General features: G+C 40.2%; 2 protein-coding genes and 1 pseudogene across 3 annotated transcripts; 2 read left to right on the top strand and 1 right to left on the bottom strand.

Annotated features, from left to right (window-relative positions):
* Positions 1–99,979: 99,979 nt before the first annotated feature.
* LOC118590769 lies at positions 99,980–103,580 on the bottom strand (annotated as a pseudogene).
* Positions 103,581–103,785: 205 nt separating this feature from the next.
* Fndc3a (fibronectin type III domain containing 3A) lies at positions 103,786–263,558 on the top strand. 2 transcript variants are annotated; one of them, XM_036198939.1, is made up of 26 exons: positions 103,786–104,077; positions 126,617–126,754; positions 168,322–168,397; positions 216,347–216,423; positions 225,493–225,730; positions 229,774–230,043; positions 231,667–231,725; positions 235,925–236,082; positions 236,184–236,243; positions 237,020–237,158; positions 239,070–239,123; positions 241,239–241,363; positions 242,478–242,652; positions 243,753–243,839; positions 247,801–247,939; positions 249,014–249,082; positions 249,922–250,040; positions 252,388–252,493; positions 252,581–252,756; positions 253,944–254,057; positions 254,715–254,864; positions 254,962–255,245; positions 255,340–255,552; positions 258,401–258,567; positions 259,836–259,963; positions 261,127–263,558. In XM_036198939.1, the coding sequence occupies exons 2-26, from the start codon at positions 126,656–126,658 to the stop codon at positions 261,439–261,441; spliced, it is 3,597 nt and encodes a 1,198-aa protein (XP_036054832.1). In that variant the 5' UTR covers positions 103,786–104,077; positions 126,617–126,655; the 3' UTR covers positions 261,442–263,558. The 2 variants fall into 2 exon arrangements, with proteins under 2 accessions (XP_036054832.1, XP_036054833.1); XM_036198940.1 differs by lacking the exons at positions 103,786–104,077; positions 126,617–126,754; positions 168,322–168,397 and adding an exon at positions 212,396–212,500.
* A 7,118-nt stretch (positions 263,559–270,676) lies between these two features.
* Positions 270,677–276,918, top strand: Mlnr (motilin receptor). Its single transcript, XM_036198527.1, is given in 7 exon segments — positions 270,677–271,016; positions 271,019–271,202; positions 271,204–271,467; positions 271,790–271,895; positions 272,258–272,408; positions 272,411–272,491; positions 276,857–276,918. Coding segments are annotated over 7 exon segments (1,188 nt in total).
* Positions 276,919–288,358: the final 11,440 nt, after the last annotated feature.

Here is a 288,358-nt window from a genome sequence, read left to right as displayed (position 1 = left end):
AGAATGTGAAATGTGAAGTAAACGCTGAATGTGAAGCGCTTCTTCAGTCCTTGACTGATTACCTCCTAAAAGCTTTTAAAGATGTCGGCTTCCTGAGGCTTTTGTGTCCTGGGCTGCATTTAACCAATCAGGTTAAATGTGGATGATGAAGACCATCATGAAGACCACTAGCTTTGATGAGTCACTACACTTAATCTTCAATGGTTAGGGAGCCAATTATCTGCTCCCTCAGCTGTGGAGACCCTTCTTTTCTTTCCTCTTCCTAGTAGTTAACCAGATTTATGCTCATTTAAGATCGCCTTAGGACCGGGGGGGGGGGGGGGGGGGGCGTGGACATGAAGGTATAGAAGCCCAACACTAAATGAAGCACATTATCTGTTCGGCATGGGCAAAAATGATTAAGTGGTACCTACGGCCCTGAAGGCACACAGCTGGGTACCATGGAGACAAATCAGCTTAGGTAACTCCCAACCTGGCCCAGGATGCTTTGAGACAAGGCATGGGATCAACAGCATGTTTAGAGAGTGTAGTCTACAGATTTCAAATAGGCTTCACACCCATGCAGGCATTAGACCTCCTATGAATAATCAACCAGGGTCCACAGACCAGACAGGGACAAAGACTCTCAGAGAGATTAAATGCCTCTCTTAGTATCACTAATACTGTGAACAACAGTGTATTCTCAGAGCAATACTCGTGAATACCTCCCAGTGCCTCCGGTGATAATATTGTACAGAATACTATCATGTGCTAGGCTGCCACAAGATAGTAGAGGGTGTAAAAGAATAGACATTATCATTAAGGAGCTCATGACATATGGTAGGGGCAGATAAAAATTGAACCTAAGGCTGGTGAGATGGCTCAGCAGCTAACCGAAGGTGCTCCTCTTGTACAAGGCTTGAGTGGGGTTCCCAGCAGCCACATTGAGCAGCTCACACTGCCTGTACTCCAACACCAGGGAGTCCAGTGCCTCTGGCCTCTGCTGGCACCTACACTCACATGTACATATCTACCCACAGACAAAAAACATAGTTAAAAATAAAACAATTTTAAAAAATGAAATTGAAGCTATAATACTGGATGATGGAAGCCATGACTGAGATTTATGGTAAAGCACTATTCAAATGTGACCAGAATGTCTGATGAGGAAGAAGCCACATGGATTATGAAAGGCTCCAGATCTTTATGTCTTCCTCCAGTTCCTACATTATTATTATTATTATTATTATTATTATTATTATTATTATTATTATTTAATTGAGACAGGGTTTTTCTGTGTAGCCCTGGCTGTCCTGGAACTCGCTCCGTAGACCAGGCTGTACCCAAACTCACAGAGATCTGTCTGCCTCTGCCTCCTGAGTGCTGGGATTAAGAGTGTGCACCACCACTGCCTGGCTCCCAGTTCCTACTTTACATGCCATAAGTACAGAGAATTCCCTGGAATGTTTGATTTGAGAGTTGAGAATGCAGGCTTTGGATCAGATAGACCTTGGTTTAAAGCCCAGCTCTGCCACCTCACTAACTCTTGAGTGACTGGACCCTGAGTGAGAAATCTTCATCAAGTGACTGGGCTCTTTATGCTTCGGTGTCTCCCACTAGACAGCAATAATAGCAGTGTTAGGCTCAGACTCCCAGAGTTCAAATCTTGTCTCTGGCACCTACTAGATGAACATCAAGTTTCCTTTTTGGTTACTCCGTTTCTATGTATAGAAAGTGTTATGACAGGGTTTCATGAAGTTTGAATGTTTAGAATTTTCTCTGGGCTAGAATGTAAGTGTGCAGAAGCTGGGGTCTGGGATCGGGCTTATCGAATAAAGCAGCAACCGCCATACAAGCATGAGTTCAGATCCCTAGCACCCATGTGAAAGTCTAGTGGGATACTTTGCATCTAGAACTCTGGTGATGAAGGAGGGAAGATGGGGATCCCTGGTACTTATTGGCCAGCCAGCCTCGGCTATCAAGGTTCAGTGAGTTATCCAACTTCCAAAAATACATTAGAGAGCTATCAAAGAAAACCTTGGATCTCCTCATGCATGCACACGCACATGAATATGCACCCCCGCCCATAAGGACATATAATCATGTGCATAAGCCACACACACACTCACCCGCGCCCCCAAAGCTAGATGTGGTGGTATAGTATACACTGTAATCCCAGCACTTGGAACACTGAGACAGGAGGCTCATGAGTTAGAGGCCAGCAAGGCTACATAACAAGGTCTCACAATAAAAAACAAACTAACAGGAATAAGAATTTAATTGTTTAATAAATATTGACTGTTACATTTTTTTCTGAAATATCCCAGGTCTTATAAGCAGTGGATGATGAAACGCTGCAGCTAGGGTTTGCACAGAACAACAGATGAACTGTCCATCTCAAGTACCGCTTTAATTCCGTGTTCTTTCAAGCATAGATGGTTGAGAGTTAGTTTGGGGATTGTCTGTTTGTTGTTTGGATTGGTTCCTGAAGAACATCCATTAATAAAGGTCACCGTAACTATTAATGGAATTTACTCTGGTTGTCAAGTTTTCTAAATATCTCCAAAACTCTAGAAGTTACAAACTGCAAGAAAAGACTTCATGAATGTATGCATGTGACCTTTCTGTCTTTCAGAATTCCACATGATAGCATTTCAATAGCCACTAAGATCTAAAATGTTGGACCAGAATGGGAAGGATGTGTTTGTAGCTTGAAAAGATATGGATTTACCGAGAAGCTGTAAGTTTAAAGGCTTCACCTTTGCAAGGGACTCATCCAAGGAAATCTGCCCATCAGGCAAAATAGCTTTATGAGCTGTACAGATTCTAGGTTTCCTAAAACCCGTTTCCATACCAGGGCATTCTGACTAGAGTCCTTTTCCTACCAGTGCTGTTCTCTCCTACTAAGCTTTGGGTCCCTGGCAGTCACTAATTATTCTCTGCTGAAATCTCTTTGCAATTTCTTTTGCTCAAAGATGGGTTGGTTCAGTGACTGGATGCTGGCAGACTGTCCGCAGGTATGTGTTAAGAATGTTGAAGAAAAGTAACCGAAGGGGAGAGAGAATAGAAAGGGTAACTTAGAAAGGGTGACTTAGAACTCTCCTTGATCAAACTTAGTTATTCTTTCCTGGGCCGTGTGTGTGTGTGTGTGTGTGTGTGTGTGTGTGTGTGTGTGTGTGTGATAGAGAGAGAAAGAGAATGTATGCATATTTTACTATATTCTAATGCTGGAATTCTGCATTCATCTTTAGCAAGAATCCTGTTACGTTAGCACAGCAAGACTGTTTACCAGGGGTGATGCACACACTTGTAATTCTAGCACTCTGAGTTCAAGGCAGGAGGAACAGGAGTTCCAGGCAAACCTAATCTATATGGCAATACTCTGTCTGAAAGAGGGGAGGGAAGAAGGGGGAGGAGGAGAAGGAGGAAGATAGAGAAGAGAGCGAATTCCCCATCTAAGGTATCTGATCGATCCTTTTAACCTGCCATCAGTAAGAATCCTAGCAAGTTACTTAGATCGGAATTCCCCTTCTCTCTGATGTTTGATCTTGGTAATTTCCCATCTACTGACTAACGCTTTGCTCCCATGATGTTCCTTGGCAGTAAATCCCTGCTTGTTCATGATGTATGTGGCAGTTTCAATGAGAATGCCTCCCCCTGCCCCCATAGGCTCATGTATTTGAATGTTTGGTTCCCATTTAGTTGGTGCACTATTTAGGAAGGATTAGGAGGCATGTCCTTGTTGGAAGGGGTGTGTCATTGGAGGTGGGCTTTAAGGATTCAAATGCTCACACCAAGGCCAGTCTCACTCTGCTCTCTCTGTTCCCTGCTCCTGGATCAGTAAGCACTCAGCTATTGCTCCAGCACCATGCCTGTCTGCTTGCTGCCATGCTCCCTGCCTTGATGGTCATAGATTCACCATCAAAAACTGTAAGCAAGCCCCTCTGATGATGGTTGAATAAAGCACTGATCTATGAGTATAGCAGAATATCATTAGGACTCATTTTATTGCTTTTTTAAAAGACAAATAGTATTTGGTTTTGCCCTAGGTCTTTGGACTTGGTCATGCAAGCAGTGTCTACATTGCTACATGGGCCTGTACCAAGTTCTCTCTCTCTCTCTCTCTCTCTCATTGTGTGTGTGTGTGTGTGTGTGTGTGTGTGTGTGTGTGTGTGTGTGTGTGTGTGTGTGTATACACACACACGGTATGGGTTCCACCTTGTGGGATGAGCCTTAAATCAAACCAGACATTGGTTGGTTACTCCCACAAGCTTTGTGCCACCATTGCCCTCGCATATTTTGCAGGCAGAATAGCATTGTAGATGAAAGAGTTTGTTGAATATCTTTTAAACCAAATTGACCAGTGTCCATCTTTGATTCTCTTTGAGAGTCTTAGGCTAGGCTTGATACCTATCAGAAGTTTAGAAATTCATGACAGACTGTGACAAAATGGAATCATATGTGGCAATGAGCCCCCCCTCCCACCTTTTTGAACCTAATTACCATTAGGCACAATAACCACTGTGCTTACAAAGTCCAGTAAATTTTGTTGACAGCTTTCAATTCGGTTGAGGCTGAGCCTACTTTGTGGTCTTACTCACTTTAGTAATCCACTCACAGCTTTAATAACTCAGGATGTTGTTTTCAAGTTTCTCGAATAAGCTGTGTTACTACAATGTCACAGTTCCCACACAGTCCTGGAAGTGATTCATTTTCTCATTATATTGTGCTATATATACTCTAGAAAAATGAGTTGGCATTTCTAAGAATACCTGATAGAGAACATGAGTTTTTCTTTCCCTTCCTGTCATCTGAACCCCTTAAATCACAGGCAGTGCAATGTGTCGGCAGCTAAAATACATACTCGAACCCAGAGGCACCAGACAGGGCAGGCTGTTGTTTGCTTATTTTCCTGCTATTAAGTTGTGTCTCCAATTCTGAGGAAATTTTGTGCATAAATGCATAACACTAGTTAGAAAATTCCATCATGCAATTCACTAAAAACCTTTAAATAACTAAAGAAAGACAGATTCTTCTCTTGCCTGAAGTTTTGACCCCTTGACTGAAAAGTTGTTCAGATCAGAAGGCCACACAGGACTACATCCCATCAACACAGGACTACATCCCATCATCAACACAGGACTACATCTCATCAACACAGGACTACATCCCATCATGAGCCACTTCATCTCCTGGCTCTAGAAACACATGGGAAAGATAAAGAGGAACAGGTAACAGCGTGCCTGTCTTCAAAACTCATCCCTGTAAGTGATCTGAGATGAATAAAAAGTCACACACACACACAAAGATGCAATTTACAAGTAAAAATTCCCTTGTGGAAATTGGAACTATGAAAGAATCAGTGGTAAGGCTTTATCAGGAATTCATAGGTTTATGCCTTGAGATCAGCTCAGGACTCCGATAAAACTGCGTTTATTAGGTAAAACAACAGTATTGTTCAGTAGCTTCTCCAGATGCATCTCTTAGAACAGAAAAAAGAAACAGGAAGTAAGCATCAGAATAACAAAAATAGACTTTACGAAATAGGTTCGCTTGCCTCAATAGAAACACACCTGGACTCCTGCGATGCTTGTGCAGAAATTTATGTTTTGCTATATTCAAGCAAGGTTGATGACTCTTTCCTCAACAGAAAGATTAGAAGAAATAAAAGACAGAAGACACACAGCTGCGGGGAGTGCTAACCATCTTCAAAAGGGAAGGACAGCAATTCAGAGAGGAGAGAAGCTTTTGAAAAAGCAAAAAGACAAGTGGGCAAGACAAATGTCTAAAAATCATTAGAGCCCAGGTCACTTGATACAGGGGCAAAGTCCCTCCCCCAGCCCTGCAGCTGGGCCACCATATTAAGACTGAAAGCAGTCACTGGCATAGGAGTGATGACTGAGTTGCTGGAGACAGCAATACATGTGGCTAACACAGTTACTGAGTAACCCAAGCTACTGAGCTGATCTCAAGGCATAAACCTATGAACTTACCACGGATTCTTCCCTAGTTCCAATTTCCACAAAAGGAACTTTTATATGTAGATTGCCTCTTTGTGTGTGTGACTCTTCGTTCATCTCAGACTACATACAGTGATGAATTTTGAAGACAAAATTCATCTCACTTGCTCCTCTTTCATATGAGAAGTCTAAGATTAATCTTAATCGAAGTAAACTGGTTTCTCTACTTCTCAGCATCCTTAAACTGATCAAGTACTGTGTGGCTTGATAGGACACAGATAGAGGGATAAGACATACCATGCTTCTTCATGTTCTTTTTCCACAAAATTCTGTCTTATTTAGGTTCAAGAGAGAAATGCATTATGGAGTCAGGTTAGCCAAAAACACAGTGAGCGATATTGTACCAGGTTTTCAAGAAAAATAAATTTGATTTAGCAGTAAGGAACAGAAAACATAGATTTTAGGATTTACACTCATGACATAAATGTTCAGCTGAACCTCAAAACTCTGTACCGCTTTCTTTCTCAGGGGGCTGTGTGTTGGGTGTAGTGTATGCACATGTATATGTACATGGGCGTGCCATGTGAGATCATGTGGAGGCCGGAGGACATTGGAACCTTCCTTTTTCTCACTCCACCTTGTTTCTGAGGCAGGGTCATTCACTGAGCCTGAAGCTGAACATTCTAGTGAGGCTAGCTGGCCAGCAAGCTCCCAGGATCTGCCTGTCTCCACCCCTCACGCCTGGGGTTACAGTATGCCCAACCATGCCTGGCTTTTTTTTTTTTTTTTTTTTTTGTAGGTGCTGAGGATTTGAACTTGGGTTCTCTTGCTTTCGCAGCAAGCACTCCTACCCACTAAGTTATCCCCCAGTTTTTTGTGCTCCTTTCCTTTATAGCATAGAGTTGTCACTGAAAAGTGGGTGCCCAGCCAGCGTCTGTATTTCTGTCCATCTAACTTCCCAGCCACCCTTTGCTTATATTATTAAATCTTAGCCACAGGAAGTTTCAGTTCACCAGTATGAGGCTCTAGGGAAATGCACATACTTTTTCCCTCTGCTTCCGAGATGTGAACATTTGGAGGAGCCTTGTAAATCCGACATTGAAAATGGCAGTGCCACCATTAGACTGAATCCCTGAACGATTGTGTCATGTGAACATATCTCCCCTCCACACAAACCATACATTTCTACCACTGCCCCAATTTGGCCTACAACTGCACTAACGCTGTTATACGAGCATTAAATAGACTTCTATTATACTAAAATGACTAAGGCAAGACGAGGCACGTGTTTAAAATGGTGAAGTGTTTATAGATCTGTATTGAGTAGGGCGAAGGACACAGTGGCTTTAGGCCCCATGGCAGGCAATGCAGAACCTTACACTTTCATTTTAGACTGTTAAAATTCCATTTTCAAGTGTCTGCATTGACTAAGGATAACCCAAAGAAGCCTATACAGATCATGGTGGGGTCATCCCTTTCTACCATGACTATCTTAGGAGTCTACATCACTATGCTGACTATGTGCCTCATCCTTTAGAAAGATCCTAACAGAAACTCATTTTATTCTCTCACAGTGGCAGATAAGTGAACCCTTCAGCAGACATGTCTGTTCATTTTGCAGCTGTACAGGCTCCTTGATCTCTGGAACTCCTGCGCAATGCTTAAGTCACCAGATGCTGAGTGGACGGACACCTGCAGGACAGCCAAAGCCACAGTCAACAAATACCAGCTGTGACAGGAGGCTTGGAAGCAGCACTTGGACTCAGCCGGGCAGGAAGCTGGCTGTATTCACCTCCATGCCTTGGTGCTTACCACCTTATATGGCTATGCCTCTACTCACTTCCTGATTTCAGTGGCCTGTGGTACAAATGTGTGGCCTTTCCAAATGGCACCCAGTTCTTCAGATTAGGTATTCTACAAGCATGATCCTAAACCAGCAACATCTCTTTTACTGAGAGGTCAGAGATATGGGTTCTCAGACCTCATTCCTGGTCTGCAGTCTGTGTAGGGCCCAGCAACCCATGTTGTAGCAAGTTCTTCAGGTGGCATCATTCCATCTAAAGTTTAAGAATCACTATTCCAAATCACTCACACTGTGGTGACTTGAATGAGAATGGCCCCCATAGGCTCATGTGTTTGAGTCCTTGGTCACCAGTTGGTGGAACTGTTGGTGAATGATGAAGGGGTGTGGCCTTGTTGGAGGAGGTGTGTCACGGGGGTAGGCTTTGAGGCTTCAAAAGCCTACTATCATTGTCCTCACTGCACTCTGCCTCCCGCAATAGTGGCATCAACATCGTTGGAGTAACCAAACACTTTCTGATTGGATTTAAGTCCTGATGGACAAGAGGAAACCCATACCTGACACCCTTGTTGGCCTAAGAACCTGTAGTTAGATAGGTCATAGGTCCTACAGGAAGCTACTACTATTATTCTGCTAAATGGATATAGAATTAAATTGACTCCCAGTGATTTATCATCAGTGATTAAAACAGTGATCCACGGCTGGCCAAATTACATAAAATAAGAGACTGTGGGATATTAAACCATAAATGGGACATCTATGTTACATTCTCACCTCCCAAGGCTTAGGGGGTGGGAATATTGTAAAAGCTAAAAAGTTTTAGATGAATACAACAAAACTCTTTTCAGAACACAACAGGGCAGCTGTAAATATGATCCCACAGCAGTTGTGACAGTATGCACGAGCTAGGCCAAATCTTGCATGGAGAGGGGAGGTGGGCACAAAGTCCCAGCCCTAGCCAAGGAGCTATTGGCAATTGATAGTTGTTGGGAGATAGTCAGTTCTCCCCTCCCCCAACTCTGGTTTTTCAAGCCAGGCTGACCTCAAACTCACAAAGAATCACCAGCCTCTGTCTCTGAAGTGCTGGGATTAAAGGCGTGCACCACCATTGCCTGGCAGAATCAGTTCTCTGTAAGAGTATTACCCCTGGTAAATTGCTCCAATTGAAGGGTATACACAGCACAGTCTGGAATGGAGTTATTATTATTATTTTTGTTGTTGTTGTTTTTTGTTTTTTGTTTTTTTTAAGAAAGGAAAGAAAAAGAAGGAACGCCAAGTTAGGTGGGTAGAGAAGGGGAGAGTGGATTTGGGAGGAGTGGGGAGGGATGAAGGGGATGAAAATACATCATATGGAATTCTCAAGGAACTAATAAAAAGCAAACTCTGAATCTAGGTCCTCTTCTCTAACATTCTCAGACCTGCCTTCCTTTAAGCTGTTCTAACAATTTCCACAATTCTCAGAGTATCAGTCAAGTATATTTTCTTCACATTTACTAAAGGAACTGCTGTGATATCACTCTCCCCAGCAACAAAGCAGTCCAGGGTGTGACTGGTTCCCCAGTGCAATCAACACACAATTGGTTAAGTCTCTGACCTCAGAGGACTGAGTGGAAACAGCTCTGAGGTCACTGTTTTCCACCCCCGCCCTCCTCCTCCAGCATCTTGCTTTCCTTTCTCTCACTTAGGAAATAGACACATCCTGGTGGGTAATTATAAAGGGAAAAAATTAGGAATGCAGTTAGAAATTAAAACTCATGTTTTAATTTTTTTCTTTCAGTTTTTGTCTTCCTTCACCCCATTCTTTAAATGGGTAGCTGTTACAAAGATTGATGTAGCATTTATGAAATTCAGGAGAGGAAGATAGTGCATTAAAAAACAAGCAAAGAGTTTCATAGTGCGGAACAATCACAGTTTGTACCTGCGTTTACTAGAAAGAAGATGAAGGATTCCTAATCCTAAAGTCACCATTATTCCCAGTTGAAGCCTTGCTCAGAGCTGCCTTTATTCCTCTATTGAGAGAGAGCTCCCAAGGGTTCCAGCTACACCGTTGCTGTGGCGACCACTGCAGCCACTTGCTCATTTCAGCTAAAAAAAACATATTCAGGTTGTCAGACCAATGCCACCAGCTGAGCTTGGCTCAGAACATTAAGGTCACTGACATTGTCTTCTCAAAACAGGCTATCAATCAAACACACTGCAGAAAGAGAAAGTTCAGACAGAGTTGCTGTCTAGTACAAGAGCCACTCTGGGTCTCAGGGCATGACAGTGGCCTCAGTCATCTCGGAGGTTGGCTCTGGTGGTGTTCCTAGAGACAACTGGATGCTGGGGGCAATGGGGGGGGCGGTTATGGATTAAACTCACAAAGAATAATATATGGAACAGAATGCCTATTTATTATTTTTATTAAAATGTGATCAGTCATTCTTGAGTTTCCATATACAATGGCCAGCAAATGCTTTGTGTGACATCCACAGAACAAATATGATCTGGACTGCTTGCATCTGAAAACCAAAGTTAGGGGAGTAAGTAAAGCTGTCCTGCTGGCTCTTTTCATGCAACTCACAACTCCATCTTTCTAAGTTATTTGCAGTACATTTATCTGTATAAATCATCTTTCTCAAAATAAGGCAAACAGAGAAGAAAAAAAAAAACCCAACAACTCAGCTACATCTCTTCAGACTGTCCACTAATTGGTTAATTTAGCTTTAGGTATCCCCAGCATTCCAGGCTCTCACTTAGCGGTTAGTCATTGTTCAGAATGTGTTCCACACAGGCATCAGATTAGACTTTGGTAATGTAGTCTGTGTTCCATTTTGGAGAATCCCATTTCAAATACAGAAAGCACTTTTAATTTTTAAAAAAAAGAATCTAGAGAACATTAAAGAAAAAAAAGACTGATAGTATGATTTTGATAAGTGGTCCTTAGCGAGAGATGTAGTTTTAAATATACTGTCACAGTCTTCTAATATGTGCTCAGAGATAAAAGACAGGCATCATTTGCGATAAGCACTATTGGAAAGATGGGCCCCAAGAGTCCCACCTCCTGCTGTGTAGTCCTGACTTATCCCAATCTTGAGTTTGGGCAGGACCGACCAGTGGATGTTATGTGATATTGCTCCCATGATTAGGTTAATGAAAAGGGAAATTATCCTGGCAGCCCTATTCAAGCTGTGCAGCTCCTTGCAAGGAAGTGAAGAAGCAATGATGTGTTCCATCTGCCAAAGAGCATAAAATCAAAATTCTTGGGCTGGGTTAATGGCTCCGGCAGTAAAGTGTTTGTCATGTAAGCTTGAGGACCCGAGTTCAGTTCCCAGAAGTCACATTAAAAAAAGAAAGGAAAAGGAAAGCCAGGTGGCATCCACTTGTAATCCAAGCTCTGGGAAGGCAGAGACAGGTGGACCCCTGGGACTTGCTGGCCAGCCAGCCTAGTCTCATTGGAATCCCCAGAGCCCACCTTGTCTCTAGAAACAAGATGGATGGTTCCTGAAGGACAGCACTATAATCACACACACACACACACATGCACCTCCACGCACACTGGCAGTCCCTAACACAGTGTGATGCTGAGGATAGGAGATGGGCCAATGTCACGGGGGTAATGGGAAGAGTGCTGAGGAAGTATTAGGTGGGAACATCAATTCAGACTCAAAGATGACTTGCAATGGAAACCTTTAAGGATCCCCAGAGACAGTGTGAGGTGAGGCTACCTGTGTGGCTAAACTACTCATTGTACCCTGCTTAGCAAGAGGGGCATGAGTCACGGTACTGGAAGGACTGGCCCCTTGTGTGAAAATGGTCCATCAGGCAGTCAGGTTTGGCAGTCCCTCCTAGTTCCGCCCCTCTCCCCTCACCCCTGCTCCCGTGCCAGCTCTAGATGCAGGGTTGCACCTCTGTAAAACCATACAGAAAAGGGAACTGGATCTGCTTACCTGCTCTTACTGTACTGCATCCACTGTCCCTCTCCCTTCCCCTCCCCTTTCCTGCCTCCCTCCTGCCATGCAAATACCATAGCAACACACGGTTTTAAAGGTCATCCATCCTTCCACCGCCGTGTGAACAATGTGCTTAACACATGGTGCCACAGTCACTATCCCACTCGATACACTCACAGGTAAATCTGAACACCTTGTTACACAAAAGGCCGTGAGATTTTCTCTCTGCCTAAACTCTCCCTAAAGAGGTCACAGTTCTGGATTAGAATTGGTTCTCCAGACTTCTGAGAAAGGTGACAGGTTAGAAGCAGCTGCCTCCAAGTGACTCTAGGGAGGGAAAGATTCAGGATAAAACAAAAAGTTTCTATTCCTATGACAGAAAGTGCCAAATGGAAACAACAACAACAACAACAACAACAACAACAACAACAACAACAAAAACCCAGCAGAAATACACAAAGAACAGCAGGTAAGGGCAGGAAAATGAAAATGGGCAAAGTCAAAAAATTGAGGTGAAATTTACATACATTTCCATAGAGAAATATCCAGGAATACCTGCCAACTGGTTCCCACTTACGCTGGGGTCACGGGAGCTGCCAGAGAGGTGTTGTCCTCTCCGGGACACGGGTGCTAAAATAAAGTGACTTACTATAAGCATAAGAGACAGGACCAGGGCTCGTGTACTCCACATGGAGCCTGCAGTGGAAGTATGAAGTGGAAACTGAGATTCGAATAGAATGCCCTAGAGTGACTAGCTTGGGAAGTACGTGAAGACACCACCCCACCATTGCTTAAGCAAGTGACAGCAGCAAAATATGAGACATATGCTGAACCTGCTATGGTCACAATAGATGCAAGCATTCCCAGGCAAGTGATACCAGTGAAATACACAGCTAACAGCAGGTCTTCAAGACAGCATCCACCAGCAAAGTAAACATGAGTATCAGCAGGACTTCTACATCCTGTTGTTTGTTTCTGCTCTTTTGGGTGGCCTGACACCCAGCTCCCAAATAAATCACAGAGGTTTATTCTTACTTATAAATGACTGGCCCTAGCTTGGCTTGTTTCTAGCCAGTTTTTCTTAAATTATCCCATTTACCTTTTGTGTCTGGGCTTTCTCCATTCTCTTACTTCTGTAAATCTTACTCTTACTCCACAGCTTGCTGTGTAGCTGGGTGGCTGGCCCCTGAAGTCCTCCTCCTTCCCTGGCTACTTCTCTCCTCCCAGATTTCTTCTTCTATTTATACTCTCTGCCTGTGAGCCATGCCTATCCTTTCTCCTGCCTTGCTATTGGACAGTCAGTTCTTTATTAGATCATCAGGTGCTTTAGACAGGCAAAGTAACACTGCTTCATAGAATTAAAGAAATACAACATAAACAAAAGTGACATACCTTAAAATAATATTCTACAACAACATTCCAACAACCTGAGCCCCAGTCACAGAACACCCCCATGGAAAGCACAAGGTCCAACACAGCAGAGACAATATGTTGATGGCAGACAGGGGCCTCTGACTGGGGAACTGTAAGAAGTGGAGTCTCCCTTAATCTCTAAGAGGAGCTGAGAAGTTGATTCTTGCCCTTACCTAAAACTCAGCTGCTTGAGACTAGCCACACTCTGGCTGGGGGCAAAGCTTGATGCCAAGGACCACAAAGGGTTGGGGGAAATCACATTCAGTTCAAGAAGCACAACTCAGGGTCATTTGAGGGGATCTCAATTAGGGGATTTCTCAGATCAGATTGACCTGAGAACCTGAGACAATTGTCTTGATTAATGATTGATGGAGCTGTCTCTGGGAAGGTGCTGGTTTAGGAATATATACAATGCTGGCTGAACAAAGAACCAGAAAGCAAGCCTGTAAACAGCATTCCTCCACTGTTTCTGTTCCACATTCCTCCCATAAGATTCCTGCCTTGAGATCTGTCCTGCTCCCTCAACGATGGACTGTGCCTTGGAAGAGAAAGCCAAAGTAAGTCTTTTCCTCCCTAGATTGCTTTTGGTCATGGTGTTTATTGAAGCAACAGAAAACAAAGGCGAATACTCCTAAAATCAAGATTGCTGATGTCAGTGGATATCCACATGTAGAAGAATGAAACTAGATCTGTATCTCCCACTTCCCATAAGTATTAGCTTAAAATTGTCCAAATACCTTATTATAAGACCAGAAACATCAAAATCACTAGAGGAAAACATATACAAAAACTTTGAAGACATAAGCATAGACAAGAACTTTCTGAAAAAGACTCCCATTATTACAGGAAATTGCTAATAGGAATAACCAAAAAGTTAAATGTAATAGAAACACTCACTAGAGTGCTGAGGCAGTCTACAAAATGAGAAAAAAAACCTCTGTCAACTCTACATAATATATATTATGTATATAAATAAATGTATTAGTAATAAATATACTATATTATTAAATATAATTGGATTATATTGTATTTATTATATTTATTTATATATAATATACACATAACCATATATTATATAATATAAATTATATGTAGTTATAATAGAGTAAATAAATATACATATTTATTTATATTCTGGGGTTTATATCCAGAGAATATAGAAAATAAAAAGATTCAACATTAAAACTTAAACTTGCAAATCTCTTAAGCAATAACAGGCTAATGAATGAAACAGGCAGTTCTCAAAAGAAAAAAGTAACCAATAAATATTTGAAAAGGGGTTCCAATTTTTAGTCATTAAGGGAATGAAAATAAGAACTACTTTGAGATTTCCCTTCTCCCTAGTCAGAATGGTTATAATAAACAAACAGGCAACACCAAACGCTGGTGAGGGTGTGAGGCAGAGGAACCTTTGTTCACTGTTGGTAGAAATTTATGTTGGAACAGCCACTATGGATAACAGTATGGGGAGCTCAAAAAAATTAAAATAGTACTGCTATATGCCCAGCCATACCATCCTGGGTATATATCCAAAGGACTCTAAAACCCACCACAAAGATAATTGTACACCTGTGTTTATTGCTACCCTAGTCACCATTGCTGGAAAATGGCTCTAGTCTACATGTACATCAACAAATCAGTGGACAAAAGTAAGGCTGGTACATACACACAGTGGAATCTTATTTAACTATGAATGAAAAGCAAATGACATTCGTAAGAAAGTGGAAATCTTTGTTAAAATAAACCAGACTCAGTACATTTTCTCTTATATGTGAAATCTAGATATGTGTGTGTGTGTGTGTGTGTGTGTGTGTGTGTGTGTGTGTGTAATCAGGTCATGAAACTGGAAAGGGGACCCTGAAAGTGGAAGAACAGATTTACAGTGTGGAGAGTATGGAAATGGAATACCACTGTCATGAAAGCAGAAATGGCACTGTCCGATGTCCGGATGGGACTGTCATGGGGAAATCAGGGGAACGGAGAGGGGATGACTCACAGCAAAAACCACCATCCAGAAACACTTCACACTGTATACTAAATTTGAAAGTTAGTAGATTAATGTTAAAACAGTTTGAATGGGATGGATAACGCCGAGTGACTTGAGGACCACCAGATGGCTGGCACCCGCTGGGTCAGAGGGATCTACAGTGCAATGCTGGTGCTCTCTCCCATTCCCCAAGTCTGAGTCCCTGTGGCTCTGTTTCCCTGCGGACAGGAAAGGGCCATTCAAAGTTCTTTTGATGGGAGCTATGACTTGCTAAGAATCCCAAAGAAAACAAAGCCTTGCTATGAACCTCAGGATGCTCTATTCCCATCTCCCCAAGATCAACAGTACCTCTTACATTCACAACCTAGCCAAACATCCTCCAAGGTGTCAGATTGAAACAGTTAGTTTCACTGCAGGCAGTGAAAGGAGGGCCCACTAACTCCAGCCTGAAAACTCATGGAGGACAAATAAAATGTCCATCTGAGAGTGTGGCCCATGCCTGTGTGAACTTATGCTACACTTAGGTCTGGTTGGTCAAGCTATAGAATAGCGCTTCTTTCAATCAATGCCCGTCTCGTAACAATTTTCCAAACAATACCCAACTCTTCTCCCATAAGACTCCCAGGGCTAAATGTATTGTTTTAGTTTCAAGACCAAGACACATGTTTCTCTGGCTAACTTCAAAGTCACCATGTAGCTGCAGATTTATAAACTTTAAACTTCTCATCCTCTAATCTCCTCTTCCCGAGGGCTGGAATTACAGGCACTGGGGTCCTCTTTGTTGAACAGTGATACTAAATGGCCTTATTCTTAAAGATACACAGGTCCAGATTATACATTAATAGAATCTCTCTCTCTGGATAGTCCAAACATAGAAAAATCGGACAAAACAGTAAACCTTTGAGTATATTTGGTTTGCTGTGTTCTCTCAGGACCCAGCACAGAGCCCAGGGAAGCACAGCTCCATAGTGACCCAATCTCCCTCCCATCCTTAAATGTCAGGCTGTATTTACAGAGTGTAGTCAGCTCTCCCCTGACTCTCTGCTGCCTTAAGATGTCCAGGACAGGGCTACACAGCTGCCTTAGACCGCTGAGTCATCTTCCTCTCAGGAAATTGTTTTTGCCTTGGGTAAATAGGTAGGCAATTTTCTGTCCTTTTCAGAGAGAAAGCCTACATTTAAAAAAGAGTAACTGTACAGCTCAAGGTCATATGCAAACTGGGCCTGGTTAGAAATAAAACCCAGGTGGTTCCTAACATGCATTTCCGTGCTTCTTAGTTATTTACATCTATTGTTCCCAGATCACCCACTGAAAATGCTGCCCAAATATTGAAGGTAAAACAGCCTCATGTATCCAATAGAGAGAATATGTATGTATAAAAAGAAATTTTTCCCACATGAGGAGTGAATCAGTGTAGAGAACATTTGTTCAGCTGTTTCCTTATAAAATAAGAGCATTCCTCCTGGCTGCCACAAAAAACCCCAAATGCTCCATTCTGTTACTAAACAATCCCTTTAACACCAAGCCAGAAATAAGTCACCATGTTAAATCCAACAGCTTGCAAGCCAAATCAAAGGACTGTGCCAAATGTATCAGAGCTGGAGGGGAACTGTGTCAGAACTGTCTGTCTGAGAAACTTTCTCTTAGATCCCCAGTCAGTAGGGTACCAGCATCTGCTGATGCCAACTGAAAGGCATGAGTCATTACAGACAGCTTTAGAAAAAAGGCATTTCCTCCCACTGTTAATGCATGACTCACCAGAACTCTTCAGATACTACACTACACAGATGACTCAAGAGCCTATCAAGGACAGAGCACAATCCGTTCTCTCTTCTTGGGCCAGGATTTCTCGTTTCAATTAGCACTTACTTGTTAACTTACTTCAAAGACACACACACACACACACACACACACACACACACACACACACACAAAGTCCTGGTCCATTCTCCATCATCTCTCAAAAAGTAGTGGTGTGTGTCTTAATATAAAATATAAAGATAGTTTTTGAAGTGCTGCAAGAGAACAGAGATGAAACATTACATTACAGTTCATGCTGAAAGCAGCCTTTGACTGGCCCAACTTGGGAGACAAAGCTGGGCAATAACTACAGTTATGTTTGGTGAAATATTGATGGAACATGTAAAGCTTCTTACAGTCTAAGCAATACCTTACTGGGTCAGCACAATGGCTTGCCCGTCTAAATTCTTACTGGCCAATAGTGGTGTCAATGCTATTTAGTTATATGTAAAGGTAGTTTAGATAATTGTTCTTTTCAATAACACATGTGCCTCCCAGAAAAGGAATCCACACCAAATTTTTTTTTCTCTTCTATCTCATCCCTGACCCTTTCCAGAGCAATTTTCTTGAAGGAATGTTCTGGTTATTACTACAGTGATGAACAGCACAAGTTTGGAATTAGGTCACCTGACTTCAAATTCTAGGTCTACCAATAGATTTTTACACTTCTCATCTCAATTTCTCACCCATGGCATAGAGCTGGAAAGGTGTTTGCCTAACTTTAGACTGTTACAATAAGTGTGTAAGGAAATGGTGTATCCATAGTTAGGAGTACACACTCTGGAGAGCGACCCGGGATCAAATCCGTGATTTCACTCCCTGCAAAATTACAATGCTTATCTCATTCTCATTTGAGGTGTCACAAGTCACCCCAAACCCCTGGCTTGCAGCAGCGTTCATCTTTTTGCATCTTTCACAGTTTCTATGGGTCAGAAATTGGGGAGTGACCTGAACAGGTACTTCTAGCACACGATCTCTTGTGAGGCTACCATCAAATGGCAACCAGCAGTGGAGTCTACAGAGGCTGGCTGGATACTCTCATGGTATCTCACTCATGTTACAAGCTACTACAAGTCACTGCTGGGAAACTCAGCTCCTTTTCACATGGACTTCTCCATAGGCTGCTAGAGTATTCTGCTGTCATATGGGGACTGGCTTAGCCCTGAGTAAATAATACAAGGGAACAAAGCAGAAGCCACATCCCTTTAGGACCTGTCTTGGAAGTTTTATGTTACCTCCTTGACCCTATTTTATCAGGATGACAAGCTCCAATTCAGCATGAGAAGGATGATTCAAGGATGACACCATGAAGTGTCAGTCACTGTCACTGTCTTTGAGAAGCACCGCCGTGAAGACTTTAAGATGAGGTTCTGTGAGTTCTTGAACCCTTAAGTCTCTTTATTTTTTGAACAGAGAATGACAACATATTGACAATTCATGAGATACGGATATAAAGTATTTGGTATCTAGTAAGTCTCAAAAAATACTACATATTATCACTAATCCAGTAACAGTGAAAATATCTAAGGATTTTCCCCAAGGAAGAATAGGCAAAAATTATAAATTCCATATGCCCTGCTTCTGCCCATTCTTATCTCTTTTTCTCACATGTATGAGGCTTCCTTATAAGATTTTTCACTCAAAAATTGTTATCTGCTGCAGTGGGATCTCTGTATAGACAATTGAGTGTGTATCTGTATAGACAGCATTAGCTTCTCATGGAGATAATACAGTTAGAATCCATGGAAGTCCAGTTTCAGGAGAAAATGTCAAGTGCAACTTTAAAGCACTCATTTTTCACAGTGATCATACAAAAGTGCCAATATTTGAGACTGTTGATGATATAGATATGTATGGATATAGTAAACTGCACACCCTCAAGTTTCCTTTATTCACTATGATATTGACTCAAGTGTTTATTTTGTTCATACACTGGTCTAAACTTCAAGTGTGTAATTTTGTGATGGATACAGCCCCACCTTGCAGAGCTGCAAAGAGGGGGGTTTACAATCAATGAACACTATTTGCAGGGAGTGAAAGTGCTGTGTAACAATCAGACAGTGACTTGGTAGTGTCTAGGGAGAAGAGGTCATCAGAGTCTTCTATGAAAGGCTAATAATGTTTGAGCTCAGTTTTGAAAGATAAGAAGGAGCTAGTCATGCCGGGAACTAAGAGAGGGAGTCACAGGTAGATACAAACATGGCAGCCTGGGAAGATCGAGACACCAGGCAATCTCATTCTGATGAAAACCTCAGGATACTAAAGTCTTTGAAATTTGATTTGGAAGATATTTAAAATAAGTTTGTTTCCCTTTGATTCACAACTTCATTAAGGATGTTTGCTTAAAGTTTCTGACTAAGGTCAACACTTTTGGGAGAAAAAAAAAAAGGTGGAATTATTAATAGATCATGCAGTTGAGACCTGTACCTCCAAAGGAAAAATCAGCTACATCTAGGGCACTATGAAAATACAGTGGAAGGTTTGGAAATCCAAACAGTCTGGAAAACAGAAGTCTGTCTAATGTGGTGCAAAATATAGGACAGGTAACATATACATTCTTGCCCACTTTGCCCAAAACTTTGGAACCCCTTATTTTGCCTGCTACACTTAGAAGTGGGGAGAAAAACGAAACCTCAAAGTCTTAAGGGGGGAACGAATGAGTTACAAAGTAAGAGCAAACAAGGTTAGAGTTGGAAGAGAATGTAGAGGTGGTTTTTTCCAACCCTATCATATCACACACACGGTTTCAAAGAAAGACTTTGCAACAGTAAACAGTAAAAGGTAAAAGAGCTTTTTTTTTTTTTTCAAACAACAGGGTGTCAGATTCATAAAGGGTAAATAATAAGGGCCTCTCCACCCTGAACTCAAGAAATGCCCTATACACATTCCTCATTCCTGCAGGCAAGACTCTATGGGGCCTTCCTTCTGAAACCTCTTGCTTTTATGAATAATTTATGTTCAGCCAATCCCTCTTCCTTCCCTATCTTCCTATGTTTCTTTCTTCTTTCTTTCCATGATGGTGTATGTGTGTGTGCACGTGTGCACTTACACATGTGTGCATGCACACACATGCTCATGTGCACGTTTCTTTTTTTCAAATAGTACTTTTTTTTTTTCAAAAAAGGGCACCCATTCTAAGTATAAGAGGGAAATATGTAAGGCTTTAAAATTAACTTCACAGCTGTCACACATGGAGGAGCACTGAACATTATGGAACTGCTGGGTAGAGATGCTTCACCTGGCCCCTGGAGAAGACTGGGCATGAGGGAAGGCGCTCCAAGAAAAAGATGTGAAGAAAAAATAGAAACAAGATAGGGCAGAACATATAGGCAAAGAGAACTGTATTTTTTTTATCTTATTTTTTAAGATTACAGCACCATTTATATATATATACATACACACACACACACACACACACACACACATATATATATATATATATATATATATTATTCTTTGAAAATTGTATGCATATACAGTATATCTCAATCGGTGACAGGGCAAGGCAGTGCAGAGCTTCCTCCATCTTGTATTCTTGCTGAGACCATTTTAGGGTTGACTAGAATTTGATCTTCTTGACGGGAAGCCCCATGAAAATTACCCAACTCTCTTCTGGGAACCCACCATAAAGATGCTCCAGCTCACTTATCTTAGCTTCTGTTAAACGTCTTGCTTCTGCAAAACCTTCCCCTGCAGCTGCCCAGTGATACCAATATATAATTTTTGCCTTTAAAACCCCTTACTCTAAATGCTTGGTACTACACTTGGGTCCTGAATTCCTGGGTGTAATCCCAGCCAGCTGGAATGAAGACTTGCAATTGGCTGTAATGGTCGTCTCTGGTGGGCTCCCTATAACTGATCATATCCCTGCCCTTCAGTTCCTCTGCCCCCTACCAATACTGTTCAATTGTGTTTTGCTTCCTGTTTTTGTTTGTTTGTTTGTTTAATAATCCACTGGATTCATTAGTACTATCTACCTGGAGCACAGGGAGACCTACCAATGGCCACTTCCTAAAAAAAGAAAAAAAAAAAAAAAAGACTGTCTTACCCTCAGCAGCCATGAACTGCCATTAGCTTCTCAGCTGGAAGTGGGTCATTGGGAGCCTCCCTCTCCCCACTTCGGGCTAGAAGTTTGAACTGGCTCGAGTTGTGTAGGTCTTGTTCAAGTGACCAAGGATGCTCTGAGTTCATGAGTGCCCTGGCCATGGTGTTTCCCATGCACCCATTCCCATCTTGCACTATTTGTCCTCCCCTCTTTTACAGTGCTCCCGGAGCCTTGAAGGAAGGGTTTGATGCAGATGGTCCATGTGTGGCTAAGCACTCAGTCAGTTACTCTGAGCACTTTGAACAGTTACGAGTCTGCACTAACCACTACCTCCTACACAAAGAAGCTTCTCTGACCAAGGTTGAGAGCAGTGATGATGTATTGTTAAAAGCCTCGTGAAAGGCATGTCTGAGGCACATTTGAAGATCAGCTGGATAAATCTGAAGTCTAATATATGTGAGCACAAAGGACAGGTGATAGTGGTCCAGAAAGAGAGCAGTGGCTTCTGCTAGTGTGATAAAAAGGAGACATGGGAGATAGCATCGGTAGGACATAGCAATGCACTGAAAACAGGAGAAGGTAAGCGGACTGAAGGTGATTTCAGGGATGCTGTCCAAACTTCGGATGCATCACTGGACAAGAGGGTGTCTTCACCCATATAGGTACCTCATGGGAAGGTTGTTTTGCTATGTGTGGACTGGAGACAGAAATGAGTTTGGACTTGGAAAAAATAGGTTTGAGTTGCCTCTGAAACGCTTCCCTGGAGTGTGTCCAGGAAGCAATGGAACATAAAAGTAAGAAGCTGAGGAGAGAAATCCGGAAAGAAATATGGATTCATGAGTCATCCATATATAGCTAAAAATAGTTCCAATTATTCTTGCTTTTGCATGACAAACACAAGATACAAAAACATTAAACTGTTCACCCAGAGTCATCCTAGCATGTTAGTGCAGGGATTTAGACCTAGTTTTCTTGACCCCCATGGTTATACCTTCCCCTCTGTAGCTAGCTGCAGTAGCTGCATGCTCTGTTGAGCGTCAGAAAGCATGACTATGGGCTCATGCTCTCTTAACTCCCACTGCAGACTTCCGTTACCAACAGAGGAACTGAGTCTGCCTTAGGCATGTGACAAGATATGTTTTGTAACTTGTGTAGCCAACAAATTACCTACTGGCAGCTGCTAGTCACCTACTCCTGTTCCTTGGCCAGAAATCTCTGAGGAGAGGGAAATCCAGAAACATCTCCCAGACATTCCCTTCTGATTCCTGTCATCTTCAAGCTGCACTTCAAATATCTCCTTCTTTTACAATTATCTGTAATCTGTACTACCTGGTCAAGGCTCCACTTTCCCAAGACTGGGAAACCAACCAGCAACGAAGTGGAAGTGGCGGCTTCTGTTGCCAAATACATAGACTGACTGCTTTTAAAGTAACTATGTTGAGTAACAATGATCAAAAAGATCAAAATATGAGTTCATGTTTTCAGATGCATTACTTTATTATCTTTGGAACACAATGGGAATCAAAGGGCAGTCCAAAGTTATAAAATGAAAACTTGGGGATACCACCAGTGACTTTTTCTTATGGGATGGCTTGCTCACTGATTATTAGTCTATTTAGTTCAAACAACTATCTTCTGAATACTCAAGGCCATTTCTACTATCTTCTGAATACTCAAGACCATTTCTACTATCTTCTGAATATTCAATGCCATTTCTACTATCTTCTGAAAACTCAATGCCATTTCTTGTCAGCACCTTCATCCTTAACTACTGAGCCAGAAGCCATCTTCAAACCCACCTCGGAACATGGTCTTCCCTTCAGCATACAAGCATCTTGGAAACACCAGTTATCTTTGATGCCCTCTTTCTCATTCTCCACTTTAAATTCACCACCTGTCCTGGATATTCTATTCCTGGCATACTTCTTGAATCTCTCCACTTTCCTTTATCTCCATGATAATGCTTCAACTAAGTCAACACCCCAGCATGGCCCTGATACCTAACCTCCTGGGTCCTCTTTGGCCTCCCTCCAAATTGTGCCTCACAAGACATGCAGAGTTATTTCATAGAACATATCCAGTCAGGCCACTCCTGGAGGAAGATGTCTTCCCTCTGTTCCCACATTCATAAGCTTTGGGTGCTCCGAACCTGCCTGCTTCTCTGGCCATCTCTGACCTCTCCAACTTCCCTCCATTTTCCTCCATGCCTGCCCCATGTGAGGCCTCACACTTTGAGTTCCCTCTGCCTAGTGTGTGCTCCCATGCTATTCCATGCCCTGGGCTCCAGAGCATCTCTCCTTACCCCTCCTCTGAAAGACTTTTCCTGATACCATCCTCAGCTGTCAGTGGTGGTTTGTGCTCAGTGATTTATCATACATTTCTGTAATTTGATTTATGTATTTCTTCTCCACTAGATTAAATGCTTCATGAGGAAATGGTCATGTATAATTTGCTCACTCCCTTAGCTAAGCCTTTATCCCAACTTTACAACACTGTCTAGACACACAAGAAATGCTCAAGATTTCTGTTTGTTGAAAGGATGAACTATTTCTTTCTATTAACTTTTCTAATTAAAAGAGACTATCACAGTGCATGTGGCAGCACACATTCAACTACTTGGGAGGCTGAGGCAAGAGGATATCAAGTTCAAGGTGATCTGGCAACTTAGCAAGACTCTGCCTCAAAATATTTTTTTTTTAAATGGGAAGGCATGTAGCTCAGGGGTAGAATGTTTGCCTAGCATACACATGGCTGGCCCTGGGTTCGGTCTCTAGTTGGGAGGAGGGTGGGCTATGAGAATCTCAGCCAAGCATGATGATATCCACCTATAAACCCAGCAGGCAGGTTGAGGCAGGAGGACTATAAGTTTGAGTCTAGCCTATGATATATGATGAGACTGTTTCATTGGAAAGGAAGGAGGGAGGTGAGAAAGGATGGATATGAATTTCTAATGTATATTACTTCCTTCTGAATGGTGACTCTGGTTTTTATAAAAATAAAGGTGAGAAAAATATAGTCTACATTATTTAATGAGTTCTGCATGTACTAAAAACAGCCATGAGTCTATAATTTAGCATCTTCTTTTTTTCAAAATTATTAATGGATACAACAAGTGGCAAAGAAGAAAATATAGATAGGTGTAAATGAGGTCAAGGGAGGCAGGTAGCTATGTGTTTTGGCTCCACAATGGACAACACTAGTTTGTGTGTCCTTTCTTCATTCCACACACCTCTAGGTTTGAGAAAGTTGAAATGTGATGCTCACAGGTCATTATAAAAAAAAAATTAAAGAACTTTTCCAACCCCCCTGTTTGCCCATTTGTTTTCAGGCTCTTGTCTAAGTGTTTCTTAACTATAAACATTCAAAAATCTTTTTTATCTCTGACCTTTTCATGAAAATTAGAGATGAGAGTGGGTATGCTACTGAGGAAGGAATATCCAGTGCAGATGCAAATTAGCATCCTCCATTATGTGCGGCTTTAATGAGCAAAGATGCACCAGGCAAAGACGCCTGGTACTTAAGCATCCCTGTTCAAATGGATTGAGTTCCATTAACAAGGGCTGAGGGGACAGTAGGTGAAGAAGAATAAGAAATGGAAAAACCATTTGACACGGTGAAAGAAAGCCAGAATTCTAGTGTTCAGCTTGATCATTTCATAGCCTTTGACAAAGCATCCAGTCTCCCTGAGCCCAAGTTTCAGCAACTATAAAGTATGTCAGTGATGAAAATTCAGCTCAGAGATGTGTGTGGCAGTACTCAACTACAATCCCAGACCTTAGAAGCTGGAGAATTGTCACAAATCTGAGGCTACTCTAGGTATAAAGCAAGTACTATCCCAGCCAGGGCCACATAGCAAGAGCCTGTCCCAAACAAACAAACAAACAAACAAACAAACAAATAAATTTGGTTCAGGCAGCAGACTAGCAAACGTGTTTCCCTCACTCCCTTGAATGGATGGACTCTAAAGATGAGAGGAAGAAGCACATCCACTACAGTGCTGAGCACTAAAGACTTTCAAGTGGCTGAACTGAGAAAAGAAAAACATGGAAGGGCTCCCACAGGTGACCGCGGCAGAAACAGGGGCTGGAATTGTTACATACACCGTTTTTCTAAAAACTACCCTACAAGACACAAAGGGAAAAAATACTACCAAACTTTGATACCAGAATTACCTTGGTATCAAAACCAGGTATGGGTAAGGGAACAAAAAATTTCCTGATGCACAGGGCCACAAAAGTTGTTCACAAAGTTCAATATCCATTCATGATAAAAAACCTGAAAGAAATAAAAAAAATATGAGGCCTATATCTCAATAGTAGAGCAGATGATGGTGGTTAATTTTGATTGTCCACTGAATGTTTTATGGGAAAAAGACCAGAATTCCTCTCCAAAAGAATCAGATCAACTTTGTATTTTTAAATGTCAGCCTTATAACTAAACTGCAAAGCAGGGTTCCCATTAAAGAGATGGCAAGGAAGCTGCTTCAGAGTGAGTTACAATTGTATGTTTGGCCAAGTTTTCGGATCATAAAGCTCAAGTAAGCAGATTTTCAGATTTGTCACTATTTAAAACAACAGCTCCAATCCACTTTCTTGTGAAAAACTACTTAAACTACTTAGGCTCTAACAAAGTTGATGCTCACAGGTCATAATAAAAAAAAAAAAATTAGAGAACTTTCCCAACCCACCTGTGTGGTCGATATATTGTGCACCCCAATAAACTTATCCGCGTGTCAGAGAACAGAACAACCACTAGACAGACATATAGGCTAGAAAATGGTGGCACACATACCTTTAACCCTAGCATTCTGGAGGCAGAGATCCATCAGATATCCATGAGTTCAAAGCCATACTGGAAATAGCCAGGCATGGTGACACATGCCTTTAATCCCAGGAAGTGATGGCAGGAAGCAGAAAGGTATATAAGGCAGGCGTGAGGACCATTAAGCCCAAAAGGAACCTTGGTGAGGAGAAGGTGTATGATACAAAAGTTAGGGACCCAACTCAGGAGTCAGGTAATTAAAAAAATCTTGGAATTTTAGAGGCACAGCGTAATCAGACAACAACTGATGCAATATTGATCAGGAAGTTAGAGAATTCTAAGATGAGTAAATTGCAAAATGTGTGTGTGTGTGTGTGTGTGTGTGTGCGTGTGCGTGTATGTGTGTGTGTGTGTGTGTGTGTGTGTGTACACTCACTGGTGATTTCAAGAAGATACATGCCTTACTATCAACCAGAATCTTAAGTCAGGCTCCTAGGAAAGCCTGAGAAGACTGTTCATAAGTTACCTAACAGTAAAGCGCTTTTCTGAGACAAGGGTGTGTGCAAAGGAACCAAGAGGTGCAGGAAGCAAACCAGGTGAGGACAGAGCTCAGCGTCCTGAAGAAAGGGTCCCCCTTGGAGCGAGCTGGTCTACGGAGCTGGACAGTCAACTTGCAGGAAACTCATGTGAGAGGGGCCACGTCTTTGGTGAAGTGACTTTAAATAGACCAAGAACACATTTTTAAGGGGAGAGCTGTGACCCATTAGAAGTCAGCACTCACTATAGTTGAGACATGGCTTTTAAGTGAAATAACTTCTATTATAATGGGGGTGGCAGGCAATGTAAAGTTCTGGGAAAAATAAAAAGCTGCACAAAAAGCTATTTGTCCAAATATGAACATATTTAGATGCTGTAGGACAAGTTTGGAGAATACTACTTAAGACAAGGTGTCTCATTTGATGTTGCTGCTGGAAATATTCTGTTACTAATTATGGGGATTTAATTACAAGGCTGATTTCCTCCCCTATGAGGCTAATCACTAATTAGGCTAATTACTAGTTAGGGATACTACTTACAAAGTAAAATTGTTAATATTTTGGAATTGACTGTAAATATATCATGTAACAGTTAATACTAGCTAAAACACAGAAGACAAAAATTTAAAAAAAAAACTTAACAACTTAAAAGTAATGCTTGAATGGTTATGTTAGGAATAAAATGCAGTATTTGGAAGAAGAAATTCTAAAAGTCAAAAATCTTAATCTTCCATGAGTGGACTTAATGCATATTTTTTCTAAAATTGAAATGCTGTTATTTAATAATATAAATATATGGAAAAATCTACATTATGTATATGCAGCCAACAAAAAGTTGTAAGAGAGAACATGGTTCTATAAATAAGCTAAATTTCTTACCTTTGAGAAAAGAAAATAATAGATTCTACCTAAAGCTGATAAATAAATAAAGAGGCACAATATTTATAACAATAAATACTATGTGTATTAGTCAAGGTTCTTTAGAGAAACATAACTTATGGTGTGTGTGTGTGTGTGTGTGTGTATTTAAATAAATGGATTTATTAAAGTGGCTTCTTACAGGCTGTGTCCAACAGTCCAACTAATACCACAATAGCTGTCTACCAAGGGGAGGTCCAGGAATCCAGTAGTTGTTCCATCCCTGAGGCTAGATGTCTCAGCTAGTCTTCCTGAAGAAAGATGATCTACTACCAGTGAAGGAATGGACTTGTCAGCAAGAGAAAACAGGCAAAGAGTCAAAGCTTCCTTCTTCCATGTCCTTTATACAGGCTGTCAGTGAATGGTGTGGCCCAGATTAAAGGTGGAACTTCCCACCTCAAAAGATGTGAATTAAAAATGGGTCTTCCCATTTCAAATGATTTAATTAAGAAAAAATCCCTCACCGGTGTACCCGGCCACTTGGCTTTTAGTTAATTCTAGATTAGCCAGTACTAAAGGTCCATACAAGCCATGCCATCATAAAATTCATTTTGCCTGTGCTGCCCTATCATGGCTCAGGCCATTATTGACATTGCTTTGTCTATGTTGCCCATTATAATAACTACCAGCACTTTGCCTTTGGCGATGCAGTACTGCCACCTGGCCCCTGCTACTTCAGGGCCCAGTTAAACACATTGCATTTAACTCATCCAATGGAGCAACAGCATCTCCAACCCTAAGGTCTAGCACAAGGAAAAAGGTAACAGCAAAGCTAATCAAATGTGGTGATGGCCCTCTCACCATTTTGTGTCTTATAGGGTTAGTGAGGGACATATCTTCCAGGTCTTCCCATTGTGGATTAGGTTTAATGCAGCATACCCATTCTAGTATTGTAATTTCCTCCTAAGTCTTAAAATTCCCTTCATCACCATTAAACTAAGGGACAGCAAACATTTCCAACTCCTTTTTAGTAGGCCATCTTTTGACAAATGCTTCATCCAACCATTCAAACAAACTTTTGACACATTTTTAAAAAAAACTGTGATCTTCCATATTAAACATAAACTCTCCATTCAGTATGCACCCATATCAATAAACTCAGCCTGACTCAGTTTTATGTTATTTGCATCATGATCTCACACCCTTAAATTCCTTTCCCACATATATTCCCCAGACTTCTGCTTGAATGAATTAGAAAACTCATTCGGCTCTTTAGTTGTGTGGTACACCTCTGCTGACAGCCTATATAAAGAACATGGAAGAAGGAAACTTTGACTCTTTGCCTGTCTTCTCTCTCTGGTTGGTCCATTCTTTCTCCAAAGCACCAACACTGTAAGGAAGCAAAAAACAAACAAACAAACAAAACAAAACAAAACAAAACCAAAAAACAAAAACAAAGAAAACCAAAAAAAAACAAAAACAAAAACAAAACAAAAAGCAAAACAAAACAAAAAACCAACAAAAACCCAAAAAACAAAACAAAAAAAACACACAGCAATGCTGTCATTTTAAGGTTCTCAACCTTCCTAATGCTGTAGCCTTTTAATACAGTTCTTCATGTTGAGGTGACCCCCAGCTATAACATTATTTTTGTTGCTACTTCATAGCTATAATTTTGCTATGGTTATGAATTGTGATGTAAACATCTGTGTTTTCTGGTTGTCTTAGGTGACTCCTGTGAAAGGGTCATTCGATCCCCCAAAGGGGATCACAACCTATGTATAGAGAACCACTGTCTTAAGGTGTGCCCCAGCAAAAATATTGCTTGTTAAAATACAGACCAGTGTCCTGACATCAAAATACACCTTCAGGTCCTTTTGTAAACAGTCTTGTGCTTTAGGAATACTCTGTTCTCATAACTCCTTAATTAGCTCATTCTGACCAATAGTCCTGTTAAGACTTTGAAAATAAGATTGTTGGCTCATGCCTCTGCCTCTTTTGCATAAGAAACTTATCAAGACAAGGAACAGTTCCAAGATGAGGGATGATACATAGTCATGGTCTGGTAAAGCCTCTTAGGTATAAACTGGGGGACTCTGGAAACAAGTGGGTGGTAACAGAAACTCTCTACTCTCTTGGGAATCTCAGGCAAAGTGTCACTGAAATTTGGTCATGAGATTACCTCTAGACATCAGAGAAGGAACTTTGTATCAGAGCCTTGATGTACTGGGGACTCCTGGTCAGAGGTAGTCTTCAGGGGAGCATAGACACAGGTTCTAACTGCACTCAATATTGGCAAGGACAAACCCAGGGCAAGGCCAGCATTGGCCTTTAGGCCCTTGAAGGATCATCCAAAAGTGCAACCAGTATCTATGACTTGACCTCACAGAAGACTCCGGGGTACAACAGGCTGCTAGGAGGCCAGGAACTAATTTTCATGTCTCTGATGATTGAAGATTCTAAGCAAAAATTTTTCACATATGTGTTGGCCATTTATGTGTCTTCCTTTAGGAAAAGACATTAAAGTCTTTCGCCTACTCTTTTAGATAAGGTCACTTTCTTGTTACTGGGTCTCTGAAGAGTTTCCAGATGTTTTTATGCTAGAGAAATGATAAATGTTCAGGGTTGAGGATCTGTTAATTACTCTGATTTTTTAATTTTTTTTTTGCTGTACACTGTCTGCATATACTCGAACATCATGTTTTACCCTATAAGTGTGTACAATTTAAGTTAATTTATTTACTCACTTCATTTCATTTTTGTTTTGCATACAGGGACCTATTCTGTAGCTCTGGTTGACCTGGAATCTCCTGCCTAGGTCTTCAGAGTGCTGGAATTATAGTCATGTACTACCACATCTGGGCCAATTTAATTTTTAACTGAAAACAAACAGTTTTATAAAAGCCATTCATTTTCACCTCATACCTTACAGCTGCTGGACTGCCTTTTTTGATGGGGAGGAGAGTGTACCAGTCTTAATGTTCCTTGGCACATATGACACGACAATGGGAACAATCATATCCCTGATGAAGTCCATGCATTTTCTAACTGCAGGGTCATTTTCTTTTTCTCTATTTTCTCTGACCACTTTTTTTTAACCTAGTCTTTGTTTCTTTCAAGTAAGGAAGATGGCACCAAAATGATAATGTAATGATTTCATATTGTATTTTGATTCAGTTCTTGCCTCATCTTGAGATTGCCCTTACTGGGGGAAGAGAGAGATGGAAGACCAAGAAGCTGAATATATACAAACTTGGTGATTCTGTGACTCACAAAGAAGGCATGAGAGCATTCTTCCCTTGGACTCCATAGTTCCAGGCTTAGCATGGAACACTGCTGCATACTCTACCCCTTCCTAGAAGTGTACATGATCATATTCTCGAGGTTCCTGCTTGGTGGTCTGCATTCAGACCCTTATCACACAGTGTCAACTTTTCTTGCTTCCCCAACACCCCTGCTGATTAAACAACAAGAGTCCTTTTTTTTCCCTCCTGGCCCTATAATGACTCTGTAGTAAAGGGCAAAATCGATTTCTAGGCTATGACTCAAGGCCTGGTAAAATATTGGCTAAGAGGTCAGAGTAAGCAGCCACTGTTTTGAAGATTTCCATACCTTGTTAGCAGCTAAAATACTCATGCAACCAATTACACTAATTTAAAGAAAACATCTAAATACTTAACTTCTTAGGATCTTGAACGGATTAAATAATTTTCTGTACAAATATTTGCCATTTGGGCATTCTAGGGGGGAAGGAAGCAGGCTGGTATAATCAATAGGTTTTTTTTTTCTTTGCATGCCTACTGTGTGTCTGATACTTCACAGGAAAATAAACAAACAAACAAAAAGGTGTAAGAATTGATTTGTGTCCGCAAAGAGTTTATAGCCCAGCTCAGAGGACTGGAAATAATTTGTTTATTAAGTAAGAAGCCCTGGAGTGGGTCATGTGACCAATAGAGATCAAGAATAAGGTCGACATGTCCTACGGTACAAGAGGAAACATTGTTATGTAGACAAAGCATCAAAGCTGTGCAGCACAGCAATGCAGCATCACTCAACCCCAGGAGCATCGCAGGAGAGGCCCTTGTGGGTGCTACTCCCGGAGTGGAGGGACCTGGCTGCAGAACTTCTGGCTCCTAGCACGCTCTGTCTCTTCACACATGAGGAGAGACTTACAGGATGCATTTCTGCTCAGGATGCAAAGCAGGACACAGCTGAGGAGTAACATGCTGGCTCTCCTCACATATACCACCCATGGGTGCTGCCTCAGACACGTCAGTGAGTAAGTTCAGTACCCACTTCTCCTTTCTGGAGGTTCTGCCCAACAACATCCCTTCCAAGCCTTGTTCACTTCAAAACCAGATTCTTGAAGCATGACTCGGGCTTTCTCCACTCTGAGCTCTTAATGTTCATAGCCCTTTCTGCTTGGAAGAGACTTTCTTATCCCCTTTCTCTGTGGAAATCATGCTCAGACCCAAATCCCACCTTTAGCACTCTCTTTTCCACCAAGATTTTCAATCCTCAAGGGATGAAGCACTAACTCCTGGCTAAAAGACATCTTACCCCACCAACTATTCCTATAACGTCTTTCTTTGTAACTTCTTAAAAAGGTATTACGTTTTATTTGATTCATGTGTAGATATGCCTGCATTTCATGGTGCATGGGTAGGGTCAGAGGACATGTCACTTGAGGAGCAAGTTCTCTCCTCACATGTGGGTGAGTCTTAGGGGTTGAACTCAAGTGGTCAGGCCTGGAGCCACTCAGCCATCTCTATCACTTTCACTTCACACTCCATGCTGAGGGTTCTGGAAATGTCTTCTCCTCATCAAATTCTTTGAAATGCAAGGAAATACTTTTTTTTATGTTTCTGCTTCCCAGTGTCCTAATATGTTTCTCCCAAGGAATACTAAATATGTATTGCATGGCTCTAGGTTCATAAAGAAGACCCTGAACAAGAGAGAGGCACCCACCAAGAGATAATCAAGACAGTTCTGGTCTCCATTATCTATAAGGAAACTGGTGTGGGAATCCCATGGGCCTGACAGTGGTAGTCATTAGTGAGAGTTGGCTGTGCTGTTTATCCGTTCTTATTTTGACCACGTTACTTAACTCCTTAGACACACACACACACACACACACACACACACACACACACACACACTCCTGGGTTACACTCCAGAGATTCATTTCTTTAAGATTTTTACTATGTACATGGGGCGTTTTGTCTGCATGCATGTCTGTGCACCACATGTGTGAGGTGCCCACATAGGACAGAAGAGAGCGTCAGATTCTCTGCAACTCTTAATGGCCAGACCGTATCTCTAATCCCTGCTCCAGAGACTGATGCAATTGGAACCAAGACTTTAAGCTCCAAAGGTCTTAAATACCAAAGACTGAAAATCTCTGTCACATGGTATGGTCTTTTCCAACCCACTCTTCCCCTGGCAGCTTCCCTACCCACATACTCACTGGAAGTACTTGGTAAATGCCAAGGCATCTGTGACATGCTCTGATTTAAGAGGCTGCTTTTGAGGGAGATATTTCACACCAGCAACGCTTCCTTTAAGCATTATAAGGTAGCTGGATGCAAAGAAATGGGGCAGGGAGGCTGGAAATATTTTAATTTGAAACTAAACGTGGCACTCTCTGGCTCAATGTGGGCCTCCTCTTTAAACATTTTCCCAGTCCAGATTGTAACCTTAGCCTTACATGTCTGTCCACCTTAGCCCCAAGCTAGAAGTGCTTCCAGTGGACAGAAAGGAAGTCTGGATGGCTTCCAGGTTCTGTCAGTTCACTGTTTAACTCAAGATATAAAGGCAGTTAAAAGCTTTTCTTAAGCTATTTTGAAAGTCAAAATAGAAAAAAGTAATGCATCTAAGTAATATTTGGTAAAACCATAAAACTTTTAAAAGATTAAAAAGACCTGGGTTGCAGACATTGGGTTACAGCAATAGCTTTAAATGGTAATTTCCACTTCTCTGGGCAGCATTCTTTCTGAAATTACAAACTGACTTCTTAGACTGAACCCACTGAATGAAATTTAACCTCCTTTACAGAGAACCTATTACCATGAAGCGCTGACCACGGCCTTGTTGCCTTTGCTCTGTGAGTCTTTTAGATTCGTAAGCAATTTCTAAACCTACTTCTAGTCTTTCAGATTCTTCCAGAACTCTCAATATCCTAGAAATGACTTTGTACTACTACACTTAGCAAGACTGTCTGAAATAACCTCAAATCAATGCCTTCTGCATTGGCTGTCCGCATGGCCATCTCCAAATTGATTTGTAAGAATGATATCCATAACAGAAATCAGCTGCCTGGGAGCATGGGGGATCTTCTATAGACTGAGGAACGTTGCCATGTAACGTCTGGCTACTCAGGCCTTTGTGAACACATTACTTGAAGCCCAGCTGTGTTCTCAGTCGATGAGAATTCCAGACAACTAGATTCTAGATTTATAAAAAAGATTTGGACTCTTTAGTTAGTGTATTCTAGCTCGTGTTAGATAAGGAAAGAGGTGTGTTCTCATTAATTATTGATGCTGTTTATTTCCTATTGGGAAATCTTCATTTTTAAGGAAAAGAGTTGGTACAGTGTTCTTTCTGGATAAAAGGTCTTTTGCATCCTTCTCTACCTGGAAAAATCCTATTTATCTTGAAAACTCAAGCCTAAGTGTCAGGGACATGTCTCCCGCCTCTTCCTGAGAAATTTTTCTTTTCCACTTTTCATATTCCCAAAGAGTGAAAGTTCCAGAATGACTAGATGTGAGCTACTAGAAAGCAGAAAGTGCATCCTGTGTAACCTCGGCGACCCTGGACCTAGCACACTTAGTTGGTGCTTTAGATACCTATCAACAAATGTGTGCATTTTAGAATGGTCAGGTTGGTGGCCATCTTAAGGATAGAAAGTCATATAAATCACTAAGGATAGTACTAGGAAAAAAGAGAAGCATAAAAAAAAGGCAAGGAAGGCAGGAGGAAGGAGAGAAAGAAGATATAGGAACAATAGAGAAGATGGGTTCTAGACTGTTGAATTGCCCATGATTACTGACTTGTCTGTTTAAGGCACAGGTTTGGGAATCGGTCTTCAGAAGTGCTATTAGCTTTGAAAACACTGTTCATTATCTTTCACCTTTTTCTACCTCAAACCCCACAACTTCACACTCATTCACCCATTGGTCCTGCTCTTGTGACTCTTCAAGGCTCTTAGGCACCTCCTTCCTCTTCTTTTACCGGGACCAGAGAGTCAGCAATGCTTCCCAGCTGGGAATATTTCATGCTGGTGGAGAGGGGACATGGTTTAAGGTGTCCTTTATCAGAAGAATTCATTGCAAACAACACCAGAAGAAAGAAGCCTCCTCTAATTCTTCAGACTATATTCAGCACTGCAGAAGCTACTCATTCACCTGACAGAAGGGACTCTGAGGAAGAGGATGAAGAAACAGCGGCAAAGAACTTACATCTATAAAACGATCCACAGACAGCAATCTGTGATTCAAAGGAAGAAAATACCAAACTGTGAATCCCCTGGTTTTAAAACTAATTTGTTCACTAGGAATCAATCTTAGAATTTGTTAGCTTCACCCTAAAGACAGGAATGAATGTCAGCTCTCTTCCTGACCTATAAGTAATAGGGTGCCACCAGTTCAGAAATGAGCATAATAGCAAAGTGAATTGATAGGATTGTTACAAAGCTGAAAAATAACAGGCTATATCCTGAATTTTTAGAGAGAGAAATTTCCCTTTCTTTCTCTTTTGGAAAGAATTTTTTTAATTGAAAGATTATCTGTTAACAGCACTAAGATTAACTAAAAAATATTCTAAGAATTAAAAACAAATTATCCAGTCATTTATTTAGCCTGGATGAAGAGCTGAGAACAGGGATATTACCTCATAGCTAATCATGTGGTATGCTGTTACGTGTGGCAGGCCTGAGTTCCTGACCATGCAATGTGAGTACAACATGTGCTGCTTCCAGACCTGGATCTAAAACACCTGCCTTGTGCATTTCTCTGTGTTATTTATTCATTCTTAGTGAGGGGAATGGAGGTGACCATGGTAACTTGGAAGTTACTTGTCCAACCTGGCAAAGCCTCAGTCAGACTGCGACCCAGGAAGGCTGAGTGGAGGAGAGAGACAACTGAGCCTACATCTGTCTGTTCCTGTTACACGAGTGAGAACTGAGCCCACATCTGTCTGAATACTGCATTTTAGAGAACTATTGGCAAGAGCAGCCTTTTTATTTGAGTATAGGTTCTACTTTTAGTTCATCTTTATAACATTTAATAAAAATTTTCACAGGAAAAATAGTGTAAATGTAGATAAGCAAAAAGAAGCAAAACAAAATGGAGAGAAAAAATGCCCTTCCACTTTGCCAGCTCACTACATAGACCTGCCATGATAAGCCAGATCTCCCTTAGCCATTTTGCAAGGTTTTTATTTTTACACTTAAAAAAATATTATGAGAGCTGAGGGTATAGTGTAGTGAGTGATAGGGTAGAATAGGCTAGAAGGCATGGGCCCTGAGTTCAATTCCCAGTACTAAAAAAAAAAAAAAAAAAAAAAAAAAAAAAAAATCATGACCATGTTTCCCTCTGCCTCATTGAACACTATGCAGTCACATCATTTTAATAATTCTGGGAAATAGCATGTTGGTGAATGGCAATGTGTGTGTGTGTGTCTGTGTGTCTGTGTGTGTGTCTGTGTCTGTGTGTGTGTGTGTGTCTGTGTCTGTGTGCATATGTGTGACTATATCTGTTTATGAACTAGCAAACCTTGAACATTGTCAAGTGACAGTTCTCAGAATGCTTACGTCCTGGACTATAAGCACAGGTGAGTACGTGGAAAATCCAGTCATTTGGTATCACGGTAGAAGTTAAGCTGCGATCGCCAGGAAAACAAACAAACAGCAAAACAAAACCCTTGTTGTCAGGATGTAGTCTTGTCATCAAAACACTTCCGATGTGATGGCCTAGAGAAGGTCTTTAAGAGCTGTGACTCATCTCCAGAACCAAAGAAATATGGTATTGCAGTCTGGTAGGTCTGGCTAATGTGACAGCTCCATTTTTTTACCCAACAGGAAGAAGAGACATCTGCAGTGAGCAATTTTCTTGGTAGAAATTGCAGCATTTCCTCCTATCCACATTCCATTGGTTTGAGTTTTAATTGCTGAACCAAACCTAGCTTTCAGGGCATCCGGGAAGTGACATGCAAACAGGGTGGTCTGCAGTCACCAAAACTCCATGATATGGAAGAAGTGGAGAACAGACCCAAAGGGAAAATAACAGCCTTCAGACTTAGTTTACAGCAGGATTGACAACAGGAGCCCTGTGTTGGTGGCTACTGGACACTGACTCACCCGGCTAGTTACTAGCTCTCTTACACACTGGCTTGCCTTGACTAGTTACTAGCTATCTTACACACTGACTCACCTTGGCTAGCTACTAGCTATTGCCCGAGAGACTGATACTTAACCCCAGTTTCCACAACAGAGCCCTTAAGATTCATGTGCTTGTATGGGCATTAAGTGGTTTGATACACAGAAAGTGCTTCTAAGACATTGATTGCAGCTACAACACAGTCAAAGCCAATAGAAAATCGACGGTCTGTGGCCAGAAGGTAAAAGTGAACATAATACAATGAAGAACCAACCCTAAATGGCATTAAATAAAATATAGAAGCTGCAAGCCAAGCCCTGGAGCCAGGCTGCCCAGGTCTGGATCCTGACTCAGCACTTACTAGCCACTCGAGCAAGTTAGGTTACCTCTGCCCCTCAGTTTCACATTTAGAAAGTAGAGACAAAGACAACAACTACCTGTAGGGTGGCTTGTGAGGGTTTTCTGAGTGTGTGAGAACACATGTGACCTAGGCTAACACAAGCTAGGACTGTGTGAGATGTCAGCCTCTACTCGTCTTAAAGGTCTGTTCCCAAAGAATTTTAACTAGTATTTTCTAGAAAATTCATATATTCACCCAGGTCTTTGCAGTGGACTTGTATAGGCCACCATACTAAACTCTTAACATTTCTATTCTACTCCTCAGAGCCCTGCCCTTCCAAAACCAGAACGTCAATATTCTGTGTCGCAGAAGCCGGGAATAGATCCATCATCCAAATTGGACGGGCATTGTGTCTGCACCTGACTTCATTGCCTTGTGGAGAGTTGTGCATATTCTTGTGTCTTCCTTGGTTCTGTGATACAGGCTTTTAAATGAAAAGATCTTTCAGGTAATGAGTTTGCCCAGAGTAGGTTCCTGCTGCTTCTGAGATGTGAGGATTGAAAGGTATTCTCAGAATCCAGAATTGAACTAGATCAAGTCTTTCTTTTCTATTATTTTTAATGAAGACATTCTTGAATGATAATATATGTCAAACCCCTCAATATACTACTTCATTTTAGCTGCAAATAAATTTATCTATTAATTGATGACTGTTTGTAATTAGGAAGAAAATGAAGAACCTCTCTTAAAATGAGGTTCCATGAATTTGTTCAGTTTCTATGAGAAATGTTATTAGTTTATGACTATTCTTACTTCTGAGGGTTTTTTTTTAGAGAAATTCCCATGAAATCAAAATTGCATGAGTTGAAATTTATTTATCTACATATTTACAGTCATGCTATAGTATTACATCCCCAATCATTCATTCATATTTTTATTAAAATAATTTAGTAGACTATGAATTAATACCTAATACATGTTTTATTTAGTATTAGGAACCTTCCAGTCACATCTGCCTTGTTTCATCACATGAATCTAAAGGTGAAGGAATGCTTCCAAGAATGGACTCTTTATTTTCTTTTTGTTCTGGAACCATATGAGACTTACAAAAAAAAAATTAAATAAAGTTGCAAAAAGACTACATAGAACAGCAGGGTGGGGGGAAATGTTTCTCGATCCCTCAGCAGATATCAAGTGTCAGCAGTTCTTCAGTCAGGGGTGGGGCCTGGAGAACACCCCGTCATTTATTTGGGACCTGGACTAGCTTGATTTTATGCAGGTAGCTTCAGACACTATGAGTTTCTCAGCCCAATTACCATGCCACGTCCAGAGGAAAGCATGCCACTGCATTCCTCCCTACCTGCTGGCTCTTACAGCTCTTTGGAGATATTCCCTCAGCCTGGGTCAGAGGAGGGTTCAGGAGGATGCCCCCACACCCACGTACACACAGGCAGTATTAATTGTACTTAATGAGTTATCAAAAAATAGACATGAAGTGGGGGAGGGGCCATGTTAGAGGAATAGGGGGGAAGGTAGAGGAAGGGAATGAGGAGTGGATATTGTTATATTTTATTGCATGCATGTGTTTTGTAGACTCTCCCTTGGGTTAAGCCTTCTCAGATACTTTCTGGTGATTAGCTATTCTAGGCAAGAACACTATAGAATCATGGCATTTGTACATCACTCCAGAAAGTACAGGATGTCTACCTGTCTTACGGTGATATTTACATTGGTCTCTTAATTAAGGGATGCCTGCTGGGTTTCTCCATTGTAAAATTACTTTACCTTTGTAATTTTGAATCTATTGAAGAAATGTGTATTTAGCCTGTACAAATATTTGTTTTTCACAAGTATTTTATCATCTACTGATGATGATACTTGACTGAAACAATTCATTATTGTAGTTCATGTCCAAGACTGACTTTTCTTTTTCTACTCTGCATTGATACTCTTAAAATTGATATTCTGCTGAAAGTTTGAATGGCCCCTTCCCTCCCATTCATTCACACTGTTTGTTTACATCCAAGTGCATACAATGTGCCCTGCCTCTTTCTGTCCTGTGATAGAAACTGGTCTGCAAGGTTTAACTCTGGGGCAGCCTGGGCAAGCCCTCTAACAGATCTTTTGTCTGTAATGCAAAAAGCTCATGCTCCAGTGATATGTTTTACTATCAGGGATGAAGCAAATTCCCGCATAGCTCACATAGGGAAATACAAACCTTTGGTGACGAACTCTGCTTGGCATGTGTTAGGTTCACCCTACTATTAGTAGGCAATACTTCTGCAAATGCTCCTGGGGAAGACAAGTGAGGAATGAGAAACACAAGCTCCAAATCCCAACATTTTAGAAAAGACGCTCATTCCTGGGCCATTCCTTTTCTCGTCCCTCCACAGTTACATATTCATCACATAGGTTCATCAAGACAATCTAAGAGTTCAGGCACATCAGCCAGTCCTGGCAGAGAAGGACGTTTATTATGTGAACAGTATCTGTGTGTCACTCTAGGTGAATGTATCAAGACGATTGTTTTTTTCTGTTTTTATTAAGAATTTTTTATTCATTTTACATAGCAGTCATAGATCCCTCTCTCCTCTCTTCTCCCGCTCCTCCTTGCTTCCCCCCAACCCACCCCTCATTTCTTCCTCCAACAAGGCAAGGTCTCTCATTGGGATTTTGCAGAGCCCAGTACATTCAGTAGAGGCAGATCCAAGCCTCTTCTCCTGCATCAAGGCTGTGCAAGGTGTCCCATCATAGGTAGTAGCCTCCAAAAAGCCAGCTCATGCACCAGGGATGGATCCTGATCCTACTGACAGGGGGCCCCTTAAGCAGATCAAGCTACACAACTGTCTCAATTATACAGAGGGTCTAGTACAGTCCCATGCAGGCTCCACAGCTGTTGGTCTAAAGTTCATGAGTTCCCACTTGTTTGGTTTGGTTGTCTCTATAGGTTTCTCTATCATGATCTTGACGCCCCTTGCTCATAGAATCCCTCTTCCTCTCTTCCACTAGACTCCTGGAGCTCAACCTGGTGCTTGGCTGTGGATCTCTGCATCTGCTTCCAATAGTTACTGGATGAAGGCTCTATGATGACAGTTAGGGCACTCACTGATCTGATTACTGGGGTAAGCCAGGTCAGGAACCCTCTCCTCTATTGATAGTAATCTAAGCTGGGGTAATCCTTGTGGTTTCCTGGGAACCTCCCCAGCACCCAGGCTCTCCCCAATCCATGATGTCTCCCACCATCATGGTACCTCCCTCACTGCTCCCCCACTCTGTCCCTGCTCCAGCTTGACCATCCCATTCCCTCATGTTCGCATCCCTCATCCCCAACCTCCACCCCCCCATCCCAAGTTTACTCATGGAGATCTCCTCTATTTCCCCTTCCAAGGATGATCCATGTGTCCCTCTTAGGGTCATCCTTGTTAGTAGCTAACTTCTCTGGAACTGTGGATTGTAGTCCAGTTATCTCTGCTTGGAGAGAAACGCTTCTCACAGAGCAGCCTCAAATGCAGGGACCTTTCACAGGGACCTTTTAAAGGCAAAGGACACAGAAAAAATTATATCCTGGTTGTCAGTAACAGGGGTAAGTAAAGCAAGCAAGTGGTTTAACAGAAGCCCCAAACATGCAGTTAGCTGAGGCCTTTTGACTGAGTTTCCAGTACAGGGTTGGGTACTTTCGAACAGATCTTTTCACAGTAGGGTTAGAAAATGGGGAATGAGTTTCAGATTAAACAAAAGATGGCTCTAAAGTGTTAGTTGGGGATTTCTGGGATGCAAATTGGAGGAAATGCCTGTGAAAGATTTAGGAGCAAAGGAGCAAATGGAGACAGGAAGAGCTTTGATGATATGTGCCTATTCTGTAAAGGGAGAGGAGGGAGGGGAGAGCTAGATAGGAAGAGCTACAGCCTTCATTTAATACAGCTTCAGGTTGTCTTAGCCAGGCCAAGAGAGACTCCAAAAAGGATGATTCTTAAGGTGCATGACCAGGCTATACTTCCAAGCCATGATCAATTTTTGGCCAGAAGCCACCCAAGAGACTAAGGCTGTGATGTGGATTCAGTGGCAGGTACCAAAGGTGTTGAAAAGAGGGAAGCTGCCCACTAGCTACCACTTTGCAGTGGATTCTCTTTACAAAGTGAGATCTGAAGAGTACTCCTCTGCCGATGACTGAATTCATCACAGTCTATGTAGATATGAAAATCAGGATTGCCTAATCCTCAGCCTCAGACCTGTCTGCTATCCTATGAATATTCACAGTAGTACTTGGACTTCTTTCCTTTAATACTTGGGTTTTTGTTTTGCTTCTCAATCAAAAGCTTGATCTCTACAGAATTTCTTTTTTCCTTCTAGAAAGTCAGCATTCAATTAAACTCAATGACATTTAGAACTGTGCTCTTAAATTCCACATTCTTCAGACTTTACCCCTTCTATTTTAACTACAGAGGCCACCCTTCATAAAGCATCATGCTAGCACGTTTTTTTGTGAGTGCTTTTGAAAAGAGGCTGACACCCTACTGCGCCGTTCATCTCTAAATTTCCCGTTGTGTTGTGATGGTGAAGAAGAGAGTAGGGTAGAGGGAAGGAACTAGAAGGAAGCGAAAATGTGGCAATAAACTAAGGAGGTTTTCACTGGCTACAAACACTTATCCACGCTGGGCTTGTCACAATACATGTTTTCACAATGCTTCCAGCATAAACCAAGGCGTTCCACTAAAGACAGTTCCTCTGGTTTGGACAAGACATCTTCACTTTATCCTAGAACATCAGAAGCACCACTGATGAGTAAAGATTGATGCCCAGCTTCTTCCAAAAGGATTTTAAAAGGGTGGATATAATCCAAATATGAAGAACACCTACACTCAGAGTGATCTGCAAATGTGGTTTTTATAAACCATCATTTTAAAATAGTGCACTTACAGAATGGATCACTGAGGAGATGGGCTGGAAGTGTATTTTTCAGGAAATCGGGAAGTGTGCTCTCTATATCATCACATCATTTAAAGGTACGAGCCTCCTCCTTTTCTAACCTCACTGTACTCTACAGGTTTCCTGATAATGACAGTTACCTAACACTCTGTTGCCAGGTTGACTCCCGTAGGCAAACCTCCCTTTCACAGCTTGCATGAAAGACTTCAGAGGAATCTGTGAGTGATATATCCCTGAAACAATCAATCAGAGGACAGGCCAGGACATAGGAAGGAACCAAAAGGTGCTCTCTCAATGCTTAGTCCTTATAAGTAAAAAATTAAAAAGAGTCTGGCAAGAGTGCAGGATGGGTAAAATGCTTGCTGCATAGTTAGTAAGACCTGAGTCTGGACCCCCAGCATCCAGGTAAAAGCCAGTTGTGACAATGTTCATCTCTAACCAAGCACAGGGGTTACAGGAGGCAGCAGGCAGATTCTGAGGGATCACTGGCTAGCCAGATTCAACGAGAGACTCTGTTTCAAAACATTAGGAAGACATCTGAGATGGACCTCTGGCCTTCACACATGCACACACAAGTGAACACACCAGCAGGCATACATACATACAACATACAACCATGAAATCAAAGCAATATTGTACCATGACACCTAGAGTTCAAGGGAATTTAATGCATCAAATTGACTGGCAGGAGATAAAGAACACTAGGAATCTCACCTAAAACAGGGAACAAGCAAATATGAGCAACAACAGGAAACTGCCTCTACCCCAAGGCTGGAAGGACTAAAGCAAGCAGTGTTCTCAGAGCCTGAGGCCAGTAGAAACTGCGGTCACTCTAGGCTACAGATGTGGAGGACATGGAAGCTAGACAGCTGTAGTGGCTGCTTGTGGAAACACTATCAAAAGAGAAGGAAGGGAGGGAGGGAGGGAGGGAGAAAAAAGGAAATAAAGAAAGAAGGAAGGAAGGAAGGAAGGAAGGAAGGAAAGAAGGAAGGAAGGAAGGAAGAAAGGAAGGTGTTTGTATCACTTTTTCTGCCTCCTACCACTGTCCCTATATTGGCAAAACTTGCTACTAAGAAAGCCTGGGAAAGACCCTTCAGGGACAGCCTTCTGCAATGTAGCATAGAAGGACAAATAAACTTAGGGTACAATTACACCACTTGTTCTGCCAGGCCCCAAGAGCAATCTGTCCTAGTCTATCTTTGAGTCAAACTGAATCGAGGAAGAAATATCCAGTGTCTGCTAAAGCATTCATTTCTAGGTGTGTCTATGAAAGCATTTATAGAAGGGATTAGTTATTGAATAAATAGACTAAGGAAGAGCCACATGCCAGTGTGGGCAGGTATTGAATCGGCTGAAGACCTAAACAGAAGAAACAGAGAGACGGGGGCAAGAAGAATTCTCTTACATTGAGACATCCATCTGTTCCAGCTACCAGACACTCATTAGTTCTCCTATCTATAGACTCTAGGATTTATATTAGGCTATCAGACCTCAGGTCCAGCAGGAAAACGAGAGCACACGGAGACAGGAAGATCCTAGGGGCTTGCTGGCCAGCCAATCCGGCCAAAATGGTGAACTTCAGGTTCTGTGAGAGAACCTGTCCCAAAAAAGTTAACATGGAAAGCAGTCGACCGGCTTCCCCATGTGCATGCACAAGTGAGTGTCTCCTAACACACACACACACACACACACACACACACACACACACACACACACACATACACACACACACACACACACACACAATCATCAGAAGTATGGTATGTTTATAGACATTTCAGCACTTAGAAGTTGTGTCTTAACGCCAAGTCAAAATTCACTGAATGAGTTTTCTATAAAATTCAAGTCAGCAAGCGGCTGAAACAGCAGTTTTTAAAAGCAAACATTTAACACAACACAATTCAAAGACAAACTAATTTGATACTTACAGGCTGAGGAATAACAGCAGGATGAGGTTCAAGGTCTTTGTTTTCTGTAATTGAACCATTATGTTTCCATAAGAGCAGTAACAACACTGCAGTTCATAACATACAATAATAGTCTTGATTCCAAGCTGAGGTGTTTTGGGCAGGCTCGTCGGCATTGGCTGGCATGTGCAGTGCAAAGCACTCACTCGAGTTGTGTGTTCACACTAAAGTCACCCAAAACAACACAAGCAAGGGCTCCCAGAAACATCATGGACTCATTACATTCAATTTTAAAGTAATTTGTGTCCACTGTGCATTCAGAAGACTGCTGCTAATTTTTCATAGCCTCCCACATTCAGTTCCATGACTCCATTGTGGTCATGGCCCATAGCTTAGGAAGCTGGATTTACACAAAATTGACTTTTACAAGGACTTTTAAGGAGAATGACAGGTGAAAGGTGGGCTGGATGGAACTCAGAAAGAACTGAAAAACAGAAATGGTACAACTGTGCTGGCTTGGGAAGGATGTCAGCGTCACAGGAGGATTGTTTCACAGGCTCAGCTCTTGAGTTCCTTGCACGTGAAATGACTGGGCAGCTATGAGCTCATGTCTGCACTGTGAGAATGATCCAGGGAACAGGAGTAAATTCATGATAACAAAGAAAAGACAGATTGCTGGCAATGTCTGTCTAGGGTTAGGGGATCAGATGTGTGTGTGCCAGTAATAGTTTGGCCTTAACTGGAAGCTCCATCCAGGATCCATCTCCTCCTTCTCAGAATAGACAGGAATCTCATACTAAGACCTATCTATGCACCGAAGTGTTAAATTTTTACCAAAACATTCAACAGTAAGTATTTAATTGCTGTTTAATGTGCATTTTATGATAACTGATGAGATGTAGCCTTTCTTTGTGCATTTATTAGACAATGGCATATCTATTTTTATTAATACCTTTTATTTAACTTTTAAAGTTTCTTCCACATTAAAGAGCAAATACTACATTAATGATTTTACTTTCTCTTGGTCTAAAATCTGTCTGTTGGACTATCCAAGTTCCCTGAATTCAACAGGAAATGTTTTTATTTGTACATATAGTCAAATCTATCAGACCTTTGCCTCATGGTTAGGTATTTTTGAATCAAAAATATAATCTCTTGGATGCTCTTTTATTAAGAAAAACATTTATCATTTGCATTTTTAATTTGTCTGGAGCATACTTATGTCTATCAAGTAAACAAGGAGATAATTGAACTTGAAAAATATTTACACACAGGCGTTTTCTAGCTTTTTAATTACTTCCACACTCACGTCGTTGAAAATAACTGTTATCCTACAATTCTATACCCAACAAAAATTACCTGTCAAGAATGAGGCTAAAATAAAGACAACTTTATGCATACAAAAGCTGAAAGAGTTTGTTACCAGAGGCCTTCTTAAAGGAAATGCTAAAAGAGGTAATTCATACCAAAGGGAAGTAACTGCAATGGGCATGTACATGCGTGAGGGAACAGGAATGATGGTCACAAACACTATTGCAATCATCATGCAATGGCTTGAACAAAACAAGAAATCAGTCGCATATGGACCAGAATCAATGAAACTAGTTTGGGTATTCAGTTTTTGTGGTGTTTAGAAAGAAAGCAAAGAAAGCAAATTAACTTCATATTATTACAATTGCACAACTTCTGAAGTAAAAAACACTGAGCGAATAGAAATGACAGTTCATTCACATCCAAAGAGAAGGAAACGCCAAGACGGGATTAGAAAGAGAGAGATTTGTTGGGGGAAATGTCAGCGAAGAATAAAGAGGAAAGAGTCAGAGCAGATCAGAACCTTCAAACAGTGAGGCAGTCTGATATGTGTAAAGAGAGAGAGAAAGAATGGGTTAGGTAGAAACCAAGCTATTATTTGGAGAGAATGTTCCAGGAAAGGGAGGAACAAAGGCAAAGCAGAGACAGAGCTCATGAAACACCTCATGATCTGCCAAGGGCTCAGTAAAGCCAGAGTACCAGATGGGGATCTCCATGCAGGAAGAGATCCGGTCAGCTGATAAGGTAGCAGTCACAAAAGGACCCACACATCATCCAGGAAGAATGTTAGATAGTAGCTTAAAAGTAACAGGAAATCAATGAGTAGTTTTTCCCAAGAAATGAGACTTTATTCAATAGGGATCAGAGCACCTACTCCATATAAGGTATTCATAGAACTACAGCAGATTCAGACACACAGAGCCACCTTCCTACTTCAAGCAGCATTAGCAAGGAGAGGACATGGGCTCTAGGTAGGGAGGTCAGCTGGTAGATACAACATGGAGAGCCGGAGTTATAAAGAGAAGCAGTATGAGCAAATAAACTAAGATTCAACCACTAGCTGAATTTCCTAGTATATTAGAAAGTCCTGGCTTAGGATGGGACAAGCAAAGTAATCAAGAGCCAACATTTAATGAAGTCCTCCAAATATAGGACTGATGCCTGAGAATGAAAAAAAAATATATATTTTAGGAAATAGCTCAACTGACATATAATCCATGTGCCAGGATGTTCATCTTTTGTGAGTTTGAATTTTAATTTTTGATTCTCACAGGCAGGAATCCACTCATAGGATTTGCATTAGTACCAATAGAAATGCCATAGTTATTACCCATAGCAGTAATTCCCTTTCCACACACCCTCAAATTCTTATACATCCACAAATCAATTTTCATCCTCTGCCAATATACATACCCCTACATTTTAAATGGATTCAAATAATACACACAGTTCTTTTTTCACTTGGAATAATGGCTTAAATTTTATCCACAATACATCTTATATCAGTACTTCACTCCTTATAATTGCCCAATAATGTTCCACTGTGTAGCTATACCTGCTTTTTAACTAACATTTGGGTTGTTTTTGCTGTTTGGTTGTTACTCTTAATGCCGCTATAAACATATCTGTATAAGTTCTTATGGGGTTGTTTTTCAGTTCTTTTAAGTATGTATCTAAGAGTAGAATCCTGGGTTGTACAATCACATTATGTTTAAATACTTGAAGGATCTTAACTGCTTGTCCAGGGCAATATTTAGCCAGCAACAGTGTCTGAGACTTCCAGTTTCTATTGTTACCAACACCTGCTACTTTTATTCTTTTTCATCCTAGCCAACATCCTTGGTGCAAAGCATCACATAAAGCTTTGATTTGTTTCCATAGTTACTAATGATGTGGAATCCTGACTGTCTTACCACCTCCTCCACCATTGCCTTGGAAGCTAAAATGGAGGAAGTGTTTAGCCCCCTCGTAAGGGATTGGCTTGATTATGTTAATGAGGTGGGAAGACCCACCAATCATGGGTGGCACCATTTCCCTGAACTGTAAAAATGAAGAAGGGGAACTGGGCATCAAGCTTGCATTCACTTCTCTCTGTTTCCTAACTGTGGGTGCCATGTGATCAACAGCTTCCTGCTCCTGCTGCCTTGATTTCCCCATTGAACTGGAAGCTGGAACAAATCCTTCCTTCCAAAGTTGATTCTGTCATGGCAAACATAAAAAGAAACTGAAACACCCTCCACTGTAATAATTCAACTGTAATTTGCTGGTATGATGCCCTTCCTCAGATAAAGGAGAATAAACTTGGGATTCTGTTTTTATTTTTTCTGGATTGAGTTTAGATGTCAGATATGCTCCATGCAGATAAAAAGCACTTGCAAGATTATCAGGCTAGTAGAGTTAAAAGCTCACATGTGATTTATTTGGTAGCAAACTAAATGAAATAACGTGTTTGTATCAGTCAAAGCAAAATGAAGCCATCTACCAAATAGCCATATTGATAGTCTGTGGTACTGAACAACCACCATCTGTGTTATGATTTATGACAATGATAAAAAAGAGACTGTTAGACTGTTTTTGAAATACTAAACACATGAAAGGCTAAATGCAGCATTTGGTACATTTTATTATTTGAATGTATTTTGAGTGTATTGACTCCTAAAATGGAATGCAATCTCAGGAAAAAAGGATTTTTCTTAAATATAGTGTGTGACTTACTTAAATGTGATCCTTTAAATAAGGATCAGACATCAGTTTATTTTAATTTAATTTAAAATGTAAACCAACATTAAGAACAATTTAAATAAGGAGAATCTTTGTAACTAGACCCTATAGTAAACTTACCCAAAAGTACATTTTTCTGTATTTTGTTCTTCAATTTTACAGTGAATTCACCAGCCATGAATCTATTATGACTCATCATGTTGATACAAATGTATGATGAGTTAAAAAAAAAAAAAGAAATGTATTCAAAATGCAGTGTAGGAAAGTCTCAAAGAATTGATAAAATATTATTAAAATAAAAAGAAAACTCATAACTAATGAAAATATCCATTGAATTTCATTTTGTCTTCCAAAAGATTTTTTTATAACAGTGTCAAGATTTTCTATAGAATTAGTAGGTTGAGTGTAAACTGACAGAAATAAATTTTATATGTCATCTAGACACCCAGTGGCATTTTTCCTACTATTTTCCCTGCTAATTAAATCATTCAATACCACCTATTCCCAGATTTCACTATTCCCATCACTAGAATACAAATTCTAAGTTTTAAAGGTACTTAACACATGTCTTCGAAGACTTGTGGTTTTGTTTAGCATTGTGTTTCTGAGGGACTAACTGCTCTTATCAAGGCAATTCTTATTTTTTTCATTAATTTTTTTCAGTTAACACAGAAATAATGGGTTCCATGGTAGTGTTTTCATTCATATGTTATGTTACACTTTGTTCTGTTTTGTCTCCTTTCCTCATACTCAGCTGGATCTCTGCTCAGCTGACTGACTGATGCTTTTCCTCCACCCAAGGTGTCCCCAATATTGCCTTCAGGTCTCTTCTACTTCACAGACCTCCAAAATCGTACATACACACAGTGTGTGCAATTTTAAATATAGCTTTCATTCATGAAGCTCTTGTCTGAGATTTGTTTTGCCTGACACATGGCTCTCCAGTTCCATCTACTTTCCTAGCAACATATTTTTTTCTTTATGGTTGTAACAAATCCCACTGTGTATATGTACCCCATTTTCATTACCCATTTATCTGTTGTTGAACTTATAGGCTGGTTGCTTTCCACCATTGTGAGTGGTGAGGTAGTAAACACAGGTGTGCAAGGATCTCTGTTGCATGTAAACTTAAAAATCTGTGGCTATGCACCGAAGATACTGTCTTAGGGTTCTATGGCTGTGAGGAGACACCATGACCACAACAACTCTTAGAAAAACATCTAATGGGTGGCTTACAGTTTCAGAAGTTTAGTCCTTTATCATCATGATGGGACATGGTGGCATCCAGGCAGACATGGTGCTGGAACTGCGAGTCCTACATCTTCATCACAGGCAGCAGGAAGTGGTCTGAGACACTGGGTGGTATCTAGAACATAGGAGACCTCAAAGCCCATCCCCATAGTGACACACTTTCTCCAATGAGGCCGGCCACACCAACTCCAACAAAGCCACATGGCCTAATAATGCCACTCTTTTGGGGGGCCATTTTCTTTCTAGCCACCACAAATGGTATCACTGGGTCACATTGTATGTTCATTTTCAGTTGTTGAGGAACCTCCACACTAATTTCCACAGTGGTTGCACAATTTTACACTCATGACAATAGCTCATATGCTTCTCTATACCCTCACCAGCATTTATTATCATTTTTTGTTTGTTGATGACAGGTATTCTGACTGGGTGAAGATGAACTCCCCAGAAAGTTTCAATTTTTATTCTCTTGATGGCTAAGAACATTAAATGTTTAGTTTTTTTTTCAAATATTTATTGACCATTTATATTATTGAACAGCCCATTTATTGACCAGACAATTTTTGTTGTTTAGCTTTCTTAGTTGTTTTTATATCATGGCTCTCCTGTCTGATGTAGAGCTACCAAAGCCTTCTCCCCCACATCTCACTCTGATGCTGGTTACCTTTGCTGCTGAAACCTTTTAACTCATATATTTCCATTTTGCCAATTCCTGAGATTATTTCTTGTGACCTTTTCAGAAAGGTGATCCTTAAGGGTGCTCACCTTGATTTTTGGCTATTTGGCAATATTTTTAAGAATATCATTTCAAGACTGGCTTGGTCGTACCCTTGGGCTTGAATGTATTGCACATGGAACAGTAATAATTCATATGGTGGCAACGTAATTAATCAAATTACGTGTGGCTGCCTTTTATTTTAGTTTCTTTCCCTGTTGCTGTGATAAAAACACTCTGGCAAAAGCAACTTACAGGAGAAAGGACTATTTAGCTCATAGTTCCAGGTTACAGTCTCCCATGGCATGGAAGTCACAACAACAGGAGCTTAGAGCAACTAGTCACATCCCATCTACATGCAGTCAGAAGGGAGCAATGGATGTACGCATGCTAGTGTTCCAACAGGACAAGACAGTGCCAGGGTCCCTCCACTGTGTTCTTACCAAGGCCATTCGAGGTTAACTAAAGTCTGATCGCCTTGATGGAGAACTCTATTCTAGGACTTATGGTCATGATGTCCTAGCTAACTTGTGTTAGTTTCTCTTAAACTGTTTGCTTCTCAGAAGCCTCTCTATATCTGCCAAGTGAGATGCCAAGAGCTTTACTTTTCTTTAAAAACGCTGTGCTCTGGACACCCATGACCACAGGTAGGTCCCCCAAATATCTGGGTGTGACCCCAGCTGGCTGAAATAGACTTTCAACTGGCTGTAAACTGTGTCTGGTGGGCTACCTGTAACAGCGTTAGCTTGCTTCCTCAACTCTTACAAAGTCCAAGATCCTCTGCCTAGGGAATGTCCCTCCAACAGTCCAGAGGTCTTCCTACTTCAATTAATATTAATATAATCAAGATAATCTGCCAGAGGCAGGCTCAGAGGCTCATGTCTCTGGTGATTCTACATTTTATCAAGTTGTATATATGTGTGTGTTTGTGTCTTATTTGTAGGTTCATTTTTATTCTTTGTATTTCTGAGATCATGTAGTGGTTGGAATGAAAATGGCCCCCAATGGCCTACAGGGAGTAGCACTATTAGGAAGTATTGTGGTGATACATTGTGTACCCTGATAAATTTGCTTGGGATCAGAGAACAGAATAAGCCACTAGATTAAACATAGAAGCCAGACAGTGGTAACACACACCTTTAATCCTAGCACTTGGGAGGCAGAGACTCATCTGGATCTCTGTGAGTTCAAAGCCACCCTAAACTACATGAGATTGACTCAGTCTAGGAGAGAAACAGAGCCAGGCAGTGGTGGCACACACCTTTAATCCCAATACTTGGGAGTCACACGCCTTTAATCCCAGCACTAAGAAAATTGAGACAGGAAATGATATGTGTGGATGGAGAAAGGTATATAATAAGGCTTGAGGAGACAGGAACAATAGTCTTTCAGCTGAGGAAAGCTTTTCAGGCTGAGGAGTCTTAGAGGAAAGAGGTGGCTTGTTCCTTTGTCTCTCTGATCTTTCAGCATTCACCCCAATATCAGGCTCTAGGTTTGTTTGTTTGTTTGTTTATATATATATATATATATATATATATATATATATATATATATATATAACCATTTAGCAATTCAAGTTACAAGGTATGGCCTTGTTAGAGGAAGTGTGTCCATGGGGGTGGGCTTTGGGGTCTCAGATGCTCAAGCCAGGCCCAGCATCTCACTCTCTTCCTGCTGTCTGCCAATCCAGATGTAGAACTCTCAGTTATCTCTTCAGCACCATGTCTGACTGTGCACCACCATGTTTCCTGCCATGATGATAATGAACCAAACCTCAGAACTGTAAACCAGACCCAGTTAAATATTTCCTTGTTTCCTGCCATGGAAACATGGTGTTTCTTCATAGCAATAGAAACCCTAACTAAGATAGAGTCTCACTATGTCACCACAAATGGCTTCAAATTTGCTACACAGCTCAAACTATGTCAGGCTTCAACTGTAGCTAGAAATTTTAGGGCAAAGCCCCTGCTCTGCCAGTTCTAATACACTAGACTCTGCCTCCCATTCTGTTACACCAATTAAAGAGTGCTGCTGAAAAGCAGAGAGAGGTTTACTCATTGTGGCTATGTTAGAAAGAAGAACCAAGTGACCCCAATGAGCTAAGTGACCCCAAGTCCGTCTTCATTGTGCTGATACAATCTTAAAGTTAGAGGAAGAACTGGGGCAGAAGGCAATCATAAGCATAACCCAGCAGTCCTGACCTGTGGTCTCTGATCACTGACTCAGCTCTAGTCTTGCAAGGAGGTCTGAAGAAGTCCTTACTTCTCAATGAACAATGTGGTTATGAGGAGATGAATGGTCCTGATGCAGGATAAAGCCTCACCCTCATGGATAACTGACCTCAGTGATGCAACGTGTAGCTCTTCTCGAAATCTCTTGGGTGATTGTAGACTTAGGACAGTGACATATCTCTGCATCTTCAGCTTTAATATGGAATGAGATGCATGAGTCAGATGACCTGTGAGCAATTTACACGCTGAACTTGAGGTCCTGAACAGGAATCAATACTTTTCAGTAAAAACAGTTTGCAAAGGCCAGTTTCAAAGCTAATGAACTTCCTACCTCAGCATCCTCCAGTGCATAGATGTGTTGCTTCCACACAGAAAACTGGTACTAAAAAAAAAAAAAAAAAAAAAAAGGATGAGGGATGGTACTAGTTACAACCCTGAGAAAATTCTGAACTCATCAAGTAAGTACAGGAAATGAAGGTTTGCTTCACTGGATAGTTAATGAAGTGAGTTGCCCTCAGGACCTTGCCATTGAAGGGAAACTTCTGAGTGCCCAGGGGAATTTGAGAAGGGAAAAAAAAAATCACAAAATTAGTTCTTACTCTTAGTTTAAGTAAGATTACCATAGGACAATTATAGGTTAAAATAATTGGTTACCTTTTTATAGTCATAGGATCAATATTGTTGAAAACCATACTCAAGGTTTAACTATGCCGGTCACATAATAATAGTATACACTGGATTCTAAACCCAAGTCTTTTATGAAAATAGGGCATTGGTGGGGGCAGAAGGAAGCTTGAAACTTAGAATGGGAGGCATCTGCTTGAGTTCAGGAGACACAGGGAATCTTGAAACTCTCCGCCTGCCTGTGGCCCTGAGATTCTCTTGACAGAAGTAGTAACTGTCCCTGCATGTCTCAAGGAGTATTTCCCTTGGTTAATTGGTTACAAAATATCTTCATCTGATATGGTTACCCTTAGATGCTGGCACTCTGTCTCCTCAAAACTTCACCTGACCATTCCTTGTTGCCACCAGATTCAGAATGAAGATTAGAGCTCATGATGTTCAAAGGAGAAGAACTTGGTCTGACTTCAGAAAGTGAGCTGTAAAAGAAACCAAGTCTAAGACTTTCTAATTATATTAACAGGGACCTGAGGACAACATGTTCAGATACAAACCAGAAGGTAGAACAAAAACCCCCATCACCTCATTAACATCTCGGGAGCCAATGACCTAGAACTTGAAATACCTCTTCCAAGGAGAAAATTAAGTTGCTGCCGTTTTTTCCCCCACCTACCACTAAAAGATTGGCACAACGCCTGATGGGCCTATGTGTGGGTTTTTGGAACAACTTGTATTATTTTTCAAGATCTACATATACCAAAGACATATGAGACTATTGATGTTGAGTAAACACCAGAGTAAGAGAAGCTTTAGAGCAGATCCAGACTGATTGTTAATGGATAAAGAAGGCCCCAGTCCACTGTGGGCATTGCCATCCCTAGGCAGGTGGGTCTGGGCTATTAAAGGCCACAACAAACAACACTATAGACCAAATTCCTTGGTGAGAATACATGAAAAATTACTCAACAAAATGTAATTCAAGAACATGTTAAGAAAAAAAACCACATCACAACCAAGTTGGTTTCATCCAGGGATGCAAGTTTGGTCCAATATACAGCAAATCAATAAATGTAATTCATCATAGGAACAGAGAAGGATAAAAGTCACATAATTTCCATGATCGATGTAGAAAAAGCATTTGACAAAGTTCAGCATCTCTTCTTGCTGAATGTTATGAAGGAAGTAAGCATAGAGTGAACATATCTCAATATAATAAAGTTTATATATTATAGACCTATCACAAACATTTACTGAATGGGGAAAAACTAAGAACATTTTCTCTAAAGTTGGGAATGTCCACTTTCTCCACTCTTTCTCAATACACACTTTGAAGTCTTAGCTGAAGCAATAAGACATGATAGAGAAATAAAAGGGGCACACAAAAATGAAGAAGCCAAATTATTCCTCTTTGTCTATGATACATTCCTATATTGGACAAACTGTAAAGACTCTACCAGGAAGATAGGAAATCTGATAAGTACCTTTAGCAAAAGTAGCATAATATAAAACCAATACAAAAACAAATAGTTTTTCTATATACCAACATTGAACTTGCCCAGAAATTTAGAAACTGAGTTTATTAACAATTGATTAAAAAACAAATGCTTAGGGATAAAACTAACCAAGGGAAGGCTGGAGGGATGCTCAGTGGTTAAGAGCACAAACTGCTCTTGCAGAGAACTAAAGTTATGTTCCTGGCACTTATATCAGATAGCTCCAGGGATCTGATACCTGTACACACAAGCATACATCTACACACACACACACACACACACACACACACACACACACACACGCACACACGCACACACGCACGCACGCACGCACGCACGCAAGCACACACGCACTCACATGCACACAAATAAAATAAAACTAACCAAGGATATTAAAGATTTCTACAGTGAAAAATTTAAGACTCCAAAGGTTAAAAAGAAAAAGAAAAAAAAAAGACACCAAAAGGTGGAATGACTGCCCGTGTTCATGGATTAGAAGAAATAATGTTGCAAAAATATCTGTTCAATTGAAAGAAGTCTTCAGAATCAATGAAATATCCATCAAATTTGATAACATTCTTCACAGAACTACCAAAAATATCCTAAAATACATAAGTGATGGACAAAAACACAAGCCACCATGAAATGCTAAGCAGAAGCACGAATGTTGGAGGCATCACAACACCTGATATCAGACTGCTACTGTGTGATAGTAACAAAGTGGAATGATGGTAAGAAGCCTCAAAACGTAAGGCACTTGCCACAAGCCTGATGGCCCAAGTTTGATCCCTGGAACCTACATGATGTAGAGAGAGACCCATTTCCATAGTTCTCCCTTGACCCAAGCCTCACACTAGACAAACAAACACAAACAGTCTGGCATTGGCACAAATCAGACACGTACACCAATGACATTGAATAGAAGACCAGAAATAAACCCACAAAGCCATAGAGTGAAATTTGTTTTTAACAAAAGTGTCAAATTTTATACAGAGCAGTAAAAGATTTTTAAGAAGAAACGGGCAAGACAGCTTCTTTACCAAATGGGACAGGGAAACCTGGATCTCCATGTAAAGAAGAATGGAATAAGATCCATACCTCCCACCACCCACAAAAATAACTTCAAAGCGGGTCAGGCACCCTAATTTAAAACCTCAAATGCTGAAGTTGCTAGGGGAGAATGCAAGTAAAAATACTCCAAGAAACAGGAGCAGGCAAGAATTTTCTGGAAAGAACACTAATAGCTAGGGAAATACCTTGAAAATTTGACAATTGGGTTACATTCAATTTAACAGTTTTAAAAAAAAAAAGTCTGCACAGTAAAATAGACAACATTACAGAATGGGAGAAATATTGACAACTATAAAACTATATCCAGAATGCAGACCAAAAATTCCACAAAATTTAAACAGACATTTCCAGTTGCTGAATAGATTAATGAGCTGAATGGACAATTTTCAAAAGAGAAAACACAAACGGCCAATGAATACTTAGAAAGGCTTTCAAGAACCTTGCCATCAGGGCTATTGAAATTAAAACTGCCTTCAGATTTCATGTCCATTCATCCAGAAGAGTCATTATCAAGACAGCAAATGATAATAGGTTCTGGCTGGAAGGCTGGGAAAGAGCTGGAGTGATGGCTCAGAGGTTAAGAGTGCTTCCTGCTCTTCCAAAGGACCAGAGTTTGGTTCCCAGCACCTACCTTGGGTAGCTTACATACACCTGCAACTCCAGCTGCAGGAGATCCAATGCCCTCTTCTGGCTTCCACAGGCACCTACAGTTATGTGCACATACTGCACACATGGGCATGTGCACACACGGGCATGTGCACACACCTACACATTTAAAAATAAAAGGAGAACAATTAGAGACCACTGATGAGAATTTAAGCTGGCACAGGCACTATGGAAGTTCTTGAGAAGAAATGAAGACTAGAGCTTCTGTATGATGTAGTTGTGCCACAACTATGACTATGAAGTCAAGGGACTGTAAGCCCTACCATATTAATACACTTGTACATTCATCTTATTTCTGAACTATTCATAATACCTAAGACTTAGGACCAGCTTGTATGTCCATCAATAGACTAAAGGGTTAAAAAATGTGCTCTACACACACACACACACACACACACACACACACACACACACATTAAGAACTGGGAAAATGAAATTATGACTTTTGTAGGAAAATGTCTAAAACTGGAAATAATTATGGTAGATAAAATATGCCAGTCTCAGAAAAACAAATACTATATCTTGTAGCATGATTCCTAATTGGACTTAATAAAATCCTGGAGCCAGATATTAGGGTAAATGCTGAAAGATCAGAGAAGCAGAGCAGCCAGCCATTAGAGTTATTACCTCTACTGAATCCTTAGCCTGAAAGAGCACTGAGCTCCTGTCTCCTCCCACCTTATAGTCTGCTCTCTGCCCAACCCAGCCTTTTCACCTCATGTCTCCACCTCCCTAGTGCTAGCATTAAAGGCAGGAGATCTCAAGTGCTGGGATCCAAAGTGTGTGTCAACACTTCCTAGCTCTGTTTCTCTTTTAGACTGGAACAATCTTAGGTAGTCCAGGGTGGCCTTGAACTCATAGAGATCCATCTACCTCTGCCTTCCAAGTGTTAGCATTAAAGGTGTGGGCCACCACTGCCTGGCCTCTATGGCTAACTAGTGGCTTAGCTCTGCACTCTGATCTTCAGGCAAGCTTTATTTGTTACCTCACAAACAAAATATCACCACATCTTTTCTCTCACACGTACAACTTAGGTGTGTGTGTGTGTGTGTGTGTGTGTGTATCATGAAACTAGAAAGTAGACCATGAGGGGGAAAGAAGAGATCTTAAGGGAAGGGCAGGGAGAAATAGGGTAATAAAATGCTTATGACATGAAAACCCAATGGGGGAGCTATTCAGAGAAACAAAGATAAGAGGCAATAGAGGGATGGGGGCAGTGCGAAGAGATATGAATAAAACCAATGTATGGCAATGTCACATGATACCCATGACTTTATATACTAGTTTGAAAAGAAAATGAAACTAAGCTGAAGTGCTAAGTTCTGTAAACAGTCCAACATTCTGTTGCAATAATGCAGTAAAACTTTCTATGTGTTCCTAAAAGCATGTTCCCATTTATGTGAAATAAATCCTCAAATATTCAGTGCTATTTCTTATTGAGGCTGATAATTGACTCCTTGTGGCCTGTTGCTTAATAAAGAGGTGGTTTTATAGCTGTGCTTGAGTTCCAAGTAGATCCAAATGCTTGACTCCTACTCCATTGTGAAGCAGAGAGAATGTTCTTTAGGGACAAATAGTTTTGTGGCAGGAGGAAATTTAACCCTGGAGGGGCTTATTGAGTCAAACTGTCTCTTTGTGACTTTTAAAAGTCACGAATGTGCTCTCACCAAAGATTATTTGCTTTTCTATTTGAAAAATTCACATCCCCAATAGAACCCAAACCTAAGCTACTGGGAATCCATCCACCATACACAGCACTGTTTTATCTGATACTGTGTTTGGAATTATCACATCCTTTTGGTTACAAAGAGGACCAGACAAACAAACAAAGCACAATGTTTAAATCCTCAGTGTTTTCTAAGACAGAGAGGCCTAATTTTATCCCATACACTCAAGGCCTGTGCTTGCAAAAAAGGAATCTACACCTATCTCTATGTATTTATATATCATGCATGCATCTAAATATTCATTATCTTAATCATCTAAAGATATGCATACAATGAGTGAATATTTGATTTTGCAGAATTTTTTTTTTTTTAACAAAAGACTAATTTTTTTTAAGTGTAAATTTTCTACTGGTCACCAGATAAGGGCAGAATTCTCTGAGGTGACTCATTGGCTCATTGGTTTCCTAGAAGCAGGAGAGTTTGCAGTTTCTCTATTTCTGCTCTATCTCAGAAGTATTTGACTCAAGGTTCAACAAATCTTTTTAAATACCTATCACATTCCACATAAAAAATGATTTGATGTGGACCAGAAGGAGATGTATCTTGTTCTAATGGAGACAAAACTTTCATAGCAAAATAACAAAAACAAACAAACAAAAAAATCACAACAGAAAAACAACAAATAAACAAAAAACCCATAACTCAAATTCTAAATGTAATCCAAATTGAGTCCATGTAAAGGAATAACACAAATAAATGTCTTAGTTTGCATCTTAGTCAATATTCTATTGCTGTGAAGAAACTCTATGACCATGGCAACTCTTACACAGGAAACCATTTGACTGGGGCTGGGTTACAGTTTCAGAGGTTTAGTTCATTATCAGCATAGAGGGAAGCATGGCAGCACCCAAGCAGACAAGGTGCTGGAGGAGCTGAGAGCTCTACATCGGGATCTACAGATAACAGGAAGAAGAGAGACAATGGGCCTGGTTTGAGCATTGGAATCCCCAAAGCCCAACCACCTTCCAGTGACACACTTCCTCCAACAAGGCCGCATCCACTCCAACAAGGCCACACCCACACCAAGAAGGCCACACCCACACCAAGAAGGCCACACCCACTCAAACAAGGCCACACCCACACCAACAAGGCCACACCCACTCCAACAAGGCCACACCCACTCCAACAAGGCCACACCTCCTGATCCCTGTCAAGTAGCACCACTAGCTCATGACCAAACATTCAATACATGAGCCTAAGGGGTCATTCCTATCCAAACCTCCAGTTTGACAGAAGGAAATGTCCTGTGTTTGATTTGGGTTTGGGACATGAATGTGAGCTGATTTGGAGACATTTAACTGTAGAGCTGTAGTGTGCTGAGCGTCGAGGCCTGGACTGGCAAGAAAGCTCAAGATGGGGTTGGGAGATGGCTCAGAGGATGAAAGGCGCTTTCTACCAAGCCTGACATCCTGAACTCGATCCACGTGGTGGAAGGAGGAAACTGACACCTGCGGGTTGTTCTCTGGCCTCACATGCCCCCCATCCCCTCACAAATACATACTTACACACATAAATGTAAAAAGTATTTTTGCAAAAGAATTGAATAACAAAATTATAAGTTTTGAATATTAGTTGCACATGGATGGGAATGAAGTGAACATGGATGATACAGGGATGAGCAACCAGAATGGGTCTTACTTTGAGAGAGGAGAAGGGAGCCTGCAAAAAATTAAGGATGAATGGCCATGGAAAGGAAAAAACAGACTGCAGTAAAGCATAGGGAATTGGGAGTAGGATGGTCTTGAGAGGTAGATTTCACTTGTCAAACAAAACAGGTTGGCACAAAGCATACATTTGTAAAATCACAAGTTTGGTTTAAGGGAAACTGTTTGGATAACTTGGCTTTGTGCATGTTCACAGCTGTTTAGGGATGTTTCCCCAACTTTCATAAAAATGTAAGTTTATGTTTGAAATACAACATTCCATGAAAGTATGGGTATGAATAGTAAATGTGCAATATATAAATATATATTTTAAAATGGAATGCAATTGCCTCTCTGATTTTGAAGTTTATTGTCATTAATGACTTAGAAAACTAGCTGAAGTAGGAAATAGAAACTGAAAATCTTAAATTTTCTTTATATTGTTTCTTTAAGAATACATAATCTCAGACACTTATGACTATTTGATTCCATCACATACATAAACGGAAACAGTGTTATTTTAAGTCCTAAAAAGAGAAGAAAGCAGCCCCAGAAGCATGAATTTAAAATGAACTGTGTGGAGCTGGAGAAAAAGCTGAGTAGTTAAGAGCACTGGCTGTTATTGTGTACCCCAGTAAAGCTTACCTGAGGAGTAGAGGACAGAGCCAGCCACTAAACTAGACATAGAGGTCAAACAGTGGTGGCACACATCTTTAATCCTATCACTCGGGAGGCAGAGATCTGTCTGGATCTCTGTGAGTTCAAGGCCACACTGGACTACATGAGGGAAACAGAACCAGGCAGTGGTGACACACGCCTTTAATCCCAGGAAGTAATATGACAGGACACAGAAAGGCATATAAGGTGTGAGGAAACAGGAACTCGCTCTCTTGAGGCTGAGGATTTCATAGAGGTAAGCTAGTGGCTGGCTACTATTCTACTTCTCTGATCTTTCAGCTTTAATCCCAATATCTGGCTCTGCTTTTTTTAAAAAAATTTTTTAATAAGATCTTTTAAGATTTGTGTTACAGGCTGCTCTTTCTGAGGACCTGGATATGATTCCCAGCATCTACATGGAAGCTCACAGTAGTCTGTAACTGCAGTTCCCAGGGGTTCCAATACTCTCTCCTAATCTCCTCAGATGCTAAATATATGTGATTCACAGACTTACATACAAGCAAAGCACCAATACATATGAAATAAAAATAAGGAAATTTCACAAATTAATTAATTAATTTAATTTAATACATTCAATAGGTTTTGTTTTCTCCTGTCTTCATCTTCACTATGGAAGATACGTGTGGTCCTGCTTAACTTGGAGAGACGTAAAAAAAAACTGAGATAAAAGTCTTTTCAGTGCTAATCAATCCTTCCACAGCCTGGCTGGTATGGGTACTTGTTCTTGTCATTAGAGGCAGATGCTCCAGAGCTCATGCAATTTTTCAAAACAAATACATTGAAGGCTACTTATTTGTATGATGTGTTGCTTTCTTTTTCTGCCTCCCCACTTTTCAATGTAAAATGATATCCCATACTATTAAAACAAACAAACAAAAACTAACAGTGAAGAGAACTGTCAACGTAATAACATTGTTCAGTCCAAAATCCATCATGACTCAGTCTGGAGGAACTTGACCCATACTACTACTCATACCTTCATAATAACTGCTAACCTTTGCTGCACTCCTGTTGTGTGCCAGGTTTCATGTTCTGCAGTTTCCATACATTATCTCATTGGATTCTCACAGTAACTCTGAGTGAATGCTATTCCTTTCATTTTATAGAGGCAAAAACTGACACAGAGAAGAATAAGTTAATCAAAAGTTGTACCATTAACCTACGAGTTTCTTAGGGCTTTTTTAACAAGCAACTGCAAACGTTGAAAATCATTCTTTTCTAGTCCTGGAGGTAGGAAATCTCAAGATCAAGTTGCAGATAGATTTGCCCTCCATACAGTTCCTGTGGCTCCTGCAGCTGCCTGCAACTCCTGGCTTTTCTTGGTGTGGGGTGGCTGTGTGACTTTAATTTCTGCCTCTATTTCCAGGTGGCCTCTTTTCTTTTTCTATGTCTTATCCTTCTGTGTCTCATTTACCATTCAGTTTAGGACCCGACTTAATTCAGGATGGTTCCACCTCAGAGTCTTATGCTAACAATATCTAGAAGGACTTATTCCAAATAAAGCCAAGTGCTGAGGCTTGAATGGACATATCTTGGGGGTCATTATTCAACTAACTATAGCTAATGAGAGAGTGAATGTTAGAACCAGGATTCAAACATCCATTCAATCTTTTATCCATTACTCAATGTTTCTCTTTTTATCTCATGTATAGCATGTACAGTGTGTATGTGTAGATCTGTATATAATATGCACATATTTACAGTGAATACATGCAAGTTATACACAATATGGTGGGTACTCAATAAACAGTTGAATGAGTATTAAACAATGAATATGATGTTTGGACAGTCTGTTGAAGCATGCTGTGACAGAATGTATTGTAAAGGACCTCTCAGAAGAAATACTTATGAGCAATCACACTGTGTGCAGTTCCTAGTCCTCTTACAAAGATGTCAGCAACTTGCCACTTATTCCTTGTCATTATCTGCTTTGATCTCTAACAATCTGTGGTTTTAATACAGAAACCAAAGGCAAATTAGAAATTGACTCAGGAAAGAATTAAAGAGAGAGGCGTGGCCAAGAGCCCCACTAATGATGGGAAATAAGTGTGTACCAAGTTCACTCATCTTGATCAAAAGGCAAAATTGGCAGTTACAAGCCTCTTTCAGTGTCTCTGTTCTTCAATCCTGAGTGAAGTTTAGATGCAATGGTAATCTTCATCCTTGACTTTCCAAGAGCTCCCAGCAGCTGGCTCATAGAGTTTTCTTTTTCATTAAATAATTTTGAGCCCTAGGATATTTCTGAAGTGGTTAGTCACTCAGGTTGTGTCCCAGAAGAATGAGGCCATGGAGGTCTGGGTGAAGAGAGGAGGAAACCAGACTTCCATCCCAGATATCTTGAAATTTGAATAGTGCTAACATGAATGGTGAAAAAGTATAAAATAGTTCTATGAATGTTCTTTTTCCTTTTAAAATAATTTCTACAGATAAGAATGTAGTTCAGTGGTATAAATGCTTGCCCAGTTTGAGTGAGGCCCTGGGTTTGATTCCCAACACCACCAAAATTGAGTATACAGTAATATAAACTGCCTGGCCCTAAATGTCAAATATGACCACATTCTGAAATGAAGACTATGGTCAGAAGAATTATTAAATTCTTCTAAAATTGCCTGATTTCCCTTCTTATCCCCATAAAAACAGGACTGGGAGAGGAAATGAGGGGCTGAGGTAAAGGTTGGTCATTGATTGGTTAATTTTATACACAATATCAAACTTTCTGAGGCATCACCTACTAAGAAGGCAGTGCCCATACACTATTCAAGCAAAAAACCTTGGCTTTTTACTAGACTGGAAGACCATTGATTTCTCAGTCCCATTCTCATGAACATAAAGAACTTGCCATCTGAAACTCATTATTTTGTTCATTCTGAACAATCCTTGGGTCTTACTTGGTCTGAGGATTTCAGTCCCCTCCTTTCTATGCTGAATTTTTACTGAATGGCCTAGACCCAGGGATAGGGCTCCAGCTTAGGTGATTCCACCTCCAATGTTCTGTCCTCTTCCGTCATAATGCACTATGGTCTCAAAGTGGTGTAGACCCACACTCTCACACTACAGGTTGCCGACTCCATCTTCCCATGGCTTTTGATCATAATGGAGATAAATACTTTGCTGCTTTGATTTCTAGGACACAACCACACTCCAGTTTTCTCCCTACTCTCAGAAAAATCTTTCTCATTTTTTTTCAATTCAATTTTCTTCCTGAGCCAAATCCTTTAACATTGATGATCCTCTAGATTCTGTCAAGTCCTGTCCCAGGCAATCTCATCTAATGCTGTTCTCAAATGAGGCACTGGTAAAGCAGAGCTCACAGGTCACATCTGTTCTATGGCCCATTTTCATGGAATTTCATTGAAATAGCCACAATTAATTATTTAAGGATCCTACATGACATTTTTTTTTTGTGCCACATCAGAAAAGCTACCTAGTTAGATCATGTGAACTGCAAATACATATATGTTTTTGGTTTAAACTATCATTCTATGTTGACAATCTCAGTTGCAATGAACTGTACCTAGCTCAGTGGGAAACTGGGCAAAATCAAACATTGATTTAAGAACAAAAGTCAAGAGCAAGTGGTAGGTTGAGTCCATGACCTAAAAATAATTATAAGCAACCAATGCTTATAATAGCAGGAAGACACTTGAAATCCCTGTGAACTTTTTTTTTTGGTCTTATTTTGTTTTGTTTTACTTTGAATGATAATTGTTAATACCAAGAAATGATGTACAGGTGGGAGAACAATACAACCAGAAGCAAAGGTGGAAAGATATGGAGTTTGACTTTGGGGTCTTCCCATTACAGTTCCCATGGAACAGCCCATTAATGAGAGGAGAAGAGGAAGTTCTATAAGGGAGACAGAGAGAGAGAGAGGGAGAGAGAGAGAGAGAGAGAGAGAGAGAGAGAGAGAGAGAGAGAGGTGAGAATGCACACTTGGGAGCTTTCAATGTTTATGTAAGAGCCCAGTCTTGAGTGGGGCATGTGATCACATAGCAGGCATGTGCAGTGTGTTTAGCAAGGCCAGGTAGAGGAGGCTGAGGTGAATTAATATCTTCTTGTGTGTAACTCTAGCTTATTAATATACCAAATGCTGATAGTGCTTAAGAAAAGAGATAAGGCAAATCCACAGAGAAAGACAGGAGAAACATACCCTAATCAAATGCTACACATTCTTGATTGCCACAATAGCTACTGTCACGTCAGCCAGCTTTGTAACTGTGGATAGTCCGGTAGGAAGTTAGTCATTCCCTGGTAAGTGGAATCCATGTAAACCATCAATTTGGACCAACCCCAACACACCATCATAAATCCTTTCATCTGAACTATGTAGATAAAAATTCCTTTGTTTCCTAAACTTGTATCACCAAGTGAGTCTATGTTGAGAAATATAGTTACATTTCAACTAAAATATTTAGTTTATAAAATGGCTTTATTTTATAAACCATGTTTCACTTTAGAATTAAATTTATGATAAATTGTACAGACAATGGGGAGTCCCTAAACTTGGGAAGGAAGGGGTTTATTTCATCATACAAGTTATAGTCCGTCACTGAGAGAAGCCAAGGCATTGACGTGGAGGCAAGAACTGAAGCAAAGATTATAGAGGAATGCTGCTTATGCACTTGTTCTCTGTGGCTAACTCAGGCTGCTTTCTTATATAACCCAGGACCCCCTTGACAGGGTAGCTGGGCCCTCCTACACGTACCATTAATCAAGAAAATGCCCTATAGACATGTTCACAGGCCAATCTCATGGAGGTGATTCCTCAATTGAGATTTGATAAGTCCTTCCTTCCAGGTGACTCCAGTTTGGGTCAAATCGACACACATTAGCCACCACAATAAATGAAAAAGTTTAAAGTGTTAAATATATAGTTATTACATGAAGTAGCAGTCTCATTCCTAAAAGGACAGAAGATACATCTTCACAAAAACATATAGAAGAATGCATATAGCAGGTGGTATTCAAATAGCCAAAAGAGAAACCATCTAAATTTGTATCAGTTGTGGAATAAACAATATAAATGCCCTATTCAACAGAATAGTAGTCAGCCATAAAAGAAAGGATGCTGACGCATGATACAATATGTACAAACCTCAAGACCATTAAGTGAAAGAAGTCTATCATAAAAAGCCACAGACTGTGTGATTCTATTTGTATGAAATGTTCAGTATAAACAAACTTGTAGACCCTGGAAATGAACCATTACTTACTGTGGTGGTTTGAATAAGAATGGCCACTATAGGTTCATGTAGTGGAACGCGTAGGGAGTGGCACCATTTGAAAGGATTAGGAGGCATGGCACTGTCGAAGGAAATGTGTGTCGGGGTGGGATTTGAGGTTTCAAAAGCCCATACCAGGCCCAGGCTCTCTCTTCCTGCTGCCTGACGATCAGGATGTAGAACTCTCAGCTACTTTGTCCAGCACACACCTGTCTGCGTGTTGCCATAGTCTTGTCATGATGATGTTAGACTAAACCTCTGAAACTGTAAGCTGGCCCCAGTGAAATGTTTTCCTTTATGAGAACTGACATGGTCATGGTGTCTCTTCACAGCAATAGAGCGTTGACTAAGACACCAAGAGCCAGAGAAGGGGCAGAACAGAGATGAACTACTGCTAGGAACACTGAGTTTATTCTAGGGGAGATGAAGGTATTTTAAAGTTAGAAAGTGGTGATAGTGGCACAAGTCTGTAATTAGACTAAGAACTACAACAGTGTTCAGGAAGAAAGGGATAAATTTTGTGAAATGTGAAGTGCAGCTCCATAAAGATGGGTTTTTAAAACAAGATTCGTTTATTTTTATTGTATGAGTGTTTACCCGCATGTAGGTCTGTACACCAGATCTGTGCCTCATACAGAAAGAGGCTAGAAGAGGGCATTGGATCACTGGGAACTGGAGTTATAGGTGGTTGTGAGCCCCCACAGGGGTGCTGGGAACTGAACCAAGGTTCTCTGCAAGAGCAGCCAGTGCTCTTAACCATAGAGCATCTCTCCAGACCCAGGCTTTTATTTACCTTTTTTTTTTTTTTTTTTTTTTTTATGAAAGTGATAATGTACTTGGCATGGTTGTCATTTGGACATTTACCAAGGTTCATCAATGTACAAATGTTATTGTATCTTCAAGTTAAAAAAAAAAAAAACCTCTTATTTAAAAGTATCTTATTTAATACACTGGAGAGGCAGATACAGGCAGATCTCTTGTGAGTTCCAGGCCAACCTGGTCTACATAGTGAGTTCTAGGTCAGCCAGGGCTACATAAAGACCCTATATCAAACTAAATAAAAGAGCAAATGAACATGATAATCCTGATGGCTATTATGAGGGGGCATCCACTTTATGCCAAGCAATACTGCGTACAACTGTTCATATTTGAATATTGTCTATATGTAAAAATGACAGTTTCATTTATCTTAGTTTAACATGAGGGCAGTCTTTTGAATATTCTCTGTATAAGCACCAAAAATATAGCATCAGCCAGGAAATAGATACAGACTGAATGGACTTATTGAACACCATACATGAAATCAAATATATGCTTGTCTACTGTAAACTCAGTTCATTCTACAGGCCAACTCAGGCTCCACAGTAAATGGCTCTAGCTATTATTTTCATTAATGGTAGCCACATACACACACATGGGAGAATTGGGCCAGCCATTCCCAATTTGGGGTAGACTCTTGGTGGGGCTAACATCAGAGCTTTGTGTTCTCTGGTCAGATTTTCTACTTATTGTGTTTCCGTTTCTCCCATTGCTGGTCTTCCTGTTGTCTCGGGGTAAGAAGGACTTTGCCTGTTTCCTTAGAGTGTGAAAGAGGGGACATTTGGAGGTTCCCCTACTTCCGTGTGTGTGTGTGGGGGGTCCTCTCTCTGTCAGGCTTTGCAGCAAGCTCCTGCAGACTCTTTGCACCTTGACTTGTTTGTACTTTCACCTCACAGTGTGTGCACATAATCTGAACATGCCCCAAATTCTCAAAGTTTGACATTTTAATAAGATGGGATTTTGTTTTCCTCTTTCCCACTCACCAGTTTTCCCTCTTACGCAGTACTTTCTTACTTTTTTTGGTGCTGATTCCCTTTATTTCTCTCCATTTGTGAACCAACTCAGGCTTCTGGTGAGTATTATTTTTGTGAAATGACATATGAATGCTATGAGAGGCGGGGTCCAGTTCTAGATCGCCAGATGTACTTAGAGGCTGCTCTTTGTTTTCTTTGTTAATTTGTTTTGTTCTTTTTTTGCTGTTATATATTTGTCTTTAACTATGTTCTCCTTTTTAATTTATTTCTTTGACTTTTTCCCTAAGGGGAAAAATTCATTTTCTTTATAGAATAAGACCATGTGCATTGCAAGAAGAAAGCACTACTTCTTCCATCCAACCCTGCACTCCCCAGATTTAACTTATCTTCTTAGTCTTTCTTAAAAATCTAACATCACCTGGCAGAATATAATTTTTTAAATTTATTTTCCCCACACTCAAACAAAGACTCATGTGGATCTGGGGATAGTGTCTGTCCACTGGAATATCTCCCACCATAGGAACAGAGCCTAGTCACAAGATTTTCAGAACTATTTTGTGAAATAAATAAATGAAGTTAATATAAAGAAACCAATCATGTTAAGGGAAGTTGCAGGCCTCTCCCCTTTCTTTATGGTTATTATGATATTGTACCAAGTGTAAAATAAAAAAGTGGAGACATCCCCTTTATTCCTGCCAGAAAACGCTAAGTTCTGAGATTGGCAACATCTGAGAACTGTTGATGGTTAGGAAACCTGAGAGGTGGATAGAGATCAGACAATTCCGAGAACAGAAGAAGCAAGTGCGGGGCCCCAGACAGGCTTCGGGAGAAGAAAGGGATGAAGCACAATACATCACACAAGATCATAGTCTTTCCTCTCTCGCTTCCTCCTTCCCTCCCTTCCCTCCCTTCCCTGCCCTTCCCCTCCCTCCCACCCTTCCTGCTTCCCTCCCTCCTTTCTTTCTTTCCTCCTTCCTTCTCTCCCTTCCTCCCTTCCTCCCTTCCTCCCTTCCCTTCCTCTCTCCCTCCCTCCCTCCCTTCCTTCCGTCCTTCCTTCCTTCCTTTCTTCCCCCTCCTATTTCTTTGAAATACAACATCTGGCTTCTTGGTCATCAAATTCATTATAGTAGTCAGCAAGGACATTAAGCATGGATTCTGTTTTAAAACAGTTGGGATTGGCGGTGGCCTTCAGCTGAAGAAAGAAGCCAATAAGAATGGCTGAGGAAGTCTAGCTATGTGTTAGAGCCAATTGTAGTCTCAGAATGTCCGAAGATGAACACTTTCTAGTTAAGCAGTGAGGATTATTTTCACTAAATAACCTCACTTCTACTTATAGATGAATTCCTTACCACTATAAGAATATTTTTTAGTAACCTATCATTCACCAAAATGACACCTTTAAAAGTTAATTCCTGGAATCACTGTGGCTGTCACTCACTCTCATAGATCTTTCCAAATCCCTTTACAGCCAGCTTGAGAGCCCAGCCTCACACAATTGAGGTTATAAGTCAGCTACACCTGTTATCTATAAAACGTGGTTTACTACAAATGCAATTGTAAACCTAGATGCACTGACACTGGTTTTATGGTGAAAGTCAAGCAGCCCTCGGCTTTTCTATCTGACCCCCTACAGTTGTCTTGAGCAAAGCAGAAACTCACATTATGGCTACTCTTGATTCTGGTGAATTGTAAGTCCTGCTCTCACGAATCATTTCCCTAAGATAAACTGTATTACTCACGGATGATTCAAAGTAAACAAAGCTATGACAATGCCATCTCTTGAAAACCTTGGCATTTTTCTTAAGCAGGAATGCAGTTTCGTCTCTGACATAGGTTTCCTCTCTGTATTACAAATCTACCAATTATATCTTAACTCCATAAACTGCTCCCTCTCATTTTCAATGAATGAATTATCCTCCTCTTAAATGCTATGGAAATTGGCTCAGCACAGTTAAATTGCTGCCATCCTTCTCCCGAAATAGTAATAATGATTTATATTTGTATGCCCTGTCACAATTTGCAAATTCCTTACACATAAAATTTTTACCTATGCATGAGGTACTCTTAGCTGCAGTGTTGCAGATATAAAAACTGAAGTTGAGGAGAGCTTGATAACTAAAGAAAAAACTCAAAACAAACAAAAACCTCACTCAGTGTTGGGCCTGATGATGCAGACCTGCGATCTCTGCTATTCCAGAGCCAAAGGAAGAAGGATAACAGGTTCGAGGCCTGCTTCCCTAGTTTCCATAATGAGCAAGACCAGCCTGATCAAAAGAAGAGGTAAAAAGAGGGCTGAGGCTCCGTGGTAGAGTGCTTGCCTAACATGAGTGAAGAATGGAGTTCGATTCCCAGAACAACAAAATCCATCAGCAACCATTCTCTTACCCACTCAGCCTCAGTCTCTACTCCCTCAAACCAAAGTGGTCTCCTATGGACTTCTGAATGAGAGAGCAGTTTTAGGAACCTGAAGTGCTAGCATTCAGGGCTTTGGAGTTGGTCTTGCTGCACTCCAGTGTCAGATAGATAGATAGATAGATAGATAGATAGATAGATAGATAGACAGATAGATACATAGATAGATACATAGATACATAGATAGATATATACATACATACATACATACATACATACATACATACATACATACATAGATGTAGATGTATATATAGACCTGAATCTCCTCCCTTCCCCTAACCTCTGCCTGAGCCCCAAACCAATTACTGGTTTATGGTTTTCCTCTTGGTACTGGAGCTAACGTGAGAGACCATTCTTGCTTTCTTATTGTGACCTGACAACACACTTAGACTCCCTCAGCTTTGTATCCTTAGGAATGAGAACCAGTTTCCACCTGGCTAGAAACACACCCCTAGACCACAAAAGTCTCTTGCAGTTCTTACATGATGAAACTGACACCCACCTACACAGAATGAGGTGCTTTACAGAAAATCCCCCAAAGTGCTCCAGATTCAGGTTAAGACCTCTCTCTGTCTATCTAAGTTCAGATGAAGCCCATGGCAAGGAGCCAACCACATAAACAGTTCCCAGATGGCAAGCTTCTACACTACTGTACAAAGCACATTTATTTTCATTAAGAGTTGATTATCACAATCAAAACTTTCTCTCGACATTTCTTTAGCTGAGGAGGAGGAGGAGGAGGCAAATCAGAACACCAAGTTCTAGGGAGATCAATACTTCTAATTGTGATCCTTCAAACATACCTAAATAGAAGAGAATATCGCTTGTATATAATGTTATAAAACTCAAATTAATACTAGCTAAAATATAAATGGTTTTCTGCTAACAATTCACAGTTGGTATTATAGAAATAGGGTGGAATTCTTAAAAGGTTCCCAAGGAATCTACATTTCTTTCTTCCTGCTTTCTGCTCTCCCACCCATGATGGATGGCCCTCATCCATCTGAATCAAGATGGTTGCTTTAGTTCCAGACATGTCCATCCTCCATGGGACAGCAAGATGGGGCAGATCAGGAAGAGTGCACCTCACCCCTTTAACTACTTTTCCAACCCACGTGCAACTTTTCCACAGATAGCCTAGTGGCTAAAAATTGGTTACACAGCCACATTGAGCCTCAAGTGAGGCCATAATAGTCTTTGTGTTTATGCTTGGTGACTCTTTACTTCACTGAAATTGAGGTTCTATTACCAAGTAATAAAGTAATAAAAGATAAATGAATAATAGGAGGCAACTGGAGGGGGACTACCATCTGTTCCATCTCAAGTCACTGTTAGATGACGTCTCCAATCGGGGGAATCCCTTAGTCCACCTTTAACTTGGCAGAGTTCACAAATGCAACTTGGTGCCTGGCTAGCCGCAAAGGACTCTTCCAGGGAAACTTACTTTAACTCCTGGACTTCCTGCTCTTGAGTTCCTGACTCAGTAAATCAGAGAATGGTCCCTGAAAACTAAACTATGGAAGCAAATGCAAACAGAAGTGTCTCTCTGAAATGGTGCTGGTTCATGAGTATGTTCGGTTGGTGAAAAAATTCATCTGACTTGCAATGCTCGTAAGGCATTGTCCTCTCTCTGTGTGCTATGCTTGCACAGAAGGTGTTTTTCGGGTTAAAGAGTGTTTCCAGGTGATTCTGTGGCACACCAAGTTAGAATGCAGAGGAAGACTGGAGCAGAGCTTGATTCTACCCAGTCCTGAAACCTTTGCGTGTGCTGTTTCCCCTCTTTGGACACACATGCACAGGAGCAAGCATTGGCTGATCCACCTCTCAGTACACCCAGCTTGAGACCAGGGGAGAGAAGGATCGACAGAATGATATTGTCGCATGTTTTGTTTTCTGATCAATCTAAACTCATCCCGCTACTTCTCAGCGTCTCAGTAATTCAAGGTGCATTGGCTTCTGCTTTCCCTGTGGCTTCCATTCACTGTCTCCCTTCTCTAGAATCTCCAGGGCCCATCTGTGACTGGGAAGGAAACTCACAGCTCTTCTATAAGAAGTGGGACCAATAAATGAGCCATCGGAACGGCAGGAAAACGAGCATTATGGGAAAAGAGAACATTCACCTAGGTCAGGCCTGTGGGTAGAACAGTGCAGCCCCGGTTGCCACATTCAACGACAGGAAAATATGCTGGGCAGGGTGTTACCACAGGGATTCTGGGCTCTGGTTCCACTTGGAGTAACAAGGAAGACACTCTGGGCAAGTCCAGTGCAACGTAAGCCTGTCTTGGGTGAGAATATTATAACATCTTCTTGTAACAGCAAGGATACAGAACACAAAACAGAAATCCCACATTCCACTAAAGCTTGGTCTCCCCATTAAAAATTAGGGGTGGGGATGTTTTGACATACTTGCCTGTCTTATCAACCCCAAATAAAACATTCACGGCAGTTATAACAATTTTTTTTTTTTTAACCTCAGATCTATTTCGGAATGTTTGCTGATGGTGCGAGTGTTCCCTTGTGGAAATATGCTTGCTCTTCAAACAATGCCAAATGGAACCATTTTCTGTGCATATAGAGCGTTTTATTTTGAAAATGCTTGCTGATGTACGCAGGGCCTGTGCAGTGTCAAGACACATATTTAATCACGCATCCCTGGGAGAACAGCTTAGCACCATTAGCCTCATCATACAGATAAGAATTCTGAAATTGAAATAGGTTGACTAGAGGTTGCCGAATACTTCCTAACAGCAGAATGCTCTAAAAATGTTGTGTTTTAGAAAAAAGCAAGTTCATAAAGGAAAAAGAGTAGTGAAAGCAGCCTAGAGACAAGGAAAAATTACGTTTTTTGTTGTGAAAGCTTTCACAGTTGGTGTCAAAGAACACACTGTTATCTTGAGCAGTGTACAGTGTTTCTCACTCAGGATTTGGGGAAATTAGACCACTTCATCTGCAGAAGCCAGACAAATTAGAGGTCTATCTGTGGCTTTCCTCTATGGAGTTCAACGTACTAAGAACATTCTGGTTTTGTTATTGCTATCAGCATTGTGCATAATTAGTATGTTGTTGTTGGTACTGTATCCTATTCAAACCTAATAAACAAGCAGTAGGAATAATGTCAACTCTGACTTTTTGCCAAGCATCTATTGAATGGCAACTCTGAGTCAGTCAAGGAAGTGAGCCTGGAGACTCATTTGTAAATAGGATAGGCCCCACCTTTTTGTGGCTTTCTATCTAGGCTTTTCTATCTAACTCCAAATAGTTAAAAGGTACTATGTTGTTGAGGCTGGAGAGATGGCTATGTGTATAAATGGCTTCTCTGGGGTTTGCTGGCTACCAGTCTAGACCTTAGAATTAATAAGGGATCCTGTCCCAAGGAAACATGGTAGAGGGTGATAGAGCAGGATACCCAACACCCTCCTTTGCCCCCTCCACAGGCATGCTCACTCATGTGTGTACACACACACACACATGCACATCACATATACATGAACCTACACACTCCTGTAGTGGGTAGCCATCCCAGCATTGGCCTGGAAGTTCCAATCCCCATTGAGGCTTCGGTAATGGTCACGCCCACAAGGTGGGGCTGAGGGAGGAAGCAGAAGACCCAGGATTGAGAGGAGAGGTCTCTCTTGGTTTCTGGTCCCTGGACCCTGGACACTGGAGGTAGACTGAGCAGAGTTCTCCAGAGAACACTGCCAGATTGCGCCATACCTTTGCCAGACCCTACAACCTATCCCTTCATTTATAAGTTACCCCACAAAATAAACCTCCCTTTTAACTACGTGGAGTGGCCTTAATAATTTCACCGATACACTCCCATAAATACCACGTTGGTTAAATTAAAGAGGTATAATAAGTATCCCAGAAACAAAAAGAAGTGCGAAATGTGCTCTGCCCATTAGAAACAATATAACTAGAGGATGGAATATTTAAACAATGTTTTAAAGTGGAGTAAGGTGAAATGTATTCTGCACAGATCGGTAAATGAAAAGCTGAGAAACATAGCAGTGTCATCTGGCCTGAGTGTGCTAATACAAAGGGGAAATAAGGCTGGAAAGGCAGATGAGGTGGGCTGGTAACAGGTGATGGTCAGTCAGGACTTATTGAAAAGTCTACACCAGGAAATACCCATGATCATCTCTGTTTTCTCAAAATGGCTGAAAGGGGAAAGTACTGGAGGCCAATGGGCCAGTCAGGAGATCCTGAATTCATGCAGTAGTCCAGGACAGAGATGATAATGAACCACTGTGATGGCAGCTACAGTAGATACCAACAGTATCACGTTAAATGAGAAAAGCCAAACTCAAAAAGGCAAGAATCACTTGTACTCTCTCAAATGCGGAATTTAGGAGAAAAGAAAAACAACAATATGAAAACAGAAGGGAAACTACTAAGAAAAAGGAAAGGGCTGAGGTTTAAGAAAACACAAAGGGAATAAATGTAAGCAAAGGACATCATACACATGCATGAAAATGTAACGAAACCCATTATTTTCTACAACCGAAGTCTAAAATAAGACCCAATACAACACAAGGGTGGCAACTTGGTAGTAAGTGATTCTGATGTCATTGTCTGAATAGAGATCATGGGAGGAAAACATTTTGGAGAAGTTAATGGTGAGGTTTTACAATGTCTATAATTTTCTTTCTGAAGAAAATAGAGGATTGGGAAAATAAAGGATCTTTCATTGCCTGACTTTTAGTACCTTAAATTCTCAGCTTGAAATGAAGAACTGATGGATGAGCTGGAGGAGTTCTGCTAGGAATTTGTAAGTTTATGAGTTCAGCGTAACATGTTGGAGGTGCTGTTTTGCCTCTCCTAAGGGACAGAGTTTTCCCTTCTTAGACCCAGCTATTGGCCTTGCAGACAAATCTTTTCTTTTACAACGTCAGTTAGGAAGCAAGGCTAGCAAACTGACACATAAAATGGTGTTGAAGGAGAGCACTGGAGTCATGCTTTTCAATTAAAATCAGCACAGCAAAGAAGTATCTGCATGTCCATGGTTCAGCACTGTTCATAACAGCCAGGACATGGGATCAACTTATTAGGAGATGCACAAAGAAGTGCTAGATATATAGGTGTGTATGGATGTTAGCCACAGAGAAGAATGAAATCTTGTCTTTTCTGAAAAATGGTTAGAACTGAAGGTCATTATGTAAACAGAAATAAGCCAAGCACAGAAAGAAAAATACTAAACAATCACTTCCATATGTAGAAGGTTGTTTATTGGTTTCATGTTTTGAAAGCACTCTAACGCAGTGGTTCTCAACCTTCCTAATGCTGCAACCCTTTAATACAGCTCCTCACATTGTGGTGACCCCCAACCATTAAATTATTCTGTTGCTATGTCATAACTGTAATTTTGCTATTGTTATGAATCGTGATGTAAATATCTGATATGCAGGATATCTGATATGCAATCCCTGCAGGGGCTTTGTGACCCACAGGTTGAGAACTGCCACTCTAATGTGTCTGAGGCTGCTCTCTAACTTATGATGTAATCTCGGGTTGCCTTGAGCTCCTCATCCTTCTGCAGCCACTTCCAGAATATTGGGATTATAGATAGATATATGCCAGTACATCTGCTTTATGATGTGCTGGGGATGAAACCCAGGGCTTCATAGATGCTAGCCAAACACTCTACTAACTAAGCTACATCCCAGTCCCAGTTTTTTGTTCTTTGTTTTTTTATGTAAAGTTGAAAACAGAATAGTGATGACTAAAGGTTGGAAACAGATGGCAATGATAAAAGGAGGCTGGATTTGATTAGTGTGCATTTTGTGTGCTGAAATGTACACTGATTTATATGTATAATTAATATGTTAATTAAAACTTTTAAGGAAAAATAAATAGGACAAGATTACTAATTTTAACATACTATTTCATTAATTCTTTGAGAATTTCTTACAATGTATTTTGATTTACCCTTATTCCTCCCCCTAATTCCTTTCAGGTCTACCTCCAATCTCGCTATCCCTACCAACTTCATGTCTTCTATTTGGCTTTGTTTTCCTTTTTAATAACTCACTGAGTCCAATTTGTGTGGTCCAGATACTCAATGTGTGTGGAGTCCATCCACTGGAGTATGGTCAACTTACCAGTGGCCACACTTTTACAGAAAACTGATTGTCCTCCCCTGCCAAATATCACTGTCAATAACTCCTCAGCTGGAGGTAGGGCCTCATGAGACCTCTCTCTGCCATGCTACAGGGTTAACTGGCTTGATCTTGCACAAGTCCTGTGTAGGCAACCACAGATGTTATGATTCATGTCCGATTCAAAGGCACTGTTTCAGTCTGGTCTTCCCTGATATCTGGCTTTTTATAGTCTTTCTATCTCCCCTTCCCTGGTCCTTCCTGAGCCTTGGTTGGAGGGTGTGATATAGGTGTCTCTTTTGTGGCTAAGCACTGACACTTAACTCTATATATTCTGACTAGTTGTGAGTATCTTCATTAACCACAGCGCACTGAACAAGGAAACTTTTCTGAAGAGGTCTGAGACATGTACCAATCAATAAGTGAAGAGATACAAATTCATAGGGAAGTTTGACATCATGTCCACTTAGCAGAATAGATTATCAATTTTCCTAAAAGGTATGCCTTTACGTCTTTGTACATTCATCTATACATTCCCACAATGCCTCACATCACAGTAGCTGGCCATCACAATAAATTAAATACAGAAAAAAGTAGAGAGCCACACAGAAAATTAAAATATTCTAAGGGAATAACTAACAACTAGTGAAGACATTTTTGAAGATTATAATGAAGAACTTATTGACTTACTAAAGTAGCATAGTTTTGGCAGTCACATAAGCAACAGTTGAGACACTTTGGCAAATGAAGAGTTCAGTTTGAGGATAGAGCCATCTAATTGCTCATTTGCTTTAAGTTTTAAAGTTAATTGATGTGCATGCTAAAGACTGCAGTTACACAGAGCCATTCAGAGCTGTGATAATTAGTGCACTGCACCACATACTTTCTCTCTACCACCCTCACCATCACAGTCTAGCCTTATAGATAAGGATACAGTCATCAAAGAGAAGTTCTCTATTACCTCTAAAGTTCAAATATATCAATTATTTGAATGCATGGCTTGTACTATCTGTCTATCTATCTATCTATCTATCTATCTATCTATCTATCTATCTACATATAGTAGGAAAAGATAATCTTCCATTGCTAAATATGCTATTCCATTTTTGCTTTATTGTTCTTATTTTACTTAAATGTTCCTAGAACCTAATGATCTTCAGTGGACAAATGGCTTCATTAGAGGTGGGGTGTGTGTGTGTGTGTGTGTGTGTGTGTGTGTGTGTGTGTTTACCTTATTCAATTATGTATTTTTACAATTGCACACAGGTACTCCATGCATAATAACCTGTTTTACAATCGCCTATATCTCATTACCACTGTGGTCTGCCCTCCTGAGTACCCAAAAATTTCTCTCCTGTGTTCATGTCTATCCCTCTTGTTTTGCAACTTAGTGAAATTAACCAGGGTCATATGTGGACCTTCAGTTTGAAGTTATCTATTGGAGCCTGGTGGGCTCAGCAGTAGATACACAACTGAAAACGACATCAGTTCTCCCTTTAAAATATGTCCTCCAAAAGAGCTGGCTCATACTTCCTAGTTCAATTTGTTGACTTGAACTATATTGCTAGTCCACCAGAAAGATATATTATTTAAGCATATATTGTATGGGAGCATTATTGAGGTTTTATTTGACCAAAATCATTTCAAACATGCTGAATGAGGAAGAACATTGGACATTAAATAATATTTTTGTTCATGGGCCAAAAGGATATAACCTTTCATATGGAATCTTCTTTTCTCTGGAAGTTGCTTCTAATAGTAAGTCACTATCATCTCCAATTTCTCTGTGACTTACCTGTTTTTCCTAAGCACCTATTGCATTAAATGCACTTCAGGGTAACTAATGTTTCACAGTAATAAACACCTATTTTTTTTATAAATAGCTAATAGATTTTTCAGACTAGAATCCATTTATTGAACGTGACTTTAAATGTGCCTATTTAAAAATAGCTTGTCCCATTTCAAATGAATCGTGTCACTGCAGACCACCATAGGGTTATAGTGAGACCAAAGCTGGGAGAGAGCTACAGATACGCATGCTTTAACCTTTAGAAAGGGGTCATTATTTGGTTCAATATTACACCCAATTACATCCACATCAGTTTTAAGCAATCATGTGCTAAAAGATTAAGCCCATGGATTTTGCTTTATGGCTACATGTAGAATGATTTTAATACTTTTATATTTTTTATTTGGAGGAAGAAGTGACTGTGAAATGTTCTTTAATAAGCATCAATAAAAGATGAAAATGCTTTTCCTGGAAAAGTAGACTATAGTTAAAGGAAATGCTTATTATCTGCATTTCATACCATTCCTAGAAATGTTTTACCTCAGTATTTTGGCTAGTGGGATTAAGGGAAAGAAAGGAATGTACCAAGATTTTGTACAAGAGAAATCTGAGCCTCCTATTTCATCTGCAAACGGAATCATTTTACAGCCATTTAGGCCCCAGACACAGAAGTGATCTGTAGTCTGCAGCTTTGTTCTCTAGGACAAGGCTGAACCTTGTGTTCAACAGGAGGAGGGGCCTTCTGTGACAACTCTCTGAACAAAAAGAAACCTTTCATGGCTCAGTGTTAGCACACTCATGTAATCTTTAGGTAGGTCTCTTTGCTCTCACTAGTTTGTAACTTGTACTATAATTAATTACATGGAGTCAAGGAGATGCCGAGTCTTATAACAAGAGGCGTAGGTCATTAACAAGTTGAGATTATAAATGCCATCTTGGAAACATCATTTGGATTTAGTCAACCTGAAAAATATATCTATCCTTTTCTTCCTGTAAAACAAGGTTATATTCCATGTTTTAAATGGTTTGGTGACATGAATGCAGGGCCTTAGCTTGCCAATGCTGTTTTTCTTTTTTAACACCGTATTCTTGTCATATAATGTTTATCTAATCATCCATTCTCTCCTTTATTCATTTAATCTTCCTAATGCTATAAGGCATTTAAAAGAAGGGTGATAAAAGGCATTCCTATATTAAATATTTAAATAGCATAAGACCATGTGATAAAATAAATTTAGCTTCAAAATGAGTGAGAAAAGGTCTTTAGGAAAATTATCTATGTGGTCAGTAATTGTCCAGGGAAGCATCATTTTCAGTCACCCACATTAAGTAAAAATGTCAAGTAGCTCCAGCCCAAAGCCTCCATTTCACCATCTCTGGCTCCAGGTTCCCACTGTCCTGATGCTGTCTTGCATCATTTCCCCTTCAATATACAAATATCATACCAGTTGGCTCAGGGAATCTCCACTAGAAATTTCTCTAAGTCAAGTCACATATGGTCCTTCCCACCCCCTGCTATTCCTGGAGCTCATTCAGTTTTATAGATTATCAACTTGAGTGTCTTGTTTTCTACGGAGAAACTCATACTAATTGCAGGTGTAAACTTTTTCTACTCTTAAATCCTTCCTAGACTAAAACAAAGCAATGGTTTAATCATGGTCATACTAAACACCAGCTTGGGCAAGGTGGTGGCAGAAATATCTTTGACCAGAAGATCAAGCAATAAAGCCATGTTCTCCCAATGCCTTAGGCTGACCTTTCTTAAACTAGATTCCTTGACAGTAAGGACACATCAGGTCTTATTGTAAGAGAGGAGACAGTAACTGCAGAGGTCCCAGGAAAGTGCTCTTAAGAGACACACCTTCAAAAGCAGTTTGGTCAACAGCACAGGGGAGCAGAGCAACTGCCCGACAAAACTCTTGCAATGGAGGAATCGGTTGTAGTGAATGAGGAGGACCCCTGAGTGTTGCTGCAAACTGAAGAAAGGGCCAGACCTTTTATCCCAGTCATTTTTTATCAGTCATTGGCCACAAGGTGTTTCTTAGTTGAGGTGGTTCTTTGGTCAAGGAATAATCTGTGGCAGAGGACAAGTTCCGCTCCAAAACAGAGTAAGCAGACAGCAGCCAATGTGGCCAGTGGCTGGGGGTGGAGATGTTATTCCTGATGAGAAATTTCTGGAGGAAACCAGTGTCTGAGGGGAAAATGAGGTAAAATGTGTCTATTTGTATTAGATAGCCTTAGCTCCTGGGTTTAAGACTAGACTTCTCCCATAACCACAGAGGTCCTTCTACCACACAGGCCCGTCTACATAACCTGGATTTCCAGCGTGTAATCAACAAACCAAGTTTGATGACTCAAGATGGTTGTTCTAATCATTGTAGTAGAACACTCAGGTGACAGTAACATAGTGTCACAATCTCCCTCGATGGCCCAAATGATCTCATCAAATTCTGAATCATCCTTCCTGGAGGGACACAGAGAACACTTAATTTGAGGCTTCTGTTACAACTGCAGAAGAGTCACCTACAATGAGTATGGGATTTTAACTTTAACTCAGACATTTTACTCCATGATTTGAGAATATAATGCATTTTGAATTGTAATTCTATCCCTGTAATGAAGTGAGAAGTTTGGTCTTTACAAAGATCAACACATTTATGTATATTGATACAAAAACAGCACTCCAAGTGACCATGGGTTTACAAATCTTTAATTCTTTAAGTAATTAAAGATGAGATTTCATATTTTTAATTTACTACAGTGTAACTTTTAATTTATTGCATCATACTTCTAATAACAGGTAATGTCACAAAGAGAATGAGGTTCCTCACTTTAGAATGGGTAACTTAACACAGTGCCATTTCATCTAAAATATTCAGACTTTTCCCTCTACTAAAAATAACTGGTGTTGAATTCAAAACACATTCCACTGGGCCAAAAATCATATCCTCTAATTATCCAGTCTAAATTGATGATGATCTAAGTTGAGTCTGTAATCTGTTTAGACATACTCTTTTTTCAATCATCTTGAGAGATATTCAAAGTTGTTATTTGCAAATTCTTAAAATCATTTGGAAATTCAATTTGTACCCTTCAATCTGCCAATTATATCAGATCATGAGCTCTTTGGCCAGCTTCAGGCTTGGATGACATTGGAATTCTAACTGAGGAAGTTGAAAAGCTATGTGAGTTGGTTGAGTCCCAATAAACACCAAGTCATAAAAATTGTCTTCACTCAGAGTCCGATAATTCCATTCATTTAACTTGTGACTGTGTTAAGACTGCTGCTGATCCTCTGGAAAGGGGCAAATAAGTTCCCAATAAATAATCTCTATAGTTATTTGATGACCCTACCAGTTAAAGGAGTTGGCAGAATGTTTCATAGCTCCCAAACTAAAAAGCCACAGGCCTTTGTGCTACCTACTCATTTCAGGGGGGCAGGTAGAACTGCTTGTGAGGATAATTTAGGTTTTCTTTGCAAAGGCAAACTAATTTGTGCACAAGCAAGCATGCTGGCTAGTTCTCTGTCAACTTGACACAAGCTAGAGTCAAGTGAGAAAATTCCCTACCAGACTGGCCTGTAGGCAAGCTGTGGTGCAATTTCCTGACGGATGATTCATGTGGGAGGGCACAGCCCACTGTAGGTGGTTCCATCCTTGGGCTGGTGGTCCTGGGTTCTATAAGGAAGCAGGCTGAGCAAGCCATGAAGAGCAAGCCAGTAAGCAGCACCCTTCCATGCCCTGTGCATCATCTCCTGCCTCCAGGTTCCTGCCTTGTGTGAGCTCCTGCCCTGACTTTTCTCAGTGATCAAATACAAATTGTAAAATGAAAACAGCCCTTTCCTCCCTACGTTGCTGTTGGTTATGGTGTTTTATCACAGCAATAACAACCCTAACTAATACAAGGAAGCCCTGTTGTTAAGGCATTAATTCTAATTAAAAGAAAAACAAGAAGTTGCACTCATATATCTCTTCTTAGCATATATTTGACCAAAACCATATCTAGGAGTGGAGGACATGGGAAAGATTAGATAGGCCATGAAGAAACATCACTTGCTGGTTTGCTTTCATGATGGACAGTAAATTATAAGACGAAATAAACCCTTTTCTCCTCCAAGTTGCTCTTGGTCATGATGATTGTCACAGCAATAGAATGTAAACTAGGACAGATGGTTTGGGAATAAGTCATCCCTCACAGTCTCCTTTGAAATACCAATGAAGACAAATCCTTTGTCTTTCCCTTTGAGCTTCTAAGAGGTAGGATGTTCATAACAATGCTTAATACTTAGATAATACCTTTCTCCTTCAGTGAGTTTTAAATAAAGTAACTGCCAATTAGAATCTGTGCCTACCTGGGCAGGGAGTGTCCCTTACCTCAACTCCAGCTAAACTGGTGAACATCCAGTGTTAAAGTGTGGTGACAGTGAAACAAGGGTGTGTGTGTGTGTGTGGATAATTGGTCCATAATTGTCCTGAACCACATACAACATCTGGTAAAATTCCTGGGCCCTTTTATGTCCTTTAAGATTGACCATATTTTTCAATAATATTTTGTATTCTTTTCCCCTATTAAAAAGGGACCTGTGTCCATTGTTTTTATTTTTTAAAGCCTCAATAAATATAGGCAAGAAAATCAGTGAATTATTAATCGGTTTCATAGGTTGTAATGGTGAACTCATTAACCTTATCAATTCTTTGTTTGTAAGACGTGCAGTGAGGCATAGGAAGGATACTGGAGTTTTATGACTGAGAGTGGTTCAGGCGTAACGTGAGAAGCACAGCGAGCCTAAGAAGTAGCAAGATGTATTGACATCCTGCAATTTCATTTAGAAAACATTAAAGCTATCCTTTATTTGTTTTCTTTTGTCGAGACCACATCTTGCTGTGCAGCCCTGGCTGGCGGGAACTTGCTCTGGGTGGCAACATGCCTTGTTACAGTTTTCATGCCTTTGCCTCCTGAGTGCCAGGATTATAGACACAGGCCACTGTGCCTGGCTTAAATCCAGCTACTCTTAAGCAAGATGATTTGGTTTTAATTTTAGTAGCACATATATTCACTAAGAAGTGTTAACTGTGTTTTGGCTTTTGTTGTTGTTGTTGCTGTTGTTCTTTAGATTCATTATAAATGTAACGTTTCACAACAAGTTCCAGACCAAGTCAATTTGTGCATTTGTTTTTCAGACTTCTTGAATTTTTGTACTCTTTTGAAGAGTTAATTACCTCACATGTAATACTTCATACAAATTTTGCTGCTAAGAGAAACACTAGAGGGTAGAGGAAATATTGTAAAATGTGTAACAGGTAAAAAAACAAAAAACAAAAAAAACAAAAACCAAAAAAACAAAAAACTTCTAATGAATGCCATTGAAGCAGGGAAAACATCTCCCTTGTTAGGACCAAAGGGAAATCACCCTTGCCAGGAACTTTCTAGACGGCTCATGCTAACCTACAGTATCTAGCTCCCATCTTCCAATCCTCTGGTACATTCATTCTCTGTATGTACTGTACATAATATAAGATGTGCCTAAAAGACAGAAGTCTGGTTGGTCACCCTGCTGTCTGAATAGACTTGTTCTCCTAAGCTAGAACATCACTGCCTCCAAAGAAAGCTTTCTCCCTTTTATTTATTACATTTTCCCTAAGTGTCTCCCAAGCTCCTGTTATGCCACTTCAGGGAGTTTCCCCAACTCTATCCCTGACAAAAGTTGTAATGCACTATCCTTCCAAGGCACAACAATGCAGCCCTGTTTCACCTCCCAACATGTCTTGTTCTGATAGCAAGAAAGACAGAGAAAAACTCAAAGGATGACCTTTAACCCACCTAAATCTGCACTCCTTGTAAAGGGTTTTCTTGGAAGGCCCACCCAGTAATATGTTCATAGTTCAGAATGGGCTAACATCATTGCCTTTATCCTTAAGAAAGATTTGGGAATACAGGTTTTGGTTTCAGATGTTTCATTTCTGTTTTTGTATGTGGGATAAGGAGAATGAACTTTAGTTAGAAACTATCTTGGCCCCAATCATTAACAATGAAGTCTTTATAGATGTAGATGTATGTATTTGTATGTACTCCAAAGAAAGCATGAACTCAAAGTGAGAGAAAGTATTTTAGTCAGTGTTCTATTGCTGTGAAGAGACACCATGGCCACAGCAATTCTTATAAAGGAAAACCTTTAATTGGTGCTGGCTTACAGTTTCAGAGGCTTAGCCTATTATTGTCATGGCAGAAAGCATGGTGGCGTGCAGGCAGACATGGTGCTGAAAAGGTAGCTGAGAGTTCTTCATCTGGATCAGCAGGAAGAGAGAGTGACACTGGGCCTGGCTTGAGCTTCTGCAATCTCAAAGGCCACCCCCAGTGACACCCTTCAACACCTACTCCAACAAGACCACACCTCCAATAGGGCCACTCCCTATGAGTCTCTGGGGGCCATTTTCATTCAGATCATCACAAGAAGTAAAACATTTATTTATATAGACAAGTCTCAACCTATTTGCATTTTTTAAAAGGAAAAAACCAAATCTATGAAAACTCCCAATAAAAGACAAATATCTAAAGATGGGATGAAGGTGAAAAATCATGATGACTAAAATTAGCTCTTATTCTCATGGATCTCAGTCTAGTCACATAGATGTTTGGACAAATAACTTAAATACAGTACCAAGAATCCCTATTGCATTGCAAAATGTATCAAGGACTCTACGAAGAAGGAAAAGGATTAATACGAAATAAGTGTAAAGGATCTACACATGCTATAGGCCTAAAGAATAACCCAAAGTGTACCAAGAAGATGAAATGACTGGCCTTTTCAGATAGAATAACAGTGAAATACAGTGCATCCCAGTTACTGGCAGGTCCCTGAAAAGTGCTGTAAAAGTGCTATCAGAGCAGTCCAGGTCCTTCAGTTTTGTCTCTCTGTACTGTGGACATCTCAAGTTCAATACTTCCCATAATGCTGCCTCAGCCAAATGAGTAGTTATGTCACGACAAAACCTTCAGAGTTCACCATGGTTTGAGGATCTCGGGTCTAGCCTGGCAGAAGAATGAATGAGCCAAAGAGGTCACACCCTCTGTCCTCACAATATTCTTTTTTGACCGTCTTGCTGCAGCGTAACTAGACTTCTACATAAAGATGACCACACTCTATTCCGAGTTATGGAGATGACCCACTCTTTGGCACTCCCTCACTAACGTCCTGGTTTTCATCCTCTGGAGTTAATTCTATCTCTAGGATCGAAATTGGTGGGCAGAACAATACAAGGATCCTGAAGTCCTGGGGGTGAAATTTTATACTGTTTTTGTGTGATGGACTTCTTTGGAATTCTAATAAAACCTTCCCACCGAATTCCAACAATAATTTGTCAAATGCACAGTGTAACATACAAAGGTGTACTTATATTAAAACACAGCTAAGAGAGATATTGAGATTGGAAAAAAGTCAAGATCAAGAAGCCAGCAGTAGATAAATAAAAGAAAAGCTACAGAAAACGGAGATTTTCTTGGTAAAGAAGTGAGCTGTGTCTCCCGGCCACACCAAGCCTCTTGTGGAGCTGGGACTCAACAGGCAAGTGTACTCTGAGAGTGGGGAGAGACAGTTCCATCTCAGTCAGATGTAAGTCTGGATTCAGTATGCTGAAGAGGAAGGGAGAACACAGCCAGCTGCAGGCACGGAGCCAGAAGAGGGGTGTGGGAGCCTGAAGTTGAAAGATTCTCAACACCTACCTTCTCCCACACGGCACCATTTCCCAGAGGAGCAAAGAGTCCTGAACTTGGGAACTGAACTCAGAAAAAGGAACATGGGATCAAAATGTGTGGAAAGCACAAAAAATGTGGAGGCACCTGGAACTTGGCACCATAGACACCCCCAAACAGCATGGGCTGTGGACAATGTAGCCAAATGTGCGCTAGTAGAGTTTAAAGCTGAGAAACACTGAATCCTCCCATGACCCACCCTCTGACCCTCACTCCCCCTACACCAGCCATAGCAACAAGGAGCTATATGGATGGGTTATAGAAGTTTATGGTGGAGCTTGCTGCTCTTTAGGACAGACTGTTCAAAGGTAAACACAGGTTAGCTGGCTCTCGCTGCTCCTTGGAGACCCAGACACAGAAATCTTTGCCATATTTGTCTGAAAATCAAAAGATAGAGTTGTAGTTTGCAACCTGGGAAATCAGATGGGTGAGGATGGGTAGAAAGTGGTCTTTGACCAAGAAACACCTCTCCCTGGAAGGACACACTTATTTGTTTGGAATACTGAGACTAGCAACCCTCCTCCCCATTTATGTTATATAGTTTTTTAAATTATTATTATTATTATTATTATTATTAATGCCAATACAAGGAGAAGACAGGAAAAACCATACCTCCCCAACCAGGATATAAAATTCAAAATTAGTCTGGAATCGAAATTTCTTTTATTTCATTGTATTGTCCATTTTTATTTTCATTATGTTATTTTTAATTTTCATTTTTATCACTTAAATATTAGTATTTGTACTTTACTTATTCATTTGCTGTGTTGTAACTTACATCTCATTGAAAGGCTTTTTTATATCAGCCATCCCTTTCTCCAAACCTAATATACAGCACTTTCCTATTGCTTGGGCTACCTCTACTTTCTTATTCCTTTTCCCCCTTCCTTCTTCTTTTCCTATTCCCTCTTTACCTCACTACCTAAATCTTGATACTAATCCCCTAAAATAGCGATAACAAAACCCTATAAACTGTGGTTTCCCAAACCAGTAGCCCAGGCCACTCTCTCTGAGCCTCGTGGGGGACAGAGATGAGTTCACAAGCACCTTCGCCTACAGTTACCACCAGGACTTCTGCCACACTGCTCCATCTGTCCCCTGCAGCTGGCTCTCCTCTAAGCATAAACCCAAGTGAAGAGGACTCATGGGAAGAACTCTCATAAAGCAAAACGACCAAAAGCAGTGGAGGGAAAGGGGAAGAAACATAAACCAGAGGACATACATCCCAACAGACACCAAGCAACACGATCATCATGAGACAGCATTTCATTATGACACCCCCACAAGCTGGTAACTTCTTAATGCTGGGACACAAAGATAATTAGATTTCAAATGCCAGGAGAAGATTGGAGGGTCCTACTTTAGAAAAAAAATGATAGCCGTATGTAGGACTAAATTAAGCAGATGAAGGAAGTGAGAGAATCAATTTCAGGATCTACATTAGAAAATAAAGCAGATGAAACAGCAATATGGAAGAAAAAATTAAAAAAAAAAACCATGGAACGGGGGCTGGCAGAATAGTTCAGTGGATAAGACACTTGCCATCAAACTGACCACATCAGTTGGATCTGTGGAAGCCACGGGAGTAGAAGTAGAGAACCAGCTCTCAACAGTTATCCTTTGATCTCCACATACTCCACATGGCATGTCCCCAAACACATATGTACATGTGCACATAAAGTAAATACCAAAATGTGAAAAGAAAATTTTAAAATGGAGGGTAAAAGGGGAAATTATAGTGCCCAAATGAACCAAATAGAAATTCTGGAAATGAAAGAAACAACAAATCAAATGAAAAAGCACAACTGGGATCATCCCCACCAGACAAGACCAAGCGGAAGAACTAAGGCCAAGGCCAAGAAATAATATATACAGATACATTAAAAGAAAACTATTAATGAATATGAACAAAAATCCCCAAAACTCTAGGATATGTTCAAGAGATCAAACCTAAAAATCTAATGGATAGAAGGTGCTATGATCCAGCCTTAAAGCTTAGAAAATGTCTTCAATGAAATTATATCTGAGAAATTCCAAAGCTCAATAAATCCAAACGCACAAGGCATTTAGAGGCCCAAAGAGGCATGAAAAGAGAAGAACTCTGCATTATGTCATAGTCAAGATGTCAAAAAAAAGGACCAGCAAGATGGTTCAGCTGGCAAATGCCCTTGCCCCCAATCCTGACAACTTGTGTTCAATCTGAAAAACCTACATGATAGGAGAAAACTGACTACTACAAATTGTCTTCTGATCCTCAAACCTCCTCCATGGCAATTTCATACCCAGACACATGTGGAAAATAGACACAGAAATGTATTAATTTTTAAAAATGCAAAGCAAATACTAAAAGCTGTAAGGGAAAAACATCAGCTCCCATACAATGGTAGGACTATCAGAATAATATCACACCCTTTGTGAGCAACTCCCAAAGCCAGGAAATCATGGAAAGATATATTTCAAGGATATATGAAGGTGAATAACTGTCAACCAAGATTCCTATATCCAGAAAAGTTATCTCTTAGAATAGATATAGAAAAAAAAAAAGAATTATTCTGAGACAACTTAGGGCCACTCCTGATAATGAAAGCCAGCCCTTCAGAAAATACTCTGCACAGAGGATGAAGAAGGCATTTCACCCATGAGAACACAGGAATAAACACATTTCATGAGACGAACAAAGTAATACAGGAAGGGTAGTAAGAAATCAATCATATCCAACAGGGAAATACAACGAAGTACTCATACTAACATTGAAGGAAGAAGAAAAGAACCAGCAATAACCCAACCAACTAAACCAACAAATAACAAAATCATAGTCAATAGTAAATCCCTCTCAACAATACCTTAATTGCAAATCGACTTAACTCACCAATTAAAAGGCACACATTAGCTGACTGGATTAAAAACAACAACAAAATCTAGTCCAGAGTGCTGGTGCACACTTTTATTCCCAGCACTTAGAAGTCAGACACAGGTGAATCTCTGAGCATTCAAGGCAAGCCTGATATATATATATATATATATATATATATATATATATATATATATATATATATGAAGGCCTGACTTCTAGGCCTTCATAGTAAGACCTGCCCTGTAAAAAATCCAAGTATGCTCTGTCTTCAAGATACTCACATAACTAACAAGACACCAAAACCTAAAAGATTGAGAATCAACCTACCAACTAATGGATGCTGCAGCCAGCTGGGCGAGTAATTCTCATATCTGATAAAGTAAACTTCAAAACAAAACTGGTTAGAAAAGAAAAGGAGGGCTACTACATACCAATAAAGGACACAATTCACCAAGAAGATAGAATGGTTGTTAATATTTATGTACCACATATTTGAGCTCCTGATTTCATAAAACAAACACTAAAACATCACAGATGTCCTGATACAACAGTGGGAGACTTCACCCATGTATTTTCCAAATTGAAAGTCATCAAAGAAACTTCAGGGCTAAATTACACCATAGATCAATCGAGTTTAATAGCTGTTTATAGAGCAGTCCCCCCAACAGACAGGGGATACATATAGAGAAAGAGAGGAAGGGAAAACCCCTCTGAACATCAGACCACAGTGAATAAAATTTAAAAATCAATAGCAAAAGAACCCTCACAAACTACACAGGTACTTGGAAACTGAACATTACACCTTTGAATGAACAGTGGTCTTTGAAGAAATCAGTGAGAAAAATGTAAAATTCCTAGTGTCAAATCAAAATTCCTAAACAACATACTAGAACATTTGGGACACAGCCAAGATAGTTGTAAGAACTTCATAGGTATTTGATTTTTAAAGTCAGAGAGTTCACAAACAAATAATGTGATGATGCACCTAAACATCTAGGGGTGGGGACCTGAACGCAAAAGCTGTAGATAGGAAGAAATGAAGACTGGAGAAGAAATGAATGAAACAGGACAAAAAAACAATATCTAGGGTCATCCTGAGAATTTGTTCTACTTGAAAAACTGAGGAAGAGTGACAGACCATACATAATCTACGGGGGGGGGGGGGGGGGGGGGAGACCCAAATCAACAAGATTACATATGAGAACAACAATCCTTAATAAAACCCCAAAAGATCATTAGGGAATCCTCTGAAAGCCTGTATTTCAAGATCTGGAAAACCTAGGAGAAAGATAAGTTTCTAATGAATAAAACCCACACAAATTAAACCCAGAAGGCACAAACAGTTAAAATGACCCCACAGTAGGCAATGAGACTGAGAAGTCATTAGAATCTCCCCCCCCCAACAAAAAGGGGGCCTGGGACTGTAGGGATTCTCTTATGAATTTTACCACACTGTTGAGGGGGAGCCAACTAGCTCTTCTCAAACTGTTCCATGGTGTAGAAAGGGAGGGATGTTACCAAATGCTTCCTATGAAGTCAATGTCACCCTTACTCAAAACCAAATAAAGGTACAAACCAAACAAACCTACAGACTAAAGTCCCTTCTCAGCAAAAAACTTGGAGACTGAATTCTAAAAACACATTTAAAAAAATCATAAGAAATACATAAGACCAAATTGGATCCCAGGGATGCAAATTTGATTCAAATACACACACACACACACACACACACACACACACACACACACACACACGTGAAAAAGTAGGTAACACCAAAAATAAGGGGCCAAGAGAATTTTAGTTTACAAAGAGACACATTGAATAATACTGAGTAGTGACCACCAAGAAAATAGACGATTTTCAACATGTATTTAAAAAATACAGTTCCCAAAGATGTAAAGCCATCTGTAACTAAATTACTAAGACAAACGGATAACCTCAGTAGAAATTAATTTTTAAAACTCAGCACAGAAACATAAAGTGATTAAAAAAGAAATGAAGAGTTAATCAGCAACACTAACAAGTTCAGTAGATATGAAGAGTTTTGCAGGAACAGGGAAATATAATTCTCTCAGTAAATATTTTTAGTTGATCACATATTGTTATAACAGAGCTGAACATCAAAAAACAGCTATTGTATATAACATATTCTTGGCCCAGAATTTTTTGAAAAATTAGAATTCAAGGGGAGAAAAAGTGAAACTTTTAAAGTTAATGGATAGTTTTACAGCATAGACTGTGATAATGGCCTCACAGGTGTATACTTCTCTTCAAGCTTACCACATTACATACACAAAATTTGTCCAACTTCTCTCATGTGAAACATTCGCAATAAAGTACTTTTAAAAGCTTAAAAAGTATAATGGAAACAAGTTATGTACTGTTCTCTACACATGCTTCTAAAAAAGAATAAAACATGTTTTTAAAATGTTAGAAAAGAAAAAAAGAAATGCTTCCAAATAACCCTAAGAGGCGGTAAGAGAAATTATAGAAATTAAAATTCTATTGGAACTAAATGGCAATGGGCATACCTGGACTTGAGGCAGTTCTTTTGAATGAGCCATTGGTCATCCAGGGGTCTTGAATCCTAGTCTAACACCTTTACTGTCAAGAGGATTGCCACATGGGGTATTTCAAAGATGGCATAAAATAAAGGCATAGCTAGACTCCAAGCAAATGCAACACAATCTGTCGGGTATATGATACTAAGCAAATGTTTTTAACATTTTGAACTTTTTTTTTCATTTTTCTTTATTAAGAAATTTTCTACTCCACACACTATCCACAGATTCCCCCCTCCTCCCTCCTCCCACCCCCAGCCCACATACGCACATCCCCCAAATCAAGGTCTCCCATGGGGAGTCAGCAGAGTCCAGCACACTGAGCCTAGGCAGGTCCAAGCCCCTTCCCACTGCACCAAGGCTGTGCAAGGTGTCACACCACAGGCACTGGGTTCCAGAAGCCTGCCCATAGACCAGGGTCAGGTCCTGATCCCCCTGCTTGGGTGCCCCCCAAACAGTTCAAGCCAAACAACTGTCTTCCGTATCCAGAGGGCCTAGTCCAGTCCCATGGGGGCTCCATGGCCACCAGTCCACAGTTCATGGGCTTCCACTAATCTCCCATCATGATCTCCATGTCCCCTGCCTGCAGTATCTCTCCTCTCTCTCATCAGTTGGATTCCCAGAGCTCAGCCTGGTGCCTGGCCATGGATCTCTGTGTCTGCCTCCATCAGTCACTGGAGAAAGGCTCTATGATGACAGCTAGGTTATTTGCTACACTGGTCACCAGAGTAGACTGGTCCAGGCACCCTCTGGACCACTGCCAGCAGACCAAGGTGGGGTCAACCTTGTGGATTCCTGAGAGCCTCCCCAGAACTCTGCTCCTTCCTATTCCCATGATGTCCTCATCTATCATGGTGTCTTCCTCCCTGCCCTCCCACTCTGTCCCTCTTCCAGCTTGACCCTCCCATTTCCCTATGTTCTCATCCCCCACATATATACATGATATTATTTTTGTCACCTATCTGATAAATGGACCAGAAATAAATCTGGTTCATAAAATAAACAAAAACAAAAAAACAAAGACTCCTAGGGTAAAATACCACGTGAGCCTTCATTAAGAATACCACTGTCTTGCTACAGGATGTACAGAAGTTTTTTGATATAACTCGTGTCTTCAGCTTATGAGCTCTGAATTTAATGAGCATGATTAACGTCTTTAGAGAATATGGGCTGGAAGAAGAGAGATATTTCTTGATATTCTATATCCACTACAATGGCTCTATTGTTTAAGAGGAAGTAAGGAATTACTTGAAAGAGTAAAATGACCTAGAAATACAATCACGTGTTTCATAGCTTTTTCTTGATCAACAAGAAAATTTCACTCCCTGGAAAAGAGACCAGTTTTCCTTACACAAGTTATCACTTGTCAGTCTGAGCCTGCAACTTTTTATGTACTGTGTACTGGAAAGTTACTACAATAATCTTTACCATTCTAATCAAGTGATAAAAGATATTCCCTACAATTTCTAACTGTTACTATGAAGAATATTAGGCAGGCATTTCACGCATAATCAACTCAATTCTTGATGTTTCCTTACCTTTGTACTGTGGAGATAAAAACTACTAATCACATGTGTCTTAATGCTTATATACACAGAATGTTTGCTCCCTTATCACCAGGTCTCTGATAGTGAAGTCATTGGATTTGCCTCTTGCTCATACCAAATGAGTTATTATTTTAAAATTCTTCATTCTAAAATGAGGTATTGGATTGAAAAGAAACATACTAATTTGAGATCCCCTGAGATTCAGTGGTGTTGAAGCACTGGTTATAACAGATGTTATACATTCGAAGTACAGAGTCCCCAAGTTACAAATGGGTTATATTCCAAAAGTTGATTCAAAAGTCTGCTGTTTAGAAGTTTCAAAAGCATTTTTTCCATGGAAGCAAAGTTACAAAAGACAGTTGAATGTTTAAGTTAACTCTCCAAAATTTATCTCACCCATAATATGTCTGATGCCAGTTGCTTCAAGTATAGGTTTGTAGCAGAATATAACATTCCATTGGCAGGCTGACTGGTGACCCATTTGATCAGAATCTCATGTTAATGTTTTGGTTTATCAAAGAAATGCTGCTGTTTCTTCACTGTATATCTTAAAGGAATATTAGTTTTTTTCTTTTTTGGCTCATTTTAAAATTCATTTAACTTAAAATTCTTTTCTTATCACTTGGTATGGTATTCCTTTTTTTTTTTTTTAAATCAGCTTGACATAGCTAGGGTCATCAAAGACAGTGGTTTTCATTCTGTGGATCACAACTCCTTTGGGGTCACATATCAGATATCCTGCATATCAGATATTTATATTACAATTCATAACGGTAGCAAAATTATAGTAGCAATAAAAAATCTTATGATTGGGGGTCACCACAGCATGAGGAACTGTATTAAAGGGTTGCAACATTAGGAAGGCTGAGAACCACTGATCTAGAAAGGAAAATTTAATTGAAAAAAAATGCCTTTATCAAATTGTCTTGTGGGCAAGTCTGTGGGGAGCACTTTCTGAATTAATGATTGGTGTGGAAGACCTCGTCCACTGTAGGTAGTGCCATCCTTGGGCAGCTGGGCATGGCATGGGTTATATAAGAAAGCAGGCTGAGCAAGCCATAGAGAGGAAGTATAAGTAGTGTTCCTGTTCCTCCATGGTCTCTGCTTCAGTTCCTGCATCCAGGTTCCTGTCTTGCTTGAGTTCCTGCCTTGGTGTCTTCCAGTAATGGACTGTGATCAGTATGAATAGGACAAATAAACCTTTTCCTTCCTGCAAATTGCTTTCAGACAGTGTTTTATCACAGCAATCACAAAAATAACTAGAACATTTGATGTAATGGAAGTAATCCATAATGTTTTTTGTTATGTTTTATTTTAATGTGTTAGTTATTTTAAAAACTTTTGACAAATTCTGTGACTTGACAAATATCAATGAAGGCTATTAATCTATGTCACCAAATAGCTTTTTCACTTTTGCTCATTCACTTTCTCTTTTTAATTAAGAAATTTTTAAATTCATTTTATATACCAATCACAGATCCCCTTCTTCCCTCCTCCTGCCCTTCCAGCCCCCCCTTTCCCTCCTACAAGAAGGTAAGGTCTCCCATGGGGAGTCAGCAGAGCCTGGTACATTCAGTAGAGACAGGTTCAAGCTCCTCCCCCTGCCTCAAGGCTGTGTAAGGTGTCCCACCATAGGTAGTGGCCTCCAAATAGCCAGCTCATGCACCAGGGATGGATCCTGATCCTACTGCCTCAGGGGGGCCCCCCCGTAAGCAAATCAAGTTATACAACTGTCTCGCTTATCCAGAGGGCCTAGTCCAGTCCTATGGAGGCTCCACAGGTGTTAGTCTAAATTTCATGAATTCCCACTTGTTTGGTTTGGTTGTCTCTGTAGGTTTCACTATCATGATTGTGATACTCCTTACTCATAGAATTCCTCCTCTCTCCTTGACTGGACTCTTGGAGCTCGGCCTGGTGTCTGGCTATGCATCTCTGAATCTGCTTCCATCAGTTTCTGGATGAAGGCTCTATGATGACAGTTAGGGTATTCACCTATCTGATTACTGGAGTAAGCCAGTTCAGGCACCCTCTCCACTATTGCTAGTAGTCTAAGCTAGAGTCATCCTTGTGGATTCCTGGGAACTTCCCTAGCATCTGGTTTCTCTCTATTCCCATAATCTCTCCCTCTATCATGGTATCTCTTTCATTGCTCTCCCATTCTATTCCTGTTCCAGCTTGACCATCTCATTCCCTTATGTTCTCATCCCCCATCCCTTATCCTCCATTGTCCCACCTCATCCCCAGTTTACTCATGGAGATCTCATCTATTTCTTCTTCCCAGTGTGATCCATGCATCCCTCTTAGGGTCCTCCTTGTTAGCTAGGTTCTCTGGAGTTGTGGGTTGTAGTCTGGTTATCCTTTGCTTTACATCTAGTATCAACTTATGAGTGAGTACATACCATGTTTATCCTTCTGAGTCTGCGTTACCTCACTCAGGATGATATTTTCCAGTTCCATCCAATTGCCTGCAAATTTCATGTTGTCATTGCTTTTTACTGCTGAGTAGTACTCCATTATATATATATATATGTACCACATTTTCTTAATCCACTCTTCAGTTGAGAGGCATCTAGGTTATTTCCAGGTTCTGGCTATTACAAATAATGCTGCTATGAACATAGGTGAGCGTGCGTCCTTTGCTCATTCACTTCCTTGACCCTTCAAAAAATTAAATGGTTTAAAAATTCTTTATGTTCCATTAAAGTCATTCTGAACTTGGCTTCCACACATTTCTTCTGCATTTCCACACTTCCCATCATGGATTTTTGTCCTGGATTCTTACCCCTATGAATACTTGATATTTTCTCACTTGACTGCCTTTGTAACTACCAGGACATTCTATAAGCATTATTCCATTTGAATTCTATTCTTCAGGATTCCCTCAAATTTCACACTTTCTGAAGATTTGTGAACTAAGGGAATGAGGATGCTGAGGACTACAGAAGGTTGAATCTCAGTCCTGCCACTGTCTTAGCTATGTGCCTGGGTTCAACTAAGTTGAACCTTTCACAGCTACCTTTCTCATGTATGGAGTGAAATTTATAGTACTTTGATCACAGTGTTGTTTTGAAGATTACATTTTAAAATTTCAAAGTATGATGCTAGTCTTTGAGCATCCCACAGCAACTACTCATATTGTTCTTTTGAACTCTATAGCAACTGTCATCTCAGCTACTCTTTGTTTATAGCTCTATTTTTTTTTTTTTTTGCATGAGTATATTTTGAGTTCCCCAAGTGTTTTGAATCAGTCTGGTAAAAATCTATCAAAGTCCAAATTAAGGCTTCAGAAATCAGAACCCATGATAAGTATTTTGGACAGATGTCTGAGCAACTAGTCATACAGATGTTAAAAACAAAACAAAGCAAAACTAAGCATACAGTCATAGAAAGAGCAAGTGGAGACAGGTAAAGGAAGGAGTGACCATCTGAAGGTCTGTAGGTCCACAGAAGTCAAGGGGCTAAATACAGAATCATAGCTGACGTCTTTTGAAGGAGCTACACTGACAGCCATCACAATAGGAGGCAAGGCCTGTCTTTTGCTCATCCTTCCAAACACTCATTAGTTACTAGAGCTTCCTGTTGGCACAGGCATCCCAAATAGAGCAGAAAACCGTGGGTGGGCTTTGGGCCTGGGTAGATGGCCAAATGGGTAAAGTATTTGCTTTGTGTTGTGAATGTGCCATGGTATGTCAGAAACAGACCCTCATGCTCATGTCCTTTCACAATGTCAGAATTTATTCAATAAATCTATGTTTATTTATTGAATAAACGTATTCGATAAATTCAAAGAGTGTGGGTGTTTCACTTTGCCAGATAATCCCCACCTCCTGGAGGAGGATCTGGAGGAGGCAAATTCAGGTCTTTTATTCAATCTTAATTATTAATATTAACTCATGTTACATATCACACAGTAAATCTGTCTCTATCTCTATCTATCTATCTATCTATCTATCAATCATCTATCTATCTATCTATCTATCTATCTATTTATCTAGTTTACAGAATAAATACAAGTTAAGGAGGCTACAGCGGAATCTGAGAGGTTTCAGGGGTGGGCTGAGAGAGAGACAGGGTGCAGTTGAGTCCAGTTTCAATGTGAAGGACAGAGCCACCAGGTTGGGACAGGAATGGCAGACCCAGGTCCAGAAGGGTTTTCAGGTGGATAAGCAGATAGCAGTCCGGTAGGCATGGTCAATAATGGGTGACCAAGTTGAGCTGAAGCCCCAGAGGTTGTCAAGAATTCTGTTGGTTCTTAAGGCACTTCCTAATTATCAGACGACAGTTTAGTTTGAGGCTGTTATATCACAGTGCTAGGTGTCTGGCACCTTATAGGTCCAGGTGAAAGAGTTACACCCATTTCTCAGTCTGGAACTTCTGATAAGGTCTTGGGCGTGGTTTTTCTTGATATGGTTTTAATACGCCCATGTGCCCCTAAGCCTCAATTCACCCCAATAAATAAAGGGCCATATCATTTTTATGCTCAGGAATCAGTCATTTATCAGTCAGTGCTACATGGGTGGTACTGGCAAGATAGCGTTGTTTGCTGGTTCACCCTAGAGCACAATCATTCTCCACCCTCACAACTGAATCAAAAGCTTCTTATAAAAGTCTCTCAAGGCAAAAAAAAAAACAAAAACCCAACACTATTTTACCTAACAATAAATAATGTAGAGTAGGGCATTTCTTGATCTCAGCACTGAATAACTATGAGGACCTTAAAAAAAAAAAAAAATGTATGCAACTCCAGAGCTAGAGGGCAGAGACAGGCAGATCCTGAGATCTCACTGGCCAGCTAGTCTAACCAAAGCAATTAAGTTCCAGGTTCAGTGAGAGACCCTGTCACAAAAGAAGAGGAAGAAAGATGGAGAGATGATTGAGGAAGACATGAACATGGCAGCACACACGTGCTCATGTACATATACACATCCAATGACAGTCAGGGTGGATTTGGAGTTACGAGCAAATTGGAAGCAAATGCTCAGCGTGAAAAGGAAACCTGTCAAGGTCAAGGCGCTTGCTCTTTGTACAGAATCTTTTCCATAAAAGGAATTCTACAAATATTTCTTGACTGTTGAATGATTTTCTCCTTTGCATTTTGGAAGCATTCTGAAGCAAATTTAGATTGCCAGTTTAAATGGGACTTTTGCGAGAAGGGAGTTTGTCCTTGAGTAAGATAACTAGTGTCACATCTGTATTCAATAGATACTGTTATTAAGAAAATTAATATAACAAGTCATTTCATTAATGGCTATGTCCCTCACTTGAAGTATGTAATTGTTTTTGTAGCTAGAGTTACAATTTAAGCTTATATATTTTAGCCTTAGGACTTAAGCATGTTTGAACATGTCAATGGAGATAATAGAGTAGGCTTATTTACAGAGAGGAAAAAAAACTTACTAGAGATATGGAAAGTTTGTTTTGAGGTTGTTTGCCTCAAAGTAGTGGTAAAGACTTAATGTGTAATATTGTCTATTCTGTGAGCTTACTCCTGAGACCTACAGTTTCAATCAGATTATAATATTGCATTAGTCTGTCTTCTGTTACTAATAGCACAATAATAGCAAGATGGAGTCAGTTCTATAGCAAAAAGGCTTATTTTTGGTCCATGGTCCTGGAGATGCAAAATAAAAGGCTGCATCTAGTGATAACCTTATAACAGACTCCTGATGTGGTACAGGGCATCACTCATTAAAAGATGGGAGTATGCATAAACATGTGTTGCTTCGGATCTCATAAAGCCACAGGAATTCATTCACTGGGGATCCATCTTGATGAGCTCACCTCATCCTAATCCTTTCTCAATGCCTCATCTCTAAATACACGGGCAGATTAAGTTTCCAACTTTTTAATTCCCAGGTTCGAATTAACCTCCAGAATAAGTTTTGAGAAGGCAAACCAAATTCATACCACTACTATGTAATTAAATACTTTGTCAAGATTTCCCTGAGCCAGGTGTGGTGGCACACTCTTCTAATTCCAGCACTCAGGCCTCGGAGGCCAGAGGATCTATGAGTTCCAAACTAACCAGGTGTACATGGTGAGACCTTGTATCTAAACACAAACACACACACACACACACACACACACACACACACACACAAAGAAAAAAACAAAAAAAATTTAGTTTGTCTAAATTTAAGAGATGCCCATTTCATTTTATAGTATAGTTTAAAATATTATAATAAAGACAAATGGTTGTGTGAAGATATGCCCACTACCACGAATAGTTCATTTGTCTGGTTGTTGTAAAATGCATTTTGTTTAAATATTTAGTTTAGAAGTTTGAGAAGGAATTTAAGTTTGGCAAATCACAAGTGAATTTAGAATATATGGATTTTCATTTCTAAACTCATGTATATTTTTTTCCAGATTAGAACCTCATTGTTATTTTGGGAAAGAAAAAATTGCTCTGGTTCGAAGTTGCTTTTTCTCCCCCTTTTTGGGGTTGGGGGTCGGGAGTGAAGAAGCCAAGTCATTTGAGGAAAGTTTTAAAACTCTCAAGTCATCTTCTGTCTCATTTTCCTCACAGATGACTATCTTCCTCTTCTGTCTCTAAAATGAATTCACATGTCATCTGGTTGTGCTGGATAATGAGAATGGTGTGCTCAAACCCAAGGCAGATATCAGACTCTCCTGAATTTGTACATGGCATCAAAGAACTGTTGACAGATCTGAGAACAGATGTAGAAACTATTTTTTCAATCAAGAGTAAAATCCTTATAGTCTGTCCTATGATTATATAGCCCTTTCATATGGGAAAACTTACTTACTCAGTAAGGTAAGTGTGTAAGCCAACATTTTCCCTTGTGGGAAAGGATATCTGTCCCCTGTAGTGTGCTTTGAGACATATCATTTACACCAACAAATTTGGGCTATTAGGATTATCATTTATGATTTTAAAATCTCTTAGTCCTGCTAGCTTCTTTATAAAGAAGAAACCACATAAAAACTTGAACCATAGATAAGAGCAATTTATAAACCATTCCATTAATCCAAGTTAATACTATGTCACAGAGGGAAAACAATCCTTGTGAAAGCTAACTGTTGTTTATACTGCTCTAAGTTGTTTAAAGTGTGGTCTGTGAATGACCCTCACTGGAAGCCCTTAATGTGCTTATAAAATGTAGACTCTTGGGATAGGGAGGAAGAATGGAATGGAAATGTTTTATCACTTATGTACATATCATATATCTTTTTAAAAGATTTACTTTAACTATCGTGTGTGTGTGTGTGTGTGTGTGTGTGTGTGTGTGTGTGTGTGTGTACACTTTAGTGCCTGAAGAGGCCTGAGACCTCAGATCTTCCTGGAGCTGGAGTTACAGGCAATTGTGAGCAGCCTGATGTGGGTACTGGGAATTGAACTCAGGTACTCAGGATGAGTGAGCATAACCATTGAGCCATCTCTACAGTCCAAATTACTAGATCTTAAATAAGCATCCCAGGGGATTTTTATTTTTGGCAACACTTAAGAACTTCCTCTCTAGGACAGTTACTACTCAGCTTAGGAAATGATTTGTGTGAGTGTGTTTATTCTGGTTTTTATTTTATTATTTGTGTGTGTGTGTGTGTGTGTGTGTGTGTGTGTGTGTGTGTGTGTTGAAATTCAAACCCAGCACCTCACATATGCTAGGCTCTATCCCTGAGGTTCCTTTTCAGTCTTAGGAAAACACTTGAGCAGACTTTCTTGTCTTTGAAACAAAGCTAAGATTTCCAAGGTTATTTTGGATAGAAGCAGAAACAGAAAACAAAATTGCTTTGAATAATAATAGCAGGGATTTAGGGATTTCTCAGCGTTACAATCAGACCATTACATTTAGCAATCAACAGAATGGGTGAAGAAAGGTCTACATTAAAACCCTTGGTGGGTTGTTCACACTGTCCCTCAGAATAGAAAGTAAAATAACCTGTTATACAATTAGTCACAAGCACAGTCCTGGGGGTGGGGGTTGCCCATACACAGGAGTATTGTCTAAAACATGTCTTCTTTGTAGCAGCTAGGCCCTGCCACCACTGTGTCTGAGTTCACAAATCTGTTGCAACCTGTAGCTTCCTTGTCACTTTCCTGGTTCTCCTCTCCTTTTTTTTTTTTTTTTGGCCTTGAACTCACAGAGATCTGCCTGCCTCTGCCTCTCAAGTGCTGGGATTAAAGGTGTGCACCACCACCGCCCCGCCTCTCCTCTCTGAATTTTGTTGCCTGGCAGTAATTAGAACCTCCAGCCACTGCCATCCCTGCTGCTGCTGCTGGAATGACCACAGCCACCTCGGTCTCGAGCTTTAGCCAAGCGCTGCCCTCCACCACCACGAGGACCAGAGCTTCTGCCTCCAAAGTTTCCTCCCTTCACTGGTCCGCAAATTGAAGACACTGATTGCGGTAGTTGCCAAAGTCATTGTGGCTTCTACCGCTTCCGACATCGCTTCCATCAGGACATTCATTATATCTCCTCACTGCTGCCATATTCACTACCATCACGGCTGCCACCAAAGCCACCATGAAGTTTCCTCCAGAACCAGAATTGTCATTGCCACCAAAACCATCTCCTACCCCCCCCCCCCCCATACCAAGTTTTCCGGAACCACTTGGACCCCTTCGGCTGGGTGAAGCACTAGTCATCTCTAGCTTCCACAGGGCTGTTCTTACTTCACAGTTGAGGCAATTCACAGTAAAATATTTCTGAATGGCAGTCTTATCCATGGAGTCATGGTAGTCAAAGGCAATGTCTTAGTTAGGGCTACTATTGCTGTGACAAACCACCACAACCGAAAGCAACTTGGAGAAGGAAGTTCATTTCCACATCACTGTTCATCCCTGAAGGAAGTCAGGACAGGAACTCAAGCAGGGCAGGGACCCGGAGGCAGGAGCTGATGCAGAGGCCATGGAGGAATGCTGCTTCCTGGCTTGCTCATCATGGCTTGCTTGCTCAGTAAGCTTTGCTATAGAACCCAGGACCATTAGCACAGGAGTGGCTCCACCTACAAAGGGCTGGGCCCTCCCACATCCATAACTAATTAACAAAGTGCCCTACAGTCAGATCTTATGGAAACATTTTCTCAATGGAGGTTCCTTCCAGATAACTCTAGTTCGTGTCAAGCTGACATAAAATTAGCCAGCACATGTCACAAAGCAAAGCCCCCATTTTTTTCTACCTCTGTCAGTCATGATTTCAATAACTTCAGTTTTCCCACACTGTTCAAAATAATGTCACACGTGATATCTTCAATGTCTTCTTTAACGCCACTAACAAGGATCTTTTGAGAATCTTCTCTTGACACAGCCCTCTCTGGCTCCTTTACTCTTCCGTCCACTTTGCATGGCCTTGCATTCATAGCCACATCCACGTTCTCCACAGAGGCAAACCTGACAAAGCCCCTGCCTGGAGCCCTGGGTGGTTGGATCTCTCATTACCACACGGTCAGACGGTGAGTGTTCTCCATTGCTCAAAACGACTCCTCAGACTCTCGTGGGTTGTTTCTAAGCCTAGTCCACCCATGAAGAGCTTCCTGAGATTCCAAAATGCCTTCAGGCTCCTTAGGAGACTTGGGCTTGGACCTGGCGATGGGGAAATGAGAGCCTGCCCTGGTGCTTCCCTAGTGACATCAACGTACAGAAAGCCCAACCATTCTTAAACCGTGGGGATGGCTCTTGATAGAGTAAAAGACCATGGCAAAAGAGTGGTAAAGGGGGTATGAGAACAATGATGGCCAGTGAAAGCATCTCCATGAAGGAAATGCCAATGATCAGGGAAAGACTCTCTCTCTCTCTCTCTCTCTCTCTCTCTGTGTGTGTGTGTGTGTGTGTGTGTGTGTGTGTTGAGCATGTGCACATGAGTACAAGTGCTATTGGAGGCCAGAAGGGGGTGTTGGAACTCCTGGAGGTGGAGTTATATATGACTGTGAGCCACCCAGTGTAGGTGTTGGGAACTGAATTCGTGTCCCCTGCAAGATCAGTCAGTACTTGTTCTTAAACACTGAGCCCACATATGTGTTATAGGCAGGGAGAAGAATGGGAATATGCAAAAAGACTGGAGAAACTGTGCCCAGAAAAATAGGAGTAAAATGAAGAAAATGGGTGCTAAATAAATACAATAATAATGAATAATAAAATAAATAAATAATAATAAATAATAAGTAAAATAAAAATAAACAAATTAAATAAAAAGCATTGACTCTTGCCTGGAGCTCAAGAAGAATGAGAGGGTTGAAAATGGTTTTTTCCTGATAAGAAAAATTAAGGCCTGTTCAAAGCCAACATAGTTTCTTGTGCCTCTCTGGCTAGGGTGATTTATGTGTATGTTTCTTTCTTGCCACAGGATATAAATCCCCCATTTTTACTGAACTCCATCTCACAGCATTGTGTATCATATCAAAGTGTCTTGTTCTACTACAATCACGTCTTGAATTACTTGGCCCTATCTCCTTCAATGGAGCTATTATTTCTTGCTCTGCCTATGGCATGTAGTTAGGCTTTAAACATACTTTTAAAAATGCAGGTTTATTTTAAAATCTATTTCTTTGTCTACCACCAAACCAAGGGACCAGAATCTTGAGGGGGCAGATAGTAGGATTCTGCATATTTACAGCATTCACAAGCACAAAGCTCTGGAAAATACTAGCGTTGAGTTAAATTTGGAGACCACTAGTTTAGCCTCAAGCCGAACAACAGTTGGGCAGCAGTACGGAGAAGCCACACAACTCCTCCACATTCTGATATAAACTCTCATGTTGTCAAACAATGAGCAGTTATACTTCTGTTATTCCAAGATCAGCTTTCCAGCAATTTTGTCTGGAAGAGGGCCAAAGCTGGAAGTTAAGAAAATGAAACATTTCTCTCAGGGAAAGGACTTTTGGTTCTTTATTGAAGAAAAAAAAATCTCATCTCAAGCTACCATTTGTTAGAGTCACTGTCCTACTCACTGAAGGGAAGAAAAGGAACCTCTCATTACTTGGCTGTGGATATAAACATCGGATCAATTATTGCTTGCAGCCATAGAGAAAAGTAGGAGAAAAAGAAGGAAGGGGGCTTAAAAGGCACCACCACCACCAGTGCAGGAAAATAGAAAGGGTTATAGAGGATATAGAGACAGATGAACCCATGCCAAGTGAGTGGTCTTCCACAAAAGTAAGGAGAACATTGAAAAACAAAAACAAAAAACCAGCACCCAAAGTGGGAACTCTATACACTCTGCAAGCCCTTGGGACTTAGGTGTACGGTCTGAGTAATTACATTTGATAGTCGTTGACCCACTAAGAATTTCGCTATCCATTGTTTTCTTTAAGAATGTAAGAAATACGTACATCTTCAAAGATTGCTATCTTAAAACGCAGCACAATTAATAAACCGAAATACAAGTCAGACGGGGAGCCTGGGTTTCATTAGTCACCTGTTTGGAAGGACATGGTAGGACTTTGGTTTCCCAAGACGACCCTCTCCCCAAGGCTTCCGGTGAAACTGCAAAAGTAAGCAGTCCCGGGCAGCCCTCAGGCATGACTGCAGCGTCCCCCATGGCTTGAGGCTTAAGGAAATTGCTGCTGCCTTCGCTTCGGTCTCCGCGGTTGGAGAAATCAAGGTAACGGGTTTCCACTAGATTTGGCTGATCCGAGACCACTAAATTAACTACTGCGTTTCTGAACGAAGTCAATCTGTTTTGTGGGTGCTCTAAAATACCGGGGGCGCAACATGTTTAGGAGCGGAGACGTTTGAGCCAGCCCAAAGCACCTGCCAGCATTCTGAGTAGTGGGGCTTTCGGAGAGGGGCTGACACGCTTCATCTCCGGGGGTGGAGGGCGGGGAGCGCTTTCTAAAACGCATTTGGAAAGGCGTGTGTGGCCCCAGATGTGTCAATCATCCGCACAGTTGCCCCGGCACTGCCCGGCTTAGAGAGCGGCTCGGGATCGATACCGCCACACGCCTAGCCGCCCGCGAAGCCTGGACGCGGGGCGACCGGGCACGCGCGGGGGCTCCGGGTCCCCGCGGCCGGGGGCGCCGTCGGCGGGACTCGCGCAGCCGCACTGGGGCGCGCCGACTCCGGGCTCCTCCTCCTCCCGGCTCCGTAGTAATCATGGCGGCGGCGGCGTTCGCGGTCCCTCGGGTGAAACAGAAAGCGGGAGCTACGCGGAGAGGGAGCGAAGAGCGGGGCTGAGGCGGCGCCGTCACTGCCGGGAAACCAGCCCAACAGGCAGCGCCGCGGCGGCCACGGGAGCCGGGCCCACCGTCAAGGTAGCGAGAGGACGAGCCGGAGCCCCGCAGAAGAAGACACGCCGGGAGGGGAGCCGCCTTCCTCCGCCTCGGAGCGGCGGGACTCGGAGGTGAGAGCCGCCGGGGGACGCCGGAGCCCGCGTCGGGGAAACCGTTAGGCTGGGGCGGCGGGGCCGCGGCGCCGGAGGGCTGAGCCCGTCGAGGGGGGCGGGCGGCGTCCACCCTTCTCCACACACCCCCGCGTGGGAGGAGGGAGCGCTGTCCGTGGGGCGGCGGGTCCGGGACGCCGGGGCGACGTGCGCGGCACCTGCCGGGGCTCGGCGGCGGCCGCGGAGCTCTGCCCGCTCACCTGGGGGTTAAATCCTCGAAAACACGCCCTTCGGGTCTGCGCCCCGGGCCGGCGGGCGGGCGTGCGGGCGTGCGGGCGGCCGCTGCCAGCGCCTGGCGGCTCCTCTTCCCCAGGTAAGTTAACCACCTGTTCGGTCGGTCGGTCGGTCGGTCGGGAGGAGGACGGAGGAGGCTGCGGTCGTCGCCCTGCTCTGCAGCCTGCGTGGGGGAACTTTTGACGCGACTCTGGAAAAGGGCGTCGTGCGCTAGGGGAAGGAAAAGGAGCCAATAATTTCGACGTCAGATCGCGAGCGCTGCTGTTCTCAAGAGTGGGATAGGTAATCGTATTTATTTATTTATTTATTTTTTAAATGAAACTGCCACCTTTTAAAATAAAAAGCCTTGGGATATTTGGCGTGTGTGTGTGGTGTGTGTGTGTGTGTGTGTGTGTGTGTGTGTGTGTGTGTACTGATTGCTGGGGGTGGTAGGGATGGTGAGCTATAATTTTTTTTTTTTTTTTTTTTTAATGTGAGACTGTAAGTTCCTTTGGGCACCTTCTTGCCTGTCCATCTATTCCTGAGAATAGCTGGCTGACAGGATTTTCCTCCTTTTATAGTTTAATCTTTATGTGTTCACCGTAGACTTAAAACAAAACAAAAACAAAACCACAACTGAGCCACATAGTGATTTTGCTGCTTCGTAGGGTGGTCTGTTTTAGTTCTTGAAACCCAAGTTTGTGCGTGTTTTTCTGTGTCATAAGAAACAAATCGCATCGCTTCTCTCTGCCTTTTGGCTAAGAATGAAATAACAGTTGAAGCTTTTCTATAATATTTTAATCACTATGCTTTTACCAGCATTAGTGCTAAACATATGCCACTCAAGACTGAGCCATATGTCAGACAGAAACAAATTGGTGTTTCTGGCTCAAATCCCATGTTTAGCTAAATATTTAGTTTTTGTGTACTTGTGAAGTATGTAATTCGTGCCATCTCCTAAGTTTTGTTTAAGTCGCCTAAAAATGTTCCAGGGGGATGAGTCCTCTGCTTTCTCAACTCATTTTCTTGTTTGAATTGATTTTTCTCAACTAATGAGGTAAAATACCCGCAGAGACCGGTGGGTGGGCCTAATAGAAAGCAATGATTAGGATTTTTTAAAACATGTTTTTTCTAAAATATAAACAGAGTTTGTTTTTGGCATTTTAACCCACTTGTAATTCTTGCTGCCACTAATAACACCCTTTAAAGGGAAGGAGGGATGATGAGGTGATAGGAGAAGATCTTGCTTATATTTAAAAATTTTAGCATTCTCATATTACATTTCTCTGTATTTTCTTCCTTGTCTTCATAGATCATCTTCCAGTTCTCTCTAGATTAAGTGGAAAATTTTTATCTGAGGCTGGTTACCTTTAGCTACCTGTACACGTCTGCCTTAACTCCTTCCTCTCCGGTTTGATCAGGAAAAAGAAACTCTTGCTTAACACTGGCCCCAGTGTTCAGTCACGGTTGTAAGGGGGATTTTCTTCTCCCAGATTAATGTTGTGCATTCAAGAAAACAGATTTCTGGTGTCACGTGTCATTACTTCCTCTCTGTGTGTCATTGAGAGCTGATTTATTTTTACCATACATTCAGTGATTCCTTTTTATATACTATATTTCTATCAATTTCAGCTTATTTTATTACAAATTAAAAAATTGTCTACCTTCTAGGTCTAGTGAGATGAAAACTGAGAAACTAAAACACAGGAGAACAAAAAGAGGAAATGAATATTGTTTTTTAGCTTGACTTAGGAAATAGACATTTATGATTTGCTCATCTTTAGTTTAGACTCATAGGATATATTTCTGCTTGTCTTGAAAATATTTATATTTTTGGTGTTTATATATTTAAGACTTATTAATCTTGTATTTTGTCTATACAGTTAATGTAACAAAAATATTTTTTTTAAGCAAAACATTCTTGGTGCATTTTTTTCATGAAAATGAGTTTTGATTATGTCTTGGAGCATGATACAAGGATGTACATGTGATTTCCAAATTTATTTGCCTGGTTATGATAAGCAGTTGTTGGTGGTTGTTAAATGTAATCTCTAAGACAAGAACTACTACTTCAGATAAGTTCTGAGTGTTTTAACAAAGTCAGATTTAGATTCTGAACGTGTCTAGTCCATTGAGTCCTGTAGTACTTTTGTGGCTCACTTTGGTACAACAAACGTGTATCAGTGTCAAGAGCTCATTATTACAAAGAAATTGATAACCAATAGTGTTAAGGGTACATTTTGTTCTTTTCCATGTATTGTGAGTGTTTATCCTTTTTAATACTTTAGCCTTTTTTTCACAGTATTGTTCAGTGAATTCTTTTTATGTCATAGTCCTTAACCTTTCTTCCTTCCTACTGGTTAGGTTTTGTTTGTCTTTTATATACAGTAAGTTTGCTGTGCAGCCTCTGGGTGTCCGTATTTATGATATTCCCAATGTTCTATTAACCATATCCAGGCCTTAGGCTACTTTTCTGCACAAGATAGCTACGACAAGATAGTGTACTTGGGAGGACATAGCATGGACTCAGAGGATGATGAGCTATTATCAGAGTAAGGGATACAGAAGCAGTAGGATGTGTTCCTTCAAGTCATTTACAAATTATTTGAGAATTGTACACTAACAAAGGAGACCATTAGCAAAAACTATAGCACAATATTGTTAAAGTGTGTGGCACCCACCCGCTGTTACTGAAAGCTCTGTGAAGGAGGGCTAGAATGTTCTTGGCATTTGGAGGAAGTCCAACTTGAAATTTAGGAAGGGTTTATGTATCAAAGGAAAACTCCAAAATAGAGTGACAGGCAGAGTTGGAGCTAGCAGTGGGAAGGATCCTTTGGGAGCATCCAAGGACAAGCATTAGGAAAAAGAGAATCGTAAAGACGGGAGCTAGGCCCCACTAGGTATGAAGAGTAGAGTAGGTAGCCCTGGAGAAGAAAGTCCTGCTTATCAGTAGGAATCCATCACTGAAAGTAATAAAGAACCTCACGTCATGTTGTTTTGTTTTTATTGTTTTTAGTTGGCATATGAAATAATGGATTTCGATATGACATTTTCATCCTATGTATCATTATACTGGGCTCATTTTCTTACCTGCCTCCATCTTTGGACCCTCTCTCCTGCCTCTTGCGGATTCTTGTTTCCTCCCAAATGCCTCTTCTGCTTTCATTGCACTCGTGCGTGCGTGTGCGTGTGTGTGTGTGTGTGTGTGTGTGTGTGTATCTGTATATGAGAGAAAATATGTCTTCCCATTACCCTCCCTTGTTCCCACCTCCCTCTCCCTTAGTACCTCGATAGTTGCACTTCCTCTTTTATGCCATACACGGACAGACAAAAATACATAAAACTTTCTGTATATGAGAGAAAATACGGTGTTTGTCTTTCTTCCTCTGTTTTGTTTCACTTAGCATTTTGGTCTCTAGCTTCATATTTCTTTGTAGGTAGATAAGGGTAGACAACTATTTTATATAGAGCTTGATAACATCTTGCAGGCCATTTATAGTCTCTGTTGAATATTACTGTTTATTTGCTTGTTTAAAAGAATCTTTTAAAATGTAAAAACCATGTCTTCAGGCTGGAGTTAGCCTTCTGGACTAGTTCACTGAGTCTTGTCTGGCTAACTGTCCATATAGCACATATTGTAAAGTGTTTTCCTAATGGTTGTTTGAAGTGATGTACATATCTTTTTTGTGGTATATGAAAATAAAGAAAATATACTAAAATAAATTTTACTATAATTAATACTTTGTGCCCAGAGTTCTAGTAAGAGCTTTTCTAGGTCTCAGAACTAGGAAGTAAAAGAGGTCTTCCAGCTGGGCCTCATACAGTTAAGCAGCTACCCAGTGACTGGATTTGAATTTGAAAGGTAGAGCGGGTCACCTCTGTGCTGGGTTACAGTTTTAAAAAAGTACAACTGGCATTCAGGAACCTTGGCTAGGGTACTGCTGGTCTGTCAGCGATGGCAGGGGAACAGTAACCTGTTTTTTTAAAGGTGGCCTGAGGTGAGTGCTACACACTTAGAAATCTTGCAGGAACTCCAAGAAGAGTCACTGTTATGGAATAATTGGTAATTAGATGGATAAGCTAGAGTCATCTAGAAAAATGTCACACCATGTAGATTCAAGGAGGGAAGGAGGGAAGGAAGATCCAGAAATTTCTAAAAAAAATATTTGTATTAAAATGATTTTAAAGCCAGGTGTGGTGGCGCATGCCTTTAATCCCAGGACTGGGGAGGCAAAGGCAGGCAGATCTCTGTGAGTTGAGGTCAGTCTGGTCTACAGAGTCGGTTCCAGGACCACCAGGGCTGTTACACAGAGAAACCCTGTTTCAATAACAACAACAACAAAAAAAATATTTTAAGATGATTATAATAATCTTCAAGGGTAAATACTGGTTGTTTTGAAGCTTCATTTATATTAAATATCTCTTTGAAATTTCTAAATTCATGACATGTACATCTAAGACAACGCTATTTCTCCGTTCCCACTGTGTTTATTGTGTTGTGACCAGGTGACCCGTGGTGCCTGAGGTTATATTATAGCTTTATGGATCAATTGGTGAGGGCTGCTACATGGTTGTGATATTAGGAGATTAAAATATAGCATAAGAACATTCTTTTTCACTGCAGGTATTATAATAGGCTTTGTATGTGGTCAGTATTAGGTATTGGAAAAGTGTATGAGACAATGGCTGGACAGAATCACTACTGTTTTCCTCTTTATTTTACTGTTAAAAACATTAAAACCAAACCAAAAATTAATCTTTTATGCTTTTATGACTAACTGTGTCTTCCTTTATAAATGTTTTTACTGTCTTAAAGGCAACATAAAGCCAACACTAGGTTTTGACCTTTCTCAATTGCTACCTTGTACAATTTGACTTATTAATATTTTGCTTTAATAAGAAACTAATAGCTAAGGCATGGTGGCACATGCCTTTAATCTTAGCATTTTGGAGGCAGAGTCAGGAGGATCTCTGAGTTAGAAGCCAGCCTGATCTGCATTGTGAGTTCCAGGGCAGGCCAGCCAGAGCTTCACACTTGAGACCCTGTCTTGAAAAAGAAGGGGGCAGGAGTAAGTAATAATTGACCACTGCTTTCCCACCTTCTCCAGGCTGGCTTCCTTGCTGAAGGAGGGATCAAGTGCCTTGGAAGGTGCAGATGGTGCAGATCTTCATTCCATGCTCACTCCTCAATAGTGATCATGATTTCACAGTTTTATTTTCTAGTCTTGGTTTTCTAATCCTTAACATTGAGACTATCTGCCTTGTTTTCATCACACATATTGTAAGGGCTCAGTGAGATGGGTGAAACATGAAAATGTTAAGGTGCCATGTACGTGCTTACATCAATGCTTGTACATACTGGAAGCTGCTCAATAGCTTGCTTTTTCTAATGTGGCCAGAACATTTGAGTTCAAGTTTTATTCTGCAAATTTCTATAAACAGCACTTGCAGGAAGGTTCAGTATACTAGAAAGTCATAACTGTTTTCTTTGGAAATAAAATACATATAAAAAAATTTCCACTCATTAATCTTTCAGATCAGTTCCTGTTCCACTCTGCCTCTGTCCTTCTTTGCAAGGGAATGTTGACCTTCTGTTACATACAGCCTCAGCTGTTCTATCCATATTGGGGTGGAATGGATAAAATGAGTGAGCTAGTGGAAGACAACTCCTTTATAATACTGTAAATTTAAATACTTTACAATACAATACTGAGAAATACCTGTGGGGTGCATTGGATTCAGGGCCTAGGCTCGGTTATTTTAAAATTCTGCATAAGCCGGACTGATACACTGCTATTCTCCCATTTTACAAGTGAAATTCTACTTGGGAATGACTTCTTTCTTTCTCCCTCACTTCTTGAGATGGCTTAGGTGCTAGTTGGTAGAAATACACAGTATATTGTGTATTTTGTCATCAACTTAGATAAGAAAGTTAAGTGCATTTGACAGATTATTGTATGAATCAGACTATAATAATGTTGAAAAGTATTGTTTTGTTTTCTGTCTTCCTTTGTCAGAACCCACATCTTTTTGTTTGTTTTTCAAGACAGAGTTTCTCTATATAGCCTGGCTGTCCTGGAATTCACTCTGTAGACCAGACTGGCCTCAAACTCACAGAGATCCACCTGCCTCTGCCTCCTGAGTGCTGGGATTAAAGGTGTGCGCCATGACCACCTGACCCAGAACCTACGTCTTAATATATACTTGTGCATTAAGATTTATATTTTTAAAGCAACTTTCTCCTTCCCCAGTGAGTTAGTTTCATTGATTTATGTGTGTGTAGTCTTCTTCAATAAACCCATTGCCACATAATGGGAGGGGAGGGAATCTTCCTACTTCTTTGCAGATTCTAAGCAGATGTTTCTTAAGTACACTTTGCAGCACATATAAGATTTTCTTAAAGTGTAATTGTAAAATGAGTGGCCCAACCCCCAAATTCAAGATGCTCCAAAATGTGAAACTCTTGATTGCCACCACAGTGCCACAAATGCCAGGTCTTCACCTTACCTGGAGTGATGGGCTACCGTTAAGATGTAGGTGAACTAAACACTGTATATAGCAACCTCAGACCTGGTCTATATATGTAAAACACAAGTGGATTTTGTGTTTAGATTTAGTTCCCATTCTCAACTATCTCATGGTGTGTACAGATATTCCAGAGTCTGAACTAGAAACACTCCTGCTTCTAAGCATTTTGATGAAGGAACATTCAGCCTGTATATTGTGTGCTTTGAGAGAAGTAGTTAACACACACACCAACTGCTTTGGTTGAAGGCATAGTTATTTCATGCACCACAAAATCAGCCTGTTTTAATATTTGCTTAAATAAAAAGTTCATGATGTCATTTTGTTTACATTTTCTGGATTTGTTTTTGGTTTTCTTAATATAGCCATTCTCAATTATGGTTTTGTTTTGAAGACTTAATTTTTTTCCCTGTGTAGTATTTTCATATGTAATGTATTGTGTATATACTTATATTTTAGCATGATAGTTTATTAAGTACCTTTCTGTTTCTTTGTATATTGTTATGAACAAGTATATCTACTACTTTAGAATAGTATTTTAAAAAAATTTAAAAATATTTAAAATTAAAAAATATTGTATTATGGCAATGCTTCATTTATATAAATATTGCTTGAACCTTGGTTTGATTGGTTCACATGGTTGAGTAGCCCTAGGAGAATATATAGGAGCTGCTCTATCCATCTTAACCTTCTTTTTCTATCATATCCAGACTAATATTTCAAAATGATGAATTTATTAAAATCACCCATCAGTTTAAAGCTACACCAAACTCTCTCTTGCATCAACTATAATCTCTTTCCTCTGCAAATCCATACTCTGATGATAGCTTTGTACCGTGAGGTAAGGGCATGTTTCCTGAAGGCAGGGGCTGTCTGTTGGTTGTCTACTGGCTATATAGACACGTGCCTGTTGCCCCAGTGACCCCGATTCCTCCACTTACAATGGAGTAGTAATAGACTTAGACTATTAGTTAACTTACTCCTGTGGTGAATAGAATGAGTGCCATAGTATATTTATATCTGCGACTGTGATAGATGTGTCTAGTTATGCCTTGCATGTTTCCTATTCTTATTTTCATTATTTACTTCTCTGTCATTTGTTGAAGAATTAATATGTCTCAGATGCCTGCAATACAATTGTCATAAAATGAATGTCATGCTTTCTTCTTTCTGGGTTTACACACTAGGATGAGAGATAAAGTCATGTAAATAAATACATATTATAAAATAATTAAATAAAATGGGTCTTCTTTTGCTTCTGTTTACCTGTGTGATTCTTTTCTGCTTTTTTGTCCCAAATAGGCCTATTTCCTGCAGAGTATTGATTGTGTACATTGTGTACACACACACACACACACACACACACACACACACACAATATCATTTTATAATTAGGTTGTCTGTTCAACTATTGGACTGTGAACAGCACAACTGTTGCTAACAGTTTTGAACCAAAGGAGCAGAGAATCAGTATTTCAGGCATCATTGATGGCAAAGACTCTGTATACTTTCAGAAGCCAAGCTACATCAGGAGCAGAAACCAGCCAGACACAATATGAAAAATGAGTGTGGGTCTCTTCTAATTCAACTTTATTTACAAAAACAGGCAGCAGGCCAGGGTTGACTCACAGGTTTTAGTTTGCTGACCATAGAGGCTACAGACTACTTTGTTCTTGGTTAGTACAAGCTTACTAGTAAATAATAACTACTAAGTGTCTCTTGTGGGCTGAGTGTGCTTCCAAACTTCACACATAGCTGCTTATTTGTTCTCAAACCAACTGAGTTAGATATCATTGCCACCATTTTCAAAACGAAGGAACTGGAACACGGTTAGCCCAAGATCATAGAGCTTGTCAGTGAACATAGGGGCTCTGAACCCAGATGATTACAGAACCTGGGCTTTTTGTTAATACCATTTCTAATGTGTTGAATCCCAGGAATGTTTCAGTCTTAGGAAACATATTAATGTAATTTACTATATTCACAGATTTAAGGAACAACTATAATTATCTCTTTGGTGCTAAAAATATTACTTTGTTGAATCCCAGGTGTATAATGATTCACTATTAGGAAATACTAATCTAATTTACCATATTTATGGGTTTTAGGGGCAACTATAATTATCTCTATGGTGCTAAAATTTGTTTTCTTAAATTCATTTACCAGTTCTAATAACTTATAGTCAACAAGAAATAGCCTTATAAAAATATTCTAGCAGGAACTTACATTGAATGTCATAGTGAAATAGTAGAAGCACTTCCATTAGAAGGTAAGAACATTAATATTGGTCCATAACACGTGTAGAGGCCAGAGGAGGATTGTGGGTGTTCTGCTCTGTCATTCTCCACCTTATTCCTTTGAGGCACAATCTCTCATTGAGTCTGAGGCTAGACTGGGTAACCAGAGGCTAGGTGACTGGCCAGTAAGTCCTCCAGTCCTCCTGTGTTTGCCCCTGGAAGTGCTGGAATTGCCTGGGTGACAACCCTGTCAAGCTTTTTCGCATGGATGCTGGGAATCTGGGCCTCGTGCCTGTGCAGCAAGTACTTTGGCTCCCACCCCACTTGACATTTTTAGATGTAAAAGTATTAATTGCGGCATTGTAGCTGTAGCTCATTGTCAGAAAGCTTGTGTGGCCAGTGTGAAGGAAGGCCTGTGTCCAGTCTCTAACCACACACAGATTATGATTGTGAATGTTTTCCGTCTTTCATACGCATTCATCTTTCCTGTGAGTCTAACATCCCCTTTAGTTTCCAAACTCCTTCCTCCTCCCTTTCCTGGTGCTAGGGATCAGGTCAAGGGACACAGGCAGCAAAGGTGAGTGCTGCACCACTGAGTCCACCCTAGACCTCTAGAGACAGCTGATGTTGGAACTGTGTCAAGAGTAAAGACAAGACTTTTTTTTGTTTTTTGAGACAGGGTTTCTCTGTGTAGCTTTGCACCTTTCCTGGAACTCGCTTTGGAGACCAGGCTGGCCTTGAACTCACAGAGATCTTGCCTCTGCCTCCCAAGTGCTGGGATTAAAGGCGTGCGCCACCACCACCCTGCAAGACAAGACTTGTTAATGATCAAGATGGAGAGAAGTGATGTGCTTAGAGAAAATAGCTATTAGCCCAGGCATAGTGACAGGTTCATAACAGAACTTGGTTCTTTTGGAAAGCACTGCGTTGTTAGCTGTGTTTGACTGAGAAAGGAGTTGTCTCACAGAAGATCAAAACAAGATTTTCTTGTGACAAAATCCGCTCTCTGGAATAATTTGTCATGTTAACTATGTTAAGCATGTCAAGTTACCCCAGCAGTGCAGCTTTCATATAGAAGTCAAGCCCTTCTACTGTGGATTTAACTGCTAAGGAGTTAAGGTGACCAGAAAGGCAATGCTGCTTTAGTTGCAAGTCCAAATTCACTCAGATAAGACATGGTTGGGAATTTGAAATTCTGCAAGAAGAAAGTGAATGATCTGTAATGTAAAAAGTAATACTTTTACAGAGGCCAGTAAAATGTCTGTAGGTGAGAATAGAATACCTTTTGACTCTAAAAGTGCCTCAGATGTCCCCCTCCCCAGACACTTAGGATTTAAGATAATACTACTTTTAAAACAGTGTCCATTCTCAGTCCTTAATGGGTTGGACTTGCTCTCATTTCCATAGCTCGTTTCTCAGTTTCTCATGCCCCATAGTTTCTTTGCTTGATGGTTTTTTGTTTGTTTGTTTGTTTGTTTGTTTGTTTGTTTGTTTGAGACAGGGTCTTGCTGTGTAGCCGAGTTTAGCTAGGAATTTACTGTGTAGCTTAGGGTAGCCTCCATCTTATGGTGACCTTACTGCCTCTGTCTCCTGAGAGCTAAGATTACAGTGTGCCAGCATGCTCAGTTTACATGGGTGGGAAATGTCTCTGCAATGTTTTTATCAAGCATTCTTTGTGAATTAACTTTATTCAGAATCCAGATTTCATCATAGCAGTTAAGTGTGGTTTGCTTGTGTGGGAATGGGAACTGACTGTATTTCCTGAACGTGTAATTATATTCCATTTGATGAGTCCGACCAAGGAAAGTAATAAGAGTGACTTTCAACACTGCCCCCAAACTTCTGTTCCTTTGGGCATCAGGCCCACCCACTTTACCTGTTGTACCCCATTTTCCCTTTCCAGTAGACAAGGAATTGAAGATGAATGTGGTAAATAAGTTATAAGAAATGTGCTGCAGTCAATGTAGATTGTTATTTCCCTGGTAAGACTATGAATATATGCTTTATGATATAATTGATATTTTATAGTTTTTTTTTTACTTTAAATGGCAATATCATAAGGTTTAACTTACTAAACTGTGGTTGTAATTACTGCCGTACATATGAAAATGTTATCTCACTGTGAAAATAATTGTTACTTATTGATATAGCATAAATTCATAGCACATAGCTCATGGAATGTTACCATGCAAGTTAAATTAGCACATTTATGAGCACAGATAGTTTACTAGCTAGTTTACTGGATGTGGTGGCATACACCTGTAATCCAGCACTCAGGGGGCTGAACCAGGAGAAACATGAGCTCTGTGCTAATGTGGACTCTACAGTGTGACCCTGTCTCAGACAACAACAACAACAATAATAGTAAGCAGGAAATACTGTTACTGCATATGTGCTTTGCTGTATATGCTACAATTAATTGAACAACTTTCTCCTCAAAGTAACAGATGAGTACAATAAAAGTAAATGAAATGTACAGTAATTTAAAATAAAATCTTTTAAAGTTGAACACCTTGACCGATTAAAGATACCCCAAACCCCAAGCTCAATTAAAGAGAGTACTAACAATAGCTCTGCAGATGGCCAAGTTTTCTTCCCTATGGTTTGTACTTACCTGCCTGTTGCATACAGCCAGGTGTCTTAGAATCCTGAATTGCAGGCCCCAGGTAACCCTGGAATTGTATTCACTCTGGCTCAAGGATGGCACATTTGAACAAAACTCATTCTGGAGGTTGCTAATAATCCTAAGTATCACACTGAAATAAAAACCAAGGAATTGTGTCATTTACTTGAAGTTAGTAAATAAATTACTTCAGTTTTTTCTTGTAAGTAGGTAAGGGCATATCAAGGGCATGCTGGCTTTCAAGTAGTGATACCTGAAGCATACTATAAAATAATAGTCTTAATTTATAGTATGTCCTAGTAAATCTGCTTACCATTCTACTGACTATTGGGCACACTAAAAAGGAGTCATAAATGTTGTTCCCTTTTCATGATAAAGAAAAAAGGATTGGATTTGCCTTTTTTCTTGAAACAACTAAAAACTAGATTTAATACCTGGAACAGCAGACCTTGACAAATTAGACATCAGACAAAAGAGGGAAAACAAAACGAGCCTGTGATTGGTTGAGTTTCCTGGAGGAGGTTGCCATGCACATAAGCCAGGTCTGTCTCGCACACTGTGATTTGAGATTAAGCTGTCAGTCTAGGGAACTAAAGAAGATTATAATTTGCAGGTCAGAGACCTAGGATGGAAGAACTTCATAGAAAATGAACTTCAGAAATCTTGAAATGGTTACCCCTTGATTAGTTAGCTAGAGTAGTGACAAATGAGCACATTTGCATTTATCTAGAAAGGAGACACCTAGAATGATCTTATCAAGTAGTATCTAAGCTCATGCTGGGCCAGCAAAAAGAGCTGCCCAGAGAAGAGAGCTTCATCATTTAGAAGGCAGTAGGCTGCTGGGGTTTAGTGGGCTTGCCTCAGAGGCCAGAGAAATTAACTCTGGACTGAAAGCAAACCTGGACCTATATAAGCAAGAGTCCAAAAGGTCAAATTATTTCCTATTCATTTAACTACATTTCAGAACAAAGCTAAATAATTGTGAAACCATATAATATCCAGCAGCAAATCAAGTTAAAATTTATAATACTTGACTATTGTATAGCAATGTCTTCAAAATTAAAACTTCCATTCTGGAAAGGCTCACTAAGACTTAGGAAGCAAACAAAACTTAGAAGATTCAGACCTTGAAGAGCTTCATAAGTCTGGAGGTTCCTGAAATTGACACGATTCACGAGACTATGTAAGCAGTAACAGTTATTGGTGAGAGGAGACTCTCTGGTTGTAAAGTATCACTTAGGCTGGGGTGCTGCTGTGGTGATGCAGCTGTTCTTGAGTCATCCATGCTCCTACAACTAACTCCCCACTCTCACTTCCTACTGTAAATAACCCAGATAAACTCACTAATTCACCCAGCTAGATTTGTGTGGTAGCATTTCCCTGCCCAACATGGATGTCAGGAATAAATAGACATTTATTTACATTCCCCCAGGAAAAATCACCCAACACTGTTAATCAAAAGTATTAAGACTGTAAAGAAGCAGAATATTACAAACCACACTTATAAGAAGAATCAGTTGCTTGACAGTGACCAGAGATAACACAGGTGATGAATTAATAGTTATTGAAGCATTTATGGCTCTCCTAATAAGAATATGGCTCTTACATAATTGAACATGTTCAGTGGAAAATTTTTCTGGGCTAAAATTGGGGCTGGACAGATGGGTCATGGGGTAAAAACACTTGCTGTTTTTCCAGAGGATCAACTCACAGGAGTTGTAGTCTGGCCTCCACATGCATGTGATAGCATGTGGGTACACACAGTAAATGAATAAATAAAGAAACAACAAAATATGGTTTTGGAGTGTTTAGACTTCTGCACTGTTTGAAATAACGTCTGTTTTTGAGCCTCCTAGACATATTTTGCAGTAGAAGCTGCAGAGTAAGACAGTAATTAGTACCAAGAAATGGGGTGTTGTAGCAAATACCTAGAAATACAGAAGTGACTATCGAATGGCACAAAGTAGAGACTGGAAAAGCTAAAATGTTGCTGTGGGTGATTCTAGTGAAGACTCAGAAAAGAGGAGGAGGAGGAGGGGGCGGGGAGAGAGAGGGAGAGGGAGGGGGAGGGGGAGGGGGAGGGAGAGGGAGAGGGAGAGGGAGAGGGAGAGAAAGAATGCCCATCTTCTTAGAGGACACGCCACCCTAGGCAGATTTTCATAGAAATGTGGTTGGTAAAGGTCACGCTGATGAGGTCTTGGGAGAAAATAAAAAACATGTTATTGGGCAATGCAGAAAAGGTGATCCTTGTTGTAAAAGGGCAACAAACATATTTGGCTGAATTGTATTTATGCTTTGATATTTTTATAAAAATATTTTTCACAAATACAATTGGGTATTTACTTAGAAGATTTTTAAGTTTTTAGGCCCATTCTGAGGCTGAGGATGGTCTGGAACTCACTGTGTATATAACCTAGGGTAGCCCAAAACTCATGGTGATCTTTCTGTGTTAGCCTTCTAGGTAATGAGATTGTGTCATTTACTGTGCATAGCCCATGTGGGACTTAAAAGACTGCCACATGGCAGAGCCTTATTGTCAGGGCCCCAACAGCTGCATAAGTCAGGCTTCCCTAGTTAGAAGGGATGGGCCTCCTTGTCAGGCTGTGTGGGTGGGTGATCTGGTAGGTCAGGAAAACAGCATTAAACCAAAGATAATTATGTTCAAGCCTTTAGAGCGAATGGTATTTGTACTGCTTGGTTTTAGGCTGCTTTTTTTCTGTGGGTGCAGGACATCTATCCCGTGTATATCTCACCATTATATTTTGTAAGCACACAATTTAAATGGGTTCACAAGTTCAAAGGAAAAAAATTGCCTTGGGATAAATCATGAGTTTCTCCCAATGTTTGATGTAGTTGATGTTGATGAAAATTTCAATTTTAGAATTGATACTAGGACAGATTAAGACTTTTGGGACCATTGGGACAGAATGAAAAAGACATGAATTTAGAGAAGAGGTAATGTCGGTTAAGTTTTGAGTGTGTATCTCTAAAATTCTTATTTGAGTGTCTTAACCCTCAGTGTGATGATGCCAGGAGGCAAGGCTTTGGGGAGATAATGAGATGAGGTCATAAAGGTGGAGCTCCCCCGATGAAATTAATGTTCTTATAAGAGGAGACATCTTTGAAAAATGCTGTGTCAGTGTATCTGCAGATCACTTGAAGAGTTTGAAGATCTTCAAGATAAATCTTTATATAAATGAACATAGGGTATTTTCTTCTTATTTGTATCTTTCCCTTTTTCAGTGATACATTGTAGTTTCAGAGTACAAGTCTTACCTCCTTGGCAAAATTTCTTTAAGTATTTATTTATTTATTGTGCATGTTTGTGCGTGTGCACATGCCTTAGTGTATGTGTGGAGGTCAGAGGACAACTGAGGAGTCAGGTGGGGTCTGTCTTGTTTCTGCAGGTGGGTTGTGCTCCATATTCCAGGCCAGCTGGCCTAAGAGCTTCCATCTCGACAGAAGAGTGCTGGGTTACAGATATGTGCTGCTGCCTTTCTAGCTTTTTACACACTTGTGGAGACTGAAGTTGGACGTCAGGCCCGCATGTCTTTTGCTTTCCCCTGAGGAGCTATGTCCCTGGCCCATCTGTATTCTTTTTGGGCCTACTACACGTTGAGTCTTCTTGATTTCTTTCTCAGATCATCCATTGTTTGTGTATAGTAGCAACTCATTTTTCTACATTGATTCTATATCCTAGAATTTTGTTAATTTATTTAGCTTTTGTGAAATGCTTACATTTTCTACAGATAGCACAGATTGTTCTTTCTTTCTAATTTAAATGCCTTTTTTTCCTTTGTTGCATAGTTATTCTTCTGTAACTGAATTGAATATGGGTGTCAAAAATTGATGTCATCATGGGGAAAATAAAATCTCAATCCTACTACAATCTAGTCTCATTTGAACATTGGAAATCCTTACTAAAAGAAAAGATGTGATTGAAAAAATTCCAACCAACCTAATCCCAGACAAGTCCCAAAACAGAAACACAAGAAATATGAAAAGTCAAAGCAACATGACTGCTTAAAATTACTAATTCCATCGTAATTGATTCCGGTGAGGGTGAATTAAATGAAAATTCCAACAAAGTATTCAAAAGAATAATTATAAGAATGTTGAATGAAATCCAAGAGGATATGAATAAATTTCTTGACATATTCAAAGTGAACACAAACAGCTGGATGAAATAAGGAGCTCTGTTTAGAACATGAAAGAGGAATTAAGTAGAGGTAGAAATATTGAAAAAAAATTGAAATTTGGAAATTAAAATCTCAATAAATGAAATAAAATGTTCAGTGGGAAGCCTTACCAGTAATAAGTTAAATGGAAGATAATGTCAGAGCTTGATGAGAAGCTAAATGAATTAGAATACTTAGACAGTGACAAAAATGAAATAAGTAGGAAATCATGAACAATGGGAGATCTACGGGACACGATTAAAAGACCATATTTACAAATCATTGGAATAGGACAACAACAAGGAGCAAAAGGCTGAGATGATGTATTCAAGAAAATCATAGCAGAAAAATTTCCAAAGTATTTTTCTTCCAAAAGAGGTTGCTATCTGATATAGGAGGCATTTAGAGAACCAAATGAATAGGGTCAAATTAAAAAATCTGTCACAGCATACTATGCTTAAAACACTAAGCATACAGAACGAAGAATCTTGAGAGCTGTCAGAAGCACCAGACACATATAAAGAAAGGCAAATCCATCAAGATGACCGTGGATGTCCTTGTTAGCTTTAATTGTCAAATGGACACAACCTAGAATTCACCTGAAAAGAGTCTCAGTTGAGGCATTCCTTAGATGAGATTGGTCCTTGGGGTATCTTGGGGAGTTTTCTTGATTTGCTAATTGACATAGGATGGCCCAGCCCACAGTGGATGGCATCATTCCCTAGGCAGTCAATTCTGGACCATATAAGGAAACCAATTATGTATGAGCATGAGAATAAGCAAGCAAATGAGCCAGCAAGCATCATTTCTCCATAATTTCTGTGTATTTCCTTGCCTATGAGTGAGTGTCCTGGTTAGAGGTAATGCTGCATGGAACAGCAAGCAGGCCTGCCCTGAAGTTCCTGCTCAGTTTGTGCCCTGATTCCCCTCAGTGGCCTGGAAGTGTAAGTCAAATCCCTTCTTTCTGAAAGTTGCTTTTTGTTAGTGTCTTATTACAGCAACAGAAAGAAAACTACAACAGTGGACTTCTCAACAGAGGCTCTAGAAGCCATGAGCATAAAGAACAAGCTATATCAGCCAGATGGACTATACCTAGCAGGGCATCCTAATAACTGAAGAAGGACGAACGTTTCCATGATAACGGCGTTTATGGCTACTATATAAGCACCGGGGAAGATACTTGAAGGGATTTTCCACACTGAATAGAGAGAGAAACTTATGAACCCACAGGAGAGACTATATTCACTAGGTTAGCAAATGGTTAGGAAAGTACCAGATATTACAAAAACATATGCATAGTTTTCAATACTAACAGCGTTCATAGTGTCAGTTCTCTACTTAGAAGAAAATGAACAACCAGTAGACCCAAGAAGGACATGGTGGCCCACCCTTTTAATCCCAGTCCTCAGGAGGCAGAGGCAGGTGGATCTCTGTGAGTCCCAGGACAGCCAGTGCTACATCCTGTTTCAAGCAACAACAAAACAGCAAGGAAGCCCAGACTCATCTGTGTATTGCCTACCGGGAGCACATGTAGCTGTCAAATGTAAACAGCCTTAGGGTAAAAGGGCAGAGAAGATACTCCAAGTAAATAGAACTAGAAAGCAAGTGGGTGTAGGAAATACTACTAATAAACAAAGACTTCAAACAAAATATTATAGAGATAGACAATCACATTGTTTAAGGGAACAACCCCTCAAGAAGATATTTCAATTCTAAATGTACAGGTGCTGCATATGGATGTATCCTATTTCATAAGATAAATAGCAGTGGATGTAAAGGCACAGGTTGACCCCAGTACTATCTACGGTGGAAGGCAAAGCAAGTATACTACTCTCCTAGCCCAGTCATGCAAAAACAAAAAAAATCAATAAAGAAATCGAGTTACATGATATTATAGATCAAATGGATTTAACAGACATCAACAGAGTATTGTATCCAACATTGCAGGGTACACATTTTTTTCCTCAGAAGCCCATGGAACTTTCTTAGAAAAGGACTATATTGTAGAACACAAGCAAGTCTAAAGAGTACAAGAAAATTGAAATAATTTCTTATACTCTAAATGATCACATTTTAATAAAACTAGAAATTAGCAGCAAGAGAAATGACTGAAACACATAAAATCATGGAACAACACAGTATTGAACGGATCATTAAAAAAAAAATGAGGGAAATTAAAAAAAAATCCTAGAATTGAATGGAAACAAAACCACAAGATGCAAGAAACTATGGCGTACAATGAAAGCATTTCTTTGAGTATGTATAGTAGTGGGGTGGGTGTGCATGTGTGTGCAGATGCACTTGCTCATGAGTGTGCAACTGGGAGTCAGAGGTTGAATGGAGAGATAATAAAGATTAGGGCAGAAATTGTGTAATAGAAGCAAAAAGAATATTACAAATGATGAAACGGTTGGATATTAAGCAATATAAGCCAGACCGTGAAGGACAAATATTATGTTTTCTTTCACTTGTGGATCTAGACTTTATATAGAGACACAAAAGCATTTTTGTGTATTTATTATGTATGTTATATATATACTGTGTACATGTACACAGACATATGAATGTGAGTGAATGACATAAAAGCAGAAGAAACACTGGGGGAGGAAGAGGACAGTTGTCTGTGGGAAAGTGGGGAGCTTAAGGGGAGATATAGGGGATGAAATAACTTGAAAGAAGTTGTCTTTGTGAAGCCGAAAACATTATGCAATAAATATATAGTAGCAGTATAATAAGTGAAATATTATTTGAAATAAGTATTCAGAATTACCACTTGGCAGGCATAGGCAGGCCGATCTCTATGAGTTCAAGGCCAGCCTGGTCTACAGAGCGAGTTCCAGGACAGCCAGGGCTACATAGAGAAACCCTGTCTTGAAAACAAACAAACAAACAAACAAAAATATAATCTTAGTCTTCCCTGTGGGTTTTCATATGTAGCCTTTTATTTTTGTTTTATTCTTGTGTCCCCAGTTTTTATTTTTTATTAGTGACTATTGAATTTATTAAATGCTTTTACTGGAAGATTTGAGATGATCATGTGGTCATTTTAACTTTCAAACATTAATTTCTTGAAAAACACCACATGTAGAACAGTTTGTGAATGGTCAGCATCAGTGCTTGTAATTCAGTGGTTATGACCCATGTAATAGCACCTGGGTCATGACACAGAACAGAGTCAGTATCCCAGCAACTGCCTCCCGCCTCCCATCTTAACTCTCAAAGGCAACCGGTGTGCTGATTTTTAACACTAGATTGACTCGATTTTTGAACTTCCTATGAAGTTGAAGAGTATGTTCTCTTTATTTTTCACTCACATTATATTTGTGAAATTTTATTCATATTTTCTGAATCACTTTCCTTGGTTTATATAGTTATTGAATAGACTGGATGATTTCTAAGGGCCATTTAGATTGTATATGGTTTTAAAAGACTATTAACAAATCATGTTTCTACAAGCTCTTGTACTTGTGTGTTGGTCCACATGTGCATACATTACTTTTGGGCATTTGCTGTGAGTCTTCATAATCAGATAATAAACTGAGCATTGACTACCTGCATCTGTCCAGCTTTGGTGGATAGGACTGTAGATCTAAATGGTAGTATGCCTGCCAAGCTTGGGCAAGGACCTGCCTTCAAACCCTAGCACCAGAAAGAAACGGACTTTGGTAGATACTAGAGTTTTTTTCAGGATGACCTTAGGACTTTGTTGGTTACTCCAGTCTCACTGCTACTTGCCATTGTCAGTCTTATAGAAGCTTTCTCATCCTAAAGGTACCTACCCAGTCATATCTCATCCATTCTAGTCTCATCCTAAAGGTACCTACCCAGTCGTGTGTCACGCCATTCTAGTTTTACTTACTTTTCCAACCAATAAATGATTTTGAACTTTTGTTTTTTGGCACCGTAGATTCCTTCAGTTGCCTGCGTTGTAACTATCACCTCAGTCTGCAGCTTATATTTCATTCCATTAAAGACATTTTTAATGTAGTTCTTAATGAAATCCTGAATATTATTTTATGATTTGAGAAGTATATTTTATATCTTATTTGAGAAATCTTTTTCTTTCCCTTATCTATGAACATACTCAATTGTGTTACATTTTAGAAGTAATTTTGGCAGTGGTATATTGGAGTCACCTTTACTTTTATACAGCTAGTATTAACATTTCGCAGATTTGCAGGACACTTTTTATCCAGTGTGTGTTCTACATTTCGAGTTAGAGCATAGAGCATGCTCATGTACTTTCAGCGTGGAAACAGAGGTGGGCTGTTTACTCCAGGAACATTAACATGCACCACAGACCAGTCCTACTCTGTTTGCGTATATCAGATACTACATTATAAGATGGGAAAAGAGATGTGTAAACTATAACAGAGAGCTGGTTTGGGTCCTTAGACAAGATAAGGATGTAGAGCATTAGTAGTAAAATTAGAATAGATTAAATGAAGTTGACACTTTCCGCACGAAGAGTACAGGCTATCAAATGCAGAATTTGAGTTGCAAGGCTAAAAGTTATAAACTTAAGGAACCACCATCCTTGCATGTGAGGAGATGGATATGGTCCTAAAGGAAACAAGTTCATGAATAAAGCTTTAGTATGTTGTGAGACTAGAGGTACAGACTATTGTGAGTCACCATGTGGGTGCTGGAACTGAACCCTGGTCCTCTGGAAGAGCCAGTACTCTTAATCACTTAGTCATCTCTCCAAACATTCTTACTGAGAAAAATGAAGTTAGGCTTAGTGATGCAAGACTGTAATCTCTGAGAACCAGAGGGAGAAGGATTGTCATGAATTTGATAACATACTCAGGTATATAGCCAGGACAAAATAGCAAAATTAAAATACCAAGTAATCTCAAAAAAAAAAAAAAAAAAAGGAAAAAGGCTAAAAATCTGGAGATGATGCATGATATCCCCCTCATTCTTATAATCTCGGCACTCTAGCCTGAGGCAGGAGGAAGATCACCTCAAATTTGAGGTCAGTCTGGGTTACAGAGTGAGACTATAACAAAACATAACAGCTGGGGGGTGGCACATGCCTTTAATGCCAGCACTCAGGAGGCAGAGGCAGGTAGTTCCCTGAGTTCCAGGACAGTCAGGACTGTTGCACAAAGAAACCCTGTGGGGAAATGGGAGGTGGAGACACAAGAATACCTAGAAGCTCATGGGCTAGCTGGCCTGGTATATGCAGTGATGAACAAGAGATCCTGTCTCAAATGAGGTGGAAAGGCTAGAACCAGCAACTGAAGGTTGACCTCTTGTTTCCGTACTGTGCCATTGCATGTACATACCCACACTTACATAAACTACATACATACACACACACACACACAAAAAAAAAAAAAAAAAAAAAAAAAAAAAGAAAAGAAAATTGAGTACAGTGAGAAGGAGGAAGGTAAATACTTGTGGCCCCAGCTATCCACGGTACCATAGCAGGATACTTTGCTGTCCTGCTATCCAGGAGGAGGGTTGAAGTAAGAGTCCATCTGTTGATGCTTTGCCAGTGTAACAAGGAGGTGAGAGGGAGGGAGGTCAAGGCAGAAAACAGAAGAGGAAGGGAGGAACAAAAATGAAGTACTTACAGAATCTCTCTTTCTGAGTTCACTTTCTGGAAATGTTTTTTCTCTTATATAACAAAATTGTTAGACTTTTAAGAGTCAAAATATCACAGTGACTCTTTGGTGCCTTATAGTTATTTGTAAACTCCACAGAAATTATTTGATGTGACTCAAAGTGTTGGGTTTTATCAATCTTTAAGTAATTTAGTAGTGCATGTTATGCCAGAAGTTAGTTTGTTCTTCTGCGTATGTATGTAGTATAAACACTGGTTAAGTGGCCTTTTCATAAGATAGCTAATGATGTAAAACGTCCCCTGTTAGGGTTTTCAGTGTGAAATCATCAATAAGTACCTGTATTGAATACAGTTTGTAAAGTCTCAGAGCAGTTTCTAATACAATCGTTTTCAAGTTGAATCGACTTCTTTAAGAGTTTCTGAGGAGATTCAAGAGTTTAAATTAAAAAAAAAAAAAAAAGTAAATTTCATCTATGCAAGTTGAATGTTTTGCCCCTTAGCATTGAATTGGTGAATGCTGAAAACATTCAAAGATAATTATTTTACAGCTCAGCGTAGACTTGATAACATGTATGACTGTGTTCAGTTTGCTCGGTTTGCTGATGTTTTATTGGTTCATGCTGTATAGACTAATCCTCTGCCATCCAACCTTGCCATATGAGTGCTAGTGCATCTGCCATTAAAGGTTTCTAAATGCATGCAAACATCCTTTCATTAACAAAAAGATTCATTTTGCTGTAAAGTTGTTCTCACTTATAAAAGAATAATGAAAGAGATGAATGAATAATGTAAGAGCTTAAAACTTAAAACTTGAAGGTTCTTATCCTAATCCTCAATAAGTTCTTCTTTTAAAAAAACTGTTTTACTTTGTATCAGTATTCAGTGAGACATCATAATCTTTTTGTGTAGTGCCATGAATTTCAATAGAGGTTCTGGTATTGGCATTAGGGTTAGTATATATATTATGTACTAATAGCTACCTTGGTGGATTGAAGTATACATTTTCTCAAAGAGTTGTTTGAAAAAAAAGTAGTCAGGAGGTCCTTTTGGATTTCCTTGGATAGTAAGTCTGTTAGTGAGGCAATTCCTGAGTGCATTTTAATGTGTTCTCTGGATATATATACATCAGTGTCTTGTCTTTTTGTTTTGCAGAGTTGGAGGGCTATCCGGTGTATCAATGCCTTATTGATAATGGCAGAACACCCGCCGTTGCTAGACACAGCTCAGATTCTAAGTAGTGACATCTCTCTTCTGTCTGCCCCCATTGTAAGTGCAGATGGAACACAACAGGTAAGGAAATGGAAGTGTATGTTACCTCAGGTCTTGTTTTCTTATAGCTAAGGGGCTACGTTCTTTGCTATTGAATAACCAGTAGGTCTTGTTTTCTTATAGCTAAGGGGCTACGTTCTTTGCTATTGAATAACCAGTAGTAATAGACTTGCGTTCTAGATGTTTCTGTACTGTGCGAACATGGCAAGGAAAGTGTTTGTCTTGGTTTTTGTCTTCACATGTGCTCACACACTTTCTTAGCATCATCTTTTGCTAACTTGCTTTTCAGTGTCAGATGGGAGTCTCTTAAGGTTTTTCCTCCCACAGTAATCACAGATGTGGCAGATACTCATGTACTTTTATGAATCTCTGACAGATTTCTGTTAACATTTGTTGCCTGAGGCCAGTCACTGACTTCAGTATGACTGTTAATTAGTTAATCATAGTACACTGCCCTGGTTGCTCTAGCTGTGTATTCTGCTGAGGGGAAGACAGTACTAGGCTGACATGTCACCACAGAGGCCTATGCCTTGTTTCTCTTCTCTCAAAAATGGAGAATCCATTGGTAAAAATCCCTTAAAGTCTGAGGCCATCGAGGCTGTGAAGTAGCAGTAGTGCTATAAATGGTGTCAGGAATAGTACACACTAAAGCAGAAATATGGGGGAGTGGTCTGGTAGCTGTCAGGACAGCTATATATAAAAACCACACAGAAATGCAGCTGGAGAAACAGCTCAGTAGTTAAGTACACTTGCTTTTCTTGCAAAGGACCCAAGTTCAGTTCCCACCATCCCACATGTTTTACAACTGTCTTTAAATTCAGTTCTAAGACATTCAGTGTCATCTTCTGGCCTCTGGGGACACTAGACATACACACAGTGCACTTACATATACACAGGCAAAATACTCATACACATAAAATTAAAAGATATCTTTTAAAAACTGTATAGCAGACAATAATTGGTGGTAGGCAGGCAATAAACTTGACAGTGGATATTTCATTTATTTATTATTATTATTATTGTTTTGAGATAGGGTTTCTCTGAATAACAGTTCTGGCTGTCCTGGAACTCACTGTGTAGACTTGGCTGGCCTCAAACTCAAATGTCGAGTTTTCTTTGCCTCCCAAGTGTTGGGCTTTAAAGGCATATGCCAACACTGTCTGGCGAGAGTGGATATTCTTAATATTGGTTCAAGAACTGACTAATAAGCCAAGTCAGAGCTCTCCTGTGAGTCGGGACATCATTTGGAGCCTGGGGAAACCAGCAAACTATAATATACTTCTGCAGGCAGTGGGAAACGTGTGCTGGAATGGTATGGGAACTCCACAGCAACAGATAGAGACTTTCATCTGTTGTCTGGACTTTCTCAGTGGGATACTTTCTCTCATATCTCTTGGGATCAAATTAACTTCCTTCTATTTGGCTATTAAGATTACCTATCCCCTCAAGAATACTTTGTTTTTGTTGACTACTTATCTCTACTAATGTTAGTGGATTTGGCTTGTGGATTATACGGATTATAGCAAGACTCTTCTGACATCTAGTGCTGCTTTTAGAGAAACAGTGGTAGGCATCCTCTCTTCTCACTGGCACAGCTGACTGAGTCTGTTTTGGCTTTGTCTTTTTACTAGTAGATGGGTTTTTTGTTTGTTTGGTTGGTTTTTTTTTTTTTTTTTTTTTTTTGCTTTATTATTATGTGTTTTAAATTTTATACATCAGCCATGGGTTCCCCTGTCCTCCCCCCTCCCGCTCCCAGCCCCACCCTCCCCCCAGCCCCTCCCCTCCATTCCCATGTCCTCCAGGATCAAGGCACCCATAGGGATTCATTTAAACCTGGTGGATTCAGTACAGGCAGGTCCAGTCCCCTCCTTCCAGACTGAGCAAAGTGTCCCTGTGTAAGCCCAAGGTTCCAAACAGCCAGCTCATGCACTAAGGACAGGTCCTGGTCCCACAGACTGGGTGCCTCCCAAGCATATCAAGCTATTCGATTGTCTCACTTATCCAGAGGGCCTGATCCAGCTGGGGGGCTCCACAGCCTTTGGTTCATAATTCATGTGCTTCCATTCGTTTGGTTATTTGTCCTTGTGCTTTTTGCAATCTTGGATTCAACAATTCATGCTCTTGCAGACCTTCCTCTTTCTCGACAGTTGGACACCTGGAGCTCTACCTGGGGCCTGGCTGAGGATCTCTGCATCCACTTCCATCAGTTATTGGACGAGAGTTCCAGCATGACAGTTAGGGTGTTTAGCCATCTGATCACCAGACTAGGTCAGATCAGGCTTTCTCTCGACCATTGCTAGCAGTCTATAGAGGATGTATCATTGTGGATTTTTGAGGACCTCTCTAGCACTCTGCCTATTCCTGTTCTCATGTGGTCTTCATTTATTATGGTCTGTTATTCCTTGTTCTCCCTTTCTGTTTTTGATCCAGCTGGGATCTCCTGCTCCCCTAAGCTTTCTTTCCCTCAAATCTTGCCCTTCATTACTCCCACTGTCGTCCAGGTTGTTCATGTAGATCTCATCATGTAGATTTCTCTGTCATTGGGTGATCCTTGGGTCTTTCCTAGGGTCCCGTTTTCTAGGTAGCCTCCCTGGAGTTGTGTAGCAGTCTAGTCATCTTTGTTTTACATCTAGTATCCTCCTATGAGTGAGTACATACCATGTTTGTCTTTTTGAGTCTGGGTTACCTCACTCAGGATGATTTTTTCTAGATCCATCCATTTGCCTGCAAACCTCATAATGTCATTGTTTTTCTCTGCTGAGTAGTACTCCATTGTGTATATGTACCATATTTTCTTTATCCATTCTTCAGTTGAAGGGCATCTAGGTTGTTTCCAGGTTCTGGCTATTACAAACAAAGCTGATACGAACATAGCTGAGCAAATGCCCTTGTGGTATGATTGAACATTCCTTGGGTATATGCCCAAGAGTGGTATAGCTGGGTCTTGGGGGAGATGGATTCCCAATTTTCTAAGGAAGCGCCATATTGATTTCCAAAGTGGCTGTACAAGCTTGCATTCCCACCAGCAGTGGAGGAGAGTTCCCCTTGCTCCACATCCTCTCCAGCATAAGCTGTCTTTTGTGCTTTTGATCTTAGCCATTCTGACAGGTGTAATGTGGTATCTCAGAGTCGTTTTGATTTGCATTTCCCGGATAATTAGGGATGTTGAGCAATTCCTTAAATGTCTTTCAGCCATTTGAACTTCCTCTGTGGAGAATTCTCTGTTTAGTTCTATAGCCCATTTCTTAATTGGACTGTTGGGCATTTTGATGTCTAATTTCTTGAGTTCTTTATATATTCTGGATATCAGCCCTCTGTCAGATGTGGGGTTGGTGAAGACCTTTTCCCATTCTGTAGGCTGTCGCTTTGTCTTATTGACCGTGTCCTTTGCTCTACAAAACCTTCTCAGTTTCAGCAGGTCCCATTGATTGTTTCTCTCAGTGTCTGTGCTACTGGTGTTATATTTAGAAAATGATCTCCGGTGCCAATGCGTTCAAGAGTACTTCCTACTTTCTCTTCTATCAGGTTCAGAGTAGCTGGATTTATGTTGAGGTCTTTGATCCACTTGGACTTAAGTTTTGTACACGATGACAGATATGGATCTATTTGCAGCCTTCTACACATTGACATCCAGTTATGCCAGCACCATTTGTTGAAGATGCTTTCTTTTTTCCATTGTACATTTTTGGCTTCTTTGTCAAAAATTATATGTTCATAGGTGTGCGGGTTAATGTCAGGGTCTTCAGTTCGATTCCATTGGTCCACATGTTGGTTTTTATGCCAGTACCAAGCTGTTTTTATTACAATAGCTCTATAGTAGAGCTTGAGGTCGGGGATTGTGATTGTTTGTTTGTTAGTTTGTTTTTTTTTTTTTTTTTCTTTGAGACAGGGTCTCACTGTGTAGCTCTGAGTGGCCTGGAACTTGTTATATAGAAGAGAGTGTCTTCAGTTTCATAGAGCTCTCCCAGCCTCTGCTTCCCAAGTGCTGGAATTAAAGGCATGCACCACCAACACTCTGTTAGTTATAGATTTTTGTTTTTTTAATAATAATTTTATTTATTTGAAATTGTAACCTAGTTATATCATTTGCTCCTTCCCTTTCCTCCTCCTAACCCTGCCATGTTGTGCACATACCACAGACACACACACACACACACACACACACACACACACACACACTCTCTGCCCAATCTGTATCATGTTACCTGTATGTGTGTGATCTCAGGGCTGATCACTTGATTCTGGATAAGCATTTGTAGAGATTCTTCCTGCAGAAGACTATTCTCCCACTCAAAGCATTCCCAGTTCTTGCCCATAGTTCTTTGGCTAGGTTGAGGGCCCTCAAGTTTTCCCCTACCTCATTATCATGTCCTTGGTGTCTTCATTGTTCAGGTGTTTTTTAGCAGCTGTGTTGATGAGACTTGTTGAGTGTAGCCTTTCTTGCATTTCTAGGAGACAACCACACAACAACCTTCCTATGCCTCCAGCTCTTAAAACCCAGCCTCTCTTCCCTAATGGTCCCTAGCCTTAGGTTCAGGAGTTGTGCTGTAGATTCATCAGGTGGAACTGGGCACCACATGATCCCTTGTTCTCTGAAGTTTGATCTGTTGTGCTTTTCTGGAAGTCTCCATTTGTTACAAAAAGAACTTTCTTTGATGAGGGCTTTATTTATATTTTATGCAATTTTAGGCTTGTAAGAACAATTGAGTGACTATATGGAGAGTTCTAATATATCACCTCCTCAGTGGTTCCCTCTGTTAACACATCAGTGTTAAATATTAACATATAAAATACAACCCAAATGACATCACTAGACAATATATGCAGTCCCTCAGCCACCAAAACATCATTATTTGGTGAATGTCAGTGTTAAGGTTCATGCTCCATGTTCTGTAGTTCTGTTAGTTTTGACATGTGAATACAGTATACTTAAGTTATCATATACAGAGTAGCTTTCCAACTCCAAGAAGTCCTGTGTTTCCCTGGTTATCTGTCCTTCACTGTCCCTGAGGTTGGGAGCCACTAAGGTTTTCTTGCTGTCTGATGTCCTTCTATCTTTCCTGGAATGCCATGTAATTGTATTCACAGTGTAGCCTTTTCAGTTGGTTACTCTGACTTCACAAAATGGTCTGGACAGTTTCTTCTCAGGGTTTAATTGGCCCTTCCTGTTTTATTATTGTATAATAAACATTGTGTGCTTGTTCTAGATCAGATCATTTGTCTAGTCTTCTTTTGAAACCTAACTTGTGTACCTTGAGTTTTGGACACTTATGTATATATTTAACATTCTGGTGTATATATGTATATATGTATATATTTATATATATATGTATATATATTCTGGTGTATATATGTATATATTTAACATTCTGGTGCAGAGTTCAGAGTGAATCTCAGCTTTAGCTAAGGATGTACATAGTAAGAGAATGACTGTTGGGTCACGTTATAAAGCAGTGTTTAGTTTTGTAGGAAGCTGCCCAACTGTCTTCCAAAGTCTGTGGTTTTAGGTTTGATCTGAGATACCCTCAGTGCTAGAGGAAGTAAGAATGTTGGAATGACTAATGCTGTTGGAAACTCCACATTTGTTCAGTTTCAGGGAACGTGAGTTTCACAAGTGGGATGCTCAGCTCTGTGCATGTTGCCACCATCAAAGACAGTTTTGGTTTCTCATGTAGCTCAACAGTTTTCTAATTTAAATTGAACTTCTTTGGCTTCTATTCATTTTTCTTCTGAATGGATTGAATATACTTAAGATGTTGGTGAAGATAATCTTGGGCTGGACTAGCATGTAGTTTGGTGATAGAGCATATGCTTAGCCCATGGTAGGCCCTGGATTTGACCCCCCAGCACTACCACTAGAAGCAGAACTACTCACCAAGTCCCGTGGAGAGTCTTAATCATAATTGTTTCCATTTAATCTCTTTTATTGTTCTGTAAGTGTCCCATCTGATGTGTCTCCACAGGCTTTTGCTTTATGTTGGAGATCAAGAGAACACAGAGATGCTGATAACATTATCTGAAGCTTTTTATTATTTGCATTTTCCAAAGAAAGCTGACAGGTGTGAGATAGCCTCATGGGTTATAAGGAAGCCTCAACTGAGAGCTTTGCTGGAAGAGGGTCCATGAAAGGCAAGGCAGGACAAATGAGATTGGCTAGTTGTGATAATGCCAGTGGGCTTTGAACAGTGGGTATTTCTTTGTTGTTTGGTACCTCCCCCTGTGATTTAGAAAAGGGGAAATGCTGGCTTGATGTATACACATTAGATAAGGTGGTTGAGGTTGTAAAGCTGAGACTGGTTGGTTTGGTATAATAAGGAGTGTTCCTGACCGTGCTCTTCGTCAACCCTGAGAATGGGCTATCTCTTTGAAAGGCAGACTGTTGCATGTGGATGAAAATGTTTAAGGGGCATAAAGCAAGGGAAAGACTGAACATAAAGAGAACCTGAGTTAAAGTCAAATTAGTGATAAATAGTTTGTGAAATATTAAGTAGGTAGAATTACTAAACAAGTCAGGACAAAGTGAGAGGATGAATCTCCCAGGCATTTCATTTGAATATCTGTATGGAGATGGCAAGAACACTCACTAAGACCAGCAAGCCCCAGCAGTCAGGAAAAGTAATAGAATTTTATGGCTAAATATCTTTTCAAACAGTATGTCAAAAGTTTTCTTGCTCATGCTGTTTGTCCATCAGAGGTTAACTGTGGCTTTGCTCACATTATCTTCTCTTGAGACCCATCCTTGTAGGTTGTTGCTGGTAACATTCAAATCCATGCTGCGCTCCATTCACATCTCACTGGTCATCAGTGGGCTGGGATAATCATCCTTTAGGGCAAGGTAGTGTGCATTTGGAAAAAGAGTCCTCTACACTAGAGAGAACAGAGGTATCAACTGGTTTAGGATTTAAGGGAAAGGAATATGAAGAAACTTCAAATGATTTTTAGGTCTTTGGGATGTATTAGCAGAGGAAATGAAAGCAGTCACCATCCAAGCCCTTGCCATGGGTCATGCTGAGCCAATTCCTGTCTGTGCACTGTTTCCTTTAGTCTTACCAGTCTTTTTAGAAACTACCAATTACAGTGATGTTTAGTTGTATGTTACTAGATTATATCAGTAGCTTCTAAAAGGAGAGACAGGGATCAAGCTGACTTTGTAAGGTTCCTAGTCACATACCATAGGGTTTTAATTGCCATAAAAATTAGCTTAGTAGGCTAGATTCATAAACAATCTCATTGGAGTCAGAGATCTAAAATTGCCAACATATTAGAGGTAGTAAAGCCATAGGAACACATGAGATTATTTGTAATGAAGGAGCTTATTTTGGCGTGCATGTAGGGGAACCATTAGTAATTAGTAATACAGCTCCCAAATTAGCAGGTCTGTGACTGTTTGAATTCAGTGGAGCTGCTTGAAGCTGCCTATGGCATCATGTTCTTTAGCTTTTTTTTTTTCCCCCATGGACTTCAGTGGGCTTCTTGCTTTTCCAGCTGTTTTCACCACGGGGAACTGCAGTGTCAACCATCTGGCCCTGTATTAGGCAAACATGCAGTAACAGAGCACTGGCCCCATGACTGTGGTTTCCAGGGAACCACTAGCTGGGTCCGATAATGACAGTTCTTTGGAGATGAAACATCTATGGAGCTGTATTATTCTGACCTTCAGTTGCCACTGTAGCTTTAAGACTTAGTTTTCAAGGCTGAGGATAGCGAGGAGAGGAGAGTATGGCTTGAGTGGTTCAAAGCCCACTGTTCCTCCAGGATCCAGCTGTTTCTTTGAGCAGAGGAAATAAAAAACAGCAGTGAAGACAAGTAGGGGTGTTTCCGTCTTCTCCCTCTAGACCACTTAAACAAATGTAAAAGTTGCATTTCTGAAATGAGCATGTACTGTTGCTATTTTATCTCTGTGGAGGTTATGTGTAGTTAAATGGGAAATAAGGTTTACTAGTAACTGAAATTCAGATATGGGGACTTTAGAAAGTGATCAGACTTAATTTTAAAAAGATATAATTAAGGTATGCACTTTAAAAACAGATACTTATGTGCTAAGCTACTCCCATTTATTGAACCCTGGGATTTCAGATTTCTGAGACATTGAAGTAGTAGCTCACATGCTTGTGCAGCAGAATCCTAATGCAGACCTTGGGTCACAGTTTCACAGCAGCTGAACTTGTCTTCTCCTTGCTTTGTAGCTTAAAGTAGCTCTTTGTTAAAGCCTTGCTTAGGAGCTCTAGGAAAGTTAGAATTTAAGCAGTAAAGCAGGACCCTACTTTCCGTTGGTTTATTTCTTTCCATATCTACACCATGCTGCCTTCAATAGTGCGTCATGAGAAAATAAAATACCTTTAAAAACAAAAACAAACAAAAACAAACTCCATTATCAGATGTGAGGAGAAATCATGAGGACTTAAGTTCAGTACTCAGAAACCACTTTTCTTTTTTAAAATGAACCTTTTTATACATAAGAAACCGTATTCCACATGGTTCAGACTAGATCTACTAATAAGATTTTTATAAACCCTTATCTTGAAAGCTTTACTTTATAGTAAAGGTTCAGTTGTGCTCCTCTCCTGAAACATTAGCTGCATACATATTTAAGTTCTATCTCTGTATAAAATGTGATGCTGATTCTTGTCCTAATAGATAATAAAAGTTTACTTATAGTTAGGCTGAATTACAATGTAGTCAGAAAAAGTGTTTCTTAAAATATTATTGCTTTGTTAGGAATTGATGCACAAGTCAATTTCAGAAGCATGTACAGAGGTTACTGTTATTAGGTAATGTATAAGGATCCCAAATAAAAATAAATTTCTAAATAATAATGCCCCAACCCCACAAAATTATAAATCAGCATATTAGATTGAATGCCAAAACTGCTTTAATACTTGGAAATACTAGATTATACTAGAAAAAATAATTTTCTTATCCCAAGATTTTAATATGTATCTTTTATGCCTCCCTTTTGGGGATGGTGCATAAATAACACCCTCATTCTTTAGTTAGCAAGCATCAGTCCCAGGGATCCATATGTATCTTTAAACATGTTGTAGACCCTTAATAATTTTTTTCATCAATGTAACTCAGAAACTTATTGTAAATCTAAAGTGGCTAGTAACCTTAATGGGCACATTAATGAATGCCTTTTGTTCACAGAAAGCAGTTGATGTTTAGTGAAAGTAGGGCCACAGATTGTCTGTGTACAAAACCTCTTCTCCAGGAGTGAGTCATAGGATGAATTAAAGGTTTGAGAAAAGAAGGGAGGTTGGAATTATTCTTTAAAGGAAGAAAATGCAAATTAAAACCTCAGTGACGCCCTGGGTGTGGTCCAGAACCATAAAACAAAACAAAAATTAAAAAGAAAGTAAGTATTAACCAGCTTCACATTGATTCACATTGAAAGGCTTGTGGATCAGTGAGATCTCTTTCTTATACACTGCTGGCTGTCCGTTTTGATGGAGTTATTGGAAGCTGCAAGCCAATAATGATGTCAAACTTGCTAAATATTAGCAGTTGGTCTTGAACTGATTCATCTCCTAGCTTCACTTCCCAAGTGCTGGGAAAGTTGTGTACTACTGTGCCAAGAAAATCTTGAACATGTATGTAAGGGCACATGCACAAAACTGTTAATTGCAATTTTTTTTTGCCTGAATAATTGGAAGTGGTATAAATGACCCATAGTAGGGAAATAGGGATAGATTTTAGAAAATTCATGAAGAAGATTCATGCTGGAATAATGCTTACTGGTATTCTAAGGTCATGTGTATGGGTAGGTATAGTGTTGAGCTAAAAAGTCTACATGAGCTACCAAGACAGCAGCAGCAACAACAACAACCAAAGAAATATACAAGGATGTAGGCGAAGACTATTAAAGATGAAAAGATATACTCCAGATTCATACATAATCACACATTCACACAACCACGCACACAACCTCTAAAACATTTATCAAAGGAGTATCATTGATCAATATTAAAATTCTGGTTGATGCTTACAAGTAATAAATATAATACTTTTTACTTTTCCATTTATTTGAAATACAAAATACAAAGATATGAGATTATATATTTTAGGATAGTTGATAAAGGTTTTAAATGTTATATTTTGACTTTTATTGCTAATGACCAATAGGCAGTCAATAATGTTCCAAAAATAGATAAGTGAAATGAGAAAAATCCTTGAAGTATTTTGGCTTAGGAGCAGTCACAAGGAAAGACCCAGGTAGATGCAGTGACAGCGGCCAGTGCCATCAGCTTTAGAGGGGAGGATGCAGTGACAGTGGCCAGTGCCATCAGCTTTAGAGAGGAAGATACAGTGACAGTGGCCAGTGCCATCAGCTTTAGAGAGGAAGATTCAGTGATAGCAGCCAGTGCCATCAGCTTTAGAGGGGAAGATGCAGTGACAGCGGCCAGTGCCATCAGCTTTAGAGAGGAGGATGCAGTGACAGCAGCCAGTGCCATCAGCTTTAGAGAGGAGGATACAGTGACAGAGGCCAGTGCCATCAGCTTTAGAGAGGAGGATACAGTGACAGCGGCCAGTGCCATCAGCTTTAGAAAGCTGCTGGATCATGTGTGAACCATGATCCTGAGGCTCCTGGTGGGGTTGCTGTCCCCTATGTGTGATTAGCTTCCTGTTTGCACCAACCACATGAACAATGTGAACAAAGTTTTATTTGTAAAAGAGTAGCACCTGCTATGACAGGTCATAATGCATATTTGTACTCCTAACACTTAGGAGGCTGAGGCAGGACTATTGTCTTGAGTTTGAGGCCAGCTTGGGCTGCATAGCAATACCCTATCTCAAAAAAAGCTAAACAAAGTAATATTCTACACTAGCATTTGCTATTTAACTTCTGCAAATTCTGAACTTGGAGAATTCTGAACTTGGAGAATTTGACAAAGAATCTGCCTGAGAGATTTCCCTGGGATCCAAACCAGTGATGTGTGAGATGGTCTGGTCCAACTGGTGATAGCAACACAAGATACAAGGAGATGAGCCTTTGTGCTGTTCTCTCAAGTGTATTCTTCAGTAATCACAAATGATTCTGCTTTTATTGGATTTTCTATAGGAGAGCTGTGAAAGTTTATATAGAACAGGGGATAGCATGCCAATTCTATCACAAGAATGATTCTTCCCACATAGTCAGTTGCAGGGACACTGGAAGGTGCAGGGACTAGACCCTTTCTAGAGCATTCTTGGTTCTGCAAGCCCCTAGTGCACAGTGCTTAACTATACTGAAAGATTGTATGCTTTCCTTGAATACTGATTTGTTGTTCTGAGTTCACAGTACTTCTTCAGTTCCAAATAAATACAGAACCATCAAATTTTTATTTTCAGTTTATTGGATTGGTTAAGAATCTCAGCATTCTTTACTGACTGCATGCTAAAATATATATGTAATTTAAATATTGAGATTAAAAATATGGAACATGTGTCATGCAAACTATAATCAGAAGTGGCATTCTATTTGACTAAACTATATATACCCTTTAAGTTAAAGAAAGGTTACTTGAGGTATTATCAGTTTTATAATAGGGAGGGCTAATTTTGGGCTTGTAGAGATGGGTCAGTGGTTAAGAGCTGGTTCTGCTTTTGCAGAGGACTAGAGTTTGGTTCCTAGCACCCACATTGGACAGCTTACAGTGTTGCTTGTAACTTGCACTCCGGGGAATACACCACCCCCTGCTGGGCTTCATGGGGAGCTGCACTCACATGTACATACCCCCCCCCCATACAGACATACATATATCTACATAATTTTAAAATTAAAAAAAAATCTGTAAAAAAAAAAAGGCCAGTCTGTATGTAACAATAATTCCCCAGCTGGGTGGCCGTGGCACACGCCTTTAATCCCAGCACTTGAGAGGCAGAGGCAGGCAGATCTCTGTGAGTTTGAGGCCAGCCTGATCTACAGAGCAAATTCCAGGACAGGCTCCAAAAATTCACAGAGAAACCTTGTCTCAAAAAAGCATTTAAAAATAAAAAGAAGAAGAAGAAGAATTCCCCAAACACTCAAAATGGTGACAGAGTTGAAAGAAAGGATAGCCAATGAAACAAAATTAAAGATTTTGCAAAGATAACCAGATATCTAACAGGTTAGGTTCACAACACAATATGTCTTACATGTCTAAAACCAAGCCTGTAAGTTCTTATAGAAAGAAAAAGGATATCTGGCTTACACAATTGCATGCCAACAAATTGTGTTCTACATGAACTAGACCAATATCTAGAAGGATTTAAAGAAGAATCAAAAGAACAACAACAAAATCTCAGTCTAAATAGAGCAATGCCAAGTAAAAAGAATCTGTGTGAATGTATGCATGCAGACATACATACAAATTTAAACACGTCAACAAAGGGACTCCCAGACTCAGGTGGCTTCTCTGGTGAATTGTACCAAATGTTCAAGGCAGGATTAACATCATACCTAAATTATATACATAGAGTCATAATAGGCCAATGCTCTGTATGAATATAGACACAGAATCTTAGCAAATACAGTCTAGCAACATCTAAGATGTTTACAGGACAACTCAGAGATGTCTTCATCTTGTGCTATAGAAAAGGACAAGAGCTACATGGTTATATCAGTAGGCTCCAAAGTATCTGAGTGAACTTAGTCCTCCTTTCAAACAAACAAAACAGAACGTCCATTCAGTTGGAAAGCGGAATAGAGGAGCTTCTTCCACTCAAAAGGGTACATATTACAAAACTCACATTAACTTTATACTTAATGCTGAAAAACTGAATACACTCCCCCTTAGATTAGGGTCAAGACATAGATGTATATAGTAACAAATGTTGGCAAATGTGTACAAATTGGACTCTTCATGTATTTCTGGTAAGAGTGTGATCTGGTTAAGTCCGCTTTATAAAATAGTCTGATATGTCCATGTTAAAAATTGTATAGCCATCATTTACAACAGATAAGATGAAAGTGTTTTAAATGTCCACCAAGAGACAAATGAATAAACAAAATGTTTGTATTCCATACAATATTATTCAGCCACAAACTATACCAAGTAATTAAGTACCTGCTATACCTGGATGGACCTAGAAAGCATGTCCAATGAAAGAAACCAGTCATGAAAACCTACAAAAATTCTGGGTTAGAAGAAGTCGTTCTAAAATTTACTTTAGTAATGGGAAAACAGCTTGGTGGTAGCGCACTTGCCCTACATATGTGGATCCCCAGCTCTAAAAATAATTTACTGGCTATGATGATGGTTGCTTTTATAACTCTGTATTCTAAAAACTACTGAATTCTACATTTTATAGGACAAATGTTATAGTATATGGACTATATCTTAGTAAAACACTTTAAAGCCCATCTACCTTTTAAGTTTATATAATTTAAATATGATTGTTAGTGATAACTGTTACCCCAAGTTTCCATCTTTCTTTTACAAATGGATTAAAAGTTGTGGAGCCATTTTTAAATTTGTACCATGAATAGATGGTGATTTCCAGGTATATGCCAAGTACCTTGCACACAGACACCATTTACTTCATTACACATGTATCTCCATACTGTGTAAGTGAATAGACTGGCATTCTCCAAAATCAGAAATACAAATGAACTAACTGTAACTTTAAAAACAAAGTAAATTTAAAAATAGCAAACTCTTAAATTCTGTCAGCTGATGATGATCCAGAGCCAGAAGTTACTACAGTTCTTTGTTGATTTAGTTGCTATGGTAACCAGATACATTCATGTACAATGGGAAGCTCCCTGTACATTGCAAATTTGATAATGGTTGGAGGTGGATATGGATGAGTGTAATTCATAAATGATTATATCTTTGCCATTCTACCTCTATATACGTTATACTAGGTAGTTCTAAAATTATGTGAAATGTTGTTAGAGTAGAGTTGTTTAAGCTTACCTTTTTAGACTAAGTACAAGGACAGGCTGAAATCCATTTTGTCAATGAGAACTATGTTTAGTAAATTGGAGCACACAACTTTGGAGCAGAAGCGGTTGCATTTCCCAGCAGCTGCTGACAGCTGTGGTAGCAGCAGGTGAATGAAGCCGTTAAAGAAAATGCATGCAACAGTAAGTAAAGTGCTGTGGTGGCCGCAAGGGCTGTGCTAAGTGTCTGCGACTGACACTTCAGTCAACTTCACGATTTTTATCTGAGCCTTCATACTTAGAGATCAGGGATCACAAACTGTCTAAAAATATAGGCTCAGGAAATAAAAATTACACTTCCCAGTTTCTTTCTTTCTTTCTTTCTTTCTTTCTTTCTTTCTTTCTTTCTTTCTTTCTTTCTTCCTTCCTTCCTTCCTTCCTTCCTTCTTTCTCTCTTCTCTTCTCTCTCTCTCTCTCTCTCTCTCTCTCTCTCTCTTTCTTTTTTTGGTTTTTCGAGACAGGGTTTCTCTCTGTAGCTTTGGAGCCTGTTCTGGACTAGCTCTGTAGACCAGGCTGGCCTTGAACTCAGGGAGATCTGCCTGCCTCTGCCTCCCGAGTGCTGGGATTAAAGGTGTGCGCCACCACCGCCCGGCGACACTTCCCAATTTTAAGCTTAATTTAGCATTGGTGACCTTTTTCAAAACTATAAATAATTTTATTAAATCTCTAGTTATCTTTATTTGAAAGAATACTATGGTTCTAAATGAAAAAAATGGTGAAAGCAAGTTTTCAGAAGTATAATTAGGATACTAATATTAAAATGTAAGTTATTTATCACTGAGGTTATTTTAGTTTATAGCTTGTATTAGAGTTTTTGCTACTGTGACCAATCACCATGACTAGGGAGGAAAGGGCTTATTTTTGCTTAAATTTCCTGATCACAGTCCACTGCGGGAATCCAAGGCAGGAACTCATACCAGGAACCTGGAGGCAGGAGCTGAGGCAGAGGCCATGGAGGGATGTTGCTTGCTGGCTTGCTCCCCGTGGCTTGATCAGCCTGCTTTCTTATAGAACCCAGGACCACCAGCCTAGGGGTGACATCACCTGCAATGGGCTGGGCCTTCCCCCATAATCACTAATTAAGAAAATGCTCTACAGGCTTGCCAATAGCCTGATCTCTTTTTTTTTTTTTAATAGAAAATACTTTTTCCATATAGCATATTCTGATCATGATTTCCTCTTTCCCCAAGTCCTCCTAGCCCTCCCCACCTCTCCACCCAACCAATTCCACACCTACCTTTTCTCTTTCTCTGGAAAAATAAACAGGCAAACAAACCAGAATAAAAAAACTGATCACAAAGAGAAAGCACAAGAAACACAGATATGTGTGTGTGTGTGTGTGTGTGTGTGTGTGTGTATGTGTGTGTGTATCTCCTCACCCAAAACCCACAAAATCGGAAACCATAATATACAAGTAAAAGACCTGTAAGATAAAAAAATGTCCAAACAAAGCAATATGAGATAAATCATCTACAAAAATACCATTGAGTTCATTTTGTATTAGCCATCATCTGCTGGTCATGGGACGTGCCCTTAAGTGATGTTAACATATCCAGTGAGACTCTGTTTCAGAAAACTAATTTTTCCTTGCAAGTGGGTGTTAGTGGAGATAGCTTCTTGATTAGAGATAGGAGCTCTTGTTCATTTCCCTGTCTCAGCACTGAGACCCCATCATGCTTGAACCTGTACAGGTCCTGTGCATGCTGCCACAGTTGTTCTGAGTTCATATGTGCATCAATCTTGTGTCTAGAAGACATGGCTTCCTTGGTGTCGTCCATCACATTTGCCTACTACAGTCTTTCTGTCTCCTCTTCTGCAAAGCTTCCTGAGCCCTGGGTTGGAGGAAGACGTCCCATTTAGGACTGGCTGTTCCAGAGTCTGTCTCTTCCCATTGTCCACTTGTCTGTAGTCAATAGCTGTCTTGTTTATAGAGACTTTTTCTGAATTGAGGCTCCCTCCTCTCAGGTGACTCTAGTTTGTGTCAAGTTGACATAAAAACTACCCACCACATAGCTTGTGTTTCTTGCTAAGATAATCATATATTGTAGCACTTTATTAGATTAAGGTTTTTAGAATCTTTATAGCTGCTGTTTTCCTGGTATATGTCATATATGAATCAGAACTTATTATCGTTAAGAATGATGAGTTTAACTACACTGTATGAAATTGTAAGTGTGAGAGTTTTTAAGAAGCCATATTAGGAAATCAGGAAAAGTATGAGGCTTTTTTTTTTTTTTTAAGGATTAAGTTCTGTGTCTGAAATACAAAACTTAATATGTTCTCAAAATATTAAATATTAAAACTCCAGCCTAACAAAGAGAGAATCCTAGTCAGTCACCTAGAAGGGTGAAATAATTCAGCTTTGGGCAATAGTTGAAAGCACATTGTATATATTACAACAAATAGACAGTGTGTGCAAGCCTATGATTGTACGTGTATGTACTCCCTAATCTGTTTGTATGCATGTGCAACAGTTTATGTCCACGCCTACTCAGATGGTTTATAATCTGGTGGGCTCATAAATTATTTGTTGATAGTTTATACAGTTTACTGCTCTTACTTGTTGAATACTGTTGCCAAACATACCTTCTGAAGTCAAGTTACCATTCTTCATAGGACTAAAATCCACCTTAGACTATATTAGTTTGATGATTTTCCTTAATTTTTTTGACTCTTAGTCTGTGGACTTACATGAAACATTACATTATCTAGCCCATGTACAGAATGATAGGATCTAGATAAATGCAATAAAGCCTGAGTCAGAGTTCCTCTGACCAAGTTAGTGTAATGACTTGTATACGCCACTAATAATATATAATAGTATAAATAATGTATAAATAATTCAGACTTGTTTGTGAGTTGACAGTATAGTTTGTATAATGAATGTACACAAACTTGATTTCTCAGAGAATTCAGATAATAAGTTCACATTTAGATAGTAAAATTGTAGCTTTTTCAGGTGAGAAAATCTAGAAAATGGTCAGAAACAAAATTTTGATGTTAGGAAGTCCAGAATTCAATTCCTCGTTTTTACGAACTCCTTTCAAGTGATGTGTAGCCACAGTAGACAGCCCTTCAGATCTGACAGCACGGACGAAGGATGTTTCTGTCTTGGAAGCTCTAGTGTAACTGGTGTTGCAGCCCAAGGACACAACTAGCTATTTGAAGGTGGACTACTGTTAGGAAGTGCTTCTCTCTGCTTCTGCTCTGTCACTGCAGTCCTCAACTGTAAAAGGAAACAACACAAGTTTATGAAGTGGCCACTGTACTGGGACAGCAGTGTGTAAACAGCTGGGTGTGTCAAGTGTTACAGAGGAACAGCAAACCTTATGAAGTGTCCCTCGGAGGGCTGAATTAATTCTGGCTTAGGATGTCTGAGTCTTGATAGACAAGTGGGCTTTCTTGGAGAAAGCCAAGTCCTCATTTAGCACCCCTCAGGAAAGTGTAAGCAAAAGTAAAATCTTAAATGTTTGTGCTAGAGAATCGTATATAAATAATTCACGGGCCAAGGTGTGAAAGCAAGGCTATTGCTTACCAGAACACTATATTGAAAAGAATAGAGATGGATAGCTAGAAAACTAGAGGACCAACAAACTCTTTAAACAGTTGATTAAGTTACGAATAATGTCACTGGGGTAAGACAGCAATTTGGTTGGTTTCCTTGTAGGAAGGAGGGAATTAAGACCCAGCTACATACAGAGTGGGGAGCAGGCAGAGCCCCAGAACAGAACAACTCCACCTTCACCTTGATCTCAGGCTTCTGGCCTCCAGACTGGGACAAGATCCCTTGTGGTCTTCGATCCAACGGCTCTAACAGACTAGCAGAGCCTCCAAGAAAGTGCATTATAAGGCTAGAAATTGATATGTATGTTTTGATTCTGGACCAACTTTCTTGCCTTATTTACTAAATTTCCTACTGAGTTTCAAATACGAAATGTAAACTGTTTAATTCTCCTCAGACCTAACTTAATGTCTGTGAAGAATGCAAATCATGAACTCCTTGAAGTAGAGAGAAGAAAATTGTTATACCTTCATAATTTATGCCATCTAGAAGCATTAAAATTTTTTTCAATAATTTAAGTTTATAGATTTTTTTAAAACAAAATATTACAGACATTCTTACGGAGTTAATGAATCATTGAATATTTTACAGTTATGTAGATACCACTCAAAATAAATAATTTCAGTTACTAGAGTATATACATATGAAACTTAAAACTACTTCCTAAATTCAGAACTTCATTTTTGTTAACCATACAAAACAAATTACTTCAAAGGACTTTTTAAAAATAGGATGTGGAACATGCCGGTAATCCCAGCATTTGGGCTGAGTGAGGAGGATTGCTGTTTGAAGCCAGGCTGTGCTATATAGTAGGACCTTCTTCAAAAAACACTTTTAAAGGCTTTTGTTTTGTCCCCAGATTTCTCCTTTAGAGAATTTAAAATATTTGTGTTTGTGCTCTGGACCAGTTATTGACACTTAGGACTAGAAGTGAGTTATACCTTGTCTTCTGTGGAACAAATCTAGCATGGTTTTCTAATTGCCACCTACCAACTCGCCAGTGATTACATTTATAACAGGAAGACTGTTTCCTGGGATTCAGACGGGGGATGATGCCATGCTCCTTGCCCTGCACAGTGATGTCAGTCTCTACACATTATTAACGAGACTGGACATGGCTTTAAGGTCGCTTTCCTTCTCTGTGATAGAGTGGGGAAGGTGTGAAGTGTTTATGCTTCTCATTCTACTTTTACACCTATAGGATAAGGTGTAATGAAAGCAGTAGGAAAAATTACTGCTCGGTAACTGGATGTCAACATGTAGAAGATTGCAAATAGATCCATATCTATTGCCATGAACAGGACTCAAGTCCAAGTGAATCAAAGATCTCAACATAAATCCAGTTACACTGAACCTGATAGAAGAGAAAGTGGGAAGTAGCCTTGAACACATTGGCACAGGAGACCACTTCCTAAATATAACATCAGTAGCACAGACACTGAGAGCAACAATTAATAAATGGGACTCCCTGAAACTGAGAAGCTTCTGTAAGGCAAAGGACATGGTAAATAAGATAAAACAACAGCCTACAGAGTGGGAAATATCTTCACCAACCCCACATTTGACAGAGGGCTGATCTCCAAAATATATAAAGAACTCAAGAAACTAGACATCAAAATACCAAACAATCCAATAAAAAAAAAAATGGGATACAGAGGTAAACAGAGAATTCTCAACAGAAGAATCTCAAATGGCTGAAAGACATTTAAGGAATTGCCAACATCCTTAGTCATCAGGGAACTGCACATCAAAATGATCCTGATAAACCATCTTAGACTTGTCAGAATGGCTAAGATCAAAAAACTGATGACAGCTTATGTTGGAGAGGATGTGGAGCAAGGGGAACACTCCTCTACTGTTGGTGGGAATGCAAACTTGTACAACCACTTTGGAAATCAGTATGGTGACTTCTCAGAAGATTGGGAATCAAACTACCTCAAGACCCAGCTATACCACTCTTGGGCATATATCCAAGGGATGCTCAATCTTACCACAAGGACACTTGCTCAGCTATGTTCATAGCAGCATTATTTGTAATAGCCAGAACGTGGAAACAACCTAGATACTCTCAACCAAAGAATGGATAAAGAAAATGTGGTACATATACACAATGGAGTATTACTCAGCTGTAAAAAAACAAAAAAAAAAAAAAAAAAAAAAAAAAACCAATGACATCATGAAATTTGCAGGCAAATGGATAGAACTAGAAAATATCCTGAGTGAGGTAACCCAAACTCAGAAAGACAAACATGGTATGTACTCAGTCATAGGTGGATACTAAATGTAAAACAAAGGATGACTAGACTACAACCCACAGCTTCAGAGAAGCTAGAGCCTTCATCTAGGAACTGATGGAAGCATATGCAGAGATCCACAGCCAAGCACCAGGCTGGGGAGTCCCGTCAAAGAGAGGAAACAGGGATTATATGAGCTGGAAGGGTGGGAGTCAAGATCATGATGGGGAAATCTACACAGATAACTGAACCAAACTCGTAGGAACACAGTTTGTGGAACCTACATGGGACTGGACAAAGCCCTCTGCATATGGGAGACAGTTATGTTCTGTTTGAGAGGCCCTTGGCAGTGGGATCAGGATCTATCTAAACCTGGTGCATGAGCTGGCTTTTTTGGAGCCCATTACCTATGGTTGGACACCTTGCTCAGCTTTGATGCAGCAGGGAGGGGCTTGGTCCTTCCTCAGCTGAATGTACCAGGCTTTGCTGACTCCCCATGGGAGCCCTTACTCTTTTGGAGGAGGGAATGGGGGCCAGGGCAGTGGGGGAAAGGCTAGAGGGGAGTGGGAGGAGGGATGAGAAGGGGATCTGTGGTTGGTATGTAAAGTGAATAAAAATTTTTCTTAAATAAAAGAAAAAGTACTGCTGGGATGCAAATGAATATTTTAATAGTTACACCAGTTGCTGCTTAGTGGCAGTTGATATCAGATGTATGCAAGTGTTGTTAATAAATGAGTACACCTTATAGGTGTTTGGCTAAAGTGTATGTAGACTAAGTGCGGATATCGCAGCTCTGTACTTTTGTTCATTAGTTCAGATTCCAAGGTGGCATCCCATCTAATACTTTTCACAATAAAGATGTATTCTGGTTTATCTCATTTAAGTGTCTGATTAAAAACAGTTTTTACATTGAATGAAAAAAATTGGAATTTGCTATCCAAGAAAACTGTTGGATGGATCCATAAAGTGAAAAATTATCTTTTGAATAGTACAAATAATCTCTTCAGTTTATGCTAAGAAGCAGTTTGTATTGGGTTAGCAGGTCTCCTGGGTGCCCTCTCCAGCTATGTGCTGTTTCCAGTTTACTGATCTATAGTATTGGTGCTTCTTCCCTTTATGGTTTCTTCATCACTCAGCATCTTTTTCTGGTATTCTGCCTTTTTATATTGTTATGCTCATTTCTTTCTCTTAATCTGTTCTCTTCCATGACTCTTGCAAGCTGTAATAGGCATCTTTACTATGTATTAAGGAAGTTAAAGAGCATTAGACCTTAGAAATATTTTTCTGAATTAATGTATATGTAGTATACATATATATGGTATGTGCATTTTTCCCATTAATGTGTACAGTGGCCAGATTTATAGCCCTATCAATCTGACCCTTGTTTTTGTTCCATTTAATGGAATATTTTTATGAACTGTGAAAGATTACATAATATGTATTAAGATGCTATGTTATTTATGAATATTCTGAAAATAGTTTTTAGGACATATTTTGTCTGAATTTTTAAAATGATAGAAAATGACTAGATAAAATAACTGGTCTTTCACTTGTATCTCTTCTCATTCTTTTCCCCCTCTCTGCTTACCACATGCTATTATTTATAATGAGATCATGGAAAATTCTATTCTCTTTGTGAAAAGTCCATGTAAAACGGAATGTGAAAAAGATAATTTGAAGATAGATAAATACTGTTTTGGGGCTTGTCAAAAATCTTTCAGTTATTTACCAGAAACCTATGTATATAGGCTTGGTGTGTAGGTAGCAACCTCTGTGTAGGCTTAGTGTGTAGGTAGGACCTATATGTAGGCTTAGTGTATAGGCAGGGACCTCTGTGGTAGGCTTAGTGTGTAGGTAGGAACCTCTATGTAGGCTTAGTGTGTAGGCAGAAACCTCTGTGTAGGCTTAGTATGTAGGTAGGAACCTCTGTGGTAGGCTTAGTGTGTAGGTAGGAACCTCTATGTAGGTTTAGTGTGTAGGCAGAAACCTCTGTGTAGGCTTAGTGTGTAGGTAGAAACCTCTGTGTAGGCTTAATGTGTAGGTAGGTACCTCTGTGTAGGCTTAGTGTATAGGTAGGACCTATGTGCAGGCTTAGTGTGTAGGTAGGACCTATGTGTAAGCTTAGTGTGTAGGTAGGAACCTCTGTGTAGGCTTAGTGTGTAGGTAGGAACCTGTGTATAGGCTTAGTGTGTAGGTAGGACCTGTGTATAGGCTTAGTGTGTAGACAGGAACCCTGTCCACTGTAGCCCTCATTTGATCTTCAGTGGTAGCAAAAGTGAAGATGATTCTCAGTCACACATACATCTATGTATTAACTTACTTTAACTATATATATTCAAATTATTTTTAAACATAGTATCTGATTGGTATTACCAAGTGGAATAACTTGAATCCTGTAGCTTACTTTACCATGTCATGAAGACAATGTTTTTGTCTCTTGTGCTTACTGCTCTGACCCTATTATCTAGAACAGAACTTGAGTTAGAGTTAGTAAGTGAATGAATGAACGAGTTGTGCATAACTTCCTAGGACTCATGGTTCACTCTTTTGTTCATTGCACAAAGATCTGTTAACATATTGTGAGTCAGGTGCAGAGTTTTATAAACAAATCATTCTAATAACTGTAGAAATGATAAAGTGTAAAATTAACAAAAAAGATTGTGGAAATTATTTCAGATAATGAAGAATACTAGGTAAAAAACAAAGAATCAGTATGATAATAAGAATGTAAAGGGTGGTGTGTCCTACAGTTTGATGATCAGATATGTTCTCTCTGAGGAGAGAATAGAGGAGCCAGTCTTGGGAAGATGTTGGAAGAGTCATTATTTAGTATTCCAGTAAATAAAACTTAGATGAAAAAAGACTTAAAGTTCTTATTTTAAAAACCATCTACATGACTAAAATCTTCTAAGGGTTATGAATATTCTCTTAAAATTTTTATTAGCATATATTAATTATACATAATAAATGGTTTCATTCTGATATTTTCATAAATGTATGTATTGAACATCTTGGAAATAGAAATTGCCAGGTAAAACAATCGACTTTTCTGCTTGCATTTTCCCCTTCTTGGATATCTTAATACTTTGGGTACCTTTCACAGTGTTATAACTGTCCATTTGTTCTCTTTCCTTATTCATTATTTCTGCTCTTCTTTTGGTCTTTATTTTTATTTTCTTTGGCTTAATTATGAGTTGGACACATAATGTATTAGTTTCCCATAAGTCTTGAAGTATCTTTTGAGAATACAGTTTTTTCTGCATCTTACTTTTAATAAAAATTCCAGGGAGGTTCCAGGATAATTCCATGAATTTTTGTAATACTCCTTCCATGCTTAAATCAAGTTCATTAATAGTATTACTTAGATATTATATATATATTAGTCAGGGTTCTCTAGAGGAACAGAACTTATAGAATGAATTTATATATAAAGGGGATTTATTAGAATGCCTTACAGGCTGTGTTCCAGCAAGTCCAACAATGGATATCTATCAAGGAAAGGTCTACGAATCTAGTAGTTGTTCAGTCTATGAGGCTAAAGTCTCAGCTGGTCATCAGTACAACCAGAATCCGAAAGAAGTAGGCTTCAGTGCCACTGAGGGAATGGACTTGCTTGCAAGGCAAGACCAAGCAGGCAGACAGCAAGCTTCCTTCTTTGTCCTTTATATAGGCTAATAGCAGAAAGTGTGGCTCAGATTAAAGGTGGATCTTCCCACCTCAAAATATCTGGATTAAAGATATGTCTTTGCACCTCAGAAAATTTGGATTAAAAGTGGTTCTTCTTGCTTCAAATGACTTAATTAAGAAGAAAATTCCCTCACGTATATATCCAGCCACTTGAGTTTTAGCTAATTCCAGATGCAGTCAAGTTGACAGCGAAGAATAGCAATCACATTGTATTTACTTGACATTTTCTGTCTGCTTGTTTTACTAGTCAGGTATTGAGATAATTTACCATAGGGCCGGTAGTATAGCTCAGTGAGAGAGTCCTGATTCCACACATGAGAACTTGGCATCAGTCTTCAGCTAGCTAAAAAGAACACACATCAGAATGGGAATGTTAAAAAATTCCATCTCAGTCTATTTTTAAGCATACACTCTGATCTGTTTGCTCTTTACTGCTGCATCAGCTTTAGTAGTTTTGCTTTTCTGTTCACCTGGCTTTTCTGTGCTGGATTTTTATCCTTATTTAACTTGTTTGTCCTTAGCAGTGTTTAGTGCTAAACTCCCAACTTTTGCATCAAATCTTTTTCATTTTGTTGTTTTGAATGTTAAAATGGGTCTAAATTTCTCAGTCAGTACTTTGTTAGCCTGCAGATATTAGTGCCTTGCACTTATTGTCCTTTTAAAGTGACAGATGAATTTCCTTCTGGTGCTGGCATGGTTTTCTCCTTGTTTTTTGGTGGTGTACAGTTGTATCCTTGTATGTCTAGGAATGGATTTTTTTTTTTAAATCTCATCTAGAGACTTAGGTTTCTCAATTTTGAGAATTACAATATATGTTAGTTAGTGTTGGCAGTAGCTCAGCAGGTAAACACACAGGCCGCCAGACCTAACGACCTGAGTTCACTTCTCGGCACCAACATGGTAGGAGAGAGCAAACTCGTGCAAGCTGTCCTCTGACTTCCACATGAAGGCCATGGTGTGGGCACGCCCCCACACATGCACACACATGACTGTATAGAATGATTTTTAAACCCAGAGAACTAGTGCCACTAGGCACTGGACAATTCTTAGAATTTAGTTCTTTAAATGTTGCTTTCCTCTTGTTCTGTTTTCTTTCCTCTTGTAATTCCTGTTAAATTTTATTTAGAAATTTCCCATTCTATCTTTTGTATCGCCTAACTTCTTTTTATAGTTTACATCTTTAGTTTTTAACTAGAATTTTAAATATTAAAAATGTAATTTTTTTTAACAGTTCAGCTATTTTCAACCAGAATTTATTATGTTTTCAATTCATCTGTTGTTTTGTTTGATTTCAGTGGCATATTTTTTCATTTCAAGTATTTCTAGTTGGTTGGGGTTTTTTTGTTTTTGTTTTTGTTTTTGTTTTTGGTTTTTGGTTTTTGGTTTTTCAAGACAAGGTTTCTCTGTGTAGCTTTGGAGCCTGTCCTGGAACTTGCTTTGTAGACCAGGCTGGCCTCTAACTCACAGAGATCCACCTGCCTCTGCCTCCCAAGTGCTGAAATTAAAGGTGTGCACCACCACTGCCCAGCTGGTTGGTTCTTTTTAAATATATTTCTTTGTCCTTTTTTATTTGCTCATACTTAGATTCTTGCCTGTAATGCCATCACACATTTTAAGTTCTTACCCCCGCTTTTGCAGTATTGGAGAGTGTACCTAGGGCCTCACACAAATTATTAGGCGAGTGCCCATGTTCCCAGACTTTAGCCCATTGTGATACTTTTTGAAAACAAGGTTTTACCAAGTTGTTCAGTTGAGCCTTGGCATTGTCATCTCTCTGCTCTGGATGTTGTACCCCTGCCACAAAGCCCTGCTGAAGATCAAAGAACTCGAAACATTTTCATTTTCAATGAAAATGAAAATTTTGTTACCTAATTTCTTTGGGATCAAAACCTCCTGTGTATTTTACTTGTTTATTTATAGTGGATCCATTTTTATGGTTTGTAGTTAGAGATTCTTTGTGTTCATAATTACATGAACTTTTATCTGAGAGAATTCTTAGTAGCCTGGTTGAACTGTGCATCTCTCCCTAAACAGTAGTATTTGCTTTTGCCAAGTATTTTGACATTGATGGCCATGAACTAACAAGTACTTTTTTTCTTTTAATGGTGTTCCTAAATTTTATAGCTAACCATATTCATTAATTCTTATATCCATCGAAGGCAGTTCAGTGGTCTTGAATTTTGGGGAATGGCTTTTGCATAGCTCAACGCATTGGAACTTATTTTTTTAAGTTGGAGGTGGAAATACCCTAACCATGTTTGTTTGCTTGTAGTTTGGGACAGTGTCTCACAGTGTATCCCTGGATGGCTTGGAAGTCACTGTGTAGCCAGTGCTGGCTGCTAACTTAATGATTTCCCTACCTTAGGTGTGTGCCATTGTGCTTGACTCATAATTAATTCCTTTTTTTTTTTTTTTTTTTTTGGTTTTTCGAGACAGGGTTTCTCTGTGTAGCTTTGCACCTGTCCTGGAACTCACTCTGTAGCCCAGGCTGGCCTCGAACTCACAGAGATCTGTCTGCCTCTGCCTCCTGAGTGCTGGGATTAAAGGCATGCACCACCACCACCCAGCTAATTCTTTTCTTTTAGTGGATGTGTAGTCTTCAGGGAGTGGCCTTTGTATATGTAAACTCATAGTCTGTCTGGAATCATTAGCTTTTTCTTCCTGTTCCTTACTGGTTTTGAAACTAAAGACTTTTCATTTCCATGTCTCTTTATGCCAGATACACTAGTAGTTTCTACTTGTTGCGCTGAGTTTTCTACCTTTTTTTTTTTTTTTTGGTCCTTTTTATTGTTATAAATTCTATAAAAATTTCTTTAACGTCCTGTGTTTTGTCTTTCTGGTATGATTTGATTTTGATTTTTTTTTTAGGATATTCAGTGTTCATATTCTCTACTAATAATAGCTTATTCATATATCCTTCAATGTTTTTAGTGGATTTCTTTCTTCCTTATTCAGCCTCCTAATGGACTTTTAAATAATAATGAAATTTTGTTCTTCACCATTATTAGACAGACTAAGCATTTATGGTTATTGTGTTTGTGTGTGCATGTATGTATAGATGCATTCACTCACGCATACACTTGCCCATGTGTATGTGAAGGCCAGAGGTCTACACCAGGAGGAGTCTCCCTTTATTCCTTTGCCTCTTTTTGAGACAGGATCTCTCACTGAAGTGGAGCTGGCTGGCAGTGAGCCCCTGGGGTCCTGCTATTGTCACCCTCACTCCATCACTAGGGATACAGGCATGTCGTCATGTGTGGATTTCTACGTGAGTGCTATGAGTTTGACCTCGGGGCCTCATGCTTGCAGAGCAAGCACTGTACCCATTGAGCCATTTTTCCAGCCTGGTACTCTTGTATTACAGTTAAAATGGAAGCCAGACAGGGTGACACTTGCCTGTAATCTCAGTACTTGGGAGGCAAAAGGATGTCCAAGTTCAAGGCCAGCCTGACTTACATATTGAATTCCAGGCTAGCCAGGGCTACACAGTGAGGCCTTTTCTCAAACAACAAAACAATCAAAAAAAAAAAAAACCTAAACAAAGAAACAAGAAAATATATAAAATTGAAGATACTCACTGAAGATCTCTGGTGATTATTCCATTTTGTTTGAGTTAACAGACACACCTTCAGATTAAGCATTGAACTCCAGTCTCTTAAAATTATAAAAGAAAGATGGGGTTTTAGCAAATAATGCTTTCCTTAAATCCCAAACCCCAGTGAATGAAAAAATGAAATAAAAGGAGGAAGACATGATTACCCCTAAAGTATGAAGAAGATATTTATTGCATATATAAGGGAGAGATCAGGCAGAGTGAAGAGTCATGGCTGAACATGGCTGGCAGACTAAACTTGACTGTGAGAGGAGAGAAGAGGAAGGAAAGCAAGAGAGGGAGGCCAACCTAGAGACTGGCCAGACCAAGAGATCACACAGCCAGAATGGCTGAGTTATATAGGAATCCAGCTAGGGGAGGGAAGAGGAAGCCTGGCCCCTGGGAGGGAGAGGTTTAGAGTAGGTTGGTATTGTTTGTTTTTGCTCTTTTGATCTTTTGGGAGGACTTGCCACCCAGCTTCCAAATAAATCACACACAGAGGCTGAGTCTTAGTTATGAATGCCCGACCTTAACTTGACTTGTTTCTAGCTAGCTTTTCTTGACTTAAAATTATACATCTATCTTTTGCCTCTGGGCTTCTCCCATTCTCTTACTTTCATAAATCTTACTCTGTGGTTTGTTGTGTAGCTGGGTGACTGGCCCCTGATCTCCTCCTCCTCTGGCCACTTCTCCTCCTCCCGTTCTTCCTCCTCCTCCTCCTCTTCCTCCTCCTCCTCCTCCTCCTCCTCCCAGATTTCTCCTTCTATTTATCCTCTCTGCCTGCCAGCTCCACCTGTTTCTCTATCTCTCCTGCCTTGCTGTTGGCCATTCAGTTCTTTATTAGACCATCAGTTGTTTTAGACAGGCAAAGTAACACAGCTTCACAGAGTTAAAAAACACAACATAAACAAAAGTAACACACCTTAAAATAATATTCTACAACAGTAGGAGGTCAGTTGAGAAGTGCTGAAAGGGGCCATGGGTACTGAGGTACTTGTTCCAGGTTTGAGACCTAACACCCAGTACTTTAGAAAGTGATTGTATTTAGAGAATGTCTTAAGGGAGACAGTTGAGGTAAAATTAGGCCATATAGGCTGTTTCAAATCCTACCTGATGATGTGCTTATAAAAGGAGGCAATTTGGACATATACATACTTAATGGACTGAATGATCTCCTCAGTCCTGTTTATATTTGTAATATAATGCAAAAGACACCAGAAATCTGAGGTCATATAAGAAAATCCTATTTAAGGATACAGAAGTGATCCTTCAGAAATGAAACTTATACATAACTCTAAGGTCTTGATTTTTAAATACTTTTCCCTTAAAAGGAACCAAGGTAGAGGATTGAAGGGATGACTCAGTGTGTAAAATTATGGCCATGTAAACTGAGGACCTGAGTTTGATCCCTGACATCCATGTAAGAAAACTGGATATAGCAGTGTACACTTGTAATCCTTGTCCTGGGGAAGCAGAGACAAGAAAGATCCCTGAGTTTTACTGACCAGTCACTCAGTCTAGCCAAATCAGTAAGTTCTAGGTTCAGAGGAAGACTGTGTCTCAAAAATATAAGGGAGAGAGCCATTGAGAAAGACACCTGATACTTATCTCTGCTCCCCCACACACATGCATTTGTACACACACACACACACACACACACACACACACACACACACACTTGCACACAGTAAAGTATTAAGTGAACTGGCAATTGCCTGTAATGGCAGAAAGTAAAAAGTACTCACTAACTATAACATGCTGGCATACAGTGACTAAATGATTTGGTAGTTCAGGCATGTTTTTTGACAAGTGCTACTGGGACAACTGGATAGCCACATGCAAAAGAATACAGAAGGGAGTGAAAAAATAGTCTATAAAGTGAAGAAAATAGTCATTAATACTACAAGAACTAATTATCCAGTGTCAGTGACATATAAAGGAATTTTACAACTAAAAAGAAAAGTCAGCTCACTTAAAATGATGAAAGTGACTCAAAAAACATTTCTCCAGATAAGATGTACACATGACTAACACACACAGCAAATATACACAAATAGTATTAGCCAACAAGATGAGGTTCTACTTATGGGCTGCTAGAATGTCTGCAATTTAAAAACAAAACAAAACAAGAATGAAATAACAAGCTTTGGCAAGATTGCAAACTATAACCCTCATACATCATTGATGGGCATTTAAAATGGTGAGGCTTATTCAAGTGGTTACTCAAAAGTTAAAAATAAAGTTGGCACATGACCCAGGGAGTTACTGAGATATATACAGAAAGAATTGAAAACAGGTATGTTGTGGGATATTTGTACACTGTGTGAGAAATGTTTTTGCTGTGATTGGTGTAAGAGAAAACTCAACAGCCAACAGCTAGGCAGAAGGTATTGGTAGGGCTTCTGGGCACAGAGAGACTGGGGGGATGAATCTAGGTGCGTGGTTTCACCAGCAGACTCACATCAGATGTGTGGTGCTGAGAAGAAACCAAGCCACACAGTAGAACGTAGGTTAAAAAATATGGGTTAATTAAGTTATAAAAGATAGTTGGTAAAATGCCTAAGCTAAGGCTAATCTTTCATAATTAATATTAAGAATCTGGGTCATTATTTGCAGGCTGGTGGTCCAAAGATAGCATCATAAGAACATTTGCTTTATTAGACGCTCAATATGGGGCACATATTTTTTACATAAGATCTGAGAAATCTTAAAGAAAAAAAAAAGGTTCCAAACATGCAAACATGGAGCTAGTCATAGCTTCCTAGTCCTTTAGTCTCTTAGGTGGGCTGCTGTCTTCAGGCTGGAGCCAGCACCATGTGCTAAGCTGAGCTGCTAGGGTGGCTGACATGGCAGTTTAAGATTTGTTTCATGTGGTCAGAGAACTGCAGGTGCTTCGTAAAGTCAGGTCCAGACACAGAAAACCTCTAAAAGGTATAGTATGTTTAAAAATTTACTTAGATTCTAAAGAAAGAGAAGAAAAATGGATATAGACAGTCATAAAAAAATAGTTAAAAATAATAAAATCTTTAAAGAGAGAGTAAAGGGATATATAAAAAAAAGGCCACATAAAAAAGGGAAATACACAGGGTATCTGGATCATGTATGCTGCTTTCTTGACTTTGATTTTTTTAAATGCTAATGTACAAAAAATAGTAGATGCTGAGAGACATTGCATTTTGGGAACTGTTAAATTAAACCAACCTATATATTTTAAAAATGCCTTAACTTCAAAATGGAAGTCAGAAAATGTGTTGTGTTGGGGGAGATGTTATGATTTTGTTTCCAGAAGAAACAAAAGCTATGATTCTCTTCAAAATTAATAAAGATCAGATTTGATTGGGGAGACATTCTGAAAATCTTGACTACAGACATGAAGAAAACAACCAAAAAGGACTGTAGGACAGGTGATGTGTATGCTGAACCCTCTACTATGGGAACAGCTCTGAGAGTAGATAAGACATGATAAATCTTGTTGGCTACAGAGTCCTCATGACTTATTACATGCTGTTCTTTCATATGGCATGGATAGAGATTTATATTATTGTTTGATTATACAGTCCAAAAGAATGTATAAAGTTGACATATGCCTTTTGCCTTCTTAAACATAGAATCATCTTTAACTGGCTTGTGCACACTGCACATTCCATACTTGTGTTAATGCATATATATATATATATATATATATGTGTGTGTGTGTGTGTGTGTGTGTGTGTGTGTGTGTGTGTGTGTGTGTGTGTGTGTATAAAACCTTTAAAAGTTTATGTTTTCAGTAAAAATAAAGGACCAGACACAAGTGAAGACAAGTAGCCCAAGTATTCCAGCCTCCCAGAATGCCTCTGTTGTAGTTTCCTCAAAATTCTGCTTCAGAACCACTTCAAAGCTGCTAGCTAAGAGGGTCCAGCCTCACAGACCATCATCCATCTAGACTTCAGATTAACTCTATGCTTTCCCATCACACACAGAATTAACAAAAAGTAATGCAGCTACTTCTCCCAGAATTTGACTATTATCCCAGGATTCTCAGCGTCCCTTAAAGATGCTATTGCCCCCAGACAACAGGACATAATGCCTACATGCCTAAGAGATGGAGTGGATAATTTTGGTTGTTCAGTGGATTATGGATATTTATCATTGTTTAGGGGGATTGGTTGCAAGTTGTTACTGGTCATGGTCAGGGGAAAAAAAAATCAAACACAGCAGGTTAGATTCAGGGATATTTTTTCTAAAAGAAAAGGAGAGATATAGGAATGATAGAATGAAAGGGTAGATTATTGAATCTACTCTTGAATTCAAAAAGAACAAATCTTAAATATTTTACATTGGTATGAATTTTTGTATATTGATACAAATGTAAGGTTATTTTTGTTACACTGTATGTATGTTTCTACTCTTGTTGAGGTATTGTACCTATGCAGCTCATTTAAAAATGCAATGTTAAGTTCTAGTCCTTAAAAGCTACTTAGGATAATAAAGACAGACAGGCTCTTAGTCATCTATAACAGTCAAACTTATAGGCATGTTAGGTATGTTTTTAAGATCAGAGATATATTTTAAATAGATAGATGGTCTTCAAATACTTCAAAGACCCATAGAATATATTTAAGATGTTTTAATTACATAAAGCTTTTCATGACATTGAGACACGTCTGCTCCTAGCACCACCAATTTACTTCAAAAAAGGATGATGGGTTGTAGTGGGTAGCCATTCCAGCTTTGATCTGGAAGTTCCAACCCCCATTGAGGCTTCGATAACTGTCACGCCTACAAGGCAGGGCCCAGAGAGGACCCTGTGGACCTGAGATCTGGATGGTCCAGCTCTTTTGGTTCCTGGACCCTGGATGCTGGAGGTGGACCGAGCAGAGTTCTCCAGAGAACACTGCCAGCCTATGCCACACCTTTCCCAGACTCTGATACCTATCCCTTCACTTGTAAGTTACCCCACAAAATAAACCTCCCTTTTAACTACATGGAGTGGCCTTAATAATTTCACCAATAATGGGTGTAACAGAAATTGCTTAATTGCTGGTCTTTTAGGGCACCAGATATTGCATGAAATCTAAACAGTCTTATCATAAAAATCCCGGTACCAGATATTGGGGGTAAATACTGAAAGAACAGAGAGACAAAGGAACAAGCCACTGCTGTGTCTCACCAAACCAATTCCACAAATCCTTTGACTGAAATCCTCTGAGTCCTCACCTGAAAGGCTCCAGCTGAAAAAGCCTCTAGCTGAAAGGAACACTTCTTCTGTCTCCTCACACCTTATATACCTTTTTCTGCCCAGCCATCACTTCCTGGCATTAAAGGTGTGTGCGCCTCCCAGTACTGAGATTAAAGGTATATGCCACCACTACCTGGCTTTGATTTTTCTCCAAGACTGAGTCAATCTCATGTAGTCCAGGGGGGCTTTGAATTCACAGAGATCCAGATGGATCTCTGCCTTCCAAATGCTAGGATTAAAGGTGTGTGCCACCACTGACTGGCCTCTGTTTAATCTACTGGATTGTTCTGTTGTCTAATCTTCAGGAAAATTTTATTAGGGTAAACAATATATCACCACAGATGGGCATCAAAGAACCTCCATGTGGAGTTTGCTTTCATTGTGGCAAAGCTAGACACTGGGCAAGAAACTGCCCTTGCTTCGGCTGCTGATATTTTGCTATGAAAAGTGGACAAGCAGAACACATAAGAGGGTATCTGCTGAACTTTGCCAAGACAAGCTAGGACAGTCCTTGAAAATTTCCTGCATCACAAAAAAGTCTGTCAGATATTCTAGGCCTGTAGGATGAAGATGGATGCCCCAGCATTGCAGAGGAACCTTTGATGACTGTCTAGGCATCCAGCTGTTTCTGCCATTTCTGTAGTTTTGAAAGTTGTTTGCTCTGTCCTTTGGTTTATTCTAGTAATATTTTATCTTTCTTGGGTCTCTGATGGGGGTTAAAAACTAGATAGTTATACTGTTCTTTGTTATTGTTGTTGTTAACCAAATTCAGAAAAGAAACTCACAAAAGAGATACAAGGTGTTTAAGGTAAAGAGACATAAAAAGCTTAAGTTGTTTATCTAAGAAAGTGATTTGAAATCTAAAAGGATTTTTAGGATAGTAATGCAAGTTTTGATAGAAAGTGATTTAAGTGTAAAACTTTAGATTCATCAAGATAGGATAAATAATAGAGTATTTCTCAAAAATTGCCAAATACTGGACATTTTAAATGTAATAATTATATGATAATTATTCTTATTATATATAGTTTTACTATGTTAGAGATAAACCCTTTCCTTTTTATTTAGACAAAAGGGAAATGTGGGATATCTGTACACCTTGTGGAGGTGTATTGCTATGACTGGTGTAATAAAAAGCCCAATAGCCAATAGCTAGGCCGGAGCTATATGTGGGACTTCCAGCAAAGAGAGAGAAACTTGGAGGAGGAATCTAGTAGTACAATTTCCCCAGCAGACTTGGAGCAAGTTAGATGGCCATATTAAGAAGAGGTAACTGAGCCACATGGTAGAATGTAGATTCAAAAATTAGGGGTTAATTAAGGTATAAGAGCTATTTGGGAAAAAGCCTAAACTAAGGCCACATTTTCATAAGTAATAATAAGTCTCCGGGTCATTATTTGTGGGCTGGCGGTCCAAAGATAGTTTGAGAAGAGAGCTTGCTACACAGGTACATATTCAAGTAAACAGCATCACTATTCTCAATAGCTAAATGGTGGATACAGTTCAAACAAGGATTTAAATAAATTGTGCTATATTTATACAGTGAAATATTAGCATAAAAGTTATCTTAGTTAGAGTTTCTATTGCTATGAAAAGACACCATGACCACAGCAGCTCTTATAAAGGAAAATATTTAGTTGGGGTGGCTTACAGTTCAGAAGTTTAGTGCATTGTCATCATCAAGGGACATGGTGGAATGCAGGCAGACATAGTGCTGAAGATGGGGCTGAGAGTTCTACATTTTGATCCACAGGCAACAGGAAGTGCATATTATACTGGGCATGGCTTGAGCATATATGAGACCTCAAAGTCTGCCTCCACAGAGACACATTTCCTCCAACAAGGCCCAACCTTCTAATAGTGCCACTCCATATTGGCCAAGCATTCAAACGCTTGAATCTATAGATCCATACCTATTCAAACCACCACAGGAGGATACCATCTTAAAGCCAAGCAACCCAACACCATTCAGTAACTCCATAGAAGTCTAGCAAAAAAAAAAAAAAAAAAAAAAAGTTCTGAGTTAATCCTTGGCGAAGCTAGATGAAGAAAGCACAGGTGTTCAACAAGCTATTTTTGTATGTTTTTCTGAAGTGTTGTAAGTTTTGAAATAGGGTAAAGATAAGTTTGGTTATGAGCTTCCTCTATTTGATAGCTTTGCCTAAAGGTTAATTGATTGTGCTTAGCCTGATACTAAGGGAGTCTCCTAGCCCAGTTCCTGCCTCTTTTATTTTATCTCTTCCCATTGCTCTTCTAGCTTAAACAGTAGCTGCCATGTTACTTTTCCTTCTCATGCTTTCTTCACCATTATAACCTCCACAGTCTTATGTGTTTTCTCCCCTTGAAGTATCCTAAATAGCTCAAACTATAAAAACTTTTAGAAGAAAACTGTAACTATTCACAGACTCAGATTGTGTACTGGTTTCTAGGGTAATGCCTATGTGACTTTCCAAATTGTTTTAATCACCTCCTCTAAGGATCTTCCCTGACATCCTCTAATGATTGTTCTGGGTTGTATGGTTACCTACTACACTAGATCCCTATTCTCTCACTCATTATATCTCAAAGTTGGGTGGCCAAGTACTTACTTCTCTCCTTTACAGACAGTGAACTCCTCAGAGCCTTGGTCTGGGATTTGTTTTCTCTTGTTCATAGCACTCCCAAGAGTGTGTGCCACTATAACAGTACTTTCTTTGTCAGGACCGCCAGCCTACAAATAACGACAGGGAGACTTATTAATTATGAAGGCTGGGCCTTAGCTTAGGCCTGTTTTTAACCAGCTTTAACAACTTAAATTAACCCCTTTCTATTAATATATGTTCTGTCATGTACCATCCAGCCTGCTTCCTTGCATCTCTGTGCTTAGATTCCTCCTCCTCCTTTCTCTCTCTGCCCTTTACTATACCAATGACAGCAATGCACCTTCACACAGTGTACAAATATCCCACACCATGCCATAAACAAACGTACTTCCTCTTTTTTATGTTAGAATTTCTAATAGAACTTTTTCTCTTTTTACTATTATTAGGATATCATTAGTTCCAGTGTGTCATGTTTGATTTTCTTAGTTTTATTTCTCTTTGTCAGTTTTATGGTGAATAATTGTAATGTAGAAACTATTCATATTTTATAGAACCCCACAATATAATCAATATATCATGTATAATCAACACAGTTTGGTTTAGTATGTATGAACACTTATTGTTCAATAATATACTTACAATTTTAGGTATTATGGGAGAATAGAATGATTGTTTTGACAGGTTGTTTACATAATTAGCTGATGTTTTCTCACATTAAATCCAAATGTTTAATTCACTTGTTTTGGGCAGAATTTTAAATACTTTTTTAAAAGAAGAAACCATAGACGCACTAAAAAACATGGATTTTTAAAAAATATTCATGCTATAGAAAATCTTTCACAGCACAAAATGAAACCCAGCAGCTATACAGATAAAAATATGATCTGATAATTTCTTTACAAAAACATAAAATTCTAGTGTATCAGTAAAAATTGTTTTTATCTTAAAAACCCAAAGAAAATAAATTTCTTTGCCAAACAGTGAGCTCTTGCCAAGCACTAGAAAATACCCAGTGACCCATCTGAAAGACAGGCAAATGGTAGTAAGAAGTAGTTTATGGAAGAAGAACTAGAAATTTGTGATAAACACACAGAAATACATTCATAAGAATAAGTAGATATGCATGCTGCTGTGGAAGATAAAAGAGTCATCATTCTTCTCAAGTGTACATTCAGTTGCCCTTGACTGTGTAGTAAGCCAACTCCTAACTAGATGTCTCAAATCAACAACCATTTCTTTGTTCCCCTATCTGCTTCCTGCTCAGGGATCAGCAGGACAGTTTCTCTGCTGCTTCCTCCTAGAGGTATCCTAGGCCTGCAGTCACCTAGAGACATATGTCTGCAGTGGAGTAGTCAGGCACTCTTTCTTTACTTTTGGGTCTTGAGACAAAGGGAATTTTTTAGTAGGCTCAAAATCCAATGTCTACATATTTATCATAACACGACCAAGTCCAGATTTGGTCCCGAAGACTACACAGGGTGTAATACCAACAGGTGTGGTTCAAGAGACCACCAATAAGACCACACTTCTTCATATTCCTATACATAGCTGTTTTGTTGGTGGGGGGGGGGGTGGGGAGATGGTGGGGTTGTTGTTGCCAGTATCTCCCTCTAGAGTAGAAATTCTACTATGGATTCATCCTGGGTTCCCCCCCACACACACACACTTTTATATCCGTCTAGAATAAGATAAATTTTACTTTTGGAATAATAAATTTTTGTTGAATGAATAAGTATAGTAAGATCTAGCTAGCTTATGCTAAAAAATGATTTGTAGTAGAAGCAGCTGCAAGTATTTCTGTGTATCTAATAAACATAACAGTACTATTAACTAGTAATTAAACTTGAAAGAAGATAAGGGGTACTTCATTTATAGTATGTGTTCTCACTGTTTCATAACTAATAGATCAGTGGGTTTTTTTCTTTTCTTTTGAGATGTGCTTTCACCAAGTGGCTTACTATGCAGCTCAGACTAGCCTTGAGCACACAGCCTGCCTCAACCTCCTGAATGCTGAGATCATAGGAGAGAGCCACTGTGCTCAGCAGTGTGTTGTGTTAAGTATCTTAGTGATACCATTGTTTGTTCTAAGAGAACTCGTAGTTCAGAGTTGTAGGCCTGTGTGGATAAGTAGGAAAATGCCAGATTATTTGGAAATCATATAAAATATTCATTTTTTAGGTTATTAAAACAACATCATGTAATGCCAAATTCTGGTTCTACATGATATTTTTAAGCTAGACACAATAAAATGCAGTAGCAATAATACTCATTTGTGACTCTGAATTAATATTCAAAACAACGTGGCAAACAAACAGTAGTTTTAAACTACTTTGAGTTCTCTGGTTCCCTTCCTGCCTGTTTGGTTCCTTGGCTAGTGCCGGTGGTGTATTAGTTACGGTTCTTGTTTGTGTGACAGCATACCCAACAAAGGCAATTTAAGGAAGAAATGGTCCATTTTGGCTGATACTTGAGGGTTTATTGTATCATGGTGGGGAAGTTATAGCAGAAGTGTAAAACATCTGGTCACATTGTTTCCCCAGGGAGAGATGCTAGTGCACCTGTGTAAGGTGTGCACTGAGAGAGGATGGTGCCACCCACATTCAGGGTGAGTCCGCCATTCTCAGTTAATTCTTCCTGGAAACTGTTAGGCACAAAACTAGAGGGGAGTGCCCATGTGATTCTAAATCTTACCAAGTTGATGATCAGATCATAGATTACCATCACAAGTTGACAACCAAATATAAACACTTTATATCATAACATTCCACCTCTGGTTCCTAAAGTCTAATGTTCATCTCATAAAGCAACTTGCTTTTAGTCCATCATTAAAAGTCTCCAAATTCTTTAATAATCCCAATACAGTTCAAAAGTTCAGAGTCTTCTAACACTTGAGTAGTTTCTTAGCTGTGAGCTCCTAAGATAAACAGTTACATACTTCCAGTATACAGTGGCATAAAGCAAACATTTCTATTTTAAAAGGAAGAAAGGGAGGTATTAGTGAAATTATTAAGGCCACTCCACGTAGTTAAAAAGGAGGTTTATTTTGTGGGGTAACTTACAAATGAAGGGATAGGTTGCAGGGTCTGGGAAAGGTATGGCGCAGTCCAGCGGTGTTCTCTGGAGAACCCTGCTTGGTCTACCTCCAGCGTCCAGGGTCCAGGAACCAAGAGAGACCTCTCCTCTCGATCCTGCGTCTTCCGCTTCCTCCCTCTGCCCCACCTTGTGGGTGTGACCATTACCGAAGCTTCAATGGGGGTTGGAACTTCCAGGCCAAGGCTGGGATGGCTACCCACTACATCTCCCCCTTTTGTCTAAATAAGAAGGTTCTAACCTAATACAAGACTATATACAAAGAAATGGTTATCAAATATTGTCCAGGAATAATGAGGGATAATGACCTAGATAACTTGGAATTACCATAAATGCAAATAATATCAAGCAAAAAACACATACTAAAATTCAGGGAAGTCTATAGTGTGGGTAGGTGGCATGTTACAAAGATCATTCCAAAAGGTGTCCTATCCTAAAGAACCTGAGTCTAATACTTAATATATTCTATCTAAGATTATATATATGTATATATATACACATACATATATATTAAGTTGTAACTATAACTGCTAGTCTTCAACCTCATCAAAGACCTGAGAGGGAATATAATAATAGAATTTTCCTGCCTTGCCTACAGTCAGGACAAATTTCTCTTACCCGCCAGTCCCACAGTCGCTCAGACCCAACCAAGTAAGTACACAGAGACTTATATTACTTATAAACTGTGTGGCCGGCAAGCTTCTTGTTATTTACTTCTTTTATCTTAAGTTAACCCATTTCTATTAATCTATACTTTGCCATGTGGCTTGTGGCTTACCAGTACCTTACATCTTGTCATGGCAGCGGCTGGCAGTCTCTCCTGCCCCAGCCTTCGCTTCCCAGAATTCTCTTCTCCTTGTCCCGCCTACCCTATCCTCCCTGCCTGGCTACTGGCCAATCAGCACTTTATTTATTTTAACCAATCAGAGCAACATATTTGACATACAGAACATCCCACAGCAGGGAGGCATCACTAGCACAGATTAAATCAGTTATTCTCGACCTTCCCAATGTTGCGACCCTTTAATACAGTCCCTCGGGTTGTAGTGACCCCAACCATCGAGTTATTTTTGTTGCTACTTCATAACTAGTTTTACTACTGTTATGAATTGTAATATAAATATCTGTTTTCTGATGGTCTTAGGCAACTTCTGTGAAAGAGTCGTTTGACCCCCAAAGGGGTATTGACCCATAGATTGAGAACAGCTGCAAAGTTGAAACCCAGTAGAGCAGAAACCGAACCTGTAAGTTCATGGTAGTCACCTGAAGCTCATGATAGAATCATCTTGGGGTTGATTCTAAGGGCTTCATAACCCTAACCCTATCCCTCTCTCTCTGGTACCAGCAGCACATGCAGCCAGCTTGCTCCATGCCTTGCAACTTTCCTTGGCAAGCATCCTATGGTCCTGGCATACCCAAAGTCCTGGGTCTTAATTGAACTTGGGCTTCATTTTCCTTTCTTCATGCAGTGGCCTCTTGTGGTCTCCTTATAGAAAATGTAGCTCTGCCATACATTGTCTAGTCTAGTGGCTTTCTGGAACCTTGTCTAAAACCTCCATGACCCTTTGCATCTTTTGTGCCTGTAAAACCAGCACGTTCTGGACATTGTTGCCATTTCTGTTGTTACCTGGAGCTGTTACCTGCTCCCCTTGGACCACAACTGCAGCAACCACTGTTTGCTGAACCTTGGGAGTACCTAGGGTGCTATTTGTGAGCAGGGGACCCCATTCAGTGCCGTTCTCAGTCTAAGTTCACTCATTTAAAATCAGTTTGTATTTTCACAAGCCCTTCAGTGGATTGGGGTCCCCTTCAGTGGTGCTAGTCTCTGACAGATGTTTGTGTGCAGCTTAAACTTGACCACACCCATTTCTTCTCCAAACTTCAGTTTTCATCTTTTTGCCCTTTCTTGTTGTAGGCCTGGTAAGAGCAGCGAGCAGCCTGAATGCTAGTCTGCCTTGAAACTTGCCTACCAAATAAATCAGCCCATTACTTTTTCATTCAGCCTCACTTAAGTTTCCAGGATATGGGCACAATGAAGGCAGATTCTTTGCCAGACTATCACACAAATGTCCTCTGGACAATTACACATTGAATGGCCACAGCCTATTATGACAGGAACATGAAGCAGCTAGTCTAATTGCATCAGAAACTAGTATTTATACATCCTCTGGAAAGATTGTTCAGTGGAATTATAATGCAATCCATATAAAAAATTTAATAGCCACCTTAAAAATCCAAACAGGCAAAGTTAATTGTAATATTTTTACACAGTATATCCTGAAATAAACATAAAAGGTGCTAATGATGTATTACACTGTTAGGTTTTTTTATATACTAGCTACTTTTGAAATCTAGTATATATTTTACCTCTAGCACACCTATATAAAAGCACATTTTAAGTGCTTGATAACTGCATCTGGCTAGTGACTCTTGTCACTAGACCACACAAACATGAGAGAAATTAAAAATGGAAACGAGGAAATATCACAAAGGAAAAGGACAACAGAGGGGATAGGAAAGTAACTTTAGCAAGGTAGAAGGAGAAAACAAGGTGAGAACATGTTTACAACAGAATATAGTAAGATATAACATTCTTAATATGTAAAGCATTTATACAAATTTCTAGAAACACTTGAAAGCCTAGAAAGTAAATGGTAAGGTGACATAACCAGGCATTTTGCAAAAGAATTAGTATAAAACATAGGCATGATAATTAAAGAAGTGAAGTTTTTACTGAGGACGTATTATTCAGCGGTAGATTGCTTGTCCATCCTGTGCAAAAGCCTTCGTTTGATTCTGATGCAAATTAAAATCTGTCAAGGCATCAGAGGTTGTAAAACTATAATCTTTAGGAGTGTCAGAATGCAGTGCAAGGGTGTTCTTACAGACTGATAGAGAAAGCCCTTTAAAGGTAATAGGGTAGCAGGCAGTACAGTTTGTTTTCTAGGTCTCTTGTCATAAGGAAATCAAGCTAACCAGAGAGGAAGAGACCACATACATGAGGTGCTCACTTCTCTACTGTAGTCTACAGTAATGGGAAAATTGAGGACTGCCAGACTTCCTCATCCAAGGGAAGAAGGCAAAGTAGTTGGTGACATAGTGAGGCAGCAGTCCCTTGATTGGATAGTTGAGTAGTAAAACAATCTTACACTGTTTTAGGTAGAGTTTAGGAGATAAGTCAGTCTTTGCTGTCAGTCAGATAGCAAGACTAAGAATTTATCATAATCCTGATTGTATTTTGGATTGTAGGCTTCATTTTTCCAGTTTTCTGTTTTATCAAGATTCAAATGTCATAAAAATAGTATATATTTTACTTATAAATGGTGGAATTAAATTTACACTTTCACATATAATTTAAGATTTCATCCTGATTCAAGTATGCTCTGCTCATATTCTACACATCAGTTTATCAACTCCTAAGTACTGTTTTATACACCCCAATGTGTAATCCACAAACTGTGAGGTCTGACTCCATCTTTGTGACTCAGTAAATTTGCCATTAACTTATTTTTCTGGTTTCTTTCTTTCTGGCCTGATTGTGACCTCTTGAAAGGTTAAAAAACAACAACAACAACAAAAACAAAAACAAACAAACATGTATCAGCTGTAATTTTCTAAGGTTAAATAGCTCACATCTGCTCGCTTACTAGCTCCATAGTTTTATATACTGATTTGCTCCTTTATAGTTTTAGTTAATTCTTTTTCCATTGTTTCAAGGTTATCCTGGTCCAGGTTAACCCAGGAGAAGCATTTACAATAAGAAGAGAAGATGGGCAGTTTCAGTGCATCACAGGTAAGAAGAGGAATTTGCTACATTTTATAACAAAAAAGCAAGTCCACGGTTTCTTTTTCTGTTAGATACCAGTGCATATGCCTGTGGTATTTCCCTTTGTCACCATCACAAACTCTGAGTCCTCAGTCATGTAACAATTGCAGTAGAGCTTTAATTACACCCTCCCTCTTTCTCATTTCCTGATTGGTCTTACTATAAAATTCTTTTTTTTTTTTTTTTTTAATCAAAATTTGTAAGTGAATCTAGCCAGGTCCTTCAGTCTTCAAAAGTTCAGTTCTGCTTTCTGATCTTATTTTTACTTCCCTTCGGTGTTGATTCCCTCAGCTGTTTTTTTGTTTTTGTTTTTTTTTTCCTCTTTTTATCTTAGAGACAGGGTTTCTTTGGGTAGCCCTAGCTGTCCTTGACTTACACTGTAGACTTACACCAGACTGGCCTTGAATTCACAGAGCTCCACCTGTCTCTGCCTCCTGAGTGCTGAGATGAAAGGTATGTGCCATCACTACCCAGAAACACAATATTACCATCCCCAACCCCCACCTGCACCCAGGCTTTTTAAGTCTGCTTGTTAACTACATCTCAAACCTGTCTTATCCTGGCAGCAGGAGTTCCCATATCTTGAGGTTACCACCTGTCCCCACACTCAAGGCTGCTCAAACTGGCTGCTGTAAACTCAGCTCAGATGTTCTGCCAGACTTGCTGTAATCTTTCTTTACTGGATATCACCTTAGCACTTTTCTCAGCTGTTAGGAGCCATCCCATGAATTGTAGTGGGTTTGGTAAGAGTCCTTGTCTTTTACCTGCTAGCATTTCTTCTTGCCCTTGATGATATATGACAAATAGACATCACCAAATACTCCATGAAGAACAAAACCACCTCCAGTTGATGAGAATTGTGTTTATATATGAAAATGAGGACAATAGAAAAGTTAGTGGTTAAGGTGGCTCTTTCAGTCAGTGTCACTTGTATTATAAAAAGGGGAGATTTGTACAGAAAGGGTTGGGATGAATGCCATATGAAGACTCAGGTCTTTGACTTGTCTAAATTCAGTAGCCAAAGGTGGCCACCAAAGCCAGAGACAAGCAGAGAGTCATGGGATAGATGTCCCCTTTATCCACCATAACCAGCCAACCGTGCCAGCAACTCAGTGCTTCGCTCAGTACTCTGAGATAGTAAGTTTCTGCTGTTACAGGCCAGGCAAACAGACAAAAAGTCACTGTCTTTGGAATTAGAAAAGCTGAGTTAAACATTAAGTGTTTCTTAGTAGCTTGCTACAAGGTGCTACAGGTGACCTAAGCTCAGTGAGTACATTTCTTATCAGTATAGCTCTTGTCACCATCAATAGTAGAACTTTTGAGTGAACTATTCTTAGTTTAGGGTTTCTGTTGCTGGGAAGAGACACCATGATCACGGTAACTCTTTGACTGGGCTGGCTTACTGTTCAGTTTAGTCATTATCAGCGTGGCAGGAGACATGGTGCTGGAGAGGTAGCTAAGAGTTCTACATCCCGATCTGCAGGCAGCAGGAAGAGAATGAGACATTGGGTGTGGCTTAAGCATCCGAGACCTCAAAGCCCACCTCCAGTAACACACTTCCTCCAACAAGGCCTCATCTACTCCAAGGCTTATAAGTGCCACTCCCTAGGGGCCTGTGGGGGCCATTTTCATTCAAACCACCACATTAACTAGTAAGCATATGTTATACTTTAAACTGGACCTGGTACCTCTAAGGTACTCAGGAAGTGGGGACAGTGAGTGCTGTAGTGTAACTGTTAACTGTTGAGAAACTGACTTACCAAGTACCTGTGTGCAACATTCCTTTCAGTTGTGTTTGAAACTATGTATGCTTATGTTTAATTTGAAAATGCTTATTCCATCTTTTCAACTAAGACCTGAACACTTTGGATATGTATTTTTTTTTACATTTATTTGTATCCCTTTTTGGTTCTTGGACTTCTAATAGTCATGGCTTTCATTTAAAGAATCCATGGAGGTGAGTCACCACATACCTGGTCATCATCCAAATGGAATACCTTGGAGGGTGAAGGACTTGTTCGCATGCTGATTAGTATCAATCATGTCTGCCATAGGCAAGCCAGGATTCTCAGTGCCCCTGTCCTTTCACTCTCCTTAGCCTGGCTCGGCTGTTGAATCTTTGAAAACTCTCTCTAGAAAAATAACTAATCCAGTAGTCACAAATGAAACTTGAAAGCCTACATGTGTTAGAAATTTTCTAAGTCAGATGAAGCAGTTGAAGCAGCTGTTGAGGTGATGCACGACAGAGAAGTTATGCTCTTAAAAGGGTCTAGGCAGGAGAGTGCATAAAGGTGGGGAGGGGAGGAGAGGGGGTGCCTTCTTTACCAACTTTTCTTCAATAGAATTTTATGTTTTCACTATGACCCACATCGAATATAAATTTCTGATCACACATCTTAGCTTACTTGTATGCCTTTCAAATTATTGTCTGTAAATATTATTTATCAAGGGAGCATTTTAATTAACATGGCATTGATTTCCCCTAATACATTAGCAGATGAAGATAGATTATTTTATTATATTTTAAAACACAAGGACTGCTAATCCCAGTTACAGCCAGACCATGAATGATAAACAGGTTATATTTTAAGAGTTAGTTTGTGACTGCAACCTGTAAGTTGTCTCTTCTTAACTCATTTCAGTTGATTTTAATATCTCACAGTGACACCGTCCTGCAGGTCCAGAAGAGCTGTGTACAGTCTGCCTCAGTGATCACCTCATGGGAGCTAACTCCCACATGAGCATTCTGTACAAAGACACATTTCTGTGCTTCCCTGGAAAACAACCCTTTTTCTGTATGATAGGTAATAAAATGGAAACTTTGTTTTAAAATTACTGGGTAGATTTTTTTTTTTAAATGAGGGAAAAAGAATAAAGAGAACCAGACAGTAAAAGTTTTCTCCTTTTTGTATGTTTTCATCCATCCAGAATTATCAGGCTTGCTGGCTAGTTTTATGTCAACTTGACACAAGCCAAAGTTGTCTAAAAGGAGGGAACTTCAGTTGAGGAAATGGCTCCATAAGATCCAGCTGTAGGGCATTTTCCTAATTAGTGATTGATTTGGAAGGGCCCAGCCTGTTGTTGGTGGAGCCACCCCTGGGCTGGTGGTCCTGGGTTCTATATAAAAAGCAGGCTGATCAAGCCAGTAAGAAACACCTTCCTAGGCCTCTGAATCAGCTCCTGCCTCCAGGTTCCTGCCCTTTTTAAGTTCTTGTTTTGACTTCCTTCAGTGATGAGCAGTGATTGGGAAGCATAAGCCAAATAAACCCATTCCTCCTCAACTTGCTTCTGGTCATGGCGTTTCACTACAGCAGTAGACATCAGGTAACTAAGACATCAGGTATATAGGGAAAAGAAATAGAGAGTGAAGACTGGTTTGCGGAGATGACCACAGAAAAAAAGGCTTAATGGGTACTCGAACTCATCTCCTTTCATCTAACCATCAGAAGGGTCTGTCATTTGGCAAGACCCTTCCTGGACTGGCTCTGTAGATAGGAGAAAGAACAGCAACAAGAGAGAAGCAGACACCAAGAGAAAGTCTCAAGGGAGGAGAATCAGGGCGGTGACACTTAGAGGAAAAACAGATCCTTGTGGCCTTTATTATTCTAACAATAGAAAAGCTCTAGGAGCACGTAAGGAATGAGGTAGATCTAGCGTAAATGAGTAAGTGTTTGAATTACTTCCTTAGGAAGTTTATTACCTAACAAGAATTCATAGAAAGAACTGTAGATATCTAATTTATCACCAGCTTTGATTTGAAGGTCCATAATCTGAGATAGTTATGGAGAGAGCTTAATGCAGTACCATTTCTACCATATCACACTTCCGTGGAGGGAAAAATAACTAACCATATTTTCCTTGTGAGTTTATTACATCTCCTCGAGTATACTGTGCTAGTTCCTGGGAAGTTGGGGAAAATCAAGACATAGTTATCCTTTAAGACCGTAATGTAATAAAGCTAGGGAAATAGCTCAGTGGTAGAGCATTTTGCCCAACAAGGCCTTGAGCTGGACCCCAGCACTGAAAACAAAACAAACCAGTTAATTGGTTAAGGAGAGAAAAAAGTGAACAGTTGTATTAGTATAGATAGTGAGCCCATTTAGTGCATGTGGTGTTACAAGAACATACGACAGGGGTCCTGTAAGAGTCAGGAACAGAGAACATTCTTCCCAGACACATGAGCTGTCTTTAAGGAAACTAGCAGTTGGCAAGATAGACAAAGAGCCTTTGAGGTATTTTAGACAGAGAGGCAACAGTATTCATAAACAGAAGAGTGACTTGAATTATTTGAGTAACCACAGAGACTAGAATTGCCAGAAGTTGTGTAAAGGGGAGTACAACTGGAGACGGAGCTGAAATGCGATGGTTCTTGAAATGGCTCATACAGCATGCTGAGGACTTGAACTTCATTGCGAGGATGTGGCCGAACCTCGAGGAGTTAATGGTGGAAAGCTGGAGACAGTCTGCTTGTTCTGCCTCAGCTGCCGGTGCTGGGGCTACAAGTGCATGTACAGGTAGCTCATGCTGAGCTTTCTGAGCACTCTCCTGGGTTTCCTGATGCTGCTGTCCCTTTGATCTTGGGCAAAGGCAGTCCCTGATGAATGCTCTCCAGTTTATCCTCCTGCTTAGTGGTTGGCTTTACTTATCCTCCCTGATTGGACCTGTGCTGCATTGGCTTAGATCACTGGTTCCCAACCTTCCTAATGCTGTGACCCTTTAATACAGTTCCCCATATTGTACTAACTCCCAACCATAAAATTATTTTAGTTGCTACTTCATAGGCAAACCTTTATCTCCAAAACATTTATATTACAATTCATAACAATAGCAAAATTATAGTTATGAAGTAGCAACAAAAATAATTTTATGGGTGAGAGTCATCACAACATTAGGATTCATAACAACAGTAGCAAAATTACAGTAGTGATGAATACCAATAGGCAGTTGTGTCTTTGGTGTGATGATTTAGAATCTTTTGAGCATATGCTCAGGAATGGTAGAGTTAGACCATACAGTATTTCTAAGTTTAGGGTTTTAAAAGTATTTATTTTAGTGTGTATACGTGTGTGTGTTGTTTATGTGGGTGACTATGAGTGTGCCTGCCACAACACACATGTGGAAGTCAGAAGACAGTCTGAAGGAGTTGGTTCTGTCCTTCCACCATGTGGGTTCTGTCAACCAAAGCCATGTTATCAAGTGTTGTAAGTACCTTTGCTTGCTCAACTGTCTCAGCAGCCCTCAATTTTAGTTCGCAGGTGTCCTCTGTACTGATGGCTGTCACAGATGTGCCTGCTTGCCCTCCCAGCAGTAATGTGTAAGGGTTCTTCTTCCTCACAACCCTCAGCACTTCTTGTTCCTTGTTTTCTTGGTGATAACTGTTCACCTGTGGTGAGATGGAGTCTTAAAGAAGTTTTGATTAGCATTCTCCTGATGAAAATACTCAGTGAGCCAGGCGGTGGTGGCGCACGCCTGTAATCCCAGCACTCAGGAGGCAGAGGCAGGCGGATCTCTGTGAGTTCGAGGCCACCCTGGGCTACAGAGTGAGTTCCAGGACAGTTCCTTTCTTCCTTTGAGAACCCTCTCTTCAGTTCATTAGTCCATTTATTGATTGCATTTTATGTTGTTCTGTTCTGTTGTTGTTGTTGTTGTTGTTGTTGTTGTTGGTGGTGGTGGTGGTGGTGGTGGTGGTGTGTGTGTGTGTGTGTGTGTGTGTGTGTGTTTACTTTTTAGAAATCTTTACTCACCCCTTGTCAAATACATACTTGGAAAAACTTTTCTCCCATTTTGTTTAGCTTTATGCAGTCCCATTGTCAATTCCCGTGAATTGCTATTGAAGTCTGTCTTATAGTCAGGGTCACTATTGCTGTGATGAAACACCATGACCAAAAGCAACTTGGGGAGAAAAGTATTTATTTGGCTTGCACATCATAATTCATCATTGGAAAAAAAAAAATCAGGACAGGAAACAGGGTAGGAACCTGGAGCAGGAGCTGACGCAGAGGCCAGGGAGGGGAGCTACTTACTGGCTTGCTCGCCATGGCTTGCTGAGCCTGCTTTCTTATTGAACCCAGGACTACCAGCCCAGGGATGGTACCACCCACTATGGGCTGGGCCCTCTCACATCAATCACTATTTAAGAAAATGCTCTACAGACATGGCTACAGCAGGAGTCTGTGAAGACTTTTTTTTTTTTTTTTTTTTCTTTTTTTCATTTGAGGCTCCTGTCTCTCTGGTGACTCTGGCTTGTGTCAAGTTGACATAAAACTAGGCAACCCAGAGTCCTTTTCAGTACTTATTTATCTATAACTGTTTTAAACTGCTTTGCATGCTTTCCTCTAGCAGTTTCATTAAAGGTTTTTCTTTGTTTTTTGTTTTTTTTTTTAATGTGTTTGTATGTGTCTGTGTGCCTGTATGCCATGTGCTTGTGGACACCAAAAGATGATATTGGATCGCCTGAAGCTGGAAGTACAGGTTGCTGTGAGCCATTCAGTGTGAGTGCTGGGAACTGAACCTGGATCCTCTGGAAGATCAAAAGTTCTCTTCACCGCTACATCCCTTTGATCCATCATGAACTAATTTTTATATAAGTTGAAATATGGGTCTAGTTTCATTCTTGTACATGAGGAAATTCAATTTTTATTAAAGAAGCTGTCTTTCTACAATTTATATTTTTGAAAACTGTTGTGCAGAAGTAGGTAGCTGTAACTGAATGGGTTTATATCTGGGTCCTCTATTCTAGTCTCTTGGTCTACATGTTTGTTTTATACTATTCTTGTTCTTATGGCTCTATTACAAGGTTTAGGATTGAGTGCTGTTGTATCTTTAACATTGCTCTCTCTGTTAAGGATTGTTTTGGATACTTGGTTCCTTTTGTGCTTCCATGTGAATTACCTAGTTCTCTGAAAAATGTAGTTGGAATTTTTTAAATTTTTATTTATTATGTGTGCAGTATGCACATGTTCTGCAGTATATAGTATGGGGATCAAAAGACAATTTTGTTGAGTCAGTTCTAGGATATTACAGGAATTTTTAACTCAGGTCACCACCAGGTCCAGGCTTGCCCAGCAACACCTTTGCCCACTGACCTACCTCATTGGCCCAGAATGTCATTGAAATTTTGATGAGGAATCCATTGAGGCGGTACATTGCTTTGGTCATGTAGCCATTTTCACAGTGTTAATTCTTACTACACATGAGCCCCCATTGGCTCATGGCCATCATATGATGCAAAATATATTGGGTCCAACTTCAAAAGCTGTCATATTCTTTTGACAATCTAGACACTGTTCAAAAGTCCAAAGTGCAGAATCTTTTCTAGGAGTCAAAGTAATCTGTTAACTGTGACACAGCCCCCTCCTGTAAAATTTGAAAAACAAAAACAAAAACAAAAAATGAACAAGCAAACAAACAATCAAAATGTCAGTTATATACTTCTGCCATACAGTGGCACAGACTATACATTCCTGTTCCCAAAGGGAGGAATAGGGCCCACTGAGGACATACATAATAGGGACACTAAATCCTGTAGTTTGATGGCCAATATCTGGGTTCAGTTTCAAAGAGGTTAGGTGGCTGTGCCCCTCCAGCTTTGCTGCCTGCAATATATATCTTTATGTGCATCTCTCTCTTGGGCTCTTTCCACTCCCTGTTTTCAGCCCTCCTTGGGAGACTTCTCATGGCTCTGCTACCTTTAACATTCTAGAGTATCCATCACAACCCAGACTTTGTTTACATAACTTAAAACAGTGGCCTCTGATGGCCTCCTTGCGGGGACTCAGACCCAGTCACATGTTGCACCTCTGCAACTCTCTGAAGGAAGAACCATGATCCCTCCAATCTTACATGTTTCTTGTCTTTAAAACTCAGCCCCTTTGGAGCTCAGTTACTGCAGCTTTTGTAAGCTGAAAGTGATTTAAATCTCCATTAGGCATTTGCTTTCTAAGAGCAGAGAAGTTGTTTGGTTCTTTCCTTCCACACACTGATGGTTCAGCTGTGTGGGTGTGCCCTCAGGGCATCATTCCTCATCTAGTACAGAGCCAGAGGCTGCTCTTTCCCGGCACCAGTCACTTTAGGATTACTACTTTTTCTAGTTCATAATTTGGCTGTAATCTTAAACTTCCTAGTGCTCTTCTCCTCTCCAGAATATACATTTTAAATTTAGTTTTGTCCCAATTTTTTGCTTTTTTAAATTTTGCACAAGAATAACCAGCAATAACCATGCTGCAGGCTCAATGTTATGCTGTCTGGGAACTTCTTCTGTCAGTTTAGTCAATTGCTTTTTAATTCACCCTCACACAAATTCTCAGGACATGGATAGAGTACAGCTAGAGTTTTGCTTTAGCTAAAGCATCTCACAGCCTCTTGTGCAGGTCTTGATCCCCTCTGGAACATCATGAGCTGGCCCTTAAGCTGTGCCCATAGCACTCAGTGCTTTTCTATCCCAGAGTTTTAAATACTTCTCCAGAGTAGCCCAAAGACGTAAAAGTCACATTGTCAGAATTATTAGACAGCAACCCCACTTCTTGGTAGCAGTTTCTGCATTAGGTACCTTATTGTCTCTGTGATAGAACATCCTGACAAAAGTATGTTAGGGAGCAACAGGCTAATTTGGCTTCCAGAGGATGAGTCCATCATGGTAGAGAAGACGTGACAACAGTCAGGGAGGACATGGTGGCAGAACAGGGAGCTAGCTGATCACGTTTCACATGCACACAGGAAGCAGAGAACCTTTCAAAACAGCTGAATCAGCTGGTGATAAAATGTGTAAAAACAGGAGCCTGTGGAGGACATTCCTCATTCAAAGCACAACAGAGCATCTTTCTTTTAGTGTCTTCTTCTATTTCTGTCTTCAGTATTTAAAATTCCTTCTTGGAGATATCATTCACCCCTTGATAAGGCTTTTTCTTCAAGTGTTTTATATTATTGAATCTATTATGAATGATACTTTTCTCCTTATTTTCTTCTGTGTCATGTATCTGGCAGATACATGAGATACTCTTTGTTTTCTGCTGTGTCATCGTTAGCATATACTTTAGATGCTGGGTTTTGGATATTGATTGTTACCTCACTACTTTCCTGAAAGTGGTTATCAGATCTGAGAATTTTCTCATTGCATTTTTAGGGTCTTTTGAGTAGAGGATCATGTTTGCAAATAGAGGTACTTTGGTTAATTCCTTTTTTCTCTTTGTATACCTTCTGTTTACCCTAGTGAAGATGTTGAACAGTATAATAAAGGAAGGGCACTCCTCTCTTCTTTAGAGGAAATTCTTTTAGCTTTCTCCCATTTGATATAATGTTGACTGCCCTACTTAGTCGTGTGTCCCAGTCGTCACCCCCCCCCCCAACATCAACTTCACACGAGCATCATTGGGAAACTGCTTCTACCAGATTGTATGTAAGTGAGTCTGCAGGGTATTTTCTTGTTTAATGATTGATGTAGAAGAAGGGCCTAGTCCAGTGTCAACCATGGTCCTTGGTATATGGTCCTAGGTGGTATAAGAAAGCAGACTGAGCAAGCCATAGGGGAACAAGCCAGAAAGCATCACTTTTCCATGGTCTCTGCTTCAGTTCCTGCCTCTAGGTTCTAGGTTCCTGTCTCGAGTTCTGCACTGACTTCATGATGGACTGTAAGCTGAAATACAAAATAAACCATTTCCTTTCCAGGTTGCTTTTGGTCATGGTGTTTATCACAGCAGAAGGCAGACTAGAACAGGGTTCATTGTAGCTAGCCTTTACTATGTTGAGCTGTATTCCTTCCCATGCTTGCTTTTTTAGGATGCTGTCAAAGACCTTTTCCTTCATCAATTGTGATGTTAATATAAGTTTGTCTGTTAGATGCACTATCATTTTTATTTGATTCTTGGAATTTTTAATTTCCTCCTTAACTTTCTCAGTGGGCCGTATCTCTTTGGGTATGCTATGGAACTACTAAACTCAAGATCTAGACCAGGTGTATTCTCCCTAGTTATGTTAATCCTAGATTAACCAGATTTAATTTAATTATTCTAGTATTATATAAATATACAGAAGCATACATAGAATACACACACACACACACACACACACACACACACACACACACACTTGAGTGCCCCAATATCATTTCAGCAAAATTTATTCATTCTATCTTTCACTATTTAATAAAAGACAAAGATAAGTAAGCAAGAGCTCTTTAGTTCCTTAAATGTTTTTAATGGATCTTTATGCATATTTCTGGGAAAGTAAAATAAAAGTTACCAGATTATTGTCATTACATAATTTTTTGTCATGTGTATTACCCAAAGGTATTTTCTGGTGCCCTCTCTCTGAGTATTTTAAATTAATAGCTTTCGCAAAAATAAAGGACATATTTTTGAAATTTTTAAATATCAGTAGTCTGAAAAGATAATTCATGGCATTAAATAAATGTCGTTTTTTAAAAAATCATCATATTGAAGAGAGAAATTAAAAAATAACAGGATAAAATTTAACCAATGGTTATGTTCTACCATTTGATATTTTAAGTTAAGTGAACTATGAAGGAATATGTTACTCAAGACTCTTTTTGAAGCGAACTTGTCTGTCTGTTAATCAAAAAGGGATTTAAGATTTTGTTCTTTCTAACAGTTCAAGGCTGTCTGGCCAAACAGAGTAACAGACAGCACTGTTGGGAGGGATAGGGTGGTGGTAGCTATAGTGTGAAGTTCAGAATGTAGGTTTAGTAAGGAACACATCACACAGGCTGTTACCCAAATGCAGGAAGTCAGAGTCCCAGTAGAGTGAGGAGGGAGCTCACACAGGAAGGCTGTCTCCTATAGTCAGAGTCTACAGACGTGTGGAGGGTATCCTTAGGAAAGAGGTAGCATAGTTTGTGGTGTTTGAACTTGAGAAGTTTGGTTACTTTCCAGAAATTGATGGTAAGACCCTGAAGACACCATATACTTAAGTCATCGGACATGGAGAAATGAAGCTGATACTGACCTGGAAGCTTCATTTGACTGGCTGGCTTTCATAGTGCCAGAAAGTGGGATGCATGGGGTGGGGGGAGTGAGGGACTGATGGTAATCAATACTCTTACCCAGATGTCAACCCTGTAAACAAGATATGACTATTGATGCAGTACTAGCATGACTGTTACCAGAGTAACCAGCTTCTACCTGATTGGACTCAAGAACCACTTGACAAGATGGACTGCATGCCTAATAGTGTTAACTGGGCCAGGATTCAATAGCTAGGTAGTTTATAGGCCCTATGGGAGTATCTACTATTTTTCTGCTAAGTGGACATATTATTAAACTGCTTCATAAATACATATCCTTAAACCCAGTACCCATGTATTAGTGCAGCTCTCAGGACACACTGGGAGAGCAGAAACAGAATAAGAACTACAGAGAGTAGAATACTGCTGTGAAACTGTTTTCTGGGCCTGGCAGGGCCATGGCACACATGCACTCACAGCAGCTATGACTATATGCACAAGATGAGCACAAGATCAAGCCAGCCAGCATCCCATCGTGGGTGGGAAAAGGGCTCCTGGAGTCACACCTCGAGCTGAGGAGCTGTTGTCGGTCAATGGCTGCAGGGAGAGGGAAATTAGGAGTCATTTTCCTCTACAGGCAACTCCTGTCAGGCTGCTCATGTTCTGATGGTCAGCCCTACATCCACATATGTATTGGCAGCACCCAATGAACTCACTGTATTTGAGAAACAGTACATGAAGTTGAGAAGGAAACGTGATGGAAGGGGTACTAGGAGGAGTTGGGGGGAGGGGAGTGGGGCCCAGATTTGACTACAATTTATTGTAGTCTGGTGTGAAATTCTTAAACAGTGTTTGTGTTGGGGTGAAGCCCTGAGCGTGATGAAAGCACCATTTACACTGTGGAGGGTGACAAGGCAGAGCTCCAAGAGTGGGGAGACTGTTTATGTAGAAGAGTAGTCTGACATGGATTGAAGACAGCATAGCAGGCTTAGACTGTCCATGTGCAAGAGCTGTCCCAAGGTCGATAATGAGAACCTAGTGTGGTGACTTTTAAAGGCACACGGTAATGTAGGAAGTCCTCTTCTTAAGGCCACAGTTGTACTCTGGACCTTCTCTACTAAACCCAGCACATGTTTACTCTAGTGCGGACAGCACTTCTGCAGCCCGAATCCCGCTACTGCTCACCATCACCTGCTAGGTTATCCACGTGTGTAGGAGGAAAGCTCTGCATCACACAGAGATGACTCACAGACACAGAGGAGCTTGAGAGAGAGTGGCAGCACAGCACTTGCACTTGACAGTGTCTACTCAAGTGCAGGAGAGGAAGACTTAACTTTATAAATAGAATTGCCTATTTTAGTGGGGCTAGAATGAAATGAGTCATCTTATTGAATCTCATTTTCAAAAGAAAAATGAATGAAGTCTTAGAGTACAAAAATAGAAATCTAAGTTCAAGACAGATGATCTATGCAGGTTAAATAGTGTCATGTTAACATATTTGAAAAAAGGTATTAACAAATTGGGATTTTCCCAAGAAACTTAAGCCAGGAGAACATATGAACATGAAATAATTTTTATTAGACTGTAGAGACTCATGAAACCTAGAAAAGAGAACTGACTTTGAATACACTGTTTTCTGTACCTTGTGAGAGATGAGCCAGTGTAAGGAGGTAGATTTTTGATTCAGGGAAGACTGTCTAGCCATTCCGGCTGCATGTAAATGGAGTTATTCATTACAGTTACACGCGATCCTCCCTGTTTTTTGTGTTTGTGTTCTGCTTGGATGGTACTATAAAAGCAGTTCTTGCAAGAAAAGCAAGTTTGGCTGGGTGGTGGTGGCGCACGCCTTTAATCCCAGCACTCGGGAGGCAGAGGCAGGCAGATCTCTGTGAGTTTGAGGCCAGCCTGGTCTACAGAGCAAGATCCAGGATAGGCCCAAAAGAAGAAGAAGGATAAGGAGAAGGAGGAGGGAGGAAGGAAGAAGAAGAAGAGAGAGAGAGAGAGAAAGAAAAGCAAGTTTGATTAGATGGATTCTTGTGTTTATCATAACTATTCTTTGATTCCAGAATAAACTCTTTAATTAGACTGAGACCCCTTTAGTTAATTATGGGAATGCGTACTCTGAATGAGAACCTTAAATTCAACAATATACCGTGTGAAGGCATATTTTCAGAGTTGCTGAACTGGCAAATAGTTATTGCTCAGAGAACACCCATAAGCAGACTGTGAGTTAAATAACTTACTAACACTGACCACCCATTAATAAGCATGCAAGAGAGGAACGTCCACTAAGATGTCTGAGTCTTACAGGAACACAAACAATGATGCGGGCTTTATCTGGCGTGTAAAATCTTACTTACCTCCAGAGTCCAAGAAATGCTATCTTCCATTTTGCTGAAAAATAGAAATTATCAGCTGGGCGTGGTGGTGCACACCTTTAATCCTAGCACGGAGGAGACATTAGAGGCAGGCAAGTGAGTTCCAGCTTGTCTGCAAATCAAGTTTCAGGACAGCCAGGGCTGTTACACAGAAAAACTTTGTCTTAAAAGAAAAGATAATATCCCTTCGTCTGAGTATCTGATTAAGAAAAAAACAAAACAAAACTCTTTTCCTTAGTGTTCTGTTGATAGATTAAATTAACTTTGAAAACATTTTTAAGATTTATTTTTAATTTATTTGTGTGTGTGTGTGTGTGTGTGTGTGTGTGTGTGTGTGTGTGTATGTACTACATGTGTGCAGGTGCCTGTGGAGGCCAGAAGAGTGTAATATCCCCTGGACCTGGAGTCAACCATGGTTGTGAGTCAGGAGATATGGGCGCTGGGAACTGAACTTGGATCCTTTGGAGGAGCAGCAAGTGCCCTTGACTGCTGAGCCATCTCTGTAGTCCTTGTTAAACTACCTTTAAGTATACTACTGTACTTGTTTGCTTTGCTAATAATTGCTTGTTATACTTGGGAGTATTTTAGAGCCTTGGCATCTTTGTAGGAGTACCAGTTCAGATTGTGTGTGAAAAATATTCATTTAAGTATGTAAATGGTGGGCTGTAGATATTACCTGGATGTAGAGCATTTAAAAATTGCTATTTTCTTACAGATCGTCTTCCATGTATAGAAAAGTGTTGAAGTCAGCTCAGGTTTGTTGAGTGGTGTCACCTTTGAGTCCTCCAGCTCTCCTTACTCAGGGAAGCTGAGAGCCGTGATCACCCAGACCGGGGTGCTTTGCTTTTGCAACAATGTCTTGCTGTGCAACCCAGACTGGCTTTCCTATCATCCTCTGCCTTGGCTTCCTGATGGGGTCCTGAGTCTTACCCAGCACTTCAATGGCATTAAACCATTCCCAATGACTTGACCAGCACTGTGGCTGGTGTGCCTTCCTGTTCTCCAGTGTTAATTTCTTGGTCACCTCAAGAAATTAACATAGCTGTTGTTCCCATATGGCCATTATTGACAACCTTTCTGTGCCTATTTTTCCTCCCTTTGCTGTTTCTGTTATCAGTACTTTTCTGTTCATGCCCTCCTTATTCCAGTAGCAGATCCTGAGTCTTCTTCCATCACAGTGGGTTTTGAAGAGAAGAGATTTGTCTGAACCAAGTGCTGTTTTTCCCCCTGCTGTATGTTCCGGGTAGTAAACACATCCTTTCTCGCAGTTAGCTGACTCTTTTATATTTGGCCATCTCCTTTGCAGAGCATATTTTAAATCTCCCAGACTGAGCAAACTGACCTCTGAGATCTGAAATTCAGTGTTGGGTTACGTGCTTGGAAGGGCTCTATTCCTTTAATCTCTTCCTCAGAGCGAGTCCTTTCATCTGCAGATCTTGGGGCTCCTACTAATGTTCTAGATTGAACCCTCATGCTTATCTCTTTAAGACCTGCTTAAAGCTTTCTCCTCCTAGCATAGCTCAGTGAGGGAGGGAAGGACTGGAGAGCCGTTGTGCAAGTAGGACTCATGGTGGCTTACTCTGACTTCCTTGGCTCCCTGTATCATCTCGTGGTTAGGGCTATTATGGCTTTGCTATTTAAAATGCCCCTGACAGTTATCACCAGTCAACTGTCCATTGTATATTGTAGTCACAACTTTTTGTGCAGTTACTATAGCTAGAAGCATAAACTATAAATTTCCCTAAATTCACAACAGTAAAACTCCAACAACAGATTTTGTGAATGATTTCATGGTGTCTTAAAGGTTCAGGTATGAGAGCAAGTTGGCCTGTGTTTGAAAACAAGCGAGTGAGAAGCCTAAGAAAGAAAACAAATTTGGTCCCCAAATAAAGAAGTGTAGTTGAAGCTTTCAGAAGGTGAGGAGTGGGCAGTTCTGTGTCCGTCTGTCTCTGTAGCATTGCTTGTACACAGGGGCTGCTCACCTGGGAGCTTTGCATCTACTAGAACATTTTGGGTCTCCTATGAGGTTTTTTGCTTGTTTTGTTTTGCTCATACTCTGTAGCCCAGGCTGGCCTAGACCTCACTGTATGGCACAGGTTAGCCTCAGTGCTCCCAGCAGTTCTGCTTCTGCCTCCCAGGTGCCACGATTACATCCATGAGCCACCGTGCCTGGCTTATGTTCAGTTTCTTTTGAGCGAGTGTTTGGGATTGATGTCTTAAAGCTTTTCACCAGTTTAAAATGTTGGAATTCTATTGGCTTAGAAAATTCATCAATTCTGATCATAATTTTACTCTGTGTAAAATGATGAGCCAGTTGATTAGAGTGAATAGTTCCTACCAAGTCTTAACACTTTATGTATTCATAATTGTGCTAATTGATCATATCTTAAATTTATTTTAATAACATAGGTATGAATATTCTAAATTAGGGGTGGGCCCAGGATCGCCTGTAGCCCAAGTTGAATTTGATATATAGCCAGGGATGACCTTAAACTCCTTATCCTTCTGCCTCCACATCCAAATGCTAGAATTACAGGCATGTTCAATATACCCAGTTTTGTGGAGGTTTTATTGTCTGCCTGCCTGCCTGTCTGTCTGAATCTCTCTCTGTCTCTCTCTCTGTCTCTCTGTCTCTCTCTCTCTGATAGGGTCTTACAGCATAACCCAAGCTGGCCTAGAACTTTTAGCAGTCCTGCTTCAGGCTCCAAAGTGCTGGGATTAGATGTTAGTCACTACCTCCAGCTTTAAATTTTTTTTATAAGATCATCAACTGGTCCAGTGACTTCATTACTACAAATCTTACCCTTACTAAAAGGTTTTAAGTTCTATAAAAATAAGTAACATGGGTTAAGGCAATTTGTAGTAGATTTTCATTCCTACATGTATAGGCATTAATAACTATTAGTCAATGTAAAACTCTTATGTGTTGCTTAGAAAATCTTTATCCTGGCAAATGCCTTAAAATATAGGTAGTATTTCTTAGCCATTGGAGGTCACCTAATTATATTAAAATATTTACCTGTTATATTTATCTTATTGAGGAAAACATCAGTACTATTAGAGTGGCTCAGGATACTAGTTTTAAAACATAGTCTTGTATATGAAAGGAATTAAGCAGATTATCCACTCATAAATGTAGCCCCATTTTTTTCTACTGAGTGACTGTAACTCACCTGGAGTACATTCTGAAATAGTCCTCATTCTCCCCAAAAGCTATTTGAATGTTACATTTCAAAAGAAACTATTTTGTATATGACTAAGTTATGGTAACATTGCAACATTTATATTTAAAAGCAAAATATAGGCAAGCTGAATTGGCTATAGTCATCCATTATTCTTAATGAGTAATGTTAACAGCTTATATATTTTTCTGTATTTTCTCCTACCACACTGGCAAACCTCAGTCATTTTGATATATATTAACATTCAGGTTCAAAGGTATATAGCAGTTAAGTTAAATAAGCCAGACACGAAAGGACAAATACCACATGATTCAACTTATTTGAGTTATTAAGAGTAGTCATATTCATAGAGACATAATGTGCAATGCTGGTTGCCAGTGCCTAGAGAATTGAGAATAGTGAGTTATTTAGTGAGTACATAGTTTTAGTTCTAAAAATGGGTAGAGATGGTAGCTACATACCAATGTAAATGCATTTAATGCTAAACAACTGCAGTTGTTAAAATACAAATTTTATATATGTATATGTGCAACAATTATAAAGTTAATTCAATTTCTTAAAAAAAAAAACTTTTAAAGTAGCAGAGAGCTGAAGTAATGTTATAGAATTCAGAGCTGGCCCAAGGTCATTGTTCCCTTTTGTATAAACCCTATAATCTTCAGAACTGAACTTTGATGAATTTCACTTCTCTGATTGGGTTATGCTCTGTATACAGTTGACTTTTAAGAGATCAGGATGACTCTTACCTAATCATTTAAGCTTTTTAAGAGAACAAACCTCTTCTTGGAGAAGGACATCAGAAGCACAACAGGGCTTGCAACCAGACCAAGAGTTTATTTGCTGGCCTTCAAGATGGAATTGTGGACCAGAAAAGGACTTGGAGTAAGTCTGAGGAGCTTACTGTGGCCCTCAGATGATAACCAGAAGGAAGTGGCTCCCTCATGCATACAATTCTAAGACTGGGTGTTTCCATGCCATGTGAATTTGGAAGAGTCCATCGATTTCCAGATGAGAATACAACCTAACACCTTCTTTTTCACCTTGTGGGACCTTGGTCAGAGAACCAGTCACACTAAGTCAGATTCTGAATTTCACAACTGTGAGCTAATTAAGGTCTTAAAAAAAAAAAAAACTGTTCATGGTCATTGTGACATAACAATCGAAAACCAAGACAAGTAGTATGGACTTTTTTTTCTCTCACACAAAGATTGGCCCAGAGATGGGCAGTACTCAGAGTCTTTGTGCTCTGGGTCATTAAGGTGACCTCAGTTACACTACCATCTTAGAAGATTGCCCTAGTCTGCATGGTCCAAGACGGCACACTACCTTGTCCACATCCCACACAGAATGGAAAAGGACAAGAGAAGAGGAAGACATGTAAGATCCTCACCCTCTTTCATTGGCTGTAGTTAACATAACCAAGTCATGTTGGGGTTCAGTGAGGAATCAATGACTAGAGGTTTTAATTCACAGCAGTTGGTTTAAGCTCTTCAGAAAGAAGAGGATACTTTAGTTTAGAAACTAAATACAGTCTTGAATGATTTTAAGAAATATTTCAATAGAAAATATTGAAGTCAACTGTTGCTGAACTGTGTGTAGAGACTGGTCTGAGTGTCTTTCCCTGTTGTGATAAAATGCTCTGACGACAGCAACTTGAAGCAGAGTTTATTTTAGCCCAGCATCCAGGGAAGCCAAGCAGTGGAGTTTGATCGTGTCCACAGTCAGGAAACAGAAGAATGAGCACCTCATCCACATTGGTGCTCGGCTCTCCTCCTCCATTTGTGTGATGGGATATACTTATAAAACACCTTTCTCTTTAACTGCCAGGCATAAAGACATCTTTTCCAGCTGAAAACACTTAGAAAATAACCTTTAAATTCAGCCATGGTAAAGAGAACATACTCTAAATAATTTAGTCTTCTAAGGGCCATAAATACTGATTGCATTGTATTGTTGTTGTAGGTTACATGAAAGACTGAATTGAATTAATTAGTAAGTCTGGAAATATGATCTAGAGGTGACTTTTTAAAACTCTATTTAAATAACTTATTACTAAGTATGTGCGGTCACTTTGCAAAACTGTGGTGAACAGCATAGAATTCATCTCCATTCCTCCATGGAGTTTATGATCTCCTAATAAAAAGAAAATGAAGGAATTACATGAAATAGTGCTGTGGTTGAGAAAGCAGGAATGGAGCTGTGAATGCTATACCAGGAGCATCTCAAGCAGACCAGGGGTTCTAGTACATGATGTACTTTCTAGAGGAAAACCACAGCCCAAGTCCTGTCCTCCACCCTGTTCACCTAAAAATAGAAGGTTACAAACTTTTGATGGAGTCTTAGTTTAATTGAAGGTAGGATGATGATAAATTATTAAGGTTATAAGCAGAATTAACTCTTTATGAGCTCTGAGAAAACAATGCTTTTGATGAACATAGATGCACAGAAAATAATTCGGGCATCTTTGCTTGTAATTTTTCAGGTTTTCTTATTTTCTACATAGCTTGATAATTTTGACAAATTTGATTGTATAAATCACAAGCTATCTAATGTAACTTTTTAAATAGACTGTTCAAGTGTTTAAACTTTTTTCCTTTAAAAATAAGACCCTGTACTTATTTAGAAAAATGATTGACCATATGGTATTTTGAGTGCAGAGAAAACTAATGATTAGTGCATCTAAAGACAAAAGGAATAGGAAGAGAGGCATAGTGGCAAGCTTACAAATTCGTCTGTCCATTTTCTGTAAGTCAAAGTGGAAAAGAAAAGTGTCCATCTTGTATTTTATAGAACCAGCTTAAAGAATTCTGGCAATAAGAAATGTAGATAGGAACCCTAAAGCCACAGACTTTAGTTACTACGGATTTTTCTCAACCTGGACAAGTTTAAGGGTAAGCCTAGCTGTATGGATGAAAGGAGAATTTTAAAAAATCATTATCATCATCGTCGTCGTCGTCATTGTCGTCGTCATTGTCATCATTGGATTTTCTCTACTTATTCAGGCCATTCTTTGAAGGAATGCTAAGGGAATAATATTTTTTTAAAAGATTTATTTATTTATTATGTATAGTGTTCTGCCTGCATGCATCCCTGCAGGCCAGAAGAGGGCACCAGATCTCATTGCAGATGGTAGTGAGCCACCATGCAGATGCTGGGAATTGAACTCAGGACCTTTGTAAGAACAGCCAGTGCTCTTAGCCTCTGAGACATCTCTCCAGCTTGGGAATAATATTTGTTATAGACTTATTTTATGCTTTTTGTGTTTTTTATCCTATGAAATAATATCTAAAGAGATCACCTTTCTTACTAAAACTAAAAACCACACTTTCCAAAGTGGGCCATAGTAGGAGAATCTCCTGCTGAGAAAAATACTGTATCATAAATATGGAGATTTACTTTAGCTTTACATATAATGGTAACTTCTACCAATTTTTTTGACTCTCCAAAGTACTACTTGGTATTCAAGAAGAAAGATAAACCTTTCTGTTTGTTCACAACCACGTAATTGGGTGTACTGTGTCTACTTGATACAAGCTAAAGTCATTTGAGAAGAGAGAACCTCAATTGAGAAAATGCCTCCATAAGATCAGGCTGTAGGCAGACCTATAGGGCATTTTCTTAGAAAGTGGGGAAGGGCCCAGTCCATTGTGGGTGGTACTGTCCCTGGGCTGCTGGTCCTAGGTTCTATAAGAAAGCAGGGTGAGCAAGCCATGGGGAGCAAGCCAGTAAACAGCACCCTTCCATGGCCTCTGCATCAGCCCTTGCCTCCAGGTTCCTGCCCAGACTTCCTCTGATGATGAACAGTGTTCTGGAAGTGTAAGTCAAATAAATCCTTTCCTCTTCAAGTTGCTTTTGGTCACAGTGTTTCATCACAGCAATAGTAACTCTAACTAAGACACTGGGTTAATACTAGGTTGTGCAGAGAATATCCATATAGAAATAGAAAAGAACTGTCATGAATATGGTATGGAGGCCAGAAGTCTACACTGGTATCTTCTTTAGCTGCTCTCCACCTACTTTGTGAGACAGTCTATTTCATGGCACCTAGAACCTACTGCTTCGGGGATTCAGGGAACCTCCTGTCTCTGCCTCGAAGCACTGGAATTATAGATGCTCTGTATCTTTTTTTCTTTCTTTCTTTTTTTTTTTTTTTTCACATGAGTGCTGGACCAGGGCCACAGCAAGCATCCACTGAGCCATCATCAAAGCCCCTGGAATGACCCTGAGATTATATAATCTGATTCTTATCCCCTGTATCACTTAAAGAGACTGTTCCAGGGAACAGAAATGATCACTCCTGATTTCTTTCTTTGTACAGCAACATTTGATGGGATGTTGGGTTTTTGTTGTTTGTTTTTTGACCTTCCTACATGCATGAAGATAGAAAAAAAAAATTCTCTCCACAGCTGACTTAGGATTCATCTTTTTGAAATCTGTGTGCTTTGAGGTAAGGTCTCATTCTGTAGTGCAGTCTGATCTAGGACCCACTAGGGAACCCAGACTGGCCCTAAGTTCACATCAGTCCTCTTGCCCCTGTCTCCCAGTGCTGGTATTATAGGCACGAGTCACCTCATGATATGAATATGAATCTAGTTTAGGATTCATATTACATATTTTCATTTCTCTTTAACCACGTCAGAAAACATTATGTGTGCTTTCATCTCAAGCTTGTACCTGTGTCTAGAGAAATATGATTTGTGCCCCATGACTATAGAGTTAAGACAACATAAATGTCATTCATGCCACTAGTACCCTAAAAGTGACAAAGTAATCCAGTCATGATGGTGTAGATAAGAGTGTAATGTGTTCTGTATGGCTCAAGAAGAGAAACTCTATGCTAGATCATTGGCATTCACAGAATGCTCTCATTCCAACCTTCCAATGACAGTTAAAGATGCTGATTGACTTTTAGAGACTTCAATTGTAATCACACTCAGTTTTTATTTTTTATCTTCAAAGATCAACTTCTTTAAAAGTTTTGACATTCCCTTCTGGTTCATTCTGTCATACCCTGCAACATGTTTAGAAAATCCCAGTGAAATGTCAGCTGTTTGTAGTACTTAGACATCTTTAGTCATAGTTTGTTGCAATTCTTCACCTTTTATACCAATTCTGCAATCATCAGGCACTTGCCAGGACACATAAAATATTTTTGCTAAATGTACATTCTTTCCTGTGGATATAAAATTTGCCATAAGTCTCTTTGCTGTCCTGAAGGATAGAAAACTCATTCTCGAGAGACTTAGGCCCTGCTTCAGAGCCTAGCACTGCTGTGGAATTAGGTATGCCCAGATACATGCCTAAGGCTCAAATGAGCATGGGGAAGTAATTGAGTGCTTTTGGGAAAAAAAAAAATACGATGCTTAAAGAAGTGGTGATGTAGCATGAATCTTAAAGGTACTTACTAATAAAAACAAACCCGGAGCTAGGTATTGGGTGAATGCTGGAAGATCAGAGAAGCAGAACAAGTCACAGCTTCCTCACCTCGCCAATTCCTCAGGTGATTCTGTTTCCTCAGACTGGATGCCTCTCAGCTGAACTGTGCTGCTCAAAAGCCTGAAAGCTTAACCAGGCTATAGTTCCTCATCCTCACGCCTTAATACCTTTCTGCCTCCTGCCATTACTTCCTGGGATTAAAGGCATGAGTCACCATGCTTGACTGTTTCCAGTATGGCCTTGAACTCACAGAGATGCAAGCGGATCTCTGCCTCTGGAATGCTAGGATTAAAGGCGTCTGCTACCACTGTCTAACCTCTATGTTTAATATTGTGGCTGTTCTGTTCTCTGACCCTGGATAAGCTTATTAGAGTGCACAATATTTTGGGGAACACAATACCACCACATGGTACCAGTCACAAGGGGATTAAAAGTAGATAAATATCTCTGAGGCAGAAGGAATAGCATATTCCTTCTAAAGATGGAACATACCCAGACGAGCGAGAGAAGGCAAGAAAGGTGTTATGAGAACCAAGTTCAAGAGAGGATGACTGACAACTAGACTACAACTTATGGACAGCTTATATTACGAGTGCCATTACAGCCATACAAAACCCTTCATAGTTAGAACAGTGGGGCAGGTAGCTCAGTAGTAGAGTGCATAGTTAGTATGCATGACAGGAAACTACAAAACCAGAGGCTACGGCATACTTCCTAAGGACACTCACTCAGTGAGTCCTACACTTGGCCTTCTCTTTCCCCACAGTGGAAAATTTTAAATTTTGTCAGGGGCCAGCAAGATGGCCAAGCAAGTAAAAGCACTTGCTGCATAAGCTTTGAAACCTTGCTCCGTCCTTGGACCCCCTATAAAAGGGGAAGAGAGAACAAACTCCACAAGGTTATCCTTTGACCTTCCTGTATGTGCTACATCATGTGTCCCTCTCAAGGCTTTGCCAGTTAGAGGGCTGATAAAAATCTGGGTTCAATTCCCCACTAAACATCAAGGCTAGGCCTGTAGTTTATTAGTGTAACACTTGCCTAGCATACACATGGCCCTGCGTTACCTCAGTACTGCAGGAAACAAAACAGTTAAAAATACATAATATTTCAGATGTTAGCTGAAGGAAGAGGGTGATCACTGGAGAATTTTAAGTGGAGAAATGGCCAAAGCAGTAGTAAGAGGAGTGAGACTGAAGGCCCTGGGGGCAGGATGAAGGGCAGGATGAAGCTAGGGTTGCTGACAACTTGTGCAGTTACTTTGACAGGGAAATGGCACTGCCTTTCATTTATATGTTGGAGAATGTAAGAGAAAAAAATGAGATAACAAATTTCATTTCTGAACATATTAGGTTCAGAGTATCTTGATTTTACTACCTTTGCTCAGAAGGTCTCAGAAGAGAAATACAAATTTGTCAGTGAGTGATTTGAAGCCACCGGATACAAATGAGCTCGACAAGAAAGAATATAGGATAAGAAAAAAAGTTAAGACCATGAAAGCCTTAACATCTAGGGGATAGGGTAAAGAAGAAAAGAAAAGAGATTACATTTAGGGGAAGATACAGGCCTCCTTCATCTTATCCTGTGCCTTTAGGGAGTGGAGGAAAACAACAGTGTAAGAGCAGTAAAAGACAGAAGGCTAGGGATTTAGCCCATAGTGGGGCACTTGCCTGTCATGCTCAAGGCCATGGTCCAATTTCCCAGGACCACAAGAAAATACAAATGTAGCATACAGAAAGATAAGAGAAGTATTTGCATCTTACCACAAAAAGCTACCTTCTTAGTTTTATAATGCCCCTACAAATAAAATAGAAAAATAGAGAGACATTTATCAATACAGTAAAAAATAAGTAGCTCTTAAATGTGTCGCTGTTTCATTGTGACTGAAAAGAAAAATGAAAACAGCACTACAGTGAGATATATTTTTATCTTTCAGATTGGCAAATATCAAGAAGTTAGGAGCTGAGTAGAGTATGTTGATGAGAATATGTCTGCGTATCAACACTGAGCTCATTTGGAAATGTCAGAACCATGACTTCTGTTTCATGCAGCAGTTCCACATCTGGTTGTTTGTCCTGTAGATAGAGTTCTGTGACTGATATTTGTGCAGTGGTACTGTAACAGCTAGGTGTATCAATGGATGAATTGTCAAATGAACTAGAGAAATTGAGCCATCTCTGTATGGCCAGGTAAAGAGCTCTAAGGCTGTGAAGGTGCAGACACTATATAGTTTTAAAGACTACATCATTGCTATAATCTATGTAGGATGCCTCTGAGAGGATTGAAAGTGTAAGAATGGTTTCTGAGGGCTGGAGAAATGGCGTGGCAGTTAAGAGCACTGGCTGCTTTGCAGAGGACCTGGGTTCAGTTCCCAGCCCTGCATAGTGGCTCATGACAAGCTGTAGCTCCAGCTTCAGGGGATCTGATGACCTCTGTGGGCAGCCACACACATGTGGTACATAGTCACACATGCAAACACATATATACATAAATTTTTTAATCTAAAAAAGGGCTTTTCTTTAGAGATCACATACATACATACACATAGTTGATACACACATGCGTACATATACACAGATATATATGTATATGTATGTGGAAAGAGAAAACATGTATGTTCTAGGGGACAAGATTATACATGTGTTTCCTGACCAGTTGACTTTGCTCAATTTCATCACAAATGGTCCACATAAACAAGGTTTCCAAGACTGGTGACGTTTGAACCTAAAGGCAGTGAAAGGGACATGAAGCTCTGTCCCTCCTCTTTCCTTTGTAAGATCTTGAGCTACCTCTTCTCAGTCTTTAGTATACCATGAACATCTGCAGGGTTTAATCCACTCAGTCTTTAGTGTACCATAAACATCTGCAGAGTTTAATCCACTCAGTCTTTAGTATACTATGAACATCTGCAGGGTTTAATCCACTCAGTCTTTAGTATACCATGAACATCTGCAGGTTTTAATCCACTCAGTCTTTAGTATACCATGAACATCTGCAGGTTTTAATCCACTCAGTCTTTAGTGTACCATAAACATCTGCAGAGTTTAATCCACTCAGTCTTTAGTATACCATGAACATCTGCAGGTTTTAATCCACTCAGTCTTTAGTATACCATGAACATCTGCAGGTTTTAATCCACTTTTTCATGTTATGGTCCTGATACCTTGAAGAAATTGAGATCCAAATTACATAAGATGATGGACAAAAGACTTTCTAACTTAGATCCCCCAGTGAAAGCTGATATGAATGGAAGCAGAGTGCTGTTCTCAGCAGGGCCGACATCCTCAAGAAAGATGTGTAGACAGCCACCACAGCAATTTTGTTTGCAGATGCTATTCAAACAAACAAACAAACAAACAAATAAGAAAAACATACTTAGAACTAAGGAAGCTTTTTTTTTTAACTTTTCAAAAAAAGATTAATATATCTTTATTCTCTGTATATGAATTTTTGTCCATATGCATGAGTGTGCTGGAGAAGACCTGCTATCTCACCAGCCCCCTTTAACTCCTGGCCTTGTGCATCCTGCACCCTCCACTCTAGAATATCCCAATAAGAAACAACACAGGCTAAAGAAGTGCCCCCAACATGATTAGCTGCAGGTGTGGGGAACGGTCATTGGCTTTTCAAGTCAGTCTGTGTCAGATTGATGATGATAAAGCACAAGGTTTCTAGATGCATTCAGCTCGCATCTCCTGACTTTCTCATCCTCCTGGGAGGTGGTGCTGTTTGAGAAGAACATAAGCTGAGGAAAAGATAATATTGGGGTGAACATGACTCATTCCTTTCCCAGAAGCCTATACCAGGATGCAAACACTTTGTGTCAAGCTTCTAGGAGTTTCCATTCCTGTTCAGAAGACATTTCAATTCTCTGAGCGTGCATTTCATTTGAGAAGCTATTTTAAAACTTTACAGTCTGACTACTCATAATGTCATCTTCTCTAATCCTGCAGTAACCATAAAATATTAACATTTTTACATCTAAAAATAATAACAAAACTAAAAACATTACTAGAAGGAAGAAAATAAGAGTGGGAAGAAGACTCTGAAATGGCAGTAAATTGTGAGGTCCTGGTGTCACGTTCAAAATATGAATCTAAATGAGATTTGTCAAGCAGAACCTGTTATATAAAATGCTTACTAACTAGTGGCCTAGTCTGCATAAGACTTGTCTAAATTGCCGGCTTGCAAAGTTCATTTTTCATGTAGCTCATTTGATTGATAGTCCCTTAGGATGTTTTGAAAGATCCAGACTTCAAACCTTAGAATCTCCAAGGAATTTAAATTAGAGGCCACTGCATGGGAAATATGCAACAAAAATGAAAAGCTTAACCAGGCACAGTCATTTTCATCACTGATCTGGTACAGTCAAGTGGCAGATGACTAGTCTGCTCTGCCCCTTGTATCCTTTCCTTTCCAAACTTCTGTGGCCTTAATGTTTGATCCTGACAAGATTTACATCATTGATCCATATCAGTTGCGTGTGATGTCGGTGTGTGGGTGTTGAGTTCTTGAGACACAGTTGATTTAATGTACTTAAGTAAATCTTGAGTGCTGTTAGAATGATTCATCACTGTTCAAATTAGACTGATACTATAAGTAGTGTGTGTGTTCACGGCCTACCACATGCTTATATTGATAGCAGTATCTGCAGATTTTTGACAGGAACACTAGAAATAACTTCTTATTTAGAGACAGTTGCTTGGTAAACACATAGCCTGATTCAGGTTTTCTATGTATATGTAGTTCAATTTAGTGCTAAAGATAGGGTCTCATTATATTTGTTGAATTACTTTTCCAGAGGAGAGTTGAATGCCTATTACCCTAGATTGGGCACTAATAATAGATCAAAAAGACAACTTCATACTACTAGTGCAGCTTTGGAAAACAGTGTGTTTATTTGGCTTACCAAAGGAGCATGGGTCAGGGGTTACCTACCAGGAGCAGAGTGATTTACAGAAAGTGGCATCACTGAGCAGTCCCATCACAGGTGGTGAGCTCAAGGAAACTGCTTAATGGGAGTCCCACTTTCAGTTGGCCTTTCATATCCCATACATGCTAGAGTTCCCTCAACCTCCCTCCCAGGACTACTTCCAGGTGGGAGTGGGGTGGACTCCCATGCTGTGGTCTGCTGACCTTCCCTCTCCTGCTTCAGGGGATATATTAGCAGCTTCCGTGGATCATACCACTGCCATAGACCCGACTCTTCTTATATTGGTTTGCTTATTTTATTGCCATGACTGTAGGCCAAGGTTAACTCTGCTGAGGGAAGGCCACTGATTATGCCAAGCTCTGGAGTTATATATGGTTAATCCTTCATATTTATTCTATTTAAATAGTGCAGTTACGTCTAGGTGCATAGAAAAATCTAATCATAGATGTTTTCAATTACTTGTATATAGATAAATGAAATTATCTATAAATCTCAATCATACATGAGCCACTAATTTATGTATTTTACATTACCTAAACTTTAAAATGGCTAAGTTTCCAGGGAAGAGAAAAGCCTCTAAAAATTGAATAATTTTTTGAATTGTAAGTAATAACCTTGATCTTTTCATTCTCTTTTGTACCTTCCTGCTTCATCCCTTCCTAAGTTATAATCACCAACTTGTGAAATTCCTAGGCCATCAGCAGTGCTAATTGCCCTTTTCATGAATGAGTGTTGCCAGGTGTTCTATAATCATAGTAAGTAAGTATTTCCTATTACTAATAAGGTAGTCCTGGACCCCAGTTTGTCTAGACATTCCAGGTTTCTGCCATTTTGCTATCTAATTGGCTTGACATTTGTCTCAGATTTATTATTTTTAGCAGTATAATGTGACTGACTACCATTTTGCAGTTCCAATTTCTTACTTGATCTCCATTAACAAGTAGTTCTCCATCTCTGGAGTTTTTGTTTTTAAATCTGAAACAGAAAGTCAAAGATAATCTATTATAATTGATGTTGTTAGCCTGTATTGTGTTACTAACATACTGCATTAGACTGAAGAGTTTATCAAGAAGCGTATTTCTTAGTTGTTGAGTGTATTTGATGAAGGCCACTTGCTATAGATGTAATTTTAAACGGTCTTATTAAATAAGAAACACAGAGCTAAATGCAGAGTTAAAAGCCCAGAGATCAAAGGGCAGTAGCCAAGAGCTGAGACCACCTTCTTACCACCTGCTGCCACTGCCCTTCTTCCCCTGAGAAAGAGACCTACTTCCTGTGTGTTTGTCTTTTTATTGACTTTCTGTTCTGCCTTCTCATTGGTTGCAAACCCAACCACATGACCTCCTCATCACTGCCTGTCTATACAGACCTCCAGGTCTCTATGGTTGATATTGAGATTAAAGGTGTGTGTTTCCATGCTGGCTGTGTCCTTGAACACGCAGAGATTCTGCTTGTCATGTGACTGGGATTAAGGGTGTGTGCTACCACTGCCAGACTTCTGCTAAATGGCTTGCTATTAGCTCTGACCCCCAGGCAACTTTATTTATTAATATACACATAAAATCACATTTCTGCACAAATAAAATATCACCATAACTTGCTCTATCAGAATTTGGAAGAGGGCATCACATAGAAAGAGGCAAGAGGCATGCCAGCTTAGCCCATGGCTCTGTGTTTCTATAAAGCAACCCCCTAGCCCTGCTGACCTCGTCCCAGTTACCTCATCCAGGCCCACCTCCAGATGTTATCTGCATGGGCATAGCTGGGGGATTAAGTTGCTCACATGAATTTGGGGAGCACTTTCAAATGAAGCACTTAGATACAACAGGCTAGGAAGTAAGTCTTTCCTGGTGGTGAGACTGTCTAGTGCTGTTGCTTCTGTTAGCTACTTGATGTCACCAGGCCACCACTTGGAGGAAGTTAGGGAACCAAGTGACTGTACATTACATGCAGGCAATAAAAATCTAAATAGTCTTGCTACAATTTATATTTTTAAAAGTAAGAATTTTTTTTTCATAACTATATAACTTTGTCATTTGGCAATGATTTTTTTATAATCATTTTATAGCACCTGTGAACTAAGAAAATGAAGTCTAAATTAGTGAAACTTTCACAAGAATTATAACTGAGGAAAATTCAGTGAAACATATTTGTAAAAATATCTGAAGATGTCATAGTACCTGTGGTTGTGGTGGGGAAACTTTCAGACCAATATTTATTTATTTCAGTAAGATAAAATGGAAATGTTTTCCAGAAAGCAGAATTTACTCCAGCCTTATCAAGCATTACCTCAGAAACAGTTTTTGTAACATGAACATAATCTTAAAACTGTTATTTTAAAAAAAGAGCCTGTTGAAGATATTAGCAACATTATATTTATCAATGTATGATGCAGCATTCAGCAGCAGCTTTATGTGAAAATATAAAAACTATACTTAAAGAATTTTTCTAGTTAAATACTAAGGGATTAAATGGATAGATAGTTAATAAAGTATGAAAAGACATAGGTAGGGTTGTTTGATGATACCTCCCCCAACCCCCACTTCCCCACCCCCTACCCTCGAGATAAGGGAGCATGTATTCGTTTGCTCCAGATGGGATACTGATAACAGACTAAAGAAATGATTCCACACAGTTCTGGCTTTGAGGGGCCTACAGGAGCATGGGTGACTCGAACACAGCTATGTCACTAGAAAGCACACCCTAGTCATCAGTTCATGAAAGCTATATCCCTCTGCTGCCCTCTTCACTGATGTCATAAGCTGGGGGAGGGGCCTCCTTCCTCCTTCCCGGGAAGAAGTGTTTCACTTAGGAGGAAATAACTAAGTAACACTCTACCCCTTTTTCTGGCACTCCTCTTTGATGATGTTCCCTGAGCCTTGCTGGGAATGATGTAAATCTCATCATTTTCTCTGCCTTTGACTGAGCCTGGGCCACAGTGCCACAGTAAGAGCTTGACTGGTGTCTCTGTAATAAACCCACTGTAAAAAAAGAAGTTTGCTTCCATGAGTAACTGAGCTTGACAGCAGCAGTAGTTTGTAGGCTCAAACGTTTAGAAGGCATTTGACAGGCTCATAACATCCATTTAACAAACAGTAGCGGGACCTTCTGTCCCGGGACCTATGACTTGCCTAGTCATAGACTTTGCTCTGACTAAGAGTACCAGATGAGGGTCCACTGCTGTGGGGCAGCCCTTAAATAAAAGTAAAACAGTTACACTCATAACTGTTGCCCTGCAACTATTACACTGATGGGTACATTTTGCCAGGCTCATTTATGTGTGCAGCATGAAGAGTCCCATACCAAGCAGGACTGTCACTTGTAATTCTACTGAACAGACTGTGCCATGCCTTTAGGACTATGAAAGCCAGTCAGCTCTGTCCAAGCCTGATTTCCCATGTAGGCCACAGCATGTGGTACCATCGGCAGCAGGGTCTTAAGATCTAGCTCTGGTGTGCAGCCAACACCAATGGCAGTAGTCATAGTTCATGGGTCTCAGAAGACTCCCTGGCCAACAGCTCATAGGGAGGAGCTCACCTTTGGCACTAAGAAATATTCAACAACCTTATGGCTTCTAGGAATGCCCTTCCTCTGCCTCATGTAGGGTGTTGTATATGTTTAAACACTTTAATTGCTGTTTTCTGTTTTTCCAGATGCCTTTTCAGCTCTGTAAGAGACTCAAAAGTTAGCACAGCATAATGAAACCTTTCTTACAGAAGGAGGGGAGGATCTCTGAAGGCCTATTGCTGTTTGCTCTAAGCTAGTTCTAGTGGATCTGGGATAGCTAAGAGAGTATTGAAAATAAATGTTAATAAAATCCAATAAAGCATGAAAAGATTAACCACTTGTATCCTGTTTCCGGAAAAGAATAATGTTGTGTACAAAGGCATTATCTCAGTTTCTCTTCCTATTGCTATGAGGAAATACTCTGACAAAAGCAATATAAGGAAGAAAAAGGTTATTTTATTCATAGTTCAAGGTTACTGTTTGTCTTGGTTTGGGTTTTTGTTGCTATGAAGAAACACTGTGACCACAGCAACTCTTATAAGGAAAGCATTTAATTGATGTGGCTTGCTTACAGTTCAGAGGTTCAGTCCATTATTGTCATGGTAGGGAACATGGCAGCATGCAGGCAGACATGGTGCTGGAGCTGAGAGCCCTACATCTTGTAGGCAACAGGAAGTCAGCTGACTGTCACACTGAGGGAAGCTTGAGCACAAGAGACCTACCTCAAAGCCCACCACCACAGTGACACACTCCCTCCAACATGTCCACACCTCCTAATAGTGCTACTTCCATTTTCTTTCAAACCACCACACTGTCCATCATGGCAGGCAAGTCACAGCATCAGGGACTTGAGGTAGCTGAATGCTTTGTACCCATAGTCAAGAAACAGGGAGCCATGAATGCTTATGTTCAACTCATTTTGTCCAGTTTGTACAGTCCAGGACCCTCACACAAAGAATGGTCTCAGCCATAGTAGGCAGATCCTCTCAGCTCAGTTAACTTAATCTAGGAATGCCCACTGGGCTGTCTCCCAAGTAATCCTACATCTTATCAAGTTGACAGTTGAGATTAACCATCACAGGCATGGAAGGGAGACATGCCATCTAGCCCTTCATATTCCAGTCTCTTTCTAATTAGCCTTCTGGCCTCCTCATCCTGAGATGCTGGTACTGCTACAGGGTCACTGCAAGTCTCTTCGCCTTCAGCAGACCGTGAGTGAGCTTATACTGCTTGTCTCTACTCAGGCCCAAGGGAGAGCAGGGCCACATTCTAGCCCTGCTGTATCTGCCTCTGACAGGAGCTATCGCCTGGTTCTGACACATTCCTGGCCAGCCCAATGGCTCTTTTTTCTGTGGGTCATACATGGCCACTAGACTGAGTAAACATAGTCTACCCCCAATATACATTTTTGTAAGGGGGAAAAATGTACAACATACTCATCTCCTGGCCATGCAGCTGTTGTTCCCCCAATGACCTTTGTATTTGTCAGCCCTTGTTGGGGCATGCTTTGACTTTTCCTGAAAAGATGTGAACAATTATCTATTCACTCCAGACTTAGGTACCACCATCAGATCAAAGAAGTGATTCTACTCAAGTATAGTTTGGTGGACCAGTGGGTTTATTTGGGTTGCTTTTGAAAGCACAGGTGACTCAAAGCAGTGAGTCCCTGAAGAGCTCCCCCGCCCCCAGCATGGTTGACAGTTCATGGAACCTCCATCCCCAGAGCTCACTGCACAGCTTGTATGTAGTCCCTCAGAGAGCCTTCTCTTCCCTGATAACTAGCCACTTGCTTATGTAACTTTGATGAGGAGGCTAGGGACTCTTGCAACTTTCTGCACTTCTTTGAGCCTTGTTTGTTTTGTTAGCTCCCTCAGACTTCTTCCTTCATCCAGGGGTTTCACATCAGAGGAAGTAGCCACTGCACGGCAGCTATATATACAAGAAGTAACAGTTTCATCTTTTTTTTTTTTTTTTTTTTTTTATTTTTTTGAGACAGGGTTTCTCTGTGTAGCTTTGCGCCTTTCCTGGAACTCACTTGGTAGACCAGGCTGGCCTCCAACTCACAGAAATCCACCTGGCTCTACCTCCCGAGTGCTGGGATTAAAGGCGTGTACCACCACCGCCCGGCTCAGTTTCATCTTATATTACACTTTACTATATGGATACGATACAGGAGTCCTTTAAATGTTGTGTAATGCACTCACATAGATTTCAAAGGGACTATATTCATTATACATAGTGCTGAGTTTTCTCTTTTTATTGACAATAGATTTTTTTCATGCAATATATTCTGATTACTGTTTCCCTTCCTCCAGCTCCTCACAGATCCTTACAACTTCCTCACCCACTCAATCCACACCCTTCATTCCCTCCCGTTAGAGTACAAATGGGCATACAGTAATAATAAATAAAATAATAATAATAACAAATATAAAATGAAAACAAATCAGAATAGGTCAAAACAAACAAATGGAAAAAAGAGCCAAAATAAAAGTACAGGAAAAACATACAGATGCAGACACACACATAGAAAACCTATAAAAACAAAATTGGAAACCACAATATAGAAGTAAAAAAGAAGAAAAGAATGCCCAGCAAAAACATTGTGAGACAGAAAAATACCTTCAAAAATATCATCAAGTTTGTTTTGTGTTGGCCATCTATTGCTGGCCATGGGGCCATTTCTTTAGTGTGGTTTTTATACCCAGTGTGACTTCATTGGAGAAAACTTAATTTTTCCTTTGAGAGTAGGTATCAATTGCAGATAGCTTCTGGGTTAGGGATAGGGGCTTGGGTCCACTTCCCTCTCAGCCCTGGGACCCCATGTGGCTTAGACTTTTTATGCTGCCTTAGTCTCTGAGTTGTGTCTAGAAGGCCTTATTTTCTTTGTATCCTCCATCCCCTCTCTTAATATTCTTTCTGCCTCCTCTTCTACAGAATTCTCTGAGCATTGAGAGAGGGGATTTGATGGAGACATACCATTTAGGACTGATTGTTTCAAGGTCTCTAACTCTAACACATTGTCCAGTTGTGGGTCTCTATATTTATTCCCATCTACTTCAGGAGGAAGTTTCTCTTATGGTGACTAAGCAAGACTCTTAAACGGTGAGGACAGCAGAGTGTCATTAGGAGTCACTTTATTGCTGCATTCTTTTAGCAAAACAGTAGCATTTGGTTTTCCCCTAGGACCATGGCCTATCTAGTTTCAGGCTCTTTGCCATCCTGGCAGTGTTGGGCATGGGTTCCATCATATGGAATGAGCCTGAAACCCACTCAGATATTGGTTGGTTGCTCTAACAACTTTCGTGTCACTGTTATAGGCATGTCACCATTGTAGATCACATGGCTTGTAGTTGGGTTGATGTTTGCCTTTCTCCTCTGGTAGTGTGCAAAGTCCTTCCAGTACCATAAACATTAGTCAGTAGAAGTGAAGGTTCTAGGTAGCCACCAACTCAACTTCATGGTGTTCAGTGAGGTATATAGATGTTGTCTTCAGCAATAGAGCCTTACTGTATGTTTCTGGAAAGCCACCAATAGCCTTGGCAATAAATAATCTGGATTGTTTGGGTGTTTCTATGATGTTTCTTTGACTAACAACTCAATTAGATGTTACCCATTCCTGACACTGGAGATTTCATTTGGTGGCAAGAGATGTCTAGTTGGGTCTTTGTCTCCCCTATAAAGCCCTCCCCCTACTCCCTCCCTTATTCCTTTCTTCCTTTCCCTTCTCTGTTTGATCCCCTCATTCCAGCTCCCCACCCTCATCCATCTGTAGCTACCTATTGAATTTCCTCTTCCTAAGGAGATCCATCCCTCTCCCATCCCTTACTCTGTACCTAATTTCTGTGATTATATGGATTGTAGCCTGATTTTCAAAGACTAACAACTAAAATCCATATATAAGTGAGTGCACACCGTATTTGACTTTTGGAGTTTGGTTACTTCAGTAAGGATGATTTTTTTTTTAGTTCCATCCATTTACCTGTGACTTTCATGATTCCATTTTTTTTAACAGCTGAGTAATATTCTGCTGTGTAAATGTACCACATTTTCTTCATTCATGTGTTGATTGACATGTAGGCTGTTTCTAGCTATTTTGAGTAGAGCAGCTCTTCCAGTAGAATGTGGATATGCAAGTGTCTTTGTAGTAGGATGTAGAGTTTTTTTGGTATATGCTCAAGAGTAGTATAGCTGGATCTTGAGGTAGATCTTTCTTAGCATCCTGAGGAACTGCTTTCCAAAGTGCAATCCCACCAGCAGTGGGTAAGTGTTACAGTGTTGGGTTTTCAAAAGACAGTTTCTGACCATATTCATCCCTATACCTTTGTCCTTCTCCCATCCCCATCAGCTTCCTTTGTTGTTCCCCCAATCTCCTGGTGTGTGTGTGTGTGTGTGTGTGTGTGTGTGTGTGTGTGTGTGTGTGCTGTTGCTGTGATAGTCTAACAAAAGCAAATTCAGGATTCATATAAAAGGATTTATATACATGTACACATGTTTTCTGTATCAATGTAAAATCTAGGATACACAAATGATAGAAAATAAGCAGTATCTATTGTTCTGAGTCTGGTTAATTGTGCTTAAAGGATGAGCTTCACTTGTAACAGTTTCCCAACAAATGGCTGAATTTCAGTCTTGCTAAATAAAACTCCATTGTGTATATATGTTCTGTACTTGCCTTTCCTGTTGATTGACACCTCGGCTGATTCCATAGCTTGGCTGTGGTGTAAATGCTTGTACATGTTTTTGATTTTTTAAATAAGGTTTCCTTCCTTAGGCTAAGTTGGTCTTGAACTTGTGATACTCCTATGTTGGCTATGCTGCCTAGTGCTTGAATGTTTTTGGTTTTTTAAATAAGGTTTCTTTGTGTAGGCTAGGTTGGTCTTGAACTTGTCCTACTTCAGTCCCAAGTCTTAGCATTATAGGCATGTGCTTACTTCCTTGTCCTATCTTGTTTTATTTTAAAATGTGTTTTCAATATAATTTATTTTTGTGTCCCTTAACAAGACAAAAATTAACCAGTAGCTAAAATTACATACATTTTTGTTGTTGATGGTTTTGAGTTTTATTTTACTTTATTTTACCTTATTTTATTTTTTTGAGACAGGATCTCATTATGTAGCCCTGGCTGTCCTAGAACTCACTATGTAGACCAACAGGCTGACCTTGAACTCACAGAGCTTCATCCACCTCTACCTCCTAAATGCTGAGATTAAAGTCCTATGCCACTACACTCAGCTCAAAATAACATGGTTTTGATGATTTGTTTTACTTCCCTGTTTCACTTTCAGAAGTAACCCTGATAATATGATAGTGACAGTTACCCTGCCCTGGGCTTTGTCTTCATTCTAGTCACTGAATGTCAGCCAACCTAGACAGAGTAGGCTTGTCTCTTGTACCTTTAAGAAGGTTTTCCCCCAGTATTGGTTCACAAGTTTGAAGAAAAAAAAATTTTAAGACTAAGAGATGGACAAAATAAGGATGATACAGTGGTTTTTCATTAAGCTTGGTTTACTAAAAGATCTTTTTTAAATAAAGATTTATTATTTTATGTATATGGGTGTACATGTATGTAGGCACATCATGGTACTACAGTTACAGACAGTTATAAAATGCCACATGGTTGCTGAGAATTGAACCCAGGACTTCTGGAAGAGCAGCTACTTCTCTTAACTGCTGAGCCATCTCTTCAGCTCCCAATAAAATGTCTTTTTAATTCTGAAGTTAAATTCCTCCATCTTTGAATGTCCTTGCCAGTTACATGCTGACATAGAGTGCTTCTGTGTGCTCTTCCTTCCCATGTGTTTACTTGGTTAATAAGCTGATGATCAGTCCCCAGAATTCATTTTCTGAATAACCAGCATCCATCCAGCTGCCTAAGAACTAGTGCATTAAAATACGGGTCCCTCCAAGCCCCAGCAGTCCGACAGCCCACTTATAAAATAAACACACAGACGCTTTTATTATTTAAACTGTTTGGCCTAATGGCTCAGGCTTCTTGTTAGTTAGCTAATTTTTTTTTTATCTTAAATTAACCCATTTTTATTAATCTATGCTTTGCCACGTGGCTCATGATTTACCTGTACCTTATATCTCGCTTGTCATGGCGGCGGTTGGCCTTAGCCTTTTACTTTCCAGAATTTTCTTTTCTGTTTGTCCTGCCTACACATTATGCCTGGCCACTGGCCAATCAGTGTTTTATTTATTAACCAATCAGAACAACACATTTAACATACAGAACATCCCACAATGTAGTGTGTGTGTGTGTGTGTGTGTGTGTGTGTGTGTGTAATTACAGAAGGGGTCATAAATTCAGGATGGGAATTATCTTAGTGTTTCTATTGCTGTGAAGAGACACTATGACCACGGCAACTCTTATAAAAGAAAGCATTTAATTGGGTGACTTGCTACAGTTCAAAGGTTTAGTCCATTATCATCATGGTAGGACATGGCCACATGCAGGCAGACATGGTGTTGGAGAGAGAGAGTTTGACATCTTGCAGGCAACAGGAAGTGAACTGTCTCACTGGGCATGAGGAGCATATATGAGACCTCAAAACTCACCTCCACAGTGACACACTTCCTCCATCCAGGCCACACTTCCCATTAGTGTCACTCCCTTTAGGGGCCATTTTCTTTCAAACCACCACAGGGAACAACACAGGAAGAGCTGGAAGTGAGGGGACAAAAATGATGTAAATAAATACAATGTACTAATGTATGAAATTCTCAGGCGATTAAAAAATAATTGTAAAAAAATTCATTGAATTGCATCCCAGCTCTTTTATATCTTTATTGTTTTTAGGGGATATGTTTTATTTATTTGTTGAGAGGTCTTCCAATGTAGCCCTCGTTAGTCTGGAACTGGCTATGGAGACCAAGATGGCCTGTAATTCATAGACATGTGCCTTACTCTGCCTCCTGAATACAACATCATTCCCAGCTCTCCTTTTGCATATATTAATGATCCTGAGCAAATAAGACTTTTTTTTTTTTTTTTTTTTTTGTATGCAGTAGGTGTTACTGACTTCTGCCAACAGGATTTGATTCTATACTGAACCCTTCCTGTCCCCAGAATTATCATTAGTTAAAAAGGCTCAGCGTTAGTGATATGGTCCCTGTTTTGAATAATCTTTCAGCTATAATAGGAGAATATAGATGTATATGTGTTTCCTAAAACCTTTGTTAGGCTGGTAATCTATATCAAATACTTTTCTTGTAAGAATAAAAACAGGAGACTCATTGAGAGCATTATAGTTTATACAATGTACTTTGCATCACTGTGCATAAATTTTTCTCATCTTTGTCTGATTGTGACAAGTACAACAAACTTACATACATACCAGCTTTTTATTTTCAGGTATCCTCAACTATTTTGCACGGTTATCTTTATTTAACAGCATAGCCCGCAGTACCACTTCTTTAGTCTTATCACAACATGTTGACACACTACTAGCATTTTTTTTCAGGCAGGTTTGTCAAGGCTAACACAACTATTTATGCTATCACAGCTTATATACTATATGTGTACCAAGCACTGTTGTGCTTTGCAGGTATGGGTTTAATTTAGCCCTTAATAGATCCACATAAAGTAGAATAACTGTTATCTCTATTTTACATCTGAGGAAACTAAGATATAAGACTAACTTTTCAGGTCTTAAAGCTTCAAGAGTTCAGTGGTACAACTCCAGAGTCTGCCATGGCCTGCATGGCTTAGGGATTGACCTAGCTAGGGTGAAGGGGGATGAAGGAAGGACAGACACACCGCAGAAGTGCAGAAGTGCTGGGATTCCTGTGTGCTCTGCTGGAATATCAGCTTGTTTATCCTGGGGCCCCAGGGCAGAAGGGAGAGCTGGTTTAGCAAACCTCAGTAGAGGGCTCTGTAGGAACTGTTCTCCCTCAGGAGGACTCTGCACATGACACTTCCCTGCACACTCTGGTTTTAGCTGACAGTCCTTGGTTCCTGGAGTCAGTGCTCAACCCTAGAAGGTTCTGCCATCCCTAAGCCTGACCCAGGAAGGCCTTGCCATTCCTAGAAGTCTGAGATGTTGGGATCCTTGGCATGGTCTTGCTCCTGTAAGACACATTCACTCAGGACATCATCTGTCCCCCACAAAAGTCTGCCACATGCTACTGCTAGTGTGTAGGATATAGAGATAGTCAAATTAAAATAAAATATCAAATAATACAGAAATCTGTTGGAAAATTTTTTGTATAAGTGGCCAACAATATGGCTCACTTAGTACTGATGGGAATGGAGTTGTACTTCATCAGCTTAAGTGCAGTCGCTTAGACTTGATTTCATAAGCAGTAAAGGATTTTTAAGCAGAGAAGACACACTGGTTTGTTTTTAAATTCATGTTAGCAGTAGTATGGAGACCCACCAGGAGAATACTGGGATGAGTTTTACAGAAGGAGAGATGGTGGGTTTGAGAGATAATTGGAGGGATAAAACCATCAGAACTTTCCAGTTAATGATGTGAGATGAGTGGGGAAAAATAAAATCCAGCATTACTGTCCAGTTTCTGTTAAAATGGAGCCTTAAATTTCCATGGAAAATACAGACCATAGATTATGCATTGATGGGAAAATGACTGATTTGAATTTCTTATGAATTTCATATTATAGACCTAGAACCCAGAAGAAAGATCTCTTGAGGCACAGAATTGCAAGCGTTTATGAGTGTAAGTAAGGCCGTCCTGAGAGATGATGTAGAATAGCAAAAGGTGGCCAAGAACAAACCTCCAGGAAAACAACGCCCGAAAGAACAGAACACAAGCCAGTAAGCACTTGAAAGGCCTGCTGGAGATGGAAGATCAAGGATTGTATGTGAAGGAGAAGCAGGGATTCCTCAGCAGTGTTACTTAGATTTGTAAGAGACTGTCCCCAGCATAATCTCAGTAGAGTGGTCTGAGGAAAAGGTTTGATTGTGGTTGGGTAAAGTGTGATTTTTGAAGCCTTCTGGTTTTGTTTGAATCCTTGAAAAACCATTCTCTTCTAAAACAAGGTTTTCCATAAAATAATTTTGTTGGCATTATGTGCTCACAAGAGGAGGTTTGCCTTGTAAAATAGAAAACAGGAGACAACTGCTGGATCATTAGCTAGCCATTTGGATTAATCGAGTCACACCACCTTTTCATACTTTATCTAAAAATCCAATTATTGAGTAAGGATAAACATGAAAATAATGAGGGAAATTAATTTTATAACTGGAGTGGAACTGGCTTTAGACACACACACACAGTGCTGTCAAACAATGTTTAACTCCAATTCAGTTAGAAACTTTTGTACATTTTCATAAAATATATGAAAAGTCATAAACTAAGGAGATAATTATAGCCAGTTTAACTCAAAGGAGTAAGTGCCTAGAAAACTCAAATCTTACTAATCTATTTTTAAAAGGCAACCCATATAGAAATAAAAATGTAACATGAATTGATGTGTTCTTATTAATAGAAAACCAGGAGCCAGATATTGAGGTGAAAGCTGAAAGATCAGAAAAACAGAACAAAACACAGCCAACCTCACCTTACCAACTCCTCAGCCTCAAGAGAGAGACTTCCTGTTTACTCACGTCTTATGTACCTTTCTGTGCCCTGCCATCTTCCTTCCTTCCCAGTGCTGGGATTAAACGCATGTACCACCATGCCTGGCTCTGTTTCCATTGTGGCCTTGAACTCAGAGATCCAGACGAATCTCTGCCTCCCAAGTGATAGAATTAAGGGAGTATGCCACCACTGTCTTGCGTCTATGTCTAATCTAGTGCCTGGCTCTGTCCTTTGATCCCCAGATAAGTTTATTAGGGTACACAATATATTGGGGTATACAAGGAAAGATGAAAAACCAACTAAGTAATGTACAATAACAATAAGATAATATTGTCTAAATTTTACAATTCACATTCCCAGTAGTAGTGCTACTGAACTGACCAAGCCTCTTAGGCAGTGCTTGATGAAAGCAATATAAGTTAATTCATCAGGGAAGGATTTCACACTGCCCTTTAAAAAATAACAATTATATAATCTAAATCCAGAATTTCTCTTTCTGTTAAGAAAGATGCGAGTCATGACAACATACAGTCTGTTCTATCTCCACTTCTCCTTTGGTGATGTTAACAAGTCTCACAGAAGGATGCCCATTTATCACAGACAACAGAATTTACCCCTCGGACTAAATATGTCTTTGAATCCCAGAGTAGTTAAGCCTGTGGTCTCTTACATGAGGCATCTGTCCTGATGCCTCTTAAACATCGTACGTGAGCATATCCAAACCTGGGCGTCTGGTTGTGCCCAGGCCCATTTCAACTACTTTGGTGCTGATGCAAATGCCTGCTATAGATAATCTAGATCCAGTCCTTGGGTGGTTTCCACTCTGGGTCATGGGCTCTATAAAAATGCTTAACTTTAGTTTTCTCAAGTGTTGTACCATAGTCCCACAAGCAATGTGTATGAGTTGGATGAATTCTTTAGAGATATAATTTAGATAATGCCTTAAATCCAGCAATGTCTACCTGTTTCACTTATGGTAAAAGCCAAAGAAAGATCTGGCAGTGTTCTACAAGGCCCAGGGGAATCTTATTTCCCTGTCTTCCCCTCCACCTCTCTGGCCACGTTCTGGTTGTTGGGGGCGGGGTGGGGGGTCAGAGAGAAAGAGAGAGGGATGAAGAGAGAAGGAAGCAAGGGTTTCCAGAGGTGCACACCTCATGGGAGGAAAGCGGAAGAGAGAGCAGAGAGAGGAAGGGGCAGAGTTTTCCCTTAAGAATAGGCTTCTATGTCAGGGCATAGGGTGGTGCCAAGGGGCAGGATCACAATGTTAACACTGGTAACTCTAGTATTCTAGCAACTGAGCATGTGTGTCATGCCCCTCCTTTGGGGACTTTTGTGCTGGTTGATCTCATAAAAAATGATCTTTCCTTAGAAATCCATGTGACTCATTCCCACACTTAAATCTTTGCTCAAAAGTTATCTTCTCAGAGAGACTGACACTATTTTGAATTTCAGTTCTTAGCTAGCCCTGCCAAGCAGCACCTCTCTTTACCCAGCCATCCATCTGACCCTGCTTTATTTCTTTCTTCTATCATCATTTTTTACCCTCAGACACTAAAGTGTGTTTTCTGCATACACACTTGCAAACATACTACCTCCAAACATATGATTTACCACAATCTGATTTATTTATCATGCATTTATTATTTAAGATTTTAAAAAACAAGGTGGGGCATACATGCCAAGGCATGCATATGGGGTCAGAGGACGACGATTTGGAGGAGTCCAGTTCTGTTCTTCCACCATATAGATCCTGGGCATTAGATTCAGGTTGTCAAGTACTAACAGCAAACACCTTTACCTGCTGAGAATTCTAGTCCAGTGTTAGGAGATTTATCCATTTTCATTTACTGATCTATCCCAAATGCCTTAGACAGTATCCAGCATATGGCAGACAATGTTACAGAAGATAATACTATCTAATTTTATAAGCCTCAAAATTAAGCAAATTAAATTGGTTAGACATAGGGATTGTTTTATCTTTTAAATTTTTTTTCATGATACTAGAACCTGACCCTGGACCTTGTGCATTGTTACTAAATTACTACACTCCTCGCCTAGAAAAAATAAAGGCAAAGCCAGGCGGTGGTGGCGCGCACGCCTTTAATCCCAGCACTTGGGAGGCAGAGGCAGGCGGATCTCTGAGTTTGAGGCCGGCCTGGTTTACAGAATGAGTTCCAGAAACCCTGTCTCGAAGAACAAAAAAAGGAAGAAGAGATTACCTGTGGATAGTGGTGGCTGGATGGTGGCAAGGAGCACATAAGATGTTGGTTTCATTTTTACTGTGGGGGGGGGTCGCAAAAGGAATGGTTTCTGTGGCTGAGCGCAAGGTGAAGATGCAAAGGGTGAGCGCAATTAGCAGTGAAGAAGAGTCCCAGAGGAGGGTCAAATCAAGGGAGTGTAGAGCGTGGGTTGGTGATGAGGTGTGCTTCTGAGCACAGGTACATGGTAAGGAACCTTAGTCAAGTGTTGATAGAGCTCCAGATCTGATGTGGGATGGCAGCTTCTGCCAGTGAGTACAGAGCAGCTCTGTAGTCATTAGGAAATACAGGGCAAGCTTTGACCATTAGTAGGCTCCTGAGCAATTCTGACAGTGTTGGGAAAGTTGAAAATTCGAAATTTAAAACCACACTAACCTGCTGCCCCAGGCCTTGTCTTGCCAGGTTTGTTTCCCTCCCTCCCTCCCCCCTCCCCCCTCCCCCTCCCCCCTCCCTCCCTCCCTCCCTCCCTCCCTCCCTCCCTCCCTCTCTCTCTCTCTCTCTCCCTCTCTCTCTCTCTCTCTCTCTCTCTCTCTCTCTCTCGTTCACACTGGGCCTTTAAAGCAGGGCCTGCACTTTAAGATGTAATTATCCTATGAGGCAAACCTGCCTTTGTCTGTGTGTGCTGGCAAGTGACTTAGCTGCACTTGCTTCAGCTTCTCTGGGAATGACACCTCTACTCAGTTAACAAGCAGGAGACTCCAGATGGCCCCTCTGTGCTGGGTAATCACTAGTTTTGAAAGTCCAGGATTATAGTTTTACTTAGGATAACTATCAGTTATGGAGCAGCGCCAACCAGTGTACTTCATGCTCTGCTTTATCTGACTCCATTCTCCTGACAGTGCTGTGAGGCTGCTCAGTCGAACCTTTCCACAGGAGGCAGATTCAAAACATAGTGGTAAACTGCCGTGCCAGTAAATATTGGAGCTGATTGTAACATTCAGTATTGTCTAATACCAAATCCCGTTTCTCCACGTGCTGCATGTCACAGATCCCAGCCATTACTTTTATGTGTGTGTAAGCAGCTGATAATCTGAATTTACATGGTATCGTAAGTAATGGAAAGACCCTTCAAAAAAAAAAAATCTTAACTTTTTCCAGCTTGTAACTGAGTGTATGTCATTTTCTTGGTATCTGTTTTTGCATGAGTGGCTTATTTTATAAATATGAACAAGAATATTATCCTCTAAGCATCTTTCTTTAATGCCCAGAGTAAGTCTTATTAAGTATTTATTTTTTTTTAATCATAAAAAAGAAAATAAACCGGTAATAAAAGCAGAAGCCCTCATCAGCTTTTGAGGAAAAAAAAATAGCATGAAATATATTCCACCTTTAAGGAACTTGTCACTATGCCTATTGTGTGGGCAGTTCTTTGTGTATTATAGACATTCCTAAAGATTAAGCATGAACTGCCGATAATTGTACACTCACATTTGGGATCAAGGCTTTGAAATTAATTTTGCCCCAAACTTCGTAGGTGAAAGACAGCATCAGGATGGGTGAATAAACCGGTAAACACAAAAGGACGTGGTTTTCCATCAACACGTCTCCGTAAGGTTTATTCTGAGGGGCGTTTACATTGGCTCTTCAGGAAGGCGGAACGCGCTGCATTAAGGGAAGCAGCTGGAGAAGCCTTTTAATCCTTTGGTTTCAGTAGCTCCCAAGCAGGACCCTTTGCACTGTTTCCTCCTTTCCCGGTTCACTGTAGGTCATGTGATAACTGTCACGTGACTCGGTCAAAGGATCTTTTCCTCTTACCAGCGTTGAAGAAAAAAAAAAAAACCGAAACTGTTCTCCAATTAAAGCTGCAAACGTGTACTGCGCCGTTTCCTTGTTGGGTTTTCTTGTTCGCTGCTGCTCCTGTAGAGACAAAATGAGTGGTAAGATTTGCTGGTTTTGAGCATTCGCTTTTGTTTTAAAACATAGCAAGCTTTGTATTAACCTAAAGCCGTGCTGTGTGGTTTTTAATAGATGCCAAATTGTTCGCTATAAAAACACTCTAAATTGTTATGAGGTTTTGAAAATAGTACACTATATGTGCTAGACTGATTTTATATTTCACAGTATGCCCCATCCTGGCCTCTTGATTTTATTTGGGTTTTCTTTTTTTTAACACTGATCTGAAAATTGGCATCAGATAATTTGGAAGCCATTGTGCACGCCAGCGGTAAGCAGCCGGTTGCATATTTAATTTTAAATGCTTGGACAAATCTGTAGCTTTTTTTTCTCTTAAAAATGGAATTACTTAAATATGAATGTAGATTAACAAGGAAACAGTTAGCTTATGCTAGGTAAAATGAATTAGGCATTAAGATATTGATGGCACTTTTAAGAATTGGGGTGGGGAGTTTCTCACATTTAAGGCAAAAGATAATAGAATTGTACTCTCTTTTGCAGGTTTTTAAAGTAAGAAATAGACCCTTAAACAATAATGAAAGCACTCAGTGCTTTGGGATAGATTTTGTCCACAGCTTGTAAATTCTGAAGGAGTTGTTAGGAATAGCCACAGTTGTTGAAGCTTTCTTATGCCGAGTGTACATTGTATGCACTCCCTTATAAGCAGGTTGGACTGCTCTCGACACAACCTGCTCTGCTGCATACAAATTTAAGACAGTTTGTGGTTATCTTCTAGAACTTCCTGAATTACAAAGTATTGTTGAACTTAAGAGATAATCAGGCCTTTGTGTTAGTAAGTGTGCAGAGGTTTAGAGTTTTGTTACTGTGGACATAGGACAAGCAATATGGTGCTGTTAGCATTTGGATCTGAATATCAGTAGTGTGTTTATGAATTGGGGGTGTGGCAGGTTTGTGCTCAATGTTGAATATATCCCACCAGTATTTTAGATAATGTATATGGTACTGATAAATTGCCTTTTAAAAATCTAGCCATGTGGCATTTCTGCCTCCTGATTAGAAAATTTACTTGAATAGTTAAATGATCACATTATAAAGAAGTTTTTGTGCTACTTGTTTTGCAACTAAATGATGAATTATTTTAGCAGCTGTCCAAGTAAAATGTGAACTGAGTATGGAGATAAATGCCTGTAATAGTAGCATTCTGGAGGCTGAGGCAGGAGGATGGTGAGTCTGAGGGCAGCCTGGACTACATAGGAAGACCCTGTCTCAGAAGAAACAACAAACAGCACACAATGCAGTACCCTTTGAATTGTAACTGCAGTGTTTTATATAGTTAGCCTTACTTCTAGTAGAAGGAGGAGCCCACAGCAGCTGTGTGCTGCAACTGTAAGTGTTATCAGCTGGGAGTTACACTAGTCTAACGGCTAAACAGAAACAAAACGCCTGTTTTAATGGTTCTGAGTAAAGAGCAGGCGTGCTTCTGAAGATGCCTGTCTGCTTTATTTCCACATCACCTTCATCACTTCCTGTCTAATCGTAATGACTCGACACAAGATTAAACTTTGCAGTGGGTACAAAGGGCCTGAGGTCTAAGCTTAGTCCAGAGAGCTCAGCAAGGGATAATTTCTTTTATTAAGAGTACAAATACAATTTTCAATACATTCTTTGTTTTCCAACCAAGTTTCACATTTTATAAATAATGTCTAAGTCAGTTCTTAGAATTTGGAAGGCTAGTTTACTGGTTTATGTAAATTAGTTAATGAATAAAAAGGAACGTTAGTTAACAACTGTTCCCATTTCTCCAGAAAGTAGAAAAGTGTGTTTTGAATGAAGCCTTTCTGTCTAGAGATTTAAAGAGGCTCTCACAAGTGTTACTTAGTAAACTAATTTAAACTGTGTACCTACTTCCACTCATGTTTGTCAAGGAAATCAAAAGAAAACCCTTTAGAGGTGAGATCTAATGTCGCAGACCAGTTACCAGCAGTGAGAAGCATTGCAGGGTTCATGAGAAACGAAACTGTTAGTGTTTTTAATTCCAGCTCTACCACTTGGGCAGGCTGAAGTTCCCTCTGTCTCATTTTCTGTCTGGAAAATGGGTAATGACAAAAGTAGTTGCTTGATTAGATGATTATAAAGAGAAAAAAAAATCTCTAAAGACCTGGCTTATAGTGTTAGTGTTTACAGTTTGTGATTAAAATAATATTAGAGGAGGCAGGAGAGATGGCTCAGGGGTTAAGATCATTTGGTGCTTTTACAGAGGACCTGAGTTCAGTTTCCAGCATCCATAATTCCAGTTCTGGGGGATCCAACACCCTCTTCTGACCTTCTCAGGCACCAGATATGCATGTGGTGGATAAGCACACATAGGCAAACACACACACTTTAAATAAGTGAATAGATTCATTTAGGAGATAACATTCAGAAGAACATCCTATGTTTTGGAGCTGTGATGTTCTTGGTGGTAGAGCGCTTGGCTGGCCAGGCCCTGAGCATTCTAGCTCGTTGCATTTGCTGGGCGTCCTCTGGGGGCCAGTGTGCTGCTAGTTTTCTCTGCACAGACACACGTGGTGCACTACTCAAGTCTGCATCCCCCTGCTTGCTTTCTAGTAACCACACAGTCCTCACTCTCCCTTCCCGCTCTTCCATCCCTTTTCTTTGCTCTCCTACTGACCTCCCGGGATCCGGTTACTGTTTCCTCTCTTCCTGCTTCTCTCTTGTCCTCTGCTCCTCCTCCTTTCCCACCCCTTTCTCTTCATTTCCCCTCATTTGCCATGACTTAGTGTTTTCCTTCTCAACGTCCATTATCTTTACCACTCTCTTTCTCTTTCTTCACTCCCCCCCCCCCACCCCACCATCCTGGGCTGCTCTGCCCGTACCCCTCCCCCTCCCAAGAAAGGCTGGAATCCATCTGGATTTGCTGGAACCTGTTCTTCAGTCCTGGTGACCTGACCGGTGGAAACTTTCACCTCCCCCACTGGTTTAAATTCTGCATATAAAAGGGAAACCACCCCCACCCCCCCCCCCGCAAGGCTTTTTTTTTTCTTTTGGACCAGATCGATCTCTCTCTCTCTCTCTCTCTCTCTCTCTCTTAAAAAAAAAAAAAAAAAAAACACCAGAAAACTGTTCCTTTCAAATGATTAAAAACTGTAAAAGGCAGAGCGCAAGGGAAGTTCAGGTTTCTTGTTTACAGTGTCTCTGTGTTTGGAGAGACCAAACTTGTCTGAGGAAATGAGCATGGCCATTCCTCACATGGTGGACAAGCACACTTGTGAGGACTTGTTCTCAGCCCCACAGACAGGACCCTGCTGCACTGCTCAGAACCTTGCAAAGAGCCTTCCTCTGGCTACTCCCCCTTCTGCTTATTTTGTTGATTTGTAGTGTGTGTGGGGGTTCCTTTTGTGTTTCTAATTGATTTTTTTTTTTAAATACAAAGTTCGATTTGATTTTCCTACTTGCCCAATCATTAGAGTCCCATGGGGTATTTGTACAGTAAATACAATGATTTGAGATTATAAACCAACTGAGCTTTTCTATTGGAGAGCCTGTAAATCTTGGGTTTTAAGTGTTACCCAGGTTAGTGTAAGCACTGGGCAAGTTTGAGAAATGTAGATATACTTGAAAGATAATCTGTACACTTTATAAAGTAAGCATTACGTAAAAACTTAGTTACATATCCTACCTTAGTTATATAAAAAGCTTGATAAAAATATAAAGTAAATGTTATATAAAAATTCAGTAACCTTAATTTTTTTCCATGGTATAGTATTACAGCACTGTTGGCTCACTGTGTAGTGTAGGTGAAGCAATCATGTTGTTCTCCACCTTGATAAGCAGCAATGCATTATTGTGCATTTCTCTAACCCATTCAGGTCCTGCTCAGGTTCCAATGATGTCCCCAAATGGTTCCGTGCCTCCTATTTATGTGCCTCCTGGATATGCCCCACAGGTATGCTTTTTGTGTTACATTTCTTTATATCTGTATCTAATGATACTGTTGTTCTCTTTGACACTGACTCTGGTGAAAATATGCTGTTAAAGTTCTTCAGTATCTTCTGTAAATTCATTTAAGATACTTTATTACATTTGGAAAAGAGGGAAAATACAGTGATAGTACTTACCACTCAGAGTTGCCTTTGGTCATTAAATTACAAAAGAAAATTTCGAGTTTTGTCTCCTTGTGTATACCAATTGTGTAACTAAGTTAAGTTGCCTGCACAGAGCTCTCTAGACCGTTGACTTTAAAGAAAGCCAGGGTAGTGCTTCAAGCCGTGTTCCATGTAAGGGATTTTGGGTATTGCCAGTAATCATATGGACATGCTGTGGTGAATAGAATTTGTTGTCATGTCTCCTTGCATAATCTGGGCTGGCCTCCTGAGAGATGGATTGCAGGTGCATAACACTATACTTGCCTCTCATAGAAGAGCACTTAAGTCTTCAGCCCTGAGGCTGAGGAGCTCACTGCCCATCCACACCATAGCCTCACATGAATTGCCACGCTCTGACTTAAAGAATGAAGTATAGCTATACAGGCAAATGGAATTCAGTTGTAGAACTGAAGTGTTCATTGTTGTCTTGGTTAAGATTTTTATTCTATGAAGAGATACCATGACCACAGCAACTCTTATAAAGGAAAGCATTTCACTAGGCTGGCTTACAGTTCAGAGGTTTAGACCATTGTCATCATGGAGGGAAACGTGATAGCATGCCTGCAGACATGATGCTGGAGAAGTCATTTAGAGTTGTATATCCAGCCTCGGGCAGCAGGAAGAGAGAGGCACTAGGCCTGGTTTGTACATTTGAAACCTCATCTTCCAACCCCCCCAACACACACACACACACACACACACACACACACACACACTCACTTTCTTCCAACAAGGCCACGCCCACTCCCGAAGGCCACGCCTCCTAATGGTGCTACTCCCTGTGGCCCTGGTGGGGTTCATTTTCATTCAGACCACCAGTGTCTTCCACTACTGAGTTTCTTTGTGGTTTGTGTTCATTGCGTCAAATCCCTATTAGGGAATAATCATACTGTCGTCAGAAGACAGTATGTCAGAAGAACCAAATTTGCACTTAGCACCCTTCAAACCTCTCCTTCCTTCCTTCCTGGCTCTAGCAGAATCTTGAGAGGATATTGTGGTGGGTTCTTGCTTACTTTATGAAGCATGCCTCTGTATGATAGCAGAAATGAGTATGGGGAGGAAAGAAGTAGCCTGGAATTGGGAGTCAGAAAAGCTGGGTTCTTTAATCTCAGACCTTTGCTGGCTGTTGGCTTTGGGGCATATCAGCTTTCTTGACTCTCAGTGCCCTCCTTGTAATAAAGTGAAGACACATGAGATGATGCATTTAAAAGTATCCTGTAGTCTTTCTAGAATAGCCTGGTTGCTATGACTACTTTAGTTTCATGCATGGAGCCCTTCATTTATTAGAGTTTGCATCTGCATACAGGTTTAACTAACATTCTCACTCTGCGTTCTAGACCTAAAGGCTTTTTTTCTGCCTGATCTCTGGGACCTTTGAAAATTAGACAGCATTGACGTGATTTACTCCAGATTGTGTTGATATAATGTCTGTTTCTTCTGCTCTATTGCTCTTTCTCAGAACTTTGTTCACTTATACAGAAACTGTTCTCTAGCATAATTCACTTCAAACATTTACTAAGTGATATTATGGTCAAAACAGTGGTTCCAGTTCTGAGGTATTCTTATAGACGTGGTTGTTTGCATTTGTTGGTGGTGGTAGTGGTTGTTCATTTGGGGTTTGGTTTTGACTTATTGAGACAAGGTTTCACTATGTAGCTTAGACTGGCCTTGAAGTCATGATCCCCTTGCCTCTGCCTCCCTAGTACTGAAATGAGGCACTGTGGTAGGTCTATGCTCTCACCTTACAATACTTGCTTGTTTTTATGACAAAGCCACAACCTTCTCATTTCACTCAATTGTGAGTATAGAAACAGATTTTCCAGACCTTTCCTGGCCTCTCCTGGATATCATGTTTATCACCGTTTGCTAATTTTCTTTCTTAGGAAGATGATGAGGTTTAGCAGTTCTTATACATCAGTATTCTCCAGAGTAGTACTGCACGTCAGCCACTCTTGAGAATGAAAGAGGCAAGACTCTACTTCCCTCTGAAGTTTACAAAATTGTTGTAGGGAAAAGCAAACAAAAAGCATAGACAGTGGGCATATTAATATATTAAAAGGAGAGCAAGGGCAAAGTGAAAATAGCGTCAAGCTGGTTGTATTTTAAAATAGCATGGTGGAGCAAGCCACACAGAGGTGTTATTTAAGCTGAATCTAAGAAAAGGTAGGCATTTGCCTTGCTTTTATCTGTTGAAAAAGGATTCTAGAAACAGAAACTGCTGTTGCTGATGACATAAAATGAAGATACATCCCATGCCTAGGAGCAGTGAGGAGGCTAGTGGAGCTGAACAAAAACAGTGAGGTCAAAGTTAACTAGATCTATAGGCACTCTAGTCATTATACCTTCAGTACCAAACGTGTACCATAACTACTTAGAAATCAGTCCATCATCTAGACTGAGAAACTACAATGACTCCTTAGGGCACCTCCTTGGTCTTTCTGCTTCTTTGCTACAAAAGCCTTCTGTATATGGGCTTGTCTACTCAGCAAAGTAAAAATTTCTTGATGTGGTTTGCCTTGGACCCATGTTCCTTTGATACTTCCAACAGAACTCCACTTTTTCATGACCTCTGGTACTTACTGTTTTTCTTCGTAATTTTACTAAAGCTCTTATTTAGAGAATATTAATTCCCCCCTTTTAGAAAGTTTTGTCAGTCTTTCAAGCCCTAGATCACGTTATTTGTACTATTTTCTACTATTATTCCCGTGAGGTCTTTGGTTCCTTGGAGATAGGAGCTGCCTTTTAATTAATTTCACATTCTTGTACTTAGATATAGTAGATGTCCTATAAGTATTTGTCAAATAAATTGATGAATTTTAATCATAATCTTTTTGGAAGGATTGTAGGAAGCTGGTGAATTTATCACTACTATGATCTTAATTTAACAATCAAGGTTATCTCTAGGGAATTTATCAGTTTGAAGTATATGAGGTGTTCCAAAAACAAAAATTCAGTCTTTTGAAATATTATAAGTATATAGTAAGACTGCATTCCCAGGTTCTCCTCTCCCTGTTAACATACCTGCATTTTCTGTGACACATGATTTCTAATACTAGAAAACATTATTGAGATCTACCTTGTACTCACAGCTAAGCACTTGACACATTGTCCAAACCCTGACACATGAGCCTGGTGCTAGCAAATCAGGAAGCCAGGAGTAGATGGAAGAATTGAGGCACATGCGTGGCTATAAGAAAATGCAGCTTGTGTAGTTTGGCAGAAATGAAGTGGCACACACATTAATAACCACCGTCGTGTCTCCTTTTAGCACGTTACGCTCTGAGCAACCTCAGTTGTTAGATTCCTAGTATGTCTGTCCTTAAAAAGCAGGAAGAAAGCCTCGGGCCAGACCAGCGTTTAGGAAAGATGCTTTGTGGTCAGTAAGTCAAGACCACATACCTTTCTCCTTGATGGGTGTAGCTCTCTCTGGAGCCTGCCCCTCTGTTAGGTGTAATAAGCTGCTAATGCTCTTTAACAGGAAAGGGAAAGGTGTAAGAGACTGGCATACATCTTAGAGGCAGAAATATTGCCAACTAAGTTAAGGTAGCAAATGGAGAATAAAGTAAAAGGATTGTAAAGTTTAACAAAGTAGATTATACACAGAAAGCCAATGGCAACAAGAACAGAAGAAACTGCAGTTCACTGGCAAATATCCTTAAGAACCTTGTGTTGCAAAATGGGCATCTGTCTGTTAAGGAAGCCTTCTGATGTCAGTCACTGGCCTCCATGTGCCTACGGTCTTCTTGAGCCAGACATTGTGCCTCAGAACTAATTCAGGGCTTGAGGAGTAGAGGCAAGACGACCATGCTCAAAGCTAGCCTGGGATATAAAGCAGACCTCTCTTAACTGCTATTGCTTTGGTTTGTTTCAGTGGCATGGTGGTGATTGTTCAGATGAGAGGGCTCCTTTGGGAGGGACTTGTAGATTTTGTAAAGTGGGGAAAGACCCACGTTAGCTTAATTAGAAGTTTCAAGTTTCTCCTTTAGCTGTGCTTGCTGTTTCAGTTTGTATTGTGTCAGCAGCCAGCACTGTGTCAGTCCATTCTTCCCAGCTGCTAGAGCCTAGCTGATCCTGGTGCTGTCTTTGGTAAACAGCCAGATCGAAGAGCAGGGTATGGGAAGACTAGAAACTTAGAGGGTTCAGATGAGGATGACAGGACGGGGGCTGTGCTGACTTGCTGACATGTATGTGTGTGCACTTGGTATGTAAAGTAAGGATTTCTTGATAGAATGCTCAGGTACTAGTCCTGCTCTTTAAGAACTTCAAGGAGCTTGGTTACCAAGTATGGGGAAGAAGCAAGGATTTGAGGAAGTTACTTACCCTTAAGAGTCCAGTATGGTGATGAGGAGAGAAGAAGTAAATTTTCTAGTTGAAGTAAATATTATATTTCTAATCATATCATTTCTTTAAAAAAATCCAGTGCTATTCCAGGTACTAAGCGGGGAAAAAAGCAAAACAGATTTACCTTAGACTTTTATTGTGGCCAGGAAGGCACATATCCAGTATAAAATGTCAGATACTGAACACAACCTTTCTGTCTTCAATAGAGGAAACAGGGCTTTTTCCCCAATTAAGATCGTGTCTGTGGTTAAGGTACACTGTGATGATATGCATCTGTGTTTTCATTTTTACTAACAGACTAATGTAACTGCTTTTCCTTTACTCCTCCTTGCCAGAGCACCAGCTGATGTGAATTCAGTGTCTGAATGTTGGCTTCTGCTTAGGCTTCCAGAGACTTGAGGCGATTTAAGATCTCCGGGCCTTGCTCTGAAGTTACAGTTGCCTAAATCATTCATTCAAGTGCTGGAGTGCTCTGTGTCCTTTGGGTTCTGGTCCAGCTTTTTGGTTTTTGTTTTTGTTTTTGTTTTTGTTTTTGTTTTTTTGATTTGGTTTGGTTTGTTTTTCCCAGTGGCATTTTTGGCATTTTGTTTTTTAATTGTGGCAAAATACACATAGCATATATTTATACCAACTTAACCATTTTTAGGTGTATGACTCAGTGGCACTGAATACATTCACATTCCATCATCCATCCACAGAACTCTTCATATTGATTACAATTAAAGCTGTGAACCTATTTAGTAATAACTCCCCACTCTCCTCCCAGCTTATCCTCTGCTTTAGTAAGAACATGGTATTAGGAGCCAAACTGCTTGACTTCTAACATTAGCTCCTGCACACTGCTACCTGTGTAGCCCTGGATAATTTATTTAACATTTCTGTGCCTCGATTTCTCCATCAGAAAATAGAGATACTGGTATCTCATTTATCGTATTGTTATGAGAATTAAATAATTTGTATTGTTCTCTTGAGAAACTTAGAGATTTACCTTCAATAAAACATTCATGGGAAAAATTAGCAAATCTGTGATGTGATGAATATTGAAGAAGAGACCTGGAATCCGTGGAATAGAAACTATAGGAAGGAGAGACAACTAAGACTGGTAACCTGGAAAGGGTCCCTGGAGAGGAAGTCAGGGAATCAAGCAAACTCTCCCAGTCCCACATGTGCTCTCGTCCATGATGTCCGTTTATAACAGAGAAGAATTTAGCATCTGCTGGAGTCCACCAAAGGTGCTGTCCTAGCGTTTCCCTTCTGTGTCATATCGGTATCCTCCTTTACTGGATCACACTTAACTAGTATGTCAGCAAGTTGGTGTTCTCACAGTGAAAACCAAATGTCTGCATCTACAGTATTATCAGCTACAACCCTATTTCTGTATTTCCCTTTGCAAGACTTTCCAAAGCTGTACTGTTAGCTCATATCCTTCTCTTCACTTTCTCTTTTAAGCCCACTCCAGCTAGTTTTGCTTCTGGTTATCCGAAGACTGTTTTCATGGGGTCGCAGTTATAACCCATTAGCTAAATCAGTGGCCAATTCTTATTTTCCATATACCTGCCCTGTTAGCTTTTGACACACTTGAGCCTTCCCCCTTGACACATTATACAAAACTTCCAAACTCTGCACAGGAATATGGTTTCCTCCTGATACACAGGCTGCCCTTAGATCTTTCTGGAACTACAAACTGATTCTTATTGGTCTACTAAGTATTTCCACTTAGATGTCTTAGAAATTTACAAAACTCTCATCTCTGAATCCTAAAACTCTAAATGCTAAATTCCATAAAAACTCACTTTCTCTGTTCCTCATTCTTGCTCATCATAGTCAGTGGAACACAGTCTTGTCCCATGTGGAATCCTCAGCTAATTCGCCTTTAAATCTGCAAATGAGGGTCATTTCTAGCCTGCCTCCTGCTTCCACCCTGGACCAACCCCCTGTAGCTCATCCTGGCCTGCCATCAGCTTTTGCCTGGTGACAGTGGTGGCTTTCAGAAGATTCCCTGCTCTTCTTTACGTCTCTGTCCCAGTTCAGCAGCCAAAGGAATCCTATGATATAGAGGCTTGCATCAAGAGTCCTAGACCTGCTTCTGTAGATATTTTCTCTGGGTGATTTTTACACGGCAATTGTCCCCTGTGTTATAAGACAGTTGCAGCATCCCTGGCCTCTGTACCCTACTTAGACCCTAAAATGTCTCCAGACATAACCAAATGTACTCTAGAAGACAGAATAGACTCTGGATTAGATCTGCTGCATAAGATTCTCCTAAGTTATCCATTTCTTCATTTTTCTCAAAAACTTTTTAATGAATGAAAGAGGTAATGTTATATCTGGATTTGGATGGATAGATAGCATTCCCATGTTTATAGATTAAGAGGAAAATAATCTTAGCAGAAGTATAAGATACAGAGTCATATAAGTCATTGTCAAGAACATCGTGACTGAAGTTAAAGGTTCAGGATTTGGTGAAGAAGAAGTATGATTAGGAGGGTTGAAGGCTGTGGAGATGGCTCACTGGTTAAAAGCGCTTGCCACAGAAGCAAGAGAATTGAACCACACCATGTAAATGCTTGGGAATGCAGAATCAAGGGAAACTGGATAATAAGACGAGGTGGTCACCAACCTTTGCATTTGACTAAGAGAACCTGCCTCAAAATAATAAAGTGGGAAGAACAAAGATCCCTAGCATTAACCTCAGGCCTCCACAGGGACACACACATGCACCCCCACCTATGCACACATGAGAACATGTATACATACAGACCACACAAACACATTAAGAGAGACAGAGGTGATTGGAACAATACTGAGAGCTAGTTGTCTTCTAGGAATTACAAATCTGAGAACGATGTAGGTAAAAGTGTTTAGTGGCAGATACTGGGGTTCAGTTCACTCAGGATCTCTTTTAAGCTCTCTCTAATGTGCCTTCTTCTAGATTTGAGGCTGAAAAAGCTATACACCACTCCAGATTCCTTCAAGTCAGGTTCCAGGTAGAGCTCAGTTTCCATTTGTGCTATACATGATGTACATTTGCTGAGATTTCAATTCAGAACTGAGTTAAATAGAAAAAAAGGCAGATTTGAAGCATTCATTTCACTGGAAGCAGGATAGTGGTACAGACCCAGCAGGGCATAGAAATAACACGTATTAAGTGATGGCCACGTGCCTTTAATCCCAGCACTCAGGAGGCAGAGGTAGGTGGATCTCTATGAGTTCAAGGCCAGCCTGGTCTACAGAACGAGATCCAGGGCTGCCAGAGCTACACAGAGAAACCCTATTTCGAAAAAACAAAAACAAAACAAAAAACAAACAAACAAACAAAAAACAAAACTCTGGGGGCTAGAGAGATAGCTCAGTGATTAAGAGCACATTGGCTGTTCTTCCAGAGGTCCCGAGTTTGATTCCCACAACTACATAGTGGTTCACAACTGTCTTTAGTGGGATCTGATGCCCTCTTCTGTAATAAAGGCATACATGCAGATAGAGCACTCATGTACGATAGATAGATAGATAGATAGATAGATAGATAGATAGATAGATAGAAGTAAATAAATAAATAGCATGTATTGTGCTAAATATATTACATACAATGAATTCATTTGGGATTCGAGTCCAGGATCCTAGACAAATCATATCACACTTCGACTAGATAAATCTTTAACCCCATTAAGGCTCTGAAACATAGGTTGATCGGTACCCAAAGAAATACTATACCTACCAAACAAATACTTAGGTATAAAACTTGATAGAAGTGGATTTGTCTTTAAATTAGCACTTTGGTATAGTAATATTTCTGTTTTCCTGAAATGCTGGATATTTGAGGGAGGATTTCTAATATTGAGATAAAAATCCTATACCTTTTAGGCATTCCTGTGTCTTTTAAGGTCCTGAGAGATCCACGGAATTTATTATTTTCTTGAAAATTGATTCTCTGAGGTGTAATCCTTTTGGAATGTGGCAGTGTGTGGTGAGGCACATTTTGCTGGTTGATTGTTGGTTCTTCAGACCAGATATCAATGTCCAGACCAGGCTGATCTGGAACTCTGTGATCCTTTTGCCTCAGCCTCTGGGTACTTGGATTTCAAGTATGTAGCACCACACCCTGCTGTGTTCCAGAGAAAGGAAAAGATAGTTTTTAAGTCCCAGTGTCACAGATGCTTTTCTTAACGAGGCCTAAGATATCCGGTGCTCTTTGGTCTTCCTGCAACTTGTTTTTGATCCACCCTCAGCCATGATATAGAAAAGGAAATTCCTGACCCCATTATGCCTAACCGTTAATGCATGTAATACATGTCCGTTCATCATGTAGCCACTCCCATCAGTATTTTAAGATCGACGTTGGATAACATTCATATTATACAGAAGGACTACTTTGTTGTTCGATGCTGATTTGGTACCTAATGTGTTGAGTAAATGTTTTCATGATGACTCTGGGGCTTTTGAATCCTAACAGTGTACACATTCTTACTCTATCCTTTGAAGAGTTGTTTACTTCTTCAGAAGACACTTGTAACCTGATGTTCATTTTGTAGGTTATTGAGGACAATGGTGTTCGAAGGGTCGTTGTGGTCCCGCAGTCACCAGAGTTTCATCCTGGTGGCCACACAGTTATCCACCGCTCCCCACATCCTCCTCTGCCTGGTTTCATTCCTGTCCCAGCCATGATGCCCCCTCCACCACGCCACATGTACTCACCAGTGACTGGAGCTGGTGACATGGCAACACAGTATATGCCACAGTATCAGTCTTCACAAGTATATGCAGATGTAGGTAAGATACCTCAAAACACCCCTGCCTTGTTGAATTTTCCCCCTTACGTGGATATAAAAGATGCTGTCTGCATGTCATATAAAGGAAATAACACAAGATAATGATAGCACTGTGATTTTCTGTTACCCTAGTACTAGTAAGCAACTTGGTCTTCATAAAGCAACAGGTTTCTAGGAAGAAAGTAGACAGAAAATCAGAGAAGTAGTATCTTCCATCAGACAGAGTATCTAGTGGGGTCCAGTTAGACAACAGGTCTCCTCTGAGGACATTTTTAGCAAGAAATAACTGCTTTAAAAAATAAATAAATAAAATTTAAAAAACAAAAAAACAACCTTGAAGGCTGTGATGAACCTTAAGTTGCTAGGTTCTGTGAGGGATTGAGATGTCCTAAGTGAGCTACAACCTCTGCCTTGAGTTAATTGCTGAAAAGACAAGACTAATACACACAAACACAAACAGACACAACTCAGTAATAATTATATTCTTTGCCATAGCTTTAAACATCATCTATATACTTGTAGTTCAGATTTTCTATCTTTGATGAGAATCTTCTTTTAGCCCCAGACTTGTATCTCTTTCTGGCTTTCTGATACTCCTTCCTGTTCTGTTGCCAAAATATATCTAACATCAGCCCTAATGTAAATAAAGACTGTGCAGTACAGTCTCTAAATAATGTGCATAGTTATAATTCACAGTGTTGTAAAGCAGAGTAGAGGGCATGAATGCACAAACCAGCTAATGGGGTGCTGGAGGACAAGAACTCAGTCACATTTGAGGTTCTTTGTTAGCGAACGTGACACTAGGTGAGAGTGCTGGTTTCTAGTCTGGAGAGGCTTCCTCTCCAAACTCACATGTTGTATGGCCTCCTCGAGTGGGACCTAGTGAAACACTTCATTGTTAGCCACACCATTACTGAACCTGACCTTCACTGCATGCTGTTCTTATGAATGCATTAGTTCATGTCATCCTCAGAAATATTCCCAAGCTACAGAAGGAGCTGAGCTGCAGAACAGTTGGTCTCTACAAGGTCACATTAGTTAGCACTGGGGTTTTCATTCTCTCGATCTGCTCTGTTACAGCATACTCTTTATTTTCTCCATGGTTACTCCTGTTATTTTATCTTGAATAATAGATAAAATATAAAAGCATCTGAGTAACCAAATAACATTGTAAAAATGGGGACTAATGGTTCTTAGGTTTCAGTAGATTTTTCTGTTTACTGTGTTGTACACTGAGTGGAATTTTTTTCTTATATTTTCTCTATAGATTATCTTTTATCTGAAATGTTTTCAAATTTAGATATTTTACATGCACATGTACTGTCACACACAAGGTATCTTAGGAATGGGAACCTAGTGGGTTGCAATACAAACTTCATTTATCCATTATATACCCTAATGATAATTTTCACATAATATGTAGTGATTTTTACACAACCCATCACCATTCAGGTGTGGAGTTTCCTATTTGTGTCATATCAGCACTCAAAATTCCAGACTTTGGAGCATTTCAGGTTTCATCTTATTAGATTAGGGATAAATAATTCTAAGCCATTTCTGACATCCACAAAAGAAACCTTCACCTAGCAGTCAGTAGTCCGTCGTGATTTCTTCTTTTGCCCCCAACTTTTAATCTACTTTCTGTCTCTGTGTTACTGCCTGTTCTAGACTTTTCATGGACACATGTATAGCAGTGTATTTACAGCATTTAAAATGTTCTTGTGAGATGTGATCTTTTCTGCCTGGGTTTTTAACTTAAGGTTCATTTTTGTTATGATGTGCATTTCATCCACTTTGGGGTTGAATTTGAGACTTGGATGCATACTACACTTTTTAATGTTCATGCATTCATTAGTTGGTGACATTTGACACTTTTTTTTGAAGCAAATATACATATTTATTTGTGAAGTTAAGCAAAAAAAAAAAACCTGTGTGCATTGTGTGTATATACATATATACACATTAATACATGTATATATTGTAAATACATACACACATTAATATATTATACATACATCTTTTGATGACATTTTATTATATTAATTATAAGTAATATCACTCATTTAAGGATTCAGGAAGACATATGCTCTTGAAAAAATGTAAGATGTTTATTATTTTGTAACTTTTATTGATTCTTTGTAGATTTCACATCATGTGTTCCGATCCACTCATTTTCCTGTCCCCTCTTGTCTACCCTCTGCACTTGCAACCTCCCCCCAAAATCAAAACCAAATTTAAAAGAGAAATCCAAAACCAAACCAAACAAAAATAAACAAAGAAGAATCTTGTTGTGGCCCGCTGAGTCACAGTTTACCGGTTAGTCCATTCATCTTTACTTGCAAGTGTCCATTGCCTGGAGTCATTGGCCTGGCTCGAGACCTCTGGTTTCTGCTACACCATCCATAATGGGCTCTCACTGGAGCTCCTGTTGGATATCCTCTTATTGTCCTGTGTAATGGAGATCCTGCTGTTCTGGATCTGTAGATTTGTCCCCTTCACATGCTCCAACAATTCATAGATTCAGTGGATATTGGGGTGGGCCAACTCATAGCCCTGGTTCTAGGTCTGGGTGCAGGTGAGCCTACCCTGGGGCTTGAGAGCAGGAGGACTGGCCCTGCTCATTGCTGCAGGCTGCATGGAGGTAGTGATGATGACAGAAAACTGGCGGGCTGACCAACCCAGCTATCACTCAGACAGTTGACACTTTCTATGAGTGATGCTTTTGAGAACATTGTATGCAAGTGTCTGCACTTTTCACACTTGGCACATTTCACACCTCTGAGTAGAAGGGCCAGGACATGTGTGAATAGGGCTAGGGTATGTATGAATAGTGCCTGCCAGGCTGTTTGTTCACAGATCTCATCATTAACTATCCCTACCAGCCGTGTATGCAGCATCCATTTTTTTCCACATCTACTGTCCTTCATAACCATCTTGTTGCCTATTTTATCCCATTTTTGTTTTGATTTATTTTCCTTATTTTTGGATGTTTACTGGCCATTTGCATAGTAATTCTTTAATAGAGTTGTCATTTTATTCTTACGTTGTATGTTTTGTATAGTCTGGATACAAGTCTTTCATCAAATCCATGGTTTGCAGGTATCCCCCATACTGCCTCTCACTTTCCTGGTGGTATCCCTTGGTAGAGAAAAGGTTCTAATTGTGAGCAGGTCCTACTTGCTTTGCTTTGTTTGTGCTTTGCATGCCTTGTCTAAGAAGTACTACCAAATCCAAGGTCATGCAGATATAGCCCTTTGTTTCTTCTGAGAGTTTTGTAGTTTCAGCTATACCTTGGAGTATTTGATTCATATGTAGTGTAATATAAAGACCTAAATTTACTCTTTTATGTGTAGATATCCAAACTCCCATTTTTAATATCTAATTTTATTCTGTATATCCTTATAATATTCATTTTAAGAATATTATGCTAATTTTCATAAAACACTACTAAATTAAAATTGTTTTCTTTACAGTGGGACTTGTTAGGCTTTTCTCTTAAATATTTTCCTTAGTATTCTATATTTAAATAGAAATTTTATATTTCAAACAAAGTTAAAAAATAAATTTCATGATCCAATTAGTTTCTGTCTGCTAACTCCTACAGCATGTTTTAGTGGTGGTTTTCTTTTTTAGAAGGAAATCTTAAGGAAATTTAGATTGGTGATGTCTTTTTTTGCCTGTTTTATATGACTGAGATTAAAAGACGATTGGGAAGTAATAGCTTACAGACAGTGAAAGAAGAGCTGTGACCAAGTTGGCCTGATCTCATTCCTCACTGACACAGCAGACCACCACTCTGTTTCTCTGCAGAGTGATAGTTGGGAAAATGGTAAAGAAATGTCTGTGTTAACGTTCATAGAGTTGTAACCAAGTCATGAAGCTTGGTTCTATTAGTGGAGACATAGAAATAGCTTTGTTTGGCAAAATCACTACTCATATCTTATAATAAATTGTATATGATACGTTAGGCTTACTGCCTGTTACTGTGCCATGGATTCATTTAGAGAAAGTGACATTTTTAACACTGTGTTTTACTTCTTCTAGATGCCCACTCTACACATGGCAGGTCCAACTTTAGAGATGAAAGATCTAGTAAAACATATGAGCGTTTGCAGAAAAAATTAAAGGATCGCCAAGGAACACAGAAAGATAAAATGAGCAGCCCGCCCCCATCACCCCAGAAATGCCCTTCTCCTATAAGCGAACACAACGGACTCGTAAAAGGACAGAATATCAGTGGTATGAACACAGGATCGGCAAGAAACAAATCTGGGCGAGGGAGAGGTTGTGCACAAGTTGATTCGGAAGTAGAAGGTACTCTTGATATGTCTCTGATATTTCTCATCATTTTAACTGCTAAAATTATACCTCACTTTTCAGCTGTCTCATCCTGGACCACATAAATTCATAGACTAGCACTTCTCTACCTGTGAGAAATGTTTTAGACTCTAAATGACTGCTAGACAGCTGCTTTCACATTTGTGAAATCTCAGTGAAATAATCTCACGTTATCATAAAGTTTACTAGTTGAAAAGTTTCATTTCACAGGAAAACTAATTAACGAAGATTCCATTTCTTCTGTTTCGGGTCCTTTGATAAGGCTGTCTTGCCTTTTACCAAAGCTTTATTTTCTCAGCCTCTTTATTTATGAATACATGATAACTAGTATGTCATTAACCAATCCTCTCTGCATGTTCCAGAGTTAGAGTAATCTCCGTCTCTTTGCTTCAAAAGGTTTAGTCTTTCTTTGGGCCCCTCCCCTAATGTGTGGCTGTCACCATATGAACTCTGAACACTACCTTTTAACGGGTTCTAGACTCAGCTCTCTGTAAGGTTAACACGCTAGGTTAACAGTAGTCTGTCTTCCATGTGTTTAGAGTGTGAGTTTCTTGCCCGAGTACTTGGACTATAATGCTAAGCCTCTTACTGATGCCTATCTTAATTTCCATAGATTTCCTTGATACTCTTTGTAACCTGTTTTAACTTCTAGAGGTAGACCGTACTGTATTTTAAGTTTCCTCAGATATGCCAGTGAGGCGGACTAACATGCCTTTCACCAACACTGACACCACAGTTCTCTCAATCCTTGAAGGTACTGATCTAAAGTGACACTCCTAGCTTACTGTGTTGAGTTTTGACATAGCTGATTAGTGTGATGGCAGCTAGAGTGCTTCCAGCTGGGGGAGCACTATCAAAAGTATTGTGCTCACCTTCATCTTTCTTAACATTTTCATTCCTCACACGTTAAACAATGCTTTAATGGCTTCATGGCTTGTGTGTTAACATTTACTAAACTGTTGTCCAGTTTTTGAGACTATCTGAATATCCTTTCCTGCACTGAATTCTCAAAAGAGGGGCTAAAGTTTTGTTTATGTCAGTGGTTGCTATGAGTTACAGCAGATTACTTCTATCTAGGAAACCATGGTTAAAATACTTAGTTCATCAATTAAAGCCAGATGTAGTGGTGCATGCCTGTAATCCCAGCACTTGGGAGGCTGAGGCAGGAGACTTATAAGTTTCAGGCCATTTTATACTATACACTGAGACCAAAAAAAAAAAAAAAGAGAGAGAGAGAAATAAATAAGTAAAGAAAGAAAGAAGAAAGAAAAAGAAAAGAAAACAATGGTGTGAGAATGGCAAACAAGGAACTTTCCAGAGGAGAGGGGATGTTTTTCCATCTTGAATGAGGGCACACTTTGTTTAAGAAAAGCCACTGTTCGGGTGACTGTGTACATGCACACTTACAGGCATACAGCACATGTGCACGTATGTGGTATTATAAGTGGTGGGAACAATTAAAATAGAAATTGAAGCAGATGAATGGTGAAGGACTACAGATTCCTATATGTGAGTGAATAAGGATGAAAGTAGAAAACAACTAAAGGAGAGAAAGAAATTTGCATTTAAGGTTTTTTTTTTCATTTTTATTTTTTAAAGAAAAAGATGAAGAAACTAAAGCATTTGAAGCATTTCTTTCCAACATTGCCAAACCAGTGGTAAGTATCTGATGTATTCTTCTTGCTATTTAGCATATTCATGTAGAATTTTGTCATTTTCATCCAGACTTTTATTCTAACTTCATAGAAATGTGAGGCCAATAGTGAGTCATCATGGTGTGAGTGGCCCAGAAGAGGGACACTTCCTCAGTGAAGCACTGAGACAAGGGGACATGAGTATGTCCCAGGGCCTCAGAACAGTGAGTACAACCAAGGAGTTAGGAAGATTGGTATGAGAACAGAAAAGGCTTACATCCAGAGTTCTGTAGGCATCCCAGTGGCTCGTATAAAAGCTGTGACCTATTTAGTATTCACACTAAGTGAAAAGGTTTACACCCATTAAGCACAGGAAGTTCTCCACTGATAACGAAAAGAATCAGAGCAGTATAGTGCGGGTCGCATTTCCCTTTCAAGAAGATACACAATCAAAAATGTCCTCTGCAGCGTTAATAGTCACAGAAAGTGGAATGAGAAATGCATGGATTACGATATTTATATGCAACAAAATATGAAGGAAGAAATAGGCAAAGATACTTTTGACAAAAGTTGGTACTAGGAACCAAATTATTTGAACATCATAATTATAAATAAATCAATAAAATAGTCTTAGAAAAACTTTCTGCAAAGTAGTGAAAACATCAAAATATCATAATACTTGTTCTGATTAATGCTTTTCTTCCCCTGCTATGACGCTACTCAATTTTTTTTTCTCATTCTAACTTGTTCTTTTAAGAATGGAGCCTATAGGGCTGGAGAGATGGCTCAGAGGTCAAGAACACTGGCTGTTCTTCCAGAGGTCCTGAGTTCAATTCCCAGCATTCACATGGTGGCTCACAGCCATCTGTAGTGAGATCTGGCACCCTCTTCTGGCATGCAGGCATACATGTAGACAGAACACTGTATACATAATAAATAAATAAATCTTTTTTAAAAAAAGAATGGAGCCTATAGATGAAATAAATGTAAAAGTACAATTTTATTTTGTAATAACAATCACTAACATTTGCTGGTGTCAGCCTCTGTTCAGGGTATTTCAGATGTGCATGTGTTAGTTAATTCTTACAAAAGCTCATGATGTACTGTTTCCCCCATTTTACAGATAGGAACTGAAATAAGTAGTGGTAAGAGCCAAGGTTAGAGTCTGGGCAGTCTCCTTGCCCTGGGGCTTCTCACTGGGTTCACTTGAAAAGGAAGTTAGGACTCATGCCCTGGCCATCATATTGTGACAGTGTTGACCGTCAGCCTGAGATGCCTTCTGCAGGTGATCTCTCCTGTGTTTCTGGAATGGTTTCTTCAAGTTTGGTTGTGCAGCAGCTTATGTGTGTGAAGTGATGTAAAGGCATCACATTTAAGAAGACTTACAATAGGGCCCTGTCCATCTCAAGTCCTCCATGACTCCTCTTGGGTGGTCTTGCCATGACTATAAAAGGTGAATAACAAAAGCACTATTAGAACTAATAGAAACGTAAGTGAGTTTACTGACAGCATCAAATACCTCAGCCTTAAAAATAAAAGCAGCTTACAAGTTGCATGTTTAATTCTAGAAAGTCAGTGTCGTGAGCTCAGAAGGAGAGCTGTGGGTACCGCAGAGTGTTCTGTCTGCCTCCAGCTACTGTCACTGTGCCATGCCTGTTATGGAAGGGAGGGAGCTGGGCACTAAACTGGGGGCTCTCAGCAGCATTGGCATTGTTGAGTTGCCCCCTTCCTGCCAGTTCAGAAGCTCAGTCCATTCCCCTAGAGAACATGTATACTAACCCAGACAGCTGTAACACACAGCTGCTTCAGCCTCCTGAGACACTGGATCGCTGAGCAGCAGTGCTTGTGTGTAAATCCTATGCGCTGGGGATGCGGAAAACGTGGCGTGTACAGGAGAGTGGTGCATGCCAAACAGGTGCCCATGGTTACCATGTCAAACCTTCCCCTCTTGCTGTTGTAAACTCTACGTAAAACAAAACAGAAAAGGAGAAGAAAAGGAAGTTAATGGCCCTGATAAGATTTATGTTAGGGTGATGTAACAGCTGATGCTGGTTTTCTTAGATAGTGTTAAAAGTGGGCACAGAAAATGAAATTTTAAATCATCTTAAAATTGTTTACCTGGCATTATAAAAAGAGGGAATTTAATAAAATTCAGAGCCCTGAATAATAACATTAAAAAAGGTGTTTTATTTTAGTTGATATTTAATGTTTGAGTAATGGTGCCTCTTTAATTAATTTTTGAGTTGGAAAGAACAGGCCAGGATTTTTGGTGATTTTGTGTGTGGTTTTGCATGCTCTGCTTTACTGAGGTCACCAAATTGGATGTATTTATTTATTCACTCCATAAATAATTGACCCTGTACAAAATGCCATTTGCTGTGTGTGCTTGGAACTAGAGATAGACTTGAAAGCAAAGTGTGCCCTCTATCCCTATAGCTTCCTTTAATAGAATCATCATCATATGGTAAATGTAAAATTATTAAGTGTGGGGGTGGGGCTGAAGAGATGACTCAGAGGAAAAGAGCAGTTGTTGCTCTTGGAGAAGACAGGGGTTCGATTCCCATCACCCACATGGCAGCTCACAACTGCCCTCACTGGAACATACATGCAGGCAAAACAATATATATAAAATGCAAACAAATTTTTAAAAAGGAATGTATGTATGTGCTTGAGCTTTTGTGCCATGGTACTCCTGTGGAAGTCAGAGGACACTTTGTGAAGTTGGTCCTCTCCTTCCACCTTTATGTAGGTTCTGGGAACCAAATTCAGGTCACAAGTCTTGTATAGCAAGTATCTTTACCCTTGGAGCCATCTCGCCAGACCAATTTCTATGCTAATCTTTAAATTAAATCTAATCCCTATACTATTTTTTCTCTTTATTAGGCCTTGCTATAAAAGAAACATATACACAGAATTATTCCAATAAGAGCAGATATGTATAAAACAATTAAAACCTTGTTTTTTTCCTCTTGCAACTCCTCTTGTATCTCACCACATGTGTACAAAAAGATCTCGGGGGCTGGAGCGATGGCTCAGAGGTTAAGAGCACCGGCTACTCTGACAGAGGTCCTGAGTTCAATTCCCAGCACCCACATGGTGGCTCACAACCATCTGTAATGAGATCTGGCATCCTCTTCTGTACATAATAAATAAATAAATCTTTAAAAAAAAAAAATCTCAAAAAGCAACAGTTAATTTGCTTGTAACAGTCCATTTCAGGCACCTTTGAGCACATCAAAAGGAAAAATGTTTAACAAACTGATGGAAACTAGGACCCAGCTTTCCTTTTCCCTGCTCTTGGATCTCACTGGTATATTAATGAAAGGTTTATTTTCAGGACAGACATGGCTTTTCTTGTTATTTTTAAACATGAATAGGAATGTTTGAAGAGGCTGCACCATTCTTAGAAGTCAGTACCCATGTTTCCAGCTTTCTGCTATCACTCATGCTGCAGTGAACATCTTGAAGAAGGTGTACTTGTACACTTTTGCAAATTGATAGCATAGTATCCTAAGGGGGAAGAAAATTAAAATGAAGTTCTTAAGTCCAAAAGTAAATACAGCCTGGCATGGTAGTATATAGGTTTGTAATCCCAGGCTGCAGGAAGCTGAGGCAGGAGGAACTCAGTTCTCCTTTAGTCTGGCCTGTATTGTGAGACCTGACCAAACGAAAAGGAAAGTGAATGCATGTTTCCTAACTGGCCCAGAGCAAGGGCTGCGGCAGCGCCCAGCCTCCTTCTAGAGTCCCATTTCTCTGGCCCTGTCTGTCTGGTAGTTAAAGCAGTGTGCTAACGGCTGCCTTGGAAATAGTGTGTGCACCTACACTCTTGAACATGTGCTGCATTTGTGTTTGTTTCTTTGAAACGTTCATACCCTTTGTTCATTTTTCTCTTAATTCATTTTGTTTCTTTTGTATTAAATAACACTTGGTAAGTTGAAAAATGAACTCTAAAATTAGTTTAAAAATTACCTTCTCCCATCTTTTTCTTTGGTTGCTGTACAGTCTTACATAGGCCACATTGGTCTTTGTTTTGTCTGCCCTTTTTCTTCACTGCACATCTGTCTCGTCTGTACATGGAGGGTCGTCCTGCTGTGAGCTGTGCTGTGTAGGTTTGGACTGCTGCTGCTTTGTGCATGGTTCTGAGCCCATCAGATAGTCCACTGCTCATGGTGCACGCACATTGGCTTCGGAGCGCTTTCACCTCTTGCTGTTTCCTTCTACAGGCCTCAGACATTCAAGCCAGGACGGTCCTGCTTACCTGGTCACCTCCTTCCAGTTTCATTAATGGCGAAGTGAATGAGACAAGTGTACCGGAGCTCTGCAGTTACGAAATCCTGGTGTCGAGCACTGGGAAGGAGGGGAAATACAGAAGTGTCTATGTGTAGGTGTTTTGTGCTCCTCCTCTTCCCTCTTCTGTGGATTAATGGAGTGTGATAGAGGGCGTATTGCTAATTGTGCTGTTCTGTTCATCCCCTACTCCAGAGGAGAAGAAACGAGTGTCACTTTGAACGACTTGAAACCAGCCACAGATTACCATGCAAAGTAAGGACTGTCTTATTGGGCACAGCAGAGGCTTGGGCTTTGCTTCCGTTGTTGTTAGGAGCACTTGCCCTAGCTTCTGAGGTGTTTATACACAGAATCATAAACAAGACCTGTTGACTTTTGTGTTCATTAATCTACATCATGTCTTGCAAAGAACATGGGATATTAAGACTCTCAGGATTGCACAGCATTTCATAGAAGCAATTCAGATAATGCCTTATGGTTTTCCAGTATATTCCCTTAAGTTTTTACTCTGTAGTCTCCCCATCAGGGGCCCAATTGGAGTCACCTTACTTTTTAAAGAACAATTTATAGTTGGCAATGTTCTTATTACACATTAACACTGTAAGTTTTCTGTACTTCACTCAAAACATTGTCCAACCTAATATAGTTCAAGCTGGATTGACACCACTATTGAGTCATGAATTATGTGGGTAATAGTCAGTATTTTTTAAATCAATGAAATAAAATCAAATAGAAGTATCAGCATATTAAGAATTTTTTTTGGAAAATAGTTACTTTGGGAAGTAAGTGTGTGTGTGTGTGTGTGTGTGTGTGTATAGAGACATGTCATGTTGCAATTTTAAAGTGTCTTTCTTACTTTGACTTAGAATAAAATAAAACCCCTGGTTTGTACTGTTTTTAAGGGACACTCTTTACTTGTGGATAATACGTTAATTTTCTTGGTAGAATATTTGCCAGGTACCTTACTCCTTGCATATACATAAAGCTGATACTGTTGAAAGTAAACCGGATAAAACTACTTTATCCCATAGAGTGCAGGCAGAGTCCAATTCAATAAAGGGAATTCCCTCAGAAGCCGAAAGCTTTACTACCTTGAGCTGTGAACCTGACACACCCAATTCACCGAGGATAGCCAATCGGACCAAAAACTCGCTCACCTTGCAGTGGAAGGTAAGAATGTTCTGTAGGCTATTTCTAATGAGATATTTCTTCTCTTTTCCTTCCACCTTGTGTTAAATGTCAATTGCTTTTGGAGACCAAAGGAGTGTTCAGTTAAGTAACTCACTCTTCTCGTTATACACTAAAGTAGGCGTTGGCATCTTCGGCGTTCAGACAACTCAGTCTCTGTTGCTGTGATTGTCACTGACCAAAACCAGCTTGTGGGAGAAAAAAGTTTATTTCATCCTAGAAGTTACACTCTTATCATTGAAGGAAGTCAGGGCAGAAACCATGGAGGGACACTGCTCACTGGCTTGTTCCCAGTCCCAGCTGCCTAGGGACGGTATCCCCATAGTGGGCTGGGCCCTCGTACATCAGCTAGCGATCAAGAAAATGCCTCAGTCTCATGCCAGTCACTGGCCAGTCTCATGGAGGGAGGTCTCCCAAATTGATTCTTTCTCAGACAACCTGGACTGTACTAAGTGAACAGCTTAAACTGACTAGGGGATGCTCACTCCCGTACGGGGGATAGGGGTGGTGGTGTGAGGAATGATGGTAGAGCCTTCCATGTATTAGGCAGATATTACAACTGACTTCCACCCCAGGACCCCTCCCTCTTTTTTTAAACTTGCTGTCCTCCTGTCTCAGCTATCTTAGTAGGTGGAAATACTCTGAAGGCGTCGTTTTCCTCTTTGTATACTTTGAGTAAAGGTACAGCAGGAAGGTAATGTGATAATTCAATGAGTTATGGTAAAATTCTTTACACATAATAGTTTCCTCCAACTTAGAGGAAAATGGGAAGGTGAGTCTCAGGTTATTGAATGTGGACAATATATCTTCATCCAAAAAAAGAATTTTTTTTTTAAGGAAAAGTAAACATGAGGCTTTAGCAGCTAAATTAAAGCAATCTAGAATGATGAACTCTTGGTAAATGGATGTTTACCTCCCTACTTGCAGTCTCTGTCTTTGAAGTCTCCTCCTCTGTTATGGAAGAGTTGATTTCTGAGGGTCTTTTCTCCTCTCTTCTCATTATACTCCCCTTGAACTGCAGCTGCTGGGTCAATCACTTGTGACTACTCTGACTCACATACTTAAGATGTTGTCAGTGTAACATGTTGGGAGTCTCAGAGTCAAGTCTCTCCAGATCCAGAGTCGTAGGAAAGCCAGGACCATTTGATCTTCCAGAGTGGGTTGAAGCTGTAGGATGGAAGCTGTTAGGAAGAAGAGTTCTGTTAGGAAGAGATTCCCATTTCGAGAATGGGTAAAGGCTACAGTGAAGTGCTAAGGGATTCTCCCCAAAGCTCAGCAGGTTACTGAGAGGCATTCTGGGATGACAGGCGCATTGTGTCTAGCAGCAGGGATCCCAGCAGGACCCTGTCTTGTCTTTCCTTCTGCAGCCTAGCTTTCTGTTCTTTGGGATATTACAAAGTACTCCATTTACATTGTGGGGTGAGTTGTAAAAATGGTGGAAACTTAAACCTGATGAAATCTTAGGGGCAAACTGAATTTTTCTAAGAATTACAAAAGTTAAACTAGTTCTTGTTAAAGGAGATCATAGAGCATTCAGAAAAATGTAGGTGGCCTCTTACCTTCTTTATATTTCTATTTTTTTGTGTATGAGTATTTGCCTGCTTGTATTTATGTTCAGTGTGTGCCTGTTTGGTGTCCCTTAAGGCCAAAGGAGGGCATCGGGTCCCCTGGAACTGGAATTAGGGATGGTTGTGAGCCACCATGTGGGTCCCAGGAATGAAGCCTGTGTCCTCTTTAAGGGCACCAATTGCTCTTAACCACTGAGCCAGCTCTCAGCCCCTCTATGGCCGTTTTAAAGGTTAAGTCACAGAGAACATGTGTGACATAAAGTAGGTTTCTTGTGATTTATGATGACTAATTTCTTTTCCTCTTTCTTCTTTTCTATTGTTTCAGGCACCCAGTGACAATGGTTCTAAAATCCAAAGCTTTATTTTAGAATGGGATGAGGTAAGTACATTGAATCCTTGTAGTGGTTAAATTTACAGGGGTAGCTCCAGATAAAATGTTTTTATCTGTTTTAGTTATTTATTTATTTTTTTAAGAAACAGTATTTTATGTGGAGGGTAAGTAGATGGTTAAGTGTTCTTAGAAAATGTAATTAACTGAACTTCCCTATGAAGAGAATTGCAATGAATAATCTGAAGTGAACTCACTCTCTCCGCCCCACCTGGGAGGGCCGCAAAAGCACAACCAAGAACAGCCCGTGTTGTGAGGAACAGAGGTTACAAGAGAGACCCTTGGCTTGTTCACTTGGAGTTTCCTCACTAGCACTCAGAAATCGCCGCACGTAGCTTCCTTCATGGACCCTGTTCACACCATTAAAACAGTCACCTGAGGACCTGGGAATGTAGCTCAGTGCTAGAAGTTACCTAGCAAGCATGAGGTACTGGGTAAACACACACTGACATACACACATCACATACGTGCGCATGCACGCATGAGAGTCATTTTTATAATTACCTTGGGAAAAGGCACTATTCCTCATGCCAGACTTAATAGCAAGACTATTCATTCCCTATGGCTTGTATATCAGATTACCATAAATTTGATGACTTAAGCAACATCTTACAGTTCTGAAAGCTGAAAATATGATAGAGTTTTCACTGGGCCAACGGAGTTGTTCCTTGCCCTAGCCAGTTTCCTCTGGTCCATGGCCTTGTCCCCGTACTTATTCTTCTGTCTTCCTCCTGCCTGCCTGTCTCAGGAGGCTATTTGTGCTTGTGTTGGTGGCCCATCCAGATAGTCAAGGGTAACCCTCTTTCTCAAGACCCTTAATCTAGCCACCCTTTTCAGTCCTGCCACCATACAAGGTAACATTCAGAGACAAGGGATTAGGTTCTGGGCATCGTTGGCAGTCACGGCAAGCACAGTGGGCTGTACAGTTCAGTGTGGCATTTTCTTGTCCGCTGTCCCATTTTCTCTTATCTTATTGCTTATAGCAAGCAAAGAGAAGGGACCAGGGGGAAGAAATTCTATTGCTAATGTGGATTCGACAGCGTATTAAATGAATAATAAAGCATAACTCAGAAGGTTTTGTTCCAGAAATGCTAAGAGAATTCAGAACAAGATTGCTTTTGATTGATCACAGAAGATAAACCATGTCCTCTTGATAAATGATGGTAGGGGACCTGATAAAGCATAAGAGGAAAAGAAAGTTAATTCGCTGTTCAGTAATTTCATACCATTATCCAACAAGGCATCTTTGATAAAAACTAGCCAAAGATGTCACTTCATATTACATTATACCACATTATATTATTCAAGAAATTGTAATTCCCTTAATGACTTTAATGACAGTCATAGTGTCCCAACTAGAGAACAAAATTCACCATTCTTCAAACTAGGATCGTGTGCTTAGACCTCACAGTGGACTCCACTAAATACCATTACAAAAGATAAGATGGTTCAGTTTAACAGCCAGATGCAGTCCTTCAGAGGAACAGAGGCAGCCCCAGCTGCCCTTGACTGAGGTACAAGAATGGAAAAGAGGTGGGAAAAGAGGAGCTCAACATTTCTAAAATCCTGTTGTCCTGAGGTAGCCTAACTTTCCTCTCTCTGTTGGGTAATTTGGCTGTTCACTCCGTTAGAATCCTTCAGTGTTAAATGTAAGCAGCCACTGCTCCAGACCTCTTAAAGACACATAGCAGTGTCTAGGGAGGAGGTTTGGGGACAGGCGTCAAAACTGTCCACAAAGAACTTTTCATGAGTTAAGAAAAAGTGGTCACTTGTCTGTCTCAGAGATCAGCCTGTCGCCATAACTACTTGTCCCCTATGGAGATTATAAGGTCCATAACTTATTATGGCCAGAAATTTAGCATTGGCTGAAACACCATATTTAATTCAAGAAGCTGTGCAAGGCTACTTGGAGAGCTACTGCTGCACCTGAAGTCAACCATACATGGATGCCCAGTATCTATTTTAGCCTTCTCTTAAGATCCATGATACTTGTATCAAAGTGTTGTTAATGTATACTGTACCAGCTAATAAATATCATAAAGGAACTGATGTGCATTTGTCTCTTAGTGGTGCATGTGAAATATAATAACTAGCCATTTCTCCTAGGGGAAAGGAAATGGAGAATTCTGCCAGTGTTATATGGGCTCACAGAAGCAATTTAAAATTACCAAACTGTCACCAGCAATGGGTTGTAAATTTAGATTATCAGCCAAAAATGACTATGGTGTAAGGTAAGACATTTTGTAAAAATATGTATATTTTAGATCATCTAGTCAACTTCATATGTATGACTATTGAGTCAGATTACCCATTGACAAATTTGTTTTATTTTGTTGATATCATTATGGTCTAGCAAAGGCCAGAAGAGAGTGTCTTAGTGACATTGGGGTGACAGGAAAGATTAAATTTGACAGCTTTCCTAGCCTTAAGTATAAATTAAATCTTTACACATCTCTCAAAAAGGTTTTTTTTTTTTGTCTTTTTTTTTTTTTTTTTGGTCTTTTTTTTTTGGTCTTTTTTATAAATTGTCAGTGTATGTGCTTTCCTGGTTTTGTTTAGAATCTGGTAGGTTTCATATCCTCAGTGCTTGGTACAAATAGAAAGTGCCCCCTCCCCATTTTACCTTGAAAGGCCCAAATTTCTATGGCTTATTTGTAAATGAAATAATCAAATCATATTTAGGGTCAAAACTGGTAAACGGGCTTGGTTGGATTGATGTGATTCTTATTTAAGTGGATAGTCAGTAATCATTAGAAACAATCATATCTGGAGTTTGGTTTTCTCTGTTTCTTAAAGGCTCTCTCTGTAGCTCAGACAAGCCCAGACTTTTGGAGAGTCCTATTGGAATTATTTCTACTTTGTTTTAGTTTGGAGCATCCCCTGCTCTCCCATAAGGAGTTGGTGGTTTTAATTACACAGTTTACATTTTCTACCATATGAAATGGCATTTATGAGAACTGTCTTTTCTTCTTCCTGTAAATGGCATGTAGAAGTGTGATGGGATGGGGTGGTGTGGGTTTTACTGTGTTCTCTTTCCTACAAACCACTGTGTGGTTTTTTCCTCCTCCACTGGGACTAGCTCACTTATCAAAGCTTAAAGATCTGAACATAACTTATGCACTTGAAAGAACACCAGCCTTTTGGTGTCTGACCTGGTACCTTTAAGACACTTCAATCCATTCAGATGTTTCAGATCTGAGACTAGCATGTTCAAATCAAGGGTCTCAGTTTGAGCCCCATCACAACAACAAGGATTAAAATTTTTACCATTAGTGAAGGGAGGTGGGAGGCTTTTTACCAATCAAATAATCTTGACTCCTTTTTAAAAATCTTTTGTTCCAACAGTGATTTTAGTGAAGAGGTCTTATACTACACTTCTGGCTGTGCCCCCTCTGTACCTGCAAGTCCTGTACTGGCCAAGGCTGGAGTTACTTGGCTGTCCCTACAGTGGAGTAAGCCCTCAGGAACACCATCAGATGAAGGAATTTCTTACATTTTAGAGATGGAGGAGGAAACATCAGTAAGTATGAATATGTGGTTTAAATAAGAGTTGAGGTCATTTTGATGCCGGTTTAATCCTAATAAAGTAAACATCACCATGGGAGTTAGCTCTTTCTCCAAGTCATATCAGAGCCTGACTTGTTATTGTCTAAACAAGATTGGTAGGGAGGTCTCAAATTCTTGTTTTCTTGGTTCTATAAGAGGTTTGGGAGCTTTTGAAGTCTATACCTACACTTTTCATTTGAGAGCTGGATGTGTAACTCAGGGGTAGAGCATTTACGTAGCAGCCAGGGAACCTTGCATCTCCCAGCCAGAGAGGGAGACATAGATTGACTTAGGAAGAAATCAAAGGGAGTGTTGCCACAGCCTTCAGCCTTCTGCATAGAGCAGTTTCAAAGGAAGTGCTGTGTTACCCTTCTCTACTTCGTTCAGTACTGCTTCTCAGCATACCACAGAAGAATGAGAGTCACATGGAGACCGTGTCGTACATCCTGAGTCTAGTTACCTGCTTCGGCTTCCTGTAACAAAAAACAGACAGAGCTTCGTTTTGAAGTAGGATAGGTCAGAGTGGCACAGTCTTAGAAGTATACTATAAATCTTTACATTTCTGTACGTTTAAATGGTGAATCGTACTGTTTTCAATTACATCTCCACTTTTGATATTTTTCAACATGGAAGCTAATAAAGTAGTGAAATATTGACACTGGGACTGTAAATAGTTATATTAAACCCAAGTTGCACCTTATCTCCCAGTACAATCAACCATCTATTTCTTCACTTAAACACAACTGTGCATTCAGGGCAAAGTAAAGATGTTAAATACTTACGTATGGTTAGTTCTTGGGACATCCCTAGAAAATTTGGTTCTTGAAATTGCTTTCTTGATGAGGAAGTTGCCATTGGCTCCAGCTCCTTCCTCAACACAAAGACCTCTGTTGGCCCTTCAGTTTACTTCTACAAAAGGTTCTGTAGCATGATCATCATTCAAGTTCAAAGAAATCAAGGTGAGAATTAGATTCACACAGTCAGAGGTGAAGAGCAACCCGGGGCTTCATGTGTCTGTTACTCCTCAGAGTTCTACAGCTAGGTGTTTGATGAAAACTGTGTTTCCATTTCCAGGGGTATGGTTTTAAGCCTAAATATGATGGAGAAGATCTTTCTTACACAGTGAAAAATCTGAGACGTAGTACAAAGTATAAATTTAAGGTAAGTTCTGAGAGTCCATTAAGAGATGTATTTCTTGTTTTTATTGTTCTTCTTAAGTTAAAAAGCATTCTTTCATTGTATATTCTTTCCAAACCATTCCTTTGGTTTTAAATTTTAAGTAATTCTGTCTTTTCTAATGTGTATTTTTGTTTTTTAACTTTTGTGTTATAATAATACTTCTCATTCTCAAACTTCATGTATTTGCATTGAAAACCAGTTTTAACATTTTGTGGGACTCTTGTATAATGTGATACACATATTAAAATATGTGTGTTAAAACATACTCAACAATTTTTTGGCATATCATACCAGACAGCTTTATTATATTTTTGGCATCATGGCATGCCGAACAGATTCATTACTTACTCAAAGGAAGTGATATCTACCAGTTTCTTAATTGCATAGTTATTCTTTGCCCTTTTGCTGGTAATAAGCATGTTGTGACTACTGTGTCATATGTAAACATGTATTCCCTACCGGGTTTCATACTCATTTTAATGCCCATTAGTGACTCAGTCTGTTCTGGGTGGGATTGACAATGCTAACTGGTGCTGTTTTCGCTGTGTGACCCTCCCTGGGTCACTCGCTTGCTTGAGGCCGTGACAAACTGAAAATTTCTCCATGGAAACTTCGGAAATTTATCTTTCCTTCTCTGGTGTCACTCTAGGATATATTTTGGCTCTTTAACTTGCTCAGCTCTTGAATTATTTAATAATTACTAAGTTAATAGAAACCTAAAATTATAACAGAATGCTTTTAGTTGATAAATTAAACATTGATATATTCCTACTGGAGCTCATATAATCAAATCATTTCAGATAAAGGATAGAGGGCATTATATATAGTTTTCATTATTAAAAGGCAAACATGAATTTTGTTGCTCCTGGAAAATGCTTAAAAAAATAGAGCCTTAATAATAGGGAATTTTATTTATATAGTTTATGATAATGTTATTTGTTTTGCCTTATTTTGTAAAGTTTCATTTAAAAACCTGATGACTCTGGGTCATTACATTTTCCAAATATAGTTTTCATATTTGTAAGATTTACAAAATACCAAGAAAGTGTGCGCTTTGAGCCCAGTTTCTCTAGTGATGTTAGATTGCAGTTAGGGTCTCAGTAATTATACCAAGAGGTTTTCTAAGGAGGAAGTTACCAATACTTTTATAATTTTCTAAGTTTATTAACATTCTGAGACTTCTAACTGTTCTGTAATTGCCACTGAAGACATAAGCAGACACACACAGATGTGCATTGAGTTCTTAACTGGTTCAGTATGTAAATCAAATTTCTATTTAAAACTTTTCCACTGTACCATTTACTTTCAAGTGGCAAGGGAGAGGAGCTACACAATCAAAATTTTGTCTGTTTGGCTATCCATATGACAGGCTTGGAATGGAAAACAGTCACCTCTTTTACACATAAACATCACTGGGTCATAGGAGGGCTTATTAACAAGTGACAAGTTAAGTAGGGATATGCCATCAAAGCTCACCAGACATTCAGTATTATCTGAGACTTTGCCAAAGGTGAGGCCTGACAGTCTTGTAGCTAGCTGTCCGGCAGTTCTCAGTGCTGATATGTGGGTACACTTACTTGGAAGCAAGGGAAAAACATTAGGAAATGCAAAATGACGCCTATGTGAAGTTCTAGTTACTCAGCATGTATTTTTAATCTGCCGAGTGATAGAGAACTGCCACAGGGATCTGAATCATTAAATCCCCTTTGTCTGTCTCCCTTTTATAGCTTGATACTGCAAGAAATCCTGTCAAAATAAAATCTTATTATTTTTAAAATCTTGGAATACTGAGTGTATTACAGAAATAATTTTTTAAATACACTCCTGCAGGCACTGATTACATCACATATTGTCATAGGAAGCAGTAAGAGCATGCTTAACATGAAATGCCAGAACTTGGCCCTGAGGATAATCCTGGGACATTTACAGTAGAAATAGGCAGTTAAGACTGAAAACAAAATTGCTTTGCATGTGCATCTTTTAAAATAGGGGATTGAAACAAAACAAACAAACAAAAAGGCTTCAGAGGCTTTTCAACCATGCTCCTAGGAAACTAAATTTCTGGAAAATAGTTTCTCTAGTAGTGAGTGCTTTGAACCAGAACCTCAGGCACCTCTGCTGTAGCAGCTGCTTGTTTGTGAAATAGTTTTTACAGCATTTCTGTTTTTGTTTTGTTGTTTGTGAAATTGTTTTTCACAACGTTTGTTGTTATTGTTTGTGGCTTTTCATAAAAAATTAAGTGTCCGTAGGTCTGTGAAATTATGTGTGTGTCTTCAGTTCAGTTCCACTAATAAATGTGTCTGTTCTTATGCTAATACCATTCTCTTTGTACAATAACTGTGCAATGGAACTTGAAATCTGATATGGTGATACCTCCAGCAATTCTTTTATTAGTAAGGATCATTTTAGGTATCTTGGATGTTTTGTGTTTCTTTATGAAATTGAAGATTTTTTTTTTTTTCAGTTTCTATGAAGAATTTAGTTAGAATTTTGATGGGGATTGCATTGATAGGTTGCTTTTGGTAAGATGGCCAGTTTTACTATATTAATCCTACAGATCCATGAGCATGGGAGATCTTTCCATCTTCTGATATTTTCTTCAGTATCTTTCTTCAGTGTCTTAAAGTTTTTATTATACAAGTCTTTCACTAGCTTGGTTAGAGTTACCCCAAGATATTTTATATTATTTGAGGCTATTGTGGAGGGTGTTGTTTCCCTGATTTCTTTCTCAGTCCATTTGCCATTTGTGATTAGGAGGGCTACTGATTTTTGTGTGTTAATTTTTTATATTGACACTTTGAAGAAGGTGCTGGTCATCTGTAGAAGTTCCAGGGTGGAGTTTTTAGGGTCCCTTTTGTATACTATTGTGTCATCTGCAAATAAAGATACTTTCATTTCTCTTTTTTTTTTCTTCTATTTGTATCTCTTTGGTCTCCTTCAGTTGTCTTGATGTTCTAGTTAAGACTTTGAGTACTGAATTGAATAGGTTTAGAGAAAGTGGACACCCTTGTCTTGTTCCTGTTTTTTAGCTTTAAGTTTTTCTCTGGTTAGGGTAAGTTACCTGGATGGGTAAGAGCAGTGAGGAGACCCTAGGAAAACAGAACAGTTGGATTAACTTTTACTAATTTGTAATAGGTCACAGTTGTTATTTAGAATGCTCTAGTTCCTAAAATTCTTATTCAAAATTACATAATTCATGGCAGGGTAAAAATGTGGGTATAATTTCTAAAATAAAATGATACCTAGATTGGATTATATTTTTTTCTATTCCTGTGTTAAAAACCCATCCCATTCTTTTATACCTTGAAATAACTGTTTGTTATCTCATGGCTTCTTCTGGTCAGGAATCTAGGAACCACGGTTCTGATTTATAGACTTCTGAAGTGGAATCATTCGAAGGTGTCATTTCCACATTCACTCACAGGGTTATTCCCTGGGCCCTCAGATCTCACTACCCCATAATGTAGGGAATTTCTGCTACATTGTGTAAGTCAGAAGAAACCATTCAATGTAACTCAGGGCTCAACTGCAGAAACAACTTAGTACTCCCCATGCATTCATAGGTCTTCTCATGAAGCCAGGCAGTTCTCCAGCAGAGAGAGCATTTCAGTCTGAAAGTGTTTAGTCATTTCTCTGAGCTTGAGATTTGCCCCTCGCTTGGTAAGTTACACTTGGGTAGCAAACTGTCTTAGTTTGGGTTTTTATTGCTATGAAGAGACACCATGACCATGGCAGGGAGGGTGGCAGACATTGTGCTGGAGGAATAGCTGAGAGTCCTACATCTTGCAGGCAACAGGAAGTTGACTGAGACACCAGGTGGTATCCTGAGCATAGCAAACCTCAAAGCCCACCCCCACAGTGACACAATTCCTAATAGTGCCACTCCCTTTGGGGGCCATTTTTTTCAAACCACCCAAACATTAAGTCTGTGTTCTCATTGCAGGTCATTGCTTATAACTCAGAAGGTAAAAGTAACCCGAGTGAAGTCGTGGAATTCAGTACCTGCCCTGATAAACCAGGAGTACCTGTGAAGCCCTCCGTTAAAGGGAAGATACACTCACATGGCTTTAAAATTACTTGGGGTAAGATGTTGCTGCTTTATTTTGTGTTTGATTAAAATAATTTAAATATGAATTTTTTCTTAGTTAAGATTTAAGAGCAGTGTAGACCACCTTTGTAGAAGTATCGGGGTGCCTTTTGCCAGAAATTTACTACATTCATCCTTAGAAGAGGAGAAGAAAGACATAAGCAGCTAGTTCACAATTCATGTTCCTTTTTTGTGGGTGTAAATGTCCAAGTGGATAAATTATTGTTACATCCAGCCATGCTAAACAGTGGCTCTCCGTGTGGATCGTTAGATGTTATCCAGCCTATGGGCCAGATTCACAGGAGTCGGTCAGAAGACAGAGATACTGTTGATGGACACAATTCCCCGAATTCGTGTTTCTCACGGAAGCCCAAATTCATTCATTTTAATCTAGCAGATTAATGTGAAGATGCTGTTCGGTTTCCTATGAAGTGTACAGCAGGCTGTTGGTGCCAGTTTTTCAATAACTGTATTGTGCTTGGGTGAACTTACGAACTCAGGGTAGTCTGACAAGAAGTGTGTCCTCCATTGAGGATCCATCTGTGGAAAGCTTCTCAGAGAGCCTAACCAGGTTTGGTTCTAAAAGAACTGGGGAGCCACTGTAGGAGGATGAAGAGGGTCAGCTTTGTGTGAAAAGAAAGATGGCTGACCTTGGAGCCAGCAGCACCGGAATCACCTTCACTCTCAAAAAATAAATAAATGAAACAACAGAAACCAGTTATTCACTTAAACATTTGCTGAACATCTGCTTACACACCAGATCAGTGGGACAGCAGAGAGTGTGCAAGCTTGATCATGGCCTGGAGGCACAGTTTGCAAAAGTCACCATATTACAGATACCTACAAACTTCAAACTCCTTTTGAATCTAAAGTGAATGGCCTATTGTGCAGCCACTCAGAGTTACTGAAGAGCCAGCCGACTTTATAAAGGTGGGAGATGGAGTGTGTTAACTGAGAGGTGTTGACACCGGTGCAGACAAAGGTGGTAGTTAGTGTTCCTTGTGATTCCTTCCCCTTAACAATCCTGCTGAGGTGTGCTGTTCATTGGGGTTTTCTGTGTTTTCAATAGATCCACCAAAAGACAATGGAGGAGCACCCATCAATAAGTACGTAGTGGAGATGGCGGAAGGTTCTAATGGTAAGCAGAGCTGGTGAAGGTGGTAGATTTGTTCTAGTGAATGAACCTCGACTCTTCCAGGCCTTACAATGTTTGCTGCCGTACAAATGGTTTTGCTTGGTTTGGTGGTGATGGTGATGATGGTGTGTGTAACAACTGTGATTATGCCCAGTATAATGCACTTCAGATCATGACCTCTGGAAATACAGTGGGGCAGATGTCAGCCTGTTATCAGCCTCTAGTATTATACTTACAGTTTTTTTTTTTTTCATTTGTTTATATTGTGCAATCCTAGCATGTCCAGACTGATACTTAGATAATATATATTTAGTGTTTTTACTGAAGAGTAGTTTATTAATTTAGGTTTATACCCATATATATGTACTAGAGAAAAATTATTCTCTAGAAGTTAGCTCCAATTAAGGTTTTTATGACATAAAAACTTTATGCTTGTCACCTGTACATCAGTTTTTATTTCTATAAAATGGCCTGTTAACTGAAAAGAAAGGTCTTATAATTATGATTAAATGTGCTATAATACTGATTCCTTATGCTCTTTGGTATAATATTATTACTAGACCAGTAAATGCATTTAATAGGCTTAATGAAAAACAAATTATCAATTGAAGCCAAAGGCTGTACAGAGATATTTCAGTTCATCAAAGCCATACAGATTTGTCTGGAAGGCTGCATACATAAAGAAAACTAAATCATTTCCAGGAAACTCAAGTCAGGCTTAAAATGTTTCTGATAAATTGCATAAACACTTACTTAGTGAAGCCTGAGATACCTGCCCTGTCCATGATGCCAAAACATTAAGCATTACTCGTAACTGATTGCACATGATTCTGCACTTTCAGGAAACAAGTGGGATATGATCTACAGTGGCACTACCAGGGAGCATCTCTGTGACCGGCTGAATCCAGGCTGCTGCTACCGCTTACGGGTTTACTGCATCAGTGACGGAGGGCAGAGTGCGGTATGCTTATGTGTAGACTAGTTAATGTTATCATTTGGACCAAATGGGACAGGATAGCATTTCCTGCCCTCGTTAAACTTTGTGTATAGATGTGGAAAGGTAATTCCTGTAACCTGAGTGGCTAGTGTTACTGTTATCAGAATATTCTAATGGGATATTTCACTTCTAATACATACATATGTAGGTAAATTTTAGGGTGATGTTTGATATCTGTATCCAGCAGAAATTGAAATACTGTTTCCTGATCTGTAAATTATGTGTCAGGAGAAACCATAAACTCTTTGAACACAGATATAATATTTGAGTATTTCAGAAAAGGTATCCATATTGTATGATTGTTAAGAGACTCAGTAGCCAGGAGTTTAATCCCAGCACTTGGGAAGCAGAGGCAGGTGGGTCCCTGAGTTCGAGGCCAGCCTGGTCTACAGAGCAAGTTCCAGGACAGCCAGTAATATATGGAGAAACTTTGTCTTAGGAGAGAGAGAGAGAGAGAGAGAGAGAGACAGACAGACAGACAGAGAGAGAGACAGAGAGACAGACAAACAGACACTCACTCAGTAACTAAAGTGACCAGTAACTTCATCAGTTGTATTGATCTGTCCCAATTCTGAGGATAGTTCTAGAGCCTGGTTCAGTTTGAGAACATCAGCATCTTCAAATAAACTCATTCAGTCCCAACCTTTTTTGTGGGTCAGTAATTGAGTGAAAGTGTCTTCATCAGATCTCTGCCTGCCGTTTGAGCTGGCCACAGGACTCCCACTGTGTGAGCACTCAGGGTTCCTTCCCTGAGTCTGCTTATAGAACAGAATGACAGCATGAGAACACTGCAGACTCTCCCTTCCCGTCCTTCAGTCATTTCAAACCACCCCTCACTCCCCTCTCTGTTTCTCACTTGGTGAGTTCTAGAGGAGCATCCTGGGTCCCTAGCCCAGGCATATACCACAAGCCACCCCAGTAGCTAAGCAAAGTGTACCAGGATGAGGCAGATCCTCCTCATGGATTTGGATAGTGCACAAAGTGCCTCTGCTCACTCACGCCTTCCTGTTCTTCACTCCTGGGCAGGCAACATACTCTGTATTTTTGGTGAATTTAATCAAGAATCACTTATTGGAACATTCATAATAATGTTTTTCAAATGGAATTTTACATAATAAAAATATTCTTGTAAAAGTGGCTTTTAGACTTCTTGTTAGACATGCAAATATTGTAGAACTGAGTGTGAGTCCTGCCCTGCAGGCTTGTATGGCATTCCATTTTAGCCAGTGAGAAAGCTCCCTGGTAGGAAACGTATAACTTGGTGCTAGAACACTTTCCTTCTGTAGAAGAGACCTATCTGAGTCCCCAGAACCACCCAGAGAATGAAGAAAATCTCCCTGCATTTAAGAACAATAAACATAAGCATCTACAATTCTTGATTTTGTTTTTGATTTTTTTTTTTTTAGATTTATTTATTATATATACAGCATTCTGTCTGCATGTATGCCTGCACACCAGAAGAGGGCGCCAGATCTTCTTATAGATGGTTGTGAGCCACCATGTGGGTGCTGGGACTTCTGGAAAAGCAGCCAGTGCTCTTAACCTCAGAACCATCTATCCAGCCCTACAGTTCTTTCTAGTGCATCATAGAAGCATTCTTTCATAGAATGCCTGTCTGACAAAAATGCTGAACAAATAGTTTGTGTTTAAAAAGAATGTATACAGTTTAGAAATATGGCAGTTAATCTTGAAAAAAGTAAAATCGAGGCTGGGGCTTACAGCTTTTCACAGTAAGGTACTTGCCTGGCATTTATTTGTAAGGCCCTGGGTTCAGGCTCTGTCCCATAAGGAAATAAATGAAAAGACATTAAAGTAGGAAGCAAAAGCAGTACTGAATAGAAAGAAATTGAATATTAGAGAGACTTACCTAATTGTAGAATTGTTTCTAGAGGAATAAAATAAGTAGACTTTTAGGTTAAAATACAGTTAAAACAAACAAAAAACTGTGAGTCTCAACCTCCAAAAACAGTAAGATGGACAGCATTTATAGTGTCAAAACAACCTAAGAGATTTGTGGATCCCTTGTGGAACCTTTTTAGTTGCCTATTGTCTTTGATATTTCATTTATTTTGTTTCTTTTTCCAACTTGTTTTTTAAATTGTAATTATAGTATGTCTATTTGTCTATAAAATTATATGTTGTAATGTGTTAATAAGGCTTGATTCTATTCCGAACCTTATTTCTTCAGTTGATAGTAAAGTAGAATTTCACGCTGTCTGTACAGTCTTTGTGTTGTATTAATGTCCTTTATCAAAGCAGTCCGATTGCTTAGGGCATTTATTTTGTTTTGATTTTGCTTCTGTTTTGGCAGGTCTCTGAATCTTTGCTTGTGCAGACTCCAGCTGTGCCTCCTGGCCCATGCCTCCCTCCCAGGTTGCAGGGTAGACCCAAAGCAAAAGAAATACAGTTACGATGGGGTAATTTCCATTTTGGCAATGAATTATAATTAAGTTAGAACCAACAGTATTCTTGCTGTTAAAAGACCTAACTCTGTCTGCCCTTAGGACCTCCTCTAGTTGATGGCGGATCACCCATTACCTGTTATGCAGTGGAAATGAGTCCTGCAGAAAAAGATGAGCCTAGAGATGTTTACCAAGGTTCTGAAGTGGAATGTACAGTGAGCAGCCTTCTTCCTGGAAAGACATACAGCTTCAGACTCCGTGCAGCAAACAGAATGGGGGTGAGGGAGCTGCTAGCTGAATCATAACTCGCCATGTGTCAGCACACCAGTGATCAAGCCATTTGTTGTAATGAGTCTAGTGATAAATAGGAGATGGTGTGCCCTATAACTTGCCTTGCCGTCTGTGCTTTCAGGCCTCAGATAGAGTTTGTGGTTTCCTTCAGGGAGTGTTGAAGAACCTGTTTGCATAGTCACTAAACTGGTTTATGGGCATTTACTCCCCATTGCAGATCAGATGGGATTCTTTCTTTGCCTCATGGGAAAATGCAAAATTTAAGCATTTCTGGCTTATAGAAGTTATTTAAAAAGTACTGTATGTATATATTGGTAATTCCATAAAAAGAACAAAAGCGGTGATAACCCCACTTTGCAGCTAGTGGCACTGGGGCCCAGAGAGAGTGCTTCCACAAAACTGCCGATGCCCTCCCCTCTTAGGTAGATTCCCTAAGTTAAAGCAATTGCTTAGGCGTGTGGCACATATTTTTTAAGTATTCCATTTTTTTTTTCTTTCAAATTTAAGCTGACAGGTCTCTTTAACAGAGTATTGCAGACTTCAGTAAGCTGTGTTTTGCTTCATATCCTGTCTCTAGCTGCACTCTATTTTTATCTATGAGCACACTTAAACATTGTAATTGTGTAGCCTGCAGCAGTCTTACTTAACCCGTCCTGTGTGTGCACTCAGCGACCTCACAGGGCTGCAGTTCACGGGTCACAGATTCAGGACTAAGTCTTCTTTTTTCCTTACCTAATTTTACTAGTTTGTCAAAATGACTTTAGATGTTTACTTTGTCTATTTCCACTTGATCCCCATTTTGACTCTTGCTACTTGAGATTTTAAGATAAAATTGATGCCTGCCATCTCCCAGGCCTTTACTTGGTACCCATCTTCATTCCTCACATAATTTCTTCTTATCCCACCTACCTAATTTACTGATGCCCTGCTCTTTTTGCAAAAAGCAGTTCATGAAGAGAATAAGGGAGTTGGGGAAAGTATAGTAAACAAAACTTAAAATTCTGTATCTACTTCCACAGTTATTAAATCTTTTACTCTCAATGAATGCCTGTAGAATTATTACCAAATTAATTTTGAAGATCTTCATTTCTGTTGGCTCTTTAAATACAGAATTCTGTTCAGTGAACATTTTAAGGATGAAAAAGGAAAATGTGTGCTCTGCTTGTTTTTTTAGTTTGGACCATTTTCAGAAAAATACGATATCACTACAGCTCCTGGGCCACCCAACCAGTGCAGACCCCCTCAAGTGACGTGCAGATCTGCAACTTGTGCACACGTGAATTGGGAGGTATTGTGTTTTTCACTAATCTAGATAATTTTCCTAAGTGATTGGAGTAGTGCATGCAAAAGAATAAAGGTAATCTCCCTTTTTGCTCCTTCAGTTATTATGTGGAAAATAAGTCCTAGATTAATTCACATGGTAAAAGTGAGTTGAGTGTATGAATAAGGTATGTTTGCCTCTTATGTAATTATTTTCTTGTTGTATTTTGTGTTTTTATCAAAGACTTTGTTTCCTTACTGAAATATTCTACACACCAGTGAACTTTTGCAAACATTCATACGATTTGGTATACTACTATTGTCTCAAATTCATTATTGCCAGTGTATTTACTTTGTATTGTAATTGATCAGTAATGATTATCATAATTTTTGAAATTTAATGATGAAAATATTTATATAAGTTAACATTCTGTCTTCAAATTATTTTGAAGTTTGTTTACCTAAACTACTCTTGACTCCTTCCTTCCGGTATGAGGCAGTAATTTTTTTGACCATTCAGATAATTTTAATGAATAAAAATGTAAAATTATACACTGTTGATTGTGTTTAGATGTTTTAAATAAATTTAAAAGTAATCCCATTTTTAATATGTTAGAGGAAAGAACATTTTTGCTACAAAGCCATTTAATAACAAGACTAAGAAGACTGTATCTTTTTCTTGAAGATGCCTTTGAGTAACGGAACTGATGTCACTGAGTACCGGCTGGAATGGGGAGGAGTTGAAGGAAGTATGCAGATGTGTTACTGTGGGCCTGGCCTCAGTTGTGAATTAAAGGGACTTTCACCAGCTACTACCTATTACTGCAGAGTCCAGGTAGGTGACCAGTGCCTCAGCACGCACTGTCCAGAGTCTTCTATTTGGAGGCCACTGTCACAGTCCTGTCTTTGTTAACTTTCTCTCTTCCGTGTAGGCTATGAGTGTTGTGGGTGCAGGTCCTTTCAGTGAAGTTGTAGCCTGTGTGACTCCACCATCAGTTCCTGCCATTGTGACTTGTCTTCAAGAAATCAGTGATGATGATATAGAAAATCCCCATTACTCACCTTCTACCTGCCTTGCAATTAGCTGGGAAGAGCCTTATGACCACGGTTCAGAAATCCTTGCCTACAGCATAGACCTCGGAGATAAGCAGCCCTTGACAGTGGGGAAGACCACAAGCTATATCATAGACAGTTTGCAGCCGGACACAACATACAGGTACGCCCCCAAACCTGTGTTTGTTTGCCTAAACCAGAAAGTGATTTAAATAAAATAATTGTAAGCTGAACTTGTTTTTTGTGTTGTCATTTAGAATACGAATTCAAGCCTTGAATAGCCTTGGAGCTGGTCCTTTCAGCCATACGATTAAATTAAAAACTAAGCCCCTCCCTCCCGATCCACCTCGGCTGGAATGTGTTGCCTTTAACCACCAGAACCTTAAGCTTAAATGGGGAGAAGGAACCCCAAAGACGTTATCAACAGATGCTGTTCAGTACCACCTTCAGATGGAGGATAAGAATGGAAGGTGGGGTTTTTACTTCCTTTTCCATGTGTATATTTGGGGGGTTAATGTATGTAAATGTTTATAGTGTAAATAATTTACCAAAGCATTGTAAATACCATTATAGGGGCCAACTAGGTGGTTCAGTAGGTAAAGACACCCGCTGCCAAGTCTCACAGCTTCAGCTCAGTCACTGAGGCCCACATGCTGGAAGGAGAGAACCACCCCCTGCATGCTGTTCGACCTCCACGCATACACCATGGCATGTGTGTCACAGAGACACACACACACACACACACACACACACACACAACACACACACACATAAGCTTAATTAGTGTGTAATAAAAGTTTTTATCAATACTATCTTAAGTAATTTTAAGTGTATGTTTTCAAAATCTCAGAAGGCTCCTGTGGCTGCACTGTTTAACTCCAGTGATGTTCAGGGAACTTTAGTCTGTGGGCTATTCTTGAGCTCTGCCCCATGAACTCTTACCTTGGCTGAGAAGTCATGCTGCAGTATTGATTGCCAGTTGGGTACAGTTTGCAGAAAGTGCTTGTGATTGGCTGAGGTTCTGGACAGCAAGGTTATGTATGACTCACTGCCCACACTGCTGATGCAAGGCCTGCATGCTGAATCAGTAGCAGCAGTCACCTCCTCACCAGCAGGCCCTGAGTGGGTCTGTGATTTATTCTTAATCCTGTATTTCACTTACAGTGTGTGATTCAGATTATTTTAACATTGTTTAAATAACAGCATAGGACTGGTTAGTCACCCTGAATTCCATCTAAACATTACCATGTGTCTACTATGCTGTTATTCTGTAATAATTTAGGATTTTGAATTTTACTTTTATATTTCTAATTGAGCGATATAAAAGTAAAATTCAAAGTCCTAAATTATTCTAATGACAGGGGGCTAGAGAGATGGCTCAGAGGTTAAGAGCACTGGCTGTTGTTCTTCCAGAGGTCCTGAGTTCAATTCCTACCACCCACATGGTGGCTGACAACCATCTGTAATGAGATCTGGTTCCCTCTTCTAGCCTGCTGACATACATGCAGACAGCACACTGTATACATAATAAATAAATAAATCTTTAAAAAATTCTAATGATAGTTTCCCAAGGTTTTCATTGGTTTTAATCGCTTTTAGCAACATTATACGTATTAAAAAAACAGTGCATGTTTTTTAATGTTTGTGTCTTTATTTATGGCAGAATTGTATGTATCCTTTTTTCCAGAAGGTTCTTCGCCATGCCACAGATTAACCATTTATCTTTATTATGAGCTATGCTGGGTGAATTGTTTAAATTCTTCTCATTCTTGTACGATTCTTTGCACTCGGGTGAAGTGCGAGAAGGCCTGCTAGAAGCAGTTATCACTCAGTGCTCAGCGAAGGCCACAGGTTCTGAAGAACCATTTATTCCTCACATGTATTACTAGAGCTAGGTGAATTGACTAAGTTTTGCTCCAGTTTTATGCACTTGTCTTTGGGATAGTGTAAAAAGGTTTGGCAGAGACCATCCTAATTAGTGCTTGATAAAAGCTTCTGCTAAACGTGAAATAGAGTATTGCAAACTTCATTCACATTCATTTTGCATCTGAAGAATTCCTGGGATAGGAATGTGGCTAGGGAAAATGAAAATTAAGACCTTTTACATAAGTTTAATAAATTAAGTCAACTTAATATCTTTGATTTCTCTTTCCTTTTTTAGATTTTTTAATTTTAGTTTATATGTATGAATGTTTTGCTTACATGTATGTGGACATATCACATGCATGCTTAGTACTCTCGGAGGTCAGCAGACGATGTTGGGTGCCCTGGAACTGGAGTTCTATATGGTTGTACATGCTGGGAACCAAACGAGGATCCTCTGCAAGAGTAGCCAGTGCTCTTAACCACTAAGCATCTCTCCAGCCTTTTTTTTTTTTTTTTTTGCTATTTTTGTTTTTATAGATAACATGTGCTGTATGGTAGCATCAGAAGACAGATTTTTGTAATTTTCAGCTGTTTTCAACTGTGGGTTCTTCCCCACCTCTCTTCTAATGTAAGGAAAATGAATTTCAGAGATTCAGAAGGCCAGGCTTATCTAGTTACTGCTTATTGCAAATATTTGCTTCAGGTCATAAAACTATTTCTTATTCCTAACCTGACTATGGTTTCCAGGCTGTTAGCATTATCTGGGCATTCATGACTCATTCCTCAGTTTCCAAAACTTTAAAACTACCCATTAAAAATATTGAGAAACATTCAATATATAAGTAATATATTAGGGAAAATATGTGTAATTATAACATCTACCTAACAGTTTATGGATAATTTACTTAAAAATATATAGTCTCTCATAGTACTATCTAAATCTCTAATTGTTACTAAACTAGCTAAAATTATACCTGTGAATTAAGAATCTCCCCCCCCCCTTCTTTTCAAATAAAAATGAGAAATTTAAGTGAGGGTTATCTCATAGCTCAAGTTCATGCTGTAGATAAAAAAAACTGTACGATTATGACTTGGTTAGAAATAACTCATAGTAAAAGTAGTGCCTCTATGTTGTTCTGATGCCTTAAAAGTGTAAAGAGAAAAGGCGGCAGGCAGAGGCACAGCTGTACAAGAGCCTGAGAAGAAACTTGGAATGGCTGGACATTAGATGAGGGAAACATTTTTCTGTAAATCAAGTCAGACTGGGAGACTTCCCTCTGTGTATCTGTTATCTGATGGAAAACCCAGTTGTCAACTACTTCTGAGGCTGAGGTTTCCGAGCCACGTGTTCCTAAGTAACATGCCCAACTATACACTTGTGTGGTTTCAAACATTCTTGTGTGGTTTCAAACATTCTTGTGTGGTGTCATAAAATTGGTGTTTCTATTTCAGGTTTGTCTCGCTGTACAGAGGGCCTTGTCATACGTACAAAGTACAGAGACTTAGTGAGTCCACAGCCTACAAGTTCTGCATACAAGCTTGTAATGAAGCTGGGGAAGGCCCTCTCTCCCAGGAGTATGTTTTCACCACACCAAAATCTGTCCCCTATGCCTTGAAAGGTAATGTGTATCCCCTGAAGTTGTCTTCTTTTCTTTATTTTGATTAACGTTTAGCATCCAGTGTCTCCCCATCAGTTATATAAAAAGCACATGCTAAGAGTCCCACTCAGTCATCGAAACTGGTTTTTTTTCTTTGTTTTTTTTTTTATGTTACACTAATAGAAAATGATCTGACATGAAATACTAAATTGAATAAATAAGTTGTGTTTCTAATTAGGTTCATTTGCCATTTCTGCTCTTGTTATTTAAAGAATAAATATCACAAACTGGGTTGTTTAAATGTTTCAGATTGGGAGCCAGGTCTCCCTCTAAGAAAGACAAATGTTTATATAGCTTAGCTTCACACACAAAACATATACTCGTGTACATACACACTATACACGTATTTTTAACTTTGCAGTAGCTCTCGTTTTAAAATAATAGTACTTTGTATACTATTCTAAAGAGATGAAAAGTCATTGCAGTCTGAGAACTAGGGATAGAGACTGCTGGGACAGTGTCCTGCATCGGGCACTGGGAGTAGTTTATTAAGCAGACCCCGCTAGCACAACTGTTTGGAGCTGGCCTGTCTGGTGTTGATGAGTTACACCATTCACTTGCTCCCTTGGGATGATATTTTATTTATGCTTTACTGAATAATGCTTGCCTGGAGATCAGAGGAAAAGAGGCCAACCACAGCACAGAAGCCATGCAATGTTAGCACACACTTTTAATCCTATCATTTGGCAGGCAGGATCTCTGTGAGTTCAAGGCCACACTGTAAACAGAGCCAGGTGTGGTGGCACACGCCTTAAATTCCAACACTAGTTAACCACGGAGGTCTGTACACACAGACAGGAAGTGACAAAGCTGTGTAGGAAGAAGAAGTGATGTAGCTGGATAGAGAGAGCAAATCAGATGGCAGAACAGCAAGGCATATAGGCGTGAGTAGACAGGAAGTATCTCTCATTTGGAAGCTGCAGAGTTGGTGAGGTGAGGATAGCTCATAGCTGTTCCTATTTCTCTGATCTCTCTCAACCCTATATCTGGCTGTGTTTTATTTAATAAGACCGTTTAGAAATTTTTCTACACTCCCTTATCCAGATTAGTGTCTCATGGCATCATAAAGATTGTCGTTCATTTAAATTACTTTACATGCCTATTGCAAAAATTCACTAAGTTTATATCTTAGTTTTAGAAATTTGTTGATTTTGATTAAAACAAGTGTCTATGTAATGTGCCAAATTAAATCAAATAAAGCTGATCTTACTTATGTTTGTTCCATCTAGCGCCCAAAATAGAGAAAATAAATGATCACGTTTGTGAAATTACATGGGAATATTTACAGCCAATGAAAGGTGACCCAGTTATTTATAATCTTCAAGTTATGGTGGGAAAAGATTCAGATTTCAAACAGGTATGTGTCAAGATACCATTTTATATGTACATAGTTTTAGTCTTTAGTTTTTATTTTCAGTAGAAGATTTGACTGTATTTACTTTCTAATTAAGAAACGTGTGTAGCCCTGTTTTACAGTGAGAGCCCAACTCCTTTTACAGTCCGTCCTTTACACAGTTTCATGATGAGAATTCCTTAAACGCTTATAATGCCACAGCTCCTAAGGTGGCTCAGTCATGGTGGTGCATGCCTCTAATCCTGACACTGGGAGACGGGCAGGCAGATCTCTGAGTTCCAGGACAGCTAGGGCTGCACAGAGAAGCCCTGTCTAAAAAAACAAAAAAAGAGTTTTCTAACTAGTTCAATTAATGTATTCTTATTCTCATTCTCCCCCTCTCCCCCTCTCCCCCTCTTTCCCTCCCTCCCTCTCCTCTCTCTCCCCTCTCCCCTCTCCCCCTCTCTCCCCCCCTCCCTCCTTCCCTCCCTCCCTCCCTCTCTCCTTCCCTCCCTCTCCTCTCTCTCTCTGCTACACCTTGTCTCTCATCATCCTCAACCATTTGTTGAGGATTTTTCTTCCCTGGCCATATTATCATATTCACTTGAAAATAAAATGGGGGTGGGGGAGCCCAAAGTAAAAAACAGTTAATTAATTGACTCTCCAGCAGGAATTTATTTCTGGATTTGATTACTCTGTAACTTGTAAACTGTGAGGACAGAGCTCACATTCTCACGTTTGCAGCGCACAGGGAAGTACTTTAATGGATGGTGTTTTAAAATGTCATTTAAAAGACCGAATTGAGGCTAAAGGGGGCTTGGTGGGGAGCGCTTGCCGTGCTAGCTGAGGCCGTGAGTGTGAGCCCTGGCTTCCACATTACAGCCAGGTGCAGCAGCGTGTGCCTGAAATCCCAGTGCTTGGGAGGTGGACACAGGAGAACCATCAAGCTAGCTACAAGTTCACTGAGAGACTCTCAAAAATATTAGTGGATATAAAGTAGAGAGTGACTGAAGATAGTAAGACACAGTGTTGCCCTCTGGTCTGCATGTGGAAGTGTCCACACACCACACATCCACAAAGATGACATCAGAAGCTTTCGGCATCTAAAATAATTGCAGAACATGGCTGCGCTAATATTTTCTGACCAGGCTTCATACTCCATTCTTTTTCCAATATTTCCTTAATAGATGTACAAGGGCCCTGCTACTTCATTCCGGTATTGCAGCCTCCAGCTGAACTGTGAGTATCGATTTCGAGTGTGTGCCATTCGCCAGTGCCAAGACCCTGTGGGGCACCAGGACCTGGTGGGTCCCTACAGCACCACAGTGCTCTTCATCTCCCAGAGGACAGAGCCGCTGGCCAGCGCCAACAAAGAGGCCGTGGACGGCGTGCGGACCCGGCGCACTCTCAGTGACGAGCAGTGTGCCGCCGTCATCCTGGTGTTGTTTGCTCTTTCCTCCATTCTGATTGCCTTCATCATTCAGTACTTTGTAATCAAGTGAAAATATATCTTTATTTTTAACACTGTGTTACATTTTATTTTGTCACGTACTAAAATTATTTCTGTATTGCTTTTACAAAATGGTGGCATTTAGCACTGGCATTGAGACTATATATTGAAACATGGTTTTGGCATTTTCAGTGCTTATATTGTTAGGCAAAGGCTGGCACTTCATGAGAAGAATTCAGCCACAGAAACATTGATTTGGGGAGGGCTTTTTGTTTTGTTCTTTGGTTGGGCCTTTTTTTAATCCCCCTTTTTTCTTTTTTTTCCTCCTCCCCGCCCCCCCCCCTTGAATATGCCTTCTAGTAGGACAAACTTTCTAAAAGGCAGCATTTATGATTGTTTTGACCAGTTAGCATGAGTGTAACAATGGTAACACATCTGTTTGTTTCGATAATGATTGCCATGTGAAAATTTCAAATTGACTAGCATTTACACTCACGTGCTCTACGAAACTTGTTCAAGTCTGATGCTGTGAAAGCAATCTAGTGCTCTATTTCTACCTCCTCATTTGTCTTAATTGTTTGGTAAGTGAGATTTTGATGAATCAATAACTGGAGGGCTTTGCAAACAACAACTGGATGAAGGAATCTGAGTGAGAAAAAGAAGCTTTCTGTTTGGTGAGTGTGGAGTTCTCCTTACACATACACGTGAATTCACAAGTGAGTCCAGGAAAGCACAGACCCAGAAATATTGATCTTTACTTAAACAGTACCTCTTCTTGGGATTTGAGAACAGAGAACTTTTAAATAGTAACTTACTGTTTTCTGGGCCTTTAAACTGTGTACGTGTATAAGTGCATACATGTCCATAAGGGCTGTGTGCAGATTGTCAGGTAAGGAGACACATGTCCACACTTATCACCTGGTCTAGGCTGACTTTGAAGGACTCTATGGTTTTTGCAGCATCTCCTATAACTACTGCCGTTGCCATCAGAATTTCTAATCAAACTCAACCTTTTTTGTTTGGGGTACCAAATCTGAAGACAAAATTAATTTGCACCAGTAAACTTCAAGCTGCTTTCTTGAGAAACTAATGTTTAATGTATAATGTCTGTTTTGGATACTGTTCCAAATTGTTGATTGCATGTGGGTACCGTTGCATTAGAGCACTTTGCAAATTGCATAGTTCATTAATGTCTTGTGAGCTTGCATTTGTGAGTTGTTGGATGATCAGATTGAATTTTGTTGTATCACATTGTACATCTCGCCTCGATGTCAATGACTGCCAGTAATAATACAGTCTGCAATGAATTTATATGAAATTTTTGTTTTATCGCATCTGTTATCTGTAGACATCTGTAACTAGCTTCTTTAATTTATTATTTGAATTTTAGAATAGAGAATCACTAATTTTTAGTTGCTGAGGTTTGCATTTTAGTGATTAAGCACTTCTGTCTGTCAAAAAGAAATGTATGTTTTGTGCTTTGAAGATCTCTGAAGAATTTCCCTTGTAATAGAATGGGCATGTATTGTAATTGTTTTATGTCAAATGATCTGCTCTGTAGAAAAAACATTAACCTTTGTTCAAAAAAAAGAAATGGATAAACTTGGCCTCTCCAAGTGGTAAGAAAACTCTGTCACTATACTATACTGTATGTTTACATTTTATTTAATCTCTTATGAATAGGGTGATGACTTGTCCCCCAAACAACTGCGATTGCGATTGTTTTCTAGAAACTTCTTCAAAGTGCCACATTTGGCAGTACAAATGAGTCTTGAGTGTAAGAGCCCAGAGATTTCTATATAGTTGAATGTCTGAAATGGTAAAATGTGCCACACAGTGGCTTATGTTTTTCATAGTAATTCAAATGAACTCCTATTTTTGATAGTAAATGTCATTTAATAGTGTACTTGCCATTTGAGCCTCACTGCAAAGTTAGTGCAGAGGAGAAAACAATTTTTAATGTAATCTTGATTTTACCTCATACTGTACATTCCAAAAACTCAACTTTTTAAAGATTATAAATACACTACCAAACATATCACCTTAAAATTGTATAAGGTTGAGCTTCATACAAGTGGAAAATATAATCTCATAAGAATACATAAATATGTAGAAAAGTATCTGTAAAATCCATGGAAAATAAAAGTTGTATCATTCTTTTTTGAGATATGTTTTTGTGTTCATACACAGTTCATCATTTGCTGCCTCTGTAAGAAAATGAAATATCTCCTCTCTCCGAGGGGCTCCCAACAGTTTTCCCCATGAGCCTGAGGGGACACAGACTAATTATTCAAGTAAGAGTCAAGTCGACTCAAGAATGACATTAGAAGCTTTACCCTGGTACTCAGGAGGCAGATGCAAGTGGGTTTGTGAGATCCAGACCAGCCAGGGCTAAGTAGTGAGACCCGCCTCAAAAGAAGAGTTTAGAAGCTTTGTCCTAATGAATTCACCTTATAGGATTCCTTATGTGTCTTTTATGCGTTACATAAAAAATAAAAGGTGACTCTGGATAAACTCATTGGAAAGAAAAAGGGAAATTCTAATCCCATTCACTTGAGAGGCTGAGGCAGGAGGATCATCTCAGCCTAGGAGTTAAATGCCACACTCTCTAGATGCAAGACTCTCTAAATAAAGAAAATAAAAAGTATGCCCAGGAGGAATAAAATCCCTGACTGTTTTTGAGTTCCTCATCTGTTAAGATTTTCCCACCACCAGAAGCCTGGAACCTAAATGTTGTGATGCTGCTGGGTCTGCTCCTCTGGACAGCTCAGCTTTTCCTCATTCCCCACTAACAGTCCCACAGGCCTCCTCTAGAGTCCATTGCTATTTTGGTGAATCTCTCATTGCCACTGTGCCATGTGCAGGAGTGCCACAGTGAAGCTTAAAGTCTAGGCTGAGGAAGGGGAGGTCCTGGACCAGAACCATCAGTCCACAGTACCAACCAAAGAAGAGAACATCAGAGTCCCTTACAGCCCTGCACCTGTTGCCTCTTTGGCTTTGAATACTTTGGATAGGGAGGTTTTATTCAGTAGCCTGAGCTTTCCAGGGCTTAGTTTGTAACACAAGTACCTTTCACCAACGTGGAGCAGATGGTCTATCTGCAGAGAGACCTTAAGTGTGCTGGTCCAAGGAGGCAGGCACACAAAACTGATTTAAAACCAGAAGTGATCCTCTACCATCAAAAAAAAGGTGATGCTGTCATGTTTTAATCCTTCTGTCTAAGTCGGCATACTTTCTCCCTTATGTTCTTTTTGTTTTTGAGATGGGATTCTCTATCATGTAGCCCAGGCTAGCCTTGAACTCCTATCCTTCATCTGCAAAGTGCTGGAATTGCATATGTGCAACCAACATGCCCAGTTTTCCCCTGGTGGTCTTAGAAGCAACTCAGGAAGAAAAATTGACAAAATAAAAATACACAATTGTGGTCATCAACAGAATTTACAGCTGCCCCTTCAGATGTTTAGGTAGTGGCAGCTTTTCATCTCGTGGTGAACGGCGTGAGCTTACCATTATCCTGGCCACACCCAACCTGCTGCCTCTTTTCCCCAGGGGGAGCTGAGGTGAGCATTCACTGCAGTGACAGGAAGCTGTGCCGCAGGTGGGTCTCAGCTGCATTTGTCCTTCCATGTGCGAACCCTGAGGACACCTGAGCCCACATCCCTGCGAGGGTCAGATCCTAGAGGTTTATTAGCGGAGAAGCGAGCTCTGTCTTCTCTGCTAGGTTCCTCTTCCAAAGCCGGCTTTGCTGTCTCTGCCTTTTGCTTAAGATGCCTTTTCTGGAACTAGTAAGATGGGCTGCACTTGCAGGCAAGCCTGAGGACCTGAGTGCAACCCCTGAAACCCACATGCTAGGGGAACTACTCGGGGAGTTGTCCTTTGAGCATGGCACACCGTTGTTCCTACACAGAAACCTCGGGATATGCCTGAGGGTACAGAGAGCTGTGGGTGCACACACAGTGGACACCAGTCTACAGGTGGCAGCCTTTGGGGTATAGGGACCCCGACCTGCCACACCTTTCCTGCTTTATAGGACATACTGAAAACCTGAAACATAACATGAAATTTCCCAAATCTGGTTTGTTAAAATGTTAGAACGTGGGGACTGGGGATATCCTAGCTCAGTAGTAAAGCCCCAGCTTCATGTGTGCAAGGCTCTGGGTTCTAGCCCCAGGACCATGCAGATAAGTAGCAGATATGTTACAAAATGTGTCAGTTGCTGTGCTTGCTCACATTCCTCTGACTGACTTCTGAAGAAAGACTTCCAGCAGACTTGTTCTACTAAGCCCTCCCTATATCTGCTAAAGTTCCAGTGCCCAGCAGGAGACTATAGTGCTCAGTGGCTTTACCAGTGGACTGGCAGCCCCAACCTCTATGGCTCATAGGCAGTTACCAAGAGGCTATTACCCTAAGCTGTTAAAGATTGAGTAAAATATGTAAGGGCTCAAACAGCGTGCATTAGCTCTTGTAATCAGGACTTCTCAGTCTGGAGGCCTCCTGACACACCAGAAGCCTATTAGGGACTCAGCCCTCTTGCTTTCAGAAACACAAGATCTGAAATGCTCCATCAGACCTACATATATTCTTGCCCCCCACAAATGATAAGTAGAGAGATGCTCAGGAGAGGAGAGAGATGTCTGCAGCCCTGATCCACTCAAAGCCCCCTCATCAGATGACCTGCTGGTGTGTGGCTCTGGAACTACCAAGTAGAGTTGGTCAGTTGTTAGACCACAGAATGTCAATAATAAAGGCTCAGCTACACTGCACCTCAGGACTGAGCCAATGTTTGAAATTCACCATAGTCCTGCTGTCAAAACAAAAACAAAGTCACTGTGATTCATCTCTCCCTATCAGTGATTCACTGACTAGTGATAGGTGATTATCAAAGAAATCTTACAAATATTTACCAAATTCTTGTTTTCTGAGATGTGCCGATCCAGGCAGCAGAGAAGCAGCTCTGGGTGCAATAGATTAAAACCCTGCCTTCTGGTGCACCGGATGCTGATATATTTATCCAATGAATAGCCAAGTAAGCTGAATAGTATGTTTATAATACTCCAGAGAAAATGGAGAAAGGGGATACCTGAATGGAAGGCACACACAGATGAGGGCTATACTACACAACTGCTGTGATGGCCACTTGAAACAGCCTGCTTAGGTGACGAGCAAAGGAATTGGGGTGCCTTCGGCAGAAGTAGGGCTAGCCTTCCAAGCTGCAGAGGAGAATGGAAGAAATGAGAGACTCCGATTGGCAGCCCAAGTGCTCTGAGTCCAGGAAAGGCCAGAGACAACTCAGAACAAGGGAGAAGGGGACATGGAAACACAGTCTAGCAAGTGCCAGCCCATACTATCAAGAATACAGTTAGGTGCCCTTGTCTTCTAACTACAAAGACCTTTAAGCCACCTGCCCTGCCCTACCCCCCAACGCCTGGATCCTTAGGGACTCAAAGGCAACCCAAGAAAACAACCCTGCACCCTGCATTACTCTAGCTGCTTCATCTTGCTGCCCTGCAGCTGAAAGCTCAGGGAAAAACATCAATTATAGATGAAGATACAACATTGTCTCTTTGAAAGCCTGGGAAGGAGGGAGGAGAGTAGAGTGGAGACTTGAAAATAAACTCTTGTACTTTATTGAAGACATGGAAACGATTCAGAAGAAAAAAACTACGATGTAGAAGAAGAGAATTGATTAAGTGGTGTCCAGGAGGTGATGGGATGCTTAAAGGGGTCAAACTGGCTCCAGCTACAAGGCCTACTCATTGTGGAGGAAGTGGAGGAAGGAGGGCAGGGTGGTGTGGTGGTGGGACAATATAGACATTTCCTTCTGATCGCTTCTGTTTTGTCAGAGAAATTGGATGCAAGATCACCATCCCAGAGTAAGGGGGAGAGGAATTAAGGGTTAATGGAAAGGAAGATGCAGGGCAGGAGTCTGAAGAGTGAGGGAGTGAATGAGGTAGGGGAAGTGGGGAGAAGCTAAGGCAGTGGTTCTCAACCTTCCTAGCGCTGGGACCCCCTAATACAGTGCCTCACATGGTGGTGGTGATCCCCAACCATGAAATTATTTCATTGCTACTTCATAACTACTACTGTTGCGAATTTGCTACTGTTATGAATTGTAATGTAGCTGGGCAGTGGTGGCACATGCACACAGGAGGCAGAGGCAGGTGGATTACTATGAGTTCGAGGCCAGCCTGGTCTATACACAGCAAATTCCAGGACAGCCAGAGCTATACAGAGAAACCCTGTCATGAAAAACAAAAATGAAAACAAAAGAGTGAATGAATTGTAGTGTAAATACGTGATCCCTGTGAAAGGATTGTTTAACCCCGCCCCCAAAGGGGTCGCAGCCCACAAGTTTGGAACCACTGAGCTAAGTCATGCTAAAGCTATGCATTTTCGGTGAATGGTAGCAAAGAGGGAGCAAGCATGGAGTAGGCAGAGCACAGCTTAACCAGAGAGGTGGCTGTGCTCTGGGTGGAATGGAGAGATGAAGATAAAGGCAAGGACACCGAGGGTGTCACTGCTCGTGGCATTTAAGTTGGGAAAAGGAAGAAAGTGAGGACCTGAGGCGGGTGAGAGACAAGGAGAAGACAGAAGACCCAAACAGGGTAAAGGATTACCGGAATACCCATGAGGGAAAGTGAACTGCAAATAGCCAGGCAAAAATAGTGATGAACAGTCGGCAAGGTAGAGGTGGGATCCCGAATCCTTAGGATAGGAGTAAGTTCAGTCCACTGGAGTCGGGGTTAGGGGCCTGGTTGGCCATTGGTAGAAAAGAAGCCAGCAGTCCAAGAGGCCAAGGTCATCAGGGAGGTGCGTTTTGTCCTGGTGCTCTGCTTACTGGAGAAAGAGAGGTAGCTGAGCCTCAGGGAACAAAAGTGAGCAATGAGGGCTGGAGAAGGGGGTTCTGGTGCAGTTTGGTGGAGGCAGGCTTTAGAACAGCAAGAAAGCAATGATGGAAAGCATCCCTCATAATGCCCATGCTTCTTGAATACACAAGGCAAGAGCAAAAGGCATTTGTCCCAAGTTTCAGGTCTAAAAGAGAAGGAAGAACTTGGGGAGGAGAGGTTGAATTTCTTTTTATTTTAATTTCTTTTTACATTTATTTATTGAGGAAACAGTGACTTAATTTTTTTTAACTTTTATTACATTGATTTTTTTAATATGTACACATCTGTGTGCCACAACAATGCTTGTGGATGCAGAAGACAACTTGCAAAGAGTGTTCCCTCCTTCTCCGTGAAGGATGGACCTCAGATCTCCAGGCTTGGCAGCAAAGGCCTTTACTCCCTGAGCATCTCACCAGTTCAAGATTGAAAGTTTAAATCACAACAGAATGAATGAAAAGCTTTGTGTGACCTGAGTTTGTTCACGAAGATAAAGGCTTTGGCGGAGGGGCTGTTGAGAAAACTCAAGGTTAGGAGAAGGTAATGGAGATGGAGATAGGGAGTGGAGTGAGCAGGCCATCCAAGTTCTAGTGGACCTTAAATACTTGAACACTGTTTGGTACATGCGCACAAGGATTAAGTTGAAAACACAGAGCTCAATGAGTCAGATGCCTCAGCTATTGTCAGAGACTACAAAAAGCTTACTCATAATAAATCGGTTTTTCACCTTTCCTAAATTTTTGTTCTTTCAAATGTTTGGCATAATATAGCACGAATTTTAAATGGTCTTATTAATTAAAAACAAATCTGAAGCCAGGTATTGGGGTGAACTGTAGATGTAACCGGCTTGTTAAATAAGAAACACAGAACCAATTGCAGAGTTAAAAACCACGAGGTCAGAGCAAGAGCGGAAAACCTTACCCTTCACTGCTTCTGCTGTTCTTCCTCTCCGAAAGAGAGCTACCTCTGTGTGTCCTATCTTTTTTATAGACTGTCTCTTCTGTTTTCTCATTGGTTGTAAACCCAGCCACATGACCTCCTCGTCACTGCCTGTTTGTACAGACCTCCAGGTCTTCTATGGTTGGTATTGAGATTAAAGGCGTGTGTCTGCCATGCTGGCTGTGTCCTTAAATGCACAGAGATCTGCCTAGCTCTGCCTCCCAAGTGCTGGGATTAAAGGCGTGCACCACTACCGCCCAGCTTCTGTTCTGGCTTGCTCTGACCTCAAGGCAACTTTATTAACATACAAATAAAATCACATTTCAATACAAATAAAATATCACTATAGTGAACACTGAAATATCAGAGAAACAGAACAGGCCACAGCTAATCTCACCTCACCAGCTTCTCAGCTGATTTCATTTCTTCAATCTGGAAGCCTCTGTGTCCTAATCCGATTGGATCTCAGCTGAACTGCTGCTCAAAAGCCTAAAAGCTTAACCAGCTCTAGTTCCCTGTCCTCACACCTTATATACCTTTCTGCTTCCTGCCATTACTTCCTGGGATTAAAGGCGTGAGTCACTATGCCTGGATGTTTCTAGTGTGGCTTTGAACACACAGAGATCCCCATGGATCTCTGCCTCCAGAATGCTAGGATTAAAGGTGTGTGTACCAAAGGTGTGTGTACCACCATTTTCTGGACTCTGTTTGTGGCTGTTCTGTTCTCTGACCCCAGAGAAGTTTATTAGGGTGCACAATATTTTGGGGAACACAATATCACCACAGCATAGTCTTTTGTTTTTAGTTTAAAAGCGTATAGAGTGTGAAAGCATTTAAGTGTACACAAACCCAGGTTCTTAGGGATAAATTTTTGTTGTTATTGTTTTTAATGATCTTGTTTGTAGACTCAGGGATCCATAATTTGGTGCATGCCCTCCACCCTCACTTGTAAACTTACAGAGGTGTAAGGACTGTGCAGGGACCAGATGTGAGACATTTTCAAGGTCAGGCAGCAGCTCTGTCTGTCACAGGGCCAATCCTAGACCTAGACAGGGCTCCAGTGCTTGCCTAGACTGCTCTCTTTCTAGTTAGGATGGTCGCTTCCTGATAGCAGGTGCTCTCTCCCACCTTTAGGACGCAATACCTGGGCCTAGCCACTCAGAAGGCCATTCAGGGCTCCTGAGATGAGGTCAGGGTCGCGAGGGAACGCCCTGCACAACATAGGGACTGGGAGACAGTGTCCAGGCTGGAGCTGGGGGCTGGCCACGTGCAGAGGTGGAGGCGGAGGCAGAGGATACACACATCTCGCTGCATTCCCCGGGGACCCGACGTTGTGGTGATGGCAATGAATGCATATCCGTCCAGTCCAGGCGCATTTGCTGCTGCGGAGCGTGTGTTCTCTTAGGCAGCCCACAGCCATACTATGAAATGTCAGCGACAGTCCCAGGGCGCAAGGAAACCGCCATGGGGGCGCGCTGCAACGATGGGATGATAATGAGCCTCGCTGCTGCTTGGCGTTCCAATCTCTGCCAGTGTCCTAGGTGCCTCAGCTTGTTCGCCCTGGGTGTGAGCGGCAACTTGGTAACTGTGCTGCTGATGGGGCGCTACATGCAGACCACCACCAACCTGTACCTGGGCGGCATGGCGGTGTCCTATCTGCTCATCCTGCTGGCGCTCCATTTCAACCTGTACCATCTGTGGTGCTCGAGGCCCTGGGTGTTCGGGACACTTCTCTGAGGCCTGTCTCTCTACTTGGGCGAGGACTGCACCTATGCCACGCTGCTGCACGCGACAGGCACTCAGTGTTGCTATCTGCAATCTGCTGCCCGCTGCGAGCGTGGGTCTTTGTCACCCAGAGCCGCGTCGGAGCGCTCATCACTGCGCTCTGGGTAGTGACATTGCTCTCAGCAGGGCCCTTCTTCTTTATGGTGGGCGTCCTGCAAGATGTCCTCCCCGGCCTCTCTGCAGGTCAACCCCTCGATCCGGGTCCCGCCGCCCCTCAGGTCCTCATGGACACCAGTGCTGTCCCCATCATCTTTCAGAACCGAGGCTGCGGAGGCGGCAGCGCTGTTCAGCGGTGAGTGAGGTCAGAGACCTGCCCAGCTAAGGGTCATGTTGTGGGTCACCACTGCCAACTTCTTCCTGCCCTTCCTGTGCCTCAGCATCCTCTACGGGCTCATCGGACACGATCTGTGGAAAAGCCGGGTCCTCCGGGGAGGCCTGACCAAGACGAAGGAAAAGGGTCCTTGTCCTGAGTAAGTGATACCGCCCCCTCTCCAAACTCCATGTTGGACTCAGCAGCTGGGCTCATCACCTGTAGATTTGTTTCCAAGTACAAGTAGGGGGTCACGTTGAGTCCCCGGGAAGGCAGGGGGACCCGGAGACAGGGAAAGTTTTTCAAAGTCACTGCCATTCAGGCTGGGTAACTGGGAGCTCGCTCAATCTCTGTTAGGTTCCCTTGAGAAGAAGATGAGGTTGATTGCTGAAGATTCTACTCTAGGTTAAGTTAGTCTAGGGGCTAAAGTGAACCAAGTCAAATAACTAAAACTCTGCAGACCGGTTGTGAATCATTTCCAGCAAAAACCAGAACGTATTTCTGAAGCAGAAGCAGAAGCCAAAACCACTTGTTTGGAGCGGGGCCCCTTCTGGAGTGGAATTGTGCCTACACATTTGTGATCCTGGTGTACAGTTAGAAAGCAAACATCATTGCAATTCACGACCTGATCTTTTTTTCCCCGGGGAGGGGAGTGGCTCGCATGAGGATCTGTTTAAGTAAAGATTCTAACTCAGCCAGGTGGTGGTGGTGCACGCCTTTAATCCCAGCACTTGGGAGGCAGAGCCAGGTGGATCTCTGTGAGTTCAAGGTCAGCCTCGGCTACAGAGCGAGATCCAGGAAAGGAGCAAAGCTACACAGAGAAACCCTGTCTCGACAAACAAACAAAAAGATTCTAACTCATTTTGTTGTTACAGGTGCAGGGGGACGGGTGGGGCTTTATTTTCTTTGAATGCGTTTGCCAAGTCCGGTGCCCGTGTCTTGTTGTGCAGTGGCGGTGGTTCAGAGTTTGCTGGTTGCCTTTCCATGTTAGCAGAATCATTTACATGAACACTGAAGATCCCCAGATGATGTGCTTCTCTCGATATGTTGCTCTTGTCACACTGCAGCTTTTCTCTCTGAGCGCATTCAACAATCCCATCCTTCCTCTCCAATCTCATTTCCAAGAGGAACAGCAGCTATCTGGAAACTGCTTCTGGCAAGACAGCTCAGGCTGGGGAGCCGGGGTAGGGGATGTCTGTAGAAGTGGAGACACCCACCGGGAAGAATCCGGAAGATACTCCTGGCTCCCCAAAGACGATGCTCTCACCATCACACAAAAGCAGTTCTGGGACTTGACAGACACAGGTCTATAAGAAAAATGAAGATCTGAAGATGACGGAGGAGAGGTGGTGTTAAGAATTGCAATGAGTGTCTGAAATTTTTCAACTTGGTGAAGAAATGCCCAGCACGTTTTGTTGTGTGTTTAAAACAAGGTATGAAGAGCAATGATCAGTCATTTTAGTTTGTGTCCCTTGTCTATGCTCACTTTTCCATTCTGGGACTCCACCTCACTCAGTGTGTTGGGGGGCGGGGAGATCTAGTAGTTCTTCATTTGTTCTCTCTTCTCTAGGAACTTGGTCGCTCATTCTGTAGTTAAGTGTCTGTCACAGAGAGATGCTGTTTAAAAGCCATCACCTCTGAGATTGCGGGGGGGGGGGGGCTTATTTTTATTATTTGGGATATAAATATAGTATATGATAGAAGATAAGAAAATGAGTCTGGGTTTTTAGTAAATTAATTTAATTCCCATATAAGGGTGCAAACATTTTAGAAGCAACTACGATTTCCAGCTAGGTGCCGTGTTCAGGGGTCTCATCTTTCTCTAGCTTAGAAGTAAATCAGATAGTTTAGTTGCAACATTTTAGAACCTACTCTTCACAGTGTACGGCAACTCACCCAACTTCCCAAACCCAAGCTGTCTCACTGGTGATGGAGCTGGGTCTTGGACTTATCACACAGGAGCTCTGTGGCTCGATTTGAGTCTGGTTCTGAGTTTCTTACCCTCTGAGGTCAAGGGCTTACTACAAAGTAAAAGTCAGTGGATGAAAAGCAATGCATTGAAAATTATTTTTGAATATATGTTTTCATTTCATTGTTAGGGAGAGCGCACATATGCCTCAGCCTGTATGTGGAGGCAGAGGACAACTTGAGCTGTTCTTCCATCGTGTGGGATCCAGGGCTCAAACTTGGGGTACTGTGTGCTGGGATCCCAACTTGGATCCTTTGAAGGAACAGTATGCACATTTATTCACTAGGCCATTTCTGCAGCTCTATAAGCCATATTTTAAAGTAGTTTTCATAGTTGTGGTTAAAAATTCCAAAGCTGGCCCCAGCACCCACATGGAGCAGTTAACAGCCTGTAATTCTGGCACTAGGGGATCTAATGCCCATCCCATTTGTAGCCTCCTTGGCACCTGCATACAAGGCACACACACACACACACACATACACACACGCATGAAAATACATCTTTAAACGTGTATGCTTCACAGCATTAACATATTTGTAGAGGTCCTCTGTCCTCAGGATCTCATTCTTACCTCCATCTGTGTGAATGACACCCTGCACAGGGATTCAGAACTGGAGAGCTAGCTCAGGCCACACTGATTCAGTGGCTCTGCTCCCAGGTCACAGTTTGGACAGCCTCAGTGGGTGTCTAAATGACTTCATGTCATAGACCACCATGGCTCCTTTTGCACAGTCACAACTGTAAAGGACAACTAAGCCGATGGGGTCTTGAGATGGTAGGTTCCATTACCTTTTCATCATATTAACAGAGGTAAGATTCCCTCCCTCCCCTGGCCCCAAGCTCAGCACATGCTGGTATGAAGCAATTTATCGACTGTGTCTGCTTCCAGCTAGTGAGGAAGCAGAGAGTCATCTCTTAGGAAAGTATCTCCTTGCGACTGACTTCTCCAGAAATTCAGGGCTTATAGACACAAGGGCTCTGTCGTGAAATATGGCAATACAGCAGCACATTCAATGCAGACTCCTCCTCAAAGCACTGGCTCAGGCTTGTTTTTTCCGGCAGTGGTGGCGACAGTGGCCTCAGCTCCTCCATGATGGCTGCAGGAATTTTCATCAATTCTTTGATATGTTCCTGCAATGTGTTTGCTCATGCTCATCTCTCCCCCAGCTCTTCCCAGATCCATCCTTTCCCTGTTCACCCAACTTTGTGTCCTCTCTCTCTTTTTTAAACCCATCAAGTCCAATTTGTGTTGTCCATATATTCTTGGCTGTGTGGCCATCCACTAGAGTGTGATCCACTTACCAGGGTCAATGTTCTTAAAGAAACAGGACTGTTCATCAACACAAAGCTCTTTAACTAGGGGTGGGACTTTGTGCCCATTTCCTCTCCCCATGATGGGATTCTATCTGGCTTGAGCTTACACAGGTCTTGTGCATGCTGCCACAGTCACTGTGGGTTCACACGTGCAGATGCCCTGCTATACCCAGAACACGGTTTCTTTGCAGTCATCAACTGCCTCTGGCTCTTACACTCTTTTCCATCCCCTCTTCAGCAAGGAGCCCTGAGCCTTGGGAGGAGGGGTATGAAATAGATGTCCTATTTCAGACTGAGAATTCCACAGTCTCTTATCTCTGTGTCTTGACCAGTTGTGACCCTGTTTTAATTGCCATGTATTGAAAATAGAAGCTTTGGCAATGAAAAAAAAATTATGTGTATGGGGATTTTGACTGCATGTATGTTAATGCACCCATACATGCCTAGTGCCATTGGAGGTCTGAAGAGGACATCATAATCCCTGGGACTGGAGTTACACATGGTTACAAGCCATGATGTGGGTGATGAGAATTGAACCTGGGTCCTCTAGAAGAGCATCCAGTGCCCTTAACTGCTGAGCTATCTCTTTAGCCCCAAGCATTTGCAATTATGAGTCTTTTGCTAATCCATAAATACTTTATAGTTCAGTTTAGGGTTTTGTTTTAAATCCACCAAGATATTTATTAGAATATCAATGAATGCTGGTAAGGTTACTACTCCAAGTCATTTGTTTTCATGGAATTGTAAGTTAGAGGAACAAGAAAAAAAGGCAATTCAACACTAGAAAGTTGTGTTATTTATAGCCTTTTTGGTAGAAGAAAAATCATGTTACCTACGAACACTCATGATTTTTATGAAATTGTAGACAGTTAGGGTAGGAAGAACTTCACTTGCATATTCGTAAGCATCCCATAAGCAGCGGCTTGTAGATATAGCTTGTACCACTCAATTTAGACATCTAAGAGTGGATGACATCATTGACAGCAGTGTGAGCCAAGTGAAGACAGACATTTGTGATGCGCTGTGTTCACTACCGTCATCACGTTAACTAAAGACTGTGTGGAATTAGGAAAGCTTTGTTTGAGCTCAAAGAACAATTTAAATTCGAGTATAAATAATGGGAATTATTCAGGAATGAAACCCCAGGAATCTGTGCTGGGATACATGTCTCTCCTTGCAGCCTGATGGCACTTAGGCTGGAGAGAACCCTGATGACTGTGGAAGAATAATGCTCAGGTGTCATGATGACAAGATCAAACTGAGAAGCAGTGTTTGGAATATGAAATCAAGGCTTGTTTTCAACAAGGCGCTATGGGCTGTATGTTCAAGCCTCACAAAATGTGTTGTGTACATAACTTTTCACTTTCAGCATCTTTGAGCTTCTGTATCTTTTCTCCTTCCCTTTCTCCCTCCTTCTTTTAACCCTGTCTCAAAAAGAAAGTATCATGTAGTCTGTAGTCACAATGGGGATAGTGGCTGAATGACATGGTTGACAGAAGTATAGACTTGGAAGAGAGTCTCTAGCAACCTTACTTAACAACCATCCTTTTGGTTTGTTTGTTTCAAGACAGGGTTGCTCTGTGTAGCTCTGGCTGTCCCAGAAATGACTCTGTAGACCAGGCTGGCCTTGAATTCAGAGATTTGCCTGTCTTCGTCTCCAGAGTGCTGGGATTAAAGGCATACAACACCACTGCCAGGCTTCACTTCACAACAGCTATCTTTACGGGTTTGTTTGTTTGTTTGTTTTTTACAAATTTTTTATTTTTTTTGTAATTATGTCTCCTTTACTTCTTTCAATTAGGCGAACTATCTGCCACTGAGCTAAATTTGCAACCCATTAATTTCTTTTATTTTTTTTAGGGGGTGGGTGTTGTTAAATCTACCTCTATATAGAGTGATTCAATTTGTTTTGTTGAGACCTGGACCAGGACAATGTTTATTCAAGTCTTGCAATGTAGGGCATCGAACTCTGGGCCTTGTGCATACTAGGCAAGTGCTCTACCACTCTAACACACACACACACACACACACACACACACACACACACACACACACACACACCTCAAAGATTTATTTTGGTTGAGCATTTTGGGATTAGTTTGGCCAATGTTCTCTTTAGCAGTTCTCTGCTCAGGAATATAATAGGGTTCCATGGTATACCTGAGAAAGTCCTCATAAAGAAAACCAGAATTGGAAAAATGCTCCTTCTATTGGAGGATATTGGAACTTGTCAACATGTCCTGTAATCTCATGTTGTGTCTCTCAGATATAGAGCCTGAGAGCAGCAGGCCAGAAGGATATATGAAGGATGATGTAAAGAACAAATAAACTGGCCCACCTAGGTGTTGCTCTATCTTGGAGATATTTTCTGTGAGCTATTAGGTTTCTAGTGTTTTCTAATAAATAGCCACCAAGCTATCAGCTGATAATAAAATGTATTGACTGTGTTAATACCTGAGGGTCCAGAGTCTGGAATGGCTTGGCTGGGTCCTCTGATCAAGATGCCCAGAAGGCTGCATGGCAGGGTCAGCCTGGGCTGTTCTTGTTTGAAAGCTCAGTATGTTTATTTGTGTACCCCAATAAAGGTGGAAATAGATACATAGCTAGATGATAGATAGATAGATAAATAAATAAATAAATAAATAAATAAATAAATAAATAAATAAGGAAAAAGCCAGCCACTATATTAAACATAGAAATCAGGCAATGGTAGCACACACCTTTAATCCTAGCATTCAGTATGCAGAGATCCATCCGGATCTCTGTGAGTTCAATGCCACACTGGGGAACAGAGCCAGACATGGTGAGACATGCCTTTAATCTCAGCACTAACCATAGAATCTGGAGGTCTGTACAGACAGATAGGAAATGATGTAGCTGGGCAGAAAGAAGTGAGATGCAGAACAGAAAGGCATATAGGCATGGGTATACAGGAAGTGGGTCTCTTTGGCAGAGGATTTCCAAATGGTAAGAATGTGGCTGGCTTCTTCTTTCTTTTCTGATCTCTCAGACTTTACCCCATTAGCTGGCTCTGGGCTTTTTATTTATAAGACTGTTTAGCAATTTATCTTGCATTTGATCCAGAAGGTTTTTTCTCCTTCAGGATGCTTGGCTGAACCAGCTGGGCTTTTCTTTGTTTCTGGCTTTTTGTGGGCCACTGTACTAGACTTTCTTTTACTTTTTTGGGGATGGTGGGGAGGGCTCCACCCAGCTCCCAAATAAAGACATGGAGACTTATTTTTAGTTACAAATGCCCGATTTTAGTTTAGCTTATTTCTGGCTAGCTCTTTTAGCTTAAATTATCCTGGTTCTCTTCTATATTTTGTCTCTGGGCTTTTCACCTTTCTTTATTCTATATGTCTTTTCTTCCTACTCTGTGGCTGACAGTGTGGCTGGCCCCTGGTGTCTCTGTCATTCTCTCCTCCTCCTTCTCTCATTCCTCTCGTTCTTCTTTCTTGAGTCTAGATTTCTCCTGTTTATTCTCTCTGCCTGGCAGCACCGCCTATCCCTCTCCTGCCTAGCTATTGGCCATTCAGTTTTTTTATTGACCAATCAGATGCCTTAGGCAGGCAAGGTGAAACAGATGCAACACACCTTTACATAATTAGATACACATCCTTACATTGTTAAACAGATGCAGCAGAAACAAAAGTAACACATCTTTGCCCATTTAAAATAATATTCCACAACATTCCCCCCCCCCTTTTTAATATATTTTTGGTTGTGAGCTTCGCCTTTAATGGGTAAGCCATCTCTCCAGCCCTTTTTTATACAAATTAATAAAAAGGTTTTAATTTTAACATAGTAAGACTATACATAACAAGAACAATTATCAAATAAGAAGTACATTTACAACATCCAGTTTATTTACCTTTGGCAAACTTGGAGAAATCACTCTATTATTAATCCTATCTTGGTGAGTCCAAAGTTTTGTACCTAATTTACCTTCTATCATGACCAAGGAAAACTGTATCTAGTCTTCAACTACACCAAACACCATCAGAAGAACATATTACCTGAGTAAACAGGAAGTGCAGTGCAAGCCACTTCTAAAACTATAGAAATGACAAGACATGTGGCTGCCTGGAAAGTCACCCAAGGTTCCTCTATAATGTTGGGGCATCTGTCTTCAGCCTTCAGGTCTAGAACATCTGGCAGACTTTTCTATGAAGCAAGAATTTTAAAGGAATATATATATACTTTCTCTGCTTTTCTTTCTTTTTTTGAGACAGGGTTTCTCTGTGTAGCTTTGGAGCCTGTCCTGGAACTCACTTTGTAGACCAGGCTGACCTCGAACTCACAGAGATCCACCTGCCTCTACCTCCTGAGTGCTGGGGTTAAAGGCATGTGCTACTACCGCCCGGCCTTTCACTGCTTTTCTATATCTGGCTGTCATCTACCTGGCTTCTTGCCCTGGGTGTGTCTCTCATTCTTTCCTCCTCTCATTCTTCCTTTTGGAGCCCAGATTTCTCTGCCTATTTCTTTATGCCTGGCAGCCCCACCTATCCTTTTCCTGCCTAGCTATTGGCCATTCGGCTTTTTATTAGACCAATCAAGTGCCTTAGGTAGGCAAAGTGAAACAGATGCAACACACCTTTACATAGTTAAACACACATCCTTATATCATTAAACAAATACAGCATAAACAAAAGCAATATACCTTAACACAGTTAAAATAACATTCTGCATCATAAACAAATGTAAAACAGGTGGCTGCTCAGGATACCCTTTCTGCAGAGGCAGGTAAAACTTGTTCCTTCTTGGATTGTTTACGGTACAGGGCCTCACTCCATTGTTCTAAGATTATTCTAAATAACTACGTAATTGAGTCACATGACTGCACCTGTCCCATATTCTGCTGATCAAGGCCAAATATCAGGGGCCAAAATAAAATTTTATAAAATTTATTTCACTTCGGAAATACTGCATAGTATATGCAAGGTGGCATTACTTCTTTTCATATTTTTCTGCAAGGATGGCAATAATTGCACACTAGGGATCTCCAAACACTAAAAGTGGTTATACTGATGTTCAAAACCAGTGTGATTACTTTGTATAGCAATACTTTCAGTACACATAGCTTTGTTCTCCCATGACATAGCATAGCTTCCTTTCTTATCTTCCTGACATCTAAAGTGAACGAGGTTGAAATATTCACCAAAATCTCTGGCTGGCATTGCTCAGCTGCATTCTGTGTGGGTGGAGGACCTTACTGTTATCCACAGCCACTTTCTTGTAATATAACATGGTGTGGTTTACTTCTCACTCATTCTCTTGTTCTGCTCATTCCTCATAACAAAATACCATTGCCTTATAGTTAGGATACAGTTTGGTTGCACAACCCAAGATTTGATGTCCTGAACTTATTTGATTTATTATGATACTGGGTAGGGCCTTTGGGAAGTGATTACAGTTATATGAGTGAATCCTGATAACTTATTAGGAAGATGGAGAGACATCATCACACATTCTCTCTCTCTCTCTCTCTCTCTCTGAATCATGTAGTATGCTGTCCTACCCTAGTCTGCCAGCAAGAAGACCACTGCTAGATTCACCTGCTGAATCTTGCAACCCCAGATTTATCCTTATAATTAAGCTAGTCTATGGTGTTACATGATTAGTAGGAAACAGAGTGATATATCCAATTTATATGGCTTAGATCAATATTAATCAGCTTTTTTTTGGGGGACACAGGGTCTCATGTAGGCTAGCCTAGAACTCTCTGTGTAGCCATGGCTGATCTTGACCCCACTGCCTCTACCTCTTAAGTTCTGATGTTCTAGACATTGCCACCATGCCAGGCTTTAATTGTCTTAATAGTGGTGGGACTTGATCCTATGGCTTTACATACATCAGACCATGATCTAACACTTAGCTGTATCCCAGTTTGAAGTGGGAAGTCCAAGATGAAGACACCGGTAAAGTCTGGTTCTGCTAACGCCTTTCTGGGTTCAGGCAGACAGTATTTAGCTGTGTCTTCATACAGCCTTTCCATTGTACTAATGAGGTAGAAAGCCCCACTAGCCTCTTTTATAAGGCAAGCACTCCTGCTGGTCTAGGGCCTTGAACCATGATTTCATGTGGTCTTAATTTCTACTTTATCCCCTGTGTTGGGTGCCATCTCATTAACATTTAGGACGTCAACCTGCACATTTAGGAAAAGCACACACATTCTGTCAATAATGCCCATGATTTGAAACACCATCTTTACTGTGTTCTAAACGATTACTTGCAGTAGCTGTTATTATCTACCCAAAATGTCTGTCTCCCTGGCAGTGTTTTAGTAACAGGCCACCTCTGTGGACGCAGTGATGGAGCATGACCCAGATAAGATGGTCATAGGCTGCTTATGAAGCCTGCATAGTAAGTCATTTGGGGTGGGAGGGGAAAGTAACTGTGCAGTGATGGTTGGAATCTCTGTAGTCACTGATCTCCTGGGGCAGGAAGAGTCTGCAGTTGCAAATACTCATCACTGGTCTATCTGTGAGCAGGCTGTCCTGGGGTCTAAATATCCAGCACTCTGCACATGCCTGAGGCCACACTATGTGCTTTTTCCTGTGTTTGATACTGGATGGTGTATTCTTTGTTTTTTTTTTTTTTTCTTTATTGTCAACCCTGTGTGTTGATGTGAGTTATTTCTTTGTATAATTAAGTTGAATCTTTCTACTACTTTTCCAAATTTCATCTTGCTCAGCATTGTTACCTGGTGTGGTGGTGAACACCTTCATTGCAGGGCTCTGGAGACAGCAACAGACACATTGATCTCTGGCAGCCTGCCTCATGAGCAAGTTCCTGGCCAGCCAGGGATACCTTGTCTCAAAAAATTCACTGTGAATCTAAATGGTATTTTAATTCAATTATTATTTTTCTTCTCTGGCACATTTGAATTGTCCATTATTTTCTTTTAGAAATTTTGGTTCCTTCTTTAAAAATAAATAAATGACACAGGGTTTCATTGTGTCAGTCAGATTCCTGGGCCCCAGTGACTCTCCTGCCTGGGCTTTCCAAGCAGCTAGGAATAGCTACACACACAGCCTTGCTCAGGTTATCTTTCAGTTGCTCCTACAGAGTCTGCTGATGTCTTCACTCCCCTCCAAGTTCCAGATCACGGCTCAGCTAAGCCTCCTGCCCTCCGCTGATGACTTCAGCTTGTCTCCAGCAATTTCATCTGTGGCTTCCACTCCTGTTTCTTTGCGTCTTGGACCTGCATCACAGGTCTTGGTCTGTGGAGTCAATTCCCTGTGGAACGGCTTCCTTATTGTTATTCAGAAGGTGTACCAAGGCCAGTGGCTTTCTCAGGAAGTGTATACACATCTTCTCTTCCCTTTGTATGGCTTCCTTACCACTGGGCCTGTGGCACAAACAACCAACACAGGACTGACTCTCTCTCTCCTCAGGCTTAACCCTATCTAATACCAACTCCCATTACATTTATTTTCTTTTAATTTTGAGGCAGGGTTTCACACAGCCCCTCCTGGCCTTGATGTTGCTATATAGGCAAGGATGACCTCTACTTTCTGATCCTTCTGCCTCCACTGCCCAGGTGCTGGGAACTACGGGAGAAGACCACCACATTCAGTTTATGTGGTTCTGAAAATGGAAGCCAGGGCTCCCTGTGTGTCAGGCAAGCGCTCTACCACCTAAGCTCCGTGCCAGCCCTCCCACTACTTTATGTCCTCATTTTATTCTAATGTCTATGTGTGACTCCAAGACGATGAAGAAATAGTTGCTGGTCTCACACTGCTTCCTCTTCAGAGGGGAATTGCCTTCTTGTACACTGAAATTGTCTTCACTGGCAAAACTCGATAGACTCATGTTTTAGTTAGGGTTCCTATTGTTGTGATAAAACACCATCACCAAAAGCAAGTTGCAGAGGAAGGAGTTGATTTGGCTTACTTTTCCACATTGCTGTTCACCACTGAAGGAAGTCAGGACAGGAACTCAAACAGGGCAGGAACCAGGAGGCAGGAGCTGATGCAGAGGCCATGTGGGGGTGGGGGTGGGTGAGGTGGGTGGGGGGATGGGGGTGGGTGGGAGGTGCTGCTTACTGGCTTGCTTCCCCTGGCTTGTTCAGCCTCCTTTCCTATAGTACCCAGGACCACCTGCCCAGGGATGGCACCACCCACCATGAGCTGGGCCCTCCCCCATCAATCACTAAATAAGAAAATGCCTTACAGCTGGATCTGATGAAGGCATTTCCTCAACCAAGGCATTTCCTCAACCAAGGCTCTTTCCTCTGAGGACTCCAGTTTGTGTCAAGTTGATACAAAACCAGCCAGCACAACTCATGTGACTTGTTTCCCACACTGTCAAATCTGACACGCCCCTCATAGTAGAATCCTTTCTTCCAGTCGCACGTTGATCTATCCGCACTCTCCAGTGTCACAGCCCTCTTTCTCAGAATTTCTAATTGAGGCAGCAGTCAGGGACCTTTAACTTCACCTTACCAGATGGTGGCAGTAGAGCTCCATGCAAGTTTCGAAGTGACCCAGGTTCAGGGAGCAGACTGGATTGAGTTTCAATCCGGAGAAGCCACTCATAACCAGAATATGCTCAAAAGGAACATCTTTTTAGAAAGAGGATGCTTGGTCCCGTAGGCTTAAAAAATGTGATGCTATCAGGGACTCCTCCAAGAAAATTGATTTTCGAAAGGGTCTTAGGATCTCTTCAACTGAAGACAAAATAGGAAACCTGCTGGCTCTGGATTGGCGCGAGCCTCAGTTAGGGTAGTCCATGGCTCTAGGACCAGGTGAAGGGCAAAAACCCAGCCACTGCCTTCCGATAATTACTTCTTTATTAAGCTCATTACTTTCCTTGTTTCTGACAATTTCCACCGCCTTGCTCCACTCGAAGAGAATTCAGAAGACGTAGAAGAACTCAGAAGCTGGAACTGGGGTCATAGCCTTTCCAGGGACTAGCTGCAATTTAAGAAGGATGGGCATGCCACCTGTGCGGCCTCGGAGCAGCTGTTCCAAAGGGAGACCTTTATTCCTACGGCCCTTGCCCATGTTGGTCTGCTTTCTTTGGTTACTTCTGCCTTCTAAAGTGGAACCACAGTAGTGTTCTCCATTTAAGTTCACAATGCAACCTTCTGAAGAGAGAGCTTGCTGCTGTGAAGAACATGAGTTCTGCACTGTTCCCATCTCAGCTGTGACTTCAGTGTCGCGACTTAAGTCTTGGGCATATTTCATGTTTCTTTGAAATGTTGCTAATGTTATATGTTTTAGAGGCTAACTGAAAATATTAGAACATAAGAAATATACAGATAGGTTATGGTAAGAAAGTCAGCATTATGGAATTTTCTGATCAGTAATAACTTATACGTATTTGTTAGCTATTCTGTTGCCCATGGCAAAGTACACACACACACACACACACACACACACACACACACACACACACACACACACAATCTCATTATTTCTTTTCCCATAATTGAAATACAAATAAAATAGAAATGAGGAGAGAGAATCTAAGAGGTTATTTTGTTTAACTCACTGATGACTGGGTTCAGAGCAAGGTCACAGCAGTGCTAGTCTTCATAACAGGAAAGGCATTTGCCGTTCCTTCTTGTGGATTGGATAAGGGGTATTACTGCAAAGAAAACTCCTCAGCCTCCACCCCACAGGTTGCTGCCCGATATTTCACCTTTGTAGCATCCAATGCTTAAAGCTTAGAATGGAATCCTTGGTGAAGACAGGGAGGATCCCAGAAGAATCTTTGGGTGTAAGAGACGTGGGAAAGACCCTTGAAGACCGCCCATGGGAAATGCATGTCCAAACAGTCTAGTCTGCACTGTAATTTCTGGTAAGGGGTTGAGAGGGGTCACTCACAGGTCTCAGATATTTTCTCCTCTTCTTTCCCCATTCTTCCCCTCCTCTTCCTTCTGTATCTACTGTTTTAGACAGAAAGACAAAAAAAATATATATATACAAATTGGTAATAAAATGACCAAATTGTCTTAAATGCAACAGAGACACTTTGATTGTCACTTTAATCCCATTTTGAAGAAGGGGCTGCACTTTGCCTGTAAATTCTATGCCTTTATCTGCCAAAGATTGGCAGCGGCATTGAAACTGGGGGCAAGGGCAGCAGCAGACTCTTCAGATGTCTGTATCTACCCTGTTTTCCGACCTGGGCGAGAAAATACTTCCAGACTTCGCTTTGAAGTTCATTATAATGATAGAACTCAAGTTGAAAGGAACATAGAGTTTATCTTTCACACGGTCAATACCTTGCCCAAAGTTAACCAATCCATGCAAATCTATTCATTTGAAAGGCTCCCGCATATATTCACATATTCAGATCATTATGAAAACTTGCAAATTTACAACATTTTCTATGTGTTTTCAGTGGAAGTTTTAATAAAGACACAGGGAAGTTTCAGAGTTCACACACACATACACACACACACACACACACTCAAAATCTGAAAAACTGACATGGCTTTTCTGTTATTAATCCATTCCCTGTTTCCAATAAATTAATCTTGATATTGCTTAAGGTTTTATGTTTGCAAGGTAAGTGGTCATCAGTCAAACGGCTTGGCAGTTAAAACACTAGCTATGCAGGCCCAGAGACCTGAGTTTGATCCCCAGAAGAACCCAGATACCATGGAAGGAGAGGAATGGACCAACTCCACAACGTTGTACTATGATCTTCATACATGCAACATGCCATGTACAACCACACAGCAGTCATTTGTATGTGGGTGTGCACACACATTCGTGAACACACACACACACACACACACACACACACACACACATTAAAACAATAAATTCAAAAATTCAAAGCAGGGTCAGTGTATTCTTCCTTCCTGCTCTCCCCCACAGCTCTTCAGTGTATTAATACTTCCACCACCTGAAGCAAGGCTGGAGTTTGAGTTGATCTGCTTAATGGATTTGAAATAACAGGTTGGTCTAAAAGTTCTATCATCCCAAACTTTAATGAAAACAACTCTGCAATATGTTTATAATATTTAAATTTAGTAAGTATATGGTAGGAATCTTTAGTAATTGTGAATTATGATTACCAACAGAATATAAACCATTTTGCTGACATTACATTAATGAGTAATTTGCAGAATTTTGAAATGATTGGATGAAGTTAAGCATTCAAAGCATTTTCCTACAATAGGCATTATGCAAAACAATATGAAAGTTTTTTCTTAAGACAGATGGTCTAATAATCTTACCTTTGAGTATTCGTCTGAAAGGAATGAAATCAGTATATAAAAAGGGATTCCTAAACTACCATGTTGCTTGTCCTCCTCAACTAGTTTGCAATCTTCTAACTAGTGGGATGGGACTCTGTCCAGGACCTTGGAGAAAACACCAGCTGAAATCAGGGGAGAAAACAATGGGAGGCTTAGCCACTTATTTCAAGGACTAAGAAGACAATCTGCATAGTTTCTCTGTGGGGTTAGGGTGGGAGGATAAGGCAAAGATGCTGTCACACATGTTCTGGTCCTCAGCCTCTACCTAACACCTCACTGGCATTGTTCTGAAAGGATCACGGTTTCCAGGTACTCACTGCCCCTGTCAGCACTGATAGGTAAGCCTTTTGCAAAATTTTGCAAAAACTGAACTAGAAATGTTAATCATTTTCAGAGATATCTTTTCTTTCATCATACAACCCTTCAGGGCCCAAGTTGCAACTGTGGGATTTTAGGCATCAATCAACACGACTCTAAGCAATATCCAGTAAATAGCTTTCCTGTATATCTAAAGAATAGTGTAAAGTGTGTTGAGTGATACGGCTGTTTGGCTGTTTGGTTTCATAGACTGTGTTCCTAGGGGAATTGGCCAACTCTTCTGGTGATTATGGGGGCTTCAGAAGTAGTTCACTGATGGTCAGCCCTTCCTTTGGGGATTTCCATGATGCTTGACTAGGTACATATTACTTAACTGTACTGTGACTCACTGCTTACACAAAAACAAGTAATACCAACATCTGGGATCTGATGAGAATACAAGGTGTAAGACTTTTAGAAGAAGATTCCTAAGCACCCAATAAATGTGACCAATGATCTTGACTCAACAGACGGGGTTGTCCTATGAAATAATTGCTCCCATGTTCTTGTGAGTCAGCTTTCTGCTGAAATTATGTACTGATATTCAGTGTTACCCTAAAGATTAATAGCTTGAGGAAAATAGACAGCTTGAAGATAGATGCTAATTTATAGTAGTGTGTGTGTGTGTGTGTGTGTGTGTGTGTGTGTGTGTGTGTGAGAGAGAGAGAGAGAGAGAGAGAGAGAGAGAGAGAGAGAGAGAGAACAGAAGAGCTGATCTGTAGTAAGTAGAGAGAGGCAGATCCTATTGCAGCAGCAATGCCTGGGAATGATTTCTTTTCTAACCCTTTCCCTGAAGACATAGGAAATTAAGAATTCACACCCTACATTAGACTCACACCCTACAAAGACCATGCTGGTTACAAAATCAGAATTGTAACTGTCCTCCTCAATTCAGTACAGAATATAAGGAATATTTGGCTAATACATAGTTGGCTTTTATGTAATTGTTTATAACGTTTCAAAATAAATTCGACAAGAACAAATGCATTTTGAGTATACAACATTCCTCTAATAATTGGGGAAACCCTTCTCTCCAGGGAGAGGTTTAAGATAATATACTTTAAGCAAATTCTTTTGTTTCCTTTCCCTCCCGGGCCCATCACACCTATTTGCACAGCTCCAAGAAGGACAAACACAAAGCAGGGGAAATGAGGGTTGCTGGGTAGCTGCAACCTCAAAAGCTGTCTTCAGCACAAGCACTGCTATCAGAAGAAACTATTATCCGCTATGTTTACTCTACAACCAATTAGAGCCGCTGTAAATATTGAAATTGCTTTGTAAATGTCCTGGAAGACTGGGCTGACTTGCTAACCTATGTGACAATGCAATTAGAATCATTACCCTTCCCTCGCCCACCCCCAGGCAATTTACAACAAAACAAACCAAATAATACTGAATTATCAGTATTATTAAAATGCGCTCAAAGAGTCAACTATGCCAAAAAGAGGCGTTTAAGAGAAATGAGCTGTCATGCCTAGGATTACATTATCATTAACATATTATCATACTTCTTTTGTATCTCTTATTTGTCTTTTCCTCCAAGAATTCTGATATTGCCAAACAAAAAGAAACACATATTTTACTCATCTCACTCTGAAATGTTGTTGTAGATGGTGCTAAGTGGTAAACTAAGGAAGCCAGCTTCCTGGAAACCCACTTTGTCCACATCCATGCCCTGGTCAAGCGAGGTCCTCACCATTCTTTTTTGTTTATAAACCCATCTCTCTTTATGAAATAGTCAAAGTCCTTAAAACATGTGGAGATAAAAACAATTTTATAAATGCTCTTCTGTTTTGTGTTCTGGGACAATATGATCATGTGGAATTGTATGGGAGCTGTACATTGTAAATAGGGAGCCAACCTTCATTTTCCTTGGAAAACCTGGGGTTTTAATCTATCCCAAGCACTATGGAGCCCAGGTACTTCAGGTAAGGATGACAAAGGATGACATGGTACTTGTGTGCTTTGGGAAAAGGTGTCAAACTGTATCCTCCTTGGATCTTGATGGCCTTGCTCTTTGAGGGCAGAAACCTCAGTTTGATGAGGTTCTATCCTCTTCCAGAAAAGGCCATTCCAATCTCAGTCCCCACCTTAACAAGCCAGGTTGCTGCTTCTCTGCTTCTCTCCTAATGAATGCTGACATTTTGTCTTGCCTGTATTTAAGGTACCAGGGAGAAGAGAAGCAGTTTATAA

Source organism: Onychomys torridus, chromosome 9, assembly GCF_903995425.1.
Source record: "Onychomys torridus chromosome 9, mOncTor1.1, whole genome shotgun sequence".
In the NCBI taxonomy this organism is placed as follows: Eukaryota; Metazoa; Chordata; class Mammalia; order Rodentia; family Cricetidae; genus Onychomys; species Onychomys torridus.
This window is presented reverse-complemented; position numbering and strand designations above follow the sequence as displayed.

Coding starts and splice junctions, on each gene's coding strand:
- Fndc3a (XM_036198939.1), top strand. CDS start 126,656: ATGGCAGAACACCCGCCGTTGCTAGACACAGCTCAGATTCTAAGTAGT. Junction 236,083..236,183: donor AAATACAGAAGTGTCTATGT/GTAGGTGTTTTG, acceptor CCCCTACTCCAG/AGGAGAAGAAACGAGTGTCA. Junction 243,840..247,800: donor GTACAAAGTATAAATTTAAG/GTAAGTTCTGAG, acceptor TTCTCATTGCAG/GTCATTGCTTATAACTCAGA.